The sequence below is a fragment of the Meles meles genome, chromosome 19, assembly GCF_922984935.1.
Source record: "Meles meles chromosome 19, mMelMel3.1 paternal haplotype, whole genome shotgun sequence".
NCBI lineage: Eukaryota > Metazoa > Chordata > Mammalia > Carnivora > Mustelidae > Meles > Meles meles.
Window position 1 is genome coordinate 48,842,046 of NC_060084.1, and position 263,836 is coordinate 49,105,881.

The window sequence follows — 263,836 nt, forward strand, 5'->3', positions numbered from 1 at the left end:
AAATTCAAGTCTCAGACGTTTGGTTTGGCTTAACGTTTCTCCCCCGTGGGCACCCTGTGTTTGAGATCTGAGTATGCGTGATGGGGAGCTGAGGTTGGGAGGGGGCCGCACGACTCTGGGTCTCAGATTTCCTCATAGGACCGTATCGGTTTTGAATTAGACTGTTCACTAACTTTGCCTCATTTTAGAGATGGGATAAAACGGGACTGACTGGGGAGGGCAAGCCCCTTCGAGGTCGCGCAGCGGCCAACGGCAAACGTCCCTCCTCCTGCTGCTCAGTAACTCTCGCACAAAAATTAGGGCCACCATTGCTTTTATTTGTTGCTTTGGGTGTAGAAAAAGCAGGAGCTCCAGATGTGTCGGCGAGCCCTCCGTCACCCAGAGCTCCTGGTGGTGGGCGGAGCTCTGGGAAACGGAGAGGAAGGTGTGAGGAGGTTCCTCATTGGCCAGAACTCAGAGGCTGAAGCCCCTTCGTTGGAACTCCGGTTGGAAATGGAATTCCGAGATGGTTGGATAGAGCCCCCAGGTGGCCGAACCCCTCTAAGTGGAGCTCGGGGCGGGGGGCGGACCCCCGACAGGCGGAGTCCTCCCTTTGGCTGGGGCTCCAGCAGTCGGCGGCGAGCGGGCCAGACGCCTATTTCTGGGCGGGGATCATGTCGTCGATGGACTGGCCCTTCTCCAGCTTCTTCTCCATCTCCACCATGAGCTTCACACCGTCCACCACCAGCTGCACCTGTTCCACTTCGGACGAGCCCAGCCGATCCGCGTTGGATATGTCGAACACTGAGCCCACAGCAGCTGTGTCCACACCGCCTGCAGGAGCAGAAGGCAGGGGCATTAGCAGGGAGCAGAGGTGCCGGAGTGGGGCCCAGGATGCGGCCCCCGTGCCAGCGGAGACGGCCGCACGTACTGGGTGCCGGTTACTGTGTAACCGGTTACGTGTATTGAGTCTCCCAAATGTCCATTCGTGGGCTCACGTCTCCGGCTAATTTAGATACCTCTCCCCTCAAACCATCCAACATGAAAATATAGCCCTGAGGCTAAGAGCGATTTCTGGAGCCCGGCCGCCTGGGGTTGAACCCTGACCGTCCTCTCCTTTACACATGGGAAACCGAGGGTCCTAGGGGGCAGGGGACATACACAATGTCATGACGTCCTATCGATTCCTATGAGACAAAGCGTGTTGACGCCCATTTACAGAGGAAGAAACTGAGGCCCACGGAGGGGTAGCCCTGGTCCCCCGAGAACCCCGGTGGATGCCCCGCCTCCCCTTCCGCACGGCCCGCCCCCGACGCCGCGGCGCGCCGAGGCAGAGCCGCACCTGTGCCGCGCTTCTGCAGGCGCAGACGGGTGAGGATCTCCTCGAACTTGGGGTGCTTGCTCAGGTGCGCCAGCTTGACATGCACGCCTCCACGCAGCCCGGTGCCCAGGTTGGACGGGCAGGTGAGCACGTAGCCCAGGTGCTCGTTCCACATGAAGGGGTGGCCGGCTTTCTTGAAGATCTCCTCAATCTGAGGTAAGGGGAGAGGACTGGGGTCAGCGCCAGGGGCACCCCCAAATACACCGGCAACCGAGACGGGGTTGGGAGGAAGACGGGGTGAGGACGCGGGTAGGAGGTGGGGTTGGGAAGTCGCCAGCGCTGAGCTTCTGAAGGGAAGGGCCGGACCACCCAGGTGGCAAGATGCCGAGGGGGCTGGGCTTGAGGACGCTTCGGAGGCGGGTTCTTGGGGGCGGGGCTTGTGCATAGGGTGGAGCCTTGGGAAGCGGGCGGGGCGTTCAAGGTCGGGGCGTCCCAGGTCCGCCGCGAGGGGCAGGCTGCCCACCTTCTGCAGCCCCACGCAGAAGCGGCGGAAAACCTCCTTCATGTTGCCCCCTTTCTCCATGGAGATGACTCGGAGGTGGTCCTCCTCGTTCACCCACACCAGGAAGCTCTTGTTGTCATTGTGCCTAGTGTGGGGCAAGAAGAGGCCAGGGCATCAGCTCCGCGTGGCCACCCCAACTCCCGGCCTCTCGAAAACACCCCCACGGCTAGGAGGCAGCGGGCCGGAGGAGTTTCGGATGGTGGCACCCGTTCCTCAAAGTCGCAGAAGCTTTAGCCCCGTAGACCCGAACGTCATCGGATCTGAGGAATCGCCAATCTAGGATCAAAGGTTTTTAGGGTCTTAAGGCTGAACAGCATTAAATTACAGACACTTAGAATCTCAGAATCTTTGAAGAACAGAAGCTGGGAGTCCGAATTGACAAATCTTGGAAATCCTACATCTGGTCTCAGGGACCAACCTTGCCTTCACCTTGTGACATGTCAGAAACAGAGGCTTAGAGCCATAAAACATTTAGATCTGGAAATGTCTGAAACCACGGAATCACAGAACCTGGAATTAGTGGAATCCGAGAACCTAAAAATACTCAAAATCTTGGAACCTTAAAATCATCCCATCTGTATATCTTGGAACTCAGACTCTCCAAATCATCTGAGACCTAAGTTTTCAAAAAACCTTTGAAAATCTTTCGCTATCAGAATTCGGGATTCAAAGGTTCATAGAAAGTAACTACAAGCAACCGTAAAAGATAAAACTAATAGCCAATGTTGGGCACTTACCATATCCCAGACACCGTTTTCATTACTGCTCTCCATTTTACAGATGGGGAAACCAGGGCAGAGAAATGTTAAAATAATGTGCCCAAGGTCACACAGGGGTGGAAGGCAAGGTCACTTTTCTGGGGATGCCTGGAAACATCGTCGTTTTTATGGTGTTGGCTTTGGCAGAGGAATGGGAGGCTGGCGGAGGGACCTCACCAGATGCCACGGGCGTCGGGCCAGTCCCGGGCCATGCCAGAGGCCAGCAGCAGTGGGGACACCGGCTTGTCGAACAGGAAGTGATCGTCAATGAGTTGCTGCTGCTCCTGCTCGGTCATGCTCTTCAGAGGGTAGTACTTCCCCTTGAACTCGCCTGTCAAGCTGTTGAGGGCTGAGGGGGGGCCACACAAGGGAGTGGTCAGCAGCCTGCCCACCACGGCCTGGGCGCAGAGGCCGGGGCTTGGTCCTGTGGATGTGCTAATGGCATCTGAACACTAGGGCGAAACCCAGATTTTACATAGATTCTCCCCTTCCTTGACCTTCACGTCCCATCCACCTGTGACCAACCGTGTGCTGAAGCCCCTCCAGTTGGCCAACAAGATGGACAGTCAACATGTTAGGAATTTGGAGAGCCATCCGTAAAAATTATTATAAAATAGCATATGTCGGGGCGTCTGGTTGGCTCAGTGGGTTAAAACCTCTGCCTTTGGCTCAGGTCATGATCCCAGAGTTCTAGGATTGAGCCTCGCCTCAGACTCTCTGCTCTGTGGGGAACCTGCTTCCTCCTCTCTCTCAGCCTGCCTCTCTGCCTACTTGTGATCTCTGTCTGTCAAATAAATAAAATCTAAAAAAAAATTGTTATTATAAAAAATAGCATATGTAGTATTTTTATATATTCATATATAGAATAAATATTATATATATATTTATATACATATTAGACACTTCAATATAGTGTATTATATAATGCTATATATCACATACTTTATACTATATTATATTGTTAAAAATAATTTATCTAGAAGCGCCTGGGTGGCTCAGTTGGTTAAGCGACTGCCTTCAGCTCAGGTGGTGATCGTGGAGTCCTGGGATCGAGTCCCACATCAGGCTCCCTGCTCGGCAGAGAGTCTGCTTCTCCCTCTGACCCTCCTCACTCTCATGCTCTCTCGCTCTCTCTCCCTCTCATTCTCTCTCTCTAATAAAAAACTAAAATCTTAAAAAAATAATAATTTATCTAAGGGCACTTGGCTGCCTCAGTTGGTAGAACACACAAACCTTGATGTCATGATGTTGGACATGGAGCCTACTTAAAAAATGAGAATAATAATTTATATAAACTTCCAGTTAAATAAATTATATTTTAAAACAAGTAATAAGGAGCATCTGAGTGGCTCAGTCAGTTAAGCATCTGACTCTTGATTTCAGCTCAGGTCATGATCTCAGGGTTGTGAGATCAAGCCCTGCATCGGGCTCTGTGCTGGGCGTGAAGCCTGCTTAAGATTTTCTCTCCCAGGGCGTCTGGGTGGCTTGGTGAATTAAAGCCTCTGTCTTTGGCTCAGGTCATGGTCCTGGGGTCCGGGGATCAAGCCCCACATTGGGCTCTCTGCTTAGCAGGGAGCCTGCTTCCCCCTCTCTCTCTGCCTGCCTCTCTGCCTACTTGTGATCTCTGTCTGTCAAATAAATAAATAAAATCTTTTAAAAAAAAAAAAAGATTTTCTCTCCCTCTGCCTCCCCCTAAAAATAAATAAATAAACAAATAAATAAGTTTTTTTTAAAAACCCACAGGTAGTAAATATTCAAAATGGTCACTTCCTAATTATTTTATTGCATCTTTATTATCTACATTCTTGAAGATTTTTCATCCTTATCTGATGATGGGGATCCCATGTACCGAGGTGCATCTCTTCCCATCTCTCTATGACATCATGTTCATAGCTTAAATTTGGTCATGGTAGGAGAATTTACACCTTGGAAACTGGCAATCAGTGCAAATTGGGGCTGTTTTTTTTTTTGTTTAGTTGGTTGGGGGGGGTTTGTTTGTTTTTGTCTTTGTTTTGTGAGCTTTGTTAACAAAACAAAATGTTTTGTTAAACATTTAGTAGAACAAGACCCTTGAAAGGCCTAATGATTCTACCACTCAAACCTACCCGTTCTTTCTCTACATCCCACTGCCTACCCTTTACCCCAGAACCCAGACCACTGTGGTTGCCCCCTTATGGTCTCTCTGCTCCTACCTCTGCCCACAGTCTGTTCCCCACTCAACAGCCAGAGGACTCCATGAACTTCTGTGGACTTACTCTTCTCACCATCCTCCCAAGGCTCCCATCTCCCTCAGAGTCAAAGCCAAAGCCCTCCAGACGGCCCACAAGGCTCTGCACAGCCTGGCCACCCATATCCCTCTGACCACATCTCCTCCCTTGGTCCACTCAGCTTCAGCCACACTTTCCCACCTCAGGGCCTTTGCACTTGCCACTCCACCTGCCTGGAATTCTTCAGGTTCCTTCTTGTCAATCAGGTCTCAACCCCTCCTTTCTTTCTTTCTTTTTTTTTAAATTTAATTTATTTATTTGAGAGAATGAGAGAGAGAGAGCACGAGAGGAACGCAGGTCAGAGGGAGAAGCAGACTCCTTGCTGAGCAGGGAGCCCTATGCAGGACTCAATCCTGGGACTCCAGGATCATGACCTGAGCCAAAGGCAGTCGATTAACCAACTGAGCCGCCCAGGCATCCCTCAACCCCTCCTTTCTAGGAGAGCTCCTCCCAGTCATGCCGAGATGCACCTTTGTTTTTTAGCTACATGGCATGTTGGAATTCATCATTCTTTTGTTGGTTTCTGTGTTTCTTCTTATCTCCCCACCAGGCTGACAGCTCTGTGAAAGCTGTGACCTTGTCCATCTTATTCATCACGGGAGCCCCAGCTCCCTACTCAGGACCATAACAACCGTAGATGTTTGCTGGCTGGCTGGCTGAGGGGTGGAGGTCAGGACCCCGGTACCACTGAGGGTCTGCCTGGATGTGCGCAGGGTGCCTTGTCAGCGCCCCCTGGCTTCCACTAGGGGTAATGCTGCCGACCATCACTCATCCAGCACCCATGACTTACCAAGCTCTTTCCATGGAGGAGCAGAGCCAGAGCTGGGTGGCCCCAAGGGTGGGCGAGGTGGGGGTTCTCACCTTCCACGGAGAGTTTCTCCACTGCCCGGCGCTCGCCCCGGGAGCAGTGGGGAGGCAGGGTGTAGCCCTTGATGCTGCGGCCCGTGCGGACGCGGCTGCTGAGTACATAGTTTGGGTCCAAGTCGTCTCCACCCTGGAGGGCAGGAGGGTGGTCAGGGCTGGGCATGCTCCCAGTTCTAACTCTCTGCTACTTCCTTCGGCTCCTTCTTATCCCCAGGCTTCTCCCACCGCCACCCTGGTTCTGCCTCTCCCCTCTCTGTCTCTCCCTCCATCTTTCTCCCAGCTTCTCATCTGTCCCTCTTTTGTCCCTCCATACGTCTCTTTCCCCATCTTTGTCCCTGCTTCCTGTTTCTCTTCATCTCCTTCCCTGTCTCTCCTCCCATCTGACTCTCCCTGCTCTGTCCTTGGTCTCTCTGTCTTCTGTGCCTCGCTGTCCCTCTTTCCCTCCCCTCTGTCTCTGTCTCTCTGAATGCTCCTTCCTGCTTGCGTCCTTCTCTCTCTCTCCCCTGTCCCTCCCCTGGCCTGAGGACAGCTGACCTTGAGGTTCTCATGGTTGAGGTCGGTCTTGTGCTTGTCAGTGGGTTTGTAACCCCCGTGCCGGTCTTGGATGATGGGGTCAAAGAGATCCTTGAACACCTGGTAGGACTCCTCGTCACCGGCCACACAGCCCACGGTCATGATGAAGGGGTGACCTGGGGGTTCAGGGTGAGGTCAGAGGTGCTTGTCCGCAGCAAGGAAGGCCCAGGCTCCTGGGTCCAGTGTAGACTTTGTGTGTGTGTGTGTGTGTGTGTGTGTGTGTGTGTGTGTGTGTGTGTGTGTCTTGGCAGGTTCTCATTCAAGACCTCTGGGTCAGAACTACAGAGGATGAGGGTTGGTTGGACAGAGAGGGAAGGCTGGGAGAGGTCAAGGGGATATCTGGGGTGAGGGAAAGGTGCTGGAGGCAGGGCAAAGGAGAAAGTCTTCAGGGCCCAGTTACAAAGTACCAAAGATATTACCATTTCAGAGTCCCCAAATCACAGACTCTTCCTTCACCGAAAAACTTTCAGAAACATATTAGACTATCGACTCCCACGGATAATAAGAGACTTGAAAGACCCTCGTATTCCCAGGTGGGGAAACAGAGGCCCAGAGAGAGGGGGCATCGCTCCTCAATCACACAGTGAGTTGGAGGCTAGAACCCCCTCTCAGGGTTCTGGTGTCCTTGGAGAAAGAACCGGGGCACCAATGACACCCTCTGCCAGACCCTGAGTGTGTGCTTTGTCCCTGGCACTGCTCCAAGCCCTGTAGGTGCGCTGACTCCTTTGTTTTCATGACGTGGGTGCCCATTTTTCAGATGTGGAAACCGAGGCCCCAGGGAGACAGAATGATTTCTTCACATTTTACTCGTGTGCATTTGCAAGGGGTTGGCCACGCGCTGGGGCCCGTCCTGAGCCCTTCATACGTGTAGCTTTATTTGCCCCCATCTTCCAGATGGGAAAACAGAGGCCCGGGGAGGTGGGACTGAGGCGTGGCAGGCAGCCTCCGGAGCCCCCACCCCACCTGAGTCCCTGTCCACACTCCAGCAAGGAGGCTCACCTGGGTTGTCCACACCAGTCTGGATGACATCGTCCACGGTGAAGCCGGATGGAGTCTCCTTGTCCCGCAGCTTCTTGTAGAGCTCCAGGGTCAGCACCTTGGCCATGTGGTTGTTGTGCTTGCTGAGGTCGGGGTACTCCTCCTCAGGCTTGTAGTTCAGCTTGAACTTGTTGTGGGTGTTACCGAACGGCATGGTGGTGGCGTGGGGGGCCTGGTGTGTAGGGGCGGGTTGCGGTGGGGAAGGTTAACTCGCCTCTAGCAGAGGCCAACAAAGGAGCAGAGCAAGGCTTTGGGGTCAAACCCAGTCCTGACTCAGGTGCTGTGTGACTTGGAACAAGAAGGGTCTTGTCTCTGAGCCCCTGTGACTTGACGGGGTGCATGGGGACTCCGGGTCAGATCCCAGCTCTGCCACATACAAGAAGCTGTGTGACCTTGGGGACTCAGCTTAACCTCTCGGTGCCTCAGATTACTCATGTGTACAGTGGGGGCCACAGGAGCCCTCATCTCAGGGGCTTAAAGGAGTTCGTGTACATTAAGTGCTTGGAATAGTCCTGGCACACAGTAAGCATTATTTTGCTTAGCTATTATTATGATTATCGTCGCTATTATTTTAAAGGTCTGTGTGAGGAGCTGGGGAGAAGATGGATGGTGTGGCTGAGAATGAGTGTGTGAGCAGAGAAGGGACATTTTCTCCACGAAGCTTCTGCTCACTTAGGGGATGAGGAGCAGGGCAGAAGGGAAGGCTGGGTGGCCAGACCCTCTCTTTGCTGACAACTCTCTGGCAGGTCTTAGTTGAGAAGGAAAGTCCAGCCTCCGGGGTCATCAGAGCCGAGTTCGAATCCTGCCTGTGCCAAATCTCCTGCTGTGGGACCCCAAGCTGGGTGCTCAGCCTCTCTGAGCCTCTTTTGCCTAGAAACTGAGCCTGGCCCCGGGGGTTGCCAAGAGGAGTCTTCTGGCACAGGGACGCAGCAGGCTGAGCACATGTCCTCACACGGAGCTGGGCCTTGCTACCTCGAGGGGTGGTTGCCGTGACGGTTATTATTACTTTAATTCATAAGACCCAGGAAGGAGGAGGAGGGATGCTTCAGTGGTGGTGGTGGTGGGAGTGGGAACTCACTGGCAGCTCCAGGGACAGGAAGCAGGTAGAATGGTAGAAAGGAAATTGGGGGGAAGGGTGAGCTGAAGCCTGAGGCATCACGCCTGGGCAGATGGAATTCACGAGAAGAAAGATCGTTGGAACTACTCTCCAGGGCTGGGGATTATTTATAGAGTCTGGCCGCTCCTCCTCCCCTCCCCAGCTGCTGCCCCCCCCACACCCCCCTCACATTCCTGGGGCTCCATTTGCACCAAGTCAGCAGCCTGGAGACAGGTGGGCCAGAGTGGCCGGGAGGACACGCATCAAGGCCTCCGGGCTCAAGGGCTTCCAGCCCGGAAACCCCCTTCGGGGTGTCCCACCCCCAGCCTGCAAGGGGCGCGTCCCCAGAGGGTGCTGAGGCAAGCTGGGGAGCCCCAGAGCCACACACACACTCGTCAGCCATAACCCCCCAGATCACACCATAAATAGAGTCACACACCCGCTTCCAACCCCGCGGACACACCCAGGATACCGGCAGCCATGCAGGTGCCACAGAAAGTCAGAGGCAAAGTCACAACGCCGCGTGGGAATAACTGGGGACACGCAGAATTGCAAATGCAGTGACCCCGCAGACAGATGACAGACAGACCCCTCCCACCCGGCTTCCAGCACCCAGTGTTGGGGACAAGCCATCACAAACACAGGCCCAGTCTGAAGCCCCATGTAGGGGTGACAGCTGGCAGCTGCTGAGACTCCTTTTGTCTCCAAGATTCCTCCCCATGACCTCGTGCCACAGACCAGGGGTCTCACAGGTGGAGGGGACTCCCACTCACACCCACTGACCTGCCTTCATGGAGGAGGCTGTGGGGCGGACTCCCGGGACCAGATCAGCTGCTGGCCCCATGGGGCCCCCGTCTGTACCCCACCCTGACTCCCACCCCCGGCAGTACCTGGCTGGGCTGTGCGGAAAGGGGCTGGCTGTATCCCGGAGGCGACACTGACCCAAAGGAAGGGCCCGCAGCCCCGGCCTTATATAGGGGGGCCGGGCTGTGCTACTGGTTGGGAGGGGCCGCCCCAGGGAAGGGAACCGGAGGGCAGCTGATCCTCTCACCTCCCTGCCCGGGGAACCGGGAACCGTGCCCACCCTGAACCCAGGCATGCCTCGCGCCCAGCCCCATGGCCTTGTATGGGCTACTGCAGGGGCTGAGCCCAGCCCCCTTTCCCCCATCAAGTTGATTCCCCCACCAAGTGCTGAGTCGGGCTGGCAGAGACTGCTGGCCTCCAGCCCAGGACACAAGACCCTGTAGGGGACGTCCCAGGCACGTAGAAACCACTCCACTAGGCCACCAGACCCTCCCCGGCTGGCCAGGCCTCTCTTCAGCCCCCAGTGGCCTTGACCTGGATAAACAGCAGGTCCTGAGCCCCGCCCCTGGGGAAACCTTGCAATAGTCCCACGACTGGGGAGCGCTTGGCTAAAGCCCAGGACTGAACGCAGAAGAGTCCGACCCTAGAAGCCGGTGTTTGGACGTACTTTCCTCCTTAGAAGGGAGTGGGAGGGAAACGGAGGGTTGCCGGAGCTGGAAGATTCAAACTCAAGGCCAGGGCTGGAGGTGGTGGTCGCCCTCCCCACTCCAGTTGGGCCGGGGACTGACACAGGGAGACTTCCCCGGGGTAGAGGGGGTTAGGGAGGGACTCATTCTGGAAGGGCACTTATTTTCAGAGGGCGCTTCGCTGTCGCCTTTGCGAAGACCTAGACCCGAGGTGCTGGGGCTGGTGGGGGGAGGCAGGGACAGGTGTTGCGGGGGTGGGGTCGCCACGTGTCTGGGTTAATTATAACCAGGCGTGTCGGGTGTCCCCGGCCTCGCCTCCTTACAAGGGCAGCCGCGGTCCGGGAGGCCTACCCCCGCCCGCAGCGGAAGGGGGCTGGGCGGCCGCTCAGGTCAGAGCAGAGCACCCGCCGGACTCCCGACTCGCGCACCTCCAGATCCAGGCGGAGCAGGACCTCAGGGGCTGAAGAGGGCATTCCGTGCACGCGGGGATGGGGACAGCTAGAGGAAGCCGTTTCCTCTGCCTGGGAGGCGCCGAGATTGCAGTGCAAGCCGGGAGAGTCCAGGGGGCAGGAGGAGTCCAGGGAGCGCCCAGGATTACAACCGAGAAGAGACAAGCCTTTTCCCTCTGGGGTTCCTCCCTCCTCTCGGGTCTCCCCCATTTCTGCATTTCTTCCCAGGCAGTTGGGGTCTGATGGAGGGAAAGGGGGCCCTCCCTGCCTTTCTCCAGATTCCTGGTGGGGAGGAGGTGCTTAGAAAGGGAGATCAGGGGAGATCTCTCCACCCACTGTTCCTTCCCACCAAGGTCAGAGTGGCAAAGTTCTCCTTTGTGGCTAGGGAAACTGAGCCTCAGAGAACTAAAAGGAACAACTAGAATAGAGAGGCATATATCATTTCAACAATTCTTTTTTTTTTTTTTTTTAAAGATTTTATTTATGTGAAAGAGAGCGCACTCCAGAGCACAAGCAAGGGGAGGAGCGGGGGAGGAGAGGGAGAAGCAGGTTCCTGGCTGGGCAGGGAGCCTGACTCAGGGTTGCTGCATTCCAGGACCCTGGGACAGTGACCCGAGCCAAAGGCAGAGGCTTACCCGACTGAGCCACGCAGGCGCCCCAACAAGTCTTTATTAAGCACTTATGGGGGACACAGCAGAAAACAAGACAGTTGGTCCCACGGAGGAGACAGTGGAGTGAGCACAAACACGTAAATATGTGCTGTCATGGTGGGGTCGACAGGGCTTTGACAGAAAATCAAAGAGAGTAAGGGGTGCCCCTAACCAGGCCTCTCAGGGGGAGTGAAATCTGAGCGGAGACCTGAAGGAGAGGTAAGCGCCAGCCATGTGAGGATCTGGAAGGGAAACACAGGTGCAAAGGCCCTGAGGTGGGAGTGGCTTGGCAAACCTGAGCGACAGGGAAGAAGCTGGAAGGCTGGAGCAGATGGGGGAGAGCAGAGAGTGGGAGGAAGAAGATGAGGGATAGGAGGCGACCTGTAAGATCCCAGGGACCATGAAGGAGTTTCTGTCCCACTGCAAATGGATGGGAACCCCTGAGGGCTGTGAGCAGAGGAGACAGGATCCAGCTCAGCCCACCCCCTGGAGCCCTCATAACCACTCATGGGGACATTTGACATTCCCTTTGGCCATAGAGCACAGGCAGCACTTCCTGTGTTTGGGGAGTTTCCCACCCTATGACAGTCTCCTTTAGAGAAGCCAAAAAGGACAGAAACTCAGTTTCCCAGAATCCCTTACAGCAATATTCCAGTCATTATTGACCTGGGCCCAAACACTCCAGCAGAACCTTGGGTCATGAGCTCTACTCCTTTATCTTCTTTGAGTCTCATAGAAACAGTTGGTCTCGGGGGACCAAGACCCTCATCGTGTATGTTCATTCCAACCCCCAACCCTCCAAAGCCATCCGTCTCCAAGGCCTGTTCGTCCTTCCTCCTACCCTAGCTCAAGACCTCCTCCACAATCCCCTTCTGCCCTAGTCTCGTCTCTGGTCTGACCCAGTCTGTCTCCTGCCATCTATTTCCTACCTTTCTGACCACTCCTGCTAGAACCTGCTATGGCTCCCCAGTGCCCTCAGGATAAATGAGTATTTGCTGACTAAGGAAATAACAGTAGCTTTACCCAGCTTATGCAGAAAGGGCCTTACTACCAGATATTAGGTGCTTACAAAATCATTGAAAGTGTTGAAGGAGCATGCTCTGGGCTAGATCACCAGGAACATCTCTTGCCCCCAGAACCATGGTCCCTTTGGACGGTTGGACATGCCAGAAAGAGGTTAGGATGGGTGGTGAAGGCCGCTCCAGTCCCCACCTTGACCGTTAAGTATTATGGAGCACTGCCATATATCAAGTACAATGCTAAGTGCTTTGTATATATTAACTCATTGAACACTGCCAACGATAAAGCTCAGAAAGATAAAATGACCTGCCCAAGGTCACACAGCAGGAAAGGGATGAAGTAGGACTCAAACTGGCACAGGGCTGCCAAGAGTGGGTTCAGGCTTTGAGGAAGACAATTTACAGGCCTCTCAGCAAAGTCATATTGTCATCCCAGAGTCCCTTTCAAGGTGGGTCTCCAGGCCTTGATAATTTGTACCTCCTTTCCCATGACCCCTTCATCACCTTGGCTGTCTGGCTTCAGAGCTCAAGACCTTATGTATAGTAAACAGTTTAATTCACCAGCAGTCCTCTGAGGTGGGTACTGCAAATTTTACAATTTCAGAAACTTCACTTCAGAAAAGTGAAGCCCGGGGGCGCCTGGGTGGTTCAGTGGGTTAAAGCCTCTGCCTTCGCTTGGGTCATGATCCCAGGGTCCTGGGATCGAGCCCCACGTCGGGCTCTCTGCTCAGCAGGAGGCCTGCTTCCTCCTCTCTCTCTGCCTGCCTCTGCCTGCTTGTGATCTCTGTCTGTCAAATAAATAAATAAATCTTAAAAAAGAAAAGAAAAGTGAAGCCCAGAGAGGTCAAATCACTTGTCCAAAGCCACACAGCTGGGAAATAACAGAACCAGACTGGACCACGTAGTTAGTCCCTGAGTTTGTATTCCTCATCCCTCCCCAATCCTACCTCTTCCTGCTGAAGGCCCATGTTACAGAAGATGGATGCTGAGGCTCAAAAAGGCAAGGAGTTGCCCAAGGTGACAGGCAGTGTTCTAGAATTTCAGAGTCTGTACTCTTTTCTTTTCACCTCCAAGCCCTGGTGTTACAGAGCAACCTTGCTCCCAAACCCTCCCTTTTATCCACCGCCTCCCCTGTCCCTGCCCCTCCCCTAGGCATGTGGCTGCCCCCTCCAGGAGAGACCCTGGGAGGTAGCATTCCACCCCCAGGGCCCATCACCCCAGAATGCTCTCCTCACCCAACCTCAAAATTCCTCTCCCAATCCTGGCAGTCCATGATGCCAACTCATTCAAGGAAGACAAATTATAAATCAAAGCCAGCCCCAGAACTGGAGAACCAGAGAGCTAGAGTGTTAAGGACCTGTCCACTCCTTTTTCCCCAAGAGCAAGCCCACTGCAGACCTGTAATCAACTGGATGTCACCACCCCCCCAATGGTGATGGTGATGGTGAGAAGATAGGCAAGTGATATAGTCTTTCATGACTCCCCTCCAACCTCACTCCAGTCCCTCCAAATCAATCTTTATCAACATAGCTATACATTTTCCTCTAGGTGTTGCTTTAGCTGCATCTTAATCTCTTAATGTTGGTTTTGGGTTGTTTTTCATTCAATTATTTCAAATTCATCCTTTGTTTTGAAAATATTCTACTTGGAGTGTATGGATGGTCACATTTCTTAATATTTTAGTCTCTTGGGGACACCTGGCTGGCTCAGTCAGTAAAGCATCTGATTTTTGGTTTCAGCTCAGGTCATGATCTCAGTGTTGTGAGATGGAGCCCCACATCAGGCTCTGCTGAGTGTGGAGCCTGCTTGAGATTCTCTCTCTGCCCCTCCCTGCCCAACCATATACTCTGTCTCTCTCTTAAAAAAAAAAAAAAAAAGTCTTGGGACACCTGAGTGGCTCAGTGGGTTAAGCCACTGCCTTCGGCTCAGGTCATGATCCTAGGGTCCCGGGATCAAGTCCCACATCAGGCTCCTTGCTCAGTGGGGAGCCTGTTTCTCTCTCTACCTCTGCCTGCCACTCTGCCTGCTTGTGTACTCTCTCCCTGACAAATAAATAAATAAAATCTTTTTTAAAAAGTCTTTTAAATTACTTACCTCTTTATTGAGGTATAACTTACGTATGGCAAAGTGCCCTAATCTTAAGATCAATGACCTTTTATGTATATGTACAACCGAGTAAGCAGCACCAAGACCGAACACTCCAAAAAGCTCCCTCATTCCCTCCTCTTTTCCAGTTGAACCACTATCCTGGCTTTTAACACCATAGTTGAGTGTTGCCTGTTTTTGAACTTCATATAAATATGATTGTACAAGATATCTTCTCTTTTGTTGGATTTCTTTTGCTCGACGTTCTGTCCAGACTCGTCATGTTGTCAAATGCAACAATAAGTTGTTCTTTGGTGGATTTTGTTACATAGTAGTTTGGTTATTGGTCATTTCTTTTTTTTTTAATATTTTATTTATTTATTTGACAGAGATCACAAGTAGGCAGAGAGGCAGGCAGAGAGAGAGAGAGGAGGAAGCAGGCTCCCCGTTGAGCAGAGTACGATGCGGGGCTCGATCCCAGGACCCTGAGACCATGACCTGAGCCGAAGGCGGAGGCCTTAACCCACTGAGCCACCCAGGTGCCCCTTATTGGTCATTTCTAAATAGTTTCTGATTTCTGGTGTGATTTCTTCTTTGTCTTATGATGGCTTTAAAAAAAATCTTTTTACTGGGGTGCCTGGGTGGCTCAGAGGGTTAAAGCCTCTGCCTTTGGCTCAGGTCATGGTCCCAGGGTCCTGGGATCGAGCACCACATCAGGCTCTCTGCTTGAGGGGAAGCCTGCTTTCCCTCCACCTCCCTGCCTGCCTCTCTGCCTACTTGTGATCTCTGTCTGTCGGATGAATAAATAAAATCTTTTAAAAAATATAAATAAATAAAATAAATTTTAAAAAAAGAATTAGGCTAATCTATAGATACTGCTTTGGAACAATTGCCAGGTGTCTTAGTCCATTCAGGCTGCTATAATACAGATGGGATGGCTTACAGAAAACAAATTTTTTGCTCATAGTTCTAGAGGTGAAAAGTTCCAGATCAGGGTGTCAGCCTGGTCAAGCAAAAGACTTCTTCCAGAATACTGACTTCTTGTATCCTCACATGGGAGGAGTGATGAGAGAAGTCTGTGGAGCCTTTTTATTTTTTATTTTTTTGGTAAGATTTATTTATTTTTATTTGAGAGAGAGGGAAGGGAGAGAATCCCAAATAGACCCCTCCCCCCTTGAGCAGGGAGCCTGATAAAGGGCTCAGTCTCACAACCCTAAGATCATGACCTGAGCTGAAACTAAGAGTTGGATGCTTAACCAACAGAGCCAACCAGGAAATTATATAAGACTAATGAGTCACAGGGGCACCTGGGTGGCTCAGTGGGTTAAAGCCTCTGCCTTCAGCTCAGGTCATGATCCCAGGGTCTTGGGATCAAGCCCTGCATCAGGCTCTCTGCTCAGTGGGGAGCCTGCTTCCTCCTGTCTCTCTGCCTGCCTCTCCGCCTACTTGTGATCTCTGTCTGTCAAATGAATAAATAAAATCTTTTAAAAAAAGACTAAAGAGTCACAGATCTGTACCCCTGAAATCAATAATATATGTTAATTAATTGAATTTAAATTTTAAAAATCCGGGGAAAAAAAGAGCTGGACGCTTAACCAACTGAGCCACCCAGGCTAGGTTGGGTGCTGTCTGATTCAAACTGAATTTTGCTCAAATAAACCCTTACACTGTGTTTTAAGCCTCAGTTCCTTTTTTTGTTTGTTTGTTTCACAGAGAGAGAGCACAAGCCGAGGGAGTGGCAGGCAGAGAGAGGGAAAAGCAGGGAGCTGAATGTGGGACTCGAACCCAGGACCCTGAGATCATGATTGAGCTGAAGGTAGATGCTTAATTGACTAAGCCTCCCAGGAGTCCCCTCAAGTTTCTTTTTGAACATTGTGGGGTGTGGGCCGAAGAGAGGCAGCCACACAAGGGAAGCCTTTCTCCTGCCTGAGTCAGTCCTGAAAGGAAACATTCTCAGTCTCTGAAGATCTAGGGTCGGACCTGGCAGGACCTTCGCTCTGCCATTGGCCAAAGCAAGTCACATGACCACACCTGAAGTCAAAGCCATCATTCAGCCTACCTGCCCGGGTAAGCTTCTTTTTATTTGTGTTTTTCTGAAATGGGCACTCATGCTCGTGCAAACATATACAATTCATATCCATGAAATATTTCTGGAAGGATATTGGAAACTGGTAATCATGTTTCCTTCTGGAAAGGATCAAGGAGAGACAAAGACCTACTTTTCAGTCTATAGTCTCTTGTTCTCCGTGAATATAATTTCTGATAGTTCTTAACTTTTTATAGTGAAAAGAAAGTGATGAGCTTTTAAAAAACTGTGGCCAAGAGGGGCACCCAGCTGGCTCAGTGGGTAGAACATACAACTCTTGATCTCAGGATTATTAAGTCTGAGCCCTACATTGGGTGTAAGGATTACTTAAAAATAAAATCTTAAAAAAAATCACAAAAATAAATAAAAACTATAGCTAGGAGGTGAAGAGAAAAGCCCCCAACTCATCTACCCATTTTTCTGACATAGCAAACTGAGGCCTTCAGTGATAGGATTGGGGTGCTGTTGAGTGCCTTCTTGGTGGTGGTCTTGGGCAATGGAGTTCTCCTTTGAGCCTCAGCGTCCTCATCTTTAGATGGGGCTAGTAATAATGACTACCTCAAAAAAATTAAAAACAAAAACAAAAAATAATAATGCCCACCTCAGGGGGTGGCTGTATGGATTCAGGGGCTTTGCTAATCCTTGGCTGTGTGATCTTGGACAAGTCACCTGGCCTCTCTGTGCCCTATCCGGTTGCTGTACATTCACAGAGTTAATTTACAAACCTCAGCATAGGGCCCACCCTGGGTAAGAACTCAGAACCCCCAGCCCTCATTGGTGTTGTGCAAAAGTCCTTGGCACAGGGCCAGCGGAAAGAAGTGATCACCTTAGTCAACACTTTCTCCCTTTCAGTCTTGATTCCATTTAATCTCCAACACTATGCTATGTGGGGAGTGTGATCATTCAGGGTTTATAGACTTGGAAATAGGTTCTCACAAACATTGCTTGCCGCAGGTTATATGGCAAGATCAGAATTTGAACTCAGATCTCCCTGTCTCCAGCTGGCCCCCCGCCACCCCCAAGTTTACCGGGTGCTACTCTGCTCTAAGCCTTTTACAGGGATTACTCACTAATCCCCACAACAGCCTCACAAAGTAGGTTCCCTGGAACCCGAGGCCCAGAGAAGTTTGTTGCTAGCTCAGGGGTCACACAGCCGGCAAATGATGGAGCTGGGATCTGTACCAGGCTCCAGGCTCCGCACTGCCTCTTCGTAAGCATGTGGCAGATCCAGAATTGATGTCCAGCGCCCTGAGGCCAACCCAGTGCAGTGAGGAGGGAAGGGTTTGTCTGCCCCCTTCTAACCTGTTCCCTAGAAATACCTAGTTAGAGGGCGAGTTTAGTTTTACTGGCCATTATTCAGCTGTTGGCCCAATAATTCACTCTGTGTTCGGCCGGTGCTTGGTAGCCCTGGGGACACTATGGTGCCTGAGACCGTCCCCTCCTGGGCCTTGGATTCCAATGGTGGAGGCAGACCTGACCTCAAGACAGCGATGACCCAGAGTGGGCAACGCTGAGACGTGGGAGCCCCGGAGGCTGCTGGAGCCGGGAAGGAACGTCTCATCCAGCCTTGGGGGTTGCTGAGATCTATCCTGGAGGAGGGAACATCTGCACTGAGGCTCAGAGAACAAGAGAGCAGAGGGCAGATGGGCTGGCCCTGAGGAAAGGTGCGGATCTGCGCGGTAGTCTGGGGCCCGGACCGCGGCCCAGCAGCCCCCTCTGCTGGAAGCATCCTGTAGTGCAGAGTAACGACAGGAAAAGCCCCGCGTTGAACCAGATTCTTCTATGATTTGAGAATCCTCTGAGCCCAGCTTTGGCCATCTTGTGTTTCTAAGACTTGATTCATTCGGTCAACCACTCAGCAAATACTTATTGAGCACGTACTTTGCACCAGGCTCTGTTCTAGTGCTAAAGACACAGCGCTGACAATACAGAGCCCTATCCATCCATCCTATCCCCATTTAAAGTTTTCAGAAAATAGACCCACTGAGAGGTTAAGTTCCTTGCCCAAGGCCTTCACAGCCAGTAAGGGCTGAAATCAAACCCAGAGCCCAGTTTTTAGCCACTACAATTATCTCGCCAGTAATATGATGAAACATCATAATACGACAACATTACATAAAATAATTTTAGGCCTTGAAAAGTTTTGTGAACAAGATCAAGCAGGGGAGGGGCGCCTGGGTGACTCAGTGGGCTAAGCCTCTGCCTTCGGCCTAGGTCATGGTCTCAGGGTCCTGGAATGGAGCCCTGCATCCGGCTCTCTGCTCAGCGGGGAGCCTGTTTCCCCCTCTCTTTGCCTGCCTCTCTGCCTACTTGTGATCTCTCTCTCTCTCTGTCAAATAAATAAAATCTTAAAAAAAAAAAAGATCAAGCAGGGGAATGCGGTAGTGTTTTGGTGGGACAGTGTAATTTAGGAGGGGCAGTCAAGAAGGCTTCTCGGAGGAAGCGGCCTTTACGAAACTCCCAGAGTAACGAATGGGATCTATGGGAAGAGAGGTCCAAGGGGAGGGCCCAGACAAAGGAAAGACCGGGGGGGGGGGGGGGGCAGGTGCGGCAAGAAAGCCGTCGGTCGGGATCCGAAGTTTCCAAGATTCCAGCTGCGCTGAAACCCGGCTTTTCAGACTCCAGCGCGCCGGTACGTTCCTTGGATTCGACCCGCCCGACGGCTTACGGGTGCGTCTGGGGCAGTTCTGCTATTGCCGCAGGGCCCGGGCCGCTCTGCGCCGGGCTGTGGGCGGGGTCGGTCTCACCTGCGGGGGCGGGGCTTCCGGCCGCCCCGCCCTCGGAGGAGCGGCAGGCGGCTCCAAACCCGGGGCTCAGCTGGGAGCGGCGGGGCGTGCGCTGTGTGCGGGACGCGGCCAGGCGTGTCGCGGCGGAGCGGGTCCTGGAGTCGCCCGCGCTCAGGTGGGCCCCCCCGAGTGCGGGGAGGGAGTTCCAGGGACCGCGAGGATGGGGGCGGGGGCGGAGGGTGAGGGCTGGGCCCCGCGCTCCCTTGAGCCGCTGGCTTAGCGACGGGGACGAGCCTTGGGGCCCCTGGGGGCCCCCCTGCCCCGCCCTGGGGCTCCCCTGGGGTCCGGAGGCTCAGCTGGGGCCGCGCCCCCTCCCCCAGGCGGAGGTAAACAGAAGCGAGGACGGGGCGGGGCCTGGGGAGAGGAAGGGGGCCCTTGTGACGGCCTGGCGGGGGAAGCGGGGGTGCGCGGGGCTGGGCTGGGCTGGGCCAGGCGGGTCGGCCAGGGGTAAGATGTGTGGTTTAGGGGATGGCCGTGCTGGGGGCCTCCTGCCTGCTAGTGTGGGAGTGGAGATGGTGCGTGTGAGAGCCGGTGTCCGAGGCTCAGGTGTGTGATGGTGTACGAAGCTCAGGTGTGTGTGCGATGGTGCCAGGCGGTCGGTAGGGGTGAGAAGGGCAGATGGACGGTCGGTGGAACCCTGCGCGGGCGCAGAGGGACTATGGGAATGATGCAGAACTGTTTCAGAGATATGAACACGTGGGCGACCTCTGAGTGTGTGTCTAATACAGGGCCAGGTGTATGGGAGGGAGGTGAACTGTTGTTTATGGGATTAGGTGCCTGACCCAGGGCTTGCAGGGCCGGGGCAGGCTATGGGCCATGTGGGACCCGCAGGGACTGGTAGGGTGTGCCTGTGATTAACACTGTCAGCTGTGCGGTTGTGCACGTGTGAAAGGGAGTTGTTCTCGGGACTGAGTGTGGGCAAAATCGTGTGAAAAACGGTTGGAGCGGTCAGAATGACTCTCCGTGAACTTGTGTGATGGAGACTTTGCGGGGCTTGCGAATGACACTAAGTACGGTGTGCTATGCACACACATAGGTACGTACAGCGACAGAGACTGGCGTATGCACCCACATATACGTGGAGATTGGTGGCAGGTGAGAGCCTGAGGTCTAGAAAATCCGCAGATTCTGTGGCTTGCCTACTGGGTGTCTCAGTATGAGACACGTGGGGAGGTACCCAAAACTGGGCTGCTTGTGGTGGCCTAGAGGGTATGTGCAGAAACTGTGGCTCTCCTCTGTGTGTCCCCACCGCTGCGGGTGCCTGCCATGGACACCCAGGTGGGACAGGACAGCTGAGTCCGAGTTGAGGAATCATTGGTACCCCCACGTTTGGAGCTCTGTGTCTCTGCGTGCGTGCTGCGCGCAGGTGTGTGAATCCCTGGGTGGCCCGGCAAGGTGTTGGAGGAAGTGGGGAAGAAGGTGACAGGTCCACAGTGACTCCCAGGAGTGAGTGTGTGTGTGCGCATGTGCGTACGTGCGTGCCCGTTAGAGGCACGTCATGGAGAGTTAGGGACTTGTAGGACCGCCTGAGTGCGGGAGAGGGACACGTCATGGGGTTATGTGCAAGGGGACAGGCTGAATGAGAGTGATTTGGGATTTGGTTATCTTTTCAGTGATGAGAGGCACAGGTTTCGGTGTGTGGTGGCTTTTGTTCCTGAGACGAAAACAGACCTGTGTGTTGGGTTGTATTTCCAAGAGGAGAGTGTACATGTATCATTTCTAGAGGAGTATGTGTGTGTGTGTGCGTGCACGCGCGCCCGAGTTAGTGTGCTTCATTAGGCTTTTTAAAAAAGATTCTATCTACTTATTAGAGAACGAGCCAGGGGAAGAGTAGAGAGAGAAGCGACTCCCTGCTGAGCAGGGAGCCCGATGTGGGACTTGATCCGAGGACCTCAGGATCATGAGGTGAGCCAAAGGCAAACGCTTAACCAACTGAGCCACCTCAGTTCCCTGACATTAGGGTTTTTTTTAAAAGCAAATATGGATGTGTGGGACTGGGTTCAGTTTTATTTCTTGGAGGAGACAGGGCATGTCCAGAGTACGCCGTGTTTCTGAGAGGAGAATGTATATTATGTTCTGTTTTTAAGAAGGGAGTGTGTGTATGTCGAGTTGTATTTCTGAGAGGGAGCGTGTGAATGTGTGTGTGTGCATGAGTGTGGGCAGGTGTGTTTCTGAGAAAGTTTGTATAGATTGCACTGTATTTGAAAGAAAAAGCATGTATTTGATTTCTGAGAGGAGACTGCGTGTGTTGCCTTGTGTATTTAAGAAGGGAGGGTGTGCGTGTGTTGGGGTCCATTTCTGGGAGGGGAGTGTATGTGTGCGTGTCTATGTGTATATGAGGGATCCAGAGGCACCACGAGGGGTCATTGACCTTGTCACCCACAGACAACCGCGTGAAGTGCCCCCCGTGAGACCCCCACCCGTTAGCATTGAGTCCTCAGACTCTGAACTGTCATATGGCTAGTGTGACATCCCTGAGCTGTGGCTGCCACACGTGTGTCCCAACTTGCCTTGGACTGGCTGAGCCTGTCTGCAGCGGAGGGTAGAGCCCCTGTTCCCTTGGGATCTGTCAGCTCCTCAGGTCCTAGGAGCTGACACACGGGCCCCCCCACCTCCTGATCCCCCCAAACCTGGAGGGCTCCGCTGCTTCCATCGTCCCAGCCTCTTGGCCCTCTCTTCCCGCCCCACCCCACCCCCAGTGGTCTGACTGGTTCCCAACAAAAACACCCTAAGAATGAGCTCACGGAGAGGCCGCCCGCCTCCACATGCCCCGCCCCGCCCCGCCCCGCACGCCCAGCAGAGGCGGGCGCCTCCAGACCAGGTCACACGGCCGGCCGGGAGGTGTTCTGGGGCCCTTGGGGTGGACAAGTCTGGCCAGGTGAGCCAAGGGCGGGTGGGAGGCCACGAGACCACTGTTTGCTCTCTTGGGGTTAGTTATGCATGGGGTTTCAGAGTTGCCCTCAGGGCAGGGCCCGGGGCTGAGGACCAGCAAAGCTAGACTAGAATGTTCCCAGTTGCCGCCTGGCTGGTATGGGTGTGGGACAGGGAGCTGGCCCGAGTGAGGAGGGGATGGAGACAGAGGGCTGGCTGGGCCGGCTGGACAGGGAGACAGTCGGGAAGGGTCCTGATGGCCCGGCCGGCTGGCCTGGTCCTGGCTGGCCTGGCCCTGGCGGTGATTCCACTTGCCCCCCTCCCCCCCAGGAGCTGCAATGTCCGTACAGGTGGCAGCCCCTGGAAGCGTGGGGCTTGGCCCAGAGCGCCTGAGCCCCGAGGAGCTGGTGCGGCAGACACGACAAGTGGTGCAGGGGTTGGAGGCCCTGCGGGCCGAGCACCATGGCCTGGCCAGACACCTGGCTGAGGCCCTGGCGGGACAGGGCCTGGTGGCCGGCTTAGAGCTCCTGGAAGAAAAGCAGCAGGTGGTGAGCCACGCGCTGGAGGCCATCGAGCTGGGACTGGGTGAGGCCCAGGTATGCGGGGTCCAGCTCTCCAGCTATGGGGCGGGGGGAGGCTGGGAGGCTGGGAGGCTGGCAGGAGGCCGGGGATGGAGGAGACAGCTATGCGGTGGGACGAGCCTGGAAGGGGGGAGGCCTAGGGGAGCCAGGCCTGGGGAGAGGCTCTAGGCTGGAGCAGCGTTCCTGGGCAGCAGGAGGGGTCCTCGTGTGGTTCAGGAGCCCCTGAGCCAAATGGCATCCATCTGTAGAACTCTGGGTCCTGGGGAGACTTTGGGGTCACACAAAGTGGGGTCACACACGCTATGAAGCGTCCCTAGACGTAATTTGCATGCCTGGGTGAGATCAGAAGACTCCCTGGACAGGATTTGGGGCTTTTCCCCAGGAGCTTCTGCACATCCTTGGAATCCCATGGAAGGGTCTCTGTAGGATCCAGGGGCTCCTGGGTAGAGCAGGGGTCCTCTGGGCTGGGCCTCTGACCCCCAGACCCCCCACAGGTGCTGCTGGCCCTGTCAGCACACGTGGGCTCACTGGAGGCGGAGAAGCAGCGGCTGCGAGCCCAGGCCCGGCGGCTGGCCCAGGAGAATGCGTGGCTGCGGGAGGAGCTGGAGGAGACGCAGCGGCGGCTCCGGGCCAGTGAGGAGGCCGTGGCGCAGCTTGAGGAGGAGAAGAACCACCTCGAGTTCCTGGGACAGCTGCGACAGTATGACCCGCCGGCAGAGAGCCAGGTGCCGTGGGGGGCTGGAGGCGCTGGGGCCCCTCTTCCTCCCTAGACACCCCACAGACCTGTACCCCCCATGGGCCCCCAGTGCCCCAGATCCTCCTTCCAAAGATCTGGACCCCTTGACAGACTTCTACAACCCCCAGACCTACTAGAATTTCCATAGAAGCCCCCAGTTTCCACAAAGTCCCCAGATCTCCTCCCAAGCCCTCAGAACCCACCCAGCCCCCTGGGCTGCTGACCACTACCTCCCTCAAACCCTGAGATCCAGGACCCTGGTCTCTAGAGCAAACTCCCAGCCTCTTGACCCCCTCTCCTTTCCTGCCCTCTGCAGCGGCCTGAATCCCCCCCTCGGCGAGACAGCCTGGCCTCCCTGTTCCCCAGTGAGGAGGAAGAGAGGAAAGGTGGGTGTGGGGGAGCCCACAGTTGGCGGGGGACACTCAGGCACAGGGGACGAGAGGCTGAGGCTGAGGCCATGAGACCCCAAGGTAGATGTCTGGGCAGGGGAGCAGGAGCATAAGGTCAAGTGGCTGGGTCAGGGCGGGTGACGGCCGAGGCTGGCAGCTGGGAAACCAGGCAAGGTGGCCACAGTGCTGCCGGCCAGGCTGACGCCGTGTTCACATCCATCGCCTGGCTTCCCGATCTCAGTGGGAGTGGGCGGTGTGTATGTGGGCACCATCCCAGGGGCCAGCGGGGCAGTGAGGCAGCTACAGTCCTGGGGTACGTGCTCCCTTTCATGGGGCAGGAAGGCTCGGATGCCAGCAGTGTCCTGATGCCTGGCTGCCCCCCGGCAGGCTGCGAGGCAGTGGGAGCCGCGGCGGCTCAACAGGGCGGCTACGAGATCCCTGCCCGCCTTCGGACCCTGCACAACCTCGTGATCCAGTACGCGGGCCAGGGCCGCCACGAGGTTGCAGTGCCGCTGTGCCGCCAGGCCTTGGAGGACCTGGAGCGGAGCTCGGGCCACTGCCACCCCGACGTGGCCACCATGCTCAACATCCTGGCACTGGTGTACCGGTGAGCCCATGGCCAGTGTGGACCTGTTGTTGGGGGTGGGGGGGCTCTGCCAGCACGGGGCACCTGGATGGGGGGGACAGGGACCTGGGGAAGCCACTGTGACCCAGGCGAGGAGTCAGAGAACATAGGCAAGACACCCCAAAAGAGCGGAACAGCCCTGGGGTGGCTGGAGGCTTGCCAGCAAGGGAGCCTGTGCTAGATTTGGAGGGCGTGGAGACCCCAAGGGGCTGCGGAAGGGTGGCACCCCAGCATGGCCAACCTTCTCCATCCCTGGGCCTCCTCACAGGGACCAGAACAAGTACAAGGAGGCCACAGACCTTCTCCACGACGCCCTGCAGATCCGGGAGCAGACGCTGGGCCCTGAGCACCCTGCAGTGAGTAGGGGCCTGGGAGGGAGGGTGGTGGGGCCCTGCCTCCCCGCACCCTGACCTGCCTCCCCTGACCCGACACCGCCCCTGCAGGTGGCCGCCACCCTCAACAACCTGGCCGTGCTCTATGGGAAGCGGGGGCGTTACCGGGAGGCTGAGCCCCTGTGCCAGCGCGCCCTGGAGATCCGGGAGAAGGTACTGCCCTCCCAGCCCTGACCCTGGCCCGCCCCTGCAGAGTCCCTTGTCCGCCACTCCTTCCTACTTGAACCTGATGTGCTCAATTCGGTGGCTCTCATCTTGTAACCCTGATCCCATGATGTCCTTCCCATCGGATACTGTGAGCCCCCGGTTTGAGCCTGGAGGACTCAATCTCGTGACCCCCCCCCAGCCTTGACTTTTAGTGAACTCCCCTGATCTTGACTCTGTTCTTCTGCATCACCTCATATGCCCACAGCCGTCCTTCCAGTCCCATAGGACCAGCCTGACCTCGACCTGATGAATCTCGTTTGTGTAACTTCTACCCTCCAGTCCACAACCTCATGTAACTCTCCCCCTAGATCCTATGAACCTTTCCTCGTGACCCCCCTTACCTCTGCCGGCATCACGTGGCTCACCCGTGCCCCCCGACCCCCAGGTCCTGGGGAGCGACCACCCGGATGTAGCCAAGCAGCTCAACAACCTGGCTTTGCTGTGCCAGAACCAGGGCAAGTTCGAGGAGGTGGAGCAGCACTACGCCCGCGCCCTGAGCATCTATGAGGCCCTGGGCGGGCCCAACGACCCAAACGTGGCCAAGACCAAGAACAACCTGGTGAGGGCGCTGCAGGGCACAGGTACTTCTCAGCCCTGGGGCTGCCTGCCACAGCCCCCAGCAGAGGCACCCACTGGCTCAAGCAAGCCCCTGGAGCAGGGGTCTCCTAAACCAGGTCTCTGAGCCGGGCCCTGACCGCCTGGCACATAGAGGACATGGAAGCCTCGGGAAACCGCAGGTTGGTAGGGCCAGAGGACAGTTCCAGAGGTTTATTGAACGCTAGAGCCCCATCTCAGTCCTTGAGGGAAAGCACCATCCATTTCTTAAAGGACCCTAAGAGCTCCTGTTGTCCCATTCTGCAAATAAACTGAGGCACAAAGGTTATGTCGCTAGTCCATAGTAGAGCAGGAATTAGTCACCTGCCCCAGGTCATGAGGTTGGGGGGGAGGGGAGGATGTGCCCAGGGGAGCTCCAGATCTGAGCCCTGATCACCCACCCTCCCTGCAGGCCTCGGCCTACCTGAAACAGAACAAGTACCAGCAAGCAGAAGAGCTGTACCGAGAGATCCTGAGCCGCGAGGACCTGCCTGCCCCTCTGGGTGAGCCCCCCCCCCGCCCCCGCCCCCCCCCCCCCGGGCGACTGCTCCGTGTCCCCACTGCATTCCCCCACTCTGTTCCTAGGAGCTCCCAATGCAGGCACAGCTGGTGACGCTGAACAGGTGAGGCGGGAAGACGGGCTTGGCTTCGGCTCCTGGGGTGGGGACCGGAGGAGAAAGGGGGCTGACTGGGGTCCCGGCACCCTCTCCAGACCCTTCGTCGGAGCAGCTCCTTCTCCAAGATCCGTGAGTCCCTAAGGCGTGGAAGCGAGAAGCTGGTCTCCCGTCTCCGAGGCGAGGGGATGGCAGGGGCAGTCGGGTGAGTGTCCAATTGGGGAAGCAAAGAGCCCCAACAGCTGCAGCTTCTGCAACCCACACCGCTCTGTCCTGTTCCAGAACCTTCCATGGTTCCCATCGCCTCTGCCACACGTACAGTCACATCCGGTGCCAGGCACGCCTTGCCTAGAGCGGGAGGCAGACACTGTGGGCCTCACCCTTCCACCCTCTCCTTACAGGATGAAGAGAGCCCTGTCGCTCAACATGCTGAACGTGGACGGTCCGAAGGCTGCGGGGACCCAGGTGAGGGGAGCCGGGGCACCTGCGGCAACAGTGGAGTAGGGGGCTGGGCTAGCAGGCCCAGAGGCAAGGGAGGAGGGGTACGGCTGGGCTGGTGGTGGAAGGGACCCGTGAAGAGGAGAACGGACAGGTCCTAGTTGGGCTAGAGCCCGAGGGACGGACAAGCAACCCTCGGGGATGCTCAGCGGTGACCCTCATGGCACCCAGAGCAGAGCCCGGTCCTGCCCCGCGCCCACACCTCCCCTGTGCCTGTCTGCAGGTCCCCCATCAGCACCTGAGCGAGACCGCGCGCACCCTCAGCACCAGCACCCAGGACCTGGGCCCCCGCTGAAGACAGGATGACGTGTAGCTTCTCAGGAAGAGCGGGGAAGGGGTGAGGGGCAGCCTTTCATCTCCCTGAGTTTCTCCCCACCTCTTAGGGGCTCCCCCTATATGGGACTCCCTCGCTCCTCCTGCAATTAAAGGCTGTAGATTTGGAAGCCACAAATGTCTACCTGAGGTTTCCTGTAAGGCCCAGAGGTCACCTCTAGGCCGCTGGGCCTTGGGGCCAGGTGAAACCCCAGAGTCACCCCACGCACCTTTCCGGGCCCTGTACCCACCTTGAGCTACAGCTGCTGCGCAATCTGCTCTATCCTCCGCAGCGTCTCCTCCGATTCCAGCTGCTCCAGGCTCAGCAGGGACAGGCCCAGCTGGTCTTCCTGGCGGTGGGGAGGTGTGGGGGGCAGAGGAGTCAGCTCCGGGGTGGGGCCGGATGGTGGGAGCACTTCCCCACAGGCCACCTGGGACCCCAGGGGCCAAGACTTGAGAACCATTAGCGACAGGGTGGCCCGCACAGGAGCTATGGGGCGGGATGCTGGAGTCTAGAAACACCCACCTAAGGGGGAACATGTCATCCCTGGAAGCAGAAGCCAGGCCTGACGGAGGGAGAGGACAGCCAGCCAGTCTCCCACATGGAGGACGGGCATGGCTGCTCCCCTGGGCAGTGCTGGGGCTTGGGACCTTTGTGGAGGAGCGCTGCCTTGGAATAGTGAAGGGAGGGAGGGTGGGCCCCTCCAGCTCACCCGGTGGAATGGCTGAGCCATCTGCCTCAGGAAGTACTTGGCGACCTGGACGCCCTCGTCCACGGTCAGGTTGAGGTTGGCGTCCGTGAGGTGCTCCTGGATCCAGCGGGGCAGCTTCCCGCGCTTGTCGGCCCGGGCAAACCGCTGTCAGCAGGAGCGCGAGGGAGGGAGGGAAGACATGAGGCCCCTGGCCAGGGAGCCCAAGCCTCCTTCCCCATCTGGAAAGGGGGTAGGGGGCCCAGCCCGGTAGGCTGACACCCCTGCACCCATACCTTGTCGGCAAAGACCATGAGGCCGTAGTCCGTCTTGCCGCGGATGGCCCGACCCACGCACTGGGCCGCGTGGCGCATGGCGTCGAAGGTGAGAAAGTCGTTCTCGCGGATCTGGAACTGGTCCCGCAGGTACTCCAGCCGCGCCTGCCCAAGAGAAGAGGGCGGAGCGGTCCCTCCTGCCCCTCCTGCACACCACCCCAGTCCCAGGGGGAGGGCCCCAGAGCCCCAACTGTCCCAGGGACCGACGGTGCTGCTCACCTTGAGAATGCGGCTCTGGGTGTAGACGTAGGGGACACCGAACATAATGACCGCGCGCCCGTAGTGGTGCACTGGGGAGCGAGCACGGGGAGGGGGATAGGGTTACTGGGGGGGTGATTGGAGCAGTAGATCCCGCAGGGCCCAGGGACTGGGACTGAGGAAGGGGGAGGTCCCTGCGTGAGCCCAGGCTGTGTGTGTGTTGGGGGTGGGGGAGGGTCGTCCCCTGCAGGAACAGAAACAGCCAGAGCTCCATGCAGGCACCCGGGGAGGGTAGAGCCGGGTCTACTCACCGAAGTCGATTCCCTCAGACACTTTTCCCCGGGCCACTGACAGCAGGATGGCTCCACGGCCATTCTCACAGGCCTGGGGAGGGGAGGCCGAGACAGGAGACAAGTCCCCTCAGAACAAGTCCCCTGGGCCCCCTGCGCACAGTCTCCCGGCACCTCCTGTCCCCCTGCCCACCTCCTGGTACTTCTCCAGGGCGACACTGGTCTCGGCCCCATCCTGCGTCTCAATGAAAAGGAGCTTATTCCTCTGGATGTTTTCAAGAATGCCCTAGGAGAGGACAACAAGCAGGTCAGGCTGCAGGTTGGCTGGAAAGTGGACTAAGGGCACAGGTGTCCGGGCTCGGCTCAACTCTGCCCCGATCCCCGTGCAGCCGACTACCTCTCTCCCGGGGCCCCAGCGGCCTGCAGAGATGTGGGGGTGGGGTCGGGGGGAGGTGACTGCTGACTGGTCTCACTCCTGGTGGGAAGCTGTGATTCCAGGCATGGAACCCCATCTTCCAGACAAGTGGGGCAGGCATATGGCCCAAGCTGATGAAGCAGGACCCTCCACCCACCCCGCTGGTACTTAGTGGAGGAGCCGACGTATACCAGGGGGAGCCAGGCTGAGGCTGCCCAGAGACTTCTGTGACTCCGCACTAGCTCTGTGAGTGATCAAGGACAGACGCAGGGATGGAACAGAGGGTCCAGAAACACCCCCACACAGATGGCTCACCTGTACCCCTCGGCGGGGGGCAAGTGCTTTCTAAGGAATTGGGCTTCAATGACTGGAGCTTCATAGAGGGAGAGAAAGAACCTTGACCCTGACCTTACACCACACACAAAGATGTGAGGTACCTCACAGACCCAGATGTGAAAGCTAACACTACCCGGCTTCTAGAAGAAACACAGGATGTGATCTTTAGGAGACTGGGGTAGGCAAAGCTTTCTTAAATAGGACACACAAGACTCAATATGTGGACGTGGATGGCCAGCAGCCACCTTTCCCACAGTGTTGAAAGCACCCCGCTGAGGACGAGACCGAGGTCTCGACCGAGTGGACAGGGCTTCCCTGCCACGTTCCCTGGAGTGTGGGTTACCCTAGAGGCGCCTGCTTCCACTACCCAAGAGCTGGGCCGTGGTGCAGAAGCAGAGAGGTCACAGCGGCTGTCATGCCCCCATCCTGCTGGCCATCCGGGGCCTGGCTGTGGTGAGCCCCACTTCCAGAACACTCCATGACCTGACCCCTGCGCTGTCCCGCAGGGGCTGGATGTGTGGGGGGGGGAGGGGATAAGGGTACACTACGCCGTTTGTTCTTTGAACTGTTTTATACACTGTCCTGTCCCCTATGATACGCGTCACCACTTATAACACGAGATCAACAAGGAAGAGAGCCAAGAGCTGAGGAGAGGGGCCTTTCCGGGGCAGCAGGCGGCTGGGCGTACCTGCTCATACCAGGAGGCCACGGTGCTCTCCATGTACTGGTAGCTGGTGAAGAAGGCCACGATGCCATCGGGGACCACAGCGGACATCTCCAGCAGGAGGTTCCCATAGTTCCGGATCACCGCTGGGGGGAGGGGAGTGGTCGGAGGTTGTGCAAGGGTCCTGCTCCCCCTCCCTCGTCAGAGCTTTCCTAGCTAATGCCCCGTCTAGAACTCAGGGTTCCTAGAAAATGCCACTGAGGCCACCTGGAGGTGGAGGGCTCCACACCCCCGGAGGGCTCTTCACACACATTCCAAGTCCCTTCCCAGGCCCCTGGGATGACCACGCCCCCCCAGCCCTGCCCCCGGAGTTAGGTGTGGCCACGTGACTTGCGCTGGCCAAGGAAAGGGGCACAGAAGGGGCCGTGGGTCACTACCGGGTGAACGTCTTCATGAGGCAGAGCACCATTACCAGGACCCTTCCTGTCGCATGTCACCCCTGCAGGGGCGTGTCCAGTGGGGCAGGTTCCCAAGGTGAGGAGACACCGGGCAGGCCCCCACCAACCCACAGTGGCACATATGTGACCACGGTGCTAAGTGGCTCGGACTTGGGGCTATTTGTTACCACGGCCTGAGACCCCCCAATACACCTGCCCCGAGAACCCGTGAAGCCTCCCCATGAGCAGCGTACCGATATCCTCCCGGGTCTCAAATTTGGAGCTGATGGCCACCTGGTCGTTGCCACGACCGATGATCTGCAGAGAGCAAGAGATGTCCGGGTAAGCAACCGGCAGCAACCACCCTGACGGGCTGGTGGCCTGCTGGTGCAGGGCTCAGCTTTGCATGGACACGGCTTCCTTGAGTGAACCCTCGGCTCCCCTGTCACCCGCACGACACGGATGGATGACCTCAGGCCTGGAGAAGGTGAGCTGCCTGCTGCGGATCATGTGGCAAGTCAACAGCAGCGGCAGAACCAACCCCGTCCGCCCGCGCCACTGACCAGCAAGTCCGTCCCGCTGGCCCCAGCCCCCAGGCCACCCGGTTCCCGCAGGACGTGTCTCCCCATGAGCTCGCCAGCCACCAGGCACAGGGCACCTTCCAGCACGCCCCGCCGACCTCCACAGACCACGAGGCAGGACGTGGCCATCACTAGTCTTCAACCCCCGAAGGGCGATTTCAAAAGCCAAGCAACTCCAGAAACTCCAGGTACTTAACTCTGGTGTCAACTCCTGTGGTCGCGACCCCTGCCCTCACCTGAGTCCACTCAGGGTCCTGGCTGACCTCCCTCCATCCGCAGGCTTAAAACACACTCCTGCCAAACCAGGACTTTCCCTGGCGGGAGCTGCCCCAACCCCACTGCAAATGTCACACCCCACACGGCAACTGCTTGGTTTTTAAAGTCTGGGAAACTCTCACTTCGAGAATACATCTGGCCCAAGGGATTCGGAGAAGGGACTGAGGGCCCACATTATGAAGCCTGTTTTACAAAGGAGATTGAGACAAAGCAGAAGGGTCATCATCAAGATCATGGCCAGAGGACAAACTAGGCACAGCCCACATTAACGAAGATGTTCACTGAGCGCCCACTGGCACCGGGCCCTGGGCCATGTAAGCCGCTCTCTCACCATCCCCTCAACCACCCCGGGAGGTCAGGGAGGACGCACTCCCACTTTATAGATGAGAAACTGAGGCCTGGGGAATCACACCCCCAGAGAGAAGTCACATGAAGCCCAGATCTGTCTGTGCCCTCAGTTGTAAAACTCTCCTGCCCGAACAGCAGGGGAAAGAGAGGGAGGAATGGTGGCCCACCGCCCCTGGCCCAGCACCCACCCTCTCCCACGCACCATGGGGCAGAGGCAGACCCGGGCCAGCGTCATGGTGAAGGTTGCCATGGTGACAGGGTGGAAGTCCAGAATCTTGGGGTAGATGTCCAGCGGAGACAGCGTCTGTTGCAGGGACAGTGGGAGGGATCTTAGCAGAACTGGGCAGAAACCGGGAGCCCCACAGTGGAAGGCTGGGGACTGGGGGCGAAGAAGGGGCCTCACCCCCGATGTGATGATCACTGACTGGAAGCGCTCGAACACAGGTTTGATGGCCAGTGAGGCGTCCATGCAGCTGCAGGAAGCGGATGGGGGTGGTGAGGACCACTCTGGGGCCCCCTTGGTCTGTTCACGCCCCCACACTGGGGTCGGGTCTCACCTGAAGTGGAGGATGGGGTTGGCAATGGTGGGGGTCCTGTCATCAAAGGGCTCAATGATGATGGTGAAACCTACAAGCAGGTGAGACTCTTGGTCACTGGTCACTGCCACGCCCACCCGGCCACTCTCTCCTGCCCCATTAGTGACTGGGACCAGCCACCTGTTCCTCAAGCTTAAAACCCAGGTGTCGGGAGTCCACAGTACACCCCAACCTGCCCACTTCTCCCAGGGCCAACACCCACCCAGGAGCGTCATGAGCAGAGTGCACCAAAGGTTCCCTCCTCAGAGTCTCCCGGGGCTGCAGGAACCCACACCCCTACTCAAACCTAAGCCTGGAGCCTTCCCCCATGATCCTTGTCTCTAAACTATCAGGCAGGTCGGCTTTGCCTCCAAAGCCTATCTGTGATCTGACCGCTCTCCTCATCCCCTCCCCCACCATCACCTCTAGCCTGGACTATTGCAGTCACCTCCCTGGGCTTCCAGCTTCCACCCATGCTCCCTTCCCAGCAGCCAGAGGGACCCTGTGAAATCCTGAGTCAGGTCACATCCCTGCCCTGCTCAGAGGCTCTGCACAGCTCCCCAGGCCCCTTCCAGAGTTCAAGATTGTCTTTGAGACCCTGCCGCGCTGACCTCATTTCTTCCTGGCTCACAGGCCGCCTCCTGCCTAACTTTCCAAAAACCACCAGGCTCACTCCACCCCAGGGCCTTTGCACTGGCTGGCCCCACAGCCTGAAAAGGTTCCCAAGGCAGTTGGTTCCATCTGGTCATTTGGAACTCAGCTCAAATGTCAGCGCCTCAGGCCTTCCTTGGCCACTGCAGGCATGCTCCAACATGGCAACATTTTTGTTTCTTGTGAAAACTGTCTTTCTGGAATTATCTTTCTTATTTGTTTGAGTCTCTATTACCTGTACTCCCCTCTGCAATGTAAGTTCCAAGAGATCAGGAATGAGACCCCTCTTGGTTCCTGACACTTCCTCAGTGTAAGGCCTGGCCCATTTTTTGGGAAAAAAAAAAAAAAAAAAAAAAAAAAAAAAGGTGAATGAGGGGTGCCTGGGTGGCTCAGTGGGTTAAATCCTCTGCCCTCAGCTCAGGTCATGATCTCAGGGTCCTGGGATGGAGCCCTGGCTTCCCCCCTCTCTCTGCCATTTGTGGTCTCTGTCTGCCAAATAAATAAATAAAATCTTAAAAAAAAAAAAAAAAGGTGAATGAATGAATTCATACATTCAACTTAACTTAATTAAAAAAAAAAATATGGCGCCTGAGTGGTTCAATCATTAAGTGTCTGCCTTCAGCTCAGGTCATGATCCCAGGGTCCCGGGATCGAGGACCACATCAGGCTCCCTGCTAGACGGGAAGCCTGCTTCTCCCTCTCCCCGCTTGTGTTCTCCTCTCACTGTCTCTGTCAAATAAATAAACAAAATCTTAAAAAACAAAACAAACAAACAAAAAACAAGTCCTCTGTACCCAGCCCTGTACTGGGGACACAGTGGGATCCAAGACAGCTTTGGACCTGTCCTCCCCGGCCTCACAATCTGATGACAGAGGCATAGTCCTGTCCCCAGAGAGTGACCACTCAGAGTAGACAGGGCTGGGACAGGGAAGCCAGAAGGAGGGGGGCTTGACCCAGCCTGGGGGTCAGGGAGGGCTTCCTGAAAGAGGGAACATCTCTAACAAGCCAAGCCTAAAGGAGCAGGAGATAACGGGAGGCTGAGGAATACTGGGACAGATGTCCCAGGTAAAACAGTGTGAGGCGCTGGTGGATGGGGAAGTGGGGAGAGAGGAGAAAGCCAGTCCCAGAAGGAAGATGGGATGGGACAGGGGGCTGGACACAGAAGGAAGCTCCTAGTGGGACTTGCTGCTGACAGGTCCTGGGTTTGGGGGACAGCCTCTCCATCCTCTGGGCTGGTGCAGCGTGTCAGGAGGCCTGACCTGGTTTCTGGGATACAGCAATAATCCCCGGGGATCAGACTGAGCCCTTGGCCAGCTTAACGATGAGGAAGGGGAGGGAGGGTTGACCAGTAAAGCCTTGGGAACACTTCCCCTCTTCCCTGGCAAGCTGGACACCAGAGCACTGCTCCCCACCCCAGGCACCAGGTCCTATCTCTCTCTCCAACTCCTGTCCTCCCATCCTGCCCCAGGTCCCTGCCCCTCTCTTGTTCAGAACCTCCCATGGCTCCCCACTTCCTGGGAGTAGAAGGGTCAACTCCTTACTAGACCATACAGGGTGAGTGACACCCCAGAGCTTCTCTGGCCTCACCCCCCACCCTACTGCACTCTGCAGCCAGAGGGAGCCTCTGAAAACACAAATCTAAGTCTGAGGCTTGGTGAACTCAAGACCTATCAGTGGAACCGCCCTACACTCGGAACAAAGCCCAAACCTACAAGGTTCTGAGCATCCCAGCCCCACAAACAAGCCTCTGGACTCTGCGGGGATCCTCATTCCGGCTGCCAGAGGGCCTGGCACAGGCAGAAGATGAGCTTACCTTTGGCATAAGTGCTGACGAGGGTGGCAAAGTTAGCCAGGAGGGTGAGGGGAGAGAAGTCGGCGAGGTCAGCGATCTCCAGGGTGTGCAGGAGGGAGCGGAGGCGTTCGGCACAGAATCTGGTGCGGGAGGCCAGACAGGGTCAGGGGGGCAATGGAGCGCCAACGGGACAGTGATCCCCTCCGCCACCATCAGTGTGTGGTCACACATGCCACCCCCAGTGTGCGGTCACACATGCCACCCCATGTGACTAGGTGGTTGCTGAGGACAGACACTGGGGCTGTTTCAGTCACCCGTGTCTCCACACTCTACACCTGCACACACACACCAGTGATCAGACCCTCCAAGCACGTGGTCACACGATCTCATGCAGGTTCTTGGTCCAAAGAGGAGACCTACAGCCAGACCAAGCATTCCAGTCCTGCACGGCCACACACAGTCACACCCAGGACCGCTCCTATTTTGTCGGTCACACATGGCCACCCTGATGACACACAGAGAATCAGAGTCCCACAGACTCACAGAGGACAACCCCACACACCCTCACGCGAGGAACACACACACATGGCCACTCGGTCACAAACACCAACAGTCAGGCTTGACGCTGTCACCCCTCAAGGGCAGGTCATGGGGCAGGGGTGCCTGGCTTCAGAACCAGGCCAATGGTCAGAGTTTTAGAACCGGCCTCCAAACATCACAGCTTCAAGTCTGACTTCTTGATGCCCTCCACCCTGGCTGGATCAGGCGCCCCGAGGGCTCCCTCATCCCAGCCAGGCCTGCTCAGGGCTGTCCCAGTCCCAGTCTGGGGACGGGTCTCCCTGGGGGGCCCGAGCCCCAGGAGGGCAGGGCCAGCACAGAGCAGGCATTCAGGGAACATGACTGGCTAGAAGCCCAACTCTGCCCTCACGAGTCTCTCATGAAGAGGGAAAGACAATGCCACCCCAAGGGCCGTCCCACCCCCCGAGATGCAGGGCAGCCAGGGCCTTCAGAACCCTATAGGCCTGGCTTCACGCACGTCCCCCATGAGGTGCTGTGTGACCCTGGCTGAGAGCTTGCTGTCTCTAGGCCGCACAGTCCTCGTGTGCAGCCAGGGACGCTGTACTGAGAGCCCACGAGATACACAACCTCAACTGGTTAGTTCATCGCTGGGGGTCAAGACCAGGAGTTATTTCTATCACTGCTTTCTCATGTAATCCCCACAGAAACCAGAGTAAAGGTGACCACTCCATTCCCATTCAACAGAGGGGGAAACTGAGGTTCAGAGAAGACCCATGACTTATCCAAAATAGCAGAGGAACAGGAAAGAAGGCCCCACCCCACTCCCAGGTTCACGCTCTGCTTATTCCGCGCTGGGGAGGCTGACCCACCCCACAGTCTGCCCGGTGGGGGCGTTCCTGCCCTCAGGCTTCCAGGGCACAAAGAGAAGCACTGGCAGCAGACTGGGGTGCAAGGGATCCACAGCACCTCTCCCCCGAAGCTCCCACCGTGCTGGGTTCTTGTCCGGGGTCCCCCTCCAGGGCCATTCCCTCCCCGGCTACCTCTTGGTCTGACGGCCCTCACACAGGCTCCTTCTACCTGGATCGTGACTCCCGACACTGGCACAGCGTGGCAGCTCAGGCCCAGAGGCCGAGGTTCAGGGAGGGCCCAGGGTCTGGCCTCCCACACCACCAATGCCCCCAGCCGCATGGGGCCACACCTGAGGGGCTTGCGCTGGATACACACGCGCTGGGCCAGGCCGCTGAGGAAGGCCGGGGGGCTCTCCTGCACCACGTGCTGGACCCGCAGCCGCCACTTGACATACTCCAGCAGCCGCCGCAGGAAGCCCAGGAAGTGCTCGGCCGTGCGGATGGAGCCCGGTACGGCCTCTGCGGGAAGAAGGCATCAGCCACCCCGGCGGCCAGAGTGGGCCGGGTGAGGGGGGCTGTGGGTGGCAGCTGAGAGCCGGGGCTCACCCTGTAGCACCTCGTCGGGAAGCACAGGGTTGGCCAGGTGGGCGTCGGTCTCCCGCGCTGCACTGGCCTCCCGCAGCCCCTCCACCAGGCGGCGGTACTCCTCCCGCAGCCGCTGCTCATCCGTCTCCTTGATCCTGCAGGCGAGGGAGGACAGGCAGGGGATTTGTGGGGGATGCAGGCAGAAGGGGGTTCCTGGGAGAGGCACAGGCCACATGGCAGGGGCAGGAGCGGGATGTGGAGCCCTCACCTAAGCACCGTCTTCTGCAAGGTCTCCAGGTTGCCCTGGCAGCGGTCTAGGGTCCGACGGGTGAGATTGACGCTCATGGAGTCGATGCAGACGTTGTCTGGGGAAGACAGGGGAGGGACCCGGGCTTGGTCAGGCCGCTGGAGCGCTGGAGCCGCGGCAGAGGGGCCGGCGCCCACGTGCGTCCCCGTGTGCCCTGCTCCTGCCTCACCGATGTTGTGGGCCTCGTCAAAGACCACGACGGCCTTGCGGGCCAGCTCCTTGGACACCAGCTCTGCAATCTTGGGGTCCAAGAGGTAATGGTAGCTGTAAACCACCACGTTGGCGTGCAGGATCTGGGGGCCGAGGAAGGCAGGGTTAGCCCAGCCCATGTGAGGTGTGCACACTGCCCTGCCACCCCTCGCCCTGACCCCCGCCGGTCCCGCTCTCACAGGCCCCCAGAGGCCAGGTGAGACAGACACGGGCAAGGGACAGAGAGCAGCTAATGGACAGAGACAGACAGACACGCAGGCGGGCCAACAGGCTACCCCACACTGCTGCCCTCCTCTGCCCGGCCCCCAGCAGCCTCCTCACCGAATACCGGGCAAGGAAGTAGGGGCACCAGCCCTGGCGCCGCCCCAAGGCCTTCAGGTCATCCAGGTTGTAGATCCCAGCAGGGAGAGGCACCTGGCGCCCATGGACATCAAACTCCTGGGGCGAGAGGGTACGCGGGGTCAGGGAGGCCGGCTACTACAGCCAACCTGGTCTTCCTCCCTCGGCCCGGCTGGCAGGCACCTCGTAGAAGCGGCAGTGGGGCAGGCTGGGGTCCTGCTGGTACTGCGCCCGCACGTACGAGGCCGTGAGGCTGTGGCATTTCCCGTCGACGTCCTTCCCAAAGCGCAGGGGCATCACCTGGAGGCGGGATGGGGAGGGCGCAGCTTAGCGCCAAGATGTTCAACCACTCCTCGAACCTGGGGCTCTACGCCTGCCAGCAAGGTGGGGGGGGGGGTGGGTGCTGGCCTGTTCCATCTGCAGTGAGAATGAGGAATTCTGGAGGAAACTTAAACCGCAACAGTTTCATTGTTAAAGAGTTAAGACACCGGGGAGACCTGAACCACAGGGGGTGTAACAGCAGTGTGACTGTTAGACTCTTACACTGAGCTCAGGGTTGTGAGTTCCAGCCCTGTGTCTGGTACAGCAAGGAGACTAGTTCATAACACCATATTGCGTAATTCCAAGCTCCTGTGAGAGGTCTTAAAATTCTCATTACAAGAAAAAAATTTTGGGGGCGCCTGGGTGGCTCAGTGGGTTAAAGCCTCTGCCTTCGGCTCCGGTCATGATCCCAGGATCCTGGGATCAAGCCCTGCATCAAGCTCTCTGCTCAGCAGGGAGCCTGCTTCCCTTCCTTTCTCTCTCTGCCTGCCTCTCTGCCTACTTGTGATCTCTGTCTGTCAAATAAATAAATAAAAATCTTTAAAAAAAAAAAAAGAAAAAAATTTTTTGTGACTGTATAAAGTGATAGATATTAACTAAACTTACCATGGTAATTATTTTGCAATATACACAAATACCGACTCATTACATGGTACACCTGAAACTAACGTTATATGTCAATTTTACCTTGATTTAAAAAATCATCTCGGGGCACCTGGGTGGCTCGGTGGATTAAGCCGCTGCCTTTGGCTCAGGTCATGATCTCAGGGTCCTGGGATCGAGCCCCGCATTGGGCTCTCTGCTCTGCAAGTGAGCCTGCTTCCTCCTCTCTCTCTGCCTGCCTCTCTGCCTACTTGTGATCTCTCTCTCTCTCTCTGTCAAATAAATAAATAAAATCTTTAAAAAACCATCTCACCTGATCTTTCTTTTAATTATTGAGATAATGGACATATAATACTATTAGTTTCAGGTGTACAACATAATAATGTGATACTTGTAAGTACCACAAAATGACCATCACAGAAAGCCCAATTAATACCCATCACCACACAGTTACAATTTTTCTTTTTTACTTTCTCAGTTTTTTTAAAGCAAGCTCTACACCCAACGTGGGGCTTGAACTCATGACCAGGAGATGAAGCATTGCGTGCTCTACTGACTGAGCCAGCCAGGCACCCCTCTTAGTGACTTTCACATATACAGCACAGTATCATTAATTACAGTCACCACGCTGTCGGTTACATCCCTGTGACCTGCTTGCTTTATAACTGGCAGTTTGTACATTATGACCCCCTTCGCCCATCTCACTCCCACTCTCCCCCCATGCCCAATCTTTTTTTTTTTTTTTTTTAAGATTTTATTTATTTATTTGACAGACAGAGATCACAGGTAGGCAGAGAGGCAGCCAGAGAGAGAGGAAGGTAAGCAGGCTCCCTGCTGAGCAGAGAGCCCAGTGGGGGGCTTGATCCCAGGAGCCTGGGATCATGACCTGAGCCACTCAGGCACCCCCCGCCTTGCCCAATCTTAGCCACTGTATAAAGCTAGTAATTAATGAGCCCCGTTTTACAGAAAAGAAGACAGAAGCCCCACTATAAAAAATCACCTTTCCAAGAATACGTGACTGTTAGGTTTCCGAGCCAGGAAACCTGGCCTGCTAGACTCCAGGAACCACCTTTTTAACCTCTCTCCGGCTGGGGAGAAGGTGTGTTTGTCTGGGCCACCCCATCAGGAGTCAGAGTTTGACATGTGACAAGTCTGTGAGTGGTCCCTGCCTGCTGCCCTGAGAGGTCTGGTTTGCAGATCTAGGACTCTGGTCAGATGGAGGTTTCCTCAACCCTGAGCTCAGGGCAAGGGGAGAAAAGGGTACACACCTCAGGATGAATACACAGGTTCTTCCGGGAGCTCAGAGCCAGGCCCAAAAACGGCAGCTTCTCACCCTCCTGCTTCTCATAGAAGTTGAGCAACTTTCGCAGCTCTTCGATCACCTGTTCCCGTGGAGGACAGAAAGGGACTCGGGCATAAAGCCCCTGCCCAGCCTGGCCCAGCCCCTTCCCCAGCTTCCCCAACACCCCCCAAAGCTATGGGGGGGGGGGACCAGCAAGTCCTGCGGTCCAAGATCGGCCCTGGCTCACCTTCTCAATCTCAGGCACAGTCCTCGAGCAGTAGATGAGCTTAGTCACCTCCAGTGGATACGCCTGCCGGTGACAATGGACTCAGCCCCCAATGGACCCCTTCCCTCTGCCCCCTTCCCCGGCCCCAGGGGTCACTTACCCTCTGGTATGCCATGATCAGGGCCAACAGGGACACTGTCTTCCCAGTGCCTGAGGGCATCTCCAGGACACCATGACCCTGCATGTTGAGAGGAGAGACATAACTTCAGGGACACAAACTCTGGGGACCACTCCCAGAACGCCACCCTCTTGAAATATTGGGACAACAGTAATTAAAAGTCCAGGCCCTGGGGGCAGTGGGTTTGAACCCCACTTTTGCCACCTCTTTGTTGAGTGGTCTTAGGCAAGTGTCTTCACCCATGTGGCCTCAGTATCCTCATCTCTAAAATGGGCCTGGGGGCACCTGGCTGGCTCAACTCGGAAGAGCATGTGACTCTTGATCTCAGGATTGCAAGTTCAAGCCCCACACAGGGTACACCGATTACTTTAAACACACACACACACGCACAATCTTTAAAAAAAAATAAATAAAATGGGCCTAATGAGCACTTCTTCAGTATATGTGCTGCCGAAGCGAGCACATGAGCACTTCTTCAGATCATGACTATAAGGATTAATGAGAAACTGAGGGTTAAATATTTAGCATGATAACTGATATGCAGCGACCCACTTTTTCTTTTAATTTAGCAAACACTTCCACAGCACTTACTCTGTGCCTGGCACCCCTCCTAAGTGTCTTACGTCCAGGTTTCTCCATCTAGGCTCCACTGACATATGGGGAGGGGGGCTGTCCCCTGCACTGCAGAATGCTTAGCAGCACTCCACTAGTATGACAAGCAGGAATGTCTCTGGACTGCCTCTGGGGGTCAAAATCATCCCCAGTTAAGAACTGCTGCCTTACTTACTGAATTAACTCCCATAACCTTCACGTGAACCTCGGAGGGTAGGCAGTGGTACTAAGCCCATTTTACAGAGGTGAAAGCTGTGAAACAGGGAGATGAAGGGATTCGCACAAAGGCACACAACTGTGGGTCTAGGATTCCAACCCAGAGAGCCGGCTCCAAAGCAACGCTGCGTCGGATAAACGTTAGGTGCTGCTGTTTTAGGTAAGAGGAGCTTTAGGAGCGCCAGCTTCCCGAGGACCTCACATTCCTAAAACCCCGAGGTCCAGCAATCTCCGTACTTAGACCCGCGGGCCGTAGTGCACCTGCCGGTTGGGAAAGGCCGGGTCGGGCCCACCCACCTTGGCGTCCAGCGTGCGCTTGAGCTCCAGCATGTAGGAGAACTGCTCCGGGTAGATGTAGTCGTAAGGGAAGTAGACCAGCAGCCCGTCCACGTTGAGCCTGGCGGCAGCGGGCGACCAACTCAGTTCCCCGCCCCGCAGCCCCTCTCCAGCCCCCACAGTCCCCACGTCCGGCCGAGAGGGGTTACCTACCGGCGCCGGTTCCCCCCGAGCGTCCCCCAGTTCCCCGGGAGGCTCAGGTCCCTTCGGCATCTCCTCGCTGACCATCCCTGTTACCGCCCCGCAGGTCCCCGCCGCTCTCCTTGCCCCACTCCTCCGGCACCCCCTCCCCCTGCCCGGGCCCCGGGACGCCCACTAGTTCCCCCATCTTTCAGACCCCACCCCCACCCCCGAACCCACTCGCGAGCAGCGCACTCAGCACCCCTTCTCACTTCATGGCGCCGACCGCCGAGAAAAGCGGCGTCGACCCGCCTCCCTCATAAATATTCAGGACGCAGGATCCGTGGGGAACCCTCCAGGTGCCGCTCCACCCTTCTCACGACTCCATTGGCTGATCCCGCCCGTCACTCTACTGGGCGGGGGGACAATGCGCGTGCGCACAGCAATGTGAGGGGGCGGGGTCCCCGGAGAGGAGGTGCGGGAGGCGTTGCTGAGGATCGCAGAGTAACGAGAACAACACATGAAGGAAGAGAACCGAGATAATCGATCCCATTCATTAGGATTTGGTCTTACTGCACCTGCCCAGATCGTGTAGCAGTGAATGGAGTCTAAAGGAACTGACAAGGAAATTGAGGACCTTTACGGAGCCCACGAGTTAGGAATAGCTTCGTCGCACCAGACTAACGTGTACCTGCTGTGTGCTAGACTTCTCTGGGATGAATAACTCCTCCCATTTAGTGAGCATCTACTGTTTGCCAGATACTGTCCGCATCAGGCAGCAATGCAAAGGCATCGTGGCTTGGTAGCTAAGGTGTGAACTCTGGAACCAGAATGCCCGGGTCCAAACCCCGGCTCCACTGTCTACCAGTCCTGTGACTGTGGTCAAATTAACTTGTCATCTGCAAAGTAGGAACAATTAGATTATTCACAATGTAGGGGCACCTGGCTGGCTCAGTCAGTACAGAACGGGACTCTTGATCTCAGAGTCATGAGTTCAAGTCCCACACTGGGCATAGAGCTTACATTAAAAAAAAAAGTAAAAACAAATATTTAAAAAAAAAGATTACGATGGACATGATGCTTAAATTAACCCACGTAAAGCATTTAAAACTGGGTGTAGCAGATACTCAGGATTCAGTAGGTAGGAGCTTTTGTGCAATTGCTCAACAAATAAATATGGGGTCTCTACTATGTGCCTGACCCTGTCCGAGGCCTTGGGAACACAAAGGTAACAAGACAGCCCCTGTTTGTGTCCTCAAAGAATGGACTCTAAACATACATGTAGATATATGGTTACAAGTATGACAAGTACTGTGATGGGAAAATTCTGGAAACCATAAGGTCTACATACAGGAAACATGCTGTCAACTACGGGGGTGTAGAGTGGTCAGAAAAGCCTTCTTTGAGGAAATGAGGTTTGAGTAGACACGGGAAGTAATGAGAAGGAACCAGCCAGCCAAAGGGGATGGATGAGAGAAGGGGAGAGGGTGTTGGTGTTCCAGCCAGAGGGAACGTTGTATACAAAAGTTCTGCCGCCACAAGGACGCTGATGCCTCAAAGGGTTAAAGGGAAGCCTGCGTGGTAGGACAGAGGCAAGGACAGAGTAGAGAGAAAGCAGCAGGAGGGAGAGGCAGGACCAGGCAAAAAATCCTTAGAGTGGTCTGCAGAACCCTGTCTAACCAGCATCCCCCCTCATCACCCCCACACCAACCACCTTACCTCTCTGAAAACCTCCTCTCTGGCTTAGCTCATTTTATTTCAGCCCCATGCTGTTTCCAGAACACTCCGGGCACATCCCACCTTAGGGTCTTTGCACCTGCCTGGAATGCTCTTTCCCCTGGACTTTGTCACATCCTTCAGGTCCTTACTCCAATGTCATCTTCTCAGTGACACCAAATTAAACCCCCACCCCATATACACACACCCACAAACTCATATGATACTGTAACTCCCTCCCTTGCTTTTTTTTCAGAGCCCATCTAACCATCTGACATACTAAATACTTGACTTATTTACTTTAGAAGGTCAGCTCCATAAGGGCAGGGATTTTGTCCATTTCACTCCCTCCTGCATCTGTGGTCATTGCCACTGTGCGTGGCACACAGTGGGGTTTCAATAAATATTTGTTGAAGGGGTGAATGAGCCATGAGGGGGGATGATCAAATTTGCATTCTGAACCTATAAGTCATTTGGGGTGCCTTGTGCACATGAACCGGAAGGACTAAGACTGGCAAGCAGAGCCAGTCCGTGGCTAAGGCTAGGGCAGTGGAGAAAATTACATCATTAAATCCTCATGACAGTCCTATAAATCACATCCTTTTATTATCCCCATTTTACAGATGAAAAAGTGGGCTCAGAGAGGTGCGGTGAGTTGCCCAAAGCCCATTTTATTCCAGGGTCCATGTGTCTATGTCTGCGTGCATGATAGTTTGTGAAGCTGATCTAAGCAGAGGAGAGAGCTTAACACTAACAGAGTTAGTGTTCAAGCCTAACAGAGGCTTGAATCCTCTGTTTAGCCGGGATTAGAGAATGAGCTTTGCTGATACAACCACAAGGCTTGGTGAGAGAGCCAGAAGGCAGGAGGCAGTGGGCCACCCAAGGCTGTGACTTCCTTCATAATTCCTTCTCTCTCTCTCGTTAATTCATTCATTCATTCATTCATTCATTCATCTAGTATTACCTGAGCCCTGTGCACATCCTGAGCTGGGAAGCCAAAGGCACCCAGGGGTCACCAAGACAGCCTCAGCCCTGATCCAAGGAGACCAAAATGGGGAGAACCTGCACAACGTGACCTCAGATAGTTAGGAGTAAATCATGGTGTTGCCGTCCTGCTGTTCGCACTTGCCATGCAACAGCTAGCCCCATCTTGCTGCTTAGTCCACTGCTTTCTACTTGTCTCCAGTGGTGTCCTGTGCCCACAGGGCCATCACCCCTACCTTACCCTGCCTCGCAGGTCTCAGAGATATCCCCTCCTCCAGGAAGCCCTCCCTGACCACCCCCCTGCTTGGTCAGGCATCGTCTCTGAGCTCCCCCATCCCATCTGTGCTTACCTTGTTCAAGCGAGTGGGGGAAAGGAAACATCTTAAAACCCAGAATATAATAAAATGAAATTGAGTATTGGGCTCACGTGAGTCAGGCATCATAGCAAGCATTCTGCTACCTCCCTGATGTCCTTACTCACTGTCCCCCTGCTCCCAAACCACTCCCCTAGCCACACTTGGCTTCCTGGCTCTTCCACGCGGGCACCAGACCTGCAGGATCCAGCTCACCTGTACAACAAATTACCCCAAAACGTAATGGTCGAGAACAATGGCATTTATTATCTCACAGTTTCTGTAGGTCAGGACTGTGTGCAGCTGCAGACATCCCCGTTCATCTGGGCAACGATCCGCTGCTAGGCTCACCAGGTGGTTGCTGGCAAGATTCATTTCCTGGCTGGCTGTTGGCCAGGACCACCTGTAGGTCCCTGCCATGTGGGCACCTCTCAAGGCAGCCAGCTTCATCCGATGGAGAAGCAAGAGAAGTCCAAGAGAGACGCAAGGAAGATAGAAGTCACCGTCTTTTCCAATCTGGTATCAGAAGTGACAGCCCGTCACTTTCGCTGTATTCCATTTCTTAGAACGCATCCAGGGGCACGTGGGTGGCTCAGCGGGGTGACTGTCTGACTCTTGGTTTCAGCTTGGGTCCTGAGCTCAGGGTCCCAGGGTCATGGGATGGAGTTTGGCATGGAGTCTGCTTGAGATTCTCTCTCTGCCCCTCTCCCCACTTGTGCTCTTTCTCAAAATAAATTTAAATCTTAAAAAAAAACAAAAACCACACACCAAAAAAAAAACAAACAAACAAAAACCCCACACACCAAGAATACATCCCTACAGCCAGTCCATGGTCAAAGGGAGACGTTACTCAAGGGCATGAATAGCAGGAGGGATGATCCAGACCCTTCTCCTGCAGGCCCCCTGTGGTCACTGATCCCTCTGTCTGGAAGGCTTTCCCCCCAGATCTCTCCATGGCTTCTTCCCTCGCCTCCCTCAAGCCTTCTGTAAAGTTCCATTCTTCAGCAAGACCTTCCTGACTACTCTATTTAAATTGCATCACTCCCTGGATAGGCTGAATAGTCATCCCCAGAGATCTCCAGCCCCTGATCTCTGGAACATCCCTTTATATGCCAAGAGAGCCTTCGCAGGTGTGACCAAGTTAAGGTGCTTGAGATATCCAGGCGTGCCGAAGTGTAATCACTGATGTCTTTATAAGGGGGGAGATCCAACAGCGGAACAGAGACAGAGGCAACATAACAGGATCGAGATGCTACACTGTAGTGTCTGAAGACAGAAGAAGGGGGCAGAGCCAAAGAACACAAGGAACACAGCTCTAGAAACTGAAAAAGGTGAGGAAACGGATTCTCCTGCAGAGCCTCAGGGAGCACAGCCCTGCTAACACCTGGGTTTCAGCTGGTGAAACTGATTTTGGACTTCTGACCTTCAGAACTGTACGAAAAGAAATGTGTTGTTTTAAGCCACCGAGTGTGGAGTCATTTGTTACAACAGCCACAGGAATTGAGTATTTGTCCCAGTCAGGGGCACGAATATATCTGATTCACCTAACTCGGTTTTTTCCCCAATAGGGAGCAGTATCTGAGATGCTATTTTTGGCTTATTGTTCTATTTATTGTCTGCTTCTTCCACTTGAATATCAGCTCTAATGCCATGGTCATTTTATAACTGTTTATTAGGGACAATTTCAAATGGGCACAAAAGTCAAGAGAACCGTATGAAGACCCACATCCCCCAAACTTCATTATATGTCAAACGAGGACTGATCCTGCTTCAGCCACACCCAAACCAGTCAACTATTTTGAAGCAAATCCCAGGAACCCTCTCATTTTATGACAGTTTTTCAGAATGAATCTCTAAAAGTAGAGACTCCATAAAAGCATAACCACTCCATCCTTAGCACACTTCCAACAAAAGTAGTAATCACTGGTTAATTTCAAAGGTCCAGACAGGGTTTGAATCCGAGGGCAGAGATTCCCATCTCCTCGTCTACGTCTTCTCCTTTGCTGCCTTATGTGGGCAAAAACATGATTAAGTTTAAGGATCCTGAGATGGGGAGATCATCCTGGATTATCTGGGTGGGACCCAGAGAAGGGGAAGGAGAAGAAATCAGCACAGAAAGAAATAAGAAAATTTCCCAAAAGCTAAGGCTATGAATCGCCAGATAGAAAGGACAGACTTAAGGTCAGAATGATTAATGAATAAAGACTACAGTAAGGTATATGAATGAATTTTCAGAAACAGAGAAAGAGGGAATATTCTAAAAGCTTCCAGGAAAAAAAGCCCAAAAGCCACAAAGCAAAAAAAAAAAAAAAAAAAGTCAAGAGGCACCTGCGTGGCTTAAGTGTCTGACTCTTGATATTGGCCCAGGTCATGAGATCGAGACCTGCACCAGGTTCCGTGCTGGGTGTGGAGTCTGCTTGAGATTCTCCCTCTCCCTCTGACCCTCCCCAACCCACTGTCAGGGAAGCTCTCTCTAAAAAAAAAAAAAAAAAAAAAAAAAAAAAAAAAAAAAATTCAAATACAAGTTCAAGAGAAAGGAAAGGGGGAATGGAAACAAATCAAAGGGGGGAAAACCGCTTTCCCCTGGTCTCTAAACTTGCATTCCAAGTCACAGTGCAAACAGATTTGAACGAAAGAAGATATATCTATTTCCAAGCTAGAATTTTATACCCAGCCCAAGCTATAAAAAAGTGGGAGGGTAGAATGAAGCTATATTTGGATTTAAGAACCCAAAAACATCTACCTCTTCTTCACCTAGAAGAACTAGAACATGTGCTCCACCAAATCAAGAGTCAATCAAGTGAGACAAAGATATGGGACCCAGGAAACAGCTTCCAACTCAGAGGGATGTCCCAGCAGAGCTTAGCACAGGCTTAGAGAGCAGCAAGTTTAGCTGAAAGTAAGAGAGAGGACTTCAGGAGGGAGGAAAAAAAAAATCCTGAGTGAACTGATAGGAGTATGGACAATCCCAGAGACCATTTGAAAAACATTAAGTATAACTGCACATAAAATTAAGCATGTGACAAAGGTAATCATTACTTCTCAAAAATCTTAAAAGTTTGTATGAGGAGGAAAATGCTAGTATATTACATGGCTTTGCAGTGAAAACATTTACATATTACATGGTAAAAACTATGATTGATATAAAAATTATGACATGATTTCACTGGGAAAGAGAAAGTGGCATCAGCATGAATGCAAGCCTCTCCTCCTGCAGCAGGAAGTCTGGTAGAGATGTCTAAAATTGACTGTTGAGAAATAGCGTATCAGCACATTTAGAAACATGGGAGAAAATACTAGAAGAAACAGATAAAGCCATTGAAAGGGGTCTCTAGAGAACAGAAGGGAGTGGAGAGAGATGGCGCAGAGGACTGCTTTCTTCTCATAAATATTTTAGTATAGTTTTTTTTTCTTTTTTTCAGTAATCTCTATACCCAATGTGGGAATCAAACTCATGACCCCACTTTTGACTGAGCCAGCCTGGTGCCCTGGTACTATTTGGTTTTTAAGGTATATTCACAGGGGTACCTGGGTAGCTCAGTCGGTGAAGCATCTGCCTTTGGCTCTGGTCATGATCCCAGGTCCTGGGATCGAGTCCTGCGGTGGGGGGGGGTCCCTGCTCAGCGGGGAGTCTGCTTCTCCCTCTCCCACTTCCCCTGCTCCTTCTGTCTCTCTTACTCACTCTCTGTCTCAAATGAATGAACTAAATCTTAAAAAATAATAATAAAAATAAAGTATATTCATGAAAACTAATCAACAGTGATAGAAATCACAACTGTGGTTGACTGGGAAGAGGCTTCCATATACTGGAAATGTTGTGTATCCGCTCTACCCAGTAGAACTTTCTGGGATGATGAAAATGTTCTCTATCTGCACTGCCCCAAATGGTAGCCACTGGCCACACATGGCAACCGAGCACTAGAAAAGTGACTGAGAAATGATCCTGAGTTTTTATTTAATTTTAATTAACTGAAATTTAAACAGCCACATGAGGTTGGTGGCTATTTGTACTGGACATCTCAGACAACAACAATGCTGTTGCCTTAGGATTTGTCAAGAAGTACGCAGAGGAGACCTACGTCTGTGCTTTACCAAAAATCAGTTTACACAGTAAAGAATTGGGGCAGGAGCAAAGGAAAGTCCCTCTTCAGGGTCATACCCTCAACAAGGCCACATGGATTACAGGAAGACAAAGCCCCGTCGAAGATGGTCTCCCAAACCGTAATTTCAACATACGGGAGGGAACAATCCACCATGAGCGAGAACCAGCAGACACAGCGGATGATAGAAGTAGATGGCTCCATACTTCAGATGGTAGAATTATCATACATATACTATAAAATAAGCTTAAAATGTTTAAAGACATAAAAGAAGAATCCAAAACATGAAAAAAGATTGAGACACTCAAAAAAAAAAAAAATCAAAATCCCCCCCTCCCCCAAAAAAACCCACACAAAAAAAGATGTGTTTGGAAGAAGGAGGACTGGATTTTCATGACAGAAATCCCTTAGAAAGGGGCTTCCTTAAAACCGGTTTGTCAAACACAGTAAGGGTGATGAGCACTTATTAGGTCAGAAGGGGATCTAAAGAGAGGGCAGTCCATTTCTGTGCAAACTACCTTTATTTAGAAGGAAAATGTCCCCATTTGGTTATAAAACCGGCACTGAGTGAAGGCACTTGAGGGGGGAGAGGTGGGGACCAGTGTGTCTCGCCCAGGCCTGGAGAGCTGAGGGCAGAGGTGACTCCCGGGAAATCCGGTGGAAGTGACACACCCCAGGCTCTCCTAGGATGGTATGTTGGCTTGTTTGGAAGGGGTGGGAGGGGTTGGCAGCAGGAGTGGGAGGCACTTTGGACAGGATCTGATTTGGCAAATGGAGGAGGCTGGGGGAGGAGGGGAATCAAACTCATGACCCCACTTTTGATTGAGCCAGCCTGATGCCCTGGTACTATTTGGTTTTTAAGGCATATTCACAGGCATATTAAGGCATATTCATACCTCCGATGATTCCCAGCCCCAAGGTGATCTCCCATGGCTAAGGCAGCTTCTAAACTTAAGGCTGAGGTTCTCCTTCTCCCCTGGGCTTCCAGGGAAGCAGAGGGCTGGAGGTGAGGACCCCACCCCAGTAGGGCTTGGGGCCCAAGGAGATGCAGCAGTTACTGAGGAGAGGTCTGGGGCAAAGGCAGGGCTGCCCGCTCCTGCCTCCCTTGGCAATGACCTTCTGTGCAGCTAGACCTTATTCCTCTGAGTCTTCACCCTGGGGAAGAGCTGAGGGAAGGCAGAATCTTTAGACACCAGGAACTCTCCCTCCTTCCTCCTACCCCCAAATTTAATGGAGTCACTTAATCCATCCCCAAACAGATGGGCTGTCTCCATCCTCCCCTCCCTTCCTAACGGACTCCTTCCCCTTGAGGATTTGCTCCAGAATCCCCAAGGCCCCTGTCACCACCAAGCACCAGATGGAGCCTAGAGCTGATGAAATGTAATTTTCTGAGGCTTCCATTCTGCCATGAAATGAATACCTGCCTCTCCCTACCACGGTGGCTCTCCCCTTCAGACCTACCTCCACCCATCCCCAAATTACAAGAATCTTCTCTTCTAGGAATATAACGGGATCTTCTGGTCTCTTCCCTTAACCTAGTACAATCTCCCTCAATTCTACCATCCTTTTAATAATGGAATCTTCCTCTCCCTCCCCGGGGCAGTGCAACAAAAGCTTCCTCCCCACTACACCAGTAATACACAATTCTTTTAACTTCCCCTGGTGCCTACCTAAAATAGGATTCTTCATGGCTTCCCTTGGCTAAAATACATTCTTCCTTGCCTCCCCAGTAATATAATTAAGGATGATAAAAAAAAAATTGCGCACGAACCAAATAACTAGTCAGGCAGTGAGTTCCCCACAAAGTACCAAAGGGAAGGGGCACTTTCTCTCCCAACTCTAAGGGGCGCTCTCCTTTACCTCCCTTACGTTATTATAATTGGTTTTTCTCATTCCCTGCAGACCCGTAATGGACTCTTCTGACCTACCACGCCCCCAGTATAATGGACTGTCTCTCTTACTCATTTTTTCCCCCAGAATCACCCTTTTCCCCAAATAGCCCCAGGATTCCGATACAATATCTCTTCTTTGTAGAAGAGATTTTTTTTTTTGCTCACCCCAAAGTAGTTACGAGGTACGTAGCCCTCCTGCCCATGCAGCGCAGCCCACCACCAGTCGGTCTCCTCGGGTCCGTCCCTCCGCAGCACGGTGACCGACTCGCCCTCGCGGAAGGACAGCTCATCCCCGAACTCCGCGCTGTAGTCCCAGAGGGCGTACACCACCCCGTTATGCATCAGCCCCATGCTCTGCTCCACATCTGAAACACGAACCCGCAGGGGCTGTGAGCACCTGGTGGGGATGGAGGGCTGGAGGCGTCAGAACACTCAGGACACAAGATACGCTGAGGACAGGGACCGGCCCTGGGATGTGGCACCCCCCGCCCCAACACACACATACACAGCAAAGTTGGGTACCCCGTCTGGAGAGGGGCGCCTTGAGCTGGAGTCAGCTGCCCAGAACTGGCCACTCTCTGACATTCAAGGATATCAGGGTGCATCAAACTGGGGCCTCCAAGTCCCAAGGCAGGGTCAATGGTCGCCATCCCCTCTTGGACATCGTCAAGTCCCTGCGTCACTCCCAGAGGTGCGGTCGGTTGTATACCGCCCCCCCCCCCCCGTACAGTTTCCATAATCTCAACGCCCCCATCGATGGTACAGCCCTTCCCTACCTCCCACTAAGTGGTCCCACCTCCCCCTTCCCAGATGGTGAGTCCAACACTGCTTTCCCCCTCCCCAAGTGACAAAATCTCCAGAGGATGCAATAACGTCTCAAGAGGGTACAGCCCACCCTCTTCCCTGCCCCGTTAAGTGGTAAAATTTCCATCAAGAATTTAGCCCCCCTCTTCCAAATGGTACAGTCCACGCTGCTCCCTCTTTCTAGTGGTTCAGTCCACTGGCTTTCGGTTCCGCCTTCCTTCCCTGCCAGGTGTTGTGTCCAATCTCTACTTGATCCTCATAGAACTCTCCACGTCGTCGGAGGCAGGCCAAACAGTCCAAGCGCCCCATCTCATAGGCTCCACCTCCCTGTACCAATGTGTAAGGGCCAATGCCCCACCCCGAAGCTTAGTCTATTTCGTGCCCCCGTGGTGCAGTCCCCGTCTACCCGTGCTCACCCACAAGCCCCAAGGCTCTCATCCAGTTTCTGCCATTAGGTGGCTCACCTCTCAAAAACATTGTCCCACCCCCAGATCCTAGAGCCTGACTTACTCCAGCCCAGTGATGTTCCTCATCCCATCCACCCTATGACACAATCTGCCCACCCACCCTAGGTGTGTAACAGGGACGCTCTACACACTCCCTTGATACAGGCTACCGACTTCCTCCCATCACCTGCTTAGGTGATCTGCCCTCCCCCTCCTAAGGGAAGCCTCACCTGCCAACGGTGTGGCCCTGTGTCTCCCACAGGTAGCACAGCCCACCTGCCCAGCCCTATGCCAGGTAAATGGTATTGTTGGAATGTCCAATCCCCTCATGCCCTCGGGAGAGAAAGCAGGTGAACAGTGCAATCTCCAAGACCACCCTTCTTTCCATAGGTGTCCAGTTTGCATGGCACAGTGCCCAAGTCCCCCAGCCCATGAGGTTGGCAGTCTGCTCACCCCACACACCTGCTCACCCCACACACCTGCTCACCACACACACACGCACCTGCCAGGTGGGAGGACCAGTCCAGCTTTCCCGCAGGTGGTCCATCCCACCGCCCTTCCTTTGTGAACTGCTACCTGGCTGGTACAGTCCCCACATCTTCTCTCCCGCAACCGGCAGTCTTGCCCCTTCCCCCTCCGCAATGGCCAGCAGGGCGGCCTGGGTCCCCACCACCTCCTTCTCTCCTCCAGAGGCGAGCCTCGAACCTGCCAGGTAAGTGGCGCAGTCAGCGTAACCCTCGCGGTAGGGGTCGCACTTCTCGATGGCGGTGGCTCCGTCACTGAGCGTGGTGGCGAAGATGGCTGCGCCGTGCTGCACCAGCGCCGTGCAGATGGCCGTGTCGTTGCACGACGCTGCGCAGTGCAATGGTGTCCTAGGCGTGGAGGCGTGCGTGAGTGGCCGCGCATTTGCCCGCGGGTACCCGGGCCCGCAGCGTGGTCCCGCCCCGCACCCACGCAGCGCCCGCCAGGTAAGGGTCAGGGTCAGGGCTCACCAGCCATGGCTGTCGGGGGAGTTGACGTTGGCACCGGCCGCGATGAGGAAGTCCACGATGGGGTAGTTGGCGCCGCAGATGGCGTTGTGCAGGGCGGTGATGCCCTCCTCATTGGGCTGGCTCGGGTCATTCATCTGGGTGGGCGGGGGACCCAGAGGCGGAGGCTCAGTCCCCAGCACTACCCCTCCAACACCGCTTCCACCCCGCCTGCCCTGCACTCGGGCAGCACTCACCTCCTTCACCGCCTGCTGCACCACGTCCAGCTCACCGGTCAGCGCGGCGTCCAGCAGGAGCACAAGCGGGTTGAGGCGCGCGCGGCGAACCTTGCGCGGGGAGCCAGCCTTCCGCAGCACCGAGCGCATCTCCTGGGGAAATGGGTGGGGGCGGTGGCTCCGGTGACTTGCGGGGGGGGGATTATTAATATACCCACTACTTATAGAGAGGAAAACAGAGTTTCAGGAACCCGGCCGCAGCCGCCCCAGGTCATCCAACTAGACGGAGTGGGGCTGGGACTGGAAGGCATGGAGGTACAGAGCCCGAGTCCCGCCGGCCATGGGGAAAGGGACGCCTCAGTTCTATAGCCTTTGATTCCCTACAATAGTCAGGGAATCTGGATTTTGACCCCTGAGGCCCAAAAGGAAGCTGGCAGACCACCAAGTTGATGATTGTAGAAGCCAGGTAGGTATTCAACCCGTCCTCAATCTTAGTGCTTTTATAAAACATAAATGCTATGAAACCCACATAACAAACTGTTGTCCAGTGTTAATTCCAGATGTTCGGAATGAGAATGTTTAGCCTCTTATTCCTTGTGCTTTCTTATTTTTGATGTCCACAGGTCCTCCTACAAGGTTCATTTATTCGGAGCTTGTAGCATTTTGTGATTCTGGTCTTTAAAGTCGATGATCTCAAGATCCCGGAATTTGGAGATCCCAAGAGCCATGGATTTCAAAATTCTCTGAGGTTCAGCTATTTCAAATGCTGTAAGTCTAGGAAGGCTAACTTACACCATGGCCAATTGCTGAAGACCTAAGTCATTGCATTCCCAAGATTCTATGGAAACTTTAATATTTTATGGTTAGAATTTCCTTCTGCCTACTTGTGATCTCTCTCTGTCAAATAAATAAAAATAAAATCTTTAAAAAAAAATGTTAATCACCGTTCTGAATGCTGTGATTTTTGGCCTCTTTATTCCTTTTTTTCTATTTCCTCCTACTTACTATGGTGTTTGTGTATTTACTTTTCTAGTGGAAAATGTTCATTTACAATATAATTCTAGGGTACGTAGCTGGCTCGGTTGGTACAGCTGAGATTCTTGATCTTGGGGCTGTGACTTCAAGCCCCATGATGGGTGTAGAGATTACTTTTAAAAAATACTCTTTAGGGACGCCTGGGTGGCTCAGTCAGTGAAGTGTCTGCCTTCGGCTCAGGTCATGATCTCAGGGTCCTGGGATCGAGTCCTGCATCAGGCTCCCTGCTCAGCAGGGAGTCAGCTTCTCCCTCTCCCTCTGCACCCTGTACTCTACCACAAATAAATAAAAATTTTTGAAAAATACTCTTTCAAAAATAATAAAATAGGGGCGCCTGGGTGGCTCAGTGGGTTGAAGCCTCGCCTTCGGCTCAGATCATAATCCCAGGGTCCTGGGATGGAGCCCCGCATCGGGCTCTCTGCTCCACAGGGAGCCTGCTTCCTCCTCTCTCTCTGCCTGCCTCTCTGACTACTTGTGATCTCTCTGTCAAATAAATAAAATGTTTAAAAAATAATAATAATAAAACAGAATTCTGTATTTCAACATATTAGTGCACTAATCTGTGATTTCCTGACTCAAATGAGAATTTTCAGTTTGGTGACTTCACAAATCAGTTAATAACCAGGGCCAGTGTTACTGACTTCTAAATTCTAAGATCCTGTTCTTTGAAACTTCAGCACTCTAGGATTCCAAAGGTTCACTGTTCTGAGACAGAGAACAGGATTTAATTCTTGAATTCTGTGAATTTTCAAGTTTCTTTATGGCCAGGACTTTGTGATCCCATAAGTGATTTCATTCTTCCATTCTTGATCTCAAGATCCTGGAACTCAACCTTTCCTGGCTTGGGAATAGGCATTTTGGGGTGTCAACCTGGCCTCTGCTTCTTCTCTTGGAATCGCTCCCCTCACTCTGTCCATCCACACTGAGAGAACAGGACTGTTCCATACACGCCACCCATGCCCCGGCCAAGATGCAGGGACTGGATAAAGTTTCAAAGGCCACCATCCCCTGGTCAAATACTAACAATAAGAATAGTGATTAACAGTTAAGAGCCAGGCACTATTCTAAGCGCTATATCCATGTATGTAATGCTCCAAGCAACTCTATGGTTTCTCTCATCCCCATTTTACAGAGGAAGACACTGAGGCCCAGAGAGGCTAAGCATCTTGCACAAGGTTGCACAGCTGATAAGCGGCATGGAGCCGGGATTTGAACTGGGCAGCCTAGCTCTGCAGCTGGTGCCCTTAATCACCACACCCACAACCTCAGAGACCAGAGACTTGCTCTCACAATTTTGAATGAAAGCACCTCTGAGAAGCATCAGAGGACACCATGCGCTGGAAGCGAGAGGTCGTTCTGAGTCGCCATTTCTAGCCGCAGCACAGGCGTGCTGAGGTCTGAGAGGAGAGATCAATTCCCAGAGAAGGCAGACACGAGAGACCATTCATTATGGTGACTGCCTTGCCTCAGGCAAGGTCCTGGAATAAACCCACTGACGCACTCATTTCCAGGTGGTAAGAGTCCAAGATTCCTGAAGGGATGCCCTGGGGTGGCGGTGGTTGGGGGGAAGCAGGTGATTGGAGAGGAGCAGAGAAAGTCTCTGTGTGGCCAAGACTTGCGAATGCCTCTCCCAAGACACTCTCCCTGTCTTCAGAACACAGGTGACTCCTAGATTAAAGACTACATTTCCCAGCCTCCCTTGCAGCCGGGTCCCTGGCCAATAGGAAGAGGCAGATGTGAGGCGTGCCATTGCCACGTTCTGTCCTAAAAGGGAAGGGGCACCTCCATGTGCTAATAGACCCCGGTGTCCTCCTGTCTTACTTACCATGCTCTGCAGCTGCTCTGGTGGGCTGACCTGAGGCAGGGCCGGGGGTGGGATGGGAGCTGGTGGGGCGGGAGCAGGAGGTCCTGCCCGTGCTTCGGATCCCTCACTGATGGAGGACAGTTCGGGCTCAGGTCCCCCCGGCCCGCCATGCCGATGGAAGAGGCGGCTGATGATCTGCTGATACTGCTTCTTGTGGGTGGGGGGCAGGGCTACAGCGGGGCTCTGCTCCATGGAGCCCCTGCGTTTGAGGGGGCGCGGTATCTCTGCCAGCACCCGTGCCACCTCCTCCAGCTCGGGCACTGACTGCGCCTCAGGGGGCAGGGCTGGCTGCAGCCTCGTGGGGCTGAGGGGCCGAGTTACAGCGCCTTCATCTGCATCACCGCCCTCCAGCACTGGTACCAGCAGCCCCTCCAGCTCGGGCTCGGGCTCCAGCTCCGGGGGAGGTTTGGGGGGGCCTAGAGGGAACAAGAAACCCATCAGCGAACGGGTGCCTGGGAGAACCCCATGACTCCCCTCTCCAAGTCTACAACTTTCAGGACCCGCAGCCAGCATCCGATTTGCTGTGTGACCTCAGGGCAGTTCCTTGCTCTCTCTGGGCTACATACCATGGGCTGTGAATCATATATGATTGTGCGCTTGTCTTAACTGAAATCTCACCACTACCTGGAGAGGTAGAACCTGCTATCATTTCCTTATTACAGGGAGGGAAGCTGAGCGTCAGGGAGCGCAAGTCAATTGCCCAAAGCCACTTGGCTGTGACTGGTCCCTCTGACTTCAGAATTTTGTGCTCCCACCATCACGATGGCCTTGACTCGCTGAGATCCTAAGAACTTCCTTGCCTACCCTTTCAGGCAGGATATGCATGCTGGGACTAGAATCCTGGTGCCTGATAGTGTCCCTCACAATCCACAGATGACAAAACAGAAGCTCAGATAGGTCAGCTAGTTTATCCTGACTCATAGAGCAAGTCAGCAGGGGAGAGGGGCTCAAAGCCCATTTGGCTTTAACTCTAGGCCCTGGGCTGGTCTCACAGACACAAACATATTAAGGATTATAATAACTAATATAATAGCTATTGAAATCTTTCCACATCAGGCTCTATTTTAATGACTTTATATAGATTAAATAATCTAATACCATAATAAGATGGGCTCTATCACCCTCTACACTCAAAGAAACTGAGGTCCAGAGAGGTTAAGTGACTTATCCAAGGTCACACAGCATGGAGCCAGGCAGTCTGATTCCAGGGTCCACACTTAACCACCGTGCTCCCCCTAGCTCCTGAATGAATTCCCAAGCTCCTCTAGCCTCGCTCTGTGCGGGGACAGTGTCTGGAAATGGGTGTCTGGCTGTGATGGCTCCCCAAGCTGTTCTGGTCCCCAGCCACTTGTCCTCCCTCTAACCAGCCTTCTGGGTCCCCCACTGCTGACTCACCTTCGTTCACAGAGGGCCAAGTCTGTTGGGGAAGTTGCGGGGCTGGGACAGGGGGTTGAGGCTGGGGCTGGGGCTGGGGAGGGGCTGGGGGCTGGGGCTGAGGGGGTGCCTGGGGCTGAGGGGGTGCCTGGGACTGGGGAGGCAGCTTAGGTGGGGGTGCTCTGGAGAAGATGGGGGAGCCAGGGAGCATGGCCCTGCTGGCCCCATGCTCCCAGAAGGCATTCTGCAGCCTGAATATCATGCTGAGAGGGATGGGGCGCTGGCGTGGGGCTCCGCGGGGCTGGGGGCTGGACGGGGGCATGGGGATGCGGCTGACAGGCTGCCAGCTGCGGGGCAAAGTGCCTGACGGCGCCGGGGAGCCCAGCGATCTTCGGTAGCTGCCCACATCAGAACGTCGGTCGTTGGCCAGAGGGGAGACCTTGTAATTGCGGGGCAGAGTGGCGCTGGTGAGGTTGTCCTGGGGGAGAAGGAAGGAAGGAGGAAAGAAGGGGCTCAGGTGGGAAGAAGTTAGGGGGAGGGAATGATAAAGGAGGAGGGGGAAGGAGGTAAGGACAAAAGGTCAAGAAGGGAGAGAAGGTGAGGGACACCAGAGGGAGTGAGGGAAAGGGGAGTTAGGAATGGGGGGATGGAAATCCAGGATAAAGAAGGAAGAGCCTGGGGTGGAGGGCCGGAGGACTGGGGGTGCAGCCGGGAATGGAAGGGGGTCCTGACTGCACTTCTGGCCCCTGGCCCCCAGCCCCGCCCTCTCCAGCCCCCCCTCACCTTGCTGGTGGCCCCCAGCCCATCCAGGCTGCTCTCTCTCCAGGGTAACAGCTGCAGGCCGGGCGAAGCGGGCCGCGAGAAGACGTCCAAGCCTGCAAGGCGCGAATCATTAGGGTCTGGGGGCTGCCTCTCCGGGCTCCCCGCCTCCTCTGGCCTCCCACCACTCACGTTCGTAGCTCGCTGTCTGCGAAGATTTCTTCTCATATGCCACGTCTAGGTCAGACTCATTCCAGGCTTTGGGGGGCCGCCGGCGCAGCGTTAAGTCGTCTAGGAAGAGGGCGAATCGGGATATACCAGGAGGCCAGTCCCATGCCCGCATCCCTCTCACCCGACAAACGAGGCCCCCTCGTTCACCTTGAGCGCGCAGAGGTGGAGCGAAAGCGCTACCGCCCGCGCCCAGTAGGGGGCTCCCAAAGGCCACGGACGCATCGTAGGCTGAGGTCTGGGGGCGTGGCGAGGGCCCGCGCTCCGGGAAGAAGGCCTGGGGTCCCTCCGCCAGGGGGCTGCCCCGAGGAGAACCCGCGCGGCCCAGGAAGTCGAAGGGCGTAGGGGGTCCCTGCTGGCGGAGCGGGCCGGATCCCGGCCGCGGGGAGGGCGCACGGCCGAGGGAGCCGCCTGTGCCATCGAAGGCGCGGGGCCGGGGCGAGGGCGCTCGGTCCAGGGTGCCGTAGGCATCCGGCTGCAGGTAGAGCGGGGTGCGCGGTGATGAGGGCCGGCCTTTAGGGGACAGCGGGCTGTAGGGGTGCAGAGTCGGGGCACTCTCGGAGCGTCCGAATGAGGTGTCTGCACCGTCGGTGGCCGCCTTCCGGGGAGACCCGCGGCTGCTGAAGGACTCGGGGACCGGGCTGGAGCTGTACCGGGACGGCTGTGCGGAAGCCAGGACATTGAGGGGGCAAAGGAGATATTAATGTAGGGGTTAGTAGGAGACCAAAAGGAGTCATTGGAAATTAACCTAGGGGAGTTGGAGCAGGGCTGGAGAGTGAGGCACAGGGAGCCCTGGTGAGAGGTCCTGAAATCAGGACTGAGGCTAGCCCACACAGTGCCTTTCTGCCTCTAACAAAAAGACCCTTTTTTCCCAAGGGTCCTGTTAGATGTCCATTTATACTGGTCCCTTCTTTCAAGTGCCCTCAAATAGCCTGTACAGCCCGATGGGACAGAACCTTAGGCAGAAAAAGGCTGGCTTTGGGGGCCTAGGTGGGGACCGAGGCGAGTAGGCTCACCCTAGGGGGGGCTCCAGCCTGCGAGCCGGGAGGCGTGGGTGAGTCTGACCACAGCGACTCCAGCTGTTTGGTGAGCTCGTCCACCTTGGCCGCCGCCGTGTCCAGCTCCATCTGCTTCAGGTCCATGTGCTTCATGGCCAGAGCTGGGCAGGTGGGAGTAGCGGTCAGGACCGGGACCTCCCGGCAGCGCGCCGCGCCTCTACCCTTGAGGGCCCCTCCCGGGCAAGCCCCGCCCCCTACCCCAGCTCACACTGGAAGTTCAGGTCCAGAAGGTCCCTCGTGCTCTGGAATGCCTCGCTGTCCATGGTGCCGGCCAAAGAGGGGCGCCTGCCGAGGCGTGTGTGTTGGGGGGGCGGGGGAAGGGAAGCCTTCTCAGATCCCACCCGCAGGGCACCAGGGGTCCTAGAAAAGCCAGACAGAGCCTTTACTCTCCTAGGTCCTTCCACTGGACCGCTATGCCCAGCCACTTCCCTGGCTGGGAAATGCCAACTCCTTCAAATCCTCCTGGATGGCTCTGGACAATTCACTCTCTTTACATAGCTCCTGTCCATCTTTCTAGGTCAGTCCTAATAAGACTTGAATGACTCCTTCAACAATTAGCCACTCATTATCTACTGTGAGCCAGGCATTTGAGGGAACAAAGAACACAAAAGTAACCATCAATTACCGAGTGCCTACTAGGACCAGGAAGCACGACACTAGATGCCAGGGATATATTTTTTTTATGCTAGAGATCTTTTTATTTTATTTTTTTTTTTAAGATTTTTATTTACTTGAGAGAGAAAGCTCGAGTGCAAGCAGGGGGAGTGGCAGAGGGAAAAGCAGGCTGCCGAGCAGGGAGCCTGATGCAGGCTCAATCCCAGGACCCCTAGGATCATGACCTGAGTCAAAGGTAGCCGCTTAACTGACTGAGCCACCCAGGTGCCCCACTAGGGATATATTTTTTTAAATAATAATTGTGCTGCCTACCATGTACCTGTGAGAGTTGCTTGAGAGCATAATGAAATAAAATAACAACTCTTAACTGAAGGGCCACAACCTCCTAGAACTGTGCCAAGGGCTTGCACCCAATACCACATGCGATGGTCAAAATCACAGTAGCAGGCAAAAAAAGTGGGGCTCAGAACCCTCTGTTCAAGATATCTTGCAAGGAGTCGGTGGTATTAGGTTTCACACCTGGATCTAACTTTTTTTTAAAATTTTATTTATTTATTTGACAGAGAGAGGTCACAAGTAGGCAGAGAGGCAGGCAGAGAGAGAGGGAGAAACAGGCTCCCCACTGAGCAGAGAGCCCGATGTGGGGCTCGATCCCAGGACCCTGAGATCATGACCTGAGCCAAAGGCAGAGGCTTAAACCACTGAGCCACCCAGGCGCCCCTGGATCTAACTTTTTAGTCTGGGTCGCTGTGACCAGACTTGGCAGAGTCCCAGAGGACAGGGACCACTCAGCTTCCTCTCCCCAGAGTCAACCTTGCTCGTGGAGACCCAGCATTCACAGGAAGAACAGGGAGGTGGCTGGGGGTGGCTGGGCTTCTGTGGTCACCAGCTCAGTGGGAAAGAGCTAGGCCACAAGGAACCGGTCAGGCCAGCACCATCCCCATCCCCATGGTAGCCACCACGCCCACCAGCCTTGCTACCTTCCCGGGCTGCACCAACCCCTTAGGTTTGGAGGTACAGGTGTGGGCGGTGGGGCGGGCTGGGGCATGCTGATTCTGGCCTCTGTCTGGGAAGCCTTGGCACAGAACCTGTTGGGGCTGGTGGTTCATTTGGGTGTGTTGGGAGTGTGTGACCTTGGGCAACAAGTCCCATCCACTTCTCAGGCCTCAGTTTCCCCAACAGTGAAAGGAGGAGGCAAAGGAGATATTCTAAGAGGCCTCTTCAATGTCTCAGAGCCCTAGAAACTGTAAGGACCTAGAGGTTGTAATTAAAGCCTAAAACTCTCAGCTTGAGAGTCTTTTGTCCAAACATTCTGAGTCCGAGAGTCCATCTTTGGAACATTCTAGAATTCTCCAGTTTGACTAGCTCAGATTTCTCCTTCTTCCTGCACCATTTTCTATCTATCCCAGGATTCGCTGCCCTAAAAGTCTAGCTGAATGCACGGTTAGGGCAGTGGGTAAGATCACAAGTAAGGAGCCAAACTTCCGGGGTTCAACTCTTGGGGAACCACTGACCCTGACAGAAGTGCCTCCTGATCCATACAACGAAGATATATAGCAATCCATTGTAGTGGGCTATAGTGAGGATCCAACTGGCCAGAAGGTGCAAGAGGAATGAGGCTCTGAGAACTCAAGGCCTCAGAAAGTAGAAACTACAGGAGTCAGAACTCGGGGCTTTTAGAACCTCAGATGCACAGGAAACACTCTGTGTCTGCTAAAATATAAAAACGAACAGTTCTATGCAGCCTCCAGTGCCAGCATTTTGGCAGCGAGATGTTCTTTTGGGGGATTTCAGGATTCCCGAATTTCTAAGACTCTCAGATCCCATGCTGACATCCTCTGGCTCTAAGGAAATGCCAAGGCTGGGCGTGGGGCCCTCCCAGCACTGGTGCGGGCAGACGGGCTGCCGGGGCCACCAGGGGGCGCTCCGGGTCACGCGGACAGCGCCTGAGCTCAGACCCTGGGAATGCGCTGCGGGCCTGGGCAGGTGCCTCACCTCCCGCGGCAGAGGAGCGGGGCTGGGCGGGGCGCAAGGGCGGCGCGCGCCGCGCCTCTGTTCCCAGGCCCCTGCCCTGCACTTCCAGCTCCCCTCTCCCCCTCCTGCGGGCTCTAGTCCACCCCTGGGTACCTTCTAACCCCAGCTCTCACTTGTCCCCTTCCCCCTCCAACCCTAACTCTCTGTTCGCAGGGTCTCAGGCACACAGCCAGGCCAAGCAAGTTCTTCGGGGTTAAGGACCCCGGGCGGGCTTCCTGGAGGAATCATCATCCTCAGTGGGAACCGCGACAGAGTGCCAGGCTAGGCTGGGAGTACTCTGGTTGGAAACCTACACGTCTGTCTAGACAGACAGACGCTGGCAGAGACCCCACCCTCTCCGGGACTTGGTGTTCCCCCTCTGTGGAACAGGCTAGGGCCTTCCCTTCTCGAAGTTTCTACCCTGGACTAGCTATATAGTTTCTCTGTGCCTCAGTTTCCTCGTGTGTATAATGGGGGAATTTATACCCTCTCCTCAAAAGGGTGTAAGGTTTGAGTGACATAATTTTTGTACTGTGTTTAGAACAACGCAGGGCACCAAATAAAGTTCACACATAGAGGATTCTTAATCACGGAACTTCCTGGGCTGTTCATTAAGATAACACAGGGTCTAACACACAGTGAGGGCTCAAGACCCAGAGGGATCTCGTTTTTTACACAAAAGAGGCCTTTTGACTTTTCCTGAGAGTCTAAAAGCCCTGGGCTTTGACCCCTGGAGTCTCAACTTCCTAAATCCTAAATTCTCCTTGTACATTAGTGAGTTCTGGCTTGTGGTCATCCCCAAAAATTCAGGCGGAGGGGCATGGGATGCCCTGGAAGATTCCAGAGAGAAGGTGGCAAAAGCCCAGGGTGTGGGCTGTGCCTGCTCTCCAGCCTTAGTTTCCCCAGTGGAGTAGAGAGAAGTCATTGCCTGGGGTGGAGTCAGCAAACCACCTGCGGGCAGTGCCCTGTAGACAGTGGGAACAACGCCATCCTACCTACCAGTGCTGAGCCTGGCGCGCTGTGAGCTCTGTCTTGGCAGCCACGGTTGGTTATTATTTTTAATTTCATCTCAGGCTATCACCGAATGCCCTTCAAGCCCAGACATTCGGAAGTTCTTCCCTCTCTCATCAGAACCCCCTGCCTCCCCCACCCCCTTGTTCAATCCCCTCACGTGATACGTAGGGGTGGAGAGAAGAGAGAGACAGACAGAGGGAGGTGCCCATGCCTGCCCTCCCCCAGCTTCAAGGACAGACACACACCTCCAGAATTAGCCTCTATCCCTCGCTTATCTCCCACACTACCTCAGGTCAGACAGATGGGGGTGGAGGTGACATTTCTCACCTCCGGGTCAGGGCAAGGAGCTCTAGGAGGAGGAAGGTTAGTCAGAAAATCTGGTGGGAATGGATGGAATCCCGTCCCCCAGGCAGCTGCAGAGGGAGTTAAACTAATCAGCTCTGCTATCTGAGACCGCAGCTCAGAAAGGGGACACATAGTCCAATCAACTCTACCTGTGTGACCTCAGCCTCAGTTTACCACTGTCCTCTCAGTCTCATGCCTGTGTAGTGCCCAGCCACGCAAGCCTCCCGGAATCCAATCCCACCTTTTGGAATTTTGCCCTGGGTTCTAGAACCCCCTCGGCAAACCCCAAATATTTCCCACCTCCAAGGGGTAAGGGGAGGCTCCCGCCCCCACTAGGGGGCGCCCTGGGGTGACGGTCCCTCCTCTGGTTAGGCAAGTCTGACGCGCCGGTTAATGATATGTTGGGGATCTCGCAGCCGCACGCAGGTTGGAGAACTGCCCCGGTCCCCCTCCACCGGCCCCCACACCAGAGCCGGAAAGTGTAGGGAGCGCCGGAACCCAGCCTCCAAAGGGACCTCGGGGGCTTGTCCTGCTACATTTCAGGGCCCCGAGTTCCACTATCCCCATCCCACTCCTAATTCTGTCTCGAGACCTAGAGGTTCGGTGGAGAAAGCAGCTGGAGGGCGTCAGGGATGGCCGCCCTTTCCAGAACCCCGTCAGTCCGAGTCTTGTCATGTCTGCCCAGGACTCAGGGATCCAATACCCCAATTCTACTCAAAGCCTCGGACTTCTGAGAGTGCCCAATTCGTGGGACTCAGGGGTCCCAGCTCCAGCGTCTCCCCAGGACCATGGCGTCCGAGCCCTCCACCCCAAGAACTCAGGCATCAGAGTCCCCTTTCCTTTTGCCCAGTAAATATGACTTCTTTCCTTCGAAGGACCCTGGCATCTGCGCACCCCCAATTCCGCCCTGGGACTCGGCATCCGAGTCCCCTCCCAGTCCTCCCAGGGACACGGTGTCGGCCTCCTCCAGAGCCGCTGGACCCCAGTGGAGTGGAACTCACGGATCCGGGGCAAATCCTGGCAACGGGGGACTTCCTCCGGCTCCGGCTCCGGCTGCGGGGAGCGGAGAACGGGGCGGGGCAGGCGCCGGGAACAGGTTAGACGACGTGACTCCGGCTGTTGGGAGGCGGGTCCCGGAGGAGAGGGGGAGTAGGGGTCGCCTCGAGCACCTTGGGACTTGTAGTCCTGGAGGGGCAGTACGCAGCCTGAGACGTTCCCTTTGGGAATCAGTGAAAATCCATTTCACAGACAGAAAGGGCGAGGTCCGGAAGCCGAGGGCGACCTGACCACGTAGATACAATCGACTTTAACCTCGCCGTGACTGAGGGAGACAGCCTCCTGAATCCCTGCCCCACCCCTCTAGGTTTAGGTTCCCCCTTGTACAAAGAAGATTTGGACGCCACCAAAGGGGTAGAAGGTTAGAGGATGGGGAAGGCTCCTAGGCCCCGTCCCTAAGGCAAAAAGAGAGCCTCGCAAAATCAGTAGCCCCTCGAGTCTCTAAGCCTCAATCTCCCCGTCGGTAAAAAGGATGGGTTGGATCTTTACAGATTTTCCCAGCAACGGAGTCCAAAGTCGTAGGCTGGGACTACAATCCCCAGCAGCTTCCGTGATGGACGTCGGGCGTCTACCCTCCTCGCGTCCTCTGGGAATTGTAGTTCGGAGTTCTCAGGGGCGGCGCCCGGGTGTCTCGCCCACGCTGGGGAACTGCCTGGTGATCCCCGGCTGAGGGTACGCGTCCCCTTCCCCTGACCCTCCTTCCGTTCTGGGAAGCCGCTCACACCCGGAGAAAGGGAGACGCCCCGATTTTCGAATAGGATCCGAAATCACTGCAGAGGGGGCGGGAAGTGGCGCTGACACACCGGCCAGGAATGCAGTCGGGTCACCCTGTCTAGCCGCCGTCCCGCGGCTCCGCCCACCGCCCCAAGCGGTGCGGTCTCTGTGGAAAGGGGCGTGGACGCGACCCCCAAATCTGTGTCCACGTGCCGCTGTTTACACGCGCCTCCCCGCCCCACCCCCGGCGAAGAAACGGCGCTAATCAAGCCTTCTATTCCTTCTCCCCTCCTCAAAGCCTTCGGGAATGTCCCCCACGCACTAGACTAAGTCCTCGGTGGCATATATATATTTCTCATTTGGTCCACAAAGACCGCCCCCTAGCCCGCACCGCCCCACGCGTGTTTAGCTTAGGAGTCTAGAGGCCCCGCCCCGAGGCGCACAGGCTCCTCCCTCTACGTTTCCCGCTCCCTAGGAGTTCAGAAGCCCCGCCCCGAAGCTGGTACTTCACGCCCTCCGGAGGAATTACCCCGTTTCTCCATTTTCCCACTTGTCCCACCCAAGTTCCGAATTTCTCAGGCACCTGAGCCCCCAGGAAGGGGCTGTAATACTGAAAGCACGGCCCTGCCAACCTAGACTCTTACCTGTCTCTTTCAGAATCTCACACCAATCGAGCTTCCTGTCTCTTTAAGAGTTAGAAGCTACCAATGGGCCGGCCCCTTTAAGACGACGTTGGAGCAAATAATATGAGAGACTGGGGGGGGGGATACCCGCCGGGACCCGGCGAGGCGCAAACACCCGCCAAGCAGCTAATCAGCTCCTTGGGGGAGAAAGTTTTCGGGGAAAGACGTCTTCCTCTATTGTCTGCTGTGCACAAGCGGAAACTCCTCCCATTCTGCTCGTAGAGCGAGCGGGCCCCGAGCGACACCCCCGTGCTCCCGCACCGCATGGACGCTCCCGGGTGAAGCCCCGCCTCCTGGTTCCACGTGGTCAGCTGCGCCACTAGTGTGGCTCTTGGCGGCTGGGTCTGAGGAAGGCACGGGTCCTGGGATGGCGGGCACCCCGGCCAGCGGTGAGTTGCATCAGGATGGGCCGGCGGGGTGCAGAGCTGACTGCCGGGAGGAGAAAGGGGCGCCCGGGGGCGTTCGGACGGAAGAAGGGACATCCCAGAAACAGGACCTCCGAAGAGAGTTACCTCCTTGACTTCAGAAGATACTTCGGACTGAGGGAGGGTATGGGGTGGGGGAACCTACCGGTGGAGGGAAGGGCGCCTCCAGGAGTTGGCTCGGTGGAGATAGGGGTGCCTCTGGGGGACAAGCAGGAGACCGGGTGGGGGGATTGAGGCGCTCAGGAGGCTGGGACCCAACGGCCAGTGGCCACCCTGGAGGATTGGATCCGCGGGGAAGTGACAGCAGACCCCGTTTCCTCTTCTGCAGGTGCTGTTCCGTTCTCCTGTCCCCCCAACTTTACCACGACATCCCCAGCTTCAGGGTCCAGTCGTTTCTCTCTGGACGTGTTAAGGGACCCAGATACGGAATTGTGGCTTATCCAGGCTCCTGTAGACTTCGCCCCAGACTGGTGAGTGGTCCCAGGTCACCTCCTGGGAATACCCACCCCCCACCCCAGTGGCTGAACTTGGGGGAAGTTTAGAGGGGCTTTCCAAAGGCACTCAGGGCGCCTGGGTGGTTCAGTTGGTTAAGCATCTGATTTTGGCTCAGGTCGTGATCTCAGGATCCTGGGATCAAGCCCTGCATCGCTCTCGGAGTTGGCTTCTCTGTCTCCCATGCTGGTGCTTCCTCTCTCAAATGGATAAAATCCTTTTTTTTTTTTTTTTTAGTACTGTTTCTGAACTCCTTTCCTCCCTTTCACCAAAACAATCTGATAAAGCTTCTGCCTCCCCCTTTTTCCTTTCAGCCTCAATGGCCGGCTGGTGCCTCTCTCGGGCTCCCAGATTGTGAAGGGCAAGTTGGCAGGCAAGCGGCACCGCTACCGGGTCCTCAGAAGCAGCGGCCCCCAGGCTGGAGAAGCAATCCTGCTGGCTCCCTCAGGGGAGGCTGGAGGGGGACTCACCTGTGCCCCAGCCCCCCAGGGCAGCCTAAGGATCTTTGATGGTCCCCAAGAATCCCCACCCGGGACCCTGCTGCAGCCCATCCCAGCAAGCCCCCCGCCACAGATACCCCCTGGCCTGAGGCCTCGGTTCTGTGCCTTTGGAGGCAGCCTACCAGTAACAGGGCCTGGGTCCATCTTGGCACTGAAGTCGGCAGCCTCAAGGAAGAGGAAGAAGAAGAGACATGCACCAGAAGCCTTAGTTCCCCAGGAGGCGGTTAATGGGCTTGGGGCCCTGGAGGCGGACACAGTTTTAGGGTCTCCAGATGGGGACGTGGGGAAGAAGAAAAAAAAGCAGGAGCTGAGGGAACCAGAAGTGATGGAGCCCTTGGCAGCAGAACCCACGGCTGAGACATCAGAGCCCCCGGGAGCACCGTTCCCGTCTACCACCACCAAGAAGAAAAAAAAGAAGCCCCAAGGGGCAGAAACAGATGAACCAGAAGAGCAGATGCCAGTGCCTAAAGAAAAGACAGTGGAGCTGGAACGCACAATTAAAAAGGAGCCTCTGGAAGAGACGGTCTTGTCTCCCACCAAGAAGAGGAAGAGGCAGAAGGGGACTGAAGGTTGGGAGCGGGAAGGGATGCCAGCCAAGGCTCTGCTCCCGCTGAAGGTGGAGCCCCAGGAGGAACCCATCCCACTGCCCTCCTCGAAGAAGAAGAAAAAAGAAAAGGGGTACAAAGTCATGATGGAGCCTGCGACTGAGGCGATGGAGCTGGAGATGGGCCCTCTGGTGCTCCCAGGGGAGATAATGGAGCCTGAACTACCACATGAAGTTGAGCCTGACTCTGAGGCCGCTCCAGCGTCCACCAAAAAGAGGAGGAAGAAAGAAAAATGGCCAAACGTGACGGAGGAGCCAGGGGAGTCTCAGATGGAGCTTGAGCCACCTGGGGACCTCGAGCTGCAAACAGCCCTAGCAGCCACCAAGAAGAAGAAGAAGAAAGAACGCGGCCACAAAGCGACAGAGCCAAGGGCCGAGATGAGCGCCCCACAGGCTGAGGTGTTGGAGCTGGAGCTGCTGGGCGAGGGGGAGCCCGAAGCCAGGGCAGATCCAGCATCCACCAAGAAGAGGAAGAAGCGGGGCCGGGAAAGTGGGGTGCCGGAGACGGCGGCCCAGGAGGAGATCCCCAGACCACCGCTGCATCCAGAGTCCGGGGAGGTGGCTCCCACAGGACGGGAGAAGAAGCGGAAGAAGCTTCAGCAGGATCCCGTGTAGTCTCCTCCCGGGAAACTGAGGGCTGCCATTAGGAAAAGCTGGAGGTGACCACCTGGACCAGCAGAGAGCGAGCACAGAGGACCCTGCCCTCCTCCCCACCCTGGGTGACTGCTCCAGCACGCCAGCAGCAGCCTGGGCCAGGAAAATGCTTTATTGTTACACCAAGGGCCTCCTTTGAAGCTGAGGTCATCGGGGCACTTTCAGGAAGGGCTCGTGTAGGACGTCAAACAGCCTCCGGGCCTGGGTGAGAGCAAGAAAGAAACGAGGAGCCTGTTATTAAATGAGCCATTTGTTTGCTGCATCTGGAGTGGGCTTTGCTTCTTTCCCTGTCAGTCGGAGGGGGCTCTGGGGACTAGGAGAGAAAGAGACAGATCTTGAGTCTGTCCCAGACTGACTGTGTGAGTTTGCGCTGGTCCCCACCCTCTCGGGGCCTTGGTTTTCCCCAGCTATAGGAGAAGCACTGTGAGCCTTCTGAAATCTTAGAGCTTTGGGATCTGAGCTCCCTTTAATTTGGAGCTCTCTCCTGCCTCGGCCCCTCAAGCCCATTCCCACATCTCTTACCTTCTGGGGTCCCAGGCCCGGGCACAAAGCCAGATCTTCCCGTGATGCAGCCATGAGCTGTTCCAGAGACTGAGGAAGATGGGAGGGAAGGGTCAGAGATGGGGAGCACGAGACTACCCTGTACCTGCTGATCGGGGGGTCTCAGAGATCCCAGGAAGGAGCTGAGGTCCTGTGTGAGGGCAGGGGAGGCAGGAAGGATGGGGGAAAAGGGCAGAGCAGTGGAAGGAAACAGCTGGGGGGGGGGGGGTCCTTGAAAAAGCAAAGGGGTCAAAATGCCCATTGGGATGAGGGAATCATTCTTTACCCCAAAAGTAGTCAGGAGGGTCTGGCTGTCTGTTTTATTGACTGACTTCACGGTGGTCAGGCATTCAGTGACCTGGAAGGGAAAGAGGCAGAGATGCATCGCGAGAAGAAATGACTGTAAGAGGGAGCCTGTGGAGGGCAGTGCTGGGTCACCACTGTGTCCCCAGACACCCTGCATGCAGGCGTTGAAGTAAATGCCTTTTTCTTTGATTAAAAAGTTCATCTCAGGGGCGCCTGGGTGGCTCAGTGGATTAAGCCGCTGCCTTCGGCTCAGGTCATGATCTCAGGGTCCTGGGATCGAGCCCCGCATCGGGCTCTCTGCTCCGCGGGGAGTCTGCTTCCTCCTCTCTCTCTGCCTGCCTCTCTGCCTAATTGTGATCTCTCTCTCTGTCAAATAAATAAATAATAAAAAAAAAAATCTTTAAAAAAAAAAAAAAAGTTCATCTCAGTAGGTTACCTGGGTAATGTCTGCCTTCAGTTCAGGGTCCTGGCATCAAGCCCTGTGTCGGGCCCCCCTGCTCAGTGCAGGGCCTCTCCTGCCTCTGCTCCTCCTCCCCCCAACCCCCCACGCCATGCTCTCACAAATAAAATCTTAAAAAATAATAATAAAACAATTTTAAAAAATATAAGTTCATCTCAGAGTGGTCTCCACCCAGGTGAGAGGGTGTCCGTCCCATCATGAGAAGATAAATACCATTTCTCTTGAGTTGGTTCTGCCTAGGGGAAGACTACAGGCTCTGAAGTCCCATGTGAGTTCAAAACCACAGCCCACTGCTTGCTCCCTGTGAGGGCTGGGCATGGGAATGGACCCCTCTGGGCCTCTTTTCAGGCAAGTGAAAGATTACCCACCTCAGCGATGGCTGTGAATGTCCACCATTATTCAGTCATGGGAGCCCAGGTTAAATAATTCATTCAGCCAGTACTCCCTGAGCACCCACTGAGTACTGCGTGTGCTGGGGACATAGCAGAGACTGAGCCAGCCTGGCCCTCCTGGGGCTCCCAGTCTAGTGTGGGAGACACAGCAGCTCCTGACAGTGGTGACCCACACAGGGAGGGCTCGGGGAGGAGACCCCAACGGGGGCACTTGACCTGGCCAAGGGATCAGGGAGGGCTTCCTGGAGAAGGAGGCATCAAAGCTGACATGGGAAAGATGGGATTAGGCAGGCAGGCAGAGGGAACAGAAGGTCACAAGCTTAGAGGAGTGAGCCATGTCTGGGAGAAGTGACAGAATGTGACACCAGGGGCAGATAGGGCTGCTGGGCATTATAGGCAGGGCCTTGTAGAGTGTGGTGAGGAGGCCAGGCTTCCCTGAAGGCACTGGGGAGCCATGGGAGGGTTCTGAGCTGGGGAAGGCAGAATCAAGTTTGTGCTTAAAGAAGACCCCTCTAGCCACTGTGTGAGTGAGAAAGGGGAGAAGGAGCTGAGAGTGGGATGGGGAGAAGAGGTAAGGTTCGAGCCTCGGGAAGGAGCTGGGGGAGGCCTGGGAAGGGAGGTGCCGTGGCCTCACCCGGGAGACGAAGTCCTGCTCCAGCTTCTCCATCAGGAGGTCCGCTGGCTTCTGCTCATAGGCCTTGTAGGTCTCCAGGTAGCGCCCGGCCTCCTCGGGGCTGGGGTGAGAACATTCGGGTCAGCCAGGGGGAGGGGGGCATGTTTTAGGTTCATTATGTTCATTATGATGCTAACTCAAATACAGAGGGGAAAAAAATGAACTTTCCTCCTCTAAATGTTCCCTGGAGACAACCCCGGCCAGGCGCACCTTTGCTGGCTAAGGGGCTGAGCCTGGGAGCCCAACCCGCTGGATTCAGGTGGCTCCTGCCCACTTGAGTGACCCTGGGGCCAGTGATTTTCTCTCTCTGGGCCTCAGTCTCCTCATCTGTAAAGTGGAGTGGGTGGCAGAATTGCGACAATTATAGGAGCCATGGCTTCAAGGGCGCCTCTCTGCCTACTTGTGATCTCTCTCTGTCAAAATTAATAAATAAAATCTTTAAAAAAAAAAAAAAAAAAAAAAAAAAAACATGAGCTATTCTGGAAGGAAAGCGGGTATGTGGAGTTTGAGAGGGAGAAAAAACCAGAAACACTGTTACTCTCTTCCCAGCCCCAGGAAGACCAATTCAGGAGACATTCAGTCCTCACTGCCAGTTTTTAATGTAGCATGCCTTCAAGAGGAAGGCCGAGGGCGAGCTGACAGCCGAATCTTACTATAGCCGCTAACAACCTGAGAATCACAATTTTCACATCAGGCACGGGTTCCTCTGACCTGTAACCAACTGCTTCAAAGGTAGGCGACCTAAGCATATCTTCACAAGGCTCTATCTGTGTGCAGAAGAAAGTAACTCAAGTTTATTGGCTCTGGGAAGAAGCTGGCCTTTTTTGTTCGGGGAACTTGCGAAGAGTGAGTTGAGTGGAAGTAAATAAAGGATTCAGGGTCAAGGCCTTAGGAAAGGTAAGGAGCAATGTTTTTTGGTTTCTTTTTTTTTTTTTTTTAAATTAAGTGATGGTTCATATTCTCAAAGAAACATTCATTTTTCTAATTCTTTTCCCATTAGACGGGCGTTGTGGCTTTTCTCTTCAGCAGGATTATTGTTAACGGTTCTTTTTTTTTTTTTTTTTAAAGATTTTATTTATTTATTTGACAGAGAGAGAGATCACAAGTAGGCAGAGCGGCAGGCAGAGAGAGAGGGAGAAACAGGCTCCCCGCCGAGCAGAGCCTGACTCGGGGCTCGATCTCAGGACCCTGAGATCATGACCTGAAAGCCAAAGGCAGAGGCTCAACCCACTGAGCCACCCAGGCAAAAGATTTTTATTTATTATTTGATAGACAAGGATCATAAGCAGGCAAAGAGGCAGGCAGACAGAGGGGGAAGCAGGCTCCCTGCTGAGCAGAGAACTCAATGCAGCTCAATCCCAGGACCCTGAGATCATGACCTGACCCAAAGGCAGAGGCTTTAACCCACTGAGCCACCCAGGCGCCCCTCCTGTTATAGTCCTTAATAATTTGTTCAGGACCGGGGCACCTGGGTGGCTCAGTGGGTTAAGCCACTGCCTTTGGCTCAGGTCATGATCTCAGGGTCCTGGGATCGAGTCCCGCGTCCAGCTCTCTGCTCAGCAGGGAGCCTGCTTCTCTCTCTCTCTGCCTGCCTCTCTGTCTACTTGTGATCTCTCTCTCTCCTGTCAAATAAATAAATAATTAAAAAAAAAAAAATTAAAAAAAAAAAAATAATTTGTTCAGGACCCTCACGTTACCATGCTGTGTCAGGTCCTAGAATCTGCTTTCTTTTTCACATTCTGCAATATAAGCAGGATGTCTTCCCCTGTCAGCAGAAGGAGTCTGGCCTCTTTTATTTAATGGTTGCAAAATATTCCATGATTTGCATGTAAAGACATAGGAACCATTCGCCATCATGGGAGTCTAGATGCATGCCAGGTGCTGCTCTAACTCATGATGGTCCGAAGCTTCCAGAAACCCCCCATCCTCACCCAAAGCTCCTATATGGCACTTAATATTTTCAAACCATTATACAGAGGAGCAAACATGGACCAGCGGGGTGGGGTCACTTGCCCAAAATGACACAGCTGGCTGAGAGAAACAGCACCTTTAACTTTATGTGACATGACGCTACTTCCCACAAAATAGAGTAACGTTTACAATTGCTTTTGTTTTAATATACAACTAACTTGGGGGCGCCCGGCTGGCTCAGTCAGTAGAGTATGTGACTCTTGATCTCTTGGGGTCGTGAGTTCAAGGTCATGACCTGGCCTATCTGCCTGATGGAACATTACACAGCTGGGAAAGAATGTGCATCCAGACAATGGGATATTATTCAGCAGTAAGAAGTGAGCTTCCAAATCACAAGAACGCCTGAAGGAACCTTAGAAGCATATTGCTAAGTGAGAGAAGCCAATCTGGAAAGGCTTCTGTGAGGTTAAGAGGAAACTTCTACGGTCTCTGTGCCTGGTTTCTGGCACATAGCTCGGGAGACCCTTGTACCTTCCTCAGAGAAAAGAGCACAAGGATGGGGTGCCTGGGTGGCTCAGTGGGTTAAAGCCTCTGCCTTTGGCTCAGGTCATGATCTCAGGGTCCTGGGATCGAGCCCCGCATTGGGCTCTCTGCTCAGTGGGCAGCCTGCTTCCTCCTCTCTCAAACAAATAAATAAAATTTTAAAAAATAAAGTTGATATTTTTTCATGTGTTTTGGCAACCTGAATTAGACGCTTATTTGGGCTCTTACTGACTTCTGGAAATTTCTTTCCACATACAAATATATAATAAATATTTAAATATATGCATATAAGTATAAATATTTAAGTGTATTAACACTGTATAAATATAACATATATACATACATAAATTAGAGATGTTAAATCTTTATTTTATACATATATATATACACAAATTGTGTATGTGTATATATATATATGTGCACAGCAAGTACTTTTTTGTAATTTGTCACTTGGCTTTTAACTTTATTTACAGTCTCTTACTATCCAGAAGTCTTAAAGTTTTAATATTCTCAAATCAGCCAAACCTTTTCCTTTATGGCTTTGGGGTTTTGGGTCTTGCTTTAGACCCAAAACTTTTCCTACCCCAAGATTACAAAAACACTCTCCTGTAAGATTTCTTCTAATACCTTGTGTGTTTTTTTTTGATGTCTCTAATTTGTCAGGATTTAATTTTTCTTTATGGTGTGAGGAAGGGATATCTTTTTTCCAATTAGAAATTGGCCAATCTACATTGTCTTTAGAAACCCAGATGTGGAATTAGTTATTCAGACAGACTTTATGTCTAACTTGTCAGTGCCTGGTATGGTTCTGGCAATCTGCTCTCGGTTACCTGTTTTTGTGACCATGGCCCTCTAAGATATTAAGACCCTATTTTAAAGATGAAGACATTGAGGCCCAGAGGGAGGCAGTGCCTGGACCAGGCTCATACGGGGAGTTCATGGCAGGAGAAGGAAAGATCTGGGGGGGGGGGGGTGGGCAGTGGACTGACTCTCGGGATGGAGCCTGACCTGGGCGGGGAACCTCGGTCTCACCTCCAGGCAAGGACTAGGGTGCAGTCAGCCAGGATGCACATCTTGGCCAGCTCCTTGAGGGCCTGCTGAGGATCTTTCTGGATGGAAAAGAAAACCAGAATGAGAAATCTGGTAGAAAGCAAGGGATTGCAGTCTTGAAAACACAGTAGGTTAGGATGCCAAGCACCTTCCACTTGACTGACACGTGCTAAGCTCTGACCGGGAGCCCACCTGTGCCAGGCAGTGCCACAAGCCCGCAGCAACCAAGACAGCCCAAGCTCTGCCTTCTCGGGCTCACAGTCTGATGAGGTAGATAAACTGTCCCCGCACAGTGATGAGCCACAGTGGCCAGTACTGAGATGGGAGCGTAGGAGCATCTGACCTGCCCAGGGGATCAGGGAGAGCTTCCTGGAGGAAGGGACATCTGAGCTGAGATCTGAAGGAGGATGAAGAGGTGCGAAGGAGGCAAAGGAGAGCAAAAATGGAATTCCACAGAGAACAGCTTGTCCAAAGGATGGGAGGGGAAAGAGGGCTTGAGGAGTTATGATTCACATAGTATGTGAGAATAATGTAAAGGGGTGACCACACGGAAGCTTAGATGTGAACCCAGAGGGGCGCCTGGGTGGCTCAGTGGGTTAAACCTCTGCCTTTGGCTCAGGTTGTGATCTCGGGGTCCTGGGATTGAGCCCCGCTTCCGGCTCTCTGCTCAGCGGGGAGCCTGCTTCCCCCTCTCTCTCTGCCAAATAAGTAAATAAAATCTTAAAAGAAAAAAAAGAAAAGAAATGAACCCAGAGCATGGGGCATAGGGGGCAGGCACACAGGGCCTCACAGGCCACAGAGGGCACTGGAGAGCCACGGAGAGATCTAGACAGATCTGTGCTTTAGGGAAACTCCTCTGGCTGCAGTAAGGAGGGAAGGCACTGAGGTTGGAGGCCATGAGACAAGAGAAGAGGCTGGAGCCAAGCCCCCAGATGAGAGGATGACACAGATTCAAGACACATTCAGGCAGCAGAGGGCTGGGTTCGGCCGAAGTGGGATGGGGAAGGAGGAGACAGATGATTTTACCCTCCGACCCCCCTTGCCAATACAGGGTGTCAATCCCAGACGTGAGAGGTGGTTCCTCACTGAGGTTTCAGCTCTCATCTTCCCTCAGGATTCAATAGTCCACTTGGTGGCCGTGAGGCCCAACGTGCCCCATTTCACAGACGGGGCCAATGAAGCCGGTAGGGAAGTGACCGCTGCTTACCACGTCCACCTGGACGAGCAGGACCCGCAGGGCGAAGCTCTTCCCCAGGCTCTGCAGCCGCTCGTGGATGTAGTCTGGGTGGAGGTTGTGGTAGCGAAGGCTGGGGGGCAGGGAAGAGGAAGGGATTGGGAGGCCTCAGTCTCCCCGAGACCCCAGGAGCCCTTCTTCAGTCCCGCTGGCAGGCAGAGGGCGTGGGCAGCACAGGGATCTGAGGCTCAGAGAAGCGAAGGGCGTGGCCCGGCTCACCCAGCAAGGCAGGGGCACCGTGGAGTTCGCAGCGAGGGCTGCCTGGCTCTGCTCCCTGGAGGGACAGACCCCAGGTTCCTCACGGAGGCAGGCAAGAGACTTGGGCTTTCGGTAGAGGATAGGAAACCAGGGATCCGAGAGCGTGGACTGAGGGACACTGTGCAGCTGGTCTTGGGAGGCAGGCCCATCCCAGGGACTGTCTGCTTTGGCCTCAAAGGGCGCTGGCAGGGGGAAGGGGTGGCTTCTCCACCCAGGGAACTAGGGGACATCTCTGCCCAGCAGCCGCCAGCTCTCCCACCTTGCAGGGAGGACAGGAACTTAGAAGTTTCACTTCCCCCTCAAGCTCTGTCTGGAGAGGAACCCCGGGGAGTAGAGAGGGAACGGGCTTCATGGCGGCAGAGGGTAGAGAAATCCTGGTTCTCATCAACTCGTCCTAGATGTCTGGGACATGAGTGACCTGACCCCTTCTTCCCTCAGACCCAGAAGTCCAGGCCCCCAGCTCCCTCCCTCCCTCAGACCCAGTAGCCCAGGCTCCCAGCCTCCTCCTCCTTCAGACCCAGGAGCCTAAGGCCTCCAGCTCTCTCCTCTCTCAGACCCAGGAGTCCAGGCCCCCCAGCCTCCTCCTCCATCAGACCCAGGAGTCCAGGCCCCCAGCCCCTCCTCCCTTAGACTCAGAAGTCCAGGCCATCAGTTCCCTCCTCCCTCAGACCCAGGAGCCCAAGCCCCCAACTCCCTCCTCCCTCAGAGCCAGGAGCCTAAGGCCCCCCAGCCCTGTCCTCCCTAAGACTGAGAAGCCCATGCCCCCAGCCCCTCCTCCCTCAGACCCATAGTCTGGGCTTGCAGCTCTTCTGACTCTGGGCACCTCCAGGCTAAGACCTTTTCCTCCCATACAAGGTCCCATGAAGGCCCAGAGCCAAAAGGGTCACATGCAAAGGTCTCCCAGTGAACAGTCCATAACACCGGGGCTATCCTCCCAGGCCTCCCTGGAAGGTGGGGCAGCCCCTCAGAGCTCACCTGAGAAACAGGGCACAGGTGCTCTGGCCCAACACGTAGTCAGGAAGCACGTCACCGAACTCCCAGGGCACATTACGCACAAACTTCAGCACGGGGTTGCCCCTCTGGGGAGGGAGGAAGGGCCAAAGCCATTAACAGGGATAACCCTGGGACTACGGCCACCCCAGGGCCCCCTCCCCCACCACTGTCAACACCTCCCCACCTCTTCCTGCCTATGCCTGTGGTCCTCCTCTCCAGAGTCTACCTCCTCAGCCTGAAATGTCCTTGGTGCTCTGGCTCTGACCTAAGCCCCTCCCCCCAGCCCTGAGCCTTAACTAAAGGATCCCTGAGTCTCTCTAGCTCAGCCCTCTCCCCTGGCCCCACGTGTGTGTCCTGGAGCTGTGGGACACTTCCTCCAGGAGGTCTGCCTCACTGCCTCCCAAGTGCCTTCAGCATCAGCCCTCATACCTGCCCCTCCAACCGGCCCCACTTCGGGGACAGCCCCACCATCCAGACACCCGAGCCTGGTCATGGACATGTCCCTCTCCCCCTCCTCCTCCAGTTAGGATGTCTACCTGAGACAGGATCCCATTTTCATTTTTAAAGGATTACTTTGGGGCATCTGGCTGGCTCAGTCAGTTAAGCATCTGCCTTGGGCTCAGGTCATGATCCCAGGATCCTGGGATGGAGCCCTCCATCGGGCTCCCAGCTCCCTCTACCCCTCCCCGCTGCTCATGATCTCTCTCTCTCAAATAAACAAAATACTTTTTTAAAAAGGATTACTGGGCACCTGGGTGGCTCAGTGGGTTAAGCCACTGCCTTCGGCTCAGGTCGTGATCCCGGAGTTCTGGGATCGAGTCCTGCATCAGGCTCTCTGCTCTTCGAGGAGTCTGCTTCTCCCTCTAACCTTCTCCCCTCTCATGCTCTCTCTCACTCTCTCTCAAATAAATAAATAAAATCTTAAATAAATAAATAAATAAACAAATAAATAAATGGATCACCTAGTCCCCTTCACACCCACAAGAATGGCCGAAACGGTCAAAAAGACAGACAAGGAAAGGCGGTGAGGATCTGGGCAAACTGGAACACCCGCCCACTGCTGGCGGGAACCTAAACTGAAGCCGCGTTGGAGAAAATGGTTTGGCAGTTCCTAAAAAAGTTCCCTCTAGAGCCTCCCCATGACCCAGCAAGTCCACGCCTGCATAAATTCCCCAGAGAACCGAAAACCCACATCTACTAAAAAACCCGAATGCAAATGTTCGGGGCAGCATCTTCGGGATAACCAATGAGTACCAACAGCGGAGGGAGGAGAACCCCCGCCCGGCGCCCCCACACGCCAGGATACCCTCAAGCCCGTGAAGGGGAAAGAAGGAAGCACAGACTCATGCTTCCTTGGGGAGGAACCTGAAAGCCTTATGCCAGGTGAAAGGAGCCAGACGACAGCCGACAGACATGTGGGTTGTCTGCACTTTTTGGCTATTTGAAACAAACCTGCGGGGACCACTCGTGCCCCAGATTTTGTACGGATGTATGTTGTCTTATCTCTGGAACGTCTACCTGGAAGTAGACTTGCTGGGTCATACAGTAACTCTTTTTTTTTTTTTTAAGATTTTATTTATTTATGTGACAGCGAGAGACATCACAAGTAGGCGCCCAGGCGCCCCTCTTATTTTTCTTTTAAGATTTTATTTTTGTGGGGGGCGTCTGGGTGGGCTCAGTGGGTTAAGCATCCGACTCTTGTTTTCAGCTCAGGTCATGATCTCAGGGCCGTGGGATCGAGCCCTACGTTGGGCTCCATGCTCAGTTGGGAGTCTGCTGGAGGTTCCCTTCCTCTGCCCCCCTTGCTTCCTCTCTCTCAAATAAATAAATAAAATCCTTCTAAAAAATTATATATATTTTTGGGGCACCTGGGTGGCTCAGTGGGTTGAGCCTCTGCCTTTGGCTCAGGTCATGATCTCAGGGTCCTGGGATCGAGACCTGCATCAGGCTCTCTGCTCAGCAGGGAGCCTGCTTTCCTTCCTCTCTCTGCCTGCCTCTCTGCCTACCTATGATCTCTGTCTGCCAAATAAATAAATAAAATCTTTTAAGAAAAAAGAAGCAGTTTTTGAATGAATGAACAAACCCAGGGGACAGGAAATTTAGTTGCACTAATGTGGTCACACCCCCAAAAAGAAGAGTCAGAGTGTTACAGACTAAACTTTTGTGTCTCCCCTACCCAAATTCACATGTGGAAATCCTAACCCATGATGTGATGGTATTAGGAGGTGAGGAGAGGCGATTTGGTCATGAAGGTGGAGCCCCCGTGAGGGGGATTAGGGCTTCATAAAAGGGACTCCAGAGCGCTCCTTCACCCCTTCTGCTGTGTGAAGACACAGCGAGAAGACAGCAGTCTATGAACCGGGGTCCTTCCTGGACACTGCCAGGGCCTTGATCTTGGACTTCCCAGGCTCCAGAACTCTGAGAAATAAATGTTTGCTGTTTAAACTACCCGGCCTATGGTATTTTTGTCATACCAAACAACAGGACACAGGGCCACCTCAACCCATACGTGGCACTTGAATGGATGAATGAAAGAGGAGCCCAGCCCGGAGCACAGTGGCCAGAGCTCAGCCTCCCTTTTACTACCCACCAGAACTCCCTGCCCCATAACCCGAGTCTCCCCCACTTCTCCATCCCGTCCTCACCTGGCGGGGGCTCACAATGATGCTGTTGGATTTCGCCCCTGGTTTGGGGGCCGGATTAGCAGTCTCTCCTGCCAGGGGCTCGGGCCCCGGGGGTTGTGGCGCTCCAGCCCCTCCTGGAGGTCCCGAGATGGCATACTCAGCGTATGTCTGAGGGGCTGCCTGAGGTGAGGTCTCCACGGTGGGCAGGCTCCGGGTGGATTTGAATAAGGGCTTGACCTGTGCAAGGGAGGGGAGTGTCAAAATCAAGATCGAGCCCCTTCTCCCCACTCCTCAGCCTCTGCACTGGTCCCGGCCACTGTGTTCTCTCCCTTGGACCCCTGCAGTCACCTCCTCACCAGCTCCCTGCCGACACCCTTACTCCCACAGTCTGTTCACTGTCATTTCATGACCCTCTGCTTGGAGACCTTGGTGGCTTCCATCTCAGAGCAAAAGCCGAAGCTGTCACCACAGCCCACAAGACTCTGGACGATCTGTCCCTGCCCCCTTGCCTCAGGGGGGGCGGGGTCTCACCTCTCACCTCTTTTTTGCTTTCTCTAGTCTAGTCCCAATGGCCTTCTTCCTGCCTTGAACTCCCTGGGCCTTTGCACTGGCTGTCCCTTCTGCCTCCAGAAGTTCTCACACAGCTCACTCTCTCACCTCTTTCAGATCACGGGGAGATGTCACCTCCTCAGAGAAGCAGTCTCTTCACGTAAGATAGCACCTCTCCCCCGTCACCCCCTATACCCTTAGCCCACTCTGTTTTTCTTCCTAGCACCTAGCGACCAGCTAGTCCTCAGTACTAGCCAATTGTTTTCCCGTAGGAGTGCAATCTCAGCGTCGTCAGCTGCTTCCATTTACCAAAACATGCCCAAAGCGCAGACTTTCTTTTTAATTGCAAAGCCTTCCAATTCTCAAACGTCAGCAATAAACTGTTTTGCCAACCAGGGTGCCGTCTACATAAAACAGGGCTTGCCGGTTCGCTGTCCCTGCCCGGAGCCCTCTCCTGGAATCACCATGACATTTTACAAATAGGGAAACAGACTTGCAGGGAGCAGAAGTGTTTTCCCAAGGTGACCCAGATCACATTTCCTAACCCACACGGGTGGCCACAGGACCCTTCCTGTCCTCCTTCCTCTCAATCGCCCGCCCAACCTCCCAGCCTCCTCCCCATCTCCTCGTCCTACCCCTGCAGGAGGGGCCTCATCCTCCTCCAGCGGTATGAAGAATTTCTTCCTCGTGGGTGGCCCAGAGGGCTGCCACACTCCCTCTTCGTCCATCCCAAGGTTCTTCTGGGGCCTGGAAATGAAGACATGGCGGCGGGGGCGAGGGAGACACCAGCGCCTGCATTCCCATCCTCCCAGCAGGAACCCCCACTCACTGCCATCCCACCCCAAAAATCCCGGGGCTCCGCAGCGTCAAGTTTCAAACACCCAGTGCCCGGGATTCTTTAAAGCCCCGCCCACAGGGAGCCTCCACCTTCAGCTCGCCCCGCCCCTTACCGGTCCAGGCGTTCCATTAGCCCCGCCCCTCAAGGTCCCCACTTTCTATTCGCCCCGCACTCACTGTTCCCCGCCTTCCGTTGGTCCAGTCCAGCCTCTGTCCCCTCCTTCCCGCCCCCAGGGCTCGCACCTGATACCCTCCCCTCGCTCCATCTCGTCCTTCTCTCAAACACTGCAACGATTGATTGGCTCCTGTGGCTGCCAATCGCCTCCCCCTCCCCCCGCCCCTCTCGACCGAGCCGGCGGTTGGAGCGCCGCGAGGACTCACCCTTGCCCCCGAGCCGCCAGTGAAAAACCGGAGAGGGACCGAGGCTTCCCACCGCCGACGCGGCCAGCGCGTCCCCGGACTCGCCGCACTTCCGGCCTCTCTAGCCCCCGATTCGGCTCTCACCGTTCCCCAGAGGGGTAGAGCTTCGAGAGGGGCGGTCCCCGCGCAGCTCTCTATGGTCCTGGAGGACTGCGGAGGTTTGGGTTGGAGAAAGCGGTTGACTTAGCCACCTGAATGTCTGCGGTTGCCGAGGAGTTCCATTTCGGTGCCCTTATGAGGCTCGAGCTCCCGACAGGATTCACTGCGAGGGTGGGGTGGGGTGGGGTGGAGTGGAGGAGCGGGGTTGGGGGCGGAATGGCTGGAGATCAAATTAGGTTCCTCCGGGGCATTTGGGTGGCTTAGTGGGTTAAGCCTCTGCCTTCGGCTCAGGTCATGATCCCAGTGTCCTGGGATCGAGCCCCCCATCGGGCTTTCTGCTCAGCGAGGAGCCTGCTCCCCCCGCCCCCCCGCACCGCCTGCTTGTGATTTCTCTCTGTGTTAAATAAATAAATAAAACCTTAAAAAAAAATTAGGTTCCTCCTCTCAGTCCAGACTTGGGTTCACATCCCAACTCTGGGCCATTCACTTGGCCTCGGTTTCCACATTAATTCATTCGTTCATTCCACACGTACTCCCGAGCGCCTCCTCTGTTCCTGGCCCTGTGCGGGGCAGTGCTAGCGATTCAGCGGTGACCACTGACAAGCACAGCTCCCTCCTATCCTCCTGGGGCTTCCAGTCCAGTGGGCGAAACACACTTGAGTTCCCAGTGACCGCCCGGAGTGGGAGACCGGGGACCGCCGGCGGGAGGGGAGGGGAAAGAAGGGGCCGCCCAACCGAGCCCCAGGGTGGGGAAGGGCTTCCTGGAGGAAGAGACATCTGAGCAGAGACCTGGTTGATGAGTTTAGTATTAGTCATTTCCTGAAAGAACAGCATCACACTGTTCTAACTTGCGGCTCTCCAGTTACTAAGGAGAGAGAACATCTTTTTGTTGAGTTTATTGGTCTTATGTAGTTTGTCTTCTGTGGATTGCTTGCTCATATCCTTTGCCCATTTTTTTAATGGGGTTGTATGCCTTTTTTTTTTATTAGTCTTAATTTGTAGGAGTACTTTATGGATTGCGATTCTAATTCTTAGTTATGTATATTTCCAAGTATCCCCTCCTAGTTTGTACTTTGTATTTTAACCATTTATTTATGTCACAGAGAATTCTTAGTGTTTATTCAGAACTGTTTATCAGTCTGTTCGATGCTGACTTTGGCTTTTGGTGTATTGTTTAAGAGACCTGCCATATCCCCAAGGTCATAAAAATATCCTGTAATTACTTTGAATACTTTCAGAGTCTCGATTTTGTTTCTGTCTTTAATCCATATAAGACTTAATTTTGAAGATGCACTGTGGCAGGAATTTATGATGAATGTAGCCAACTGTCCCAATACCATTTATTTAAAAAAAAACAATACTTTCCCTAATTGTTTTTTAAAGATTTTATTTATTTGACAGAAAGAGATCACAAATAGGCAGAGAGAGAGAGAGGGAAGCAGGCTTCCCACTGAGCAGAGAGCCTGATTCGGGGCTCGATCCCAGGACCCTGAGATCATGACCTGAGCCAAAGACAGAGGCTTTAACTCACTGAGCCACCTAGGCACCCCCCTTTCCCCAATTTTGATATTTCACCTTTATCGTGAGCCAAATTCCCATATATACATGTCTATATATGTCTATTTCTGACATTTCTCTTAAGTTTTATTAATCTTTATATCTGCTCCTTGCTTCCATGCTGTACTGTTTAATGATTTTATTTTAATACATTTTGTGATCACATCAGGCAAGCCCCCCCCCCACCCCGTTCAGTTTCAAATCTGTCTTTACTGTTCTTACACCCTTTCTCTTCTAGATGGATTTTAGCAGCTTGGAATTTCAGTGAATTGATGGTTTCATTTTTTCAAAGATTTTATTTATTTATTTGAGACAGAGCGTGAGAGAGTGCACAAGCAAAGGGGAGGGGCAGAGAGAGAAGCAGACTCTGGGCTGAGCAGGGAGCTGGACATAGGGGGGTTGATCCCAGCATCCTGGGATCATGACCTGAGCCAAAGGCAGACCCTTAACTAACTGAGCCATCCTAGGGGCCTCAACTGATGGGTTAATTAAAAGACATCTTTTTCATACACCTGAATATACTGATTGTCTCTATCTCTCCAACGATTCCAGCTTTTGTTAGGAACCTACTACAGAAGTTTTTTATAAATAATTTTTATTTGTACAATTGATTCATAAATACATTTTTTATTAATCTCCTAGGAGAACTGTAACAAAGTACCCAAAACTGGGTGGCTTAAGTGACAGAAATGAATTGTCTCACAGTTCTGGAGGCTACAGGTCCAAAGTCAAGGTGTTGGCGGGGCTGTGTTCCCTCCTAGTACACAAGGAAAGGATCAGGAAAGGATCTGTTCCAGGCCTTTCTCCCAACTGCTGGTAGCCTCAGGAGTTTCTTCGCTTGTCGATGGCCATCTTCTCTCTGCGTCAGGGTCTTTTCTGTGTGTGTGTCTGTCTCTGTGCCTAAACTCCCCTGTTCATAGAGACACCAGTCAAACTGGATTAGGGCCCATGCTAATTACCTCATTTTAACTTGATTATCTCTGTAAAGACCTTATTTCCAAATAAGGTCACATTCTGAAGTACCAGGGGCTAGGACTCCAACACATCTTTTTTGGAGGACAAGCGTCAACCCATAACAATTCTGTTACTTTTTATAACCTTCTCTCTTCAGAGTTCATTTTCCTATTTGCTGGAGTCCATTCAATTCTAATGCTTTCAGAGAGCTTTCTGGACAGTCATATTCTGAGTCTGGCTCATCTCAAAGGTACCTTCATTTTGTCCTCACAATTGGAATCTTCAGTTCTGGGTTCCTAGTTATTTTTCTTGCAAAGTTAGAAGATACCAGTCCTCTGTCTCTCTGGCTTCTGCATGTCTGATAGGAAGCATACCATCCCCATGATTCTCCCTCCTACCTATGCAGGCTCATCACTGGGTGTAATTCTCCCCCAAGGTCATCTACTAGCTGTGTGACCTTGTGCCAGCCACTCAGCTTCTCTGTGCGTATCAGTTTGCTCATCTCTAAAATGGGGATGGGGCACCTGGCTGAAGCAGTCAGTAGAGTGAGTGACTCTCGATCTCCGGGTGGTGAGTTTGAGCCCCATGCTGGGTGGAGCAATTACTTAAAAATAAATAAATAAAATAAACTTTAAAAATAAATAAGATGGGGGGACACCCGCCTGGGTGGCTCAGTCGGTTAAGCGTCTGCCTTCAGCTCAGGTCATGATCCTGGAGTCCTGGGATCAAGTACCACATCCAGCTCCTTGCTCCGTGGGGAGCCTGCTTCTCCCTCTGCCTGCTTGTGTGCTCTCTCTTCCTCTCTTTCTCTGTGACAAATACATTTTTTTAAAAATCTTAAATAAGATGGGAATAACAATAGTAGATGTATTACGAGAATGGAATGAATTACATGTCACAAGCCTAAAACTGAACTTGGCACACAGTAGGTGCTATATTTGATTTGAGTTTGTCATAAAAATAAAATAGCCCTAACCAAGTCCTGGACAGCAGGGGCTGAAGCTGTTGTGGTCACTGCTGTATCACCATGTCCCTCCCCACCTCACCCCACCTGCCCACCTCACCCCTCCCCACTCACCCAACCCCCACGCACCACCCCCCAGCGCCTGGCAACCAGAAGGGGCTACCAAACAGGGTATTGTGGGAACGAGCAGAGAGCAGAGGCTTGCTCCAGCAAGCAACTGCACTGCTGGGGGTCTCAGTTTCCCCATCTGTAACTGCTGAGGACTCAGTAAGACCACAGGGTACCATATCGAGATGGACAGTTCACCCACCCCTTGAATCCCTACATACTGAGCACCTACTATGTGCCAGGCACCGGGGACACAGTGGTGAACAAGTCAGCCCGGGGCCCTGCCCTGTGCGGCTGATGGTCTTATGGAGGAGACCGGCCACGAGAAGGAAGCACACAAATCAGAGAGTTTCAGAGGGCCACCTGTGCTATGAAGAAGAAAAAGCACGGCGCTGTGAGGCAGATGATGCGGGAGGGGAGCTCACACTGTCACAGGGTGAGGAGCTCTATAAATAATAAAAATATTGCCACCAACTAGAGTCCCATCGAAATAGGTTGAGCACTTACTATGAGCTAAGGCCTCACGATAATCTTCCCCTTAGGTATCGACAGGTTATTTGACATATGAGGGAACTGAGTCCCCAGCGACACAGGGAAGGACCATGGAAATGTGTCCCTGAATCCAAGGGCAAGAGATTGTATTCTAGAAAGAGACCAGCCTGGGTGGGACTAGTTTCTCCCTTCGGGGACTGGAATTGCCAAACCAACCTGCAACTCGGGCCTTTTCCGCCAGGGGGCGATGGCGCCCCGCAAGAGGATTTGGGGTGTAGAGGCGCGGGGAGCTGCTCTGCCAGAGTTTCCGCGCCCCCCGCCCGGGGACAAAACCCCTCCCAGGCGGTCTCTTCGCTACTTCCGACTCGATTCTTTGGGGGCACAAGTGCGGCAAAGGCCCCGCCGCTTGCGGTTAATGTAACGCCGAGCTTGTTGGCATTAGCGTGCAGAAAAGTTGCCCTCGGTTCTACATCATTTCCGAGTTTGATTTCTACTCGATTCCCCAACAGAACTTTCGGATCCTGCTTTCGAAGCTTCCCGACTCCCAGAGTGGCGAGCTCGAATGTTTCACCTGTCCCCACTCATATTCCGCGCCCTCCTTCCAAACGCTCCAAGTTCAAATCCCAGCAGCAATTCCAGTTCCCCCGGTGACTTCTCGAATCAGACTCCTGCTCCAGTCCCAAAACCTTCCCCTAATCCTAACTTTGAGTTTCCTCTGCGCCTCGGAGATGTTGGAATGGAGACGGAGAATATGGGGACCCCCGCCCCTAATTCCGCCGGAGGAACGCTGGGCGAGGGGCAGAGAACCGCCATCCGAAAGCTCTGGAAGCGGGGGTGCGGCCGAGGGGCGCAGTGACCAGGCCGGCGTCCCCACCCGCCTCTAAACTTAGCCGCAGTGACGCGCGGCCCGGCGATCGCGCGGCGAGGCTGGGGACGCAGGGGGGCCAGAGCGGAGGGGGGCGGCTCCGCTCCGTGAGCCTCTATTTATAGCGCCCGGAGCCCGAAATAGCGCGGAGCGGAGCGGCCTGCATGACGCGGGAGCCGCCGGGGACTGACTCACCCGGCCCGGAGCGGCGGCCCCCGGATGGGGGACAGTGGAGGCGCCCGGCCCCGACCCCGCGCCATCCCTGGCACCTCTTCTCCCCGGCCGTCCCAAGTGTGCACCGGTCGCTGGTGGATATGCAGCAAAACGGAGGATCTGCAGCACGAGAGACTGAGGTTAGATCAGTGGTGGGACTTCCCCAGAAGGCCCCAGAACCAAGGAACTAACTTTGTTTGCTTATTTATTTTTTCTGCCCAGTGCGGGGCTTGAGCTCACGACCCTGAGATCCAGAGTCTCATGCTTTACCGACTGAGCCAGCCAGCGGCCCCCCTCCAGAAACTAAATTTATACAAAAAGAGGTTGGGAAGGAAGGGGAATTTTAAAAACACAAAACAAAAACAAAACACCTAGATATGCACACCTATTTCCCACCAGCAACAGGATCTAAGCTTTTCTTTTTTTTTTTTTTTTTTTTTTTATGATTTTATCTATTTGACAGAGAAAGACACAGTGAGAGAAGGAACACAGGCAGGGGGAGTGGGAGAGGGAGAAGCAGGCTTCCCGCAGAGCAGGGAGCCTGATGGGGGGCTCAAACCCAGGACCCTGGGATTAGGGACCCCAGCCGAAGGCAGACGCTTAAGGACTGAGCCACCCAGGCACCCCAGGATTGAAGGATCTTGGAGACAGATGAACACAATAACCTGGCCAGTCAGTCCCGAGACCAGCGCTGTCCCCCCTCCAGGGCTCTTTGGCTGATCCTCCCACTGCCTAGAATGCCCTTCCCTGTTTCCCCATTTTTAAGAACTCATGTCCGTTAGGGACCCGGTGCTAAGGGCAATCCCCCACAAATGAAAACGCTGTGACCCACTGGACTTGGAGCACCCCAGGGATAGGGCCAAGCCCGTCTCAATCATCACCACATCCCTAGCAGCGCCCAGCCCCAAGACAGGGCTCTGGAGAAATTAACTACATGCACAAAAAGTGTTGGTAATAAAATGACGTTTCCCAAATTATAACAGCAAATGTTTATTGTATGCTCCATGCCAGACACAAGTCTGAGAGTCATCTCCTCTGGGTCTCACTACAACCTTCGTAGGAAGAGGTGCTTTTACTATTTTAATGACTCCTATCCCCATGTTAGAGATGAAGAAACCCCCGCTCAAAGAGTATCTGAGCTCAGAGAGTATCTCAGGTCAGAGAACATACAAGCTCCTCTTGCTTGTATTCAGAGCTGTCTCTTGAACCAGGTCACCTGGCCCCCAAAGGTGTTCAGTTTCCCAGGATACTGTCTCTAAGCTCTATCAAACCCGAAGCTAAGGAATGATTCTCAAAGTGAGTCCACAGAACCTTGGAGGGAGTTCCCCAGCCCTCTTTCAAGGGATTCAAGAGGTTAAGATGTTTATAATAATATTAAGATACTTACCTGCCTTTTTCATAATCACTGTCTCACGAGTGCACAGTGTAGCCTGTATAATATCACAATACACTAAACACGGCTGCAGATACAAGGACACACAGCTCTCTACTCTTGAGGCCAGACATTAAAGTGACCTGCAAAAATTATAAAACAATGTTCCTCTTCTCATTAAATATTTTCTTGTTTTGGAGTCTATGGTTATTTTTTTTTTATTTTTTTAAGGATTTATTTATTTGACAGATCACAAATAGGCAGAGAGGCAGGCAGAGTGTGTGGGGTGGGGGGAAGCAGGCTCCCCGCTGAGCGGAGAGCCTGATGTGGTGCTCGATCCCAGGACCCTGAGATCATGACCTGAGTTGAAGGCAGAGGCTTTAACCCACTGAGCCACCCAGGCGCCCCAAGTCTATAGTTATTTTAATTTAAAAATGTATGATTTTATGTTAACATGAAATTGGTTTTTTTTTAAAGATTTTATTTATTTATTTGACAGAGAGAGATCACAAGTAGATAGAGAGGCAGGCAGAGAGAGAGAGGGAAGCAGGCTCCCTGCTGAGCAGAGAGCCCGACGCGGGACTCGATCCCAGGACCCCGAGATCATGACCTGAGTCGAAGGCAGCGGCTTAACCCACTGAGCCACCCAGGCGCCCCGAAAATGTTTATTTTTTAAAAAGATTTTTTAATTTATTTGACAAGCAGAGATCACAAGTAGTCAGAGAGGCAGGCAGAGAGAGAGAGGGGGAAGCAGGCTCCCCGCTGAGCAGAGAGCCCGAAGCAGGGCTTGATCCCAGGACCCTGAGATCATGACCTGAGCTGAAGGCAGAGGCTTTAACCCACTGAGCCACCCAGGTGCCCCAAAATTGTTTATTTTTTTTTAAATGAATCAAATGTTTTTTAAATTCCTCAGTTTTAATTTTTAATGCAGTAAATATTGAAAGATATAATGCACATTAAAAAAACTCTTTGAGGGGTGCCTGGGTGGCTCAGTGGGTTAAAGCCTCTGCCTTCAGCTCAGGTCATGATCCCAGGGTCCTGGGATTGAACCCTGCATGGGGCTCTCTGCTCAGCAGGGAGCCTGCTTCCTCCTCTCTCTTTGCCTGCCTCTCTGCCTGCTTGTGATCTCCGTCTGTCAAATAAATAAATTTTTTAAAAAATTAAAAATAAATTTAAAAATAACTCTGAAAGAAAAAAAAATCCCAGCTCTTTGGGGTCCGCAATAACTTTTTTTTATAAAGATTTTATTTATTTATTTGACAGAGAGAGATCACAGGTAGGCAGAGAGGCAGGCAGAGAGAGTGAGAGGGAAGCAGGCTCCCTGCCGAGCAGAGAGCAGGATGCGGGACTTGATCCCAGGACCCTGAGATCATGACCTGAGCCAAAGGCAGCGGCTTAAACCACTGAGCCACCCAGGTGCCCCGCAATAACTTTTTTTTAACGATTTTATTTATCTATTTGAGAGAGAGAGAAAGAGTGAGAGAGAGCATGAGAGGGGAGAAGGTCAGAGGGAGAAGGAGACTCCCCACTGGGAGCCTGATACAGAACTCGATTCCAGGACTTGATCCCAGGACTCCAGGATCCCAACCGGAGCCAAAGGCAGTGGCTCAACCAACTGAGCCACCCAGGCACGCCTGGAGTCCAAAATCATTTTTAAGAGCATAAGCGGTCCTTAGACCAGAAAGTTTACAAATCACTGAACTAATAAGTGTTATATAAAGGACAGAATGTGGAACATCGGGACACCTGGGTGGCTCAGCTGGTTAAACGTCTGCCTTCGGCTCAGGTCATGATCCCAGGGTCCTGGGATCAAGCTCTACATCCGGCTCTCTGCTCAGCAGGGAGCTTGCTTCTCCCTCTCTTCTGTCTGCTCCTTCCCCTGCTTGTGCTCTCTCTCTCTCTCTCAAATAAAAAAATAAACTCTAAAAAAAACAAAAAAACAAAAAACCAAAACAAAACCGAGAGTCACCAGTGTACGTGCAGGTGGTATTTCTCTAGTTTAACTCTTTATTTTTATTATATTTTCTAGCTGATTTCTGCTATTAAACATTGTTGGTTAAAGACCTACAACTGTTGGGCCCCTGGCTGGCTCAGTCAGAAGAACGTGTGGCTATTAAACTAGGGGTTGTGAATTGAGTCCCACCCTGGATGTCGGGTTTACTTAAAAATCTTCAAACAAGGGGCGCCTGGTTGGCCCAGTGGGTTAAGCCTCTGCATTCAGCTCAGGTCATGATCTCAGGATCCTTGAGCCCCACATCGGACTCTCTGCTCATCGGGGAGCCTGCCTGCCTCTCTGCCTACTTGTGATCTCTTTCTCTGTCAAATAAATAAATAAATAATCTAAAAAAACAAAAAGCAAAAAAAAAACCCAAAACCCTTCTCTGATCCCCATTGAACATTTAAAAAAAAAAAAAAACTTCAACCAAACAAAAGATTTCCAACTATCTTTGTTGTTGTTGGTTTTTTAAAGATTTTATTTATTTGTCAGACCGAGAGAACAAGCAGAGGGAGAAGCAGGCTCCCCGCTGAGGGAGCCAGACATGGGACTCTATCCCAGGATCCTGGGATTATGACCAAAGCAGAAGGCAGACCCTCAACCGACTGAGCCAGGCATCCCTATATTTGTATTTTTAATAACAGATAAAATTTCATTAACACAAATATTTGGTGGTTGGCCTTCTAACAGGCCATCTGGCCAAATTCTTTTTTTTTTTTTTTTAAAGATCTTATTTTTTTATTTGACAGAGAGAGACACAGCCGGAGACGGAACACAAGCAGGGGGAGTGAGAGAGGGAGAAGCAGGCTTCCCGCTGAGCAGGGAGCCTGATCCCAGAACCCTGGGATCATGACCTTAGCTAGAGGGTGACGCTTAATGACTGAGCCACCCAGGCGCCCCCTGGCCAAATTCTCATACCAAAATAGTTTGCTGAGTCTTTCTGTTTTTCCTTGAAAATGATCCAAACAGCAGTTTTCTTTCTTGCTTTCTGATCTTTCCATCTCATTTATTTTTCTTGTCTTATAGCATTTGCAAAGACTTCCAGGACTGTGTCAAATGGCAAAGATTGATCAATTCTCATGCACTGCACATCACAACCCTCTAAGATGACTTATTATCCCCATTTTATAGAGGGAGAAACTGAGACCCAGAGAAGTTATTCTGTTGCCCAAGACCACACAGCAAATACACAGTCAATCCAGGATTCCAACCAAAGCTTGTGTTTTCAATCACGGCCTTAAGAGAAAATTCAGTAAATATTCTACATATTTTTTTTTCAACAGGCAAAATACCCTGCAAGTTTCCACAGGGACCTCTGAATCTTGAATGACAAAGGTGGGGAAAGGTGGGCTGAGGTTTGGGTCTGGCTCTGCCCCCTTGCCTAGACTCAGTTTCCTCTTGTGACAGAGGGTTGGAAGAGATGGTATCTGAAAGCCACAGAAAGTCTGCCTTCCGAGTGGAGGAGATAGGCCCCCAAATACATTGTATTCATTTCCTGTGGCTGCCTAACAAAGTACCACAAACTTGGGTACTGCTTGGTGGCTTAAAACAACAGAAATTTGTTCTTTCGCCATTCTAGAAGCTGGAAATCCTAAATCCAGGTGTCAGCAGCAGGCCCACACTTCCCATCCCCCACGCCCCCCCCAAAAGGATCTGGGGAGATCCTTCCTTGCCTCTTCCAGCTTCTGGTGGCTCCAGGCACTCCTGGGGCTTGTGGCTCGATCATACTAATCTCTCTGTAGGTCTTTACAAAGCTTCTCCTCTCCTATCTGGGTCCCATCGCCCCCTGCCTTTGTCTTGTGAGGACTCGTGCCATTGGGTTAAGGGGCTGCTTGGATAATCCAAAATGATCTCATCCGGAGAGCCTTCCCTTAATTACACCTATAATTAATTAATTACACCCTTTGTTCAAAGCACCTCACGTCGCAAGGCTCAGGTGGACAAGTCTTGGGTGGGGGAGGGGCGCATCACTCAACCCATTACACAGATGGAATGAGAAAACTGAGAACAGGGAAATACATGGTAGAGTTTGGACTGGGAGGTGTCCAGAGTTCCATGACTGCACACATCCGTTCCAGCGGGGAATGGTGGAGAACCCTCCCTTGAGAACCCAGGTGACCTGTACGCCCTCCACGAGGCTGTTAGAGGTGGTGCGTGCTGCCGACGAATTCTGGACAGCCTCCACTCCGAGGATGGGAAGTCTTGAAGGGAGTTTTCCTTCTTCAACTGTTTTTTTTTTTTTTTTAATATTTTATTTATTTCTTTGTCAGAGAGGAGAGAGAGTGAGAGCACACAAGCAGGCAGAGAGGCAGGCAGAGGCAGAGAGAGAAGCAGGCTCCCTGCTGAGCAAGGAGAGCCCATGCAGGACTCGATCCCAGGATCCTGGGATCATGACCTGAGCTGAAGGCAGCCGCTTAACCCACTGAGTCACCCAGGTGTCCCCTGTTTTGTTTTGTTTTTAAATATTTTATTTACTTATTTAACAGAGAGATCACAAGTAGGCAGAGAGGCAGGCAGAGAGAGGGGGAAGCAGGCTCCCCACCGAGCAGAGAGCCTGGTGTGGGGCTCGATCCCAACACCCGGAGATCATGACCTGAGCAGAAACCAAGAGCCGGTGGCTTAACCGACTGAGCCCCAATTCTTCTACTGTTAATGTGGGGTTGAGGGACATACTCTTACACAAAAATTCTAAACAATAGTAAAAGCCAACACTCACACAACACTTAATTATGTCGGGCTCCATTCTGAGTGTTTAATATCTATTAACTCTCTTAATTCCCACAGAACCCCTGAGGTCCTTTTATAGAAGAGTAAACTGAGGTGCCAAGACATTGGCGTTACAGAGCTAATATTGGAAGCCCGCAATCTGGCTTCAGAGTCTAGGGTCTTTTTTTTTTTTTTTTAAAGATTTTATTTATTTGAGAGAGAAAGCACACGCGCATGAGCAGAGGGAGAGGGAGAAGCAGACTCCCCAATGAGCAGGGAGCCCGATGCGGGGCTCGATCCCAGGACCCCGGGATCATGACCTAAGCCGAAGGCAGATGTTTAATGGACTGAGCCATCCAGGGACCCTAGAGTCTCGGGTCTTGACTGTAAGCCAAGACACTGTCTCCTGGGGGCACACTGTCACATGTTAAATCCGGACTTTGAGGGGGGCACCTTAGTCAATGAAGTGGCCAGCCCTTGCTTGCAGCTCAGGTCATGATCTCATAGTCATGAGATGGAGCCCCTCGTGGGGCTCTGTGTTCAGTGCAGTCGGCCTGAGATTCTCTCTCCCTCTCCCTTTGCCCCTCCCCCTGTTCTCTCTTTCTCACTCTCTCTCTCTGAAGTAAATAAATACATAAAAAATTTTTTTTAGATTTTATTTATTTATTTAACAGACAGAGATCACAAGTAGGCAGAGAGAGAGGAGGAAGCAGGCTCCCCGCTGAGCAGAGAGCCCGATGTAGGGGTCGATTCCAGGATTCTGGGATCATGACCTGAGCCGAAGGCAGAGTCTTTAAACCACTGAGCCAACCAGGCGCCCCAATAAATATTTAAAAAAAAAAATCTAGACTTTGAAGAAGCCATACTCCCAGATCCGGGGTCAGGCGATCGTCTGGCGATGTTGTCAGATATGGCAGCCACTGGCTGAATGGCAGCACTCTTGAGTGCTTGACACTTGGCAGGTCCAAAACAAGAGGAGCCCTGAGTATGAAATCCACACTGGGATTCCAAGACTGAGTGCGACAAAAAACATGTACTGTAGCTCATTAAATATTGCTGATAGCAGCAATGTGCACAATAGCCAAATTATGGAAAGAACCCAGATGTCCATCAACAGATGAATGGATAAAGAAGATGTGGTTAAAAAAAAAAAAAAAAGATGTGGTATATATACACAACAGAATACTATGCAGCCATCAAAAGAAACAAAATCTTGCCATTTGCAAGGATGTGGATAGCACTAGAGGGTATTATGCTGAGCGAAATAAGTCACTCAGAGAAAGACAATTATTATATGATCTCTCTGATATCAGGAATTCGAGAGGCAGGGTGGGGAGTCGTGCAGGGTAGTCATGGGGGGTAGGGAAAAAATGAAACAAGATGGGACCAGGGAAGCAGACAAACCATAAGAGACTTTTAATCTCACGAAACAAACTGAGGGCTGCTGGGGGGTGGAGAGTAGGGATAGGGTGGCTGGGTGATGGACATTGGGGAAGGTATGTGCTATGGTGAGTGCTGTGAATTGTGTAAGCCTCACGATTCACAGAACTGTTCCCCTGGGGCAAATAATACACTATATGTTAATTGAAAAAAAAAAAGAATTTTTTAAAAAGATTTTTATTTATTTGACAGACAGAGATCACAAGTAGGCAGAGAGGCAGGCAGAGAGAGAGGAGGAGGCAGGCTCCCAGCTGAGCAGAGAACCGGATGTGGGGCTCATCCCAGAACCTGGGATCATGACCCGAGCCGAAGGCAGAGGCTTTAACCCACTGAGCCACCCAGGCACCCCAAGAAGAATATTTTTTAAAAATGCTGACAGAGAGGGACACCTGTCTGGCTCATTCAGAAGGACATGTGACTTTTGATCTTGGGGTTGTGAGTTTGAGCCCCATGTCCCATGTAGAGACTATATAAAAAAATAAACTTAAAAAATTGCGGATATTAAGTACTTGTTGATATAATGTTTTGCATATATCCGGTTAAATAATATACACAAACAGAATTATTTTCACCTGTTTCTTTTTGCTTTTTTTTAGGGTGGCTACTAGAACATTCAGACCAACACGTGGCTTGTGTCGTATTTTCCACGGGCAGCTCTGGTCCATGGGACTTGTCCTCAGCATGTTCTCCATCTGGGGCCACCGAACCTCGGGATTTTTTGCGATGTGCTCGAATAATCCATGCCAGAAGCACATTCAAGTAGTGTGACTGATACTTGGGTCAAACCATGGCCGCTAAAGGATGGTCTGAAATCCTTGCCGCCACGAGATGCAGATGGAGAAGATTCTGCCGCCACTCTGTGTATAGAGTTTATTTTTTGTTCGGCAATTACGTATGTGCCTCTCCTGAGAATGCTACAAAATGAACATTTACAAAGCAGTGATAAATACTCAGCATAACTGGACAAGCCAGGCTACCTCAAGGTTGAGAGTTCAAGTCCTGACTCCGTCCCTTCCCTGGCTGTGATTCCTTTGGTAAGTCACATGTCCTCCCTGGCCCGGTTCCTTCATCCAGAAAGTGGGAATGTTTGTTCCTGGCCCTGAGGGTTATTGGGGGAACTCCTGAAGGCAGAATGTGCAAAGGGGGGGAGGGGGCGTCTGGTGGCTCAGTGGGTTAAGCGTCTGCCTTTGGGCTCAGGTCATGATCTCAGGGTGCTGGGACTGAGTGCCGCATCGGGCTCCCTCTCATCAAGGAGCCTGCTTCTTCCTCTCCCTCTGCCCACCGCTCCCCCTGCTTGTGTTCTTTGTCTCTCTCTGTCAATTAAATAAAATCTCATTTAAAAAAAAAAGAAGAAGAAGAACGTGCAAAGGCCCAGCACGCTGCCCAGCAGAGAACGAGCTCCAGCCGCCGACCAGTTTTCGTAGGGTTGGGGACCTGGCTTAGGTAGAGGGATCCATGCTAGGTTCTGAGCAGAAGGGATGGTTGAATTGGCCCTTGAAGGATGGAGAAATATTCACTAGGTGGACAAGGACGGGAAAGGTCTTCCAGGCAGAAGGAACAGAAGTTCAAGTTCATGTGGCATGAGGGACCATAGCATGTTCGGGAAAAGGCAAGCAGCTTGGGTATGACTGAGGGCAGAATGAATATGTGTTGGGGGAAACGGAGGGCAAGAGATGAGGACGAAGAAGCAGCAGCATTCGGGCCACAGAGGGTCTTGCAGATTATTGGACTGGAGCAGTGGGGAGCCATAGCAGGCTCTGAGCAGGAGAAAACATGACAGGAGCAAGTTTGTGTTTTAGCAAGATTCTTCTGGATGGGAGGGGAGATAGAAGTGGGGTAGGAGAACAGGGAGGAGTATAGCGCAGAATGAAGCACAGATAAGGGATCAAGCAGAAAGGGGGAAGAGGCAGAACATATGAAATCTTTAAAAGACAGAATGACAGGGGTGCCTGGGTGGCTCAGTGGGTTAAAGCCTCTGCCTTCGGCTCAGGTCATGATCCCAGAGTCCTGGGATCGAGCCCCACATCAGGCTCTCTGCTCGGCGGGGAGCCTGCTTCCTCCTCTCTCTCTGCCTGCCTCTCTGCCTACTTGTGGTTTCTCTCTGTTAAATAAATAATATCTTAAAAAAAAAAAAAAAAGACAGAATGACGGGTTGCCTGCATGGCCCAGTCAGGTAAGGTCATGATCCCAGGGTCCTGGGATCAAGCCCTGCATCAGGCTCCCTGCTCAGCGAGGAGACTACATCTCCCCCTCCTTCCTGCTCATGTGCTTTCTCAGTATCTCTCTCAAATAAATAAAATACTTAAAAAAAAAATAAAGGATGGGGTGCCTGGGTGGTTCAGTGGGTTGGGCCTCTGCCTTCGGCTCAGGTCATGATCTCAGGGTCCTGGGATCGAGCCCTACATCGGGCTCTCTGCTCAGCAGGGAGCCTGTTTCCCCCTCCCCCTCTGCCTGCCTCTCTGCCTACTTGTGATCTCTCTCTCTCTCTCTCTGTCAAATAAATAAATAAATAAATCTTAAAAAAAAAGATAGAATGAAGAGGAGGGACAAGCTATGGGAGGAAGAGAAAGAAGGCAACCAGGATGAGGGCACACCTCTGGTCCAGGAGACGGAGTCAATGGTGGGCCTATGCCTGAGCTGGGGATCCTGGAGGAGAGCTGCTGAGGTCATCCAAGAGCTGCCAGACACTTGGGTCTAGAGGGCAAAAATGGCAGGACTGAGACCAGGAGGCTGTCAGAGATCAGACAGGGCTGAAATCCTGACAGGTGGGAGAAGGTGGAAGGTGCAGCAGGGTAACCTCACATCGGACACCCAGGACTGTGCGAAACGGCCCGGCCTGGCCCAGGAAAGCAGCCTCATTCCTCAGGTTCTCATGATGGTCTACACCTGAGAACATGGAGATGGACAGATCCAGAGCCCCACAGGAGTGCCCAATCACAAGCAGTCCATGCCTCCACGGTAGGAGCGCGTGATGAATGCAGGCTCTAGGAAGTACAGGAATCTCTTCCCAAGAACTAGGGACAGTGGAAGCATCAGGACCAGTTCCAGGAAAGGGCTTGGAGAGAGAAAGTGAATTAATCAGAAGTCTCTCAGCTTCAAGTGCAAACATGTTTAGGGATATGGATTGTCTCACATTAAAAAAAAAAAAAAAAAAAGTCAAGGGGTCATACCGGCTTCAGTCACAGCTTGATCCAGGAACTCAAATATGATATGAAGTCACTGTCCAATCTCTAGGTTCCATATCTTCCGGGGTTTTTTTGTCCAGAGGACTTTCCTTGAAGTAGTAAATGTGTCCCCAGCAGCTTAGTGACCCCGAAGGGAAGAAAGGTCTCCTGCCCAATGGTTCCATCATGCACAAACTGGATTGGACCCCATGTTTACCCCTGAAACCAGTATTGTCATCAGAAGGCAGAAGAACTGGAATGCTCTGATTGGCTGGGTCCGGATCACGTTCCCTTCCCCAGAAGGGGAGAGTGGGGTGAGATAAACAGGTGCACTGAAATTTAGAAAGGGGTGGTTTCCCAGAGGACAAGAAGAAGGCAGAAGGTTGGCAAAGCTACAGATGTCCATGAGGCTGGGAGAAATGGGAGGTGGGGAAACAGCTTCCTCACCTATTAATGGAGGATGGCAACAGCACCTTATCTCCTAGGTCTAGGGAGAGGATTCAATGAAATAACGTAGGTGAGGCATTTAGCAGACTTTTCTGCGAAGAGTAGGCTAGGTGCTGAGTAAGCAGCATCTATTTCTTTTTCTTTTATTTCTTTCTTCTTCTTTTTTTAATGTGTATGTGCTGGTGTTTCTTTTGTTGTTGTTATTGTTGTTGTTGTTTTTTAAAGATTTTATTTATTTATTTGACTGAGATCACAAGTAGGCAGATAGGCAGGCAGAGAGAGAGGGGAAAGCAGGCTCCCGCTGAGCAGAGAGCCCGGTGTGGGGCTCGATCCCAGGACCCTGGGATCACGACCCGAGCCGAAGGCAGAGGCTTAACCCACTGAGCCACCCAGGCGCCCCTATTTTTTTTTTTTTTTTTAAGATTTTAAGTAATCTCTATACCCAACGTGGGGCTGGAACTTATACCTTGAGATCAAGAGTCACACGCTCCAGGGAGCCAGCCAGGTGCCCCTGTGACTATTATTTTTAAAACATTCATCACTATTAGCACCGCTGAGGATGGACGATCTCTATAACCTCGGAGGTAATAAGCTCCCAGGCACGGGATGAGACCTGAAGTTGAACAAGCACACACGGGGAGGTCATGCAGTCTACACTGTGCAAGCTCAGGGCCCAGCTGGTTTCTCTCCAGGCTGTTTTTTTGGTTTTTCTTTGTTTTTGTTTTTTTGTTTTTGTTTGTTTTTAAACAAAGATCTTTATTTATTTATTTGAGAAAGAGAGAGAACTAGTGGTGGGGAGGGGCAGAGGGAGCGGGAGAGAGAAGCAGACTCCCTGATTCCTGAGCAGGAATCGCATTTGGGGCTGGATCCCAGGACCCAGAGATCATAACCTGAGCTGGAGGCAGCTGTTTAACCGACTGAGCCCCCAAGAGCCCTCTCTCCAGTCTTCTGCCTCCAGATCTGTGAAATGGGATGAGGGGGTTGGATCAAAACACAAGGTGGGGGGGCTCCGTCGGGGTGGAATGGAGTCCTGAATGGGGCTCCTTGCTCGGCCGGGAGCCTGCTTCTCCCTCTGCCTGCTGCTCCCCTGCTTGTGCTCTCTCCTTTGCGTTCTCTCTCTCTCTGACAAAAAAAATATATATATATATTTTTAAATAAAACGATTAAAAAAAAGAAAACACAAGGTCGTTTCAGATACCCCTTCTCATCAGACGCCGCCGCATCACCTCCTCAGGAAAAGGCCTTTCCTGACTACTCTTGCCAACATATTCTCATTCATTCATTCATTCATTCAGGGCATCTCTATACCCAGTGTGGGGCTCAAACTCACGACTCCGAGGTCAAGAGTCACATGCTGTACCACGACTGGGCCAGCCAGGCGCCCCTATCCCCCTTTATTTTAATGTATCATCCCATTTTACTTTCCTTATAGCACTTATCACAATCTGAAAACATCTTATTTACTTTCAGTCTCCCCATTAGAACATTAGCCCTCACGAGGGCAGGAATCTCTGACTGTCTTGTTCACTGATCTGTCCAGGTCACCCGCCACAGCGCCTGGCACACGGCCCACCCTTGATAAACATCCGTTGAACGAGGAGATAAATACCACTTCTGAGAGGTAGTGAGTTTCCCATTAAGAGAGGTATCTGGGGGGGGGGGATAGAGAGAGGGAGAGAGAGAGGTATCTAGGCTGAAGCAGAGGGATCGTACCTCGCAATTCATGCTGCAAGGCCCTGGATCCTCCCAGCCTCAGTTTCCTCATTAATCAAATGGGTCCGCGAGCGGACGGACCCCTGGCCCAGCTCCTGCCTGCGATCCCCGCGGGGGCCGCCAGGGGGCGCGGCGCCTCGGCCCAAAGCACGCCCGCGGCAGCCCGAGCCCCGGTGGACGCGTCCCGACGTTCCTGGAATGTTCTGAGCCCCGGCGAGCGGAACCCGGGAGGCTCGAGCGGATGCAGGCGTCCGGAGCCGGCGGGCCGCGCTCCTCGCCGCGCAGGGGGGCGGCCGGGAGGGAGGTGACTCAGGCGCGCGTCCCCGGCCCCCAGTTCTCGCGAGGGGGCGCGCACGGCCTCGGGAACCCGCGCGGCGCCGAGTCCATTTTTACCCGAGCTCCGCTAAAAATAGTCGCCGCGCTCGGAGCCGAGCCCGAAATAGCGGCCCCCAGATAAGGCAGGACGACTCAGCGCTTCCGGGGAGCGGAAGGGGAGGCAGCGGGGGGCGGAGGATGGTGCCGGGCTCCGCGGGGCCTCGCGGCGCAGTCCCGGCCGGTAACCCCCCCAACCCCCGCCCCCCGGCCACCGCGCTGCCCTCAGCCTGTCCCCAGCCTGGCTTCACCCTCCCCGCTGCCCCCCTCGTTGCCCATCCCCTGTCCCCATCCACCTTCAGCGTCCCCTCCATTCCTCATCCCCGACCACTGGCCCTCCTCTCCCCTGCCCTCTCCCACTCTTCAGTCCCAGCCCTGCCCCGGGACAGTGTCCCCAACGGGTATTCATCCCCAGCTCTCAACCTACCCATCCCGGAGCCCTGGCCCTACTCTCCCCCAGCCACGGCACCAGATCTGTTGCCTTTCTGAATCTGCTTCTGCCCCCTCCCGGTCCCAGTTCTCAGCCCAACTTCTGATGGCAGGGGTGGGTTGTGGGGGAGATGGGGCGATCACGGAAAGTCAAACAAGCTGACGGTTGGGGGTGAGGCTCTGACTTCTTGGTTTGTTTCTACAGTGGACCTGGTAGGTTTGGGTCTGGGCCAGTTTCCTTACCCGATGCCCAGAGTTAGGATTCAGGCTAGAGTCGAGGCGCAGGTCTTCCGTCACCAATAGTGGGGTCTCTGTGTCCTCAGAGTCAGGGCACAGCCCAGCATTCACTGTTTTGTTCCCAATCCTAAATCCACTACAGTCTTTCCTCCCTGGCAAGTCAGTGATTGGACACAACAGTTCCAGGCCTGGGGACAGGCAGTGGGGACAGCCAGAACCCTGCTTTCTCTGGGCCTAGGTGTCCCCTTTGCACTTGGATGGTGCTGATGTCTTGTGACTTAATCCAAGGATCAGCCTCAAGAAATGTTACACTACATTTTCCAAAGGTTCAAAGGCAACACCAACATCTTCTAGTCTCTGACAGATCACGGGACAGAGGACCTGCCTGTCCTGTGCGGGCCCCAGGAAGCAGGGTGTAGTAGACAGGTGCTCATTTGGGCAGAACTGCTTGACTGTGGATGGAAGACCTCGAGGGGTGGTAAGGTCCCTGTCGCTAAAAGGACACCAAGGTTCAGCCAGGTGCCTGCCTGTTTTCTTGCCTGGATGGCTGGAGGATCTCACCACCAAGGAAAGGGATTGAACTGGAAAGTCTTTAAGGCATGAAGAATCATGTGTTTGGGATCAAGGAATTAAGCTGGTAAAGTGGGGCGCCTGGGTGGCTCAGTCGGTTGGGCATCTGCCATTGGCTCAGGTCATCATCGCAGGGTCCTGGGATGGAGCCTCATGTTGGGCTCCCTGCTCAGCAGGGAGCCTGCTTCTCCCTCTCCCACTAGCTGCCACTCTGCCTGCTTGTGCACGCTCTCTCTCTTTCTCTGTCAAATAAATAAATAAAATCTTTAAAAAAAAAAAAAGCTGGAAAAGTCTGCAAGGCCCAGACCGAACTGGGTCCTGTGAGCCATGCTGAGGAACCTGGACCACTCCCCCAAGGGCACTGGGGAGCCATGGCATGTTCTGAGCAGGGGAGAGACGAGGGCAGATTTAAGGCTTTAGTCAGACCTTTCCAGCCTTGTGGAGGTAGGCTGAGGATGGAAGGGGGAGGACAGGACAGATATGAGAGACAGGCAGGAAGGACCAGACTTGGTGGCCAAGAGACTGTGGAGAGAGGGGAGCCCCTGGGAGGAGGCTCAGGTCCTTGCCCAGGTGTCAGGGTGGATGGTGGGGATCCCCCTGAGATGGGGCTTAGGAGGAGGAAGGGGCAGGTGTGGGTGGAGGATACCCAGATAAGTTCTAAAGATGGTAAATTTAAAATAATAAGGTGTTGTTCTTTTTTAATTTTTGGAAAATGTCTTGGCAAAACCAAGGTCATACCTTGAAAAAAGCACATTTTGAAAAAGTACATTTCCCTCCTCCCTCTGATCCCCACTTCTCAGTGTCAACTATTTCTGTGTACATCGGCCAACAGGACTCAAAGATTGAACAGGAGTCAAAGCTCTCACCGTCCTTCCTGGCCTGTGCTAAACCCAGCGCAGGAATGCCCTCGCTCCAATCACCACTCAGTGTGTGCGCCGGGCACCAGTGCTGTGCCCATCTTACAGAAGTGAAAACTGTGGCCTGGGGAGGTGCACCGAAGTCCTTTCCCCTGCCTGGGTCTGACAGCTTTTCCAAATTGAAGGCACGGGAATTGGTGAGGTCAGAGAGGGAAGGTCCAGAGTAAGGCCAGAGCCTAGAGCCCAGAAACAGAAACGGTAAGGAGGAGGAGGGAGAGGAGAGAGAATACAGTGGAGAGTTCAAGGAAGGCTGCCTGGAGGAGGAGTGAGAGTAGCCAGAAAGGTGGCTTCCAGAGACTTCTGAGGAAGAGTCTGATGGAATGAAATCACTTCCTCTGGGGAGGCGGCTGAGTTACCACTGGAAGCAGGGCAGTGCCCCCTCCTCAGGCCCACAGGACCCCAGAGGTTTTTATAGAAAACTGGGGCTGCATGATGACATTTCAGGAACACAGTGATAGCACAGCGGGCTGTTATGACGTCTGAGTGATTCGCCAACTGCCTGTTACGACCAGCATCTCTAGTCATGCCCTGTGGGGGGGGGGGGGGGGATGAGGATGGGAGGAAGTGACAGGCCATGGGATGGGGGTGGGGTGACAGGGAGATAGTCATGCAAAGACCAGGGACTCAGGAGCTGAGAGATGTGTTCTGCCCCTGGCACTAGGGAAGGGCCGCCCAGAGGCTGGATGTGAGGATCCATCTTTTTGGGTTATGTCTAGAGAGGGACTTCTGGCTTCAAGGAGGTGGGCTGGGGTGGAATTGGTCTGGGCTCAGAATCACCCATGAGCCCAAGGCTGCTGGGATCTGGGACTAATGTTTTGTTCACTGTTGTGTCCCAGTCACCTAGGACGGTAGCCGGGACGCTGCTCTCTCAATATACATCGTTACCGAATGACGGAATCAGATGAAAGGGGTCAGCGTTCTCTGGGACTCAGTTTATCCTCTTCCCTAAAACCCTCAGGGCCCCTCAGCCAAAGGCGTCCATCGTGATACCCCTCCCCACCAAGGGTTTCGGACCCCAGACCTTGCTTCTCTAGTGGGGCGGAGGGATGACCAAAGAAAAGGAGTTCAAGCCTCTGGTGGACTCCGCCCACTTGTGATGTCACAAACCGCAGGGGGATCCCGACCCTTGTCAATCCCCTGGGATCGGGCGTGGAAAGGAACCTGGAGTCAACTCCCGCCCCTCCCCCGGGCCTGGCGGTGTTACACAACCCGACATTGCATCCCCAGGGATGTCGCCGGACGTCCTGACCGGTCCGGGGACAATGGGCGGGGAGTGCCCCTCCCGCCAGGAGCCCGAAGTGGCAGGGGTGCCCCCTCCTCTGATTCACCCTTGTTTCCGGACCCCTTTATCCTCCAACTCCTCGGGGATCCTTAACTGCCCCCAAAGTCTCTACCCTCAACGCGAGTACTCCTGTAACTCAGCTTTTTGACCCCACCAAATATCTGTCCTCTGCACTCCACCTCCCCCGCCAGCTCCCGGCTCTCACTCCCGCCGCTGTTTCTCGAAACTTCCAGATTCCCATGCCCGCCTTCTTTCACCCATCCCGCGGCTCCTCTTCCGGCTCCCTCAAACTCCTCCTCCACCTTCCTACCCCGCCCTCCGAATCTCCTCCCTTCCCCCTCCCCCCTCCCCACCGAGCTTGCCCCAGGATCTCAGTCTTCCCCAAACACCCCCTCCACCACGCTCAAACTGACCCCTAATTCTCTTTCTTGTCCCTAGTATCAGTCCCCAGTCCCCTTTTGCCGGCCGGAAACTGCCCGGATATCCCAACCTCATTGCCCACCCTAGTCTTTTCCCCCAAACCCTTTCCCTCCAGCCAGCCGCCCCTCCCTTCCCGCCGCTCCCCGCCCCCAGGCCGGCCGGCGCCCCTCCCCGGCCCGCTCCCACGCCCTGCGCGGGTTCCCAGGCCGCCCCCCCGCGGTGGCCCAGAGACCCAGTTTGCAGCGGCAAAACATTGGTCTCCGGGCAACAGGCCCCGCCCGTCCCGGAGCGGCCCAAGCGAGTCGGACGGTTCTGGGGCCGGGTGGCCGGGAGGTGGCGGGGCCGGACTGGAGCCCTGGGCCCTTGTCCCCAGAGGCCTGCAGGGCTCAGAGACCCGGTGACCGAGAGCCAACAACGCGGATCTGGAGATTCAGCACCCCGAAGCAAGAAGCTCGGAGAAATTCGTGGAGGCCAAAGCCACGGGGTGCTCTCCGGGACGCCGTGGTGAAGAGAGACCACAAGACATAAGGATGGCGGGGGGCGGGAAGTTGAAGTGAACACAGAGTTAGCAGAGATAAACGCACACAAACCCAGGCCCCGCAGGGACGCCTCTGAAGGCAGGATAATCTAGCTCAGATCTCAGGGCCTTTGCACTTCTGTCACGGGGACTTCCCCTCTCTGATTCTCGGTTTCTGCGTCCGTAAAATGGGTAGCACTTAGCCTACAGAGGTGTGGTGACGATTCAGCTAATTCACCGACTGAGAGCCCGGAGCACAGTTCTGGCCCATTCCGTCCATCATTCATTCATGCAACCGCTATGTATCGAGCACCTGTTATGCGCCGAGCACCTGTTATGCGACGGGCACAGTTTTAAGTGCTGGGCCTGGAACAGTGAAGGAGACAAAGGTCTTGGTCCTCGAAGGAGCACTTGCTTTGGAGGCCGGGAGGGAGGTGGTGACCAGTATATTTGCAGACAGCAGCGCACTGGGAAGTACTGAGTGCTGTGGGAGAGGGGAGAAAGGCAGCTTTGGATTTGCCATTTTAAATAGGGTGGTGGGGGAAGGTGATGTCAGCAAAGATCCCAAACGGGGGAGGGGACTGTCATGCAGGCTCCCCACTAAGAGGATAGTAGTCCCCGACCAGCAAGTGCAAAGGCCTTTAGGTGGGAACATGTCTGGTGCGTTGGAGGAACAGGCAGGCCAGTGTGTGGCTGCAGCAGAGAGAAAAAGGGGAGGGGAGTGGCAGAGACAGGGAGAGGGAGTAAGGTCAGATGTGGATGGCTTCATGGGCCATAGTGAAGCCTTTGACTTTTACTCTGAGTCAGGAACCATGGGAAGGCTTTGAGCAAAAAGAGGGGCATGACCTGACTTTGACTTGAACAGCATCCCTGGGTCTGTATGTGGGGAATAGACTTGGGAAGCAAAGGGGGAGGCAGGGAGATCTGCGAGGAGCCCCAGGCAATGGTCCAGGTAACAGGTGAAGGTGACTTGGACTTGGGGTCCCAGGGTTCTGATTCTGGAGGTGTTTGAACTTGGAGCTGCAGAATTTGCTGACAAGCACACTCACAGCAAGCCCTCAGTAGATGGCAGTAGTCACCATTATGTTAGCTGGTGCTCACAACCCATCTCCAAAGAAGCTGTTATCACCCCCGTTTCACAGATGCGGAAACTGAGCCCCAGAGAGGTCACTCAGCTAGCCTCAGGACTCACACTTCAGGCAGGCTCCAAAGATGGTATTGTTGTCAAATTTGCAACACCCTGAGCATCCGGACCTATCCTCTGACTCCTCCACGTGAGCCTCAGGACCACGGGATCAAGACAGTCTTTGGCTCCACCCGCTGGGCTTGAGAAGGGTGACGCAGTAGGAGAATACCGCCCAAGTGGTGCTCAAGTTGTCAGCAAGTCACCTATGCTGGCCCGGGACACTGGCTTGGAGGCAGGCAGGTACACGCAGAGGGGGTCCGCCCAGAACCTCCCCGCCGGGCATCTGCCTCCCACACTTAATCCTAGCAGGGGTCCGGGCACACCCCAGCCCTACCTGCAGCAACCTGCTAACGGTCCCACACTCGCACGCAGACAGGGACATGGCCCTCTGCCATGGAGGTGCATTTCCGGGGCAGTATGCCCAAAAACACCGAATTTCTGTCCCTTGCCATCTCTCGATGTTTCTCTTTCTTCCTCTCCTTTTGACTCTATCCTGTCTCTCTCTCTCTGTTAGTCTCTGTCTTGCTGTCTCTTTCTCTCTCTGACCACACCCTCACTCCCACTCCGTCTTTGTCATTTGAATCTCCACACTCAGGACCCTCTACCTGCAGTGGGAATCACTCTCATCCCTAGCCACCTGTCTCCATAGAAGCTCACCTATCAGGTGGCATCAGAAGCTGGCACCCAGACAGGTGGGTCGGAGGCTCTGGGTCAGTGGTTCTGGCCAGCTGATCAGAACCACTCAGGCTGGATCTCACAGGTTAAAACCGTCACCTCCTTCTCTGAGACTCTGACCCACAGCTTCTGAGTGCAGGACTGGAGAAAGCCACCTTTAAAAAGCTCCCTATGGGGTGCCTGGGTGGCTCAGTGGTTTAAGCCGCTGCCTTCGGCTCAGGTCATGATCTCAGGGTCCTGGGATCGAGTCCCGCATCGGGCTCTCTGCTCGGCAGGGAGCCTGCTTCCTTCTCACTCTCTCTGCCTGCCTCTCTGCCTACTTGTGATCTCTCTCTGTCAAATAAATAAATAAATCTTAAAAAAAAAAAAAAAAAAAGCTCCCTAGATGACCGGGACCCCTGTTGGCCTGTGCTAGTTGCTCTGCCTAATTTTGCACCCAGGGAAGAGCAGAGGTTCAAAGACCAGAAGCTCCACCGAAACATCACACAGCAGCCCGCTGTGAGAGGCCCTGTGCTGCCTGGAATTGGTGGACTCCCTTTGAGAACAAGTTTCAGAGTTAAATAATAAAATAAAATAAAATAAAATAAAATAAAATAAAAAAGAATCAGACACAGAGAGACCCAGAAATGAGCAGAGACTCAGAATATAGAGACTCAGGAAAAGAGGGAGTACCAGGGGTAGGCAGAGACCTAGAAAGGGACTTAGAGGGAACAGAGACAGTGTCAGAGATGCACAGAGATAGTGAGAGACAGAGATAGGGGTCAGAAAGACACAGAGAGAGACACACACACAGAAAGAGGCAGGGATTAAGACAGCCATTTAAGGGGGCTAGAGATACCCTAAGAGGGGAACCTTTTCAATGAGACAGTATGCACATGGTCCCCGTTTTATAGGTCCTACTTCCTAGAAGCAACCTGGGCCATGGTTGGGCAATTGCAAACTTACCAAGCCAGGTCTCCTCCCCAGCCCTGGTATGTAGGATGCACATTAAATACATTTATATAACCTGCCCTCTGTGCACAGTCTAGGAGCTTTACATAACATAGCCCTGTGAGTCACGCTGCAGACATGGGGCACTGACCCGACACACCCAGCGAGAGGGGACCCCTTCACCCAGGACCAGTATCTGGAAGTGACTCTGTGAGATGTGAGCAATCACGCGTTTCACTGAGGAGGAAGCAGAGGGCTGGAGAAGGGCAAGGCACTTGCTCTGGGTCACACAGACAGCAACCTGCAGGACAGGAATTCCAACCATATCCGCCTGATTCCATAGCCTTTGCACCCCAAGGCACGGGGAAGGACAACGACTGTCAATGCCCTCTGATGAGTTTCTTTCCAGAGGAGGAGAAATACAAGCACTATTAATAAGACAACACCCCCTACCACCCCTGTATCGAGTACATTGTGCTGCCCGTGAGTGCTTTAAAAACACCATGTCATTTATTCCAAAACCCGGTGAGGTAGAACAGAACTCGGTTATTAAATAGCATAATTGTACCCGTTATGGATAGACCACCTACTATGTACTAAGTGCTTAATGGGACTTCACAGAGTCTCAGTTCTAGAGGTGAGTGATGCTATCACATCCATTTCAGGAAGGAAAAAGGCTCAGAGAAAGGAAGTCACAGGCTAAGGTCACAGAGCAGGTATTTGAACCCTGGTCTGTCTGGCCCGTTATCACTGCCACCCATTCTCCCTGGACGTGCCCACAGCTCTCCTATGCACACGTGCAATCAGTCTAACACCGAACACTAACATCTCAAACACTTTAGTTTAGTGCTCCCGCCTCGTATTCTTTCTCTGCTCGGGAGGACCTAACCCGGCCTCCATTCCCCTCCACCTCCCCGACGTCTGGGGAGGGACCTCTCCTCTCCCTGCAGCGCCTCAGTGTCGCTGTCGAGTTGGCGCCTGTAAAATGTTCCTGCCCCTTTAAGAGAGCGAACAGTCGGCCGGCGTTGCCCAGCAGCACCAACGTGGTTGCCAGGCAACGTCAACAAACGACTCGGCCGCTGTCTCCGCGCGCCCCCCTCCCCCGCCCGCGCAGACGCGGTGACGCGACGGACTGTGGAACGCCGTCGCCTAGCAACGTGAAGGCTGTTTGTCCCGGCCCCGCTGCTCTGCCGCACAGGGCGCAACCTGCACCGGCCCGGGCGGACAGACGGGCGGACCGGGAGCCCGGGGCGGGGTGGGGGTGGGGGAGCGCCCTGCGGTGATGGGAGCGGGGGAGAACCGGGTCCCCAAATTGCCGGTTTCCCTTTAGACAGCCGCCGTCTGCTTGTTGCCCGCTCCTCCTGTCTGACCCACGACCGCCTCTGTTCGTCTGGGCCCCCTCCTCCCCGGCATGTCTGTCCAGCGTCTCCCGCGCCCTGGCTGTCTCATATTCCCCCAGACAATAACAACCAAAATAGACACAAAATTTTGCCTCAGACTCCCGGGTTTCTGGGTGCACTGTTGTTACGGAGGTCCCAACCAGTACTCGCACACACAGTTGGAGCCACAGCCCAAGAGCTCCCTCCCGTTCCTTTCCCCGGTCCCCTCGGGTTCTGTTCTCTTGCCTGTCCTCCTTGAGCCTCTTTCATCGGACAGGCAGCCCCGCAGTCCTTCCATCCTGTGTCCCCAATGCTGTCCACAGCTGGGAGGGTCTAACAACTCACCGCCAACTCACGCCCCCCCCCCAACACCCCACAGTCAGTAGCTTCATGTGACCAGGGCTGGGGCAAATCTCCAAGTAGAGAGAAAAAACTGGGTGTGTGACAGTGTGAATGGATGTGACTGGAGGTGCATGACTTGGCCCGTGACAATGTGTACGTCAGGTATTTCCTGTGTGAAAGCACTATCATGAGGGTTTCCTTTGACTACGGGACTGAGAGTTTCCCCAGCTTACATTTGTGTATCTGGATATATGGGTATTTGGAGCTCTGTTAACTGTGGAAAGTGTGTGTGTGGTATGTGTGTGTGTAGTTGTGTCTCTGCATGTGGTCACACGTGAAACAGTGTGTGCGTACCTGTGCAAGTATATGGTTTTGCCTCTGGTTTCCATTTCTGGTTCCCTGTATGTGTGTGTCACTGTGGGTCTTGTATATGTCATCCGCATATTTAACTATATGCTGTTTTTGTGAGCAGTTTATCTTGGGTTCTCTCTATGGCATTTACCACAATTTCTAGTTATACCTCTGTCTACCGTCTGTCTCCCGCACTGGACTGTGTGCCCCATGAAGGTGGGGCCCAGAGCTGTCGTGGTCACTGCTGAGTCCCCAGCACTGCCCTGCACACTGTAGGTACTCAGTAATTATTCACTGAGTAAATGAATCAGTGATTCATGTGTGTCCATGTCAAGTGTTGGTGTAACTGTATGGCTGGTTCTGTGCTTTGAGGTGGTGGTCTCCTGTGTGTGGTTCGGATCACAGGAGGGGGCACTGTGTCTGGCTGTGCAGTTCTAATTTTCAGCACCCGCCACACTGTGGGATGCATAGGAGGACCTAACTGTCAATATCTGTGGACTTGAACTGTGCAGTTCTGTTTTAGCTTTAGGACCTCTACATACCTCAGTTTTCTCATCTGTCAAATGGGGATAATAATCGGCCCACTCGTGAAACTGTTGTGAGGAGTGAAGGAGTTCATCTAGAGAGCATTTAGAAAGTGCCTGGCACAAAATAAACATTTACCAAAATATCACTTTGGATTGTCAGTGGTGTTATTCCTTCCTCTTTGCATGGCCCCAGAGGCACATGTCCAGGATTCAAGTTACAGACTCGCGTGTTGGCTGTGTGGTCCTGAGCTAGTGGGTACCAAAATACTTCTGAGTCTCCGTTTCCTTCCTATAAAATGGGCATGATGACAGACCGTCCGAGAAGTTACTGTGGCCAAAGGAAGCGGAGTTCGTAAGTCTCAGCTCTGGGGTAGGTACGCAGTGAGCAGTCGGGGATTACAAGGCCCGATCACATCATCACTGCCAAGTTCAGGTTCTGGGGAAGGCCGAGGAGGGGTGGAGTCGGGGGGTGGGAAGAGTGGAGGTGCAAATCCTTCAAGGGGATGGGACATGCAGACAGTTGAAGAGAAGAAAGAGAATTTGCTGAGGCAGGCTGGTGGACGGTCAGATTCCAGAAAGGACTTCTTCCAAGGACTGTTAGGAACTAAGGATTAAAAGAAGCTAGAACTGTCTGGAGAGCTGCCTAGAAGGAGGAGACACCAGCCTGAGTCTTGCAGGCTGGGGGAACAGAATTTGGGGAGAGGGTAACACTAGCAAAGGTTAGGAGGCAGTGTGTAGACCCTGCTAGGGGCTTTGTGATGGATTTCTGTCTGTTTTGGTCCCAGCTCTGTCCCTAGTGTCTACAGTGCCTGACACAGGGGACCTGCTGAGTAGATGTGTTTGAACGGCTGATTGAATGAATATATGAATGAATGAATTTCATCCCACAACAACCTGTGAGTCTGGGTCTTGGGGGGAGGTGGGGAAAGCCCGCTGGGCTGGCAGAGCTGGCACTGGGCCCTGAGCCTCTGTGCCCTCCCAAGTGCCTACCCCCCACCCCACTGTTCCCACAGCTCAGGCCTTCGGAGGGCGTGGAAGGGGCCGGGAAGGGAGTGTCAAGCCGCCTGCCCGTTGCCGGCCCTGGACAGCTGCCCAGAGTGTCTAGTACAGGAGGGAAAGGGTAGCTCAGGCGCCTGAGTCACCTCAGAGAAACCCCGGGCCGCATACCTGGCCACTGACATCATCCAGCCAGGGCACCCCCGGCAGCCCAGACAAGCCGACTGAATCACAGGCGGAATTCAGCCACTGCGGGCGCGGGCACGTGGCCTGCTGTGACCCCCACGAGACACCTCCGCATGGCCGTCTGGCTGCGGGGGCCGGCAGGCTGCTTGGGGGTCAGTGAGGGGGCAAGGGGCCTGAGTCAGGGACAGGCTGGCTACCGGCAGAGACCACTGGGGCCACCGGCGTCTTGAAGGTGCAGGAGGGAGAGCGCTGGGCGGAGAGCGGCGGGGAGGCCCCAGAGCTCCCAGAGCTGGAGGAGGAAGCCTGTGTGGGTGTGACTGGGAGGCTGTGGCTTGTGGGCAGCGGCTGGATGACCTGCTGGGGTGGGGTGGGCCGGGCTGATTGCGCAGAGAACCATGGGGTCGGGGAACAATGGACTTGCCATACAGTGTGCTCACGCAAGCACGCTCACATGCGCGCACACACACCCACACCTGCAGGCACGCACACTCGGAATCCCAGGTGGGGAGGACCTGGCTCCATCTACCCTGGGGCGGGGGAACCTCCCTGCCTGGGCTGCCACCTGGGCCTCACCTCCCCACAAGCCTGCAAGTCGAGCAAATTCCCTAAGGTCTCCGGACCTTAGTTTCCTTATCTGGGGAATGGGCCTAATAATACTTCTCGCCTGTGGGCGCCTACACTCTGTGGGGAACATACTTTCTGCCAGGCCCTGCTCTAAGCATTTTGCATATAAACTCATTTACTCCTAAGAACGATGCTAGGAGGGAGGTGCCCTTGTTCTCCCTACTTTACAGATGAGGACATTGAGGCTCAGAGAAGTTAAGTTACTTGCCCAGGGTCACACAGCTAGTGACCTCCTTAGAGTGTTACAGGAGACTTAAACAAGAAAATACAGCGGATCGTTGGTGGCGGGGTTGGGGGGGCGGCGGGGGGGCGTGCTGGCTGGGTCCTTCAGTGGAGCATGCAACTCTTGATCTTGGGGCTGTGAGTTCGAGCCCCACACTGGGCATGGAGCTTACTTAAAAAAAAAAAAAGAAAATAGAAGATACAGTGGTTCTGTATAACGTAACACCTGCCACATGGTCAGTTTTCTTTTTTTTTTCTTTTTTTTTTTTTATTTGACAGACAGAGGTTACAAGTAGGCAGAGAGGCAGGCAGAGAGAGAAGGGGGGGGGAAGCAGGCTCCCCACTGAGCAGAGAGCCCGATGCGGGGCTCGATCCCAGGACCCTGGGATCATGACCTGAGCTGAAGGCAGAGGCTTTAACTCACTGAGCCATCCAGGTGCCCCCATGGTCAGTTTTCTTAAACGACTGCTACCATATTATTAATACTACTCATGTTATTTTCATCCTAAGTCCAGCTGGAAAGTTCTCCAAAACAGTCACCTTCACCACCTTGGTCTGGTCCTTCCTCTTAGCTTCCCACAGTCTCTCTTGCTTCCCCTTCTTTGGTCTTGCATATCCACAGTTGGGAGAGAGTGATCTGAGGAACTCTCTCCTCATCTAAATCTTTTCAGGACTTGGTGGTGATCGTCCAGACTCACCTCCACCAGGAAGTTCTCCTGGCTTGCTCCAGCCTCACTGAACACTCCTGCTTCCCCCTGCCTGGAGTGATTACAGCCAGTGATATGCCATCCCACTGGGTGGGTCTGGGTTGCGGGTGAATAAGAAGCGAGCCCTTACAGTGGTCCACAGCACCCCTGGCGCCAGGGCCTGAGACCAGCCAGCAGCTCAGAGTGGCCTCTGCTTAGCTCTGTGCGCAGACCCACATACGTGGAACTGTGAGTGTGAGTGGTGTGAGCGTGTGTGGGAGAGAGAGGACACAGTCATGGGAGCTGGCTGTGAGATTCCATGTATCTGTGTGCCTTGGTCCATAGGTTTTTACACATCTCTGAGCGAGTCCACAGAGGCCCTTTGGCACGACTGTGGATAGCTAAGAAATTCTGTGCATCTGCAGCTCTGGGGACCTCAGCCGGTTCGTGTGTGTGGAGTTGTGCATCTCTGCAGACACACAAAGGAACGTGCCCGTCGTGTCTGCGTGGTTGGGCATCTGCAAGCCTTTGTGATGTGTTCGCACCGCAATGCGTGTTTAGCTGTGTGCGTGTGATTGTGCGCTGGCTTCGGCATCTGTGTATCCTTGCAGACAAAAGCGAAAGGCGTGTGTGTGTCTCTCTGTCTCCACGTTTGGCTTCTGTAAACCAAGCCTTCTTCTTCACAGCCCTGAAAAATGTGTCTCCCCTGCCACACCCCAAAACACCCCTGGAAAGACCCAAGGTCACCAGCTCAGCTCAGTTCCCCCTTGGACACAGGCATGAAGTACCAGGAGGCTGACTGTTCGTCGACATCTGGAGCCAGGCTCCGACACCCACGGGCAGCCTTCCCGCCTGTCGACGGGTCTAGAACATCGTCCCCCTTCCCACAGCGTAATGGCAAAGGAACAGAGAGGCCCAGATATGTTTCTGTCGGAGACAATCTGTCAGAGTTTGAATGCACCAATGAGTGAATGGTAAAGATTCATTTAGTCCACAAATGTTTACTGAGCGCCTACAGGGGGCCGGGCACTGTGCTGGGGACATGGCGGTGACCAGGACAGCCCCAGTCCAGGCCTCAATAACAGTACAGCCCAGCGGGAGAAAGAGCTCCAGTCCCCAAAGGACGATGAACCTGGAGAGGAAGAGCTGGGAGGGGGGCTGCCCCAGGGAGGGCTTCCTGGAGGGGGAGATTATAGACTCAGGAAGCAACAGGGAGAGTGCTCCAGGGAGAGGGCAGAGCACATGCAGAGACCTGGAGGGAGACCGCGGCGTCTAGAACATGGACAGTTGACACAGGCCAGGTTATGCCAGACCTTGTGGGCCATGGTGAATGGGGAGTTTGAATTCCAAATGCCAGTGTGCTTGCTGGGAAAGTCAAGCTAGGAGTCCTCAATCTGGACCACTTGGCTTCCCTGAAACTCCACAGACACCACCTCCAGGAGGCCTCTAGGACTGCTCAGTGGGGAGCTGGCCTGGCTAGCCAGTAACACTATCAGTGCTGGGTACCAAGGAGCCTGCAAATCACTAACTGACCTGGCCCTACAGTCATGGAGGCGACACTCACAACAGCAGGGTACACACCTGTACACACACACCCCTCCCCCTATTCCATGCCGCAGAAATACCCACAGACCTTTCTCTTGCAGCTGAAACCCCAGCATGACCCAGGGGCTTGCTGGAAATGCCAAAGGCTCCAACCAGATCTGCGGTGTAACCAGATTTCCCAGAGGATTTGCGATCACACAACTAGGAAGAAGGCTGTACCTCCTTTCGTTTCTTTTCTGTACAATGTGGATAACAACGCAACCTCCTTATGAGGCCGGCGCTCTAATGTGCGTGGAAGCACCAAGCACAGCCTACTAAGTACTTGCTTCCCTCCTCCTCCCCCTCCTCCTTTGCATTACTAGATTTTGGAGCCAAAGAGAACTCTGAGCCCACTGCCATCCAGCCTTCTTGCTCTGCGGGTGGGGAAACTGAGGCACAGGGGAGCATAAGTTTTGCCCAAGGAAGGATGGAAGGATGTGCTGACACGTGCCCTTGGCAGAGTTGCCCCCAGAGCTGTTTACAGGATGCTCTGAGCAAGCCAGAGCTTCACCGCCACCCCAGCTCTCCCCTGTGGGGCCAGAAGGCTGAGGGCTGCCCCTGCCCTCTCCCCACGCAGAGCCAAGCCTTGCGGAGCTCCAGTTGGGGGCTGGGTAGGGGAGCAAAGGTCTTGCCCTCTCCCCCACATTCTAGTCCTTTTTTTTTTTTTTTTAAGATTTTATTCATTTATTTGACAGAGAGAGAGAGATCACAAGTAGGCAGAGAGGCAGGCAGAGAGAGAGGAGGAAGCAGGCTCCCTGCGGAGCAGAGAGCCCGATGCGGGGCTCGATCCCAGGACCCTGAGATCATGACCTGAGCCGAAGGCAGCGGCTTAATCCACTGAGCCACCCAGGCGCCCCCACATTCTAGTCCTTCACCTCCTGGAAGCTCCCTGGGGTTGAGTCCTCTGAAGAAAGACTTGCCTTGTCCACCCCATGCTCTGTGGACAAGGTGTGCATGTGTGTGTGTGTGTGTGTGTGTGTGTGTGTGTGTGTGTGTGTGTGTGTGTGACTTTGTGTGTTTGGGGGGGGTCACCAGGGCCAACTTTTCCCTTAGGCACAAATGGCACAGTACTGGAGCTTACGATAATTTTAAGTGCCCACCATAAATGTAATTTCTTTTAAGATCAGAAGAAAAGGGGCACCTTTGTGGCTCAGTCATTAAGCATCTGCCTTTGGGTCCTGGGATGCAGCCCTGCCTCAGGCTCCCTGCTCAGCAGGGAGCCTGCTTCTCCCTCTTCCTCTCCCCTGGCTTGTGTCCCCCCACCAATCAAATAAATAAATAAATAATCTTTAATAAAAAAGGTGGGGTGCCGGGGTGGCTCAGTCAGTTAAGCGTCTGCCTTCCACCCAGGTCATGATCGCGGGGTCCTGGGATTGAGCCCCGCATAGGGTTCCCTGCTTGGCGGGAGTCTGCTTCTCCCTCTCCTCCCCACTCATGCTCTCTCTCTCAATATCTCAGTCTGTCTCACTCTCTCCAGTAAATAAATAAAATCTTTAAAAAAAAAAATCAGAAGGAAAAAAATTCCTGAACTTCTAGGTAAAAGAAAATGTTCTAATATATAGTATTATCTGCCTTTACACCAATGTAGTCATAATAATCCTATTTTATTATTTTTCTAAAAGATTTATTTATTTGAGGGCAAGAGAGAGGGAGGGGCAGAGAGAGAGGGAAAGAGAGAATCTCGAGCAGACTCCCTGCTGAGTGCGGAGCTCTATGTAGGACCCCGAGACTGAGGCGAAATCAAGAGTCGGACCCCCAGTCAACTGAGTTCCCCAGGCATCCAATAAAATATAATTTCAAAGATGTCTTTATGGAGGTAGAAGGTAATGATGGGCACCTGGGTGGCTCAGTGGGTTAAAGCCTCTGCCTTAGGCTCAGGGCATGATCTCAGGGTCCTAGGATCGAGCCCTGCATTGGGCTCTCTGCTCAGCAGGGAGCCTGCTTCCCCCTCTCTCTGCCTGCTTGTGATCTCTGTCAAATAAATAAATAAAATCTTTAAAAAAAAAAAAAAAAAAGAAGAAGAAGAAGGCAATGAAAACAAATGTCTGTGGGTCAAGAGAGCTATAATGTGGGGCACCCGGGTGGCTCAGTGGGTTAAGAATCCGTCTTTGGTGGGGCGCCTGGGTGGCTCAGTGGGTTAAGCCTCTGCCTTCGGCTCAGGTCATGATCCCAGGGTTCTGGGATCAAACCCCGCATCGGGCTCTCTGTTCAGCAGGGAGCCTGCTTTCTCCTCTCTCTCTGCCTGCCTCTCTGCCTACTTGTGATCTCTGTCTGTCAAATAAATAAATAAATAAAAATCTTAAAAAAAAAAAAAAAAGAATCTGTCTTTGGCTCAGGTCATGATCTCAGGGTCCTGGGATTGAGTCCTGCATTGGGCTCTCTGCTCAGCAGGGAGCCTGCTTCCCCCCCCCCCCGCCCCCCCCCCCCGCCTACTTGTGCACACACGCTCTCTCTCTCTCTCTCTGTCAAATAAATAAATAAAATCTTTTTAAAAAGAAGAGAGTTATAATGTGACCTTGTGTGTCTCTGCCGGCTGACATCTCTGGGAGGGTCTCTATCTGCAAAGGTCAGGTTAGCTCTGTTTTAATAATAAAACAAATCCCTACAACACGCCAGGCCTGTTCCAGAAGCTTTCCTGATCTTCATCTCATGTAATCCCCCACCAGCCCCATGAACTGGGCACGATTCCTGACCCCCTTTCCTAGGTCAGGAAACAGAAGCTCCAGACAGCGCTAACTCGGGGTCACCCAACCACCAAGTGGTGGGACCAGAATGTAAGCCCAGGCCACCTAGATTCTGGGTCCGCTGGTCAAGGGGATAAATATCCAGTGTCTGCACAAGCATGGCCATCTACACGTGAACTCATGAAATAATTAAAAGCATAGGGTCGGGGGCCTGGCCAGCTCAGAAGGTGGGCCATGTGACTCTTGATCTTGGGGTTGGAAGTTTGAGCCCCATGCTGGGTGTAGAGATTACTCAAGAATAAAATCTGAAAAATAAATAAATAAATAAAATAGAAACATGGGCTCTGAAGCCGAGGCGCTGCATTCTTATCCTGGCTTCACCACTCATGTGCTGTGTGACTCTAGGGAAGTGACTTCACCTCTCTGGGCCTCCGTTTCCTTGCAGGCTGAATGACGATTCCTACCTCATAGGAGGGTTGTGAGAAGTAAGGAAATGAATATGAGGGCTCAAGAAGAATGAACCCTTGTAATGATGGTATGAAGAGTATCCAAGTGCAACCACAGTGAAGGTGTAAGGGTCACGTATGCTGGGGACCGCATGACTGTGTTTCAGTGTGGGGGAGGGCATGTGTGTTGCCCATCAGAGGTGAAGGTTGGAATACCCGCATGCCCGTGGATACGTGCGCCACCTGCGTCGGGGTGTGAAGGCTTTTGGGCAGCCTGGGGGTCTCCTGTGTATCTCCTATATGCTGTGGCAGGGATGAGGGGCTTGGACAGGTCAGGGAATGAGGGGTCACTCCCTGTCTGCTGCCGGGGCCGAGTCACTGCCTGCTGGTGGTTGCTGTGTCATTTCCTAGTCCTCGTCCCTACTTCCAGACTGGTGACAGACAGAGGGGGCAGACAGAGGGGGCGTGGGGGAAAGAGGTGGAGGGTAGGCTGGAGGCTGTGCTTTTGTCTGGAAACCTCCACCTCCCCCCACCATCTTGCCCCCTGTGTCCCTCCATCCTTCCACGTCTCCCTCCCCCTCCCCACGATCCGATCCATGGAAGCAGGGAAGCAAGATTCTGCAGGGAATCAGGGTCCGCTCAGCCCCTCCTGCTCAGCCTCAGACCCGCTGTGTGACCCTGAGCCGGGGCCTCCCCCTCTCTGGGTTTCAACAATCTCAAAGCACTTCTCCCTCCGTGGCCAGGACTGGGTCAGGCTCTGAACCGGGAGGAAAGTACCAGATCTCTGAGATTTGCAAAGCGGCAGGTGGGACCCCTCCCAGTGGTGCTTAAGAGTTGGGGGCTGTGGCATCCCAAATACCTTCATTAAATTCTTGAACCCTGTTTCCTAACTGGGAGGCCTCAGGAAAGCAGCTCTACCGCTCTGAGCCTGGGTCACAACAGTATACACCACCAGCAGAAGGTAGGTTCGAAAGGCTTAGGTTTCCCAGAAATCACCATTACCATTTAAACAATCCCAAGACCCAGGGTTTTCAGGGAGTTCCGCTGAACCGGGCAGTTCTCAGAAATCAGGAAGATGGTAGGAGCTCTGGAGTTTAACATTCTGGGTTTGAATTTCTTGCCATGGGATCCTGGGCAAGTCACTTAACCTCTTCGAGTATTTTTTCCCTCTTTAACAAAGTGAAGATTTTCCTCCCTTAACCTTCAAACGCTTGTTTAAGGATTACAGATCTCGTGGTGGAAGGCGTACAACAGGAGGCTGGTATTTGCTCGTAGTTAAATACACGGCATCTATTATTATTATCAATTCTTGTTCACACACACATTTTTTCTTAGGTCTAAAGGCAGGATTATGAAGCGGGAAGGAGAGGTTACCACCACCATCAGCAGGGACGTTTCATGCTAAATTCCGTTCTCTGCCCGCTCCAAACCCGCGTACCTCCCAAACGCCGGACTGCGTGCGGGGCCAGGGGGTCCAAAACACACATTCTTTGTCCAGACGGGAAAACTGAAGCTGAAGCTCGGAGAGGGAGAACATTTCCCCGAGTCAGGGCCACCGGGACCGAAGCTACCAGAAGCCTCGGGACTCCACCCCCACCTCCACTTTCATCTGGAACATCACAGTCCCTCCCACTCCGCTCGGGACTCAGTTTCCCCGCCTACGTGGCTACACCACACCAGCCAGGATCTCTTTCTGGGGATCTGACCTTCTTGAGTGAGGGCGCTGCTCCACCGGGAGGGCTGGGAGGGGCTGCCGGAGGTGAGAAGTACCCACTTACCCCGGTCTTCCCCAGGCTAGGTTCAGAGCCTATTAATACCAGCCCCCGGGGCGGCGCGGCACTGCGCAGGTGCGGGCGGGTTCCGCAGGCGCGCGGGGTGAGCGCGCGAGCGAGCGAGGGATTCCCTCTGACGTAATTGCTAGGATACCAAACAAACACTCTGCCGCGCCGGCCGAGCTCCTTATATGGCTAATTGCGTCACAGGAACTCCGGGGAGGCGGGGCCGGGATCCCCTCCCGCCGAGGGCTCTGGAATGCAGCCCCCACGACCCCCAGGGTCGCGAGGGTGATGCAGGTGGACAGACCGAGGCTAGGGCAGACCTCTTGCCGGACGGCGCGGGGCTGAGTTCAGCAGGGCCGGAGATTTTAGGAAGTTTGTGGAGCTGGGGTAGGGTGACGTAAGCAGGGAGGCGGGTCCCGGGCGTATAAATACAGGCTGGCGGCTTTGGGGTTCATTCATAAGACTGAGAGCTACGGCCTCGGCAGGGACAGGCGGAGCTGGAACTTGGGGACTTGATTGTTGTGGTTTTTCTTGGGGGCTGTGAAGTTCAGTTTGGTTTTTCTTTTCCGGCGAGAAAGTTTTGGGGAGGATTCTTCTAGATAATTCTACATTTTATTTTGGAGGAGCGACTTACTCTTTTTGTCTTCTTTATTACTCCCCTCCCCCCGTGGGACCCGCTGGACGCGTGGAGGAGAGCGCACCCGAAGCCGATTCTGTACAGCAAGACAGCGCTTTCCGCCTCTGGGGGAGCGATCCCCCCCACGCCCCTGGGTCCTGCGGAGCCTGGACTTTCAGGAGGCACAGCGGCATCTTGTGGGGGCCTGGGCACGGCAGAGGAATTGCAGAGAAACTTTGCCATTGTTGGAGCGGGACGCTGCCCCCATCCCGAGTTTCCTCGGACAGCGCGCTTTGGGGACGCGGTCGGCTCACCCCGGACTCGCACCTTTCTTTTCCACCCGGCCATAGCCTTGGCTTCCCGGCGACCTCAGCGTGGTCACAGGGCCCCCCCTGTGCCCAGGGAAATGTTTCAAGCTTTCCCCGGAGACTACGACTCCGGCTCCCGGTGCAGCTCCTCACCCTCCGCCGAGTCTCAGTATCTGTCTTCAGTGGACTCCTTCGGCAGTCCGCCCACCGCCGCCGCCTCCCAGGTAAGTTCTAGAGGGTTAGGGTGCTGCTTTATGGGCTTTATTTTTTTAAAGTCAGGAGTGGAGCGAGCAATCCCTCCACCCCAAATAGAGACGCACCAAAACTCGGGATCTGAGAGGGAATAGGCTCACCGCGCACTTGGCAAACTGCAGAGTCGGGACGTGTTTGCAATTGGTGCTGTGCGTGGATCGCTGGGAGGGAACGCAGAGGGATAAGCTTTGGGGGTGGGGAGAATGCTCCGTTCAGTGCAACGTGTATGCGGTAGCGGGGCTGAGAACTTTTAGCTTGCTCCGGGACTGCTCCCGACTCAGGTCCCCAACCTGGAGCTAGCGCAGTTAGGCAGGTGGGGGAAATTCCGGGGAAGCTTCCAGTAGCCTCCTCCCTTTTCCTTCTCCATCGGAGCGCCTACTCCGGCATCGAGTTGCCCTCGATCCGGCGAGCGAGCTGGCCTCGAACCCTCGCTTGGAAGCTCTGCCTCCGCCTCCTGCGCGGAGACGTAACGGGGGACCCGTGCGTAACGGCTGACGCGCTGGAATCCTCCGTCTGACGCGGGGCACGCACGGCGCGCGGCGCCCCCTTCGTCCGCCCCGCCCCTGACGTCCCGGAGCGTTCTATTTTGGAACGCCACCGCCACGTTGCTAAGGGAGGGGGCAGCCCGGCGTTCCGATTGGTCGTCGCGGCGCAGGCTACGGCCAATCAACTTTCCCTTCCTATTTGTAGGGTGCATTTCCCTTCCCCCCTCTCCGTCCCCGGAACTCGTGGTTCCTCGGCGCTGGGGTCTCTTTTACGGGCCTCTAAAGGCAGAGCGAGGGGATTCCTGTTGCGACAGGAGCGACCCTCTGCGATCCAATGGGTTCGCGAGGACCTCGCGGGGATCGGGGCCCTCCGATCTCAGGGGCCGAGAGCGTCTGTGTGCCGGGGTCTCTTTGGGAGACATGGGTGGCCGTCACCCTCTTCTCCGTGCACACACAGACACAATCCCAGTCCCCCTGCTCGGGTCACCCGATCCCTTCGCTGTGTCGGAAGACAGGACTAGAACCGCCAGCCCTAGGGGAACCAGCCAGGTGGTCTCCAGGAGCCCCGCCTCCTCTGGGCTTCCTGGACTCTCATTGGCCAGCGAGCCAGCCCATCCCTCACCACGCCCCCTGGGAGAGTAGTTAAGTCTTCCGAGCAGTCCTAGGGTTCCATTTGGGGGTGGGGGTAGATGAGCGCCGCTCCGGCTCAGGGCGCAGGACGTACACCATTCTCCCTCCGTGGTAGTCTGAGGGAGCCCCATCGTCACTTTTCTCTACCTGTTCCGTTCACCGTAATCTGTCTCTTGTCAGTCTCACTCTGTAGAGAGACAATTACTTGAAACGTTGTTCAAAACTCCTAGGGCCGTCCCCCAACACCCTTTTAACTAAGACCCCCGCCTCTGCACGGAAGTCTCATGGACCTTCCAATCGCTCATCCCCCCGGCTCAGAAGGGTGTGTGTACGTGTGTGAGTGTAGAGGAAGGCTTGGCCTAAGGCCTCTCCCTCTCCCTCCCCTTGCCTCTGGGGTGGGGGAGGGGTGTTGTGGCTGTGTGTGTGGCTGTGACTCCTTCCCGGGGGTTCTGTCACCCGGCTGTGTCCAGCCTCCTCCCCACCCCCCCACCTAAGAGTCACCAACCCGGGGTGTGATTCACCACCCGCTGGAACCGTGCAACCTTTCCCCGAAGAAGAAGGAGGAGGTAGAAGCCAGTTGAGCAGAAATCCTCTCATTAGCACTGCGTCACGGTGTAGTGGAAGGGTGGGTGTTGTGGCTTTTTGCCTGTGACACACACATCCACACCCGCTCGCCCTGTGCTCACTCACGGGGTCGGTGTGTGTATGTGTGTTGGGTGTGTGTGTGTCGGTGTCTCTGTTTGTGTGTCTACGCCTGTGTGTGTATGTGTCACCCCGTAGGAGTGCGCCGGTCTCGGGGAAATGCCCGGTTCCTTCGTGCCCACGGTCACCGCGATCACAACCAGCCAGGACCTCCAGTGGCTCGTGCAACCCACCCTCATCTCTTCCATGGCCCAGTCCCAGGGGCAACCACTGGCCTCCCAGCCCCCAGCTGTCGACCCCTACGACATGCCAGGAACCAGTTACTCCACGCCGGGCATGAGCGGCTACAGCAGCAGCGGAGCTACTGGCAGTGGTGGGCCTTCCACCAGCGGAACCACCAGTGGACCTGGGCCTGCCCGCCCGGCCCGAGCCCGGCCTCGGAGACCCCGAGAGGAGACGGTGAGTAAGGGGCATCCCAACTTGGCCTGGGGGTAGGAAGCAAGAGAGGCGAGAACTTTCTCACCAGTGGGGTGAGGGACCACCGAGGCCTTAGTGCCACAGAAACCCTAGCATCCTTGCTACAGTCAGGGAGGACTAGAGGGTCCTCCTGTGGCCCCTGGGGAAGAAGAGGGGGGTTGGGACGGATGGAGGCAGCGCACCGTGTCGCAGACCTCATGGCCTCTGTCTCCCCTACTCAGCTTACTCCGGAGGAGGAGGAGAAGAGAAGGGTTCGTCGGGAACGCAACAAATTGGCAGCAGCTAAGTGTAGGAACCGTCGGAGGGAGCTGACTGACCGACTCCAGGCGGTGAGCAGCGGCCTGGGGAGGGAGGGCTGAGGGTACATGGGAGGGGGGCTCTCCCCCATCCTCTGCCCCTTGCCACCTCTGCCCTGGTCCTGGGCCAAGAACTAGGTATGGGTGTGGCCAGGTGGGGTAACCCCCGTGCACACACAGACCCTCCCACACACCCCGCCATGCCAGTCCGGATTCATGACTCTTCCCAGAGGTCCTGTCCTTTCTTCTCCCTTTTGGGCTTGGGCAAGCCATAGCCCATTTTTGCCTCGGTTTCTCCATCTCTTCCACCCCCTCCTGGAATCTTCCAGGCTCCTTCTAGCTTTGATATTCTGGAGAGTCTGGGAAGCCAAAAGCTTTGATCCCACGTCAGTTTCTTACCACACGCACCCAGACCGCTCAGAGGAGGGGCAGGTGGCATGAGCCTACGCCTCCTTCCCTTTTTTACAACTTACCTTGGTCTGGGACTGGTTCCTGCAGGGTGACCTGCTGCCCCTAGAGGAAATCGGGAAAATCCTCTCCTTTCCCGCACCACCGGGTCTCTTCCGTGGGAGACAGAGGGGGAAGGGGAAAGGCGGGGAAGAGGTGGCATTACGAACAGGGAACAATCATTCATTCATTTAACAAAACTCTGAGTGTCTCTGGCAACCAGAGCCCTCCATGTGCCCCTGTACACTTCTCAGTTCCCACTGAACACAAGGCGGGGGGGGGGGGGGGCGGAGGGGGACAGGCTCCCAGAAGGCGAGACCCTTGCCCCAGTCCTGTAGCAAGCACATCCGGACCCCACATCAGGGGGTCTCACCACTCAGCCCGGAGCTGCCTTCCAGCCCGGGGCCTCAGCAGCAGGTGTAAGGGACATGGTTTCAGCCATGACCCACCTTCTCCGGTCACTCACGGCCTTTTTCTCCTTCTTGCCCCTCCTCCGTGTGACTGGACCTCAGGAGACAGATCAGTTGGAGGAAGAGAAGGCAGAGCTGGAGTCGGAGATCGCTGAGCTCCAAAAGGAGAAGGAGCGTCTGGAGTTTGTGCTGGTGGCCCACAAACCGGGCTGCAAGATCCCCTACGAAGAGGGGCCGGGTCCCGGCCCGATGGCGGAGGTGAGAGATTTGCCGGGGTCGGCATCCACTAAGGAAGATGGTTTCAGCTGGCTGCTGCCGCCCCCGCCACCACCGCCCCTGCCCTTCCAGACCAGCCAAGACGCATCCCCCAACCTGACAGCTTCTCTCTTTACACACAGTGAAGTTCAAGTCCTCGGCGACCCTTTCCCCGTTGTTAACCCTTCGTACACTTCCTCGTTTGTCCTCACCTGCCCGGAGGTCTCCGCGTTCACCGGCGCCCAACGCCCCAGCGGCAGTGACCAGCCCACCGACCCCCTGAACTCGCCCTCCCTTCTTGCTCTGTGAACTCTTTAGACACAAAACAAACAAACACACGAGGGGGAGCGATTTGGAAGAGGAGGAGGAAGAGAGAGAGAGGGGAAGAGACAAAGCGGGTGTGTGGCCTTCCTGCCTCTCCTGTCTGACTCTCTGCGATCACTGTCATCGGACAGGAGGACCTCCTTGTGTTTTGTGCCGCCTCTTGTTTCTGTGGCCCGGCGAGGCCAGGAAGCTGGTGACTTTGGGGGCAGGGGGCGGGGAGGGAACGGACCCCGCCCCCAGCTGCCTGTTGGCCCTTTCACCTCAACCCAACCTCTGGGGATGGGTGGGGGGTTGGGGGGGCGCCTCGCTTTGGGCGGAGGGAAAGGGGTGCTGGTGGTGGGCTGCGGGGTGGGCTGGACTCTGCTCCAGAGAGGCCCGACAAGGAAATGCCACAGACCACTGCCCCACCGCCTCCCACACCCTCCCTTCAGCGGGTGACCAGGCTGGTTCTCCCTGCACCCCCGACCCTAGCTTATTTATCCAACATTTCCACGTGGTTAGCTCCTCCTCGGAATTGAGCCTCCCTTTAAGGGAAGTTGATGCCCCCTATGATAATCTCCTTCCCTCCCACCGACTTAGTCTGAAATGTGAACCTCGCTCCCTGGCTGTCCAGCCTTCCCCCTCCCGGCAAAAGTGGCTCTGATCTGAATTCTTGGCCTCCCAAGGATCCCCCCCCTCCAATTCCAATTCGGCCCCCAGCCCTCCTTTTCTGATTACAGTGTTACCCCAAGCCTCCCCAGCCTGGCTCAGCCTTCCCTCCCGGCCTTCCTTGCTGGGCCTCTCTGATTCAGGCAGCAGGGGGCGCTGTGATGCCCGTCCTGCTGGAGTGCTCTATACTGTGAACCGAGTTGGCCGGATTGGGGGTGGGGGGCGGGGGGAGCCCAATGGGACAGAACCCTCAGTGGGGAGCGGATTGTGCCCCCCTCCCGCCTCAAATCCTTTCCTTGGTCTCCCCTCGCCCCCAGCTGCCTCCTTCCTCCCCTCAACAGTGAGTTAGACTCCAGGGGTGACAGGATCGAGAGTGGGGGTGACAGTTTTCTATCCGCGTGGCCTCTGTCCTCAGGACCCCCAGCCCCAAGCCCTGGCCTTTTTCTTTAAGGCCTGTCCCCTTACCCCGGCCTAGGACGCCAACTTCTCCCTCCCCGTGGCACCCCTACATCCTTTCTAGAAAGGGAGCAGTGGGTGGTGGCCAGGGGACCCCCAATATTTTTTCCGGAGAAGAATTAAAGGCCGAGGCTTTGGCCCCCCCAAGCCCCAGTATTTTCGGACTGGCAAACTCGAAGGGGCTGGACTCCAGTGGTCCCAGCTTCCCCGCCCCAGCACCCCCCCTCCCCCCCGCAACCCTGATTCTGGGTTCCGGCTCCCCCGCCCCGCCTGTCCTTGTGCTTCACCTCTCGAGAATTCTCTCGTGAGGCGGATTGATATTTTTTTAACTTTGGGTGGGCCACGCCGCCTTCTGTGCTGCATGGGAAACATTCCACGTGCCCTGTCCCGCGCCCCCTGCCCCGTGGCTATTTATCCCTTTCCTGGTTTCCGAAAGGCACTTATATCTATTATGTATAAATAAATATATTATATATGGGTGTGTGTGTGCGTGTGTGCGCGTGAGTGTGTGAGCGCTTCTGCCACGTCGGCCTACGTCCCGTTGGCCCCCAAAGCAGCGCCCGGTTGACTCGGAAACACTGCTTCTGGAAACTTCGAGTCAGCCTATTTCAGGCTCCCTTTCCTCTGGCTGTCTCTTGTCTCGGCCGTCCCCGTGGTTGGGGGCAGTCTCTGGCCGTCTCTTTCTCCAGCGTCTCTGCCACGCCGTCTTTTCTCTGCCTGTTTTCACCTGGTCATTTTGGGTCTGTTTGCTGACTGTCCCCGGCCCTCCAGCTGTCTCCTGACTCTGGTTTTGTTGGGGACATGAGATTTTATTTTTGTGAGCGAAACCTGAGGGATCATAGACTTCTACAGTCTGTATCTTTTAAGGATTCTGGGTGTGAGTGTGAGACTGTGAGCAGGGGGCCTGCCCCTGCCGGACCACAACTTATTGAATCCCAACCCCTCGCCCCATGCTGTATTTGTGATTCTCTTTTTGTATTTTGCACCTGACCCTGGGGGGCTGGGGCCGGCTGGCACTGGGCCACTACCCTCCCTCCGTGGTTCTGCACTGTCGCCAATAAAAAGCTCTTAAAAATGAGTCTGCCGAGCTGTAGGGTCTGTTTGTTCCTGATGAGGGGGCTACGCCTGCACACAACACTTTCTGAGACTCCCACCTGTGAATCAGTCTACAGTAGGGCAACAGGACAGAGGAGGCTAGGGAGTCAGAGGACTTCCTACAGGGTCTGCCTCCTCTCCGAGGGGATGAGGCAGAACAGTGGGCGAGAGGTCCTAAAATGCCAAAGGGTGTTTTTTGGGGTTTCTTGACAACAGAGGAACTTACCCAGCCCCTGTGGGCTGGGGATGACCTGAGTGAACGGGAACAGATAGAGAAATTTGAAGCACACATCCCACAGGACCAAAGCTCAGACAGCACCTACCAGTTCTCCGGGTTTTATGAGACACAAAAACACGGACCACTTTACACTGAAGATGAATTTCCTTTTGCTCTTCAGACAATCATATTTTCTGGGTTATGAACTTATAGGGCTGAACCAAAGATACTGTCTCATTTAATTTATTAATCAATAGGAAACATTTCCTAAGTACCTACTGTGTGCCCACCCCAGTGCTAGGCAGTGTTGGGGACATGGCATGGACTGAGAGACCTCCAGGCCCTCCCCTCCTAGGGCTCACAGTACAGAGAGGGACCCAGATCTGTTGGGGATGATCTCAAGGGCACAGAGTTGGGGGAATCCATGAGCCCAGTGGGGGCATGCTACCTGGTCAGGGAGACAAGGAAAGACTTCCTTGAGGAGGGACTGTTGAGCTGAGTCCTGGAGGCTAAACAGAGGACACAGAAGGGGATAGAAAATGATGCAGTGAGCACAAAGAGGTCGGTGGGGAGAGGGCTTGATGTAGTAAGGGATCTAGAGGTTCACAGAGCAAAAGATATGGAGAAATTGTTCAGCAAGGACCAGATTCTGCAGGCTTAAATTCCAGACTAAGAATTTAGATCATCTCTTTTGGGCACTGGGGAGCCATAGCAGGTTTGAGTGCAAGAAAGGTAGGGGCATGCTTGTGCTTTAGAAAGACAGCTTTAACCACTAAGTTGAGGGTAGCTGGAAGAGAAAGGGGCGAGACGGGGGCAGGAGGCCAGGGAGGTTCTAGGGTGGGAACGCTGATCTAGGGTGGGGAAGCCTGGAACAGGGGCAGGGCTATGAGATCAGAGAGGAGGACGGGAATTGAAAAGATAGTAGGAGGCAGAGCAGAGAGGACTTGGTGAAAAGCTAGTTTCAGAAAGAGAGCACAGGGCAGTAGGAAACAGCTTGGGCCAAGAGTCTGAGAGCCTACCAAAGCTGGGTGACCTTGGACAAGAAGCTTCATCTCTGTGAACCTGTTTTCTCAGCTGCAGAATGGGGCTATGAGGAGTCAGGGAGCTCATGCATGCCCATACTGAGGGCAGAGCGAAGGTGCAGTCATCACTATCCTCACTGCTCTTATTGGGGCCACTTTGATCCCTGGCCTGGAATATTCCCCTTTTCTGTTGGTTCATCCCCTCTCATCCTTCAGGTGTCTGCCCACATGTAACCCTGACATCCGACCTGGGCTCAGGTCTCCCTATTAGATGGCCTCTAAGTTCGATACTTGCCTTCCCAGTGGTTATCATCTTTGCAATTGTTCACTAAATATGTAATTAATGATTGTTGGATGTTTATCTCCTTCCCTGGACTTGAGAACACCATGAGGCCAGGGCGGGGACTGCGATCAACATTGTATTCCCAGCCCCTGGCACCCAGCAAATACTTGTTGAATGAGTGCGTGAATGAATGAATGAATGAATATCGGACCGATGAATAAGTGTATGCGTGATTAAATACGTGAGTGAGCACAAGATTGAATCGGAGAATAAGCAAGGGAAGGGGAGAGATCTAGGATGACTTTCATCATCTTTTGGGATCATCTTTGATACTCCCAGTAAAAGTGATACTCCACGTGGGATCCACGTGGGAAATGAGACCCGCAAGGCGGAGATTGATCAGTGAAGCAAAAAATTACAACGACGATAGGCGCCGGCAGGAGGGACCTTCTCCCTAACAACCTGCTCTAATGTCCAGTCTCATGAGAGTATGAAAAGAAAAGACGTTAGTCGCCCGAAAGGTGGAATTGAACCACTCTGTCGCTAGACAGCTACAGGTTTGAAGCCTGCACCCCAGACCACTGAGGATCATCCGAGCAAGATAAAGTGCTTCCCACACAGCTATATAAAATTCAAAAACGATATCTTTTTACAGTTATGGTCACATAGCTTGAGAGTGTGATATTGTTGACTCCGATATCTATAAATTCTCCCCAACTACGACATATATCCTTCCAAAATGTTACCTTTTTCTTGCATGGATATGAATCATCCTCTCTTTGGAAACCGCCTTCATTTGCATAGCGCCGCGCATGCTGGGAAGCGGCGTTTGAGGACGGGGCCCCCCTCCCCGCTTCTAGATGTAAAAGTGTCCGAAACCGGTTTTTTTCCAGGTGAGAAGTTTGTTTTTTAAGAGGAGAAAGTCATAAGTCGGCTTTCAGAAGCCCCCTTCTCTGAAAAAATCCGAGTTCGAGTGCTAGTTCCTACTAGAGTTTGATTTAGCCCAGTCCCGGAGATTCCGGGTAGTCGGTTATGGGGCTGGTGCGACACCTGCTGCTCCTTTTTGGAACTTCAGCGACCTCCAGAGTCCTAGGTTCATTCAAATATTTGAGCACCTACTAAAGCCCAGGCACTGTTCTAGGCAGCGGCATGACAGAAATTCTGTCCTCATTGAGCTTAAGACACTAGGGATCATCAGTTTCTGCCTGTATTTTATGGCCAAGGAAACCGAGGCTTATAAAGGGCTCGTGCCGTACCCCAGTTCACGCAGCCTATCCACCTGGGGGAATCAAATCTGTGCCATCCTAACTGTCATTACAAAAAAGGTGACCCTTCTATAATCTAAGTCAGGGATCCTTTGACGACGCTATCGTTCCAGACCACATGAAACCTACCCAGGGCTCCCATCTCAGAGTAAAAGCCAAAGTTCTCCACATAGCCCTACAAAATCCATATACTGGGATACCTAGGTGGCTCAGTCGGTCGAGTGTCTGCCTTTTTATGATTCCATGGTACTGGGATCTCCGCTGAGCAGGGAGCCTGCTTCTCTCTCTCCCTCTGCCTGCAGCTCCCCCTGCTTGTGCGCTCTCTCTCTCCGTCAAATAAATGAAAGCTTTCTTTAAAAAAAAAATCCCTTTATGCTAGCTCCTTTCCCTCCTCTGACACCATCTCCTAGTCTGCTTTGCTCATTTACTTGGCTTCTGGCATAAAGAGCTCCTGCTGCACACACCAGGATCAGGAATGCTTCTTTCTCAGAGCGATTGTGTTCACTGATCCCCCTGCCTGAAACTCCTTTCCCCCACATGTTCACTGACTCACTGCCTCCCTTCACTCTGGCCTCTGCTCAAATACCACCACCTGGTGAGGTCTTCCCTGATCAAATAACAAGTCCTCTCATTCCATCCCCTTACCCTGATGGACTTCTCTCCATCCCTCTGAGCACCACCTGCCATGTACTACGTCTGTTTGCTTATTCTCTGTCTGCTCCCACTGGACTTATCACTCCCATGAAACTACGGACTTTGTTTTTTGGTTTTTTTTTAAAGATTTATTTATTTGACAGATAGAGATTACAAGTAGGCAGAGAGGCAGGCAGAGAGAGAGGAGGAAGCAGGCTCCCAGCTAAGCAAAGAGCCCGATGCGGGGCTCGATCCCAGCACCCCGGGATCATGACCTGAGCTGAAGGCAGAGGCTTTAACCCGCTGAGCCACCCAGGCGCCCCCGGACTTTGTTTTGGCTTATTTCTGAGTCCCTACTGCCTAAAGAGTGCTTGAGAACTTAGCATATGCTTGGTAAAGGTTTGTAGGGTGAATATAAGATTATTACATTATCCTTCTCTGAGCCCCAGGGTCCCCATCTGGAAAACAAGATAGTACAGCTGATTTCACTAAATGAATCACAATGAGCAGATGGATATAAAAGTGTGGGGAGGCACTCAATAAAGGCTGTTTCAAACTCCAGCCTGTTTCCAGCTTCTAGTGAGGGTGGGCTCACTAGAAGCCAAGGACGGACTTGGGGGCTTTAGCCATTCTTGGCCCCATAATTTCAACTAGTCCCTCTTCCTCCATCCTTTTTCCTTTTTTTAATAGTTTTTGTTTGTTTGTTTGTTTAATTTTACTTTGATGTAATCTCAACTCCCAGTGCGGGGCTCGAACTCAGAATCCTAAGATGAGGAGTGGAACACTCCCCTGAGGGCGCCAGGCGTCCCCCTCCATTCTACGTTACAAAGCAACACTATCTTATAGTGTGAATATCTATCTTATGGAAAGTGTGAATAAAAGCATCTTTTGGAAATTTCGCTCTTTTTTAATTTGGAAATTGAAAACATAGTCCCTGCTTGGCAGATCTAGATCCAAGAGAAGCCCCCTTAAGAGCTTTCTTCTTCTTTTTTCTTTTTTGTTACATAGCTGCTGCTAGGCAACCCCTACACACAGAGAGACGGGCTGTAACTATTAGTCCTACAACATCATTATCTGTCTCCTAAAATGTGACATGCGTCTCTAGAGGCAAGTGTGATGATTTTAGGTGATGCACGAACAAACAGTTTAAATGTTAATAGTTTTGTGTTTATTTTTACTGTTACCTTCTATTCCTGGCAAGTGATACTGACTTCCTTGGTGGTGAAGTAACATTTCTTTTTAAAAGACATTTGTTTTATTTTTAATTAACCAATTTAAAGAGAAATATTAGAAGAAAAGCGGAATGAGGGTTAGAAAGATCCTGAGGGTCGTGAGGGGAGGACTGAGATTCGGGAAACAATGTCATAGCTCACAAGCAGGTTCTGTTTATAGGGCATTTAGTATATGCCAGGCCCAATGCCAAGGGCTTTCCCCATCTATCCGGTTATGGTAACAGTTTTCCATTTGAGGAAACTGAGGCCTTGAGAGGTGAAGTCACTTGTTCAAAGTCACAAAGCCAAGAGGTAGTGAAGCCAGGATTCAAATCCAGTTCTGTAGGTCATTAGAACCCAGTCTCCCTGGTGCCTGGGTGGCTCAGTCGGTTGAGCGTCTGCCTTTAGCTCAGGTCATGATCCCAGGGTCCTGGGATTGAGTCCCTCACTGGGGCCCCTTCTCAGCGGGGAGTCTTCTTCTCCTTCTCTCTCTGCCTACTGCTCCCCCTGCTTATGCTGTCAAGTAAATTTAAAAAATGTTTAAAAGGGGCGGGGGCGCCTGGGTGGCTCACTGGGTTAGGGCCTCTGCCTTTGGCTCGGGTCATGATCTCGGGGTCCTGGGGTCAAGCCCGGAGACAGGCTCTCTGTTCGGCGGGGACTCTGCTTCCCCCTCTCTCTTTACCTGCCTCTCTGCCTACTTGTGATCTCTGTCAAATAAACAAATAAAAATAAAATCTTAAAAAAAAAAAGAACCCAGTCTCCTGCCAACTTTCTTCCTAGGTTTTGGAACATGAGGCCCAGAAAGGCCACGAGGCCCTTTATTCGGTCCCAAGGTAAGTGGATAGAGAGAAGTGGTGGGATGAGACATTTTAGAGAGAGGATAGGCATCGTCTCCTGACTTACTAGACGTAGGGGCTGAGGAAGTAGGAATCCAGGGCCACACCGAGGTCTGTAGCCTGATGACAGAGTGGCAGAGCAGACATCCCTGAGCTGGAAATGAGATAGGACAATTAAAGGTTTGGATGTGTTTGTGGAGGGAGCCGTCCAGAAGGCACCGGGGCACGGATCTGGGGCTCAGGTGAGAGGGCTGCCGGGTGGGCAGAGTGTGGGGATCAACTAGTGATATCTGCCTTGGGCACAGGAAAAGAAAACGGCTGTCAAAGTCTTGGCTAGCCCTCGGACGGAGGGTCACTCGGCCTTTTCACCTCAATCATTTCATAATATAGACAGATTATGAGCGAGCTCCTTCTGGATAGATGGGGAAGGTTCCTCCTTGAATAGCACCTAGGCGCTTGTCGGTGCAGGAAGGTGAAAGCTGGAGGAGGCTGGAAGCACAGGAGGCCTTGGGTTTTCCACAGGAGTCTTTATTACAGTGTAAATCCAAGCTCAGGCCTCCCCTGGGCCCCATGCAAAGCCCTGGCTTTGGGGCTAGTGGCGTACAGGAGACACCAATCTCTCACGGCGCCTCCAGCGGCGGGGTCGCGGAAGTGCAGGGCGGGTGCCCTATCTAGGCAACTACAAGTCCCAGCAGGCGCCGCAGTCAAGGTGCGCCTTTCCGGGACTCCTAGAGCAGAGCCTCTTGGGAGATGTAGTCCTGGCCGCTCAGGCAATTTCCACAAACTCCCTGGTGCGGGTGATCCAGACACCCGCGGGGGAAATGGCTCGGGCGGGGGTGGAGGCGGAGGGAGGGTGGGATGGAAGGGAGACGGAGTTGGGCAGAGGGCTGCGGGGGATGGGGGCAGGCGTCCCGAAGGCAGAGACACCCCTTTCATTCGGCTTTGGCTTTGGCTCCAGAGACTGCGGCTGCTGCCGAGGCGAGGGCTCCGGACCCTGGGATCTTAGCTCGGATCCTGAGGGAGAAACAAGTGGGAGTCACAGAAGAGGGCAAATGACCCGTAGGAATCAGAGAACTAAGGGGAAATCTGGATGGGGGCGGGGAGCAGGGGGCAGGGTGGAGGACCTGAGTGCCCAAACCCAGCCCCTGCCCTCCCCAAGAGATTTAGGGACAGGTAATATCTGGAAAAAAGTTCCTAAGCTTCCCCGGTCCCCATCCCATCCATCTCCATCCTATGCCCTTACTTAGCTTTGATGTGGCTCAACTGATTGGTCACCAATCCCACATACTGGTCCATCTGGGCCTGGGGAGACCAAGAAGTAGAGATTGGAGGGATTCTTCTCCCTGATTCATTCAGGAGGCTGCTTCCTCCCCCACCCCCCACCCCAAATGAGAAACTGGGGAGAGCGATCCATTACTCCACCTTCAACTCTAAGCCTGATAAAATAGTCTTGGAAGTCAGAAGTTCAAGCTGAAGTGTCAGTACATTGGGCCAAGTTCTGTGTGGGGAATGACGTCAGGCAGACACACTGGAATTTGCCAGTAAGTTCTGTTTCCTGAGCATGACGATGAATCTTTGAGGGAGTTGTACGTGCGTGTGTCTGTGTGTGAGTCAGGTGAGAGTGTGGGCCACTGGTGTTGGTTGTCAAGTCCCTGCGTGGATTGACTTAAACACGAGTTGAATTCACAGTGTGACCAACTCTGAGAGTCTTGGGGCTTCCAGCTCACGAGGGAGTTCGTACTCTCTCTGGCAGGCATGTGTATTGTTTGGGTCTCAGCTGTGCGGGAGAAGGGAACGTCAGTCCATCTGCCAGTCTCTGGGTGGGATATATGTCACTTGGCCTCGGTTCTCTCGGTGTTCTGCGGAACAGACGTCCTACCCAATGTTGACCGTCCTTGGCAGTTTCGGGGTGAAAGCCATCGGTTAGAGCACCTGCCTTGGGTTGGGGCATGTCAGTTGGATCCTGGCTCTGCACAGGGGACACCGAACAAAACACTTCTCTCTGGCTGCTGACAGTTGTTAGACTCTAGCTGCACTGAGGAAGAGCACAGCAGACCATCTGTGCCTGACTGGGACATCAGTCAATCAGAGCCTGACTCTTCCAGAGGGGGAAATACTGGTTGATCCTCCTCTCTCTGGCTCGGACATCTGTCAGTAGGACACTGGCTGGGGGGTGGGGAAGTGGGGAGTAGTCAGACCACCCGTGTTTGGCCGGGACACTGCCAACTGAGAGCCTGTCACACCCACCTGGTGTTGCCGATACAGCAAGGGGACAGTGAATAAACAGATCACTCCTGTAGGCACAGAAATGGGGGGAGGTGATCAGGGTTCTCCCAAGGGATTAACAGTTCCATCTAGAACCCTGTCTCCCACCAAACCCCAATGACCCCCCCTCCCCACCCCGCCCCCCACAGCCTTCCCAGCTCACCCAGAATGAGAAGAGTCAAACCATTGAAGACGGCACCCACGAAGGTCAAGATGTAGAAGAGAAGGGCCAGCTGGGGGTGAGGTGGGGGTGAGGGTCAGGGTCATCAGAGTCTACAGGGCCCTCCCCAGGCCTGTGAACTTCCCAGCAATGGCCCTCCTACCCCCCAAGTGCAGCAAGGTGAATGCCGGGAACCCAGGAGGGAGTGGTGGTTTTAGGGGCACCTTGAGGGAGTCCACGAGGTCTTCTACCAGGAAGAAATGCCGCAGCTGGATGGCCATAGAGACCACTCGGGAGGCAATCTGCTGGGACAAACGTTCCATCTGCTCCCGAGTCAGGGTCAGGTCCACATCCAGATAGGCCCTGGGAGGACAAAGGAGTGTCAGAACACCTCAATTGTGGACCAGCCCAGGCTGAGGGGTGTGGCTGGGACAAGGGCAAGAAATAGGGGTTTGAGGAGATGGCCAGATGTAATGGGCTACAGCCAAGGTCGGGGCAAGAAATGGGATCAAGGATTAAGGTTAAGAGGTTAGGATCAGAGGTTAGGGCTGCAAAGTCCGGGTCAGAGTCAGGTTGGACAGAAACAAGAACAGGAAGGGTCAGGGTCAGCATGAGTCGTGCCTGACTGGAGGTCAAGGGTCAGACCACCCCTTGGTCAACACAGAGGTCTAGACAGAGGTCAAGGTCAGGGGCCAGGGGTTCTCACTGGAAGGGGTTGGCACCGTCCCCCCGGTGCACAGCCTGCAGCACTTTTCGGTAAACCCTGAGAGAGATGGTGCCACAGAGCAGCAACAGGGCCACGTGGGCGGTCACGGACACGATGCTAAAGTGCAGGAGGCAGAGCAGGGAGACCATGAGGCCGGTGAAGACCACTCCTGACGTCCTTGTGTCTTTCCAGTACAGCAGGTCCGCCACTGTAGAGGTAGAGGGGGCCAGGCGCTCAGGCTGGGCTTTGCACCTGGCCTGGCTGATCTCTTGACCTCCCACTTCCTGTCTCAGGGCTGAACCTTGGCCTCTGGACACACCTGGCCTGCCCCTGAACTCAATTTCCCGATTTCTGATTATCTTGTTTTCTTCCCGGCTGCTTCCCCTCCTCTCCTAGAAAACCCAAGTTAACCGTCTAGCAAGTCCTGCCTGTAGATCATGTGTGGATATAATTTTTGGTCATTACTTATGAAAAATGGAATCATCTATACACTTTTCTGCCTCACGCACAACCGACTCTTTTCCCTCCTAGAAGTCCCTCTCGGCAGTTGGAAGAGCTCTTGATTCATTCTTTATAAGGGTTCCACAATATTCTGTCATGTGGCTGTGCCATCGTTCATTTCATTCAACATTTATCTATTGCTGGGTCATTCACTTGGTTTCTTAACCCCCATTCCTCAACAGTGTTGCAAGCACCAGCCCTCTACAGATATTCTTATCTTCCTGCAGAGAGAGTCTATTTCAGAGATAGAATCCCAGAGAGAAATGGCTGGGTGGACTAGTTCTGTGTTTCTGAACATCATAAATACTATCAGATTTGTTTACTAACAAAACTGTTAACAATCTTCATTTCCATGAGCAACTTGAGCATGATCTTTTCCCAGCATCCTGCCCAGCAATGGGTGTTATTGTTCTTTTTTTTTTTTTTTTTTTTGCCAACTTGACAAGTGTAAAGTGGTATCTTCTTGATACTCCCACCCACATGCTCTTTTCTAAGTCCTACGTATATTAATAACAACATCCTTCTTTCTAAGCCCTGATTCAAATTTCTGGCTCCTTTCTGAGATGCTAAATTCACCTCACAAGCCCAACCTGAGCCCTGACCTCTGGACTCCAATGCTTCCCCCTCCCCCACCCCACCGGCCAAATGGGCTCTGTGCCCAATGTGGAGCTTGAACTCAGGACCCAGGATCAAGAATGGAGATCAAGAGTCGCAGGCTCTACCCCCTGAGCCAGCTGGGTGCCCCTCCAATGTTTCATTTTGCCCATCTAAACGTTAACAGCCTTGACAATAATGTGATTCCCTCTTAGCCCTGAGCTGGGAGCCCAATATCCTTCCAGACCCTCCACACACCCCCACCCTCACTCTGCTCAAATTCTGACCGGTCCTGACGGGTCCTCCTCAGGGTCTGACTCCCCCCACTTCTGTATTGTCCTAACACACACCATCCCATCTACCTCTAACTAGGGCAGGCCTCTCCCTACCCGCCACGCAGGGCACTCCCTAGCAGCCTCCCCAAGTGGGAGTGTGCCAGTGGGAGGGGGAGGGGCCGGGTCGCCTGAGGCGGGGGCTAAGTTTAGGCACGCTGGGGGGGGGGGGGGTGCCTGGCCCGCAGCTGTGCTGGCCTGTCCGGGTCCTGAGTGACAGCGCCACCTGGGCCTGAGACTGGGGGAGGGGGTCTCCCTGCTCTTGGGCCCCAAAGCCTCGGCTCCGGGAAGAGGGGACCCCATGCTCACTCCACTCCCTCTCTAGACACCCCCATAACCCCCCAGCTTCAGCCTGCAGCTCTGGGGAATCGGGGACCAATAGGAAACATACCCGCAGAATTGAGGGAGATGAGAGAAAATCTGGACCCCCTTGCTCCATCCCCCAACCCCGGTCCCACCGGCCCGCTCCGAAAGCCCACCTTTACTCCCCATCTCTGCTCCAAGTGAGACGCTGAGGACAGGACACTGCTACTTCTCGGGGATTTTGCCCACTTCAGTGGAACCGGGAGGGAGGGAGTAGGGGGCGGGGCCCCTCTGTACCCAGCCAATGGCTCTCCATAGAGGTGGGGACAGTTCCAAAAAGGGGTGGCTCTTTTTGTAAACACCCAAAAGCAATGATGTCTACAATCACAACGGCCATTCGTGGAGGGTAAGCGTATTTTAGAGGAAGGCGGGCTCTATTTGCAACTGGCCAATGGATGCAGTCAGGGAAGAGGAGCGTTTTAAAAAGGCATAGTTTACTTGTAAATGTCCCATGGCCACAACCACAAGACAGCCTTATCTTTTCAGAGGTTTGTCCTGTCCAAAATCAGCCTCTAGGAGGAGCACTCCAAAAGGGAGATTGTTTTTTTTTCTAGCCATCAGCCAATCCCAATGCTCAAAGGCTGACTCACAGCTCGAGTGGGAGAGAGAACTACATAAAGAGCCAATGGCAAACTTAGAAAACGGGAAAATATTTTTGAAGGGCGGAGCTTATCTCTAGCCAATAGCAATACCTCCTCTTCACCACTCACTTCCTTCGCGAGGTTGGTCCCTTTAAATTCCAACCCTCCCACCTTAACTATAGTCCAAGTGAGTACCTTCACTCAGGCACTTTACCTAGGAGGAGTGGTTCCAATGTGAATTCTGATTGGTCCGTGCTATCGAGGCACTGCCCCGTGATTGGCTCCCGCTCCAGATGCCCCCACGGCTCTTCCTCCTTCTGGTCCAGCGAGGGCTCATCAGGCCAAGAGTTCGAATCCCGGGATCGGGGTGGGGACGGGGTACCGGCCTGGGGGGTTCCAGAGCTGGGGCTGGGCTGTGGAGTCAAGACTTCCGGCGGCAGCGGTGAGGACTGAGAGAGTCCAAGTTGTAGGTCCAGTTCTGGCGCGTTAGAAAGAGAAGGCTGTGAGCTTTCACCTTGGAGGTGCCCTGAGGAGAGACCACCCACCCCTTGTGGCTTAGGTCCCAGCACCTTCTGACATCTCACCTTTCCCAGCCTCTCTAGCCTCCGGCCCGTCAGGCTCCTCGTCCTCTAGCGGGGTAGAGCTACTGGTGGCAGAGTCTTCTCCGGACCCCGCTCCCCGGGCTGCCCAGCCCAGCTGGTCCAGCTGGAGCCCTAGGTCCTCCAGGGGGCGTTCGGCCGGAGGGGCAGTGTCGGGGTCACCACGGCGCCCAGGTTCCGGGGATTGGCTCAGGCTGGGGATGCTCTCCAAGCTGTCGCCCAGGCCGGGCTGAGGGAGTGGGTCTCGCGGTTCTGAGACGGAGCGGCCCTGGGGCCGGGGGCGGCGTGCAGCTGAATCCCGGCGCGCTCCAGAGCCCATCACACCGTCGAAGGCGATGTAGGAGAAGGTCAGCTCCCGGGGGGTGCCCCAGTCCTGCGACGTGGTCTCTTCTTCATCGTCCTCTGAGAATTCTCGGGCTGTGTGAAGCTCCCGAAAATCTGAGTCGTCATTCCCTCCTGCAGTGAGCAAAGGAGGGTATGAGCTACTCTAAGCGGGACCCCGACCCACTCTCTTCACTCCCCTTCCCAGCTGTGAGCCCCTTTAAGTCCCGCTCTCACATTTGCCACCGCCGCCCCCCCCCTTACCTTCTGTGGAGTCAGGGGTAGAGGACGCTGTAGACGGAGCTTCTTCTGCGAGAGGGAAAGAATCGAAGATTCTTAGAAGCTTAGACTGTCGGAATCACAGAAGTGTGCCAGTCCTGGAAACTTGGATGGTCCGAATTAAGGAATCTTAGAATATTTGAATCACAGGACCTTAAGAACATTCCACATACAGACTGTAAAACCTTACTATAGTGCTACCAGAAGCTCAGCCTTATAAATTCAAATCAAGGAATCTTAATCTCAGGAGTTTTCAAATTAGGAATTTTAGGAAGTTTCAATTAGTTCACTCTTTCAAAAACCATTTATTGAACACCTACTTTGTACCAAGCACTGTTTTAGACTGAGAATACAAATGTGAACAGAACAGACAAATCCCTGCCCTCCAGGGCTTACACTCTCCTGGCGAGAAAGACAATACACACATATATGATCGTGGGTGCTAAGTGTGTGGGGGGAAATAGAGCACGGTGAGGGAAGAGAAAGTGAGAGGGTGCTATTCTCAGCCAAGGTGGTTTGATCTTTGGTAAGAGTACATTTGAGAAGAGCCTTGAATGAAGCAAGGGAGCCATACAGATGTCTAGGAAAGAGTCTTCCAGGCAGAGAAAAAAAACTAGTGTAAAGGCCCTGAGGCAGGCACTATGCCTGGCAGGTCTGAACAACAGAGAGGTGAGAAGAAATGACCGGAACAGAGTGACTGGGAGGGAGAAGTCTGGGAGAGGAGGGCGGAGAGGTGGTGGTGTTAGGGATCAGGTAGGGCTTTCCTTTTCAAGCCCAGGTAAGGACAAGATTTTAGAATGTTGGAATGATACCGCTTTAATGTTGAAATAACAAATGCTTAGAATTTTGGCATCTGGACTCCTAGGACATGCAAGTGGCCAGACCTAAGAGTGCTGAAATTCTTAGCTGCAGGAACCACAGGGGTGTGAGACAGAAAATGTTAGACGAGGACTGTTAGAGCCCTGGTCTCAGAGATCGCAAGGATCAGATAAGGTATTTTCAATTGTGGAACTTAGCCCCTCAGAGCTAGCTTGGGGCTTTTGCCTACATGAGATGCTCAATACTGTTTGGAAACTGAAATCAGTTGCCCTTCCCGCCCCCCCACCTCGTTTTGGCAGCTGGGGAACTGGAGGCCCAGAGTAGAATGGATGTCTTCCAGGGTTACTACTAGTGGTAAAGCTCAGTAAGGACCCAGGAGTCCTGGCCCAACCCAGGAATGGCTGTTTCCAAGGGGCAGGATGTTGGACAATTTGGGCGAGGTCGGGGCAGCCTGAGTCTGGGCAGAAAACGGAGGTCGGATGCGAAGATGGATGATGGAGGCTGGTGGTTAAATCCCTCTTCTCTATCCTGTTTTTACCCCACCATTCAACTCCCCTCCTCGCTGGCTGCGGCCAGCACCAGGGCGAAGGGACAGCTCCCGGAGAGCTTACTCGTCTCTGGGTGGGGTCCGGCGCCATATCCCAGAGTCGGGCGCGACCCCCGTTAGCTATCTCAATGCCCCCCACCTCCGCCTTGACTCACTCAGGTCCTCCGGGTCAAGTCGCCCCCATCGCCGCTAGACTGCGGGGGGGAGGGGAGAGCTTCCTTTGTCTCTTTTGCCTCCTCCCCCTTCCCAATTCTCCCGCGACCCTGCACGGAGGGGTTACTGGGAAGGAGCCCACCCGGGCCTCTGGGCCCCACACCAGGCCTGAGCGCCCCCCTACTCACTGCAGTGGGCGAAGACCGGCAGGACCTGCCCCATGGCCCTCCTTCGGCCTGCATCGGGACCCCCGCCCACTCCGGCCACGCCGCCCTGGGCCTGGGGCCGCCGGCGCTCATCTCCGCCGCGCCCACGACGCCGCCGCCATCCTCGCCGCCTCCTCCTCCCGGGCCGCTCCAGCAGCAGCAGCAACAGCAGCAGCAGCCGCGGCCGCCGCCGCCCTCTGCTCGGCTCGGCGGGGGCGGGCGGGGCCGCGGCTGGGAAAGCACTGCAGCGCGGGGCCGGGGGCGGGGCCAGTGGACCAGCGGGGCGGAACCTAAGGGCGGGGGTGGGGTGGGGGGGCGGGTAAACACAGAGGGGCAAGGGAGGGGGCGTGGCTTTTCTACGAAAGGGCGGAGCAAGGTAATACTACTGGGAGGAAAAGGCGCGGAAGGAGGTTTGAAGGGCGGGGCCTGATGGAAGGAGGCGCGGCCCCTAGCGGAAGAGAGGAGGAGCCTAGGGTAGGGCAGGGGAAGGGACTCCGGGGGTGAATGGTGGAAGGCGCCTAGAATAAGGGCGAGGCTCTCAGAGTGGGTTGGGCGGAGCCAGGGGAGGCATTCAGGAGAGGGTGTAAAGACTACCGTTCCGAGGTACGGTCGGAGCTGAGAACCTCAGAGTGAGTGGGATAGGCGGCAGGTGAAACTACTCAGAAAGTTTGAGGCAAGGGGAGGGGCTCAGATATGAATGGGGCTTAAGTTAATTTAGAATTATGCAGGTAGTTAGGCGACGTCAAAGACCAAGATGGTAGAGGCAGGGCCTAAAAAAAATAGGAAAATACAGACTGGGGAGGGGGCGCGGCCCAGAAGGTAGACGTAACCTACCGAGAGGGGGCCAGGCTCTCCAGAATGTGGGGACTGGGACTGTAGTTAAGAGGAGGAGCTAAAACTGCGGAAATTAGTAGCGTCTGAGGCTGTGTGCTTGAATGGATGGGTAGGACCTGGAACAGACGCAACTGATGTTCTGGGGCAAGACCCAGAAGTGCAGGGTTCGAACAGAATAAATAAAGGATTTAAAGATTTTGAAACTGGGGGCAGGACAAGCTGGGGACCCAAAGCTAAGAGTGTAGAGAACATGAATTCTAGAGTTTGTTTTCCAGCAACACTGTTTACTTCTTTTATGACTCAGTTTCCTTTTCGTTAAATCAGAGATTATGTAAATAGTGGTAGCACATGGTAAGTGCTGTTTACTACTATTAATTTTCCTGGGACCCAGATCCCAAACATCACTTTGAAGGTGCAAGAGAGAGGACACCCAGGAGTCCAGTCTCTTCTAGTAACTCGAGTTGAGTGCAGGTCAAGGGCACAGGAAGGAGATTTAGGTGGTTTAAAATCTCAACGTGGAGGGGATTAATGGAGTGGGGGGGGGTCCAGGTGCAGAGGGTGGAAGCTTCCTGATCCCAGCGCTGAAGGATGGCTGCCTTTGCCCGGCTGCTGGAGCGTCTCCTCTGGCCAGCCTCTAAAAAACAGGAGTCAGAAGAGGAAGAGGAGGAGGGGCACAGGACTCACCACCGGCCTCAGTCGCTCCTGGACACGCCGCGATGCGTCCAGCGGCCGCAGGGGGGTGCGGCCGCCTCTTGCGGCCTGAGCTTCGGAGCGAGCGCTGTCCAAGGCTGGCGTGCACACATGGAGGATGCGCACTGCGTTTGGCTCGCGCTGCCCGGGCTACCGCCAGGCTGGGCATTCTTTGCGGTTCTCGACGGCCACGGCGGGGCGCGAGCTGCCCTCTTCGGCGCGCGCCACTTGCCGCACCACGTGCTCGAGGCACTGGGCCCGGCGCCTGGCGAACCCGAGGGAGTGCGCGGGGCGCTACGCCAAGCCTTCCTGAGCGCAGACGCACGGCTGCGTGCGCTCTGGCCTCGGGGCGAGCCGGGGGGCTCCACCGCCTTGGCGTTGCTAGTCTCCCCGCGTTTTCTGTACCTGGCGCACTGCGGTGACTCCCGAGCGATGCTGAGTCGCGCCGGCGCCATGGCCTTCAGCACCGAGGACCATAGGCCCCTCCGGCCCCGGGAACGGGAGCGCATCCACAACGCGGGAGGCACCATCTGCCGCCGGCGCCTCGAAGGTTCTCTGGCAGTATCCCGAGCGCTGGGCGACTTTGCTTACAAAGAGGCTCCGGGAAGGCCCCCTGAGCTGCAGCTCGTTTCCGCGGAGCCCGAGGTGACCGCCCTGGCTCGCCAGGCTGAGGACGAGTTCGTGCTATTGGCCTCTGACGGTGTGTGGGACGCTATGTCTGGCGCTGCCCTGGCGGGACTGGTGGCGTCGCGCCTCTGCTTAGGCCTGGCCCCGGAGCTTCTTTGCGCGCAGCTATTGGACACGTGTCTGTGCAAGGTCCTGAGGGCGGGGCTTGGAGTCACTGAGGGGAAGAATTTAAAGGATCTAGGGAAAAAGGATTTTGAGGGAGAGTCTCCCTCAAACTAGAGGACGGGTAAGGGTCCACCATAGGGCGTGGCCTGCCGGAGTGGGCAGGGCCAAAATATGGAGGGGGCGGAGACTGAGGGCTGTCTTGAAGCGAGGTGGGAGAGCCCTGTGGTGCTGGATAGGTAAGAGGGAGGGACTTAACAGAAAGGGCGAGGCCTTTTGGAATGGGACTGCCTGGGTTTTAGGAGTGGGTCCTGAGGTCTGATTAGTGCCAGAAGGAAAAGCAACAGGGGGCCGGAGTGGGAGGAGGTCCCCTCCTAAGGGCGAAGGGGCAGGGTTCCGTGATAGAGTGAGGCTAGGACAGTGAGGGGGGCGTGGTCTAGGTGACTGGTCCGGGTCGGAGGACTTGGTTTAGACTGGCAGATGGGTGAGACTTGAGAGAAATGGGCCTAACCAGACGGGCGGAGGGCGCTAGAACGCTGAGACTGGAGCTTCCAAGGACAGGGAGCCCGGTGCTGGGGCATTCAGCTGTGTCCCACCAGGCTCCCTTTTCTCCACTTTCTCTAGGGCAGCCTGGACAACATGACCTGCATCCTGGTCTGCTTCCCTGGGGCCCCGAGGCCTTGTGAGGATGCGATCAGGAAGGAGCTGGCGCTGGACGCAGCCCTGGGCCGCAGGGTCGCCGGTGAGCAGCCTCCAGGAGCCTAGCGGGAGGGGTGGTCAGCGGGCAAGGACACCCCCGTAATCCTGCCTCCCTCTCAGAACTGTGTTCGTCTGCTCAGGAGCCCCCCAGCCTGAACACAGTTTTCTGGACTCTAGCCTCAGAGGACATCCCAGACTTACCTCCTGGGGGAGGGCTGTACTGCAAGTGAGTTGGGGGGGGGGGTGCTGTGAGGTGGGATGGGGGAGGGGTGGTAGAAGGAGGGCCCCCTCCTAAGGGCCTCTCTCTGCTCTCCAGGGCCACAGTCATTGCTGAAGCTTATTCTCAGCTCCGCCAAACCTCAGGACGCCCCTGTCAGGTGAGGATCCCATGTTCTTGAATATTGCTCTTGGAAGCCTGTAACACAGCCCTCCTACTTCCTTTAGTGTTGGGGAAATTGAGGCCAGAGGAGACAAGGGACTTGCCTGATATATTAAGAAATTCTCAGTCCTAGCCCTAAAGCATTGTGCTAGACATGATGGGGGCAGGGGAGGGAGGAAAGCAGAAGCAGAGAAGAGACTGCTCCTCTTCTTGAGAAATGTGTCCCCTGCATTACTCTGTAAAGCCCCATCATCCCAAGCACCACCGCTTCCGTCCATAAATAAGGCATAGAAATTCCAGGAATGTTTACAGCTAATCCCAAGCCCTGAATGTGCTACAGAGACCATCCGGGGACATCTCTGAGGATGGACTGGGTCTTGGATGAGATAAGTGGTGAATTGGGCTCAGAGAGAGCTTGGAGCTTTGGGAAGAGGTGGTGGGTAAAGCCACAGAAACTAAGGCAGGGGATGGGAGTCAGGGAGGAAATGGGAGGGAGGGAGCCAGGGCTCAAGCCCCCAGTCCTTTGCAAGGTAGAAAAGGGAGTTCAGGTAAATAACCCCCATCTGGGAGTGACTGATGATAATTCCTCAGCAGCAGTGGAGGTGTTTGTCAAGACTATTTGATTTGCAATTGACAGAAACCCAATTCCTTTTTTTTTTTAAGATTTTATTTATTTATTTGACAGAGAGAGATCACAAGTAGGCAGAGAGGCAAGCAGAGAGAGTGAGAGGGAAGCAGGCTCCCTGCCGAGCAGAGAGCCCGATGCGGGACTCGATCCCAGGACCCTGAGATCATGACCCGAGCCGAAGGCAGTGGCCTAAACCACTGAGCCACCCAGGCGCCCCAACAGAAACCCAATTCCACCTGGGAAGGCGAAACAGGGAACTTACTGGGTCATGTAATTGAAGACTTCAAGGACCGAAGGCATGACTACTCCGGTTGTCAGGTGATGTCATCAGGAACCACCTCTTAGTTTTACTTTCTCATCTTTGACGTCATTTGCAGGCAGGATCTCTGCACGAAGTAGCAGAGAGTTGCAGCTCTAGCCTCCCAAGTGCCAGGAGCCCAACATCCCCAGAGAAGAGAGCTCACCAGGTTCCTAGTAGCAGAAGCCCTGGTTCCGCGGTTGGTTCTCATTGGCCACCTCTGACCACCTGTCTGACCAGTCACCTCATCTCTAACTGACCAGGCTGGGCAGGATGGGGACGCCTAGCGCTTGGGGCTGAGGTCCACTCCACCCAAACCTGATGGATTGGGAGATGGGGAGATAGGAAAAATAGGAGTGAAGATTCCAGAATAGAGGGGAGCAGGGGTTCTTAGTAGCCATTTCCCACCTCTTTGTTCCAGAAGGGCCCGCATGGGGCAGAAAAGCCCACCGGCACCCTTTCGGACTCTTCCTCGGACTTGAAGACCTGACAGCTGTTGCCCTTTGGGGACCCTCTGCCCAGCCAGGGCCTCAAAGGAACTCTAAGGAAGAAAACTCTCCTTCCCCAGCTACACAGACCAGCGGAAGGAAGACAAACGGATGGAGGAACCCCAGAATGCTTATTTCCTTTTCTCCTACTTCCCTCTCACAGAAAGTCTTAAGAGAGGGGAAATTCCAACCACCCTCTGAACTGAAAAAAAGAAAAAGAAAAGAAAGAAAAAAAAAACAACCCACCCCAAACCAAGTCAAGCGTTTTTGAAATATTTTGAGCTAAATGGGCCCTTACGTGATCACCCAGTTCAATAACCTTCTCTTCCTTCCAATTTCTCATGTTTTGGGAGGAGTTACAGAAGAGTATTGATTATTAAACTTTAATGATATAGAACTCAAAATAAATTTCTCTTGTAGAAAACAAAAACAACCCAGACATTACTTGTCTAGTCATTTGGCAGATGCCTATTGAGGCACCTGCTGTGTGCAGAGGGGGAGGGGCTGCTCTCAGCCCGGCAGAACCACTGAGATCCCGCCCCTTCCCCTCCGGTGGCGGGGGTGGGGGAAAGGCCACCTCCTCCTATGTGGGGAGACACTGAAGAAGGTAACTGATAGTATCTAAGATACTGATAAGTGTCTCAAGGAAAATAAAACAGGAGAGGGTGATAAGATGTCTAGGAGGACTACTTTGTTGGTTTTTAAAAACAAAAAATTTTTTTTTGATTGGGGGAAAAGTTCACCTGGTTCCAGTTTCAAAGGGTGCAAAATGGTGTACAAAAATGAGGCGTCTTGGGGCACCAGGGTGTCTCAGTCAGTTAAGCATCTGTCTTCTCCTCAGGTCATGTGGGATGGAGCCCCACATCGGTCTATCTGTTTGGAGAGCCTGCTTCTCCCTCTCACTCTGCCTGCTTGCCCTCTCTCTCACATAAATAAATAAAATCTGAAGAAGAAGAAGAAGAAGAAAAGAAAGCACCCGGTGGCTCAGTCAGTTAAGCATTTGCCTTCAGCTCAGGTTATGATCCCAGGGTCCTGGGATTGATTCTAGATAGGCTCCCTGCTCAGCGGGGAGCGTGCTTCTCCCTCTCCCTCTGCAGCTCCCCCTGCTTGTGCTCTCTCTCTCTCTCTCTCTGTGTCAAATAAATAAATAAAATCTTTAAAAAAAAATGAAAAGTCTTTATCCCCCTTACCTCTCAGCCACTCAGTTTTCCACCTGGGGTTTTAAACAGGGAAGCTCTCTAAGAAGGGGCCAGCCATGCAAATATCCCAGGGAAGCGTGTCCCAAGGCACAGCCAATGCAAAAGCCTAGAGGCTGGATGGAACGTGGCATTTTCAAGATGAGGTTTGGGATGTCTTGACATGTCTATGACCATCAAATGCCCATTCTCTATCCTATTGGTAACCACTGTAATGAGTTTGGCGTGGCTCTTTTCAGACCTTTTACTCTGCATGTACACACATGTATGTGGGAACTTTGGTGTTTTCTTAAATTTTTTCATACTGTAGACCACTTTATAATTATTTTTTTTCCCCTCAGTTGATACCTTGCAGACTACTTTCACGCTATTACAAACACCTCATTTTTTTTTTCACTGCTGCCCAGCACTGTAGACAAGGGGATCTACAATGGTTTTCACTATCCATCCTCCTCTTGATGGACATTTTTTTTTAAAATATTTTATTTATTTTATTTGACAGAAAGAGAGGTCACAAGTAGGCAGAGAGGCAGGCAGAGAGAGAGGGAGAAACAGGCTCCCCACTGAGCAGAGAGCCCGATGCGGGGCTCGATCCCAGGACCCTGAGATCATGACCTGAGCCAAAGGCAGAGGCTTAAACCACTGAGCCACCCAGGCGCCCCTTGATGGACAATTTTAAAAAAAGATTTTATTTACTTATTTGACAGAGAGAGAGAGATCACAAGTAGGCAGAGAGGCAAGCAGAGAGAGGGGGAGAAGCAGGCTCCCTGCTAAGCAGAGAGTCTGATGCGGGGCTTGATCTCAGGACCCTGAGATCATGACCTGAGCCAAAGGCAGAGGCTTAACCCACTTAAGCCCCGATGGACTTTTTTTTTTTTTTAAGATTTTATTTCTTTATGAGAGAGAGAAAGAGAGAGAGATAAAACAGGAGAGAGGGACAGAAGGAGAGGGAGAAGCCCAACCTGCAGAGCAGAGAGCCCCACATGGAATTTGATCCCTGGACCCCAAGATCATGACCTGGGTCAAAGGCAGACACTTAACCAACTGAGCCACCGAAGTGCCCTGTGATGGACTTTTTTTTTTAGATTTTATTTATTTATTTGACAGAGAGAGATCACAGGTAGATAGAGAGGCAGGCAGAGAGAAAAAGGGAAGCAGGCTCCCCGCTGAGCAGAGAGCCGGATGCGGGACTCAATCCCAGGACCCGGAGATCATGACCTGAGCCGAAGGCAGTGGCCCAACCCACTGAGCCACCCAGGCGCCCCTGTGATGGACATTTAAACTATTTTCTTTCCTTTTTTTTTTTTTTAAGATTTTATTTATTTGACACACAGAGAGAGATCACAAGTAGGCAGAGAGGCAGGCAGAGAGAGAGAGGAGGAAGCAGGCTCGCTGCTGAGCAGAGAGCCCGATGCGGGGCTCGATCCCAGGACCCCGAGATCATGACCTGAGCGGAAGGCAGCGGCTTAACCCACTGAGCCACCCAGGCGCCCCCATTTAAACTATTTTCAATTTCTTGCTTTGTCATCACAGCTGCTTGATCCTTGATCAATCATCTTATGTACATAGGTCAGTCTCTCTAGGTAGGAATCCTGCCACCTGTTTTGTTTTTTAAGACTTTATTTGTTTATTTGACAGAGAGAGACAGCGAGAGAGGGAACACAAGCAGCAGGAGTGGAGAGGGAAAAGCAGGCTTCCCGCGGAGCAGGGAGCCCAATGTGGGACTCGATCCCAGGATGCCATGATCGTGACCTGAGCAGAAGGCAGAGGCTTAACGACTGAGCCACCCGGGTGCCCCTTGCCACCTGTTTTGTTTGGCACCTGAGCTAAGATGCCATACAGGATGGGAGGAAAAAGGGAATATGTGAAAGACACTATGTCCGATATGTCCCAAATACTTACTATTTGGACCTTTATAGAAAACTTTGCTGGGACGCCTGGGGGGCTCAGTCAGTTAAGCATCTGCCTTCATCTCAGGTCACAATCTCAGGATCCTGGCATCCAGCTCCGCATCAGGCTCCTTGCAGGGAGCCTGCTTCTCCCTCTGCCTGCTGCTCCCCCTGCTTGTGCTCTCTCTCTCTCTCTCTCTCTCTCTCTCTGATAAATAAAGAAAATCTTAAAGAAAAAAGAAAGGAAACTTTGCTGCCCGGAGTGCAGGTGGCACACGAAAGCACTAGCTCTCCCATTTCACACATGGGAAAGCTGAGCAACAGAGAGGAGAAAAAAGTTGGCCGGGGTCACCCAGAACTGGGGTTCTCATTCTGCTGGATTGAGTGAGGTATAAAAACTGATCATGTCTACCCTGTATTCAAAGAACTCACAGCTGAGGAGACATAATGGGAAATAATCATAACCTAGGTGAATCAGTGTTCAGGATGTCCCAGAGCAGGGGAGAGAAGGGGATATTACTCAGTTCTTTAGAGAAGAAGTAATGTCAGACCATGGCCTCGAAGGATGAGGTGAAGGAGGTCAGAACAGCACCCAGGTAGAGGGCCACGCTTGAATACGGAGTGGGAAAGGGGATTCCCTTACCTGGTCAGCTTGGCCCTGTTGTTGGTTTTACCCTCCTGCCTCGCACCCAGGCACCATTGTGATTCTGAGCCGTCAGGTAGGGGGGCTATGGCCCAGATTTATTCCTTACCTCCAGACCTCAGTTTACCCATTTGGGCGGGTTGCACTGATGATTTCCCAGGCATCCAGCCTAAGCCTCGGGCCCCTGATCCTGGCCAGGTGGCGCTCTACGGGAGGGGAGTGGCCACTAGCTGCGTCACATGGGGCGGGGCCTGCGGGACCCGCTGCGGAAGGCTGGGAGGGTGCTGGGGTTGAGCCCCAAGCTGCCGCATGGGGGAGGGGGTTCCCAGGAGCCAGCACTAGGGTGGGTGCCCCTGCCTCCGCGCCCTCCTATTGCTGGATGATCCCGCCATCTTCCGCGGGCGAAACTGAGTCACGGCGGGGAGTGCGTGGGGAGAGGTCTAGGGGCTTTATCCACACGGGAACCTGGGAGTCCCATCCCCACCCAGGTCCAGCGCTGCACCCCCACCCCCACCCCTCCGCCGTGAGTCAGCCGCCGGCCGCGCCCCCTCGGCCCACTTCCTCCTCACCTTCCCCTGGCGGGCTGGGGGCGGTGAGAAGGACCAGGCCCTCCCCGCCCATCCCCCTCCTGTGCTGGGGAAGGGAGGGTTCGCCCCTTAATAACCCTTCATAAATTGGCACAGAAGAGAGACGTTGCGGGTCTGAATATAGCATTTAAGGGACAAAATTTGAGAGAACCTATGCTTCACCAGAGGATCCTCTTCGCCCCCCACCCCCCGCCCCTTCAAATTGAGTAGAATGTGAAGAAGTGGAGAAATCATTGGGGAGAGTGAGAAGAAACTGTGTCCCCATTAAGATCCTCCTAAGAATTTCCATCGCGGAAGAGAACGAGGAATCAGGAAGGACCCCTTACCCTCCACCAAATTTGCCCCCTAATTTGGGGGTGACCCTCGACGTGCATCCCTATGCAATAATGTTGGGGAAGAAGTAAATAGCGGAAGTCTAGGGTTCCGCGTTGCCCTTTTAAGCGCCCTTCACCCACCCACCCCCGTCTTGAGGTGTCCGCGGCCCCTTTAAGGCGCAGGGCATTGTGGGTGCGGGGAGTGGAATTTTGGAACGAAATGTAGCGAAGAGAAGTACAGTAGTAAGAGTAACATTGTACCCGCCGCCGGCCGAGGGGGCGCGCCGCGGACTGGACGCCGCACCCCCTTTCTGCCGCAGGGACCCCGGATCAAACCTCCAGAGGGAGGAGGCGCCTGAGGACCCGCCCCGGCCCCGTCCACGTTCCCCCCAGGAAGCCGGACTCTATGGGGCGGGACCCTGGGGGAGACTGAGCAGAATCTGGAGCCAGCCCCGAACCCCTGAACCTTGAGCCAGGGGCGCCCCGGGAGCACCCACCCGTGGGTGCGCCGCTCTCCTGCTGAGCAGCCATGAGGTGAGCCTCCAACTGTCTCCAAACCCTTCCGCGCTCCGCGCGGGCTCCCCGCCCCGCCTTTGTCCCCCCTCCCCCAGCTTGCTCCGGGCTGGAATTTGGGGACAGGACACTGGGGGCCTCTGATTTGAGGCCGAGCCCCCTTGGGCCAGTTCCAAATACTGACCACTTCACCATGACTCCTAAGGCTGGGGGTGCCTGGGAGGTTCTCCTGGGAGCCCTCAGATTTAGGGGCGCTCTGAGGACTCCCGAATTTCTTAAAGACTTTTCAGAGAACCTCCAAGTTGGCAGATACTCCCTGCATCGAGGCCAGGATTTACGCAGGGCTCAGACTCCCTCCAAATCTTAACTTGGGGTCTGGGAGGGATGGGGGGACCGGTTTGGGGGTCCCTGGGACCTGGGAGAGAGATTTGAGATGTAGATCTTGGTTTGCTGGGTCTCCCTTTACGTGGCGCTGGAAAAAGCCTTACCAAATGGGACCTCGCTTCTTAACTTCGGGTACTTAACCCCCCAAATTGGGGCTCTCGTCCTCCTGTGGAGGTTGGTGAGGATGGACCCACGGATCCAGACGCAGCCTCGAGGGTCTGGTTGGGACTCCCCTCCCCTGCCGCTCCCCACCTACCCTACATTCTGCTTAAAACAAGCGGTGCCTAGGACCGAGCTCCTGCGCTCAGCGCGGAGGGCGGCTCCCCGTCCCGGGGCCAGAAGGGCGGCCCCTCGCCCCCACCTGCGCGGTCCTGGAGAGGGAGGGGGCGCGGCAGCTGGGGGAAGAGGGGCCTTTGTCTTCCTGACTCACCTGTCGAGACAGCTGGTGTGGGGGAGCGGGCAAGGAGCGCTGTGGGCCGGCTGCGTTACCCACCACGCGCCTCCCCCTCCTCTCACCACCAGCCCCCTTCCTGGCCATCCGGAGCTGTGGGGTTGGGGTGGGGGCGCTGTAAAGCTTCAAGGTCATAGCCCTCTCCCCCTGGGACTCAGGTTCCAAGACAGTTCCAGCTATCTTCCCAGGAATTTAATCCTGGGGGTGGGGGGCCCAAAGGGGTTTTGTCTTACCCCGTCCTCCCTCGGAACTCCTGGGCTTACCTGAGGGCGGGGCCAGTGCGGGCTGGGGGGCCGGAGTATACCCTCCCCCATTCTCCCCTCCACCCCGGTCCCCCCATAATCTCTCCCCTGGGGACTGAGCCTGACAATACTATCTCCCTTCCTCCACTCTCTCGGGGACTTCCTGCCCCCAAAGCCCCCAGCCTGAGGGGGAGGCCCCCGAGGAGGACTGGGGATTAACCCCCTGGTGACCACATCCTCCCACTTTCCCCTTACGTTCTCATGCCTCTGCCCTCTGACATCAAGAGTGGCGCTGCTTTTTATGACCATTAGACAGTCCCCTCCTCATGTGTTCCTCCTGATGTGAAAGTGTTGGAAAATTTGGAGCCAGGAGGCAGTCACAGACACCCTCAAGGTCTCCTGCCTATCCCCATTATAGCAACCTCTCTTCAAGGCCTGCCCTGGAGAGGGGGCATTTTTCGGGAGCGAGGCTCACTTCCCTCACCCTCTTCCCAGGGGACTCTCCTCTCCCACTGCTCCCCAGCCCCGCCCCTCGCCCCCCCCCCCCCGTCGCGTTTCCGGTCCCAGGCACTGTGGAAGGCGGATGGCGGATGTCCGAGTTAGTGCTGCCTCACTCACTGTGAGACCGTAAAAGGGCAGGAGCAGTGTCTGGGCCGGCCTCCCACCCCCCCTCCCCCAGTCCCGGAGGCCTTGGCCCTCCCACAGGGCCCCCCTACTGCTGGATGCGGCCAAACCTCCCACCTCCTGGGGGGTGGGCAGGAGTCCCACCAGAGGGTTCCTTCCACCTCCTGGAGGGGTCTTCCCCGCCCATGGCCACACCCAACTTGCTGGGCTGTGCCCCCTCTTCCAGGACAGCTAGGATTCAAAAGACCCATGCCCCCTGGATGAGGACACCTGGGGAAACTGAGTCTCAAAGAGAGAAAGGTCTGCCCGGGATCCCTCAGCTGTTCACAGGCAGTTTTGAGGGTGGGGAGGGGACTAGGATCCTCTGATTTCTGTCTGGTTTGGCCAGGGACAGCCTTGGGGGCAGTTGGAAGACAAGATGTTAAAATGGAAAATTACAAGATATCGGTTTTTTTTCTCCCGGTTTGACAAATATTTGTTGAGTGTCTGCTGTGTGCGGGACTCAGCTGGAATTCTGGGAAGGCTGAGAAAGGGGGCAGAGGTCTGAGAGTCTCAGGGCAGAAGGGACACAAGAAGTATTTGGGTCCATTTCTTTCCTCTTCCAGTAATGGTAATTATTGTTACCTTCCTTTTTTTTTTTAAAGGTAGTAAGAGACCATTTGATCAGACATATACTCTGTGCCAGGCACTGTATTATGATGACTGCCCTCCCCCACCCACACACGGCACAACTGAGGCACAGAGAAATTAAGTAAATCACCTATTAAACTCAGTTTGGAAGTAGACAACTCTGGATTTGAATTTAGGGCGGTCTCCAGACGATTATGCTATGACAGAAAAAGGAAAATAAAACCACACGTAACATGGTTTTCTCTGTATGAACACATAAGATACTGCAGATAAGCAAAGAGAACCCTTTAGCTTCCTGTTCATTTGTGGGAAACTGAGGCTTATTCAGGAGGAGGGACAAGAGTGAACCCACAGAAAACCAAAGATCCTAGATTTGGTTCCTTACCCAGGCTTGTTGCAAAGACTTGCAGTCTGGAAGGGTTGGAGTTGTGGGGCGAATTACAAGTTTGATGGGCTACAGAGGCTGTGGACTAAATCCCGAGGTGGGGGAATGAAGGGGTGAGGGGAAGGCAAGCCTCTAATCTGGAAGGCTTGAGTAAACCAGAGTGACTATGCTTGATTGCCTCCAGTGATGAGAAACCTTCTTCCTCCTGTTTTGACGCTTAGCTGCCAGAGCAGAGTCTGTGCCAAGTTCCAGGTTCTGAGCTTAGGGTTTTTCTTATCGCTTTATATCCTTACAGCAAACCCAGTGAGTTCTGGTTTCCAGGGCTGGAAACTGCAGCTCAGAGACCTGAAGCCACGTAGCAAGGGAGTGACTTGCGCCCTTTGTCATCCACCACATGTTTGAGAGTTTTCCAGAACATAAGGACTTCTGGGGGAGGTGTGGGGTCCTGGGTTGGCTGGGAGTGAAGGCTCTCTCCTGTCAGATCGAGGAGGAGCCCATGGGAATCAGGCGCACCCCTGGTTTAGACCCGCTCCTTGCTTCCTGGGATGTGAGATTTTTCCATTTAAGCTTTTGCCTGATTTAGAGTTGTATTTTTTGAACCTAAGTAATGAATTAGTGTTTTCTAGGTAATACCTGCCCCGTGGTTGAAAAAGAGAAAAGAAATAAGCAATTCAAAAGGGTAAACAGCACAAAACATCCATTTCCTCCCTCCTTCCTCAGGCAGCCCAGTGGCGGGCGGGGGCCCTCCTCTGAGGCAGCCACGGGTAGCCTCCTGAGAAACAACCTCTGCCAAAGTCACCTCACCACCCCCCAACACCCCCCCCACCCACATGCAGATGTATTTATATCCCCTCACCTTTTTTTTTAAAAACCTCTGATCTACACCAGTTTCTACCTCGCCTCTTAAAAAATTCAGCTTAGCTGTTCCCTCATCTTTTTTTTTTTTAAAGGTTATTTATTTATTTATTTGACAGAGAGAGATCACAAGTAGGCAGAGAGCAGGCAGAGAGAGAGAGAGGAGGAAGCAGGCTCCCTGCCAAGCAGAGAGCCCAATGCGGGACTCGTTCCCAAGACCCTGAGATCATGACCTGAGCCAAAGGCAGAAGCTTAACCCACTGAGCCACCCATGCACCCCTGTTCCCTCATCTTTAAATGAGGTTAAGAACTTGGGTAGACCGGGGTTCAAACCTGAGCCCCTCTGCATTCTTGCTGAATGACATGGGACAAGCGTCTTCGCCTCTCTGTGCCCATGGCTGCTCCTCTGTGAAAAGGGTGAGCACCAGAGCCCATGCCATGAGGTCACGGGCAAAAGGGGGCCCGGTGCCTAAAACAGTGTCTGGGATGCAAAGCTAACTCTTGAACGTCAGCGCCTTCGTGGAGAGTTCTTCCTTTTAACCATGAACAACTAAGTGGCGAAGGCGTACCTACTGTGTGCTGGGCACCCATCTGGGTTGTGGGGACATAGCTGGGAACAGAAAGAAAAGCAATCTCTGCCCTGACAGTTTGGTAGGGGAGACAGGGATCCGACAGGCAGGATCCCTGCTGAGACTTATGGAACCGGGACCAGAAGGAGGGATAGTCAGGGAGGGCTTCTCAGAAGAGGTGACATGTAAGTGGAGACCCGAAGGAGGTGAGAATACAGGTTGAGGAAGAAAAATGCACAGGCCTGAGGGGGTAATCTGTCTGGCAGTGCTGAAGGAGCAGCCTGGAGGCCAGTGGGGCTGGAACAGAGAGGGCTGTGGGGCTGGAACAGCAAGCTTGAGGGAGGGAAGGGATGAGATCAGAGATCACACAGCTCACGCAGACCACAGAGAGAACTTGGCTTTTATTCTGCGGGGAGCCACGGGAGCTTTCCGAGAAGAGGAGGGACACCGTCTGACTTGTGTTCTAACAGGCTCCTTGTGCTGTAATGGGGACACTGTGGCCTGGAGAGGGGCAGGACCAGCCTGGGGTCACTCAGCAGACGCCCAGTTCTCCAGCCAGGCCAGACACTCAGCAGGGCAAGTCTGCTTGGGAGAGCAAAGTGCAGCCAGGGTGGGGTAGCAACTCCAGCCCCGGGCTCCTGGCCAGAGTCTGCCCTGGGTGTGGGTGGCAGGTGTGGGCGAGGTCCTAACCCTGCCCTGCCAGGGGCACTGGGAGCCAGAAACAGTCCCCGCGGCTACACTTGTCTGGAAACAGCACCTGAAATTGGGGTAGGGCCCACGCAGTCTCGGGTGGTTAAGACTGGGGACCTGAGAGCCAGGTGGCCCGGGTACAAATGCTCACTCTGCTGCTTACCAGCTGTGTGATCCTGGCCACGTCACTTGACCTCTCTGGGCCTCCAGTTACAGTCCTCACTTGCAAAACGAAGGTGAAATAGAGCCCAGCTTGGAGGGCTGCAGTGAGAATAAAATGAGCGTCTCTGGAAAGGGCTTAGAGCGCCCGACTAGCCCAGTAAGAGGGAGGTGCATCGACTGTATAAACTTATGGGGGGGGACAGGGGCGGGGGGGGGGCGGTGCTCAGCTTCCTGGCCTAGGAACCAGGAGCTGGGTCGGCCGAGGGGTTTTTCCTGTCCTGCGTTTTACAAGGCCAGCGTCACACCCCAGCCCCCAGCGCCGGCTGAGACAGAGCCACTACCCGTGCCTGGTATAATTTATCTCCCCGGAAACCCCTGACCACCAACTTCCTCTTTTCAGGAAAAAGTCTGCTGGGGGTTGGGGTGGGGTGGAGACTAGTGCTTCCCCCTGATCTGTGTGTGACCTTGGGCAAGTCACTTCCCATCTGGAAGCCTGAGTTTCCTCATTGGGGGAGGGGGCTTGGGACCAGCCCAGAAGGACTGGTGGGGGCTCCCCAGCGGGTTGTGTTCAGGGTGCCCTGAAAGGGATGCTGACAGTTACTAAGCACTCGGTACATGCCAGGCACTGTGCCAAGAGCTTTCTGTGCCCAGACTCCATTTATCCCTCCCACTACCCTACAAATCGGCTGGAAGACCCCCCACTTTGCCGGCCAGGAAGAAGAGTTACCTGGGTGGGAGGGTGGCTTCCCTGAGTCACATGGAGTAGGCGTCTCAGTGAGGACTTGAACCCAGGTCTGTGGATGTGAGATCCTGAACTCTGAACCAGTTTCCTGACCCCTCCCCGCCAAGCCTGAGTCAGATGACGCTTTCTCCAGGAAGGCCTCCCTGACCCCCAGGCCAGGGCAGGTGCTCCTTCTGGGCACCCCAGCCCTGGCCTTGGGTTGGCACCATCTGGGGACGGGACCGTCTCCTGCCCTGGAGGGCGGGGCCAGGGCTGTCTGGATCACTGCCCAAGACCTCGGCTTGACAGAGCAGGGAGTGTCTGCCGATGGCTGCTGGTGCCCCGGGGGAGCCGGATGGATGGGGCGGAAGAGCCTGGGATGTAGCATCCATGCCCAGCGTCCTGCAGACCTCACCCTTCCCCTCCCTGAGCCTTGGCTTCCTCTTCTGACCTGAGCAGGGAGTGGGGGCTGGGGACAGGTCAAGCACCCTGGCAGAGACAGGGAAACTGAGTCTGAGAGCACAGGGCAGGGGCTAGTCCCCAGTGCTGCCCGGAGCTCCTGCTGGGTCCCCACTGTCCCACTTCTGAGTCCCCTTGTCCAGCTAGCTCACCTGTGCTCCTCTGCATCTGTCTGTCCGTCTCCCGACTCTGTCTTCCTCCATCTGTCTGTCTGTCTTATTCCCTTCCGTGCTTGTCTGTCTCTCCAGGCCCTGCCTTTCCGATTTGCTCCCGGTCTGTCTGTCTCTGTCTCTCCCTTCTCCCCTCTCTCCCCACATCCATTTGTTCGTATGTTTGTCTCTTCCCGTCTGTCTGTCTGACGCTTCCTCTCCCTCATGTTCCCAGTTTGCCTGTGTTTCTGTCTCCCTTCCAGTCTGTCCCTGTCCCACCTGTTCTGCTTGGTCTCCCCATCTGCCTCTCTCTGACCTTCTACCCTCTCAGGGTGTCTGCCTCCCCCTCACATGCTGGGAAGCTCTGAGTGTCCCTAGGAGACCCAGATGCAGGTGATGGGCCCCTTGGAGGGTGGGGGCCGTGCTCCCCTCTGCTAACCCGCCCTTGGCCCTGCTCCCCTCCCTGCAGTGAGACGGTTATCTGCTCCAGCTGGGCCACTGTCATGCTTTACGATGATAGCAACAAGCGATGGCTGCCAGCAGGCACGGGCCCCCAGGCTTTCAGCCGCGTCCAGATCTACCACAACCCCACAGCCAATTCCTTCCGGGTGGTCGGCTGGAAGATGCAGCCGGAACAGCAGGTGAAGCCCCTGCCCCCCCCTCCCTCTGTGGCCCCCGGCCCCCACCCCTGCAACCCCGCATCCTCACCCATCTTTCCCCTCCTGCCAAGGTGGTCATCAATTGTGCCATCGTCCGGGGTATCAAGTATAACCAGGCCACTCCCAGCTTCCACCAGTGGCGCGACGCCCGCCAGGTCTGGGGCCTCAACTTCGGGAGCAAGGAGGACGCGGCGCAGTTCGCGGCAGCCATGGCCAGCGCCCTAGAGGCATTGGAAGGTGAGTGGTGGGGAGCTCCAGAGCCCTGCCTGGGGGCTGCCGCTTTACCACCCCCAAATCACCCCCTTGTTCTCTTTAATTGCTTCTGCACCGCTCCCCTGGAGAAATCCAGTGAGAACTTTGTCAGGGCTCCTGTGTGCCCCTTGTGCTCCCGTGCGTAAAACGCACGATTCCTAAAGGGATGTGTCTACACACACACATTCCCAGGGGCCCGCCTCCCCGATCCAGATCTGGATCTAGATCCTTCCAGCCCCTGGAAAGTCCCTGTGCCCTTCCACTAGGTCGCTGTTGTAGTGACGGTCATGGGTTAGTGTTCTGGTCTCGGTCTTAAGAAAGAGATCGCCAGTTGGGATTTCTTAAATGTGAGCGTGCACGGGCATTCCCCGGGGCAGGCGCGTGAATGCAGATTCTGGTTTGGTTGGGCCCCAGGTGCGACCCAAGCCTCTGCATCTGTTACCCGGGCCCTGGTCATAAGGCTGGCCGTCCAGACTCTGAAGGGCGAGGCTTTAGGAGACCGTGGGGCATCCAGGGTCTGGGGGCGCTGCTGTCAGACTTCTCATCCCCCCAATGGCGGATTTATTTGCTTTCTGGGGCAAGCTCCTCACCACTGGGGAAGGGCTTGCTCGGCTAGGGGCACGGAAGAGTACGGCGGGTGGCTCAGGTTGTTGGGGGGGAGGAAGAGACTCCCAACCTTTCGAGCATTCTTGGGCCGGGGTCTGAGTGGCGGAGACAGTGCTTAAGAGCCCTGATGCTAGAAATCAGCCTGAATCGGTCTTGTTCACGCAAGCTCTGGTCTGTAAGACTTGGGGCAAGTGACTGTGGGCTTCTGCTGGGAGTCATCATAGCACCCGCCTCATTTCTGCACGGACAAGGGAGGCTGGTGCCCACCCTCATCCCGCACCCAGGCCTGACCCGCGTCCCACACTGCAGCCCCAGGGTCAGGGTCCTGGAGGAAGGAGGAAGCGAGCGCCTGTGGGAGGGATTCCTGGGAGAGCTGAGGGAGAGTGTCACGGGGTGGGGCAGGGTTCTGGGGTTGACTCACCATGCTCTTCTACTCTCGCCTTCCAGGAGGGGGGCCCCCGCCACCCCCACCACCTGCGGCACCTTCCACCTGGTCTGTCCAGAACGGTCCCACCCCAGAGGAGGTGGAGCAGCAGAAAAGGTGGGGCCAGCCCCTGGGTGGAGAACCTTACCAGCACTCGCGTTCTAGGATGTTCCAGAACCCCTGGCTCCCAGAGTGGAGAACGCTCCAGCGTTCACTTTCCACAGTGTTCCTCCTGCTCCCTGGGGAGCTGGAAATGAAGGGCTTTCAGAAAACCCCACCTCCAGGAGTCTGAGAAACTCTCCCCCTCACAGTTGCAGAACCTTCTGACCCCCTCAAACCCTGGTCCCCCACATACCCCTAGTCCAAAAATTGGTTGTTTAAAAGATCTGGGGCATTTTGTAATTCCCATGTTCCTGACAGTCTGATGACTGGAATGCTCACACCTCAGTCCCACCCTGTCCCTGCCCTTCCCCCCCATCTCTTTCCTGGGCCCTGGGGGAGGAAGGCGAGGGCGGGGATTGGCAGTCTGCCTCCCTGGAGACCTGGGAGAGGAGCTGGGAGGTTGCTGGCCATCCTTGGGGCCCTGAGTGATGGCCGTTCCGTCACCCCTTCTCAGGCAGCAGCCGGGCCCGCCAGAGCACATGGAGCGCCGAGTCTCCAATGCAGGTGATGATTGCTCGGTGGCCTTGTGGGGGGATGGAGGGGACAGGGGGTGATGGGGACCCGGGGTTGGGGGTACTCCCTGAGGAGGGGTGCGCCACCTGGATAGTAAGGAGTGAGGCTCCTCTCTTAACACCCTCCTTTTCTGTGTTTCTTCCAGGAGGCCCGCCTGCTCCCCCGGCTGGGGGACCACCCCCACCGCCAGGACCTCCTCCTCCTCCTGGCCCCCCCCCACCCCCTGGTGCCCCCTCAGGGGTCTCAGCCGCAGGGCATGGAGCAGGGGGAGGCCCGCCTCCTGCACCCCCTCTCCCCACAGCACAAGGCCCCAGTGGTGGGGGAACAGGGGCCCCCGGCCTTGCGGCAGCCATCGCTGGAGCCAAACTCAGGAAAGTCAGCAAGGTGAGGGGAGGCCACGCCGGGCAGGATGTGGGGTGACGGCTCTGATGGAATAATGGGATGAGGCCAGAGTTGCTGGGGGTGGGGGCATCACAGGAGGGCTGGAGGGGGCCAAGAAACCCACCCATAAAGCCCCCTCCTCTTTGTAATTTCTCCAGCAGGAGGAGGCCTCAGGGGGGCCTTCAGCCCCCAAAACAGAGAGCACTCGGAGCACGGGTGGGGGGCTCATGGAAGAGATGAACGCCATGCTGGCCCGGAGGTGAGCCTGAGCCTGGAGCCATCAGTGCCTTGGAAAGCTCTGGAGAGAAACCCCTCAGACCCGCAGTTAGCACCTGGAGATTCCAGTTCAGTAGGGCGAGGTCGGGGGAGGGCTCAGATTCCGGCTTGGTCTGTTTCTTTGGGTGAAAGTTCCCTCTTTGACAGGCAGATTTGGGTATAATGCTGGAGATTCCATTCTCCTGAGATGGCTGAGGTTTGGAACCACCGAGGTAGCCTCCAGAATGTTCTGAAACCCAGAATTCTAGGACCTCAGGAGGTCTCCCCTTAGGAGAGCCTGCCTCAGAATCTTGGAAACTCCGATCCCCAGAATCCCAGCCGCCTGAGACAGAGACTTCCACCCTTAGAATTTTGTGATTCCCAAATGCGAGAATCATAAACCCCCACCCTAGTTGGAGAGCAGCACTCTTCGGTGACTTCTTAAACTCCAGTTTCCTTAGCCTTGGAGAATTCCAGAACTCTACACCTTAGACTCCACCTTTCTAGAACTCTGGTAAGAATTACTGAGTGGCTGAGGGAGGGCTGAAGTCATCTGTTTTTGCCTGTCCCTCCTGCAGAAGGAAAGCCACACAAGTTGGGGAGAAACCCCCCAAGGATGAATCTGCCAATGTGAGTTAGGGGCTCTTCCTGCCATCCGCACCTTAGGCCATACCATTCGGGCAGGGCGACTGGGGAGGGCCGCGGGTGCGCTAGGAATGGGCGGGGTTTGAAGCAGGAGGAGGAGAATGAGCCCTCGGTCTCATGACAGTTTTGTTTCCCACCAGCAGGAGGAGCCAGAGGCCAGAGTCCCAGCCCCGAGTGGTGAGTGAGCCAGTCTACCCTGCAGAAACTGGAGTCTCAGGGTGCCCTATTCTCACAGGGAATGCCCCCGATGGGGGGAGTCTGTGCAAACAATGATGAGAATTCGAGTCTCCTAAGAAGGTTCTTGGAATAGGGACTGATGGGGCTGGGGGGAAAGATGGATGCGGGGCATTCCTTGTCCCTGATCTTCCTGATTCGTCGCCTTTCCCCCAGAACCTGTGCGGAGACCTTGGGAGAAGAACAGCACAACCTTGCCAAGGTGGGCCATCCCTGCTGGGGCCCCACCCCCCTATAAATAGAAGGGATTTGCCAAATCTGTGTATACCTTTCCTTGTAGGAAGGAGCACAATGGGACCCCCGGACCGGGAAGCAGGGGATCCTGACCCTCTCTCTAACCTCGTTTTTGTTCCAAATCACACCGACTCTCCTAGGATGAAGTCCTCTTCTTCTGTGACCACTTCTGAGGCCCATCCCTCTACACCCAGCTCCAGTGATGAGTCAGACCTGGAGAGAGTGAAACAGGTAGCTTGGGGAGGGGCGAGGTGAAGTTTGGGGGCCAGAAAGGAGCCATAGGAAGAATGGAGATCTGGGTCCAAACTCTAACACCAACCTGCCCTGGGATTCTATGAAAAGGCCTCAGAAACCTCAGTTTTCCAGCCTGAGAAAGGGAGAGTTTGAATCAGAGCAGGGAGGACACACATACCACAACTCCCTTTCCTGTGCTGGGGACAGACCTTACTAATCTACCACTGCACTCATTCCGGATGAGCACCCAGAGTCCTTTCCAGCACACTAGACCCAGACAGCCAGCACCAACTGGAACTGGCAGGAGACTGGATTGTATTTCCCAGCCCTGGTACTGGATGCTCTCCAGTCCTTTTCATGTGGCTCCAAGGATCCAGAATTTCCCCCCTAGAATTCTCCAGTTACTCTGTGGCCTTATCAGTGATGTCACTGTGCGTGTTTGGTGTGTGTGTGTGTGTGTGTGTGTGTGTGTGTGTGTGTGTGTGTGTCTAGGGGGGGTCTTGAACCTTCTACCTCTGGCCCTTCGGTCATTAAGACCGGGCAGCTTCATTTCTGCAGTCCAGGAGCCCTTTCTGATTGGTTGTACCCCATTATTTCCAGGAGCTTCTGGAAGAGGTGAGGAAGGAACTACAGAAAGTAAAAGAGGAAATCATTGAAGGTGAGGTTGTTTTTTATTTTAAGCATATATTTTGGAGGCATTGCGCCTCCTGGAATGGCCCTGTGTTGGAAGGGAAGGAGGAAGAGGCTCTGCCCCTGATCTCTGGCCCTTGTTTCCTTCCAGCGTTTGTCCAGGAGCTAAGGAAGCGGGGATCTCCCTGACCACAGGGCCCCAGAAGATCCCATATCTCCTTTCTGCACACCCGCCTGTTACCCCGCTTTCCCTGCCTCGACTTGACTTGGAATTGGCTGAAGACTACACAGGAACGCATCTTCCCCACTCCCCCTCCTACTTGGAAAATTCCAAAGGGGTGTGGCTTCCTTGGTTTCCCCCACGCCCACACCCATACTGGCTGCTGATTGGCTGGGGAGGCCCCCGCCCTTTGCTCCCTTTGGTCCTTCCCCTCCGCCATCCCCTTGGGGCTGGTTCCTCCACTGGGGATGTACCAATTAACCCCACAGTAAGGGGGAAGGAAAGAGGGAATTTCACATTCCCTTGTTCTAGATTCACTTTAACGCTTAATGCCTTCGAATTTTTGTTTTTTTAAGAAAAAAAAGTATATATATATATATATATATTTAGGTTGGGGGGGAAGGGAAATTTTGTTTCTCTTTGGTTTTGATAAAATTGGGGTGTGGGGAATTTTTAAATGCTGTACCCCAGGCTTGTCCCATTTGGGGCAGCTATTAAAGAGGGGGATGGCCTACCAGGCTGGGGGCACCTCCCCTACCCTCACCCCAGGGAGCTCCCTTCCCTTTGGCTCCTTCCCCTTTTCTATGAGGAATTAAGATGCTATAACTTTTTGGAACCTCAGTTTTTTGGTTTTTTATTTGGGTAGGTTTTGGGGTCCAGGCCATTTTTAGCCCCTGGGGAAAATAAGATGAGGGAGAAAGGAAAAGGGGAGGAAACTTCTCCTCTCCCACCTTCACCTTTAGCTTCTTGAAAATGGACCCCGATGGAATAAATCTGCCAGTTTTTTATAAATGTGAAGATTGCTGGATTGATTCAAAGGGCTGCTCTGATGAGAATGGGGGCTGCCCCTCCCACAGTAATCCACCTTCCCCTCTTCCTCCTTCCCACCCTGTACCTGTTCCAGTTCCCAGATCTACCACTCTGAGAAAGCCAAGGGCAGTCCCTCGCTGTGTGGCATTGGGCAATTCCTTTTGCTACCCCCAGGCCTCAGTTTCCCCATCTGGGAAACAGCTTATAGGATGACTCTGCCCAGTTCCTCTGGGAATCCTCCCAGCCTCTCTGCTAAAACCAATGAGCCTTGTACCCATTTTGCAGATGTACGCCATGCTTCTCAGACACATTCTTACAGATGACTTCTTTACCCCAGAGTGCCTTTAATTGTGAAACTTACAGTTTAAAAAAATTAGAATTCAGAAATGACAGAGCTCATACACACCCCTTTGGTGGTTCAGGGGGTTGGCAGGGCATAGATGGGGTAGCTAACCTTGCCTGGTTGGAATTTTCCATTTGGATGGTGGGGAACTTCAGGGCTGTGGGGCAGGCTGTCCCACTGGAGGAAGCCTTTGTAGGAAAGAAGGTGAGGGTGAGCTGCGCGATCTGTCTGAAGGCAAGAAGGAAGAGGGATCCCTGAGTACTCAAGAGCAGGTCTGGATGGGAGATGGGGGGTGACAGGTGCCTCACGAGGTAGGGGAACAGGTGGGGATTCCTATGAGGGGCCAGCCGAGGACAGTGGACAAGGACAACAGTAGATCCAGAATGTGAGACAGGTAAACTAAGACCAAAACAGAATGGTTCATCCCTAGGCACCACCAATTTTTCTACCCCAGGACCAACTCCAGTTGGAACAGACTACAGAAGGTCAAGGCAGGGTGGGGGGTGTGGGGGGCTTGCACAGCTTCTCCGTGTGTTACGGCACAGACGAAAGGGGTGGGGGGTATCTGTTGGGATGACCACTTGAGGTACCAATGGATGGTGGTACAGTCCACAGGGGGGGACTCAACCTAAGACAGTCCCAAGATCAATCCTTGTCTGCCCCCTCCAAGTGAGGTAGTTGGAAAATGACGGGGCCTGCAAGTCCCCTGGGAATTTGCATTTTCCTTACAATGGTCTTTGCTAATGAAGGGGGAGAGGGTGTTCTGGTGTAATGGATGGGGGGGGGCGGGAAGCCACTCACATGAGTGGAAGTGTGAGTGAGGGAATGAGTTAGCTAGGTCCATGTGTTCTGCTGGCCCATCTAGTAGTGGGTGGGTGGGATCCAATGGAAGACAATGTCTTTCCATGACACAGTGCTGAATCAGTGGACTGGGAAGGCAGGGGGACTGCTGGAACGTTCCACCCACTAGTGGGTGAAGTCCCTGTGGAAGGTACCACCGGGCAGGTTGGTCGGGACGTGACCAAAAAGCCCAGTGGCCCCAGCCCCCCTCCATCCTCGCTTATGCCCCTAAAAGGACTGGGTGGTATTAGCTGGGCCGGTTCAGGAAGGGACAGTGTGGACAGGAAGAGGTCACGTCGGAGACACCACGGCCACATCGAAGACCAAGGTCCCACACGTGGCCCCTATTCCTTGGGCGGTGCCTCGGGCGCGGCCGGGGGGTCCCGGGCGCAGAGCTGGGCGCGCACCTCCCGAATCTGCGCCCGCAGCTCGTCCACCGCGCTCTGCAGCGGCGCCGCCTGCACCCGATCCTGCAGGGCCTCCAGCGCCAGCGCCAGGTGGTCCACCTCGTCCCGCATCGTGCTCCAGGCGGCGTGCCGGTCCGTCTCCTTGCGCCGCTGCTGCGCCTGGTGGCGCCAGTACTCCAGCACCAGGCAGCCGCAGGCCACCACGAAGATGGTGGCCTCGCCCAGTAGCTCGGCGCCCAGCTCCGCGGCCGCGTTCTCGTTCAGCGGCTTGACGGCTTGCATACTGAAGCCCATGAGGCGCATCTTGGTGCGCATCTCCGCCCAGTGGTACACTGCGGGGGAAGACCGGTAAGGGATCTTTGGCGCGGGAGCCGCGGCAATCCCCGCCCCTCGACGCCTCGGTGTCCAGGCCGGAGCAATGGGCACACAGCAGCCAGAATCGCAGGCGTTAGGGTGTGGGTGCCTTCAAGAGGACCTGCTTGGGGGCGGAGGCCGTCATCTGGCTGGGGTGGCCCGGAGGGCATCTTTTGACAGCGTCCAGAAGATTCTAACGAGCAGCCAGGCACGAGAAATGCTGCTCTGTAGGGGAGGTCCTGAATGGGGGCCGCACATGGGGGTGGGGGGTCACAGATCACCGGCAGGTGTAAAGCTTACTGCTTCAGCTCCTTCCCCAGCGCGCTCGAGGGCCCGCCAGGCTCCTCCCCTCCTCCCCTGAAGGTGGCGCTGACACTAGAGATCTCTAGACGCGCGTCCGCTGCGGGGGGGCTTTGGGGCTTAAGCCAGGCTGTGCTAACTTCTTTACTAATCACTTACTCAGGTGAGTAAGGGCTGGGAGCATTGTCATCGTCCAAAAACACAACACAAGCACAACATAGATGTTGAAACCCGAGTCACTCCAGGAATCATTAATATCCATCCATAGACAAGTAGTTGCTGACCGAGAAAATACAGGTCCTTGGGCTCATTAAGGAAGGAACTTATGGAAAACGTCTTTCTCCCCTGCCACCGCAAGCAGCCTGACATGATTGCCTTTCCTTCCTTTTAGGTAGAAGAGTAATACATGCACGTGGGGGGAATGATTTAGACCACAGGCCAGGGGCTAGACTGAAAAACCCAAGCCTGCCTTCCCACCTCCAGTTTCAGTCCTGCTCCTACTCCCACCACTTTTGGTCCTTTCTGCGTTGATTACTTCCAGCTTATCGCCACGATGCCAAATAACAAGTTTATACCTCCATTTCTTGATTTACTAAGTTGAATTTTAAAAAAATATTCTGTTTTGATTGTTCTGCTCCGCCCCGCCCCTTATGTGACTTTATCACCAATTCTGTATCCTCTCCTTCCCCCCACGCTCAACTTTCACAGGTGAGTTAAATTTACGCTACTTTTCAGTGGGTTAAAGCCTCTGCCTTCCGCTCAGGTCATGATCCCAGGGTCCTGGGATCAAGCCCCACATCAGGCTCTCTGCTCAGCAGGGAGCCTGCTTCCCTTCCTCTCTCTCTGGCTGCCTCTCTGCCTACTTGTGATCTCTGTCAAATAAATAAATAAAGTCTTTAAAAAAATTTTAAGCTACTTTTTTTTACTGTTTATTGGTAATCTTTGTCACTGTAGATAATATGCCTATTGCCTGAACTTCCTGCCAAGTGTACCCATAAGTATATTAACTGCCCTACCCTGCCCCCCAATCTCCACTCTTCTATGGTCAGTCCCCCATACTATTACTGTTACATTGCCACCGTGTCTGTCTGTCTGTCTTTATTTGAGAGAGAAAGAGAGAGAGCATGAGCATAGAGGGAGAAAGAGAAGCAGACTGCCCGCCAAGCCGGGAGCCCATCGTGGCGCTCCCAGGACCCCAAGATCACCACCACCTGGGTCAAAAGCAAGCCGTTTAACCAACTGAGCCACCCAGGTGCCCCGCCACAGTGTCTTTCTAAGGTTAAAATAAGTCTTCCGTGCTTGGTCCACAGACTGAGTCTGAAAATGAAAATATAGAGCATGTATATAATTAAGGTTATGTAAATACTTATCACTGGGAACCCATAGCGTAGATGTAATTTTGTTTCTGCATTCTGAAGCAGTAACATTAATTGGTGGCTCTAAACATTGCTACATGACATGTCACATTTTTAGTCCTTTCATAGTTATTTTTTATATATTTTTTCCTTTTTATTTTTTAAAGATTTTATGTATTTATTTGTCAGAGAGAGAGAGCACGCACAAGCAGGCAGAGTGCTAGGCAGAGGCAGAGAGAGAAGCAGGCTCCCTGCTGAGCAAGGAGCCGGATGAAAAACTCGATCCCAGGACCCTGGGATCATGACCTGAGCCAAAGGCAGTGGCTTAACCGATTGAACCACCCAGGCATCCCTCATACTCATTTTTATGTATTTGTTTGTTTGTTTATGTAGACTCCATGCCCAGTATGGGGCTTGAACTCACGACCCTGAGATTAAGAGTTGCATGCTCTTCTGACTGAGCCAAGCAGGTGCCCAGTCTTCTCATATTCAGAGTTTTATTTTACCATATGAAGTTTTTAGTTTTCTCTAGACTGGTTTCTCACCACAAATGCCGGATGTGACCCACCAAAGCCTAGCTGACCATGTGACCAAGACCATCCAGCTCTTTGCTCCTATTCTCTCCCCACCCCCCCACCATTTTCTTTACCAAATAGTCAGCTGTAGACCTGTGAGCTATTTTCTGGGCTGCAGAGGGGCTGTCCTCTCATCCTGTCTTCACATTGCTCTCCTTCACACTGTTCCTCCTCTCGAGGAACGGACTCTGCATGGAATTCCATCCTAGGTTGGCTGAAGTCTCTCCCTAAGTACCTTTCTCAGAAAGGGTGCTTGGTACCCTTGAATCTTTGCATATTTGAAATAATTTTTTCCACGTTTGCACTGGACTACATGATAGTTTTTAGGTCAGAATTACCAGTTCAAAAATCATACTCCTGGGGGCCTGGGGGCTCAGTGGGTTTCCCACATGCCTTAGGCTCAGGTCCTGATCCCAGCCTCAGGCTTCCTGCTCTGCAGGCTTCCTGCTCGGCAGACAGCATGCCTCTGCCTCTCTCTCTCCGCTGCTCCCCCACTTGTGCTCACTCTCTCTATCCAATAAATACATAAAATCTTAAGGAAAAAAAAAACACAAAAAAACGAAAGACAAAACCATATTCCTCAACAGTTTGGAGAACTTCATTACCTGTAATGGGCATACAGGCTTTCTTGTCATCCCTGTGGCACTGACATTGCACCAGAATGAGCCTCTGAGTGAGTTTCCCTTATTTTATACCCTTCTATCTGAACCCTGTTTTTCTCTTTAGTCCTGGGGATTTTTCTAGTCCATACATCTAAAGATTAACCTTACCCAAACAGAGATCTGGTCTTTACCCTTGGAATGTCCTGCCAGATAAGACATCTTTGTTCACCCGGAGCCCTGGGCCAGGCCAGATAATCTATCCCAGCAATGTAATTTATGGTGGGGGCTTTGGGCCAGGAGGTATCAGCTCAGCCTTTGGAAGGGCTAGAAACTAAAGTCAGCCACACAGGTGGTAAATCTGGTCTATATGTCCCATCCCCACTACAATCCCTGGATGCCACGGCTCAGGGGGGAACTTCCCTGGTTGGCAATACTCCATATGTTTATTACTCATTGTTGCTGGGAGAAGTTAGTGCTGTCTATGACCCCACGGGGAGAGAACGGCCGGAAGTTTGCACTTGGAATTCTCCTGGGCTGTGCTCTCCATGTCTCTTCCCTTGGCTGATTGTAATCTGTATCCTTTCACTGTACTAAACTGTAAGGAGGGGTATAACAGTTTTCAGTGAGTTGTGTGAGTCCTTCTAGCAAGTTATCAAAACTGGGGGTTGTCGTGGGGTCCCCCCCAAGCTTGCAGTTGGTATCAGAAGGGTGATCTTAATAAGCCCCTCACTTTGTACATCTTATGCATTTTCTGCTCTCCGTTTCCCCTTTGTATCTTCTGGAACTTGCCCCATCTGAGGCGCCACTTGCACTGACCCTCCAGGCCTCTAGATGTCGCTCTGCTTGCTTTCTTCAGATCCTTCCTCCAGATCCTGGTAGCTTTCATTCACTTCTTTCAGATCATCCAGCAGTTGAAGGGGGATTTGGCAACCATATTTGTGATTTCCATCGTCTTTCCTTATCAAAACATGGTATTATAGAAGATCCAAACATGCAGACAAGTTCAGAGTCGCCACTCGGTTCTATCACGTCGACATCTCGATAAGTGAGCTAAGTGAGAACTCCAAGCATGTGGGCCCATCGTGTTAACTGGAAGTTAACTGCAGTTGAGGTTACCGTGCAGGAACCAGGGTGCCGGCACTGCCCAGCCAATGCCAAAATCGAGACAGGATTGACACCACGTGCTGACCCAAAGGCAGTGTCTCTCCTGGGGCCTTCTAGGAGCTCCTTTACCTCCCTGCAGCCCCTGCCCTGATCCAGGCCTCTCCTTTCCCACCCTTGCCCCCTCCAGCATGGCCCTCACAAGGTAGCCAGAAGTCTTTCTAAAGTACAGATCTGACCAAGACCTTCCCCTGCTCAGAACATGCTGTGGCTCACAGTGCCCTCAGGAAAAAAGCCAAAGTCCCTAGCATGATTTCTAAGGTCTCTGAACATCTCTGCAGGGTGATCTTTGAAAGAACTTACCCATTCCCAAGCCCCTACCAACCTTTCCTATTTTCATACACACTTTTATTGTCTGAAATTAATTTTTTTTTTAATTTGAGAGAGAGACAGAGTGAGAGAGCATGAGAGGGGAGGTCAGAGGGAGAAGCAGACACCCCATGGAGCCGGGAGCCCGATGCGGGACTCGATCCCAGGATTCCGGGACCATGACCTGAGCTGAAGGCAGTTGCCCAACCAACTGAGCCACCCAGGAGCCCCTGGAATTAATTTTTAAATGAGCAGCAGACATCTTGTGATAGAAGTGTGTTGCTTTCTTTGACCCTGAACTATTGGGGCAGGTAACTGTCAGCAGCAGAACGCTAATCTAGGACACTTGTAGGAGATGTCCGTTCCCTGGGAAGTCCCCTTTCCAGGGCAGGCCAGGACGAGTTTCTGTTAGTTGACTACAAAGCATCAATGAGGTATGTGAATTCATTTTAGTCTCTGGCTCAGTCAGTATAATATGCGATTCTTGATCTCAGAGCTGCGAGTTTGAACCCCATGTTGGGTGTACAGACTGCTTAGAAAAAAAAAAAACAAACAAACTTTAGGAGCACCTGGGTGGCTCAGCTGGTTAAGCATCCAACTCTTGGTTTCAACTCGGGTCATGATCTCAGGGTGGTGAGATGGAACCCTGTGTCGTGCTCTGTGTTCAGCATAGAATCTGCTTGAGAGCCTTTCTCTCCTTCTCCCTCTGCCTCTACCCCAGCTCATGCTCTAAGTAAATAAACAAACAAATAAAATCTTTTTTTTTAAAGGTTTTATTTATTTATTTGACAGAGAAAGATCACAAGTAGGCAGAGAGGCAGGCATAGAGAAAGGAGGGGAAGTAGGCTCCCTGCTGAGCAGAGAGCCCGATGTGGGGCTCGATCCCAGGACCCTGAGATCATGACCTGAGCCGAAGGCAGAGGCTTTAACCCACTGAGCCACCCAGGCGCCCCTAAAATCTTTTTTTTTTAAAAAGGAATTTTAGGGGCACCTGGCTGGGTCAGTGGGTGGAGCACAGAACTCTTGATCTTGGGGTCGGGAGTTCAAGCCCCACGTTGGGCACAGAGCTTACTTTAAAAAACAAAAAGGGGGGGCGCCTGGATAGCTCAGTGGGTTAAGCCTCTGCCTTCGGCTCAGGTCATGATCCCAGGGTCCTGGGATGGAGCCCCGCATCGGGGTCTCTGCTCGGCAGGGAGCCTGCTTCCTCCCCCCTCTCTCTCTCTCTGCCTGCCTCTCTGCCTACTTGTGATCTCTCTCTGTCAAATAAATAAATAAAATCTTAAAAAATAATAAAAAATAAAAAAAACAGAAGGGAATTTTATACTTTCTTTTATTAAGAAAGTAAGAAGGAAAACCACAGACTGGGAGAAAATATTACAAATAACATACAGTAATATTATTATGTATTGATATATAATAATATATTTATTATCTAATAATATCATCATAAGAATTTAATTACTATCTAATAAAGGACTTGTATCCAGAACACATAAAGAATTCTTGGGGCGCCCGGGTCACTCAGTGGGTTAAGCCTCTGCCTTCGGCTCAGGTCATGATCTCAGGGTCCTGGGATCGAGCCTCGCATTGGGTTCTCTGCTCAGCAGGGAGCCTACTTCCCCCTCTCTCTCTCTGCCTGCCTCTCTGCCTACTTGGGATCTCTGTCAAGTAAATAAATAAAATCTTAAAACAAAAACAAAACAAAACCCTCAACATTAGGAAGATAAACAATCCAATTAAAATGGGCGAAAGTTTTGAACAGACATCTCACCAAAGAAGACATACAAATGGCCACTAAGCACAACAAAAGATGTTCAACGCATTAGTCACTAGAGGCACACAAATCAGAACCACAATGAGGCACCATTTCACACCCACTGGAATAACTATAATCAAGATGACAAAAAAACACCAACACAAAAACCCAACTGCTTTCAACGTTTTAGAGAGAAAGCAACTCTCATCTACCTTGAGTGGGAATGTCGAGTGGTTCAGCTACTTTGGAAAACAGTTTGGCAGTTGCTTAAAAAGTTAAACATCAATTTACCATAAGACCCAACAAATCCACTCCTGGGTATCTACGCCAGGAGAAATAACACACGTCACATGCTTGCGCGCAAACGTTCCCAGTGGCGTTATTCATAAGAGCTGAAAAGTGGAAACAACCTAGTGGCCGTTGACTGGTGAATGGCTAAATAAATCTGGTGTATTTATACAGTAGAGTATTATTATTATTATTATTTAAGATTTTATTTACTTGACAGGGAGAGACATAGTGAGGAGAGGGAACACAAGCAGGGGGAATGGGAGAGGGAGAAGCAGGCTCCCCACTGAGCCGGGAGCTGGATGTGGGACTCGATCCCAGGAACCTGGGACCCTGATCTGAGCCGAAGGCAGATGCTTTACGACTTAGCCACCCAGGTGCCCCTACAGTGGACTATTCTTAACACATAAAAAGGAGGGAAGCAGTAATCCAGGTTACAGCATGGATGAGTCCTGAAAACACTATGCTGAGTGATAGAAACCAGACACAAAAGACCATGTAGTGTTAACAGTTCCTTTTATACGAAATGACTACAACAGGGAAATCTATAGAGACAGGAAGTAGATTAGTGGTGGCTTGGATGGGCGTGCGGGCAGCAGTGGTGTGGTAGGGGTGAGGAGGTGAGGGACTGACTGTTAATAGACACGCGGGACTTCTTTGGAGTGACAGAAATATTCTAAAATTGAATTTTGGTCATGGTCACCCAGCTGGGTAAATTTACTAAAAATGACAAAAGCGTCCACTGGAAACGGGAATTTTGCGGCATGTAGATTACACCTCAATAAAACTGTTTAAACAAACAAAATGAAACGCCAGGGTCTTGGAGCGTCTGCCACCGAAAGGGGCTGATGCTGTCATGAGCAGGGCTCTCAGATTGATGATGATGGCTCCCTGCTGAGCCCAAGGGGGACCCTGCCAAGCACCAGGGGCCTCAGGAACGAGTGCTCCTATCTCTGGCGTGTTCAGTTTTCCAAAGTCAAAACCCCTCCCCGGGCCTGGGGATGTGCCCTTGCTGTCAGCCAGGAATGGACATAGAACCCGGAGACCCCCGTGGCTCCCCCAAATGGGAATTACTCTTCTCCCACACCAACAGGACATGAGACCAGCAGCCAGGGTTGCCATGGTGGCCCCTGGATGTCACCGGGGACCCAGATTCACGCTGTCCCAGCCTTACCTCCCTTGTGATGGGGGATTTTAGCCACATGACCCAAAGACGCCTGCTGTCCCTCTGGGGGGCCCTATCCTCCTTCTAGGCAGACGGCAGAGCGGGCGTGGTCAGAAAGCATGGGCGTCTGATCGCTCCCTTTTTATAAGAAAGCCACTGGATTTCCTGGAGACCCCAAGGAGCAGACTGGCCTCATGTCATGGATCCACCCTTCCCTTCGGGGCAGTCCAACACCCTTGGCTAGCCCCATGCTTATACCTAATCCAACCGGGGTTCTCACAATGGAGAGGCAGGGGAGAAGGGTGCCTTGGCAAGAAGCCGAGTGTCTCCCAAAGTGAGCATCGCTGGTGGGCTCTCACCCCTCTCTACAGCCCCCCAAGAAGACTCTTTGCTTCTCTCCCCGCCTGGCAACCAGCTCTCAGGCTTGTGGGTCAGGATGCCCCTCCCACTCCCGGAGCTCCGCCCACTACAGGAAGCCGCAGAGAGAACACACCTGCCGGCCACAGGCTCTGCAGCCTGGCATTTGTGGTGGGTAGTGAGACCTCAAAAGCCCATCCTGGTTGCTTGAGGGAGGGGATCGGGGAGGGGCTTGAGCAAACTTGGGGAGTGATGACATACGTTCACGATCTCCAGCATGGAAGTGGCTTCTCAAGGACATACATAGGTCAAAAGTTATTACACACTTTATGTCCGTGTGTTATACTGTGCGTCACTGACGCCTTACTAAAGTTGCTTCAGGGGAAAAAGAAACCAAGGTAAGGCAGGGTAAGCAGCTTAGAAACAGGCAGAAGGACTGAGAGTTTGTTGCTCAGAGAGAAAAAGTCCTGACTCTAAAGTGATCACAAGGCTGCATGTGATCTATCCCATTGTTGATGTTCTGGCTATTTCCAAAGGAACCTCATTCAGTGCTCTCTGCCCCCTTTGCTCTCTCTCATCTCTGGGCCTTTGCATATGCTGTTCTTTCTGCCTGCAACACACACTGCTTCCTACACTCAGCCTGAATTTTCAGGTCCTGTTCAGATGCTTCCTCCTGGGGGAAGCCCTTTCTGACCACCCTGGCTGGGTCTGTCACCCTCCGTAAGGGCTTTGCCATCCCAGCTGCAACCACTCTGGGCTGTCACCATCTGGGGAGCGGTCTGTCTCCCCCATGGACTGGGAGTCCCAGGAATTCAAGGCTAAAAGTGTTTTGGTCACTCCTGTATCCCCACCACAGCCTATTAAGGGGCGAGGCACAGAGCAGGTACTTGGGGAATATGTATTAAAAACATCAGTTAATCAATCGATCAATCAATCAGTCAACCAATGAATACATAACCTTCCAACCGCAAAAGAGCCAAGGGTATTCTTACAGTGGACAGACCAGAGGGTCAGCATTCAAATCGAGTGGTCCAACTGAGCGTCATCCATAATGGGACAAAATGACATCATGACCGGAGGAAGGTGGCATGGGACAGACACGGCATGACCCACAGAGTTTTCCTGCTGAAAATGTTCAATCTGGATCTAATCATGAGTCCAGAGAGTGGGTCATTTTGTGCAGGACAACTGAGCTGGAAGTTTTCAAAAATCCAAAGTCCTACAAGTCCAAAAAAGGCAGAGCTGTCCTAGATTTCAAAAGATTAAAGAGAGGACTATAAAATGTAATGTGTGGGCCTGGGTTGGACGGAAAAGAGGTCTATAAAAGATATTTTGACATTGTTGGAGAAATTTGAAAACAAGCAGTATCTTAGATGACATTATGAAATCATTAAGAATTTTCTTAGTGTGGAGCGCCTGGGTGGCTCAGTCAGTTAAGGATCTGCCTTCTGCTCAGGTCATGACCGGGGTCCTCGGATCGAGCCCCACATCGGGCTGTCTGCTTGGCGGGGAGCCTGCTTCTCCCCCTGCTTGTGCTCTGTCAAATATATAAATAAAATCTTTAAAAAAAAGAGCTTTCTTAGTATATGATGGCTTTTTGGATTGTGTGGGAGAAGGTTCTTATTCTTAGAAAACATACACTTGAGTTTTTACGGGTAAAGTGCCATGACATCTGCAAATTACTTTCAAATGATTCAGTGAAAAAAATCTGTGTACGTATGGAGACAGAGATAGAGACATAAAGTATTAGGGGTTACATGTTTGTGCCCCCCCCAGGACATATGTTGAAGCCCTAACCCCCAGTGTGATGGTATTTGGAGGTGGGGCCTCTGGGAGGTAATTCGGTTTAGATGAGGTCATGAGGGCAGGGGCCCCTGGACGGGACTGGTGTCCTTATAAGAAGAGAAAGAGTGGCGCCAGGGGGGCTCAGTTGTTAAGCATCTGCCTTCAGCTCAGGTCATGATCCCAGGTTCCTGGGATGGAGCCCCACATCAGGCTCCCTGCTCAGCGGGAAGCCTGCCTCTCCCGCTCCCCCTGCTTGTGTTCCCTCTCTCACTGTGACTCTCTCTGTCAAATAAAAAAAATAAATAAAATCTTAAGAAAAAAACAAGAAGAAGAAGAAGAAGAAGAAGAAGAAGAAGAAGAAGGAGAAGAAGAAGAGGAAGACGAAGAGGAAGAAGGAGAAGGAGAAGAAGGAGAAGAGGAGGAGGAGGGGGAGGAGGAGGGGGAGGGGGAGGAGGGGGAAGGGAAGGAGGAGGAGGAAGAAGAAGAAGAAGAAGAAGAAGAAAAGAGACACCAGGGCTTTCTTTCTTGCCTCTCTCTCTGCCATATGAGCACACCATGAGAAGGCAGCTGTCTACAAACCAGGAAGCAGGATCTCACCAGGAACGGAATCTGTTAGTGTCTTGATCTTGGATTTCCCAGCCTCCAGAATGGCAAGAAAATAAATTCCTGCTAAGCCCGCAGATCCAAGATCTCTGAAGGGCACACACATGGCACGATGGGAACAAGCAGTGACTCTAGTAAGGGCATCTGGGTGTTCACTGCATAGTTTTTTCCATTTTTTGGTAGGTTTGACAATTTTCCAAATAAGATGTTGGGGAGAAATACATGCAAAAAAAAAAAATTGAGTACATAAAGAAAATATACCACAATGTAAAAAAGTGCTGATGATTTCTGGCCACTAGGTTCTATGATGGTCTTGATGTTTAAGTTTTCTCCTCTGAATACTGGGGACTTGCTCAGTTAAATAAGAGAGGAAAACCCAGAATGCACACAGGATCAGATCGAGCAGTGTCATTTCCAGGAATTATTCTTAAGAAACTCACAGTGGGATGCACGAAGGTTTAGCCCAGGGCCCCTGAGGCCCAGCATGGCTCTCTGGGGAGGGCCTTTCCTGTTAATTGCTGGGGTGGTGCCCTCCAGGTCAAGGAGAGGCTGTGCCAGTGTGTGGTGTGTGAGGGGTCCATTGTCTAAGTTTAAAGCTTGAGACCCAAGGTGCATGGCTGGCTCGGTGGAGCAGGTGACTGTTGACCTCGGGGTCATGAGTTTGAGCCACACACTGGGCAGGGAGAGGACTCAAAAAATTTAAAAAAACAAAACAAAACAAACACATAAAAATAAAGCTCAAGACCCAAGGGCAAGTTAGGGGGGCAGGGGGTAAATTCTCAGGTGCCTTGTCCACTGTCTCCTGTAAGATTAAGCACCAGATGCCCACAGAATTAACCTGCTCACAAACACAGCTTACAAGGATTTCTTTCCTCTCTTCTCTCACTTTCCTCCAAAAGACCATCTTCTATCTCCCCCTCAAACAGTCAAAGGATAGCAGTAATTCATTCTCCCTATAATTACTTTCTGAAGAGGGGACTAAGGGGCCCAATTTGTAGCAAAAAATAAAAATAATAAAGTAACTCAATTGTTTAAAAGGTACTGAGTTCCTGTTTGGAATGATGAAAAAGTTCTGCACAAAGAGAGTGGTTGGTGGGTGATGGTAAGACGACATTGGGCGTGTATTTAATGCCACTGAATTGTATACTTAAAATGGCTAGAATGATTCCTGATGTGTTATGTACATGTTGTCAATTTAAGAAGAAAAGAGAGGGGTGCCTGGGTGGCTCAGTGGGTTAAGCCTCTGCCTTTGGCTCAGGTCATGATCTCGGGGTCCTGGGATTGAGCCCGCATCGGGTTTTCTGCTCAGCCGGGACCTTGCTTTCCCCCCTCTCTCTGCCTGCTGCTCTGCCTGCTTGTGATCTCTCTCTCTGTCAAATGAATAAATAAAAATCTTTTTAAAAAATAAAAAAGAAAAGATACTTTTGTAATGAGAAATGAGCCTGGGTATTTGTTGAGTTGAGCTCGCCCCAACTGCTCAACAAGCATGGTGTACTGCCATTCTGGCAACAATCACCCAGAGCTCGAGCAGACTCCACGGGATGAAGTCTCCATCCCCCAGGACACCTCCCACTCCAGGTAGCAGCCAAGTGGGGTTCCCAAGTGACAAGTGAGGGGGCTCCCACAAGCCCCCTCAGGCCCCAAACTTCACTGGAACCACTCACAGAATGCTCCAGAAACATTCTATCTACAATTGCAGCAGGTAAAGGGTAGGAGAGACTGTGGCTGGCTTCATCATCATCTTATGCTAGGTCTTTCCACCAGCCCCACCCAGATTCAGCTTGGTAGCATAACAAAGATATACTTATCACTTATGAATTTAACAAAAGCTTCTGAAGCTTTATAAGAACAGGTAAATCTGGGGGCGCCTGGGTGGCTCAGTGGGTTAAAGCCTCTGCCTTCGGCTCAGGTCATGATCCCAGGGTCCTGGGATCTAGCCCCGCATCAGGCTCTCTGCTCAGCAGGGAGTCTGCTTCCCTTCCTCTCTCTCTGGCTGTCTCTCTGCCTACCTGTGATCTTTGTCTGTCAAATAAATAAATAAAATCTAAAAAAAAAAAAAGAACAGGTAAATCTGGTTAGCAGATATCTTCTTTATCACCCTGCAAAGACTAAGGGAAGGTACTCAGCAGACACCTTCCCACACACACACAAGCCGTGGCTCCCCCACTATGCACCAACCAGGGACTGCCCAATGCAGGCCAGAGCTCTGGCGTGGTGTCTGCTGAGAGTCCCGACTCCTCATCTTCCTGGGTAAGGGCCTCCCATCACCTGCCTCTTCCCAACAGAGCCTCCCCCACCTTCACGTCCACCCCCCACCCTTCTCTCTCTCGTAGCTCTCTTCCTCCTGCTACTCCCATTCCTGCACGGAAGGCTTCATCCCCTCAGAGGTGAGCACGGTGTCCAGGACAGGGAGGTCTGACCCCTCTGGGGTGGCAGAGGATGGGAGGGCTTTCTGGGGAACATCTAAGAGGCAAACATGAAATATCAGTCAGTTCAACAGAGACACAGAGTGGTGAGCTGAACCTCGGTCTCTGGAGGGGCTGGGAGCCCCAGGCAGGGACGGAAGGTCTCTGGTCCCTGGAGAAGCACAGGCTGTGGTCTCTGGAGGGGACCCTGCCGGGCAGCCTTTGCATGGGTGAGTCAGGGGAAGAGCAGGGTCTGAAGGTTGGGGCTCTCACAAACCGGGATTGTGCCAAGTTCAGACCCAAACCATAAAGGCAGAAGCGGCTGGCCCTAGGACAGAGCTGCCATTTGGGACCCCATCTTTGGCCCCCAGGGGCCTGGACTATGAAGGCAGCTGGTACTGGGTGGGGCGCAGAAAGGAAGGGCAAGGGCGTTGCCTACCTTCTACCAGGTGCCCCTGCCCTGCTGCAGTGAAAGTCTCGGGGCTGAGTTCTGACCTGCTTCCCGCTGCTCCCCACTTCAGGTTCTGGGGTAGCCCCGGTGAGGACCCCTCCTCGAGCTGCATGTGGCGGCTGGGGGCAGGGTGTGCTTCTCGGGTGGGAGCAGAAATGTTAACGTCTGCAAGGCTCAGAGGGAGAAGGGGAGTGTTGGGCTGAGTCAGGAGCCAAAGTCAAGAGGCCCATCCCACTAGGGGCCCAGCTGGTGACGCTTTTCTATGAAAATTCCTGTAGTTCAACCCCACTTGGCACCTTAAAAGGAGAGGACAAAAAAAAAAGGGGGCAAGGGCAAGAAGGAGCGGGAGAAGGGAGAAGGGCAGAGGCTGAGCCGTGTGTGGCCCCCAGGGGAGGTGCTCATGACCAGAAGGGAGCGGTGGCTGCTCTGTGCCACTGTGGCCCTGGACCCCAAGGACTTCAAGTGGAGCCGCTGCAGAGACTTCTACCCCTTCCACCGCCCCACGCAGCGGTGCTGCCAGACCTGGGACAATTCATCGTCATCCCCATGGACCCCCGGAAGTCCGAGGCTGAGGACTGCAGGACATACACCCAGGAAACCCTAGGTAGGTCCCTACCCTGCTGACAGGTCTAGAGGGGTGTGTCCTCTCTGCAAGTCAACGGGGCAGCCCTTCTGGTGTTCTGCCCTCTTCTGACTCCTTCCCCTCCCTACCACCAGGTCCCAGATCGCCAAGTGTGTGATGGGAAGTCCCCTGGGTGACTCCACAAGTAGGTAGGAATGGGTGTGTGGGCAAAGCAGAGAGGCTCATCTGGTTGTAGGAAGTCATGGCCAAGTGGAAATCACCCGGTGGCCACCATCCAGCAGCTGTGCCCCCTGTTGCCCCTTCAAGGGTCTCACAGGGGTACTTCAAGGTCAAGGGAAACCCTGTCTCTAAACTTGGACTGGTCATGACCAGGGTGTCTGGGTTCCTCTTCTCTACATGTTGCAGAGTAACAGGAAAACCAGTGTGCAGACCCGTGCGCATTCTCGCGTGAAGATACCCGGACGCTGCAGCGTGTAAATGAAGGGTGCATATCATGAATGGATTTTGATAAGCATATTATACTGTTATTTGCCTGTTTCTCCTGGATCCTGTGTCACCAATAAAGACCGCACACTTTGCTCAGTGTCCGTCTTGGCTGGCTTGCTGCACGTTGGGGGACAAACCACGGGCTCTGGTTACAGTAACTGGCTGGGCTCCAACACTCAATGCAAACGGGACGGGGAGGTTCTGCCCCAGAGCAGCTGGCGTTGGGGTGCCTGGTTTCATGCTCCCCACAAAAGACTGTTGGGGCTATGACACTTCCCTAAGTCCCACCCTTTCCATTCTTGCCTGCCCTTGTCTGCTCCCAGGAGGCTGAGTGCTTGGGAAGGCATCATCGCGAACCGTCCTCTGTATGCCGGTAGAGGCGGAGGGCGGTGGGCACTCACTTTGGGCAGCGCCCACAAGACAGGAGGGGATGGGAGAAGGTATTGGTGGGGCCCATCTCTCCTGTTCAACCACAGGGCCAGAGCGGCGGGCTGTGCCCTTGATCTGAGGTTGCCGCTCTGGCCATCGATCACTCCTGGGGCCCTGCCGAGATCTCGGGATGGTTCTCAGCTTTGCTGTGCCCGCTCTCTGGGTGCCTCAGCATCCTTCCCTGGGTCCCTTCACCGACAACCCCATCCTGCACTGAAATCTCTTCCCTCTCCTCTGAGACTGTTTACTGATCATTTAGAAGACAGACACAGAACACTAAACAGAATGATTCTCACTTTGTACATACGTGCATATCTTTTTTTTTTTTAAGATTTTATTTATTTATTTGACAGAGATCACAAGTAGGCAGAGAGGCAAGCAGAGAGAGAGAGGAAGGGAAGCAGGCTCCCTGATGAGCAGAGAGCCCGATGTGGGGCTCAATCCCAGGACTCTGGGATCATGACCTGAGCTGAAGGCAGAGGCCTTAACCCACTGAACCACCCAGGCGCCCCTATACGTGCATATCTATCAAAGTCTATACAATGCATAATTTTTTCTCTGCAGACACAGTGCAGGCACACATGCACGTGCAAAGGACATGAAACACAGCTAGAAGTGAACACTGATCATCTCTGGATAGTAGGATCACAGATGATTTTTGTCCTTCCATTTTATGCTTTTCACTGTTGCTGAGTTTTCCTAGGGAGCCTGCTGTGCCTTGAGATATGTAGAAAATAATGATTGGAAAACAAAGAAATGACCCAAATGGAATTCATTTCTGGACGGAGCAGTGTTCACAGGTGTCCGATCACGCGGAGCCTCCTTTCCCTGCATGCCCTCCTCTCCGTGGCCCAGAGCCTGTGTAACCTGCTCGCCGACCTCTCATTCCTGCCCCGCTATGCTGCACACTCTAAGCTCAGGGAGGGGAACATTTAAAAAAAATGTTTTTATGAATTTCCTTCTCACTGGCATCTCTGGGCCTTTGCACGTGCTGTTCTCTCTGCATCTGGTGTACCCTGGACTTCACCCCATGCACTTTTCCCTTTGTTGATTTCAGTCTGTGTCCTTACACTGGAATGAACATGAGTATCAGTTTTTCTGAGTCCTGTGAGTCCTAGCAAATCACTGAGCCTGAGGGTAGTTTGGGGGACCCCCAACACAAAGAGAGTCGAAGAGTCAAAGATGGGATTCTTATAAGATCCTTCACACAGGGCCAGCAACCCAATAAATGTGAAATCTAGGACAGTCATTGGGGCTCCTGGGTGGCTCAGTGGGTTAAGCCTCTGCCTTTAGCTCGGGTCGTGATCTCAGGGTCCTGGGATCAAGCCCCGCATTGGACTCTCTGCTTGGCAGGGAGCCTGCTTCCCCTTCTGTCTCTGCCTGCCTCTGTCAAATAAATAAATAAAGTCTTTTAAAAAAAAATCTAGGACAGTCATTTCCTCTGTGCCTCAGCGTCCTCTTCTGTAAAATGGGGGGTCATAATCGCCCTGTACTCTTTGGATGGGGATGTTTATAATTTGGGGTGAAGAAGCTCTTCTCAAACAAGGGAGGAAAAGTAAGAGCCATAAAAGAAAAGAGGGAAAATCTGGCTTATCAAAGTAAAACAAAAACAAAATCTGTAGAACAAGACACCCTAAACAAGCATTAAGGATAAGTAAGGCAGGCATTCGTCACAGGAACTGGAGTATCCAATCAACAGCTGAACATATGCCGAACCCGCTAGGGTCATCAGGGAAGCACAGACCGCGTCCCCCATACTAAGTGTCTTAACGCACGACTCCAATGAGAGGTTCCCAGAAAGCCTCCCCTTCTCAAACACACATGCAGATTCAATGAAGGGCACATCGGAGCACTAGGAGAGAGAGGGGGCAGCCTACAGAAGGTACGTGTGGGACGCTGGAGGATGGCCCCCCAACACATCCGCCCCCGCAATGCCTGGAACCTATGAGTCTTCCATATGGCCAAAGGGACTCACGGATGTGATGAAGTGAATTAAGGATTTGCAATGGGGAGATTATCCTGGATTACCCAGGTGGGCCCTAATCCCAATGACAAGTGTCCTCATAAAAGGTGGGAGAGAAGACACAGATACAGAGCAGAAAGCCAGGTGTGAGGATGGAGGCAGAGATGGGAGGGACATGGCCACGAGTACAGGAGTCCCAGAGGCCACCAGCAGCTGGCAGAGGCAAGGAACAGGTTCTCCCCTTAAGGGAGGGAGGACAGGACACCTGGGTGGCTCAGTCGGTTAAGCATGTGCCTTCAGCTCTGGTCATGATCTCAGGATCCTGGGATCAAGCCTTGTGTCCACTTTTAGCATGGAGTCTGCTTGTCCCTCTCCTTTGCTCCTCCCTCTCCCCTCTCTCTTTCTCTCAGATAAATAAATAAAATCTTAAAAAAAAAAACAAAAACACTGGCAGTTTCTCCAAAGGGTAAACACTCGGAACACCTCGGTGGCTCAGTCAGTTGGGAGACTGCCTTTGGCTCACATCATGATCTCAGGGTCCTGGAATCGAACCCCACATCAAGCTCCCTACTCAGCTGGGAGCCTGCTTCTCCCTTTCCCTCTGCTGCTGTCCCGGCACATGCTCACTCATGCTCAAGTTCTAATAAATAAAATAAAAACTTAAAAAATAAAAGGGTAAACACTCTTGACCTATGACTCACTCATAGATAGACCCAAGCACAATGCCCACCAAAGCCTTGTGCCAGGTCGGTCCTAGCAGCTTTGCTCATAACAGAGACAAGCCGGTAAGTACAGTGTGTTTTAGTTGACAATGGAATACTGCACGGCAACAAAAAAGAACAGAGGATTACTACACAGAACAGCACAGATGCATCTCTTAGATACTACGTGGAACAAAAGAATTCAGATCCAAAAAAAGAACATTCCCTACCAGTCCACCAGATACAAAGTTCAGGAACACGCAAAACTGATCAACAGTGACAGATTCCAGAAGAGTAGTTCCAGTTGGGAGGGGGTGTTGCCAGGGAGGCAGCAGAAGGGAGCATCCCTGGAAACGTCTCCTGTCTCCATCTGGGTGCTGGTTACTATGTATACCCATGTGTGTAAGAATTCACGGAGACATATACCAGTGCAGCTTATATACTTTACCGTATGTTTATTTTATTTCAACTAAAACCATAATTAGGAGAAAAGAGAAACATCCCATAAGGAAAATGACCCGAGGATAGAAACAGAGCTCTGACAATCTGGAATAAATAAGCTGCTCAGTAAAGTGTACCCAGCAAAGGTAGAATTACTCTTTCAGTATATACTACTTAAATGTGCTGGCGAAATACGCGTGTCTGTAGTTGAGAAATTATTTTTTCTCCCAGGCAATACAGCAGAAAGCCACAAGAAATCTCTGGAAAATCCCCCATTTTGCCAGTAAAGTGGAGTAGGCTTGTTCTTTCTCTGAGGGGTCAGAGCTGTTGGGACCGGGGGGGGGGGGCGGGGGGAGCCATCAGAGAGAGACTGTGGGAGTGTATTAGTCGCCTCTGGCTGCTGTAACATACAACCACGAACTTGATGACTCAACCCAGAAATGCATTCTCTCGCAGTTCTGGAGGGCTGAAGTCCAAAAGCAGCATCACTGTGCCGAGATCAAGGTGTCAGGTGGGCGGCAGTCCCTCCAGAAAACTCAAGGAGAGAGTCAATTCTCTGCCTCTTCCAGCTTCTGGTGGCTGCTGGCTTTCCTGGGTTCCCGGCTGCCCCATCCCATCCTCACAGCCATTTTCACGTGGCCTCTCCTGTGTGTGTGTGTGTTCCCTCTGAGCATGTCTCAGAAGCACACTGTGATGGCAGTTAAGATCCAGGTTGGACAATCCAGAAAAATCTCTGCATCTTGAGATCTTTAGCTTCCTCACGTCCTCAAAACTTTTATCACATGGGGTCACAGGTTCCCATTCCATTCTGCCCAGGTCAGGGGAGAAGAGGCTGGAGGTTACAGGCTGGCTGGGATTTGGCCAGGTATCTTGGGATTCTCATGGATTCGCTGACTCAGCAAATGCAGGAGAGTTAGTGAGTGACAGAAGGAGGAGGAAAGGGTCCACACTGGAGAGGTCCTGGTGGGGAGAAACAGAGGCTCCTGACAAGAGCCAGCCCCGATTTGCTGGCCGCATGAGTAAGCCTCCTTGCAAATGGGACTGTGCACCTGTGGAGCCTTGGGGTGACTTCAGCCCTGGCCTGAACCTCTTTGCTCTCAACGATGTTGCATTTTTCTGGTTTCACACACCCGGAACTTAATTTAGGAAAGCTGCAAAGAGCTGAGCGACCATCACCTACCACCATCTCCCCGCTCGGGCATGACTAGGCAGACACCACATTTCCGTGTGACTGCAGGTGCCCCCAGGGAGATGCAGATGTGGGGTGACACGGCATCGGGTGGCATATCCCTAAGAGATGCTCATTCTTGCACGGGACACGGTAATTCTGGGCGTGCTAAAATCTGGAAGACGAATTCCGACTTCTGCTTAGATGCCGCGCCCCTCCCAAATCCAAGTGGCAGATTCGCCACACGCAGCATCTCCCCCTGGAACAGCTTTTAAGATAATATGTGACATTCACTGCCAGATGGAAGGACTGACACCGGCTCTCGGTCCCACCAGCAATATTCCTGGCACTTCGAGCTGCTAAGCGAAGCTCAGGGGTGGAGGTACAGGAGGGATTAAAGGGGTCTGTGACGAAGCGCACTGACCACCCAGCTTGGTCCTAAGCACTCAACAGACTGATGCTATTATTATTATTATTATTATTTTGTTCCACAGAACCTAGCTGTTCTGCAGGAAATGGGACCCCTAAGACGAAAGACACAAAGTCTCCCCCAAATCGATCTCGCAACATAAAGAGCAAATTTTTTTCCAAGCCAGTGGAGAAGCTGTTGCGGAAACGTGCGTTAACACTTAGCGGAGAGGATATACAAACTGTGGTATGCCCATTCAGTGACCATTATTCAGAGATGAAAAGAAATGAGTGATCAAGCACAAAAAAGACATGGAAGAATCTTAAATGCATATCGTTCAGTGAAAGAAGCCAGGCTGAAAAGTCTGTGTGCCATATGATTCCAACTTACTGACACTCTGGAAAAGGCAGTAAAAACACCTGGAGTTGCAGGGGTTCAGGGAAGGAGGGAGGGACAGGTGGAGCACAGGGGAATTTTAGGGCAGTGAAGCCATTCTGTGTGATACTGTAATGGTGGAGACATGATACTATATTCATTTGTCTGAACCCGCAGAATGTACAACACTGAGCGGAAACCCCAGTGAAAACTATGGACTTCAGTAAGGTGTCAATATTGGCTCGCCAGCTGTAACAAATGCACCATACGAGCGCCAGACGTTAATCACAGGGACAGCTGCGAATGTACGGGGGGGTGTTGGGGGGAGACAGACGGGAATTCTCTGTACTTTCTGCTCAATTTTTCTGGAGACTTAACACTGCTCAAAAAATATAAAGTCTATTAACTTTCTAAGAATACAAGAATAACTCCGATAAGTCTGAACAAGACGGCCGGGTGGCTGAGAAGATATCAAAATATATTTTTAGGGGCGCCTGGGTGGCTCAGGCGGTTAAGCGTCTGTCTTCCACTCAGGTCATGATCCCGGGATCCTGCGATCGAGCCCCAGGTCAGGCTCTCTGCTCAGCAGGGAGTCTGCTTCTCCCTCTCCCTCTGCCTACTGCTCCCCCTGCTTGTGCTTGCTCTCTTGTTCTCTCTGACAAATAAATAAATAAAATCTTTATTTAATTAAATATTTAATTAGTTAAATATTTAATAATTATTTAATTAAAATATTTATTTATAATTATATATATTTATATAAAATTTCAAACTCTTATCATTCAAAACAAGATGGTGTTGAGCGTGACAGACAAACAGACGGTGGGACAGGACCGAGAAACAGGCACCAGAGTCAAGGAGATGGAGCGGGTACTGCTGTCCACTCCTGGGGGAGGCATGAAAGGACAGAGCATCCCTCACACTTCAAGACACGGGTCAACCGATCATTCGGAAACTGAAGAACACAGATCCCAGCCTTACACTCTTCAAAAACCAAGACATTACAGAACAAAAAGCTACTCTTGATAGATGACTGAAACACAAAGAAAACTTGAATAAAAGTATGAGAAAATAGAGCTGTAGTCAGATATCCTTGAGGCAAAGGAGTCCTTCTCAAATAAGGACAGAAAAAAACCAAAGGCCTGAAAGGAAAAAGACTAATAGACCTGGTTATTTTATTTTATTTTATTGTTTTAAAGAGTTTTTTTTTTATTTATTTGACAGACAGAGATCACAAGTAGGCAGAGAGGCAGGCAGAGAGAGAGAGGAGGAAGCAGGTTCCCCAGTGAGCAGAGAGCCCAATGCAGGGCTTGATCCCAGGACTCTGGGATCATGACCTGAGCCGAAGGCAGAGGCTTTAATCCACTGAGCCACCCAGGTGACCCTATTTTATTTTATTTTTAAGTTTATTTATTGAAGTCATGCCTACTCCCAATGCAAGTCTCGAACTCACAACACCGAGACTAAGAATCGTTTGCTCTTCTGACTGAGACAGGCGGGTACCCTGGATTTGCTTATTTTAAGATAAAAAACTTCAGTTGGAAGAAACCTACCAGAAACAAACATTAAAGGGACAGTGAGAACAGACATTTTCCAAAAACAGTACAAATGTCCTATAAATAGCTACGAAGATGCTCGATGTACAGGTAAGCAGAAAATACAAGTTAAAAGAACAATTACATTCCGTGTGCACATCTATGGCTTGAAAAATTTTCAAGTTGGATCATTCCAAGTGTTGACAGTCCCTCTGCCCCTCCGCAGAATTTTCGAGGGCATTTTTTATATTAACTATAAATAATGTTTAACACATTCGGTTCCTTCAGCTCTTGGTATCTCCTAAGGAAAGACTCATGCAGGCCAGAGAAGCACACGGAGATGGCTGAGTGTCAAAAGCTGAAAGCAGGGGAAAGCTCATAAGGGGATCTCAAGTATGACCAGGTCGTTCCTAAAGGGGTCTGCCAGAGTTCCCCCAAACCGGAGGCAAGACTCCTTTCAGGGAACGGCCTTTGGTTTCTCTGAAATGGCTGAACTTTGATGAAGAGTGTGCAAGGTTCAAAGCACAGGGATGGGTCCTTCGAGCAAGGTGGGCATATTGGATGTGACGGAGCCATCGGGGACCACGTCCCCCACCCCCCCAGGTTCACGACTGCCCCTACCCAGTGGAGGCACCTCTAGGGAGCCTGGCCTGGGCACTGCCATTCCAGGGGCGAGCAGTGCTCTCAGCCCAGGGATCCCAAGTCCCAGCCCACCACCTCCATTTTCCTCCTTCCTCCAGGAGGTCCCAAATAGACACCAGGAGCGTCCCCTGATGGGGGCGTGGTTGAGATAAAGAATGTCAGAGACACAGCACAAGGGTGAGCTCAGTGACATCAGAGATGAGTAAAGATGAGAACTGTCTTCCCAGCCCTTGCTGGCCACCATTCAGAATAACAAAAACCTGCCAGAGAGCAAGGAAATCTGAGCTGAGCTGGGGATGGGGGAGGGCAGGGGCTCTGCGCAGCCTCACCCTCATAGGCTTTCCCTTCTAGGTGCACAGAGCAAAGACCTAGAAGCTGTCAGTGACTCCCCACATCCCATCGCTCAGCAAATCCTGTCTGCTCCATCTCTGAAATATTAATATGCCCAGAATCCCACGTCTCCCCACCTCCACTGTCTCCCCCCACCCCAGGTCCAGACACCATGCCCCCCACATCTGATGGATCACAGTCATCTCTTTACCCCACTGACGGCTTTCACCTTTGCCCCCCATAGTCCGTCAAGGTGTGGGGCCCTAAGTCAGCTCACTGTCCCAGCTCTGTTCAGAGCCTCCAGGGGCTCCTGCCTCAACGAGAATAAAAGAAAAAGGTGCACAGCAGCCCACTTTATGTAGGTCTGTATAATACACATATTTATGTGTATTATACACATATATGTATATGTTTATGCTTTTCTTTATGCTTTTCTTTACAAGACACAATAATATTTATGCTTTTCTTTATGAGACACAATAAAATAGAAAGTAACAAGTGTGCATTGCCCATGGTGAGGGCAATTACCATTTACCGGAACTTTTGTTCTAACCATGTGTGTAATATATAATGCATGATATTAACATATGTTGTGTTATCAAATACATATGATGGATTTTATATGTTTAGAATACATATTAGGGGGCGCCTGGGTGGCTCAGTCGTTAAGCGACTGCCTTCGGCTCAGGTTATGATCCCAGGGTCCTGGGATTGAGCCTGCATCGGGCTCCCTGCTCAGTGGAAAGCCTGCTTCACCCTCTCCACTCCCCCTGCTTGTGTTCCCTCTCTTGCTGTGTCTCTGTCAAATAAATCTTTTTTTTAAGATTGTATTTATTTATTTGACAGATCACAAGTAGGCAGAGAGGCAGGCAGAGAGAGAGGAAGGGAAGCAGGCTCCCTGCTGAGCAGAGAGCCCGATGCAGGGCTCCATCCCAGGACCTTGGGATCATGCCCTGAGCCGAAGGCAGAGGCTTTAACCCACTGAGCCACCCAGGCGCCCCTCTGTCAAATAAATCTTAACAAAAATCAAAATCTTAAAAAAAAAAAAAGAAAACATATTAGGTACGTAGGATACTTCTGTATCTGTCGTTTTTCTTTATGAAAAGGAATACACGGTAAGAAGTATCAGATGGCACGGTACATATTAAGGGTATTTGGTGAAATTTTCATTCCAATGATTCACAGACACGACATATACTATACGATGTTATGTTATATAAAAATATTTTTATATTGTTATACTATGTCACATAATGCATGAATTAAGCCCTATTTATAATACACACGTCAAGTGTGAACTGTAAATTACATAGATCTGTATATGGCGTAAACTCCGCTTCTCACCTCTCACTGCTTGCCGCCATGGGTTGAGATGCAGACTTTTTTTTTTTTTAAGATTTTATTTATTTATTTGACAGACAGAGATCACAAATAGGCAGAGAGGCAGGCAGAGAGAGAGGAAGGGAAGCAGGCTCCCTGCTGAGCAGAGAGCTCCATGCGGGGCTCGATCCCAGGACCCTGAGATCATGACCTGAGCCAAAGGCAGAGGCTTTAACCCACTGAGCCACCCAGGCACCCCGAAATGGAGAGTTCTTTATTTTTTTTTTAAGATCTTATTTATTTGAGAGGGGGAAAGAGAGAGAAGAGAAGCAGAGGGAGAGGGACAAGCAGACTCCGAGGTGAGTGCAGAGCCCAACACGGGGCTCGATCTCATGACTCTGAGATCGTGACCTGAGCCGAAATCAAGTCAGAAGCTTAACGGACTGAGCCACCCAGGCAACCGGTGGACTTGAGATCCATGTGTAGCAGCGTCACGGCCGAGTCTTTGGCGCATGACGCCTGCAGGTGGGGAGGGAAGGAAGCAGAGCTGGGTCTGGAGTAGTTGAGGCGAGATGAAGCCACCGGTCCTCTGGGGTGCCCAGAGCTGGGAGGAACCTCCAGAGCTGGGCCAACTGAGGCAAGGGTGCTGGTCTTCGTTCCCCTGACTCCCCTTATTATATTCCAGAGGACAGTACACTCTTTACTCCTGAACTCTGCCATTGGATCAGTCCTTTATGACTTTCGGGCCCATCTCCTGCCCTAGACGTCACCTTCGAGATGCTGAGAGCCCTTGTCTCGTTCCTGGCCGATTCCCAGCTACTGTAATGGGGCCAGGCGTGCAGTACGTGCTCAGTAAACATTTGTCTATAAAGAGAGGGTGGAGGCTGCTCCCTTGATTCTCCTTTGGGCACGCTTCCTTCCCTCTGTCCATTGAGGTCAGGGGCCTAGGCCTGGCCCCTCAAGAGTCACAGTGGCTAGCGCTCAGGGCTGGCCATATGGGCCATGAATCAGGCACAGGCTTACCGAAGTCCACTTTCTCTAGCAGTGGCTTTCTCCAGGCAAGGGGCTGCGTGACTGGGAAACCAACAGAGGCAGAGGGGACAATGGAGCCGAGCCAGAGATGGGAGAAGCAGAGAGCCCTCAGGACACTCTGAGGCTTCTGTGAGCCAGTGTAAACGGGAAATGGATTTCTGCCCCCCGTCGGTCCTGAGTCCCGTCTGGATCCAATGAGGCAATTTTCCCCCAAATCACCGCAGGGCATACAGGTTAATGTTGTAAAAGCAAAGTCTGGATATGCTTGTCCCCCCACTGGACTGGGGATGCCACAACAGCAGGGTTGTGGCTGTCCTGCTCCCTGCTGGGACCCCAGTGAGACACAGAGCAGGGCGGGGGACACGGCGGACTCCTGAAAGCTTCCTGAATGAAAGGAGTCGGAGGACTTTTTTTTCTAAGGTTGTAACGGGTTTTTTGAAGATTAAAAAAAAAAAAAAGGACACATCAACTTGAAGACAAGCAGCCTCATTTATGAATTTATTTTACCCCTCTCCCCAAGTCGCAAATGTATACAAAACTAGCTAGTAGGAAACCAGAGTAATGAAGCATGTTCCCGTCTCAGCCTCGTGCGTCGAGAGGGGATTCCTTGCATTTCCACATGACCTCATCCCACGCAGTGCATGAAGCCGACGCATCCCACAAGGTCTGGCCACACGGAAGGATACGCAGGGCTGAGTTCCGAGGTCTGAGTCTCAGAGACGGGACAGTAATGGTGCATCAGGGTCAAGACTGGCGCAGGGGTGTGGGGCTTGGGCTCTGGTACAGACTGTCCATCTCTGGTCCCACTCCTGCTTCTTTCCTGTCTGTGTGTCCTTGGGCAGGTGACCCCCCTTTCTGTGCCTCCATTTTCCCATGAATGCAATGAAGAAAATACTCGTAAGGGCCACTATCTATGGCCATCATGGGGGTGGGGAGCACATCACAGTCACTGACCTCCCCCAAACTGGGCTCCAGAGATGGGTCAGTGCCCCAGGGCACCCCCAGAAGTAGCCATGGAAACCGGGCACTGAGCCCGCTCACCTAGCTCCGTCCCTCACCCCATCCACACAGTGCTCACTCTCTCTGACTCTTGGTCTCACTCTCTCTGAATCTTCTTCTCATTTACCCACTCAGGTCACTTCCGATCATAAAGACACCTCTACCCAGAAGCCACCTCCTCAGCTCCCACTACAATCAGCTTCTCCCCTTCATCTAGAAGACGAAGATGATCTTTCAGGACCCCAGTTTCTGTTTCTGTCTGGGTAGAAGTTGTGTCCAGATCCCCCTGCCTGCCCACCCGCCCCTCACCCCGCACGCCCTGGCGGAGAGGTGAGGGAGGAAGGAGTTGAGAGAAAGCCTGCCCCTCCCGCTTCATCTCGAGCTGCTGGAACCCCGCCCAGGTAGAATGGATCTTGGATCTGACCCTGTTCACTAAACGCTAAGATTTCAGGTGTGGTCTGGGGCTGTTTGGAACGGAAATTGAGCCCCCCCACCCCCCACTCTCAACGCTGCCTCTGGGAAACCCTTGGGTCTCTGTGGAGATCCCTAACCACCCCTCCTCCCCAGTAACCGGCTCCTGCTCCCCTCTCCCCTACCGGGGCTCTCTAGCACCCTGCACCCCTTCTTCTCCATCGCCCTCACTGAGCCCAGCCCCCACTCTGCTCTGATTACTTCACCACCTTGGTCAGCCAGTCCCTCAAGGGCTTCGTGGCCTTGGGCAAGTCCCTTCGCTTTCCCTGGGTCTCAGCTTCCGCATCAGAGAAAGAGTTCATAGGATCGCTGCCCATGCACACACATCGACTTCTCTCATTTTAACAAGACTTGCCCCCATTTTGAAGATCCCTATGTCCTCAGACACATCCTGAATTTGACTTGCTCACTCTGGGGCTCTTTCATTAGGGCAACATAACACAGCCCTCCCACGTCGGTGAGGTTCCCGGGAGAGACACCCAGTGGTAAAGGCTGGTTTCCGGATTGTTCCTATCACTCCTGTGGGGAAGGCCATGTGTCCCGTGGGGTTGGCAAGAGTCCCAGCATCTTCTTTGGGGTGGGGAGGTGTAGTGGGTTGAATGGTGGCTCCCCCAAAGCCATGTCCACACAGTAACCCATGGAACTTGTGATCGTGAGCATATCTGGGAAGAAAAACCCAACTCTGTAAAATAAGTTAAGGAACCTGAAGTGAAATCACCCTAGGTTTGGGAGAGGGGAGCTAAATCCAAAGATGAGTGTCTTTATAAGAGACTCAAGAGGAGAAGGCCACATGAAGATGGAGGCAGAGACCAGAGCTCTGCGGCCACAAGCCAAGGAATGCCTGAAGCGCCCAGAAGTCAGGAGAGGCAAGGAAGGATGGCCCCCCAGGGCCCTCGGAGCGTGGCCCTGCTGAGACTCTGGTTTCAGATCTCTTGCCTCCAGAACTGTGACAGAACACGTTTCAGTGCTTTTAGCCATCAAGTTTGTGGTCATGGTTATGGTAGCCCTAGGAAACTCAGAAAGGTCAAGACCAACGGGTGGCCTCGTCTAGTGGGATGGAGGTGGGGCCAAGGGCCCTGGAGGCACGAGGGTACCACTGCGCGAAGGGGAACGGCCAGACCGGTCCAGAGCGCCAGGGGAGAAGGGCAAGGGCACACAGGTCAGCAGATCTGGACGGAACGCGAGAAATGTGATGGCAGTGGCAGTGTGTGTCGGGAGAGGCCACGGAAGAGGACATGTCAGGAAAGGCTCAGGGACTTGGAGGACAGCTAAAGAGCGGGCCGGGGCTGGATTTAGCCTTAGGCAGGAGCCATTTTTCCACCACGAAGGGGTGTTGGGGGATCTTTTGGAATCTCCCACTTGGGGTCGCAGCAGGGTACCTCAGATCCGGTTGAGGGGGAAGACAGAACATTTGGTGGATCAGCTGCAAGCCAGGATCCCCCATTTGCCCCTCAAAGAGAGTGGCGAGACCCAACTAGAGCCCACCTTAGACGCCGGGACAGAAGTGCACAAACCATGCTGCATTTCTTTACAGTGGTCTGTGCTGACCAACCAAGGGGGAGGAGTGTCCCAGTGAAGGGTGTCACAGACATGGGGGTGGGGGTGAATGGGGTCACAGCTTGATTGAGCTTAAGTCCGGTCCGTTTTTCCTCCTGCGGGAAGAGCGAGCCTGTTGTCTTCCTGGCTGGGACCGCACAGGTCCATGTGCTTCAGGAGGTTGTGGAGCGCTGGGCACCGTGGTCTGAACCGATGAGTCTGGGCTGGAGAGCCATTCGGGGGGACGGCTTCACCGCTCGAGGCTGGCCCCGTGGAAGGTCCTGTGGGCCAGGAGGGGCTGACTGAATCTAAGTTCCATCAAGATCCCGGGGGTTTCCGCAGGGCCAGTGCAGGCGGGGGCAGTACGGGGAGAAGGCCACGTCAGGGCACACACAACCACGGCCAAATTCACGCTTGTGCGGACTCCTGCACCTTGCCCTCGGACGCCGCCTGGGGCGTGGCCGGCGGGTCCCGGACGCAGAGCTGGGCGCGCACCTCCCGCATCTGCGCCTGTAGCTCCTCCAGGGCGCTGTGTGCGGGCGCTGCCTGCACCTGCGCCTGCAGGGCTTCCAGCGCCAGCGCCAGGCGGCCCACCTCGTCCTGCATCGCGTCCCAGGCCGCGCGCTGCTCCTCCTCCTTGTGCCGCTGCTGCGCCTGGTGGCGCCAGTACTCCAGCACGAGGCAGCCGCCGCCCACGATGAAGATGGTGGCCTCGCCCAGCAGCTCGGCGCCCAGCTCAGCCGCGGCCTCCTCGTTCAGCGGCTTGATCACCGTGCCCCGGAAGCCCATGATGCGCATCTTGGTCCGCATCTCCACCCAGTGGTACACTGCAGGGGAAGACAGGGGTCAGCTCTGTGTGCCAGGAGCCCCCTACAAGCCCCACCCCTCCGCATTTGGAGCGTCCAGGCTGGAGCACTGGGGACACCACCGCCAGCACTGGGAGGAGGCAGGGATTGCCTTAAACAAGACTGCACTGGCCTAGCCCAGGGATGTTGAGTCAGCGGCCTGGGGTGACCCCGGGGTATCTTTCTCAATTTCCCAGAGGATTCTGCCAAGCAGCTGGAAATCAGAAACCCTGCCCAGGAAGGGAAGTCCTCAGTCGGGGTGGATGGGGCAGAAACGCCCTTGCAGGGTTACAAGGAGCTCCCAGGACATGTCCTTGGAAGGTAAAGGCTCAAGGGCAGACTCTGCTCTTCCCCTCAAGCCCCCAGCGGGACCGCCAAGCAGCAGTCATCCAACCCACTTCTCAGGAGAAAGGCAGAACACCCCCCCCCCCAATTTCTTTCCAAATCTTCCCCAAATTCAGAGTTAGGGCTGCAGGGCAGAGGATCCTCCTGGCTCCAAAGAAAGGGTCCCCACAATGCAAGAACGCATGCGAAGCAACCCTAAACAAGGTAACTTAGCCTCTCGGCAAGTCTGGTGGCTCCCATCCCTGATTTTCACCAACCCTGAGGAGGGAGCGAAAGGTCCGTGAGCTCTTTGCCGTGAGGTGTGGGGCACGTACCTTGCACAAGGCTCACGAGCTCACTGCGGCTGCTGGAACCAAAGCTCTCTTGCCTAGCTGCTCCTTTGTGCAGGGAGATGCTCAGCATCTACTCTTAAAAACCAGGACAGAGGTGATGCCGGCCCCTGATTCCCTCCTGCAGTAATTCTCATCCGTCCAGGATACACGGAACTGCGGTCTAGTTCACGTGGAGCTTCAGGTCCAACATACAGCACCTCACTTTTAACGTTTCGCAATCATCCACGTAAATGCATAACATATGAACTGTTTTACGTGAATTGTGCGCTAGTGATTTTGAAAATCCAGAGAAAGGTGTTTGGACATTTATAACCTTATGGTCCCCGGAAGTGAAGCACAAATTAAAATTTGGATGGCTGTACCTATTGTGGTTGCTGACACACACTTTATTAGACAGAATTCTGCAAGGGAAGCGTGAATAGAAGTTCAAGGACAAAAGTTCAAGCAACAATGTGAAATTTCTGACTGTAAGAGAACAGCTTGTTCATTTAAACCCCCCTTAAATGGAGAGCAGCAGGCGTCAAATCACAAGGGTTATGCGGATTGCATTCCATGCTTTGAAGGAAGGATGGCGCCAACTCGGAAAACATCAATATTCATGACACATCAGAAATTATATCCTCTGCCTGTACTTGAATTCATGGAGAAGTCTTAGCTGTCACCTTGGAAATGCACTAGAGGGTATATAATTTCTCACTGTTTTGAAGGGGCGGGGCGGCAGAAATGTTTGACGAGCTCTGCCTGGAGCCAGCAGGAGGATCTGAGAAGCATTCCCAGGGTCCCCCTCCTCACCCCGAGAACTGCCGCCGCTGAGGTCGCTGTTCCGCTAGTTGTTACAGAGGCCCTGGTGCCGTGGGGTTCCTGGGGTCCGGGCTGTGCAAAACCCTCCCATACTGAGGTCCCTAGCTTCAGGCCAAACTGGGGTCTGCCTGGAGCTCTGTCACCTACTGCCATGACAGCCCACTTCGGGCCGCCCCGTAAAACGGGGAGGTGATGGGGCGCCTGGGTGGCTCAGTGGGTTAAGCCTCTGCTTTCGGCTCGGGTCAGGATTCCAGGGTCCTGGGATCGAGCCCCACATGGGGCTCTCTGCTCAGTGAGGAGCCTGCTTCCCCCTCTCTCTCTGCCTGCTGCTCTGCCTCCTTGTGATCTCTCTCTCTGTCAAATTCAAAAAAAAAAAAACAAACAAACGGGGAGGTGATGACCACACACCAGCCCTGGGGTGCCAGGCCCGTCACTGTCACGAGATCCTGTCAGGACCACAAGGCATAGTGGCCGGAGGAGAGACAGTGCCAGCTTCTACTGCCCACCCCCCTGTCCCAGCATCCCGCTGTGGACAGAGCAGGAGGACCCAGGTCAGTGGTCGAGCCTGGGTGTGCAAACAGGAGTGGGTACGCGGGGTGCGGGCACACACGCAGGCACAGGAAATGAAGTTCAAGAGCGTGTGTGTGAGAGAAGGCTTTCAGAGCAGGGGCCGATGGCAGTCTCGGATCTGGGGCTCAGGAAACGAGGTCCGTGTGGGAACAGGGGGTTGGCAAGATGGGGTAGCCGTGAGGAGCCAGGATAGGACAAGACAGGACAGCACCCAACCCGGGCCTCCAACAGGTCCCCAGACGTCTCCCAGATACATCGCCCTCACTGTGTCCAGACCTGACCCCAGCTCCCCACCCCCAACAGACACTTGCTCCTCCTCCTGGGTCCACCCTGTCACCAGACCAGAGACTTGAGACTCAGGTGTTCCCCACACAGCCTCTCAGCCACGTGTCTCCTCCATCTCCTGAACGTCTCTCCCACACACCCACCTGCTGACCCATGTCCCCTGACCTGAGCTCCCTATTCAGGAACGTCGGTCCCTCCTGATGTTCTGTGTCTTCCCTTCAGAGCACCTGTCACACTGGGACCGATCTGGTCATCCAGGCACTTGCCTGCACTCGGCGCCGGCCCGTAAGCCCCACCAGGGCAGGGCCCAGGGCTGTCACAGTCACTGCATGTCCCCTGCCAACAGGAGGCCAGGCACACAGGCGACCCCCAGTATATCCTGTTGAAAGCATCAGCAGGTCCCCACCCCAGCCTCCCGCCCCTGCCCCTGCACTGTGCTAGAAGCTGGTTAAAACACAACCAAAACACACACACAAAAAAATGCCATTCTTTTCATTCACAAAATTAACACACTGCATGAAAAATCAAGTACTCAAGCTATAAGCTTAAAAGTCAGAGGCCCTGCACCTGGCCCCATCCTCTGGTCCACCCCAACGTTCCCCCAATCTTGCCCTAACTGACCTTCTTTCCTCCTAGCATCATGACCCTGACATCTGATAGTAAGTGCGGGTCGCTCGCCTCTGGGTTTTTCACCTGGAAATTTGCTGCTTTTTACACGTTTTCTATTGAGCCCCCAGCCCTGGTATAAAAGACGAGCTCTCTGTCCCCACGCAGCCTGTCCTCCACCTCCCCATTTTCACAGGTGATGTTTCCACATTTCTTGTACTATTCGCTTGTCATGGTCTCCTTCCTTCCGAGCGCTCCTCCCCTCCCCCATCCCTAGGCCAGATCATTCTTCCACATTACCGGGGTCTGGCCCACGGGTTATTTGGTGGCTAGAGTAAGGCCCTTGTACTCTGTGTAAAATTTTTTAAAAATTTAAAATAAAGAGCACATGCAGAGTGACGATGACGAACACACCACCCAGTGCGATGTGACTGTGTTGTGAAGGGGGCTGCCTGCAGGAGAGGGCTCAGTGGCCGAGTCAGGTGGTGTCTCTATCCTGACGTTCCATCATGCCACTGAAAACTCCACCATGTGTCAGTCGGCTCTCAGCTGAACAGTGATTTTCTAGAATTTGGTCTACGCTCACGTGATATTACTAAAACCACAGGTCCTGTTCCAGTAGTGGATCATGCAATCCATTCCAGACTGGCATTAAAAATATGATCAAGAATATGGGGCGCCTGGGTGGCTCAGTGGGTTAAAGCCTCTGCCTTCGGCTCAGGTCATGATCTCAGGGTCCTGGGATCGAGCCCCGCATCGGGCTCTCTGCTCAGCGGGGAGCCTGCTTCCCTTCCTCTCTCTCTGCCTGCCTCTCTGCCTACTTGTGATCTCTGTCAAATAAATAAATAAAATCTTTAAAAAAAAATATGATCAAGAATATAAGAGAAACCATTAGATGGCCCTTGAGGGCATCAAGCTAAGTAAGAGAAATAAGTCCAAGGCTAATACCATAGAATCTCACTTATATGTGGAATGAAACAACAACAAAGCCAAGCTCACGCATACAATAAAAAAAAACTCAAAACTCTAGAATGTTAACAGAGCATCAAAGGCAACCTTTAGTCAGGACACGTATGGTTTCCCAAAACTTTTGTTCTTGCGTTGTGTGTGACTGTGTGTGTAACTGGAACCCAGGCAAAAGGCTGAAAGTCACTGTCCTAGACTTTGACTGGAATTCCAGTGACTCTACAGATCATTTCCAGGATAGCAGCCTCTCCCCGATACTGAGCTTTTCAATCCACAACCCACAAATGTAATATCTGACTTCCACTTAGCCTCTAATTTTCTCTGCAAGTCTCGGGGCTCTTGATCTTAAGGGTGTGAGTTCAAGCCCCACGTTGGGTGTAGAGATTACTTAAATTTAAAAAATAATAAAATAATTCTTCTCTGCAAGTCTCTTTGACTATATTTATTTCTGGGTATTGATTTTTTTTAAATGTTATTATTCATGGTATTTTAAATTCAACTTTCAGGGCACCAGGGTGGCTCAGTCAATTAAGCATCTGACTTTGGGTCAGGTCATGATCTCAGGGTCCTGGGATCGAGTCCTGCATCAGACTCCTGCTCAACGGACAGCCTGCTTCTCCCTCTGCCTCTGCACCTTCCCCTAGTCATGCTCTCTCTCTCTCTCAAATAAATAAATAACTTTTTTTTAAATAAAAATCTTCAAAAAAATAAATTCCACTTTCAATTTGGTGGCAGCTGGCCTACAGAAATACAACTGAGTTACGTAAATGGGTTTTTTTTTAACCAATGACCTCAGTAAATTCATTCTTTTTTCCCTTTTCAATGAAAAATAACTTACATAAAATACACAACTAGCAAGTGTAGAGTGGGGTGACTTTTTTTTTTAATTTAAGATTTTATTTTTAAATAATCTCTACACTCGATGTGGGGCTCAAACTCCCAACATTGCTACATTCCACCTACCTGAGCATCACCCGGATTAGGATCTAGAACACTCCTGTACTCCAAAGGGCTTCCTACCCTTAAGCCCTCTTCCAGTCAGTACCCTCCAAAACCACCATCTGATCTCCCCCACAGATGTACAATACTCTCCAAGTCCTATTCTGACTTCTTCGTAGTAAATCATTTGTGTTCCCTGTTCTGTCCTTGTTTGCTCAGCGTTAACGTCTGTGAGATCACTTGAGTTGCTGTGGGCTTTCGTAGTTGCCTTCTATGGTGGAGTGGTCATTCATTGTGTGGATGGACTCATGGGGCCTTCTGTGCTCTCCCCGTGGGCATTTAGGGAGCCTAGAGCAGCACTTTTCCCAGCATTGAAATGCCTGAGTTACAGGACACTGCCTCACCCAGGAGACAGAAAACGGGGAGGCAGGGCTCTTTATCCATCAGCCACTTTTCTCACAGAGCCTGGGAGAGTAGCCAGGGCAGGGGGACCTTTCAGCTGGGATTGTCCCAGGGACATGAAAAGGGCCACAGCTCACTGTTTGACTTCAGTGGGTTCCTTCATTGCTGCCTCCCAGGTAAGTTTTAGAGAATTCGAGATGCTGTTTTGTTTTTTTTGATTCATACGGTAGGTTTTATTAGCTCTCTATTTTCTCTCATCACGCCCGGAATGGCAACGGATGCTCTTGAGGTCGTCAATAAATAAAAAGGGGAGAAAAGGCTTCTTGCAAAATGAAGTAAAATGTTGGTAATGAATAAATAAAGTTTAATAAGGTGGAGACAGACCAGCTCGTTCAATACCAGACAAATTAAAGTACATGGCTCTCTTTTTCTTTTTTAAAGATGTACTCATTCTCTTGAGAGAGAGAGAGCACGAGCAGGAGAGGCAGAGGGAGAGAAGCTCCAGTAGACTCCACGCTAAGCACGGGCCAGACGCGGGGCTCAACCTCCCAGCCCTGAGGTCACCACCCGAGCCAATACCGGGAGTCAGACCCTCAACCGACTGCGGCACCCAGGTGCCCCCATAGCTCTTTTGTTAGGTGTGTTTAGTATGCACAAAGCGGAATGCTATTTTTATCATCTGATCGCAGAAAATATGAGTACGCTTTCTGTAGCCTCAAATTGTGGTGATATCTTTAGAAGACATAAATCTAAATTCTTGAAGGAAATATTTTGATTTAGTTCAGTCTAATTTAAGCTGATGTATAATTATAGAACATGCGAAATGACTTTTTTTTTTCCCCCTATTTCACCCATTCCCTACCCTTCACTTCTCCTCTGGTAACCATCAGTTTGTTCTCTACGGTTAACCGAGGGGCTGCTTTTTTAGCAAGAGGTGTGTGTGTGTGTGTGTGTGTGTGTGTGCGCGCGCACGTGCGCGCTTTCACTTCTCAGTTGAGAAATGAGATGCAAAAAATGTCCCTTTGAATTCAGCTCCACGACTTTTTACACTTGTACACATCAGCGGTTCTCAGCTGGGGGCAATTTTGCTCCCTGGTCCCTCCCAGTAGCCCTCCACAAGTTTTGACAACCAAACGTATGTCCCGACATTGCCAATGTCCATGAGAAGGAGGGAACCAAGGGGTTTTTTCCCATATGGTTATGGAACTGCGCCATTTACTGAATGACCATCTTCCCCCCAATGAGGTGTAGTACTACCTTTGTTGGAAAGCCACTTACGTGGAAGTCTAATTTTAGACAGTCTATCCTGTCCCGTTGGTCTAGTTGTCTGTATTAGTTGCACCAATACTCCTCTGTGTTAATGACGTCAGCTTTAAAGCTAAGTCTTGGGGCGCCTGGGTGCCTCAGTGGGTTAAAGCCTCTGCCTTCGGCTCAGGTCATGATCTCAGGGTCCTGGGATAGAGCCCCGCATCGGGCTCTCTGCTCAGCAGGGAGCCTGCTTCCTCCCACCCCCTCTGCCTGCCTCTCTGCCTACTTGTGATCTCTGTCTGTCAAATAAATAAAATCTTTTAAAAAATAAAAAATAAAAAAATAAAGTTAAGTCTTTAGGTCTGTTCGTGTGGATCTTCCAACTTGGTTCTTCCTTGAGATCTTCTCTTCTAGGATCTCTAAATGTCTTACACATTTTAGAATCAACTTGTTCTTGACAACAAAAAGGCATGTGCGGATGTTTACTGGGGTTACACTGATTCTAGAGTTCAGTTTGCGGAGCCTTGATAACATCACTGAGTCTGCCAGTCCATGAACAGGGTAATATCAGATTGGTTGTTGTTGTTGTTACTGTTTAAGATTTTCTTTGTGTCTCATCTCTACACCCAGTGTGGGGCTTGAACTCACAACCCTCAGATTTCATCGCACACTACCAATGGAGCCAGCCAGCTGCCTCTTTATCTGTTTTCTATAAGGACTTTTTAATTCCTCTCAGCAGTATTTTAGGTCATCAGAGGAGAGTTCTCGTACGTCTTTCGTCAAACTTATTTCTAGATATTTGAAGACTTTTGGTGCTATTGTGAATGGTATTTTAGGACCCCTGTCCTATTGTTAGTTTGCAGCTTATTGAAATACAACTGATTTCTGTATATTCATCTCGTATCCAGCAATCTTTCCAAAAACGACCTATTTATTTTAATGGCTTGTTTTTAGGCTCTCTTGGCTTATTTATGTACATAGTCCTATCATCAGCCAAAACCCATTTTACTTCTTTTTCAGGGTGTATGCTTTTAATTAGGTTTTGGGTTTTGTTTTTTTTTTTAAAGTAAACTCTGTTCCCAACATGGGGCTTGAACTTACGACCCCAACATCAAGAGTCACATGCTCTATGGACTAAGCCAGCCAGGTGCCCCTTAATTAGTTTTTCTTAATTAGCTTTTTTTAAATTTTAATTTTCTGAGGGTGTGTGTGTACCTTTTCATAGTAGCTACAACCTCCAATATTATATTGACGAGAAGAGGTGAAACTTCTTGTATTCCAAATGTTGGGGGAAGTGTTCTCTTTTTTTTTTTTTTTAAGCTTTTATTTTTTTTAAGTGATCTCTATACCCAACATGGGGCTCAAACTCACATCGCAAGATCAAGAGTCACATGCTCTAGTGACAGAGCCAGCCAGGCGCCCTGAAAAGTATTCATTTTAATCTTTAAGTATAAATATGGTGTTAACTGAACGACTTTGATAAAATAAGCTTTGTCAGATTAAGGAAGTTCCTCTCTATTCCTAGTTTTTGGAGCACTTTTATCATGATTTTATCAAATGCTTTTCCTGTATAATATGATCATATGGTTTCTCTCATATCTCCCATTCCTAAGGTGAATTACATCAATTGCTTTTCAAATAAATGCAAACCAACCTTGCAGTCGGAATAAATCTCACTAGATTTATGACTTGTTATTCTTACATATTGCTGGCTTCTGCTTGCTAATGTTTTTGTTTAGGATATCAGAACTCACGTTTGCAAGAGATCTTGGCCTCAAATTTTCCTTTCTTATAAGGACTTTGTTGGGTTTTTGCTATCAATATTCTACTGGACTCACTTTTCCTATTACTTAGAAGAGTTTAGATAATGGTATTGTTTCTTTCTTAAATGTTTAGAAGAATTTACCAGCAAAGCCATCTGGGCCTGTAGTTTTCTTTTCTTTAAAAAAATTATTTATTTTTGAGAGTGAGTGCACACAGGCCGGGGGACAGGCATATGGAGATAGAGAATCTTAGGCAGACTTGCTACTGACAGAGCATGGAGCCCAACTCGGAGCTCGATCTTCCCACCCTGAGATCATGACCTGAGCCAAAATCAAGAGTCAGATTCTTAACCAACTCAACCACTCAGGCAACTGGGCTTGTAGTTTTCTTTATGGGAAGGTCTTTCATTATCAATTTAATGTCTCTAACAGATACAGAACTATTTAGATTTTCCTTTTTTAAAAAGATTTTATTTTTAAGTAATCTTTACACCCAACGTGGGGCTCAAACTTACAACCCTGAGATCAAGAGTCACACACTCTACTGAGCCAGTCAGGCACCCCTACTATTCAGATGTTCTATTTCTTCTTGTGCCAATGTTGTTAAATTGTGTTTCCCCAAGGAAATCATCCATTTCCTTTGCATCATCAAATTTATTGACTAAAGTTGGTCAGTATCCTTTTGTCATCCTATAGTTAGGATCCGTACTAATGCCTCATTTTTTTCATTCCTTTCAATGGAAATTTATGTGTTTTTTTTTTTTTCCCTTGAGTAGTATCAATTTTTTCAAAGGACCATCTTTTGGTTTTGTTATATTTCTCTACTATTTGTCTGCTAACTCCTAGTTAAACACCTAGCTCAGGTGTTTCCTCCTTCAGCACTGAGTCAGATGCCCGGTGGGCTCCTACATCTCAGCCCTGATCAATCTTGGGTGTCCCTGGTGACATCTGTTTCCCCCACTGGATCATGAGCTCTGCAACAGCTGGGCTCACCCTTCCGTCTCACACCTAAATTAACCTCTGCCAGGGATAACACTCCCCCACTCCTCTTTTCTTAACTCACCCTAATTCATCTTTTAGATCTCAGCTGGAGCGTTCCTTCTTCCTGGAAGCCCTCCCTGATCCTGAGGCCAAGTCAGACACAATCTCTAATGTTCCCAAAGCTCCATGCGCTGCCCTCATCACAACACTGTTTATTCTGGGTTAAATTATTTTTAAAATATGATCCAGACTCTCTTCCTTCTTAAAATAGTTATATAAATGTGTTTCAACTAGCCTTATGTATCTTACCAGCCCCAAAGGCTGGTTTCACTGTTCTCAAGTTCCTTGAGGCCCCGGCAAATTCTCCCTGTTCCATGGGTAACTCAGCTGTCACTGCCTGAAAACTGTACTATGAGTCCCTAAAGGGCAGACAGTTTCCCAGAAACACCCAGCCCAGAACGTGGCATCAAGGGGTGCCTAGGTGGCTCAGTGGGTTAAGCCTCTGCCTTTGGCTCAGGTCATGATCCCAGCGTCTTGGGATCGAGCCCCACATTGAGCTCTCTGCTCAGTAGGGAGCCTGCTTCCCTCTCTCTCTCTGCCTTCCTCTCTGCCTACTTGTGATCTCTGTCTGTCAAATGAATAAATAAAATCTTTAAAAAAACAAAACAAACAAACAAACAAAAAGAACCTGGCATCAAGAAGGCACCACGGAGGGGCGGAGGTGGCTCAGTGGGTTAAGCCTCTACCTTCAGCTCAGGTCATGGTCTCAGGGTCCTGGGATCGAGCCCTGCATCAGGCTCTCTGCTCGGCAGGGAGCCTGCCTCCTCTCTCTCTCTCTCTGCCTGTCTCTGCCTACTTGTGGTCTCTGCCTGTCAAATAAGTAAATAAAATCTTTAAAAAAAAAAAAAAAGACACCACCGAATGTTTAATGAATGGATGAACAGCCCATCTTTCCTTGAAGTTTCCTCAAATTCGCTGTATATAGTGTCATTATGAGCATCCACATTTTCTCGAAACATTCTTGTCTGTTACCGATTTTATACTTTTACTAAAGTATAGTAAAGAATCAAAAGAATTTTGAATCCTCCAAAGAATCAAAAGAATTTTGATTTGATTTGAAAAGCCTGCTGCTTTTCCAGAGGGGGAAAGAATGTAACAGGTTGTTTTAGCCCTGGAAAAGGCAATACTGGTCTAACCTGTTCGTCAGCCCTCAGTCACCCAGCTGGGACTTCTAACAACAACCCCACCCCCACCCCCATGTGATGCTTTCACTTCCTGCCTGCGTACCCGCTGGCCACGTCCTACCAGCCACCCACAGGCAAAGGAGGAGTATTATGCCTCCATCAGAAAGGATGAATACCCAACTTTTGTAGCAACATGGACGAGACTGGAAGAAATTATGCTGAGCGAAGTAAGTCAAGCAGAGAGAGTCAAGTATCATATGGTCTCACTTATTTGTGGAGCATAACAAATAACATGGAGGACATGGGGAGATGGAGAGGAGAGGGAGTTGAGGGAAACTGGAAGGGGAGATGAACCATGAGAGACTATGGACTCTGAAAAACAACCAGAGGGTTTTGAAGGGGCGGGGGGGGGGGGGGGGGGGGGCGGGAGTGGGGGGCGGGGGGAGGTTGAGGAACCAGGTGGTGGGTAATAGGGAGGGCACGTACTGCATGGAGCACTGGGTGTGGTGCCAAAACAATGAACACTGTTATGCTGTAAATAAACAAATTAAAAAAAAAAAAAAAAAAGGAGTGCTCTTCCGTAAGCCTTATTAGTTCATCTTCAAAATAAGGACCCTTCCACCTGCGGGACAGTGCTGCTGAAATAATGAAATGAGACCTGCACAAACCTTCTCAGTTCAGGGCCAGGCTTAACGAAAGGAGCGAGGCTTCTGGAGTCTGACAGACCTGGACTCCAATCTTGGCTCTCTCACTTTCAGGATGTGCCAGTGGAGCCCGAGTAACTCCATCAGTAAACTGGGGGTCAAAAGGGGCGCCTGGGTGGCTCAGTGGATTAAGCCTCTGCCTTCGGCTCAGGTCATGATCTCAGGGTCCTGGGATTGAGCCCCGCATCGGGCTCTCTGCTCCGCAGGGAGCCTGCTTCCTCCTCTCTCTCTGTCTGCCTCTCTGCCTACTTGTAATCTCTCTCTCTGTCAAATAAATAAATAAAATCTTAAAATAAAAAAAAAAAACTGGGGGTCAAAATATGCAACTGTGAGGACTGGGAGAATGGCAATGAGAGGCTTAAGTGAGAAATCACTCCATTTAGTAAATGTGAACCTAGCATCCTCTTCCTGACTCCTGTCTGGAATTTTACTCCTGGAAATATGTCCTACCCACTGGTCTCAGCTCTGACCTTGGGCTCCATAAAATAGTTTTCGGTCTCCTCACTGGTCTCTGTGTCCTAGTCTTGTTCCTTTTGATCTGTCCTCCATACCACAGGGTATCCCAGCTTAGGCTTCCCCTCCTCCATGAAGCCTGCCCTGAATTCCAGAGCCCTGGGCTCGCCCGCCAAAGCTCTGACCACTCTGGGTAATCACTGTGTGGTGACAAACCTATCGCCCCAACCGGACTGCGAGCCCCATGAGGGCTGGGTTTGGGGCTGACTCGGTCACTGCAGTGTCCCCAGCCTTCAGTGGGGCACAGTGCAGGTACTCAATGAAAGGGCTGATCCATGGAAGTCTACAGGCGGTAGCCATGGACGCCGGGCATGGCTCCCTCTCACCTGGCTCTACCCATGTCCCTCCTGCTTTCCAGCTCATCTGTCCCCTCAACACAAGGAGGCACTGCACAGCACCCACTCCTCTGGGAGGTGTTGGCATCTCTTGGCTCCAGGCCCTCCCCCCTCAGACTGCCCCATCTGCCCATCTGTCTCCTGTGAGAAGCCTTTCCTTGGCCTTAGGGACTACTGCGTCTCAGGACACTGCTGCCCAAGGTCATCTTCTCACTCGACCATCACAACCACTTCCGGGGGCAACTCAGACCCTCATGACCCCAACTCCAGGGCTCGGATCTCCCTTTTCAGCCCCAGAGCTCCAGGCCCTGGGCACCTCGGACTCTCCAGGCCACAGCACAATGGCCGACCAGCCCCCAGGAGTTTTCCAGGGGAAAGGAAGGCTTATGTCCACGGAGTCCATCCAAATGAAGTACTTGGCCACAGCTAACCGTTGTGAAAGTGTCTTCCTGAACGTGGAACTGCAGGTGGCTGGAATGTAACTCTTTCCTCAGGAAACTGTGCTGCGAAGACAAGGGCTCCTCTTCCTCCGCAGTGGGGGCTGGGCGCCTCGGGGGCTGACACAGGCCTCCTCCCCACTGCTGGAGACTCGTCTGCACGCACACACTGACTGCTTCCTTGTAAAACGAGGGGAGCGTGTTCCTAACACGGGCCGTCACTCCACTGTGGGCCATGAAGGGTCATCGTGATCACCCTGCCAAGGGAGTGTACGTACTGCGCCGGTGGCCCAGGTCGGAAGGGCCACGACAGGGACATGAAGCACGGAACTGCTAACGGACGTCACTGGTAACGGGACAGTTAACTGTTTGAGAGAGAAGCGCCTTTTGAAGTATGAGGGGAATAAAAGCACTGAATCCTTATCTTCCGTATTAGGAGATCAACAGTTAATTAAAAAAAAAAAAAAAGGAAACATTTAAAAACTAGAAGTGTCGGCACCTCCTTTAGAAATAAGGTGGTCGGGGTGCCTGGCTGGGTCAGGCCTTGAGTGTCTGCCTTCGGCTCCTGTCATGAGCCCAGGGTCCTGGAATCAAGTCCCGCGTCGGGCTCCCTGCTCAGCGGGAAGCCTCCTTCTCCCTCTGCCCCTCCCCCTGCTTGTGTTCCCTCTCTCGAGGTCTCTCTCTCTCTGTCAAATGAATAAAATCTTTAAAAAACTAACTAAATAGAGGCACCTGGGTGGCTCAGTGGGTTAAAGCCTCTGCCTTCGGCTCGGGTCATGATCCCAGTATCCTGGGATCGAGCCACGCATCAGGCTCTCTACTCAGCGGGAAGCCTGCTTCCTCCTCTCTCTGCCTGCTTCTCTGCCTACTTGTGATCTCTGTCTGTCAAATAAATAAATAAAATCTTAAAAAAAAATTAAAAAGTTGTTTAAAAAAAAAACTAACTAAATAAATAAGGTGGTAAATGTGAAAACCAGCCGAAAGAGTTAAAGTGGTTACCTGTGGGGAGCAGGAATTGAGGTGGGGAAGGAAATGGCTGCATTTTCTTCTTTTTCTTTTTTTAAAGTTTATTTATTTAAGTAATCTCTACACCCCACGTGGGGCCTGAATTCAGGACCTTGAGATCAAGAGTCGCACGCATGCACGCACGCACGCCCTTCAGCCTGAGCCCGACAGGCGCCCCTGCATTTTCTTCTTTTTATCATAAATCACAAATGTATTTGACTCTTTAAACTAAGTACTTGTACTCCTTTGACAACATCAGTAATTAATGTAATGTTTAAAACAGAAACACATTTTTAAAAACCTGCCCAAGCCAAAGCATTCCATCCAAAAGCAACAGAATACACATTCTTCATGGGGCGCCTGGCCAGCTCAGTGGGTAGAGCATGTGACTCTTGGTCTCGGGGTTGTGAGTTTGAGCCCCACGCTGGGTGTGGAGATCACTTTAAAAATAAAATCTAAAAAAAAAAAAAAAAAAAAGTACACTTTCTTCTCAAGTGCACATGGAACTTTCTCCATCGCATCCACTTCCAGGGTAACTCAGACCCTCCTATGAACCCCAAGATCTCACGTTAGGCCACAAACAAATTTAAGAAGTCTGAAATTTGGGGTGCCAGGGTGGCTCAGTTGGTTGGGCAACTGCCTTTGGCTCAGGTCATGATCCTAGAGTCCTGGGATCGAGTCCCGCATCTGGCTCCCTACTCAGCGGAGAGTCTGCTTCTCCCTCCGACCACCCCCCTCCATTGTATGCTCTCTCTCTTTCTCTCTCTCATTCTCTCTTTCAAATAAATAGATAAAATCTTAAAAAAAAAAAAAAGAAGAAGTCTGAAATCATATCAAGCATCTTTTCTGACCACAGTGGTATGAAACTAGAAATCAGTTACAAGAAGGAAACTGAGAAATTCAAAAATATGTCAACATGAATCATGCTACTGAACAACCAGAGAGCCAATGAAGCAATCAGAAAAGAAATGAAATGGGGCGCCTGGGTGGCTCAGTGGGTTAAGCCTCTGCCTTTGGCTCAGGTCATGATCTGAGGGTCCTGAGATCAAGCCCCACATCAGGTGGTCTGCTCGGCGGGGAGCCTGCTTCCTCCCCCCTCTCTCTCTCTCTGCCTGCCTCTCTGCCTGCTTGTGATCTCTCTCTCTGTGTCAAATAAATAAAATCTTAAAAAAAAAAAAAAAGGAAGAAAGAAATGAAAAATATCTTGAGTCAAATGAAAATAGAAATACAATGTACCAAAACTTACGGGACGCAGCAAAAGCAGCTCTAAGACAGAAGTTCCCAGCAATAAATGCCAACAACAAGAAATAAGAAAAGTTTCCTTTAAAAAAAAAAATTATTTTTAAGTAATCTCCACATCCAACGTGGGGTTTGAACTCACAATCCCAAGATCAAGAGTTGCATGCTCCTGTGACTGAACCAGCTAGGGACCCCAAAACAAGAAAAATTTCAAATCAACAACCTAACTTTATACATCAAGGAGCCAGAAAAAGTGGAGATCCCGAAGTTAGCAGAAGGAAGGAAATGACAACAATCGGAGCAAAAATAAAGGAGATACAGACTAAATAGGCAATATAAAAGACAAGTAAAACCAAGAGCCAGTTCTTTGAGAAGACAAACACGATTGAAAAAACTTTAGCTAGACTCACCACGAAAGAGAGCAAACACAAAATCAGACCCGAAAGACAAGACATTACAAATGACACCCCAGAAATACAAAGACTAAGAAACCACTCCAGATAATTGTGTCAACAGACTGGATAACGTGAAAAGGATAAATTCCTAGAAACATACAACCATCCAACACAGAATCAAGAAACGATAGAAAATCTGAATAGAACGATTATCAGTAAGGAGATTGAATTAGGACTCAAAACCTCTCAACAAACAAAAGGACAAGAAATGGCAAGAGTTGGCAAGGGTGTGGGGAAAAGGGAATCCTGTGCACTGTTGGTGGAAATGTGAATTGGGGCAGCCACTATAGAAAATAGTACGGAGATTCCAGGAAAAAAAAAAAAATGAAAATAGAACTACCAAATGATCCAGCGATTCCACTTCTGAGTATTTATCCAAAGAAAAGAAACATGAATTCTAAAACATCTATGTGCCCTGTGTTCACTGCAGCACTACTTAAAATAGCTAAGGTATGGGGGTATCTGGGTGGCTCAATGGGTTGAGTCTCTGCCTTCAGCTCGGGTCATGGTCTCAGGGTCCTGGGATCGAGCCCTGCATCGGGCTCTCTCTGCTCAGCAGGGAGCCTGCTTCCCCCTCCCTCTCTGCCTGCCTCTCTGCCTACTTGAGATCTCTGTCTGTCAAATAAATGGGTAAAATATTAAAAAAAAAATAGCTAAGGTATAGAAACAACCAAAGTGTCCATCGACAGATGAATGGATTAAGAAAATGTGGTAAGTGTGTCATATATGGACAATGGAATATGATTCAGCCATAAAAGAAGAATGAAATCTTGCCATCTGCAACAACATGGATGGACCCTGAGGACATTATCCAAAGTGAAACACAGCAGAGAAAGACAAGTACTGTATGATCTTACTTGTAGGCGGAATCTAAAACACAATCAAGAAAAAAAGAGTTCACAGATATGGAGAACAGACTGGTTCTGGTTGCCAGGAGTAGAGGGCAGGAGGGAGGCCAGTGGGCGAAGAGACTTCAGAGGAACAAATTTCCAGTTATGAAATACACAAGTCTGGGGGTGTCACATACAGCACAGTGACTACAGTTAATGATACTGTTCTGCAAATTTGCAAGCTGCTTAGAGAGCAAATCTTAAAAGTTCTCATGAGAAAAAAAACATTCTATACCTACACACAGTGACCGGTATTAACTAGACTTACTGTGGAGATAATTTTGCAATACAAGCAAATATCGAGTCATGTTCTATACTTGCAACTAATATAATGGTGTATGTCAGTTAGACTTCGATGTAACACAAAACAAAACAACTTGTCCAAGTCAGAAACGTAAACAGTGCGTTTAGGTTTCCAGGCCTCTGCCCTGGCCCAGCCGCCTCCCCATCTCTGGTCCCATCCTCGTGCATGTTCCACACCCAAAGTCACCATATTAAAATGACCATCGGAGGGGCGCCTGGGTGGCTCCGTGGGTTGGGCATCTGCCTTTGGCTCGGGTCGTGATCTCAGGATCCTGGGATCAAGCCCTGCATCGGGCTCTCTACTTGGCGGTGAGCCCACTTCCCCCTCTCTCTGTGCCTGCCTCTCTGCCTACTTGTGATCTCTCTCTGTCAAATAAATAAAATCTTTTTAAAATAAATAAATAAATAAGCAAACAAACAGACCATCAGATCAAGGTACTCCCCTGCTTAAAACCCTTCAATGGCTTCTACTGACTCTAAGATATAAAGTCCAGATTCCTTAAAATGACCTATAGGTCCCATATATATGATCAGCATATCTTCTACTACCAGTCCTTCATATGTGCAGAATTATATTTGGTATTCAAAACATTTTTTATGTGTGCTCCCTCGGCCCAGGGCTCAGTTCAGGTGCCTCTCCTCCAGGAAGCCTTCCCTGACCCCTAGGCTAAGTCAGGTACCCCTCTGGTTCTCTCAGCCTCCGCAGATGAGTTATGCCCACTTGGGGCCATCACTGTCTAGGGAGGAGTCTGTCTCCTCCAATAGACTCTGAGTCCCAGGACAGTGGGACAGGGCTGTCTGGGTTGCTGCTGTGTCCTCAGGGATGTCCAGCACAAGACTGGACCCAGAGTGAGCAGTCAGACGGTTCAGGGAATGAAAATAAGAAATGAAGGAAACATACCAAAATTAACTTTTGGTTGTCAGTCAGCACTAGCAGCACTAGTATACAGAGTATGCTGTCTTTTTATTTATCTATATTCTAATTTTTTTCTACAATAAACATGGAAAAATGCTCATTGTATATTCTGGGAACCACAATTCTGATTCTAGGAGTTTATCACTTTCTTTCCTAAGAAAGGAAACATGGATTTATTATGATTCTTTTTAAAGAATTTATTTATTTATTTATTTGACAGTGAGCGAGCACAAGCAGGGGGAGCAGTGGACAGAGGGAGAGGCAGCGGCAAACTCACTGCTATGTAGGGAGCCTGATGCGGGGCGTGATCCCAAGACCCTGAGATCCTGACCTGAGCCAAACACAGATGCTTAACCAACTGAGCCACCCAGGCACCCCCGGGAAGCATGGATTTATATAAAGTATCAAAAGATACTAGAGAAACCCATCCCTGCCCCACACACCCCTGGCCCATTTAGCAGGGAGCTTCCTTCAACAAGAGCCAGGCACCTGCTCTGCCCTCAGCCCCTAGTGGACGGGGATACAATGTGAGCACCAGCCACCCCTGCGGGGCTGACCTACAGGACTGCTGGGACTCCAAGGATGGGAATGGACGGGTGACTTTTACAGCAAGAGGCATGTGAGTGGTGCACGGCAAATGGTGACCCAAAGGTCTTATGGCCACAGGACAAGGTCACTGTGAATAATCCTCATTGGGATGATGGGTTCTTGGGATGTTCAGCGGGGACGTACGTCAGCTGGGATGTGAGGGGCCTCTGGATCTCCGTCGGGAAGCTCTCCCGCCACCGAGTGAGTCATGTACCAGCACGGCAGTGGGCTCAGCCAGCAGCCAGCGTGCTGGGGCCAAGGGCTGCTCCCGCTAGACAGACACTGGCTCCTCGGCTCAGGTGGACCCCGGCAGCCAGCCCTCACTCTCCTCTCCCCTGAAGCCCCCTGCCTCCTCCTGTGGCCACTCTCTGACGGATTACTCTTCATTCTGACTCAGGTCATGATCTCAGGGTCGTGGGAACGAGCCCCCACATCGGGCTCTGTGCTCAACATGGAGTCTGCTCGAGAGTCTCTCCCTCTGACTCTCCTCATTCTCCGCTCCAGCTCGCTCGCGAATAAGTAAAATCTTAAGAAAAGCTTACCGGGGGGCGCCTGGGTGGCTCAGTGGGTTAAGCCGCTGCCTTCGGCTCAGGTCATGATCCCAGGGTCCTGGGATCGAGTCCCGCGTCGGGCTCTCTGCTCAGCGGGGAGCCTGCTTCTACCCTGCTCCCTCTCTCTCTCTGCCTGCCTCTCTGCCTACTTGTGATCTCTGTCTGTCAAATAAATAAATAAAATATTAAAAAAAAAAAAGAAAAAGAAAAGCTTACCGGTTGTATACTTTAAATATGAACTTCCTGCATGTCAGTTCTACTTCAGTGAAGCCATCAAACAGAAAAGTGACAGAAGAGAATAAAACATAACCAGATAGACTGAGCCGGCCAGGAAGGAGGTGTCAGAGCTGGCAGGGGGATGAGGAGCAGTTCCCGGAAGGCAGATGAGAGCTGCACTTGACCCCATTTGAGGGCAGCCTCCCAGGGGCTTGGAAAGCCTGGACTTCTGAGGCCTGTGACCGTTCTGCCTCTCACCTATCCCGCCTGTACCTGCAGCCTGCAGACCCCAGACTGAGGAGCCCCTTGGGCTGCAGATCTGACCACGAGCCCTGCCTGTCCGGCTCTCGGCAGCCCCGGAGGCAGTTCCTTCCTCCCCTCCCATTAAACAGACAGAAGACCTGAACTTGAGGGAGGAGGGGAGAGGGGTCCCAGGGCAACCCAGGCGAGGTGCTGGTGATCCACATGGAGGTCGGGGCCCCCAGGATGTCATACGGGGCTGCTGTGGGAGGCTCCCAGCCCTGCGGCGCACCCGAGATGTCCTCATCATCCCCAAGGACAACACCAAGTCAGAACATGACGGCTGCAGGAAATGAAATACAATGGGAAGAACAACAAGGTCCTGGGAAGCATCCTCCCCTCCCAACCTCTCCTCTTTCCTCCTGAGCCTGCCACTACTTCTTTTTTCTTGGTAATTTAAAAAATTTTTAAAAAGATTTTATTTATTTATTTGACAGAAAGAGAGAGCACAAGTAGGCAGAGAGGCAGGCAGAGAGAGAGGGAGAAGCAGGCTCCCCGCTGAGCAGAGAGCCCAATGCAGGGCTCGATCCCAGGACCCTGGGATCACGACCTGAGCTGAAGGCAGAGGCTTTAACCCACTGAGCCACCCAGGCACCACTCTTGGTAATTTTTTAAAAAGATTTATTTACTTATTTGAGAGAGAGAGCGAAGAGTGCACATGAGCAGGAGGGGCAGAGGGAGAGGGAGCATCTCAAGCAGACTCCACACTCAGCGTGGAGCCCAATATGGGGCTCAATCTCATGACCGTGAGACCATGACCTGAGTTGAAACCAAGAGTCGGATGCTTAACCAACTGTGCGATGAGGATGCCCAGGGAGAGGCCCCAGCTCAGGAGGACTGCCAGGAAGAAGGAGCTGCAGAGAGACGCTCCTACACCGCACTGAGGTGCACTCGGCAGCCTGGGGCCTTCAGCTCAGCCTGTGCGCTTGCTAACAGATGTTAGCACGTCTCCTCTGCCATAAAGAACTCTGGGTAAGGGGTTCCAGAACCACATGCTTCACCTTCCAATCATCATCCATGGATGGATGCTCAAATTAGCGGGCAAAAGTTGGAAGGAGAAACAGGATATCTATCTGCATATTCTCAAAGTTATCTTCTCGAAGATATTTATTAGCTCACAAAGGGAACAAAGTAATACCGTGGACACACCTAGCAACCACATGACCAAGGGCAGTACAATCAGAAATGAGCCAAACTGACACCGTGATGTCCTGATGCAGTGCGCTGAGAACACAGCATCATTCCTGAGGCATTCCTGCCAAAAATGCAGAAGCTCTTTCCAATTACGAGAAAGCATGAGACAAACTCAAATCGAAGGACAGTCTACAGGGACACTGGGTGGCTTAGTTGATAAGCGTCTGCCTTCGGCTCAGGTCATGATCCTGGGGTCCTGGGATCGAGTCCAGGATCAGGCTCCCTGCTCAGTGGGGAGCCTGCTTCTCCCTCTGCCTACCACTCCCCCTGCTTGTGCTCTCTCTCGCTCTGACAAATAAATAAAATAAAATTTAATTTAATTTTAAAAAGAACACAAAGGACAATATATAAAATAACTAATCAGAACTCTTCAAAAGGGCCAAGTTCTCATAGTGACATTTTTCTGGATATGTCTCCTGAGGCAAGGGAAATAAAAGCAAAAATAAACTTTCGGGACTACATCAAAATAAAAAGCTTCTGGGGGCGCCTGGGTGGCACAGGGAGTTAAGCCTCTGCCATCAGCTCAGATCACGGTCTCAGGGTCCTGGGACCGGGCCCCACATCGGGCTCTCTGCTCGGTGGGGAGCCTGCTTCCCCCCTCTCTCTGCCTGCCTCTCTGCCTACTTGTGATCTCTGTCAAATAAATGAATAAAATCTTTAAAAAAATAATTAAAAATAAAAAAATAAAAAGCTTCTGCACAGCAAAGGAGACCGTCAGCAAAACCTATGGAATGGGAGAAGACACTTGCACATCACATATCTGATAAAGGACTAGTATCCAAAATACATGAAGAACTTATACAAGTTAACAGACAGAAAACAGACAGCCCAATTCAAAATGGGCAGAAGACATGAATAGACATTTCTCCAAAGAAGACATACACAGATGGCCACATCTGAAGTGATGGACATATGAAAAGATGCTCAGCATCACTTGTCATCAGGAAAATGCAAATCAAAACCACAAGGAGATAGCACCTGACACCTGTCAGCGTGGCTAAAATCAAAAACACAAGTAGCAAGTGTTGACAAGGATGTGGAGAAAAAGGAGCCCTCTTAATGCTGTTGGTGGGAATGCAAACTGGGGCAGCCACTGTGGAAAACAGTGTGGAGGTTCCTCAAAAAGTTAAAAATAGAGTTACCCAACAATCCAATAATCACACTAATGCATATTTACTCAAAGAATATAAAAACACTAATTAAAAGGGATACATACACGCTGATGTTTGTGCAGCATTATTTACAATAGATTACGGAAGCAGTTCAAGTGTCCATCGAGAGTTAAGAAGATGTGGTGGGGCACCTGGGTGGCTCAGCGGGTTAAGCCTCTGCCTTCGGCTCAGGTCATGATCCCAGGGTCCTGGGATCAAGTCCTGCATCGGGCTCTCTGCTCAGCAGGGAGCCTGTCTCCCCCTCTCTCTCTGCTTGCCTTTCTGCCTACTTGTGATCTCTGTCTGTCAAATAAATAAATAAAATCTTAAAAAAAAAAACAACTTAAGTCAAGGTCAAGATCACAAAAAACAGACTGAGACACTGTCACAGATTAAAGGGGACCAAGAAGACAGGACAGCTATATACAAAGGGAAACTGGATAAAATCCTGGGGCAGAAAAAGGACACTGGTGGGAAAACTGGTAAACCATGAATGAGGTCTGCTGTGGCGGTGACCGTGCTGAGACTCATTCGTTCCTGGGTTTGCTCGTGGTTCCGTGTTTACAGTGAGCCTCTCCACTCGCTACGCACCCCGGAGTCAGTAACTCTCCTTCTGGGGACGGATGCCAGCTTTACCCATGCAGGTGGGGAAGCCTGGCCCAGCACGTTAGTCCTGCAGCACCGTTTGCAGAAGCAATGAAGAAAAGCCAGCAGAGACCCTATAAGACTACCTCTGGCCTCCTGAATTACAGTCATTCAGCCAGCAGCTGAACGGAAGAGTTAAGGAGGGTGTTTACATGCTGATCAGTGCTCTCTCCCGGGTACCAAGGTCGGTGAGAAGCAGTGAGGTCCAGCACGGGGCATTCAGTTTGCTATGCTTGGGGAAAAAAGGCAAGGTGGAGGGGGCTGCGTATCAGCATTTGCTTGGAAAGGCAGTTTTTATTTTTGTTTTTTCCAGAAAACACACAAGGGAAGAGTGGTTTGCCTCCCTGGAGGAGAACAGGGTGCCCGGGGCACAGAAGTGGAGGGAGACTTTACCAGTCACATCCTCTTTGAACCTTAAAGCATGTGAACTGATTATCTTTTAAACAGGTTGTGGTTAAAAAACAAAAACAAAAACAATCAATCAATCAACAAGCAAACCACCCCAAGCCCAGGATTCCCTGTCAAGCCTGTTAGATTGAACACTCTGCTTTCTCCTTACGCCCACAAAGACAGCAGTCGGGTAGAAAGAACCTGGGGAAAGGGAAGGAAATCCACACAGGCCTAGCTAGGGGACGCAGACAGCAGCAAGGTGACTGAGCCAGAAGGGAGGCTCTAGGTACCCACGGAGGGGTGTGGGGGGCAACGAGAGGCAGCTGAGCCAAGAGACTAGAACAGCAGGCACCAGGTCACTCTGAGAGTGGGGATAAGCTGAGGACCCCCAGGAACCCCCGCCCAGGCTGACATAGGAGACTTCAGAGGGTGAAACAGGGGGACTCCAGGAACAGCGGAGGGCAGGGTACCATGTTGAAAACAGGCCTGCCCCTCTGGCATGGGGCTGGTGACCAACGCTCAGAGGTCAGCAGTCTGCTAGACCTTGGACTTGAACCTCAGTGACCCTGCATGGATTTGCTGGGGGCAAAACCACGCCTTCCCATGAGATACAGAAAGGGGCTCTCCTCAACTGTAAGCCTCGGTCATCCCAGGAGCTGGGAAAGACTGGGCCAAGGACATCTCAGTAACCTCCGGATGGAACACAGGGACCCTTCCCTTCTCTCCCTTCAAAGCCACAGTGAAGTGGGCATTAGCTGGTTTTGCTGGCCCACCATCCACTCCCCTTTCTCTGGAAACGGCCCCTGACTCTCTTTGGGGGAAGCCCATCCCTCACTCTTCCTCCACATTGTTCAGGGAAGGCCAACCCCACCCCCCAACTTTAGGCGCTGGCATTCAGCCCTGGAATTTTTCCTAGACTGTCAGAATGTCAGAAGAGTTTGCTTCGTGAACATGATGGGAACCTGGAGCCACCAAGGCCATCTTGTCCCCCCAAAAGAGAGAGCTTGCCTGAGAAAGAAGACAGCACAGAGAAACACAGTATTTTGTGAACTTGACCCTTTCAGTTTTTTTTTTTAAAGATTTTATTTATTTATTTGACAGAGATCACAAGTAGGCACCAAAATCATAGCGAAAAGGCTAGAAGGACAAACACGGGTAGGTCTTCTGCACAGAGTAAGGGCAACTGTCTTTGAAAAACAGTAAAGCAAATTCCCTTTCATTGCTTTTTTGTCCTTGGTTTCTTTTGTGACCATGACACAGGGTCCTCACTGCCCTCAGGATCAAGTCTAAATGTGTTAACATGATCTGTCCCCAAAGAGCCATCCAGGCTCTTCTCTTACCACTTCCGGTCCCACCGGCTACTTTTCAGCCAAGCCAGCCTCCCATAAATTCCCCGTTACAGCTTTATTCTGGCACATGTGGTTACCCACGCCTCCATCTTTCCACTTTGTCTGGCTCACTCTTCCTTGACTCTGCCATCCACTTCTCCTGGGGGCCCTCCCCAAGCTCCATACTTGCTAAGGACCCTCCCCCCAAGGCTCCCCCAGCCTAGCACTGACCACTTGTCTAGTGACCACTACCTAGCACAGGACCCAACAGGGAGGAGACTCCAGGAAGCACTGGGTGGATGAATGAGATAAAGATGAACAAACAAGGTCAGGACAGGGTTTGTTTCACTCCTGTGTCCCAGGCACCTAGCATAGAGCAAGGAATAAAAAGAAGTTCATGGGAGGTATGTTCAAAGAATGAGAACAAAAGTGAAAGTGAGATAAAAACGTATCAGCTTGGTGAAGAAAAGACACATTATTCGATCAATGCTGTTGGGACAAGTGGACAGCTAACTGCAAGAAAAAAATAAAATAAGGATCCCTACCTCACACCTAATACCCCAAACAAACTGCAGATGCATCAAAGACTTAAACATGTACACAAACAGGACTATAAAATTACTAGAAGAGGAGCGCCTGAGTGGCACAGTCAGTTAAGGATCCAGCTCTTGGTTTCAGCTCAAGTCATGATCTCAGGGTCCTGGGATCAAGCCTAGCAACAGATTCTGCACTCAGTGTGGAGTCTGCTTGAAATTTTCTCTCTCCCTCTCCCTCTGCTCCTCCCGCTTGTGCTGTCTCTCTCTCTCTCAAATTAAAAAAAAAAAAAAAAATCTTAAAAAAAAAACTACTAGAAGAAAACAGAAGAGAAACCATTTATTATCTAGAAATAATCTTTCCAAGTACACCACAAAACCTAAAGGTAATAAGAGAAAAAAATGAAGAGATTGACAAAGGTTTAAAAAAAAAAAAAGGGTTTACATGCTGAACACCCCAATGACTTGCTAGAAAAACAGGCTGAGGGGTGCCTGGGTGGCTCAGGGCATTAAGCCTCTGCTTTCGGCTCAGGTCATGATCTCAGGGTCCTGGGATCGAGCCCTGCATCGGGCTCTCTGCTCAGCAGGGAGCTTGCTTCCCCCTCGCTCTGCCTACAGCTCTGCCTGCTTGTGATTTCTCTCTCTATCAAATAAATAAATAAAATCTTTAGAAAAAAAATGGGCTGAGACTTCAGAGTGATTACTGAAAAATTCAAATGGCTCTTAAGACAGATGAGAAGATGTACACCTCTGTTCGCAGGGAAGTACTAATGGAAACTGCAAACGAGAAATTGATTTCTACTTCTTGAACAGGAAGAGATCAAGTGGCCTGGCCCTGTGTGTGAGCAAATGGAGGGGACCTTGCTGCTCGATGGGGAGGGAACTCTGGGTGGCAAGCAAAGATAATACTGCTCACATCCCCAGAACGCACACCCAGGGAATAATGACAGGGAGACACCTCTGCACGGTAGCTAAATCAGCGCCCACACAACCTGCTGCTCCTGTATACTCTTACCAAATTTTCAAAAAACTTAGCACAGTCTTTATAAACTTTGAGACTGTTCTATCCACTTTTCCACCGTAAGTTGAAATAATTGCAAAGAGCATGAACTTCTAGCATTTGAGAGATACTAACATTTTTTAAAATTATTTTTTATTTTTTATTTTTTTAAGATTTTGTTTATTTATTTGACAGAGACCACAAGTAGACAGAGGCAGGCAGGCAGAGAGAGGGGGAAGCAGCCCCCTGCCCCCGCACTGAGCAGAGAGCCCCATGTGGGGTTCAATCCCAGGACCCTGGGATCGTGACCTGAGCCGAAGGCAGAGGCTCTAACCCACTAAGCCACCCAGGTTCCACGCCCAACATGGGGCTTGACCTCACAACCTTGAGATCAAGAGTCGCATGGCTACTGACTGAGCCAGCTAGGTGCCCTCAGCCCCCAGTTTTCTTTTGACCAGAGTCACATGCCTTAATAAGGTGGGCTGGAAAATGTGTTGGTCATAGACATTTCAAATTGTTCTTTTGTGATTCTTGAGGTTTTTACACGTGGAGCAAGGCATCATTGTATGACCAGAAAGGAGGAAGAGATTTCTTTCCATACTTTACATCCCCCCTATCCTTTCCGGAGAGCTGGGCCATTGGAAAGGGAAGAAAGGAAGGAAAACCCAGCAGATTCCTCAGGCAAGTCAGGTGAAGTTGGAGATCTGGAAAGGATTCCTTTAAAACCTTCCAAGCAGGAGTGCAGGGATGGGGTGGATGTGGGGCACGTGCACCTCGGTCCGAAGGCTGCCTGCCAAGTGCCACATAAGCTGGAACACTGCTGCCAGCATCCTTTGGATAAGCACAACCCAGAAATAACCTCCATGTCCACCAACAGGGCCCTGGTACATTCACACTCTGTACTAACTGCTATGAAAAAGAACGTGGGATGGATTTTCAAGGTATGCTGTGAAGAAGAAAAAAACTGGACACAAAAGAGAGTGAATAAATATACTGGCATTTATGTGAATTAAACACCACATACCTAGACTATGCTTGGTCATGCACAGAATACCTCTGGAAGGTGGCTCAGGGTGACCTCTGGTGGCTCCCCCTCTGACCTCTGGCCTCCTACTCTTCCATTCACCTCCTGGCCTTAGGCATGCTCTGTCCTCAGGGCCTTTGCACTTACTATGGCTTATGCCTGAAACACACTTCTCCAAATATCCACACTTCCTCACTTTACTCAAGTCTCTAATCAAACACTCACCTCATCAGAGAGGCCTTCCTAAACCCAACCTCACAGAGCATTTACCTTCTCCCATCACACCTAATCCTTCTTCCTTGGTTCATTCTTTCCTACTCATTGCCACCAGACACAGAATATATTTTACTTCCTTAACTTGTTTAGTATCTGTCTCCTATCAGGAGAAGCTCAATACTATACGGACAGCAGAGACTTGGGTCTCTTATTAAATGGATACAGCCCCAGTGCCTGGCAAATAGGCATTCAACAAATAGTTCTTTCTTTTTTTTTTTTTTTAAAGATTTTATTTATTTATTTGACAGACAGAGATCAGAAGTATGCAGAGAGAGAGAGGAGGAAGAAGGCTCCCTGCCAAGCAGAGAGCCCGATGCGGGGCTCAATCCCAGGACCCTGGGATCATGACCTGAGCTGAAGGCAGAGGCTTTTAACCCACTGAGCCACCCAGGTGCCCCCAGCAAATACTTCTTAATGAAAAAAGAAAAGAACGAAGACAGGCAGGTGGGAAGGCAGGTGGGAAGGCAGGCAGGGATGGGAAACATATGTACTTTCTACCACATTCAATCCTTTTTTACCACCTGAATTTTTCTACCATGTACATTACTGCTGTTCATAATGGAATTAAATTAGAAATCAGTAACAATAAGAAATCTAAAAAGGCCCCAATATTTGGAAATTAGACAACATACATCTGAATAACCCATGGATCAAAGAAGACATCACAAGAGAAACTAGAAAATACACAGAACTGAATGACAATATAGACACAACACATCAAATTCTGTTGGATGTATCTGAAATAGTGCTTAGAGAGGTACCTGGCTGGCTCAGTCAGTAGAAAAAGCAACACTTGATCTCAGGGTCATGAGTTCAAGTCCCACCTTGGACATAGAGTCTACTCAAAAAATAAAGCAGTGCTTAGAGGGAAAATTGTATTTAAATATACAAAAAAGAAGAAAGTGGGCACATAGGTGGCTCACTAGGCTAAGTGTCTGCCTTTGGCTCAGGTCATGAACTCAGTGTCCTGGGATTGAGCCCAACATCGGACTCCTTGCTCAGTGGGAAGCCTTCTTCTCCCTCTCCCTCTGCCTGCCACTCCCCCTGCTTATGCTCTCTATGTCAAACAAATAAAATCTTTTAAATTTTTTTTTAAAAAATAAGGGGTGCCTGGGTGGCTCAGTGGGTTAAAGCTTCTACCTTTGGCTCAGGTCATGATCTTAGGGTCCTGGGATTGAGCCCCGCATCAGGCTCTCTGCTCAGCAGGGAGCCTGCTTCCCCCTCTGTATCTATCTGTCTGTTTCTCTACCTACTTGCGATCTCTTTCTCTCAAATAAATAAATAAATACAATCTTTTTAAATTTTTTTTAAAAAAGAAGAAAGGAATAATCTAAGATTTTTTCAAAAAGATTTTATTTATTTATTTGACAGAGAGAGAGAGACAGCGAGAGACAGACAAATGAGAGGAAAATAACAAGGTCGAAGGTGAATCTTTGAAATACATACTGATAAACCACTAGCAGGACTAGTGATCAAGAATAAAGAAAAAAAAACATAAATTACCATTATCCAGCATTAAAGAAGAGACATTACTACAGATCCTACAGTTATTAAAAGAATACAACAGGAGGGGCAGTCTGGCTCAGTCTGCCAGTGTGCGACTCTTGATACTGGGATCGTGAGTTGGAGCCCCACGTTGGGTGTAGTGATTACTTAAAAAAATAAAATCTAGGGGCGCCTGGGTGGCTCAGTGGATTAGGCCGCTGCCTTGGGCTCAGGTCATGATCTCAGGGTCCTGGGATCGAGCCCCGCATCGGGCTCTCTGCTCAGCAGGGAGCCTGCTTCCCCCTCTCTCTCTGCCTGCCTCTCTGCCTACTTGTGATCTCTCTCTCTATCAAATAAATAAATAAAATATTTTAAAAATAAAAAAATAATAAAAATAAAATAAAATCTATAAATGAATACTAAAAGAATATGAAATGGTTTATGCCACCAAATTCAACAACTTATATGAATGCTATGTATGTTTAAAAAACATAATTTATGAAAACTGATACAAAAAAGTAGAAAATCTGAAAGTCCTATAAATACTAAGAAAATTGATTTTTGTTTTGTTTTGTTTTTAAAGATCTGATTAGAATTTATTTTAATATAGTTGACAAGAAAATCCAGTTATTTCTGTGACACCTAACACTTCAATAATTATAGTATTAAGTGATGGCCTTAGACCAGAACATAATATACCAAATAAACAAGCCTAATCAAAGAGACTTCATTTACAATTTAAATCTTGGGGCAGTTGGTTAAAAATCCTCCTAAAGTTATAAAGCACATGCTTAAATAACACTATAGATCATGATGAAACTTAAAAATTATTATTTAATCAAGGTGACAATAAGAGATTCTAAAGGCAAATATGTAGGGTTATATAGTTGTTAGAAAAACTTACAATATTGAGAAGTTTTAACTTTAAGTAGTCAAAGACCTGATAAAGACAAAACATAAGTTTCAGTTTTCTGGGCAGTCAAAAGAGGGGAAAAAAAACTTTGTTTACATTTTTTTTTAAAGATTTTATTTATTTATTTGACAGAGAGAGAGCGAGATCACATAGGTAGAGAGGCAGGCAGAGAGAGAGAGAGAAGCAGGCTCCCTGCTGAGCAGAGAGCCCTATGCGGGACTCGATCCCAGGACCCTGAGATCATGACCTGAGCCAAAGGCAGAGGCTTAACCCACTAAGCCACCCAGTGTCCCCTTTACATTTTCTTATCCGAGAAAACTTTGTCCTTTTTTTTAAGAGAGAAAAGCAGAATTTCAATCCTATACAAGTATACTTAAAAATCCATTTATTTCTATCTTAGTCCATCCTGACCACATATAAAATTCCTTTCCAAAGATAGGAAATTGAATGTTATTAAAAACCTTCCATTGGGGCGCCTAGGTGGCTCAGTGGGTTAAAGCCTCTGCCTTCGGCTCAGGTCATGATCCCGGGATCCTGGGATCGAGCCCCGCATCGGGCTCTCTGCTCAGCAGGGAGCCTGCTTCCCTCTCTCTCTCTGCCTGCCTCTCTGCCTACTTGTGATCCATCTCTGTCTGTCAAATAAATAAATGAAATCTTTTTTTAAAAATAAATAAAAAATAAAAACCTTCCCTTAAAGAAAAATGAAAGCCCAGATAGACACTTATATCAAATATTTAGGGAGGAAATCACTCCAATTTTATACAAAATCTTGCAGAGAAAGAGAATGAGGGAACATTTTCCCAACTGTTTAACAGGGTCAGAAAAACCATGATATTAAAACCTGTCAAAGACATTACAAGAAAATAAAATTTTGTAATATATCACTCATGATCACAGCTATTAAAAAAAAAATCTTTAGGAAAATATTGGCAAATCAAAGCCACCAATATATAAGAAGGATCACATACCATGACCAAGCAGCATTTATCCAGGAATACAAGACTGATTTAATATTCTTTAAAAAAAATAGATAACTCGCATTCGTGGTAGCAACAGAACTGTGGTTGCCAGCCTCCAAGAGAGCCCCTGATAATCCCCAGCCTTAGAGTCCTTTCCCACGTTATGCTAGAGTTGGTCCGTGTGACCAACAGCATATGGCCCAGTGGTGTTGTCACATCCACAGTGACGTTATAAAGACACAGACTCTTCAGTCTTAGTCATTTTCAGTCTCGGATCATTCTCTTTGGGGGGAAGCCAGCGGCCAAGCCATGAGTAGCCCTAAGGAGAGGTCCGTGGGCAGAGCAACTGAGCCCTTGGCCCAAGAGCCAGTGAAAAACTGAGCCCCACCATCGACCAGGCCAGTGAGTCAGCCAGGAAGCAGACCTCTCAGCGCCCGGCAAGCTTTCTGTTTGAGACACTGCGCCAGAACCACTCAGCAAGGCCACTCCTGAATTCTTAGGAACTGTGTGAGATAATAAATGTTTATTATCCTACGAAAAAGTACTCAACATCACAATTCATCAGAGAAAAGCAAGTGAGTTGCCATTTTACACCAACCGGAATGGCTAAAATTAACCTGTGAAAACAAGGATTGTTGGCAAGGACACGGAGCAACTAGACCCATGGGAAAACTCTTTGGTGGTTTCTTATAAAATGAAGACCGCCTTTATCTTTGGGGGCGCTTGGGGGCCTCAGTCAGTTGAGCGTCTGATTCTTGGGTCCCATCATGATGTGAGTCGTAGGATCGAGCCCCGCGTCTGGCTCGGTGCTCGGTATTGAGTCTGTTTGTCCCCCTCTCTCTCCTCCTCCCCTTATTCTCTCCCTCTCTCTCTCAAATAAATAAATAAAAATCTTTAAATTAAAAAAAAGAATTAACTTTATCTTTATAATATAACTCAGATATCTCACTCCTAGGTATTCACCCAAAATAAATGAAAATAGACCTGTACAAGAATGTTCACAATAGCCTTACTGGTAATAACCAAAAAAAAAAAAAAAAAAAAAAGAAAAAGAAAGAAAAAGGACACCCAAGGGTCCAAAATGTCCATCATTAAGAGACTAGATAAACCAAGTAAAGCAGGCTCACATGTTGGAATAAAAGATACATATGAAGAGCAGCAAAAGAAACAAACTATTGATACCTGCAGCAGAAAGAGCTCTAAAGCAGCCTGAGAACAAAGCTTAACGACAGGTAAAACTGATGTATAGTGAGAGTAGTCCCACAGGTGACAGAACAGGAAAGGGAGGAAACCCCAGGGGTGATGGAGATGTTTTAGCACGTGGAAGTTGGTTACATTGGCACATGCATACATCAGTACTCACCGAACGAGACATTTTCTTTTTCTTTCTTTTTTTTTTTAAATATTTTATTTATTTATTTGACAGACAGAGATCACAAGTAGGCAGAGAGGCAGGCAGAGAGAGAGAGGGAAGCAGGCTTCCTGCTGAGCAGAGAGCCCGATGCGGGGCTCGATCCCAGGACCCTGGGATCATGACCTGAGCCGAAGGCAGAGGCTTTAACCCACTGAGCCACCCAGGCGCCCCTAAACTACACCTTTTAGATCTGTACATTGTGTTGTATAGATATTGTACAATAAATGACATGCAAAAAATAAAATAAAAATTCAACGCAAGAGGAATGTGGGAGCCAAAGGGTTGATGTCTTATTCCATGTTCCTCAGGGAACTTGCTCCTCGCTCTGAGACATGTCCCCACTCATAAAAACCAGGACAATCACATAAATTCCCTAATAAAGTGATTAATATTTGCTGAGATCATAGGAACCATAATGAATGAAAACTGTTATCATCAGTTAAGAAATTATGATCAAGAGTAAATAGCTTCCAGCCAGTCCCTGTCCAGGAAGGCCCTTCCTGGCTGCGTTCCAGCCCGCCGCATGCCCACCCCAACACTGCCCCGGGCATTTGCCCACCCCAACACTGCCCCGGGCATTTCGAGACTCAAGCAGGCAGGAGCTTCCAGCCCCGGAGGAGGGACGTGGTCCCCTCCTCCACCACTGCCTCTGGAGACAGCAGGGACACACGCTGCCACCAGTCAGCAGAGGGGACACGACTGGCTCTGTCTACCCAGCATCTAGGGGAATCCCATGTCCCCCACACTGGGTCCAAAGGATTTGGCAGTGACGAACCTGCCCTTCAGAGAGCCCATTAGGCTGCCTTCCTCGGGCTATGACAACTGGCTCAAGATGGGCACGAGCCATCTGGACCACTGAGATTCAGCCTGGGAATTTGGGTGGGACTGCTGGGAAGAAGGACCTCTCTGGGCCCCAGAGTCACCAGGAGGGTAATTAATATCCTCAAATGTGAGCTCCGCGAGAGCAGAGGATTTTTGTTTGTTTTGGTGACTGCTGAATTAGTCAAACCTCCTAGAATAGTTCCTGGCATCCAGCGGCCACTAAGCAAGGCTCCGTGGAGTGAGTGGATTATACAAGCACGTACTTGTCCCAAAGAATAGCCCAACTGCTGGCCCCCACTGATACCCAGAGAGACCACCTCGACTCAGTACAGGCGGCATCCGGGAGTTTCGGAGGCACAAAGGAGGCAGCTCAAGGCTAAGGGTGCTCAGAGCCGGGTGGTCCTGGATTCAAGTCCTGCCTCTGCTACTTACTTGCTGTGACCTTGGGTGAATTTCTCAACTTCTTGGAATCTCCAGGTCCTCTTTCTCAAAATGGAGATCGTTCTTCCTGGCTTGTGGGGAAGCTGGCACATTCAGGGCTTTGCATGAACTGACATCAGGTCACTGAACAGCTCTCCTCAGTTTCTTCAGCCATTAAGGTAGTGTTCATGCTTATGCCTTAGTGGTCATGACCAGTAAGGTGACTTTATATTATTCTTTTTTTTTTTTTAAGATTTCTTTTTTGGGGGCGCCTGCGTGGCTCAGTGGGTTAAAGCCTCTGCCTTCAGCTCAGGTCATGATCCCAGGGTCCTGGGATCGAGCCCCCCATCAGGCTTTCTGCTCAGCAGGGAGCCTGCTTCCCCTTCTCTCTCTGCCTGCCTCTCTGCCTACTTGTGATCTCTCTCTCTCTGTCAAATAAATAAATAAAATATTTTTAAAAAAAAAGATTTCTTTTTTGTTTTTAAGTAATCTCTACACCCCACGTGGGGCTTGAACGTATAGCCCTGAGATCAAGAGTTGTGTGCTTTACTGACTGAGCCAGCCAGGTGCCCCTGCTGTATACAATTCTCTACTGTCTTATTAATATCCTTCCCTGCCGTTAGAGTCTAGAAGCACCATTCAGCCCCCTGACCTCCCAGATAGCAAGCGGTGGTATGAGACTCAATTCTGGCCAATAAACAGTGAAGGAAGTCTCTTGGGGGCTTCCAGGCAAAGACTCTTTTATCTGAAGAGCACACTTGCATTTCCCAGCCCCATCCCATCCCTCAACACACACACACACACACACACACACACACACACACTCACATACACATATACTCCCTCCCTTGGACACTGCTGTATAAAGGCATGATGTCTGGATCTCCAAGAGCCCTCTGAAGCCTTAAGGAGAGTTACTGCCTGAACACGAAGATGGTAGAGACAGAAAGAGTCTCGGGTCCCTAATGACACCACCAAGCCACCAAACCTACCACAGAGCCACCTTCCTCCACTAACAATAAACATCCTTTCGATTTAGGTTTAATTAAGATTTACTGGCTGGGTTTTCAATTAGCACAGATAAGCACAAACCGATTCGTATCTTGCTCTTTCTTTTACAATAAGCATATATGACTTTCCTAAATTTAGTAAGTTGCTTCAGAAAACCTCAAAGGAGGGGCACCTGGGTGGCTCAGTCAGTTAAGTGTCTGCCTCCGGCTCAGGTCATGATCTCAGGGTCCTGGGATCAAGCCCTGCATTGGGCTCCCTGCTCAGCAAGGAGCCTGCTTCTCCCCCTGTGTGCGTGCTCGCTCTCTCTCTCTCTCTGACAAATAAATAAATAAATAAATAAAATCTTTTAAAAAAGAAAACCTCAATGGAGAAGAAAAACCTAAAACCCCGAAATAACATAAACTTTGATTCAATTTAAGAGAGGTAATAATGGCTACACACTAGGCCCTCAGCAGAGAGTAGCTGCTGTGGCCTTATGCTCATCGAAGGCAGGACCTGGGTGGGTTTGACAGCAGAGGGACAGTTTAATACACAGGGGGACTGAGGGAGCTCCCGAGGCCATCACCAGCTATGTGGGGGCTCAGAGGTGTGAGCTGAGGCTGACTGGAGCTGGAGAGCAAGAAGAGAGAAGCCAAGAAGCTGGAAGGGGGGTAGGACTCCAGGGAGGGACAGAGGCACATCCTGGGGGGGCCAAGCCTTCAGGGAAGGTCTCTCAGGCAATGACTAGAGTCTCAAGGAGGGGTGAGCACGAGGAGTAGACAAGGTGTTTCTCTGGGGCACAGGAAGAAAATGTCAGAACTGCTGGTTATGCTTATGTCTTGAAGGAGGAAGAGGGAAGGGAGAAGAAGGAAAAGGGAAGAGTAACAAGATAAGGGAATGGAGGGAAGAAGAGAAGAAATCGAGCTTTTCTAGTGCCTCTCAGCAGACAGGTGTCATCAGCAAACTCCAGATGCTGAAAGGGCGGCACAGGCGCCCTCTCCTGGCCACTCTGCATAATGCAGCCCAGGCGGATGGACTCCTGGGGATATTCCCAGACTGATTCAAACCAGCCTGCACAAAAGGCCTTCCTAAAAAAGACTCCTGCTCGGAAACCATGGACTGAAGATTTAACAATGTGAGTTCGGGCAAATTCCAACAAGTACCTCTGCATATGAAGAGTGGGCCTGAAAAATGAGCAGCGGGATTAAATGGAGCCGACAGCACGCTTCTCTCATTTGGCTCTCTATGCCTCCCTTAGGTCTTTGCCAGCTCTGACAGCTGAACACAAAGAATGTCAAAACTAGACTCTTACGAAGGGCTACACCAAGAGTTTCCAAATGTATTTAACAATGTCTGCATAAGAAAATATTTTTAACGAGAGCAAAAATATTTGGGCGGCCATGAATACATAAACTAAAATATTTTAAAAATATTAATTCCAGGGATGCCGGGGTGGCTCAGTGGGTTAAGCGTCTGCCTTGGGCTCGGATCATGATCCCAGGGTCCTGGATCAAGCCCAGCCTCAGGCTCCTTGCTCAGTGGGAAGCCAGCTTCTCCCTCTGCCTGCTGCTCCGCCTGCTTGTGCCCTCTCTCCGTCTCTGACAAATAAATAAATCTTTAAAATATGTATATTAATTCCACACCTTCCAATTTTTAAAAAATATTTTTTTAATTTATTTGTCAGAGAGAGAGAATGAGCACAAGCAGGGGGAGCAGCAGAGGCAGAGGGAGAAACAGGCTCCCTGCTGAGCAAGGAGCCTGATGCTGTACTTGATCCAGGACCCTGGGATCATGACCTGAGCTGAAGGCAGATGCTTAACAGGCTGAGCCACCAGGAGTCTGCCACACTTTCTAATTTTTTAACATTTAAAATGCATACAACATATTCACTGTATTATAGTGTTGACCACACACAAACACACACACACACGGGAGAATGCGCAACATGTTTCCTTACCAAGAGACCATAATAAAAGCAGTGTTTGGAGGTCACCAGCAGCAGCCTGGCTGTCAGGCAACAGAACTCCGTGGTGCTCTCGAGATTATAAATAGACTCCAGGGAAGTGATTTTTCAAACATTCATGCGATCCTCCAGACAATGTTAAAAATAAAAACGTCCAGCCCTTCCTTCCCCAGATGGGCCCAATCAGGACCCACAGGTGGCCCTCCTGGGTAGCTAGGGGGAGCACCCCACAAAATTTTTCTTCCCCTCTTCAGATGTCTATCACCACACCAATACTCTCAGCAGCTACGTTTCATCTGGTATTTATTTAGTCCTTGTACTGAGCTCTGAATGTCAGCTGTGTCATTTCTCAAAGTTCTAGTTGGTTCTTGTTCCAACTTCCTGGTAATTTCTGATTGCACTCATGTTTCCATAGCCCTATTTTATCCTTTTCCCATATAAACATAGTTTATACCCACGTCTGTTCATTCTGATAGCCACAGTGTTCGGAGGTCTTGACCTCCCACGATTTGTGTCTGCTGACTCTCACTCATGGTGCCTCTTTTTCTGTACAGTATGTAATTCTGTATTACGAGATGGGCCGCAACTCCACCTGAAGGAATTCTCCAAGGCTCAGTCGGAGGGAGCACTCCTCCAGAGGGGGCTTGTCCTTGTCAAGTGCACACAGACCTGGGTTCACTCTCAGCTTGCTGCTTCTGGCCTTTCAGAGAGTATAATTCAGTCCCCCAGGCCCGTAGGAGGGACAGGCAGTGTTCTCAGGGGAGACATTTTCCATCTCCATCCACCCCTAAGGCTGTGCCTTTGCAGGGTGGGTTTTTTCCTAGTTCACCCTGTCCCCGAGGGGTACTTTTCCTGGGATTTGGTTTTACACAAGATGGTCCCCTGCCCAGTGTTCCCACAGGACAGCCCCTGTCCCCAAGACCATGTGCATCTGCCCATATCCCCAGGAGTATATAAGGCACTTTCAGTACTTAACTCCCCTCCTTAGCTCCCTGCTCCTGCTTCCTCCTTGCTCTGGGAGGAGTCAGTTTCCTTCCCTGCAGGTACACCATTCCTTTCAAAAGATGCTTTAAGTATTCTGTGAAGCATAAGGTAGTGCGAGGCCCTCTACTCCACCATACTGCCCTCTCTCTGCTTGACTCAGAACCCCGACCCCAGGGGCGCCTGGGTGGCTCAGTGGGTTAAAGCCTCTGCCTTCGGCTCAGGTCACGGTCCCAGGGTCCTCGGATCGAGCCCCATGTGGGGCTCTCTAATCCGCAGGGAGCCTGCTTCCTCCTCTCTCTCTGCCTGCCTCTCGGCCTACTTGTGATCTCTCTCTCTCTAAAAAAAATTAAAAAAAAAAAAAAATCTTAAAAAAAAAGAACTCCAACCCCAGCTCCTAATCAGACACAGAGAGTCACTGCCCCCTGCTAGTGAGAAGCGCCCACGAGAAAGCCCAGAGCCTTCCGCCTGTGGTCAGCCTGAGAGCACTGACTGAGGGAAGAGGGACCCATACCACCGGCAGGCAGGAAGTACTGACTGCAGGACAGGAGTGCACAACGAGAAGGATCTCAGTGGAAGGTTTTGCATTAAGAGGACGAAGAGAATGACAACAGAAGCAATGACCACGATTTCTGGCATTTCTAGCCACTCAACAAACGTTTATGCAGCACTTCAGGGCTGGGGCACTGCTGAACGCTCCACAGGTAGGAACCCATGGAATCGGCATAACAAGGCATAACAATACAGTACGGACAGCGAAACTGAGGCCCAAAGAAGCTCAGTGACCTGGCCAGCGTGGCGATTAGGATTCACACACATGTGGCCCAGCTCCAGAGGAGGGGTACTCGGTGGCTCAGAACAGAGCTCAGGAGGCTGAACTCAAGATGTGAGCAGGGGAAAATTCGTTTCCTCGCCTGTTTCGGCTTCCAGAGGCTGCCTGCACACCTGGCCCACCGCCCCTCCTCCACCTTGCAGACCAGCCCGGCAGCATATTCAAATCGGTCCCTTTTTCGCCTCCCTCTTTCACTTACGAGGACCCTTATGATTACACAGGCCTGCCCAGATAAGCCAGGACACTCTCCTTAGGCCGAAATCCTTGATTTAATCACATTGGTAAAGTCCCCTCTGTCGTGGAAGTGACACATTCAGCAGGTTCCTGGGATTAAGATGGGGACATCTCTGGGGGGCAATTTGCTGCCTACCATGAGTAGTGCGCTAGAAAAAGGACCAGCGTACTCTAAAGGAATAGGCAGAAACAAACTGGAATTTTCCCACTGCCCAGACACATCCCAGGCCCCTCTGGAAAACATCAGCGATGCCCTCAGCAACAGCGGTCCCAACCCGCCCAGCGTCACCAACCTTTTTTTTTTCTCCCCCAGAAATCTGTGTTTACAAGGTTCCTTGCTGGCACACAGGCTCTCCTTTGCTCTCCCACTGCTTCCTTGCAGTAGATTCAATATACTTGTATCTCCTTTTTTGGGCCTCGGGTGAATTCTTTCACTGCCACAGTCCCCCACCCGATGGGGTTACCCCACTTTGGTGGCCCTTGTGGGGACCTTCTGCAGCCCAGGACTCTCCCCCCATTCTCTGGGAATTTCTTGGGACTTCCCCTCAGTGAGGATCCGAAGTCCCAGAGGGATCCAGCCCACCTGCCCTTGCCCCAAAGGGTGCAGGATTTCCCTCTTACCCTTTGGAGGGATCCTTCCCTCCCTCTCCTTTCCCTTTTTGGCCCTTCGGCAGCCTAACCCTCATACCCCTCAGACAACACATTACGGACCCGGATGGAACCCTCCCCTGATGCCAGCTCTCAGCCACCTTCCTCTCCTCCTCTCCACCTTTGCCCTTCGTTCCCGTGGGCCCAGCCACCATCTTTTTTTTTTTTTTTTTAAGATTTTATTTATTTATTTGAGAGAGAATGAGTGAGAGAGAGCATGAGAGAGGAGAAGGTCAGAGGGAGAAGCAGACTCCCCAAGGAGCTGGGAGTCCCAATGCGGGACTCGATCCTGAAAGTCCGAGATCATGACCTGAGCAGAAGTCAGTCGCTCAACCAACTGAGCCACCCAGGCGCCCCTCCAGCCACCATCTTGATCTACAGACACATTCCTAAGCGTCTGAGTGAATCCACCAATTCCATATACGACTCGTGGTCCAACAAGAACTCCAGCCCATACCATGCCAGGGTCCCCTTCCCTAAATCCCCTGGCCACCAAGGAAGTTCCCCGAAATCGCCTACCAGCATGTTAACCTAACACCATGCTCTGGTCTGTCACTGCACAGAACCCCTGCTAGACCACCATGTCCAGGAAGGGACAGTGCCCCCCACCCCACCATGAAGCAGCTACTGAAGATGAGACCTCTGTCCCAGTGCCAGAGATCTGTCATTGTCCGTCTGTGGCGGGGGGGGGGGGGGGGGGGGGGGATCACTTTTAGGCAACAGGCTTGAGCAGTGGAAACCTGAGTAAGCTCAAAGGGCCATGGTGACCCTCGGGCTAAATGCAGAGGCCCATCAGACAGCCCACCTGAAAATATCCATAAGCCCCAGCTGCGCAACAGATTACTTACAACCAGGCACAAGTACTGAAAAAGGAAAATTCCACATGTTCCCCTACCTCCTCACTCCCCCTCTTAACTGTAGCCCCCACCACTGCCTCCTGGCAGACAGACAGTCTCTCCTTTGCTGTCCTGCCCGCTGCTCCCTTGCTGTGTATCCAATAAATTTCTATCGAAAGAGAGAAAGAAAGAAAGAAAGAAAGAAGGATCCCTGCCTCCCCACCACAGTGCATCACTGATGATCTATGCTCCTGCATTTGCCGTTCACACCCACCACTCCGGCCTCTGCTGGGGGAAGACAGCCAGCCCACCCTGCTGAGTCACAAGAACCTCAGCCAGAGGCACAGATGCTAGATGTGCTGGTCAGCACTGGAGGCCTGACCCAGAGCACACAGCTGCTATCAGCTCTGGAAAATTCCAATCACACAGGCAGGGGGGCCACAGCAAAGGGCAAACAGCAGCATGGAGATGGTAACAACGTGATTTTTAAAGTATCAATATCAGCGCAGTCCAATATGTAATAACATCATGGCCCGTATATCTCAAACCGAGCGCCTGGTCTTTTCAGTCCAACCAGGTCACGCCCACTCCAGGGGAAATCCTGCCAGCATGGTCTTCTAAACAAATCTACTGGGTATTCATTACCAAGGGGAAAAGGAAAGGTTCTTTCAGTGGTCACCACCTTAACCGAGGGACCCAAGTCTCCATCACAAATGACGGAACAAACAGACATTAGGAGCCCCCTGAGGTGATGTCCTCAGGACACACCGTCATGTGTGTGGGGTTCTTGCCAAAGATGCTCAGTGTGAATCAAATCAGAGGAAGCAGTCAGAACACTCCAGGTTGTGAGATACTATGGGACAACTGGCTTGGATTCTTCCAAATGTCAATGCCCTTAAAAAAAAAAAAAAAAAAAGAAAGAAAGAAAAAAAAACAAAAAACAAGAACACGAGTAGAGAGGAGGATCAGTAAACTTCTTCTGTAAAAGGCCAGAGTCAATATTCTAGATTTGTGGGCCATAAAACCCATCTCTGAAGCCACTGACAATATGCAAACCAATGGGTGTGGCTGTGTGCCAATAAAACTTTATTTACAAAGACAGTCACTGGGCGGGATTTCTGGGCTCTGTAGATTAAAGGATATTAAAGAGGCACGCTGTGCTCACTTTGGCAGCACATATACTAAAAACAGACGCTAATCAAAGGCAGTGCATGATCCCTGAGCAGATCTTAGATTAAAAAGAATAATAAATAGGGGCGCCTGGGTGGCTCAGTCAGTTAAGCCTCTGCCTTCGGCTCAGGTCACGATCACAGGGTCCTGGGACTGAGCCCCCTATCGGGGCTTCCACCCTCTCTCTCTGCCTGCCTCTCTGCCTACTTGTGATCTCTCTGTCAAATAAATAAATAAATAAAAATCTTTTAAAAAAATAATAACAAGGGGCACCTGGGTGGCTCAGTGGGTTAAGTCTCTGCCTTCGGCTCAGGTCATGATCCCAGTGTCCTTGGATCGAGTCCCGCATCGGGCTCCTTGCTCGGCGGGGAGCCTGCTTCTCCCTCTATCTCTGCCTGCCTCTCTGCCTACTTGTGATCTCTCTCTGTCAAATAAATAAATAAAATCTTTTTAAAAATCTTAAAAAATAATAATAATAATAATAAATAGCTAAAAAGGACATTTTGGGAATAACTGGAGAAATCAGATTATGAGCTATATATTAAATATTAGTTGTATATTAAATAATATTGGTATCAATATTATTATCAATGTTAAACTGTTCAGGTGTGATATCGGTGCTGTGTGATATATGAAAATGTCTTCGCTCTCAGGAAACACTGGTTAAAACATTTAGGAGTAAAGTGTTACATCCACAACTTATTTTCCAATTGTTCACCAAAAAAAAGTATATACAAATATAAACACATCCATATACAAGAATGAAGACAAAGCAAGTCTGCTGGAAGCTAAAAACCAGTGAACTAGGCAGTGAAGAGTATATAATTGATGACTATCCCATTCTTCCTTTCATTTTTAATAATTATTGTTTTAAGTTTATTTATTTTTTAGTAATCTCTACTCCCAATGTGGGGCTCGAACTCATGATCCCGAGATCAAGCATCACATGCCCTTCCGACTGAACCAGCCAGGTGCCCCTATACCATTTTTTTTTTCAACTGTTCTGAGGGTCTGAAATTTTAAAAAGAATGAGAGAAGAAAAGTCTCCAGAAACTGACCCTTCCTCCCCACTCACCTCCCACCTTGAGTACGGGGCTCACCTCCTCCCTGCATCCAACCTCTCCCTATGATTGCCAAAGGAATCCTATTAACATATGCCTCAGACCCTGTCCCTCCTCCGCTGATACCTTCCGGTGAGACCTATCCACTCAGGAGCAATGTCCACGTACCCATTCATCAAACCTACCAGGCAAACTCACCTCAGGGCCTTTGCATGTGAGAGAATACTTTTTCTCGGGTACCTGAACTGCTGTTCCTTCCTCTCCTCCTATTCTCACTGAGGTCTCCCTGACACCCCATGGAAACTTCCAACCTTCCCCCATACAGTCCTCTTTTTGCTTCCCTCATGTTTTCTCCAGAGCAAGTACTGCTAGCTAATATAATTCATATTTTAACTATTTATTTTGTTTACTGGCTGGCTACTCCCTCACTCCATCCCTGCCCCAAGCATGTAAAATTCCCAAGGACAAGATTTTTTTGCCTTTGCTTCTTTTCTGTAACCACACCATCTACACAACAGCCATATCTTGGTACCACCCACTGACTTAACATTTGAAATCCATTCACTCCTCATAACAACATAAGTATTATTTACAGCATAAATGCACAGAACCTATACACAAAATAACAGCGCCTACCTCGTAATTTGTGAGGATTTAAGGATGGAAGGCCTGTGAAGTGCTTAGCGTAGGGTCTGGCACAAAGCCAAATGCCCATTATATGTTGCTATTATATAATACCCGTTGTACAGGAGAGAAAACCGGAGCTCCAAAGGGGTAAGTGAATTGGCCAGGGGGTGGGGTGGGTTGTGCAGATGAGAACCCATGTCAGTCTGACCCAAGAAGCCACTTTCTACACCAGAGCACTAACACACATCACACGGTTTATGTTTCGAAAGTCAGTGGCAGGAAATAGAAACTCGTTCTGGGATACAAGTCCTGACCCTGGCATAGACTCCACGTGTGACCTGAGTAATTCACTTCTGGTCTCGAGGCCTGTTTGCTATAAACTGGGTAAGTCATTTCCCCTCCCTGACGTGGGGACAAAAACAAGTGAGGGTCAAAGGAGCGAGCTGACAGGAGGGCAGTCTGGTAACTTTCTCCACTCTCAGATCCGCAACTCTGGCAGAGGCCCCACAAAACACCAAAGGACCAAAAATTCTGCAAACTTTGAGCACCCACACTCACAAGGAATAAAGATACGCTCCCCTTAACCGTCTGGCCTTGGTGCTCCCAGCTCCCCCTCGACATCATCCCTGCGGTCTGGTGAGGTTTTCCTCACCCTTCAGATCCCCGCCCAGAGGTCTCCTCTGCCAGAAAGCCCTCCCCGAACGCCATGCCTGGTCAGGCACCTCACCCTCCAGGACTAGAGGGCAACTGAAAAACCGGGTGGGGTTTTGGAACTCAAATTAAGGGTGGCCAGGCAAACCACCCGATCAAGGCTCTCCTCAGTCCCGCCCCCAACTCCTCTCGTCCTGGGATGTCCCACCCATATTACTCCCTTCTCCCCTACTATTGGTTCGTCTGGACGTCAGTCTCCACGCGCTCTCTTCCTCTATTGGTTTGTATTCCCAACCGGGCGCCAGCGTCCCGCCCCGCTCCCCGCCCCACGCCTGAGTGGACTATTGGGCAACCTGCATGCCCTTCTTCCAGGATCCCTCCCTATTGGCTGCAGGACTTTGCCGGTTCGGGCTGTGATTGGTTGTAAACAGAAGTCCATCCCCTGAGCAACCACCAGAGAGGGGTTGGAGAATGAAAAGGTTGGAGGGACGTGGGGTCAAACTCACGCTGAGCCGGCGGGAGGCAGATATAGGTCTTGAAGAATTCGCTTCGGCGGGCTGCCTCCTTAATGCGGTTGGCAAGCGGCTTGCTGACCTGCCGGATGCCCAGGTAGAGCAGCTTCGCCATAGGGAACGCGCCCACCACCATCTTGGCGGTCGCACGGGGCACGCGCAACCTTGCTGACTGGGCGGGGCGCCTCCGATCTCTCCCTCCTCCCCCGCCCGCTCGTCTCCGTGCGTGCGTACGTGCGTACGCTCGGGGGTGGAGCACTGCAGGGGCGCTCCCTGATGTCAACGCGTCGACGCTGACGCCTGACGTCCGACCGCTGAATATGCAAATAAAGGCGGAAGTGAGGCCGGTCAGGGGGCGGTGCCGTTAAACGGCTGTTCGCGGGAGCGTGGTTGGGTTCCCACGCCTGCCTTGGCTGTTGTCACCGTGTTCCTTCGTGACGTCTTGTACTTAGGTGGCTTCCCCGCTTAAAAGAGGCTCTTAATTAGTCCTAATTAGGGATAATGAGTCCCAGATACGCTTTCCTCTCAGGTTAGAGCTCTCCCTGGGAAGAAGAAACCGACCCTGTAGTGAAACAGACCTGGGCGGGGATCCCATTTACTTGCTTGTGATGTTAAGCGAGTGACGTAACCTTCCTGGGCATCAGTATTCCCATCTACAAAATGGGAATTATAAGAACACCTTGTTGGGTAGTTGTAAGGCTTGCATGCAAATCTTGAATGTAAAAACAGTAAGGGAGCCGTGGTAGGTGCTTAGAATGGTGCCAGGCACAGTAAGCCCCCGAGAAGCAGCCCTTATTGCTCTGCAGGTCTGAACACTGTCCTGAGGGTGCATTTCATCCCAGAAATAGCGAATCCAGCCCTTTCTTGAGGAACTGACCAGCGGAGGCCCAGAGAGGGGGCCGCGGGAGAAGGTCTCTCAGCCCCCAGAAAGTGATGGCCCCGTGTCTTGGCTACTAAAACCACACCCGTTCTCAAGCAGCCCCACTTCCTCCACTGGTGGGCGAGGGTCCCCAGGGAGCTGGCTCAAGAAGGACTTTAAGGACATGTCTGAGACTGTCGTCTTTTAGCCAGCAGGGAGCAAGATCATATAAACAAGGTCAGGAAAGGGTTGAATTTCTGGATGGCGGAGTCTTGATGGGCAATTGAGAACGTCTAAGGGAGGGAAAGGGGAAGAGAGAGGAGGGGTGGGTAGGCGGAAACCCCATCGAGGCCCCTCCGCCTGCAGGGCTTTCCTCAGCATCCACATCAGCTCCTTTGTGTCCTTTTGTCCAATCCCTGACACAAACAGACCTCCATTTCTCCATCAGTAATGATGGCACTGACATGCATGAACCCAGATATTCTAAATTCCTTAAAATACCAAGCCTCCATAAAAACAACCTTCCGGGGCGCCTGGATGGCTCCTTCAGTTAAGAGTCCGCCTCTTGATTTGAGCTCCCGTCATGATCTCAGGGTCGTGAGATGGAGCCTGGCAAATCAGGTTCCGCACTCAGCCGGGAGTCTGTTTGGGATTCTTTTTCAGCCCCTCCCTCTGCCCCTACTCCCTCTCTAACAAATAAATAAAACCTTTAAAAAAAAGAAAACAAAAAATAAACAAAACAAAACAAAACTAACCACAACACTTCCCAAGATCCCTTCTGGACTGAAGGTGTGATAGAGCTTGGGGGTCTATTCAAGGTCCATTATCTCCTTGGGATACCCCCCTTCCCATTTTACAGACGGGCCAACTGAGGCCAGGGGAAGAAAAGGATTTACCCAAAGTTCCAGGCATAATCAGGATGGAGCCAAGGCTGGGATTTCCTGAGTCCCAATCAAGTCGTCTCCTGATACTTGGGGGTGGTCATTAGTGGGGCTGGGGGCCTACTCGGAGGGTAAGGTTCCCAGGATGGATTTAAGAAACTTCCAAACTATATGTGACTTTTTTTCTGTTTATTTCATTGCTGTTTCCTCAGCTCCTAGAAAAGTGCCTGGCACACAGTAGATGCTCAATAAATATTTATTAAATGAATGGGAATGAGCATTTCATGGAGGAGTGGAGTGCAGGCTTTCATCTGATTCTCCGAAGGGACTGTGTTCCAAAGGTTCTGGTCCCTTACATCTCCATCCCAGTAGCTTTATGGCTTTAGGGTGGGAAAATTACTAGGCCCCATAGATCCCAGGCTTCCCTCTTTTCTCTCCGTACCCAGTACCAAAGCCCCAACTTCCTGCATCTCAGTGATCCCCCCTCCCTTCCTGTAAAACCATTTTCCTCATTAAGTTCATTTTTTTTTTTTTTCTCATTCCCCTCCTCCCTCCTCTTCCTTTCTCTGAGAACGGTTTCCAGGAACCCTTCTGGGAACTTCTGGGACAAGGAGGGGTGTGTATGTGTAGGAGGATCGTCACATCTCATCAGGAGCTTGGAGCCTATTATACATCCATTGGGAGGAAGGGAGGGAGGTGACCTAGCAGAAAGGGCAAGGCCTATCCAGAGCTGGGTGCTTGCTCCTGCTCTCCAGCCTGGTTATGGAAGGATGCCCATTCCTGGTGATCCCCAAGGGCCAGGAGAGGGAGGGTGACCCCATCAACCAAGGCGGGCAGCCTCGGCCACCCTGGGGCATGGGAACAGAGGCAGAGATGGAGAGGGGAGAGGGAGCCCAGGATAACCCCAGCGCTGACTCACCAGCTGTGTGACCCTGGCCTAGTCATTTGGCCTCTCCGGTGACCGCCCTGGAACAGGGCCCGGGATCATTCTGAGAGGTCCTTCCAGTTCAGGCCCCCGGTCGCCCTTTTCTCAAGATGGGCAAGGGGCTTGTGTTACATAACCCCAAAAGGCCCTGTGCTTCTTCCATCATTCTGAAGTATGCCTCCAAAACAAATCCCAAAGCTGACTACTGTTCCTTGCTCACCCCACCACCACCCTGCTCAGCTGCCTCCTGGACTACTGCAGTCACCTGTCGCTGGCCTCCTGGCAGCTCCCTTCCCATATTCTGTTTCCCACTCAGCAGCCAGCGGGATCCTGTTAACATTTAAGTCAAATCCCATCCCTCCTCCACGAAGAGCCCTCTTGTGGCTCTCCTTTATTTCAGAGTAAAAGGCAAAGTCCTCACCAGGACCTACAAAGCCCCGATCAAAAGATCCAAAAAGATCGGCTGGTTCCTTGCCAGTCCCATCAATCATCAACCATTCCTTTCACCCTCCCGGCCTCCCTCTGCTCCAGCTGCCCTGCTCCACTTGCTCTCCTTCAAAACTCAGGCACTCTCTCTCTCCAGAGGCTTTGCACTTACTGTTCCCTCTGCCCAACGTCCTCTTCCCCCTGACAGCCCCAGGGCCAACCAGCACCTGCTCTTTGTTCCAACCTTCACCTTCCAGTGAGCCCTCCCCTGACCACCTCCTCTAGATCCAACTCCATGCCAGTGGCTGCCCCCCACCCACTGGCTTTATTTTTTCCCCCAGCACACTTATCAATTCCAAACATTATATTTATTTTTATTTACTTGTTTACCGTTAGCCCCATGAGGGTGGGGGCCTAGGCTGTCTTGGTCAACCCTCACGCTCCCCAGCCCCAGCCAGCACAGGGCTGGGCGGAGAGTGGATATAAATAAATTTCTGTTGAATGAATGAATAAATACCCTTCTCCTGTCCTGAGCCCCTGCCCCGGCCTGCCTATTCAGCTCTCCAGCTAGTCTGCCCCGATTGCCCTTCACTTGGGTTCTGGGTTTCCCTCCTCCCTGGTCCTGACTTGGAGAATGCTATTAATCTAGAAACTCACACGTGCCCTTCATGCCCGCACTTCCTTCTTAGACCAGGGGCTTCCCAAGGGCAAAAATGGCCATGCTACCCCTGGGTGAATTTTTTCTCCCATCTTCTCCTTCAGTCCCCAAATTTTATCTCCTTATTGGAAATTATCCTCCCCCCCCCCACACACACACTTCTTGTCGTTACCTTCTGGAAACCAAATATTTGACTTAATTTACTTGTCTCCTCCTCCAGGAAGCCCTCCCTGATCCTCAGACTGGGTCAGAGGCCCTCTGGGTGCCCCTGTCTGAGCCTCACCCCCTCTGGGTCATCCCTTTCTGGGGGCAGGTCTGTCTCCCCCATGGGAGTGGGAGCACGTGACGGAGGGCCATGATTGTCATTTGTCACCACTGTGTCACTAGCATCACCCAGCACAGTACCCCCAAATTGTTCAACCGAGTTGTTAGGGGGTCATGGTGGAGGCTGATGATTTACCAGTGACCCACCAACCTCACTGTTTTCCTCTACTCTTATGAATATGAGCACAGCCTCATTTACATACAATTTGCATACAGTAGACCCAAAGGGAAGGGAGCTAAGACTGGAGGAGTGAAGGGTTTCTGCACGAGTGGGGGGTTTACTGGGCGGGTGGCAGCATCTTCAGCTGCACCTGGTCCCCCTGGGAGGGCGGAACCGCCGCCCAGCCAGCTGCCAAGGCCTTGGCCATGCTGTTCCTCTTGGAAGTGAGCGGGGTCTCCAGGGTGAGCGAGGCATTGGCCATCTCCTGGGGCTTGTCACTGGCCAGGAAGCGGAGAAGGTTGTGCAAGGCCTTGGCCACGTCGCTGCGGGCCCCCTCGTTGACGAGGCAGTAGAGGATGGGGTCAGCCACACAGTTGAGGCTGGTGAAGGCCAGTGAGCTGTGGTAGGCTGAGAAGACACGCTCCTCGAAGCCACAGTCCCACGGGCGGCCCAGGTAGACGGCGCTGCGGGAGAGCAGGAGCACATGGTAGGGCGCGAAGCAGACCAGCACGATGGCGATGAGGCTCAGGGCCAGCCGCTTGATCTTGGCCTTCTCCTGGCGCTCGGTGGACACGCTGCCCCGCACAGCCCGCAGGATGCCGCAGTAGGACAGAAGCATGAGGGCCCAGGGGAAGAGGAAGCCCACGAAAACCCGGTAGAGGTTCATCCAGGCCACCCAGCCCTCCATGGGGAACTTCTCGAAGCAGAAGGTGTGGTTGTAGCGGTCGCGGAAGAGCTCGTCATGGAACAGGGGTGCTGAGTTGGCCCCCAGCTCTGTGGCCCAGACCACAGAGCTCACGGCCACGGCCGTCTTGACCCGGCGCAGGCGTGCAAAGCGCAGTGGATGGGCCACCGCCAGGTAGCGGTCCACCGAGATGCAGCACAGGAAGGCGATGCTGATGTAGATGTTGGTGTAGAAGATGAAGCCAAAGAGCTTGCAGGAGCCGGGGCCGTGGATCCAGTTGTCGTGGTGCAGGAAGTAGTCCACCCACAGCGGCAGCGTGCAGATGTACAGCAGGTCAGCGATGCTGAGGTTCATCAGGTATACGCCCAGCTCGTTCCGTTGCCGGACCTGGCGGTAGGCCGCCCACAGGGCCAGGCAGTTGGTGGGCAGCCCCACGCCGATGACGAAGATATAGAGGGACGGTGGGAAGAGGTGGTCCACGCGCGAGTCCACGTGGCAGCCGTCCCACGTGCGGTTGCCCATCCTCGGCGCTGGGGCTCCCGAGGCTCTTCCCCCGGCCCACAGGGGCTGTGGGGCCACGGGGGGCGGGAGGCCATCGGGCCCCCTGAGCCCCCTCCTTGGAGGCTCAGGGGAACATGGTGGGTGGCAGTCCACGGGGGAGAGGTGAGGGTGACTGTGAATCGTGGACCGGCCTGGGCAGGGAAGGGGAGAGCTTGAGAGGGAAAAGTAGGGGGAAGGATAGAATTATGATCAGAGGGAAGCTTGGGGTGGGAGGAGGGATTAAAAAAAAAGAGCTTTGTCAAGGGAGTGTTTATAGACCCAATCAGAGTGGAAATGAGGGAGTTGAGGGGTAGCCCAGGAATTGGCCGAGGGGGGTATGTATGGAAGAGATGGAGGCCTCAGTGGGCAGTGGTAAGAGGGAGATATTAGTAGAGGATATAGAAAGTATGCGTGGTCACGTTGAAGGGATGGGGGGTGGAATGTTCTAGAAGAGGCGTGAAATATGTGCGATAGTGTCGAGATAGGGCAGACTACAGTTAGGCAGGGTTGAAAACACCAGGCAGCGTCAGTCGGGTGGTGGTGCTCCCTAGGACCCCAGTAAGAAATAAGGAAACAAGCAAGATTATGGAAAAGTAGGTGCCCTTAGTCTGGGAAATGTGGGAAGGGTTTTTAAGAAACAGGAAGGAGGTGAGTAAAGGCTATTATGGAGGAGGATTACGGATGGAGTGAGGAATTTGAAGGGGGCAGGGGAGGGGCTCTGGCTTGGCTTGGTCGTGGTGGGAGCTCACAGTTCAAAGCTGACTGTATGATGCCTGTGGGGAGAGAGGTCTGTGGTGAGGGGAGTCACGGACACCCCCCTCTCCCCCCACCCCTCGCCATAACCCATGGGCTGCTGAGAGCGGGCATCCTAGCGATATCTAACTGAGCTTCATTCTAAGTAACAGATCTCTGTAAATGCAGATTTGGGGGTCTGGATCTATCCTCCCTGATAGACATTAATAACGCCACTCAGATTTTATAACTTCCTTCCAGAAATTGTGTAAAATGCACAAGTATTGTATCACGCTTTGGCAAATGCTAACCCTGTCATTTCCCAAACGGACGTGAAGCCCAGAAAGACTGCTCACTCCTGTCAAGGATGCACAGCAAGGTCATGACGGAACCAGGGCTGGAATCAGTCTTCTGTGGCTAACCCAGGACACCCCATCCTTGACAGTGATAAAAACAGATAATAACAGCTAAAGCTTATTGAGCCCTACTATATCGCAGACCCTGTTCTAAGCACTTTTATGGGCATTAATACATTACATTTTCAAGATCCCTACAACCCACACACTGTTATCATTCCTAATTGGCAAACTGAGGCACAGAGCCCTTCAGAGACCTGTCCAAGGTCCTGATGATGACGGAGGGATAATGTTGGCTCTCACCCCTTTTCTCCAGCCTGTGCATGTTTCCACCCAAGAATAACTGGAGAGAAAGGGCCCTGGGCTGGGCAGTGGGGGCTGGGGACTTTGGGTGGGTGCAGGGAGAAAGGAGGGACTACTGGAAGTGATCACATTCTAGCAGCAAGGGGAGTCCTGGCAGCAGGGCCAGCGTCCCTCTCTCAGGGTCTGCTTCCCTCATTGTCTCTGTCCCCAGCCAACTTTGCTGAGTGAGAACCCTGGGCCTGTCACCCTCTTGAGAAGACCTGCAAACGCATGGCAAAGGACAGTCATGGACCAAGCCCCTGACCATTGTTAGCCCAGAGGGTAGGAGAGCGAAGTCCTGAGTCAGAGGCACATTTATAAGTCTCTCTATCCAGGGCTTTGCATGGGGTTAGTTTTTTAAGATGTGAAAGGTTTTATTATTATTATAACTATCTTTTTAAACAAGCTCTTAAACTGGAAAGCCATCCAAGACAGTGGAAAAAGGAAGCTGCTCTATGTTCTCAATGAAATCAAGTGGGGGGCAGGGGAAGCCACCTCTGAAGAAGCCCCCAGGACACACTTAGAAAACCACTGGTTGAGTCAACTGGATTTATCAGGAAACCAAGACCCAGAGAGGTGAAGGGATGAGCCCAACATCATACACTGGTTTCTTGGGAACCTCCCAGATGCCAAAGCATCTTTCCATGGGAAAGTCCTCTTGACTTTCCCATGCATATCTCTCAGAACCTCCTGCCACTGTCTGCTCTGCACCACCATCGCTGCTTGCTCGGACCTGTGCAGTAGCTCCTCACTGGTTTTCCTTGCTGCCATTCTGGCTTCCTTCAACTTGCTTCCCACAGGGCAGCTGCCAAGGTCTTGTTAACATGAAAATGAGCTCTCATTACCTCTCTGCTGGAAACTGAAATCCTGAAATCCCCAAGCGCCTTCCCAGTAGACTGCTGATAATATCCAAACTCCTTGCCCCAGGGAACGAGGCACTGCCTCACTTTCCCCCCCATCTCTCCTCCCCCACCTCAGTAGGTTCAAGATCCATGACCTTCTTTTCAGCCTCAAAACCTTTGCTCTTTCTCGGATCTTCTTAGGACTCTGCTCCCTCGCCTCCTTCACTCCCACAAGGGAGGCCCTCCCCATTCCCCAGAGTCCCGCCCACCCCCGCCAGGGCTGTCGCCTCACATCACCTTGTATCTTGTTCCCATCTGTCTGTCTGTCTGAAATGGACATTCCAGGAGGGCAGTAACCTTGTGTGGACTGCTGTCTCCCAGCACCCAGAAGAGGCCGAGCATATAGTAGACACTCAGTAAATGACTGTGGGTCAAAGGAACAGGCATTGGTCAGCCCATCCTGCAAAGCAGGCTCCCTTTCCCTCTGAGGCAGCTACAAGTTCAAAGAAGTCCCTGCAGGGTCCCAGGGAAAGAGGTTGGAAGGGAAATGAAATGAAAAGGGCAGGATCTATCCGCTACATAATTGACTTTGAAAGGTCAGGGCTGAGTCCCGCTTAGTAAACCCTACCCCCTGTGGGGTCCTTAGCAGTCCAGAGGCTGCCCCCACCCCAGACTCGCAGACAGTCGTTCCTGGTTCCTGTGGACAAAGGGTGGAGACAGCACAAGCTCCCAGGGCTGGAACAGGGCAATCCAGCTCCTCCCTTCGAATATTCTCCACCCAGATCAAGTCCACGCAAAACACCCTCCTCTCTCGCCTTCTGTCTCTCCCTTTTCTTGTAACATCAAGAAACTTCATGCTTTTCCAGAGTCTCAGTTTCCCTTTTTGCATAAAGGGGGAGGGGGCAAAATCTTTATACTATTCACATCACAGGCAAGAAAATCCTTGGTAGGACGGCATATCCTCTACAAAATGTGCAGCATTTGAACAATTACTATTATTTCACAGGCACAGGAGAGCTGAGACAAGAAAGGAACCAAGGCTGGGAGTTCCCTTTGCCCTGCGCTGGCCAGACCCTCCTGGGTTCGGCTGAGCCTGGAGCGGGTACAGCGTGAGACTTCTTTCCAGACGCCAGAGGAAATACACTTCTCATGGCTAATTTCCTCGAGGGGGAACCAGCTGGGGGCTCACCTCCCCCCTCCTCCCCCTTCCTCCTCAACCCACCTGCTTCCTGGGGCTCTGGGCAAGGAGGGGGGGCACTCAGCCCTCTCTTTTCGCCACCTAAGATCTGCCCATCATCAAACCATCAAAATCACAGAACCAGAATCGAGACCCAAAGCATTTCACAGTGCTATAGGTCTGCATGCTCCAACTGGGAGTGTAAGGCTGTTTCTGAGCCCTTGCTTGTACATGTGGGGAAACTGAGGCCCACAGCAGCAAGACCGTTGTCTGAGTCACGTGACATGTCAGCGTCGGGCAGATCTCCTGTCCTTCTTGACCCAAGAGCTTCCCCTTTCCCCAAATGTTTTCTCGCCTCACTCCCTGTGCTCCTGTAATGTTTCTCAAGTCCTTCTGGGGTTATCAGCCCCCTTTGAGAATCTGCTGAAAGGTACAAGGAAGGACTTTCTTCCCACCAAAAAGCAACTACCACAGTGTCTTTGTGCACCCCCAACACCTGACTCCCTTGCCCAGCCTCGGCGGGGGGGGGGGGGGGGGCAAGCTCCTCTTTAGCTGGGATCTGTTTCCTGCCTTACTTGAGCTTTATTGGAGATTCAACCCCCAAATCTTTAACAAGAAGCTCCCCCTAGTCCCCAGGCACCCCCTCTCTGGTCCCCGCTAGCCCCTCCCAGGGAAGGGAGGAGAGATAAGCCCAAGTGTGGAGTGATAGTGAGGGGACCAGAAGGACTGGTCAGACCCCAGCCCCCACTTCATCTCTCGGCTGCTCAAGCCGGATAAGACTCTGGGCCCCACCAGCCACCCCAAATCCAGTAAGGCTAAAGGACTCTGGAGGGCTGAGAGGACAAGAGGTGATGCAGCGCCCCCCCCCCACCACATCCCCGGCCAACGTCAGGTTTCACTCACCAGCCTTGTCCTAGAAGCCACCGGACTGCCTCTTTGCCCCCCTTCCCTCCTCTGCCTGCTCTGCTTCCCGCCACCCCCTTGGCAGCCCCGGGGGACGGGCCAGCTCCGGTCTGCTCATTAGGGGACGAAATGTGATCACCGCGTCTCGCTCCCCACCTGGTGCCCTGGCGGCCGCCGGAAACCAGGGGGCAGTCAGGCCACCGTGACCACCTTGCTGGGCCTCAGTTTCCCCATTTCTACCAAAGTGGTCTCCATCTCCACCCCCCTCCGCCACTCCCACACCACCCAGAGGGGACACCAGGGTCCTCCTACTCTGCCCCTCCGACAGCATCCATTCCAGCACTCAGAAAATCCTCCGGATCTATTGTTAGTCCAGTTCACAGTTTACCGTTCTATTATTGTAACCTTCTAGAGCTTTGCCTTTCTTCCATTCTATTATTATTATCCTAGCGGCTTTCCATGTCCTTTAAGTTTCTAATATTCCAGGAGTCTCACATTCCAAGATCCTAAAGTTCTATTGTTAGAAGGCTCTATGATTTTTTTTAAACATTTCTACGACTTTCATCATCTATTATTAAACTCTCAGTGATTATTATCTTGGCCCAGCAAACACGAATACGTATTTCCCTTCCTTTTTTTTTTTTTAAACAGAAATGGGAGCACACTCTACATACCGTGAAACCCCACTTCCTTTTTCCCTCCTTATCTATTTTGCTTGTTAACGACCCAGCAGCCTGAAGGTCTAAGGTGGCACAGAATTCTAAAATACGGGGGGTTCACGGGAGACTGGGGGGGTGGGGGGTTGGGTTGCTTGTCACCACTGCCTAGCTCCTAAATTCTCCCTGCCCTGGGGGGACTGCTAGGAGCCCCCCACTGCCTCCATCCCGAGCCCTGCCGGCCCTCTCTCATCCCTCCAGCTCGCTCACACCAGCTGAGTTATTATTTGTCTAGACACAAACCAAATTATAGGCCCTGTCCCGAGGGAACAGTGGGCTTCATGGGGAGGGTCAGGAGACAGAAACAGGCGGGAGTTAATCCTTGCCCCCCCCCCATTTCCCTTCCCTTCTTCCCTCCTTCTCTGAAACTCCACCCCTCCCACCCAAACTGACTCTTGTCCCCTCTCCCCTCCCCAGCCCCATGGCTTTGGAAATATTTTCTCATCTCTGCTTCTCAAATGCTCCCCTCTGGATTCCAACCATTCATACTCACCCTGGCATTCTTCCCTCCTCACTGTGAAGACCTCTTTTCCCAAATTAATCCGACTTAGTGGCAGCAAAAGAAGCCAGCTCTCTGGATTTGGGCCTCAGTGGAACCGGAGTCCCAGCCCCCAGCCTGACATGGACTCATTGTGGGGACTTCCGCTCCCCAGCCTCAGTTTTTCCATCTGTAAAATGGGTGCCTGACCTCCATGGCTCCGTAAGCTCTTTGAGCTCTCTCTGCTTGGAACCCTGAAAGCTGCCCAAGATTCCAACACTAATCTTTTTGGATTGAAGCATTCATATATCCTGAGGACTTGTGATCTGAAGATTGTGGGGCCCCAGGCCTCCGTTTGATCATTCTCCCATCCTGAATCCTTCCATTCAAAGATTTCACGCTCAAGGGTTCTTGATTATGATTCCCAGAGCCCGGGAGCTGCCTATCATCTCTCTTATTTCCCCCTACTGGGACCCCCTCAGAAAAGGAAACCTCCCCATCTTCACCCCAAACCTGAAGCTGAGTCTATCTACAGAGAGAGAGCTTGGGAGGTACCCTCCTGGTGGATTCAGGAGGAGGGGAGCTGGTGGCGTGGCCCAGGCTTGGGGGCGTTACGGGGTGGCCCCTATCAGCTCCCTCTGTGTCAGTAAGTACCCCAGCGCACATCCTGCCTGAGTTAACACAACACACCCCACCACCAACAATGGCTCACAGAAATTCCAGAGCTGTCCTTCAGCCTTGTTGGGGGTGGTGGGATGTCCTGTGCAAGCAGGGGGTTGGGGGGAGTGAGGTGGAGGCAGGAAGGAGTTAATGGTGACCTAGCCAAATCCTGGAAGGGAGGAAGTGGGGGAGGAAGTCCACCCCCCAGCCAGGAATTCCTGAAATCGGAGGGTGGGGTGGGTGCGACCTCAGGAGCAGTGGGGGGACTCTCTAAAGGGGACGCTGGGGTCACAGTGTCCCTCAGAGTCCACCTGCCCCAAGCGGCAACCCTACACCCCACCCCCACCCCACTCTCAAGCAGCTCCTCAGCCGGGGGGAAAGCTCTGGGATGCACTAGAATTTGGAATGAGATGACCGTGGGGTCTCAGGAAACACAGAGAAAGAGACAGAGACACAGGAAGGGAAAGGGCAAAAGAGATGCACGGAGACCGGGGAGAACCACGGAGTTGGGAGGCAGAGAAATCCACGGGGACTGAGAGTTGGAGATACTGAGGGATAGAGGCAAAGGGAGGCAGGGAGAAGGGCTACAGAGACGGAGAGACGGAGCCAGAGACAGACGGAGAAGCAGAGAGAAAGGAAAAGACACAGAGACACCCAGAGATGCAGAGGGAGAGGCACACCCAAGAGGGAGAGAGGACCGCAGACAGGGACCCATCTGAGACGGGTGGAGAGAGGGACACGGACCCAGAGACGCGGTCCGCGCGGAGACGGCGGGAGCGCGGGAGAGGGGCGGGGACGGGCCGCGCGGCGCGGGAGACCGAGGCACCGACGCAGGGGCGCAGAGTCCCCGAGGGGCGCGCCCAGGAGGGGCCCCGCGGCGGCCGGACGCCGGACGCGGGCAGGGGAAGGAGAGGCGCCTACCTGCGCGCGGTGGCTGGACGGGGCGGGCGGCGTCTCTCCCGGCTGCGGCGACGTCTGGGCTCGACCGCGGCGCGGGGACCCCGCGGCGACTCCGGTCCGCCCGGGGCCGGAGCCGCCGGCCGAAGCTCCGCCCCCGCCAGCCCCGCCCCCGTTAACCCCTCCCTTGTCACCGCCCCTTAACCCCTCTAGGCTTTCGCCCCACTCCACCAGGCTTCCAGCCCCGGGGTGGGGGTAAGAGGGGGAGAAACCTCACCTGCTGCCTCAGCAACCCACCTCCCCAGCCCCTCCAAGGTCCCAGCCTGGACGCCCCCATCTCCTTAACCCCTTTGCTTCCCCTCCGCCAGCCCTACACCTCCTGCCTGACCCAGTCCTCTGCCTCTGACCCTCCTTGAGCTGAGCCATTTCCTCCCCTCTGAGGCCCAAGTCCTTAACTCTCTGATGATTGCGTGCCTCCCTTCTCGAGGAAGAGTGAAAACGAGTCTGTCCTCACTGCTGGACCCAGGGCCACCTCTGTAAGGAGTCCTGCCTCTCCGCCAACCAGACCCTAGCCTAATGGTCCTCTGTGCCTCAGTTTCCCATCTGTCAAAGTGGTCACTCACAGTCTCCCTATCATGGGAATGTCATTTTAGTGTCAATTCTATCAAGTCTGTAAAACATGCCCCTCCCCCGCCGTGCTTCCATTTCTCCCTGTTTTCTTTACTTTTCCCCACAGAACTTTTAAAATGATCTGTCCCCCTCCACTAGAGCCGGGAGGAGTCAGGTCTACATCTGGTTTGTTTACTGTTGTGTGTCTTTTGCCTGGAAGCCATCTAGGCACGGATAGGTATGCAAGACACGTGTTCTCAGGGAGTGAATACATAAGAGTAAAACAGTATTTGCTGATTTTTATTATGATCGTCACATCCTTCATAAACAGGTTGTGAGCAGTGTTCAGTCCTGAGTTCTCGGTCAGAGCACTTCAGACAGACCTGGCATCATGCAGCACTCAGAAATGACAGCTATTGGGTTCACAAATTCTTTTTTTTTTTTTTTAGAGAGGGAGAGAGCACACGTGAGCCAGGGAGTGGGAGAGGGAGGTGCAGAGGGAGGAGAGAGAGAATCTCAAGTAGACGCCACACTGAACTTGGAACCCAAGATGGGGCTTGAGCTCACCGCCCTGAGATCATGACCTGACTGAAATCAAGAGAGGGATTCTTAACCGACTGAGCTACCCAGGTGCCCCTGATCGCAAATTCTTTTTTCTTCCGTTATTGTTGTTGTTGTTAAGATCTTATTTATTTATTTGAGACAAGGAGAGACCATGAGCCAGAGGAGGGGCAGAGGGAGAGGGACAAGCAGACTCCCTGCTGAGCTTGGAGCAGGGGCAGGACTCAATCCCAGGACCCGGAGATCATGACCTGAGCTGAAGTCAGACGATTAACCAACTGACCCACCCAGACATCCCTCATTCTTCATTTTTAATAAAAATAAAAAAGCCCAGATCTTAAGGAACAAGACAATGAATTGTGACAGATACACTCATGTGCCTAAGCACTCAAATCAAGACAGAACATTTCTAGCACCTAAGAACTTTGTTCTTTGCTCCTTTCCAGGCAATACTCACAATCTACTTCACCCCCGGTGAAAAAAAACTCTTTCTTTTTACACCAGACATTAGTATTGCCTGTTCTAGAACTTTTGCTGTGTGCCCTTGGACAAGTGACTTCACCTCTCTGAGCCCTATTACTTACTTCTCAGGGCTCTTGAGGGACACAGAAAGTCAAGGAGTTAACTAAGCACCCAAGAGACCTGCAATGCACACGGGAATGAAGGCATTTTCCTTTCATATTCCCTCAAGGAGACAGGAAAAGAACTAAAGGAGATATCCCAAAGGCTGTGGCCCCTCCCCATATATAACCCCAGACTCATCCTATCCGCCTCAAAACAAGTCCCACAGAGCCCTCCTGTCAGAACCTTGATCATTCCAAGCTCCTCTTAAGAAAAAATTCCAAGGGTCCACTAGGAGGGGAGGATCCTCTTCTCTCTTAGGCTCACCCTAGGTTTTCTGAGGATCCAACCTTGGTAGGAAATAGGTAGCCATTCAGAGCTTAAGTGGGAGCAACTAATAAAGGGATATTTCAGAGGGGTGAGCAGGCAGAAGGAACCCACACAGGAGGAGGCAACACCAAGGGACCCGGCCACAGGTAGAGCCAAGCCATTACCACGCTTAGGGCAGGAAGCTGGAATTTGGAGAGGAGCCCATAGAACCTGTAGCTCTAGGTAGAGAACAAAGCTATTGCCAGAACAGCAGGGGTGTGGGGAGGGGGCCCCCCAAATAAATACTCCCACTTCTCTCCTCCTACATTCCGATTTCCCATCAGTGCTTCTGTGGGCAGAACCCAACCAGAACGCGAAGGGCAAGGGAGCTCCATGGATGGAGTCCACGCACGGCGGTCTCCCAAGGTCCAGAGCAGGGAGAGAAAGGCTCAGAGTGATTCTGGGGGTGACTCTGGGGGGCACATGAAGAGACTCGTCAGCGCTTCTTCCCTGCAGGGCTAAGACTGGGCACAAGGGGGCGACAGAGCACCAAGAGAACCAATGAAAAGGCTGCTTCGCTAGCACCGGCCACCCCTCCAGAACTTGGACAGTCGGGGAGAGGGGGCAAGAGGTGGGGGACAGTAAAGGAGACTTTGAACCGAGAGCGTCAGAAACTGGCTTCTGAAACCTGGAGATCTGGAGGGGTGATACAACGACTGAACCCTGGTGGCTGAGTAGGAGTTCTCCAAGAGGACGCGTTCAGATGCGGCGGGGCGGGTGCCCAGGGAACAGCATGTCTGGAGGCTCCGAGGCACGAAATGTCACAGGGAAAGGCAAATACGGGTGATTCTAATGGCTGGAGATGAAAGCTGGGGACAGTAGAAGATTCTGGCTGAAACGGCAAAGATGAAGACAGGATTGGGAGAAGAGGCGGGAGGGCAGGTGAACGCAATGAGCATTGACTGCATTCCAGGCAGTTCTAAGCACTTCCTATGAATATCTCCCCTATGGGAGGTACCATTTCACAGATGAGAACAGTGAGGCACAGATGCTGTCAAAGGCTGCAGTTTGGGCAGCTGGGTTCCGATGCTTTAACCACGGTTATGCTGTTTCTTGGGGCGGGAAACAGGGTTGAGGAATTTGAACTTCGAACCCCTTCATATAAGACACAATTCTTTCACACACTTCAACACCCAGATAAAACTCGAATACTCATTCAGCAAACATTCCCCGATCCCCTGCTGCTGTGCTAGGCAGTGCTGCGGACACAACAGTGACCACGGCAGCCATGACCCCTCCCTCCCTGGGCTGGCAGCCAGTGCAGGGATGACAGATCTATCCCTTATAGGGACCCCTCAGGTCAAGGGGGATGCTGGAACCCAGAGGGGCTTTGTCACAGTTTGTTGGGCAAATAGGAGGAAGGAGGGAGGACAAAATTCTCAGAATTTCCACACAAAACAACTCCCTTCACTTGGTTCATTTCTTACTCATCCTTCAGTGTTCAGTTCAGTTGTCCCCTCCAGGAAGCCCTCCCGGATGCCCCCTTAGTCTTCCTCTGCCTCCTCAAGGTCACCATTGTCTGAGCACGGGTCTGCCTTCCCCACCAGACTGTGAGTACCTTGAGGGCAGGACTGGGGCAGTCTCATTCAGCACTGTGTCCAACCATTGCCCAGCTCAAGGCACAGCCTAGAATAAACATGCTCCAAAAAATAAAAACCAAATAAATTGAAAAAAAGAATAAGTATGCTCCTTGCCCTATTAAAGAATTCATTCACTCATTCATCAACATATGTAGCTGTCAAGCATTTACTGCCTGCTAGACACTGTGCTAGGCGCTGTGGATGCAATCTTCAAAAGCCTCACCCTTCAAAATCCTCACCCTTGAGAGCAACTGATTGACTTCTGGTCAAATCAATTGAGATCCGATGAGAAGAAAGAACTCTCTAAAGGCCTGAGATATAAGGGAAGCCACTTTCTTTCTTTCTTTTTTTTAAAAGATTTTATTTATTTATTTGACAGAGAGAGACACAGCAAGAGAGAAGGAACACAAGCAGGGGAAGTGGAAGAGGGAGAAGCAAACTCCCTGCCGAGCAGGGAGCCCAATGCGGGGCTCGATCCCAGGATCCCAGAATCATGACCGGAACCAATGACAGATGCTTAACCAACTGAGTCACCCAGGAGCTCCCCCACTTCAAGATTTCTTTCTAAGTCAGCATGATGATATATAAACGTTCTTGAAACCAAAAGCCTGATTTACAGCTCGTCAAGCTGACATTGTGCACCTGCTTTGCGAACAAGTCGCCTCAAGGAAAACTATCTTGACCTCAAGATCCCTATGATCAGCGCTCCTCCTCCCCGCACTCCTCCATTCCTTCCTGCCTCTATGTTACTTTATAATCTTTTGAACTTTGACAAGATGTAAGGAGGCGGGGCGCCTGGGTGGTTCAGTGGTTTAAAGCCTCTGCCTTCGGCTCAGGTCATGATCTCAGGGTCCCGGGATCCAGCCCCACATCGGGCTCTCTGCTCAGCGGGGAGCCTGCTTCCCCTGTCTCTCTGCCTGCCTCTCTGCCGACTTGTGACCTCTGTCTGTCAAATAAATAAATAAAATCTTAAAAAAAAAAAAAGATGTAAGGAGGGAATAACCTGGTAAAAACTGTTGATTTTCCGGAGCCTGTTTCCCGGGCAGCTATCCTAACTTGGGCTCGAATAAAACTCTCTTTCCTACTTTTAGAGTTTCTAAAAGAGGGGCACCTGTCTGGTTCTCAGCTCAGGTCTTGATCACGGGGTCATGGGTTCAGGCCCCACGTTGGGTCTCTAGATGGGGGTAGGACCTACTTAAGGAAAAAAAAAGAGAGAGAGATTCCAAAAGGTTTGTTCATTTTGTGTTGACAGATCCTTGGCCAGAAAGATGGAAAGGATGGAACCTTTTGGCATGATGGAACACCCTTCTGGAATTTCACGTTTGGTGCTTGGGGCCATGGTTTCTGAAGGGTATTGAAATTGGAAATCGAAATAATAGCCAAAATAAATAATTGAGGGGTGCCTGGGTGGCTCAGTGGGTTACAACCTCTGCCTTTGGCTTGGGTCATGGTCCCAGGGTCCTGGCATCAAGCTCTGCATCAGGCTCTCTGCTCAGCAGGTAGCCTGCTTCCTCCTCTCTCTCTCTCTCTCTGCCTGCCTCTCTGCCTACTTGTGATCTCTGTCTGTCAAATAAATAAATAAATAGTCTTTAGGAAAAAAAAAAGAAACACAAATGTGTAATGTTCTACAAAATTCTTTTTTTTAACATTTTTTAAAAAAGATTTTATTTATTTATTTGACAGAGATCACAAGTAGACAGAGAGGCAGGCAGAGGGAGTGAGGGGAGGAAGCAGGCTCCCCGCCAAGCAGAGAACCCAATTCGGGGCTTGATCCCAGGATCCTGAGATCATGACCTGAGCCAAAGGCAGAGGCTTAACCTATTGAGCCACCCAGGCGCCCCTCTTTTTTTTTTTTTTTTTTATTTCGTAATCTCTGTAGCCAACCTGAGGCTCAAACTCTCGACCCATGTCAAACTCTCGACACATGATCAAGAGGCATGTGCTCTACCAGCTGAGCGGGGCAGGAGCCCCTCCACAAAATTCCTATGTATTGTTTTGTCCAGAAGAATCCTATATGTTTGCTACCTTGGAATGTTTCTACAGGAGCAGTGGTTGTGCTCATGGCATCAGTACTCTTCCGGGAACTCTTTGGAAATGCAGACTCTCCGCACAGATTTCGAAGAGGAACTCTGAGTGCGTGGTTAGGAGAAAAAGCATTTTCATTCTAACAAAGCCTGCAGGTGATTCTAATATATCTAATATACTGAACTAGAGAAGAGGAAAAAAAAAATTCCCAAAGCAGTTCTAAGCGCCTCCAACATTATATACAAGATGTAAGTGCGCCTGGGTGGCTCAGTGAGTTAAGCGTCTGCCTTCAGCTCAGGTCATGATCCCAGAGTCCTGGCATCGAGTCCCACATCCCCTGTTCAGTAGGGAGCCTGCTTCTTCCTCTCCTTCTGCTTCTCCCCACCGCTCGTTCTCTTTCAAATAAATAAATAAAACCTTAAAAAAAAACAACGAGATGTAATTAGATAGCATCCCTATAAATTATCTTGGCTATCAAAGATGGAGAAGATCAGAACATCTCAAAACCCCCCTCTCCCCGCAACTTGGTACGGTCACTGATGATATTCTAGTGGTTTTGCCTTCACAGGATGGTATCGGTTATTCTAATGAGGGATAGAAGCAGGAAAATGTTCACTTATTTTTTTTTAAGTCTATGAGCCATTGTTTTATTTTTTATTTTTTAAAAAATAAGCTCTATGGTGTCTAAATAGGGTGTCTCTCTCGATTGGATGGGGGTCCCCAAATAGGGGGCAAGCCGGCAGCGTGGACAGTGAAAGAATTCCCTGAGACAGAATAAAGGAGACAGACTGTTTACCGAACACACCGCAAGGGAGCAGCGGGCAGGACGGCGGAGGAGAGGCTGCCTGCAAGGAGGCAGCGGGTGGGGGCCGGTTTTTAAAGGGGGAAAATGAGGGGCACCTGGGTGGCTCAGTGGGTTAAGTGTCTGCCTTCAGCTCGGGTCATGATTCCAGGGTCCTGGGATCGAGCCCCGCATCGGGCTCTCTGCTCAGCGGGGAGCCTGCTTCTCCCTCTCCCTCTGACCCTCTTCTTACTTGTGCTCTCTCTCTCACTCCCCTTGTCAAATAAGTAAAATCTTTAAAAATTAAGAAAGAAAAATAAAGGGAGAAGATGAGGGCGTATAGCGATAAATGGAATTCTCCCTTTTCTGGTTCTAAGTAGCCCACTGGGCAGTGAGAGCCTAAGGATATTTTGAGGTCCCTGTGGGCCCTTCCTACATTCCACCATTCAAGCCTGTTTGCCTAAAAGCAGCCCCTACAAGCTCTGTGCCCAACATGGGGCTTCAACTCACAACCTTGGATGCCAGAGTCACATACTCTACAGACTGAGACCGCCGGGTGCCCCAAAATCTTGATCTCTAGCCCAGAAGCCTGACGTAGAGCCTGCATAGTTTTGGTAAGGATTAAATAAATGCTGGTTGAAACATTCTTTCTTTTTTTTTAAGTAGGCTCCACACCCAAGGTGGGGCTTGGAACTCAGAACTCTGGGATCAAGGGTCAGATGCTCTACCAACTGAGCCAAGGAGGTCCTCCAACATTTTTTTTTTTAAAGATTCACTTATTTATTTATTTGACAGACAGAGATCACAGGTAGGCAGAGAGGCAGCCAGAGAGAGAAAGGGAGGCAGGCTCCCTGCTGAGCAGAGAGCCTGATCCGGGGCTGGATCCCAGGACCCTGAGATCATGACCTGAGCTGAAGGCAGAAGCTCAACCCACTGAGCCACCCAGGCGCCCCAGGTCCTCCAACATTTCTTAAAGATTTATTTGACAGAGAGAAACACAGTGAAAGAGTCAACATAAGCAGGAGGAGTGGGAGAGGGAGAAGCAGCCCCTCCCAGCAGGGAGCCCGATGCGGGGCTTGATCCCAGGACCCTGAGATCATGACCTGAACCCAAGGCAGATGCCTAACAACTGAGCCACCCAGACGTCCCTTACCTGTTTTTTTTTTTTCTATAGTAATTCCTTTTTATTTTATTTATTTGACAGAGAGAGATCACAGGTAGGCAGACAGGCAGGCAGAGAGAGAGAGGAGGAAGCAGCCTCCCTGCCAAGGAGAGCCTGATGTGGGACTCAATCCCAGGACCCTGAGATCATGAGCTGAGCAGAAGGCAGAAGCTCAACCCATTGAGCCACCCAGGCGCCCTACCTGTTCTCTTAATACCTGTATTCTTCTTGGGCGTGGGAAAGCCATACATGTCATCAGGACAGCTGGCGATCTTAAGACTCCCGTTTAAGGTTTCCTTCCAAATAACCATGTGTGACCCCTTGATGAGCAGAAAGTCAAGATATGTCTGACTGTGTGCTTCCCTAAAGGGACAGATTGGAGCTGTTACCCAGGTGGGGCACTCACCTAACAGGGGACTGCTCCCTTGGGGCTGGATCATTGAGAAAGCTTAGGAGAAAGTTGTCTAAGTTCCATCTTTTTGGGGTTTTTTCGTGGCTTTCATTTGTCCTTATGCATGGGCTAGTTGGCATTCTCCATCCTGCTCCCAGATTGAAAATACTTCTAGTGGGGCCCCTGGGTGGTTCAGTCCATCGAGTGTCTGCCTTCAGCTCAGGTCATGTTCCCAGGGTTCTGGGATGGAGTCCTGCATTAGCCTTCCTGCTCAGCGGGGAGTCTGATTCTCCTCCCGCCATTCCTCCCCCGACCCCTTGCGCTTTCTCCCTCTCTCTCTCAAATAAATAAATAAAATCTTTGCAAGAAATAAAAAAAAAAAAAGCACAAAACCCACCGCTGGGGGTGGGTGGGTTATGCGATTCTCTTGAGCACACCAGCTCTCAGATCTCAAGAGTGTCCTTTTTGCTTTAATACCCTTCCCCACTGTGTTACAAGTCTGTCCTTGAATTCCTTCTGGTGACAAGCCCAAAAAACCTTCGGTGGGGATTCCTTTGGGGTCAACTAGGTCAACACCCAGGGGCCCGGAGTCTCCCCAGTTCACCGGGCCCATCTTTCTGGAGCGCCCCCCTTCCTCTGTTAGTCTCCCACTCTCGCCTTCCTCAGGCCGGAGACTTGCTTAGTCACTGTTCCCCTTTGTTCTCCTCTCTCTGATCTAACAGGAAAAGGCCTAAAAAGGACACCTCATGTGTTTCCTTCCCTTCTGCTTCTTTTATAACTCTGTTGGCCTCGATAGAAGCTAGAAGATGGGAACGTCTGAGCAGAAAAATGGACCGAAATCCCTTATGGTCTGGCCTTTATGTCGCTGTGCCCGAACACCTGATCTGTTCACACTCCTTGATAACACCCCTCTCCTCACTCCCCACTCCTCAATCTGCTGTCTCGGGCCCTTTAGCTGTTCTTCTGCTATCCGCTATGTTCTGTCCTGTTCCTTGCAACTCCCCCCCCCCCCCCGTCCCCTGGTCCTGTCCATGTCTCCCTCGGTTTTCTGAATCCGCCCCCCCCGCCCCCACCTCTCCTCCTTGTTTGCTGCTGCTTTTGTGTGTCAGAATTGGAACAGAGAGGGCTGAATGGGTCCTGCCTGCCTCTCCTTGTGTGTGGGGTTTCCCCGTCATTAGTCATTCGTTCCTGGGTTAAGGGACAGGAGAATGGGAGGCAATCACCTGGTGAGTCAGCACAGGGCTTTAAGGAATATTCTCCAGCAGCTGCCCAGACACCTTTTGTTTCGGGGAGAGCTCCTGCCTTCTCCGGCCCGGTTGCAACCTATTTTCACTTTTTGTTGTTGGAAAGAAAACCTGCGTCTGTTGGTCTGTCCAAGTGGATGAGCGTTAGGATAGGAGTCGTCTTTCTCTGCCCTCTGGGCTTTCATCCGGCTCCAGCTTTGCGGGGAGCACCTACCTATCCCGCTGCAGCCCCCCCCCCCCAATTCCTGTTTCCGCACCACCATGGGCTGGGCTTTCATAACTGGCTCTATACCATCCTCAGTGCCTCAGGCCATTGGCTCCTGCTCCTCGTACCCTCGCTGTGACAGGGCGAAGACCGCCCCTCCCTGGACTTCATCGCCCACCTCAGATTTCCCCCCAGGTTCCCCAGCTAAAACTGACCAATGCGGGGACAAATTGGTTGACGTTTTGTGGACCCAGGTGCAACATATTTGACATTTAAACTAATTTAATTTGTTAGCTTAATTAAACATATCTGTAGAGTTTCACATTAAATATAAAAACCTTATTGCTATTATTAATTTTTTATTTTTATTTTTTATTATTTTTAAATATTTTATTTATTTGACAGAGAGAGAGGTCACAAGTAGGCAGAGAGGCAGGCAGAGAGAGAGGGAGAAACAGGCTCCCCACTGAGCAGAGAGCCCGATGCTGGTCTCGATCCCAGAACCCTGAGACCATGACCCGAGCTGAAGGCAGAGGCATAAACCACTGAGCCACCCAGGCGCCCCTAATTTTTTATTTTTTTTATTTTAAGAGAGGGAGAGAGGTTGGGGAGAGCAGAACGAGAGGGAGAAGAGAATCTAAAGCAGGCTCTGAGCCTAGAGCGGAACCTTATCTCATGACCCTGAGACCATGACCTGAGCTGAAATCAGGAGCTGCAGGCTTAATCGACTGATCCACCCACGTGCCCCTAAATATAAAAACTTTCATTCCAGGGGCCCTTGTCAGGTTTAGTTGGAAGAATGTGTGACTCTTGATCTCAAGGTTGCGATTCAAGCCCCACATTCAGTGTAGAGATTATGTGAAAATAATTAATGTAATGTAATTAAGACGCATGAAGGGACATCTGGGTGGCTCAGTTGGTTAAGCGGCTGCCTTCAGCTCAGGTCATGATCCCAGGGTCCTAGAATCCAGCCCCACATCCGGCTCTTTGCTCAGCATGGCCCCTGCTTCTCCCTCTCCCACTCCCCCTGCTTGTGCTGTCTCTCTCTCTCTGACAAATAATTTAATTTTAAAAAGACTCCTGGAAATAAGGGAAGAACTCCGTATGCAAGAAACGATGCATTTTTAATAAGAAAGATGTGCATGGGAATACATTTTGTAGAGGGAAAAAGTAATTGTGTCCTAAAATAAGACTGGTTGTTTGGAGAGAAAGGGCTTAGGACAAAATATGAATGAAAACGAAAGTTACAGAGATGCCTGGCTGGCTCAGTCGGTAGAGCACATGACTCTAGGGGAAAAAAAAGAAGAAGAAGAAAGAAAAGAAAAAAGTTATAGGTTTGTAAAGGGAAATCTTTGCAGAAGAATTTTATGTGTGGTCAGGACTGACTAAGATTAAAAATGAATAGGATTTTAAAAGGGCACTGGTTTAAGACTGAAATTCTGCTTTTCTTTCTCTCACAGAGTTTTCTAGGACTGTCAGTCTGCTCTTGGTAAGAAAATGTAAACAAAGTTTTTTCTTTACTTTATCTTACCAGAAAACCGACTTCGATGTTTTGTCTTGATATTATCAGGGCTTTGATTACTTAAAGTTAAAACTTCTCAATATTAAAGGAGCCAAGTTTTGCTCACCACTGTGTAACTTCCAATAGGACCCCTTATTGCCACCTTGGCGAAATATAGTTTTATAACAATCTGTAATCCTATTTGGGCATGTGCTTTAAAACCTTGAGATTTTCCACAAAATTCCCCAGATTTAAATTCTAAATGACTGCCTTTTGGCTAATCAGGCTTGTTTCTTTGGTATGTTAAGTTACCTGGGTTTGGTTTTTTTGTTTTGAAAAAATATTTATTTATTCCAGAGAGGGGGGGGGGGCAGAGGGAGAGAATATCCAAGCAGACTCCTGCTGAGCACAGAGCCCAGACGCAGAGTGTGATGTCAGGAGCCATGAGATTAAGACCTCAGCCAAAGGGGCGCCTGGGTGGCTCAGTGGGTTAAAGCCTCTGCCTTCAGCTCAGGTCATGATCCCAGGGTCCTGGGATCAAGCCCCTGGGATCAAGTCCCGCATCCCCACATCAGGCTCTCTGCTCAGCAGGAGGCCTGCTTCCTCCTCTCTCTCTGCCTGCCTGCCTCTCTGCCTACTCTCTCTCTCTCTGTCAAATAAATAAAATCTTAAAAAAAAAAAGAAAAAGACCTCAGCCAAAAACCAAGACTCAGATGCTTAACCAACTAAGCCACCTTGGCGCCCCCCAATTTAAGTTACTTGGAATGCATGTGCAACAGATAATGATAAGCCTTACGTTGTACTGAATGGGTAAGTAATAGAACTATTCCAGAAAACATATGAAACTCCTGAAGTTTTAATATGTCCCGATATAAGGACATTACTTGAATTCTTGAAATGTGTGTCACAGATATACCAGGTTTCCATGTCAACGGCATTATAAGGAACTCTCCTATCAGATCTTTTTTTTTTAAGATTTTATTTTTTTTATTTTTTAAAGATTTTATTTATTTATTTATTTATTTCTTTTAATATTTTATTTATTTGACAGAGAGAAATCACAACTAGGCAGAGAGGCAGGCAGAGAGAGAGGAGGAAGCAGGCTCCCTGCCAAGCAGAGAGCCCGATGTGGGGCTCGATCCCAGGACCCTGGGATCATGACCTGAGCCGAAGGCAGAGGCTTTAACCCACTGAGCCACCCAGGCGCCCCAAGATTTTATTTATTTATTTAACAGAGAGAGAGAGAGAGATCACAAGTGGGCAGAGAGACAGGCAGAGAGAGAGGGAGAAGCAGGCTCCCCGCCGAGCAGAGAGTCCGATGAGGGGCTCGACTTGGGGCTCGATCCCAGGACCCTGAGACCATGACCTGAGTCGATGGCAGAGGCTTTAACCAACTGAGCCACCCAGGTACCCCTGGGTGGACATGTTTTTTCAAATGAACTATTTGGCAATCTCTGCAAACAAGGGTGAATTTAGAGAGAAAAATTATGCTTCAATAGCACAACGTTATGGATGTTAGATTCAAGTTTTGACTAAGTGTCTTCAAATGCATGTTGTTTGCTTAAGCCGGACAGCCTGAGGAAGGGTTCAGAGAGATCACCATCAGAGCTCAAATACAGACTATTCCTCCTTGGGGGTAATGAAAGGGACGCCATGGGCTTATGATTATGTAAACAGTGTAATTATGTAACTCAGCTGTCACCTTGATCAATTCCATGTGGCTGAAATAACAAAATCACTCCTTGAAAGAGTGTACCCCACACCATGGGGTTAACTATGAACTTACGGAAGCTAAAGGATTGGCCCCGCCTTCTTTATAATTGTTTTGGGGAACCCACTTAGGGATGCCCTTAGCTCCTGGGACATGTCGTCTTGCACTTGACAGTGATTCCTCATGATTAGGATATGGTCATGGCTAGACATCAGGGGGGCCTGTGTACCTCAGTCGGTTAAGCCTTTGGCTAGGGTCTAATCCCAGGGTCCTGGGATAGAGTCCCACATCCGGCTCCTTGCTAAGCGGGCAGCCTGCTTCTGCCTCTGCCTGCTGTTCTCCCTGCTTGTGCTCTCTTGCTCTCTCTGACAAATAAATAAGCAAAATCTTTAAACAAAACAAACAAAACAAGTAGAGGCATCAGCTGAGCATACAGAGGCCACCTTGAACCCAACCAACACGGAGTCACCCACAAATTTAAAAAGTGGCCCTTTAAAACCATACCCTTGATTCATGGCCCGATAGTACTCACCAAAGAGCACTCCCCCCAGAAGCCTGTGACCATACCATTATTTCTACCAGCTTGCAAACCATTTGGCTTGCTACTGGCCCCGGCAAGGCGACCCAGCATCAGATGGCTGGTACCTAATGGAACGCAGTGGTTATGGGGCCAAACTGGAGGCGTGGCTTCCACTAGGCTGGATTGGAAGCTGTGCCCTAGGTTCTGTCTGGATGGATGGCCTGTAGCACCAAGACTCTTACGTGTCCAACTAACCTTCCATGCTGAAAACTACGATGGAGGGGCATCTGGGGGGCTCAGTCGGTGAAGTGTCTGCCTTCGGCTCAGAGCATGGTCTCAGGGTCCTGGAATTGAACCCTGTATTGGGCTCCCTGCTCAGCACGGGAGCCTGCTTCTCCCTCTTCCCCACTTGTGTTCTCTCTCTCAAATAAATAAATAAGATCTTAAAAAAAAAAAATAGAAGAGTTAGATGCTTAATGGACTGAACCACCCAGGGGCCCCAGGAGCATTTACATTGTTAAAGGCTAAAGTAACCCAAACAGGGTGCCTGGGTGGCTCAGTGGGTTAAGCCTCTGCCTTCGGCTCAGGTCATGATCTCAGGATCCTGGGATCGAGCCCTGCATCGGGCTCTCTGCTCGGTGGGAGCCTGCTTCCTTCTCTCTCTCTCTCTCTCTGCTTCCCTCTCTGCCTACTTGTGATCTCTGCCTGTCAAATAAATAAATAAATAAAATATTTAAAAATAAAGTAATCCAAACATGTAACACAATTCTCAAACACAGAATGGCATGAGATGTCTGAAGGGGCAGCACAGGGAGGAACATGTACTACCATGGATATCGCATCTACGTTCCAGTTTATGACAAAACATAACAGGATTACTTACTGAACCACACTGATCCTCTTAAGGACTTGACATTGTCACTTGATGATGGGTTAAATACCTGATCCAGGGGTGGACTGAGGTCCATCCCAAAGAGTCTTCTTACCACACTTCTTATTTTTTATTATAATGTTAATCCTTTTTTGAAGTTTATTGTCTTAACCTTGACATCCAAGGAGGGGCTCAAAGTCATGACCCTATGGTCAAGCATTGCATGTTCTTCCGACTGGGCCAGCCAGGCATCCCTATTATAGTAGTAATCTTAATATGTTGTCTCTTTTGCTTTGTTCTCTCCTATTGCTGACATGCATGCAAGCAGTTTCTGACTTCTTGGCCCAGCTGACGGATGATCCTTACTGTTCAAAACAAATTCACCTTGATGTCCCCTCTGGCCCCTGCAGCAATGGCCTCCCATAATAACTGCTTGCACAGATAGATAGTGATCGGTTTCAGCCCGCAGGTCAGGACACGTCTAGGACCCCTGCCGGCTTCAAGCACTTACGGACTATGCGCCCTTTGCCCTTCAAGATTCAAGGACCGAACATCGGTCAACGGGGGAAACAGTGAGGGATAGAAGCAGAAAAATGTTCACCTTTAGCCCAGAAGGCTGACCTGCATAGTTTTGATAAGGATCAAGTTAAGTACTGGTTGTTACATCCTTATAGGGTCTCATGACTGCCCGTATAGCTCATGGATAGTTAAGATCGAACTGAACCATAAGCACCAGAGAAATCTTGCCAAAGGAGTCTGGTTTTGTTTTAAGATTTTACTTACTTGAGAGAGAGTGAGCATGGTGGGAGAGAGGCAGAGGGGGAAGGAGAGAGAAAGGGAGAGAATCCCAAGCAGACTCCACACTGAGCATCGAGCCCCACGTGGGGCTCATCTCAGGACCCTGAGACCATGACCTGAGCCACAACCAAGTGTTGGACGCTCTATCAACTGAACCCCCAGGTCCCCCAAGATTAACATTTAATGGATAGACTGAGTAAAGCACATTGCTCTCCCCAGAGTGGGTGGGCCTCACCCAACTAGTTGAAGGCCTGAATAGAACAAAAAGGCGGACCTTCCCCCTGAGTAAGAGACATCCTCCTTCCTGCCTGCCTTCCAACTAGGACACTGGCTTTTTCCTGCCTTTGGACTTGAACCAACACATCAGCTCTTCCTGGGTCTCCAGTCTGCCCCACTCACCCTACAGACCTTGGGACTTATCAGCCTCCATAAGCCTCCGTAAGAACGAGCCAATTCCTTATAATAAATCCCTTCCCCCTTGCCTGTCTTTGAAAGGCTCATGCGCTAAGATCGCTTGTATATTTTTTAACGTCTAGAAGAAATCAAAACAATGGTATTTTGTGGCAGGTGAAAACGAGAAACTCAGACATCAGTACCCATCAATATGTTTATGGAACACAGTCTGGCTTGGTCCTGTATGCACTGTCTGTGGTCACTTTCATAAGACAGTGTCCGAATTAGTTGGGACAGAGACTGGGTGACTCACAGTCTAAAGTATTCAGTTTGCCGACCTCTGATCTACTATTCTTTGGTGTGAGAAGTCAAGGGGGTGGTGGTTGTGTGTGGGGGGCAATGTTTGGGAGAGGGCTGCTGGAGGGCTGGGGGCTCTGGCCATCTGATTGGGAACTGGCTGTAGGGCTGGATGAGCCTGGGAATCCAAGAGACTGTATGTTGTTGATGAGTGTATTTCCCTGAATATTACGTTAAAGATCGATAAAAAGCTAAAAATGTGTGTCCCCCGCAATGCAGCTGGACCCCTCCTGGATCACCCAGTTTCATGACCAGCAACTTTTTCCAGTCATTCACTGTGTCATCTGCTCGCTTCTCTGAGAAGCCCCCATGCCTGCTTCAAACTGTAGTTCAGGTGG

The 263,836-nt window shown here is 52.3% G+C and overlaps 12 protein-coding genes, 1 long non-coding RNA gene and 1 other non-coding gene across 32 annotated transcripts; 5 read left to right on the top strand and 9 right to left on the bottom strand.

The window, feature by feature from the left end:
* Positions 1-302: 302 nt before the first annotated feature.
* Positions 303-9,493, bottom strand: CKM (creatine kinase, M-type). The gene is made up of 8 exons (XM_045987657.1): positions 9,349-9,493; positions 7,324-7,534; positions 6,286-6,440; positions 5,749-5,881; positions 2,798-2,969; positions 1,824-1,947; positions 1,322-1,511; positions 303-813 (listed from the first exon to the last, which is right to left on the bottom strand). The coding sequence occupies exons 2-8, from the start codon at positions 7,514-7,516 to the stop codon at positions 635-637; spliced, it is 1,146 nt and encodes a 381-aa protein (XP_045843613.1). The 5' UTR covers positions 7,517-7,534; positions 9,349-9,493; the 3' UTR covers positions 303-634.
* A 9,573-nt stretch (positions 9,494-19,066) lies between these two features.
* Positions 19,067-27,074, top strand: KLC3 (kinesin light chain 3). The gene is made up of 13 exons (XM_045987641.1): positions 19,067-19,138; positions 22,225-22,490; positions 22,970-23,200; positions 23,528-23,597; positions 23,988-24,207; positions 24,494-24,581; positions 24,669-24,770; positions 25,210-25,383; positions 25,831-25,921; positions 26,004-26,041; positions 26,131-26,237; positions 26,434-26,497; positions 26,754-27,074. Exons 2-13 carry the CDS (start codon positions 22,233-22,235, stop codon positions 26,823-26,825), a joined length of 1,515 nt encoding a protein of 504 aa, XP_045843597.1. The 5' UTR covers positions 19,067-19,138; positions 22,225-22,232; the 3' UTR covers positions 26,826-27,074.
* ERCC2 (ERCC excision repair 2, TFIIH core complex helicase subunit) lies at positions 26,237-41,471 on the bottom strand. Of its 3 annotated transcripts, none has more exons than XM_045987630.1 (24): positions 41,404-41,471; positions 40,973-41,072; positions 39,830-39,907; positions 39,691-39,753; positions 39,430-39,543; positions 37,421-37,537; positions 37,220-37,336; positions 36,858-36,981; positions 36,650-36,746; positions 36,403-36,536; positions 36,147-36,315; positions 34,451-34,569; positions 31,969-32,038; positions 31,815-31,884; positions 31,614-31,715; positions 30,461-30,524; positions 29,794-29,915; positions 28,548-28,640; positions 28,376-28,448; positions 28,086-28,156; positions 27,828-27,971; positions 27,556-27,699; positions 27,094-27,192; positions 26,237-26,380 (listed from the first exon to the last, which is right to left on the bottom strand). In XM_045987630.1, the coding sequence occupies exons 1-23, from the start codon at positions 41,406-41,408 to the stop codon at positions 27,100-27,102; spliced, it is 2,283 nt and encodes a 760-aa protein (XP_045843586.1). In that variant the 5' UTR covers positions 41,409-41,471; the 3' UTR covers positions 26,237-26,380; positions 27,094-27,099. The 3 variants fall into 3 exon arrangements, with proteins under 3 accessions (XP_045843586.1, XP_045843585.1, XP_045843587.1); XM_045987629.1 differs by lacking the exon at positions 26,237-26,380 and adding an exon at positions 26,382-26,516; XM_045987631.1 differs by lacking the exons at positions 26,237-26,380; positions 41,404-41,471 and adding exons at positions 26,382-26,516; positions 41,165-41,283.
* A 6,497-nt stretch (positions 41,472-47,968) lies between these two features.
* On the bottom strand, positions 47,969-64,298 carry PPP1R13L (protein phosphatase 1 regulatory subunit 13 like). The gene is made up of 13 exons (XM_045987627.1): positions 63,937-64,298; positions 59,157-59,308; positions 58,907-59,049; positions 58,041-58,551; positions 57,855-57,953; positions 57,687-57,778; positions 56,925-57,381; positions 55,491-55,945; positions 52,652-52,783; positions 52,419-52,552; positions 52,132-52,298; positions 50,342-50,541; positions 47,969-49,450 (listed from the first exon to the last, which is right to left on the bottom strand). Exons 2-13 carry the CDS (start codon positions 59,209-59,211, stop codon positions 49,412-49,414), a joined length of 2,484 nt encoding a protein of 827 aa, XP_045843583.1. The 5' UTR covers positions 59,212-59,308; positions 63,937-64,298; the 3' UTR covers positions 47,969-49,411.
* Positions 64,299-65,724: 1,426 nt separating this feature from the next.
* Positions 65,725-68,039, top strand: POLR1G (RNA polymerase I subunit G). The gene is made up of 3 exons (XM_045987640.1): positions 65,725-65,777; positions 66,142-66,283; positions 66,620-68,039. The coding sequence occupies exons 1-3, from the start codon at positions 65,756-65,758 to the stop codon at positions 68,022-68,024; spliced, it is 1,569 nt and encodes a 522-aa protein (XP_045843596.1). The 5' UTR covers positions 65,725-65,755; the 3' UTR covers positions 68,025-68,039.
* A 20-nt stretch (positions 68,040-68,059) lies between these two features.
* On the bottom strand, positions 68,060-99,198 carry ERCC1 (ERCC excision repair 1, endonuclease non-catalytic subunit). 3 transcript variants are annotated; one of them, XM_045987660.1, is made up of 13 exons: positions 98,944-99,198; positions 87,493-87,620; positions 86,088-86,225; positions 80,821-81,003; positions 80,232-80,343; positions 79,069-79,284; positions 76,406-76,509; positions 75,146-75,245; positions 73,921-73,997; positions 70,396-70,495; positions 68,890-68,961; positions 68,586-68,654; positions 68,060-68,264 (listed from the first exon to the last, which is right to left on the bottom strand). In XM_045987660.1, the coding sequence occupies exons 5-13, from the start codon at positions 80,322-80,324 to the stop codon at positions 68,211-68,213; spliced, it is 885 nt and encodes a 294-aa protein (XP_045843616.1). In that variant the 5' UTR covers positions 80,325-80,343; positions 80,821-81,003; positions 86,088-86,225; positions 87,493-87,620; positions 98,944-99,198; the 3' UTR covers positions 68,060-68,210. The 3 variants fall into 3 exon arrangements, with proteins under 3 accessions (XP_045843616.1, XP_045843615.1, XP_045843618.1); XM_045987659.1 differs by having other exon boundaries at positions 80,815-81,003; positions 98,944-99,191; XM_045987662.1 differs by lacking the exons at positions 80,821-81,003; positions 86,088-86,225; positions 87,493-87,620; positions 98,944-99,198 and adding an exon at positions 80,611-80,634.
* A 19,566-nt stretch (positions 99,199-118,764) lies between these two features.
* FOSB (FosB proto-oncogene, AP-1 transcription factor subunit) lies at positions 118,765-125,607 on the top strand. The gene is made up of 4 exons (XM_045987658.1): positions 118,765-119,431; positions 121,355-121,675; positions 121,915-122,022; positions 122,949-125,607. Exons 1-4 carry the CDS (start codon positions 119,306-119,308, stop codon positions 123,408-123,410), a joined length of 1,017 nt encoding a protein of 338 aa, XP_045843614.1. The 5' UTR covers positions 118,765-119,305; the 3' UTR covers positions 123,411-125,607.
* A 2,050-nt stretch (positions 125,608-127,657) lies between these two features.
* On the bottom strand, positions 127,658-127,744 carry TRNASTOP-UCA. Its single transcript has one exon. It is a non-coding gene; the product is annotated as a tRNA-Sec (tRNA).
* A 3,863-nt stretch (positions 127,745-131,607) lies between these two features.
* RTN2 (reticulon 2) lies at positions 131,608-139,714 on the bottom strand. The gene is made up of 10 exons (XM_045987642.1): positions 139,500-139,714; positions 137,778-137,822; positions 137,178-137,648; positions 136,808-137,071; positions 134,223-134,430; positions 133,741-133,879; positions 133,520-133,589; positions 133,339-133,385; positions 132,335-132,393; positions 131,608-132,105 (listed from the first exon to the last, which is right to left on the bottom strand). The coding sequence occupies exons 1-10, from the start codon at positions 139,531-139,533 to the stop codon at positions 132,024-132,026; spliced, it is 1,419 nt and encodes a 472-aa protein (XP_045843598.1). The 5' UTR covers positions 139,534-139,714; the 3' UTR covers positions 131,608-132,023.
* Positions 139,715-140,851: 1,137 nt separating this feature from the next.
* Positions 140,852-148,230, bottom strand: LOC123931032. 2 transcript variants are annotated; one of them, XR_006816203.1, is made up of 3 exons: positions 148,160-148,230; positions 143,799-143,922; positions 140,852-140,985 (listed from the first exon to the last, which is right to left on the bottom strand). It is a non-coding gene; the product is annotated as an uncharacterized LOC123931032 (long non-coding RNA). The 2 variants fall into 2 exon arrangements; XR_006816202.1 differs by lacking the exon at positions 148,160-148,230 and adding an exon at positions 144,243-144,341.
* Positions 140,940-144,389, top strand: PPM1N (protein phosphatase, Mg2+/Mn2+ dependent 1N (putative)). 8 transcript variants are annotated; one of them, XM_045987645.1, is made up of 6 exons: positions 140,940-141,857; positions 142,455-142,572; positions 142,650-142,755; positions 142,846-142,906; positions 143,759-143,854; positions 144,259-144,387. In XM_045987645.1, the coding sequence occupies exons 1-6, from the start codon at positions 140,940-140,942 to the stop codon at positions 144,322-144,324; spliced, it is 1,365 nt and encodes a 454-aa protein (XP_045843601.1). In that variant the 3' UTR covers positions 144,325-144,387. The 8 variants fall into 8 exon arrangements, with proteins under 8 accessions (XP_045843601.1, XP_045843600.1, XP_045843605.1 ...); XM_045987644.1 differs by having other exon boundaries at positions 144,256-144,370; XM_045987649.1 differs by having other exon boundaries at positions 140,940-141,686; positions 144,256-144,370.
* Positions 148,231-149,156: 926 nt separating the features above from the next.
* Positions 149,157-162,026, top strand: LOC123931023 (vasodilator stimulated phosphoprotein). 4 transcript variants are annotated; one of them, XM_045987655.1, is made up of 13 exons: positions 149,157-149,485; positions 156,255-156,426; positions 156,516-156,681; positions 157,750-157,843; positions 158,343-158,392; positions 158,547-158,785; positions 158,941-159,041; positions 159,616-159,667; positions 159,826-159,859; positions 160,073-160,118; positions 160,291-160,381; positions 160,985-161,042; positions 161,166-162,026. In XM_045987655.1, exons 1-13 carry the CDS (start codon positions 149,481-149,483, stop codon positions 161,201-161,203), a joined length of 1,146 nt encoding a protein of 381 aa, XP_045843611.1. In that variant the 5' UTR covers positions 149,157-149,480; the 3' UTR covers positions 161,204-162,026. The 4 variants fall into 4 exon arrangements, with proteins under 4 accessions (XP_045843611.1, XP_045843610.1, XP_045843609.1 ...); XM_045987654.1 differs by having other exon boundaries at positions 158,944-159,041; positions 159,823-159,859; XM_045987653.1 differs by having other exon boundaries at positions 149,158-149,485; positions 159,823-159,859.
* Positions 162,027-162,162: 136 nt separating this feature from the next.
* OPA3 (outer mitochondrial membrane lipid metabolism regulator OPA3) lies at positions 162,163-235,489 on the bottom strand. Of its 2 annotated transcripts, none has more exons than XM_045987665.1 (2): positions 235,293-235,489; positions 162,163-163,966 (listed from the first exon to the last, which is right to left on the bottom strand). In XM_045987665.1, exons 1-2 carry the CDS (start codon positions 235,432-235,434, stop codon positions 163,572-163,574), a joined length of 537 nt encoding a protein of 178 aa, XP_045843621.1. In that variant the 5' UTR covers positions 235,435-235,489; the 3' UTR covers positions 162,163-163,571. The 2 variants fall into 2 exon arrangements, with proteins under 2 accessions (XP_045843621.1, XP_045843620.1); XM_045987664.1 differs by lacking the exon at positions 162,163-163,966 and adding an exon at positions 189,000-192,347.
* A 1,742-nt stretch (positions 235,490-237,231) lies between these two features.
* On the bottom strand, positions 237,232-247,999 carry GPR4 (G protein-coupled receptor 4). Of its 3 annotated transcripts, XM_045989279.1 has the most exons (3): positions 247,884-247,992; positions 243,326-243,452; positions 237,232-241,529 (listed from the first exon to the last, which is right to left on the bottom strand). In XM_045989279.1, the coding sequence occupies exon 3, from the start codon at positions 240,736-240,738 to the stop codon at positions 239,650-239,652; it is 1,089 nt and encodes a 362-aa protein (XP_045845235.1). In that variant the 5' UTR covers positions 240,739-241,529; positions 243,326-243,452; positions 247,884-247,992; the 3' UTR covers positions 237,232-239,649. The 3 variants fall into 3 exon arrangements, with proteins under 3 accessions (XP_045845235.1, XP_045845236.1, XP_045845234.1); XM_045989280.1 differs by lacking the exon at positions 243,326-243,452 and having other exon boundaries at positions 237,232-240,928; positions 247,884-247,999; XM_045989278.1 differs by lacking the exon at positions 243,326-243,452.
* Positions 248,000-263,836: the final 15,837 nt, after the last annotated feature.

Excerpts from the sequence above, each read along its gene's own strand:
- CKM (XM_045987657.1), bottom strand. The coding sequence starts at position 7,516 with ATGCCGTTCGGTAACACCCACAACAAGTTCAAGCTGAACTACAAGCCT. Across the intron at positions 5,882-6,285 it reads TCAACCATGAGAACCTCAAG|GGTGGAGACGACTTGGACCC; the intron begins GTCAGCTGTCCT and ends CCTGCCCTCCAG. Across the intron at positions 1,948-2,797 it reads CCCGACGCCCGTGGCATCTG|GCACAATGACAACAAGAGCT; the intron begins GTGAGGTCCCTC and ends GCCCCACACTAG.
- KLC3 (XM_045987641.1), top strand. The coding sequence starts at position 22,233 with ATGTCCGTACAGGTGGCAGCCCCTGGAAGCGTGGGGCTTGGCCCAGAG. Across the intron at positions 23,201-23,527 it reads ACCCGCCGGCAGAGAGCCAG|CGGCCTGAATCCCCCCCTCG; the intron begins GTGCCGTGGGGG and ends TGCCCTCTGCAG. Across the intron at positions 26,042-26,130 it reads CAGCTGGTGACGCTGAACAG|ACCCTTCGTCGGAGCAGCTC; the intron begins GTGAGGCGGGAA and ends CACCCTCTCCAG.
- ERCC2 (XM_045987630.1), bottom strand. Across the intron at positions 39,908-40,972 it reads AGCGCACGCTGGACGCCAAG|GGTCATGGTGTCCTGGAGAT; the intron begins GTGGGTGGGCCC and ends CTCAACATGCAG. Across the intron at positions 36,747-36,857 it reads TGACGAGGCCCACAACATCG|ACAACGTCTGCATCGACTCC; the intron begins GTGAGGCAGGAG and ends TGTCTTCCCCAG.
- PPP1R13L (XM_045987627.1), bottom strand. The coding sequence starts at position 59,211 with ATGGACAGCGAGGCATTCCAGAGCACGAGGGACCTTCTGGACCTGAAC. Across the intron at positions 59,050-59,156 it reads TCTGGACCTGAACTTCCAGT|CTCTGGCCATGAAGCACATG; the intron begins GTGAGCTGGGGT and ends CCACCTGCCCAG. Across the intron at positions 52,553-52,651 it reads TGCAGCAGGCGGTGAAGGAG|ATGAATGACCCGAGCCAGCC; the intron begins GTGAGTGCTGCC and ends CCGCCCACCCAG.
- POLR1G (XM_045987640.1), top strand. The coding sequence starts at position 65,756 with ATGGCGGGCACCCCGGCCAGCG. Across the intron at positions 65,778-66,141 it reads GGCGGGCACCCCGGCCAGCG|GTGCTGTTCCGTTCTCCTGT; the intron begins GTGAGTTGCATC and ends CCTCTTCTGCAG. Across the intron at positions 66,284-66,619 it reads GTAGACTTCGCCCCAGACTG|CCTCAATGGCCGGCTGGTGC; the intron begins GTGAGTGGTCCC and ends TTTTCCTTTCAG.
- ERCC1 (XM_045987660.1), bottom strand. The coding sequence starts at position 80,324 with ATGGACGAAGAGGGAGTGTGGCAGCCCTCTGGGCCACCCACGAGGAAG. Across the intron at positions 79,285-80,231 it reads ATGAGGCCCCTCCTGCAGGG|GTCAAGCCCTTATTCAAATC; the intron begins GTAGGACGAGGA and ends TCCCTTGCACAG. Across the intron at positions 70,496-73,920 it reads ACCCTAGTCCTTGCCTGGAG|CCCCGAGGAGGCCGGGCGCT; the intron begins GTGAGACCGAGG and ends TTCTCACCCCAG.
- FOSB (XM_045987658.1), top strand. The coding sequence starts at position 119,306 with ATGTTTCAAGCTTTCCCCGGAGACTACGACTCCGGCTCCCGGTGCAGC. Across the intron at positions 119,432-121,354 it reads CCACCGCCGCCGCCTCCCAG|GAGTGCGCCGGTCTCGGGGA; the intron begins GTAAGTTCTAGA and ends GTCACCCCGTAG. Across the intron at positions 121,676-121,914 it reads GGAGACCCCGAGAGGAGACG|CTTACTCCGGAGGAGGAGGA; the intron begins GTGAGTAAGGGG and ends TCCCCTACTCAG.
- RTN2 (XM_045987642.1), bottom strand. The coding sequence starts at position 139,533 with ATGGGGCAGGTCCTGCCGGTCTTCGCCCACTGCA. Across the intron at positions 137,649-137,777 it reads TACCCCTGACTCCACAGAAG|GAGGGAATGACGACTCAGAT; the intron begins GTAAGGGGGGGG and ends TGCTCACTGCAG. Across the intron at positions 133,386-133,519 it reads TTTGACTCTTCTCATTCTGG|GAGTGATCTGTTTATTCACT; the intron begins GTGAGCTGGGAA and ends CTGTGCCTACAG.
- PPM1N (XM_045987652.1), top strand. The coding sequence starts at position 140,940 with ATGGCTGCCTTTGCCCGGCTGCTGGAGCGTCTCCTCTGGCCAGCCTCT. Across the intron at positions 141,858-142,454 it reads TGGACACGTGTCTGTGCAAG|GGCAGCCTGGACAACATGAC; the intron begins GTCCTGAGGGCG and ends CACTTTCTCTAG. Across the intron at positions 142,573-142,649 it reads CCTGGGCCGCAGGGTCGCCG|AACTGTGTTCGTCTGCTCAG; the intron begins GTGAGCAGCCTC and ends CCTCCCTCTCAG.
- LOC123931023 (XM_045987653.1), top strand. Across the intron at positions 159,668-159,822 it reads CCAAGGATGAATCTGCCAAT|CAGGAGGAGCCAGAGGCCAG; the intron begins GTGAGTTAGGGG and ends GTTTCCCACCAG. Across the intron at positions 160,119-160,290 it reads AACAGCACAACCTTGCCAAG|GATGAAGTCCTCTTCTTCTG; the intron begins GTGGGCCATCCC and ends CGACTCTCCTAG.
- OPA3 (XM_045987664.1), bottom strand. The coding sequence starts at position 235,434 with ATGGTGGTGGGCGCGTTCCCTATGGCGAAGCTGCTCTACCTGGGCATC. Across the intron at positions 192,348-235,292 it reads CTGCCTCCCGCCGGCTCAGC|TGTACCACTGGGTGGAGATG; the intron begins GTGAGTTTGACC and ends CTTCCCCTGCAG.
- GPR4 (XM_045989280.1), bottom strand. The coding sequence starts at position 240,738 with ATGGGCAACCGCACGTGGGACGGCTGCCACGTGGACTCGCGCGTGGAC.